The 276,552-nt window shown below is 54.0% G+C and overlaps 10 protein-coding genes across 47 annotated transcripts; 5 read left to right on the top strand and 5 right to left on the bottom strand.

The window, feature by feature from the left end:
• Nucleotides 1-18,610: 18,610 nt before the first annotated feature.
• Nucleotides 18,611-52,135, bottom strand: LOC100022182 (sialate:O-sulfotransferase 1). Of its 2 annotated transcripts, XM_056807916.1 has the most exons (10): nt 51,350-52,135; nt 39,504-39,968; nt 32,909-33,023; nt 32,276-32,460; nt 31,631-31,795; nt 31,413-31,534; nt 25,240-25,393; nt 24,680-24,844; nt 24,085-24,285; nt 18,611-19,960 (listed from the first exon to the last, which is right to left on the bottom strand). In XM_056807916.1, the coding sequence occupies exons 2-10, from the start codon at nt 39,838-39,840 to the stop codon at nt 19,605-19,607; spliced, it is 1,800 nt and encodes a 599-aa protein (XP_056663894.1). In that variant the 5' UTR covers nt 39,841-39,968; nt 51,350-52,135; the 3' UTR covers nt 18,611-19,604. The 2 variants fall into 2 exon arrangements, with proteins under 2 accessions (XP_056663894.1, XP_056663895.1); XM_056807917.1 differs by lacking the exon at nt 31,631-31,795 and having other exon boundaries at nt 51,350-51,832.
• Nucleotides 52,136-108,999: 56,864 nt separating this feature from the next.
• On the bottom strand, nt 109,000-115,250 carry MIS12 (MIS12 kinetochore complex component). 4 transcript variants are annotated; one of them, XM_007502489.3, is made up of 3 exons: nt 115,118-115,250; nt 112,713-113,308; nt 109,000-112,490 (listed from the first exon to the last, which is right to left on the bottom strand). In XM_007502489.3, the coding sequence occupies exons 2-3, from the start codon at nt 113,259-113,261 to the stop codon at nt 112,377-112,379; spliced, it is 663 nt and encodes a 220-aa protein (XP_007502551.2). In that variant the 5' UTR covers nt 113,262-113,308; nt 115,118-115,250; the 3' UTR covers nt 109,000-112,376. The 4 variants fall into 4 exon arrangements, with proteins under 4 accessions (XP_007502551.2, XP_001374390.3, XP_056664068.1 ...); XM_001374353.4 differs by lacking the exon at nt 115,118-115,250 and adding an exon at nt 114,777-114,960; XM_056808090.1 differs by having other exon boundaries at nt 109,000-113,308.
• A 404-nt stretch (nt 115,251-115,654) lies between these two features.
• DERL2 (derlin 2) lies at nt 115,655-118,397 on the top strand. The gene is made up of 7 exons (XM_001362863.4): nt 115,655-115,788; nt 115,938-116,003; nt 116,418-116,491; nt 116,641-116,734; nt 116,831-117,026; nt 117,099-117,189; nt 117,895-118,397. Exons 1-7 carry the CDS (start codon nt 115,696-115,698, stop codon nt 117,998-118,000), a joined length of 720 nt encoding a protein of 239 aa, XP_001362900.1. The 5' UTR covers nt 115,655-115,695; the 3' UTR covers nt 118,001-118,397.
• Nucleotides 118,398-132,728: 14,331 nt separating this feature from the next.
• On the top strand, nt 132,729-139,684 carry DHX33 (DEAH-box helicase 33). 2 transcript variants are annotated; one of them, XR_472175.3, is made up of 12 exons: nt 132,729-133,628; nt 135,153-135,313; nt 135,675-135,902; nt 135,982-136,152; nt 136,273-136,458; nt 136,711-136,822; nt 137,096-137,255; nt 137,365-137,453; nt 137,535-137,665; nt 137,785-137,968; nt 138,058-138,144; nt 139,239-139,300. XR_472175.3 is itself a non-coding variant. In XM_001374460.5 (12 exons), the coding sequence occupies exons 1-12, from the start codon at nt 133,421-133,423 to the stop codon at nt 139,545-139,547; spliced, it is 2,046 nt and encodes a 681-aa protein (XP_001374497.2). In that variant the 5' UTR covers nt 132,729-133,420; the 3' UTR covers nt 139,548-139,684. The 2 variants fall into 2 exon arrangements, 1 of the variants encoding a protein (XP_001374497.2); XM_001374460.5 differs by having other exon boundaries at nt 137,765-137,968; nt 139,239-139,684.
• Nucleotides 139,685-143,125: 3,441 nt separating this feature from the next.
• On the top strand, nt 143,126-146,693 carry C1QBP (complement C1q binding protein). 2 transcript variants are annotated; one of them, XM_056808086.1, is made up of 6 exons: nt 143,126-143,907; nt 145,321-145,471; nt 145,583-145,673; nt 145,755-145,850; nt 145,951-146,073; nt 146,385-146,693. In XM_056808086.1, exons 1-6 carry the CDS (start codon nt 143,679-143,681, stop codon nt 146,532-146,534), a joined length of 840 nt encoding a protein of 279 aa, XP_056664064.1. In that variant the 5' UTR covers nt 143,126-143,678; the 3' UTR covers nt 146,535-146,693. The 2 variants fall into 2 exon arrangements, with proteins under 2 accessions (XP_056664064.1, XP_056664065.1); XM_056808087.1 differs by lacking the exon at nt 145,755-145,850.
• Nucleotides 144,584-149,840, bottom strand: RPAIN (RPA interacting protein). Of its 2 annotated transcripts, none has more exons than XM_056808088.1 (7): nt 149,705-149,840; nt 148,238-148,411; nt 147,902-147,962; nt 147,241-147,352; nt 147,108-147,171; nt 146,888-147,028; nt 144,584-146,757 (listed from the first exon to the last, which is right to left on the bottom strand). In XM_056808088.1, the coding sequence occupies exons 1-7, from the start codon at nt 149,786-149,788 to the stop codon at nt 146,728-146,730; spliced, it is 666 nt and encodes a 221-aa protein (XP_056664066.1). In that variant the 5' UTR covers nt 149,789-149,840; the 3' UTR covers nt 144,584-146,727. The 2 variants fall into 2 exon arrangements, with proteins under 2 accessions (XP_056664066.1, XP_056664067.1); XM_056808089.1 differs by lacking the exon at nt 149,705-149,840 and adding an exon at nt 149,352-149,568.
• Nucleotides 149,841-150,381: 541 nt separating this feature from the next.
• Nucleotides 150,382-160,886, top strand: NUP88 (nucleoporin 88). The gene is made up of 17 exons (XM_056808085.1): nt 150,382-150,696; nt 152,653-152,822; nt 153,089-153,214; nt 157,268-157,354; nt 157,654-157,830; nt 158,059-158,248; nt 158,337-158,493; nt 158,838-158,936; nt 159,024-159,114; nt 159,196-159,297; nt 159,367-159,525; nt 159,603-159,728; nt 159,993-160,058; nt 160,150-160,230; nt 160,317-160,443; nt 160,533-160,651; nt 160,729-160,886. Exons 1-17 carry the CDS (start codon nt 150,382-150,384, stop codon nt 160,790-160,792), a joined length of 2,256 nt encoding a protein of 751 aa, XP_056664063.1. The 3' UTR covers nt 160,793-160,886.
• A 49-nt stretch (nt 160,887-160,935) lies between these two features.
• On the bottom strand, nt 160,936-196,228 carry RABEP1 (rabaptin, RAB GTPase binding effector protein 1). 2 transcript variants are annotated; one of them, XM_056808083.1, is made up of 18 exons: nt 195,993-196,228; nt 186,626-186,754; nt 178,774-178,977; nt 176,372-176,532; nt 174,817-174,936; nt 171,841-171,976; nt 169,550-169,728; nt 169,274-169,399; nt 167,666-168,136; nt 166,804-166,908; nt 165,304-165,420; nt 164,941-165,039; nt 163,479-163,619; nt 163,195-163,384; nt 163,021-163,076; nt 162,738-162,836; nt 161,738-161,854; nt 160,936-161,514 (listed from the first exon to the last, which is right to left on the bottom strand). In XM_056808083.1, exons 1-18 carry the CDS (start codon nt 196,033-196,035, stop codon nt 161,413-161,415), a joined length of 2,595 nt encoding a protein of 864 aa, XP_056664061.1. In that variant the 5' UTR covers nt 196,036-196,228; the 3' UTR covers nt 160,936-161,412. The 2 variants fall into 2 exon arrangements, with proteins under 2 accessions (XP_056664061.1, XP_056664062.1); XM_056808084.1 differs by lacking the exon at nt 169,274-169,399 and having other exon boundaries at nt 195,993-196,187.
• Nucleotides 196,229-203,083: 6,855 nt separating this feature from the next.
• On the bottom strand, nt 203,084-211,840 carry LOC100619002 (zinc finger protein ZFP2-like). Of its 2 annotated transcripts, XM_007502493.3 has the most exons (3): nt 210,817-211,840; nt 209,792-209,961; nt 203,084-205,273 (listed from the first exon to the last, which is right to left on the bottom strand). In XM_007502493.3, the coding sequence occupies exon 3, from the start codon at nt 204,732-204,734 to the stop codon at nt 203,559-203,561; it is 1,176 nt and encodes a 391-aa protein (XP_007502555.2). In that variant the 5' UTR covers nt 204,735-205,273; nt 209,792-209,961; nt 210,817-211,840; the 3' UTR covers nt 203,084-203,558. The 2 variants fall into 2 exon arrangements, with proteins under 2 accessions (XP_007502555.2, XP_056663622.1); XM_056807644.1 differs by lacking the exons at nt 209,792-209,961; nt 210,817-211,840 and adding an exon at nt 206,449-206,543.
• Nucleotides 211,825-232,786, top strand: LOC100023060 (zinc finger protein 345). Of its 29 annotated transcripts, XM_056807633.1 has the most exons (6): nt 217,952-219,321; nt 219,822-219,877; nt 220,612-220,738; nt 220,852-220,947; nt 221,148-222,422; nt 222,661-223,086. In XM_056807633.1, exons 2-5 carry the CDS (start codon nt 219,851-219,853, stop codon nt 221,405-221,407), a joined length of 510 nt encoding a protein of 169 aa, XP_056663611.1. In that variant the 5' UTR covers nt 217,952-219,321; nt 219,822-219,850; the 3' UTR covers nt 221,408-222,422; nt 222,661-223,086. The 29 variants fall into 29 exon arrangements, with proteins under 29 accessions (XP_056663613.1, XP_016280837.2, XP_056663616.1 ...); XM_056807635.1 differs by lacking the exons at nt 217,952-219,321; nt 219,822-219,877 and adding an exon at nt 211,825-211,996 and having other exon boundaries at nt 220,612-220,701; nt 222,326-222,422; XM_056807628.1 differs by lacking the exons at nt 220,612-220,738; nt 222,661-223,086 and adding an exon at nt 225,882-225,999 and having other exon boundaries at nt 217,934-219,321; nt 222,326-222,422.
• Nucleotides 232,787-276,552: the final 43,766 nt, after the last annotated feature.

The raw sequence follows: 276,552 nt of genomic DNA, 5'->3' as shown, positions 1-276,552 counted from the left end.
GGGAATATTTCCCTGGTGACTGTTATGGGTGTGGAAGGATACCCTTGGGGTTCAGGAAGGATGCCTTTTGCAAGCATGCAATGACTCCAAAACTTAGCTTAAAACAAAAAGAGATTTATTAATTTAGAAAGTAATGTTGAGAGTGGCCAGGAGGATAGCAAGGTAGAACAGCAAGATGGGGAGCAGTTCCCTGGGAGGACAGCATGAAAGGAAAGGCTGGTCCCCCTAGAGGACAGCATGGATGGAGAGGCCGTCCCCCAGACGACATCGGTTCTGGGGGTTCTCACAACAGTTAGTCACTCAGGCATGGGGTGGGGTGATGGTACTGGGGTCTGCCTGGGGACATAAAGATTCCTTAGTTTAGGGGACAAGCAGATCGAGGTGTGGTCTGAGGGTGCATCTTTCTGACCATCTAGAGGACGATCAGAGGGAGAGAGTCATCTCAGGACCCTAGGTGGGGTCATTGGGTGTTTTTAGGCTCGGAGTTAGAAAAACAACAAGGGAGTTTCCTTGACAATAGTTCGCCTGGGTTTCTGGGGTACAGTGCCCATGTCAGCGACCACCTTATATATTTGATTTAAACAAAACACTGTAGTGAAAACATATTTTCTGTGGTCACAATTTACTCATCCACTCTTTTATATGCCACAATTTAAGTCTTCCACAATTTTAATCACTACAGTTTATGGCCTCAACTATTTTAACTATTACCGTGCCAGGAGGAGGCCTGGGATGGGCACCCTGCCAGAGTTGGGCCTCAGAAGTCACCTGTGCCAGCCTCCTCATGGCTCAGAGGGACTGACTCATCTCAAGCCACCCAGCTGGGGAGGAGCAGAGCCAGGATTCGAACTGAGGGCCTGGCTGCGCTCCCTCCCTTTGAGTGTGGCCGGGGAGTGGAAAGACAGTCCCGGACAAAGACAAAAAGGTGGAAAGCAGCACGACTCCCAGGGAGACCATAGGGTGTCAGGAGCACCCCAAGATCACCCAAAGCGGCCGGTGTCACTGTGGGAGCACCCAGTCCATGGCGGGGGGGACTCTGCTCTCAGCCCTGTGGCCCTGGGCATGGGCCGCTGCCCACTCGCACTGTCTACCCTGCCTCAGTGGGCAGTGGAGTCAGTTAATGAAAAGGAAAACTTCTTTAGAGTCAGCCAGGGCCAGGGTGCCCCCCGCTAAGGCCCAGAGGGAGGAGGCCACCCTGGAAAGGCTGGGCCCAGCTCCCAGTGCAGGTGCAAGCAGGGGCCGCCCCAGAGCGGGCCACACGCCAGGTGCCAAGGAGGCTCCGGGTCTGAGTCAGGCTCCCGAGCCTAGAACAGCTGAGCCTGGTGGTTGCGTCTCCAGGAAGGCCACGTTGAACCCTCCCACTGGCTGGCGCTACCCTCTGGGGCCTGACACCTGCTGGGCAGCGTGACTCAGGGTCAGACGGCTCCAGGGTCTCCCCAACCTCGCAGCTCCTTAGAGATGAGCAAACCCCATTGGGAATGGGGGGATGGGGAGAGGGAGCCGAGGCAGGAGGGAAGGGTTTAAGCAATGGAAAAACAAAGGAATCCCCCCACCCTCAGAGCACGAGGGCTGCCCCCTCTCCTTCGGGCCCAGGACCAGGCGTCCCGGGCACCAGTGGAGCAGCAGCTCCTTCCCACTCAGCCCATCAAGATGGGGGCGTCGCTCCCCCCGTGGCCCAGACCAGAGGCTGCGCTGGGGACTTGGCCTGTCTGTGTCCCTGGACCACTGGCAGCCTGGCAAGATGGGTAGGAAAGCCTTGACCCATCCGGACAATGCAATGGGACAGAGGTCCTCCTCCTAACCCTCCCCGAGCCTCAGCTTTTCAGTCTGTAAAGTGGAACCCTTCTCCTTTCCTCTGGCTCACATCTTTCTTGCAGTTAGCTCTTTAAGGCCAAGTCCTTCAGGTTTGGCTCCCCTCAGAACAGAGCCCTGATGACTTCAGCTGAGTAGAGATGCATCATCCAAGTGCTTTTCATTCATTCATTCACCCACTCATCCATTCATTCATTCATTCACTCACTCATTCATTCATTCATTCACTCACTCATTCACTCATTCATTCATTCACTCATTCACTCATTCACTCATTCATTCATTCACTCATTCACTCACTCATCCATTCATTCATTCACTCACTCATTCATTCATTCATTCACTCATTCACTCACTCATTCATTCACTCACTCATTCATTCACTCACTCACTCATTCACTCGCTCACTCATTCACTCGCTCACTCGTTCACTCATTCACTCACTCATTCATCCACTCATTTATTCATTCACTCACTCATTCATTCACTCATTCATTCATTCACTCACTCATTCGTTCATTCACTCATTCATTCACTCATTCATTCATTCACTCATTCATTCTCTCATTCATTCACTCATTCACTCATCTAGTCATCCAGTCATTTATTCATTCAACCAATATCTCTTTAGTTCCTAAGGGTATGAATTTCAAAACTACTCAACCCTGTTCAAACCATTCTTTAGAAGATGGGATTTGGCTATTTCCTGATCAATTACAATAGAGATACTTGGAATGACAGAATCAGGTCTTGGAAACTACAATCTCCACCCTACTCAAGGTAACAAGATCAGGAAGGGCTGCAACAAAACTCAAGATTTAATTATTTGAGAATATGGCCTTCAACAGACATGTGCAAAGGGGACAGACCTCTGGGTGGTCCTGGGTTAAGCTAGAGCCACCATTGGCACAGGGGAGACACAGGAAGTGAGGTAGAGGAGAGCTCAGGAGTGCTTGAACTTCCTGGGTGGAGGAGAGTGTGGTTGTTGGAGCCTGGTGCTTGGAGTGGAGGCCCTCAGACTGTTTCTCCATTTTGGTCACGTGAGTGATAGGGACTGATCTCTTTTCTTTGCCTCAGCTATCTAAGGGTTTGGGCCTTTGGCTCAGCCTAAGCAGAGGGGGTATTTAAGCCCTATTCCCTTCTCTCCCCTTTCTCTCCCTCTCTCTCTCTCTCTCTCTCTCTCTCTCTCTCTCTCTCTCTCTCTCTAATACTTTTCTTCCTCCTGTTTGTAATTAAAAACTCCATAAAAGGTTGACAGCTGACTTGAGTTTTCATTTGGGAATTACATAGCTGAATTCCTTGGCGACCTTAAATTAATATATATCAGTCTTTTAAAGTAATTTACATATCACAAGGGAGAAGGGGGAGGGAGAAGACATTTGAGAGCCTCAAGGGCCTCCAGGCTGGTTAGGGAAGGCAGACCTAGTCTGTACACTGCCAGGGATTGAGGGATGGAGCCCACAGAGTCAGAGCTAAGCTGAGCACATCCTTCTCCCTCTGGTAACTGCCAAGCTCAGGAGTTTCCCCTCCCCAGGGCTGGTAGACCCTGGGACTCCTTTGTATCTCCCAAGGAAGGTCCTTCATCAATGAATGAATGAATGAATGAATGAATGAAGGATCTGCTCCTCTGGCCTGCAGGCCACTGCACACACACAGTCTCTGTCACAAGGTTACCTGAGGATAAAACAGTGGTCATCAAAACAATTTGGTACTGGCTAAGAGACAGAAAGGAAGATCAGTGGAACAGACTGGGGGAAAGCAACCTCAGCAAGACAGTATACAAAGATCCCAGCTTTTGGGACAAAAATCCACTATTTGATAAAAACTGCTGGGAAAATTGGAAGACAGTGTGGGAGAGCTTAGGATTAGATCAACACCTCACACCCTACACCAAGATACACTCAGAATGGGTGAGTGACTTGAACATAAAGAAGGAAACTATAAGTAAATTAGGTGAACACAGAATAGTATACATGTCAGACCTTTGGAAAGGGAAAGACTTTAAAACCAAGCAAGACTTAGAAAGAATAACAAAATGTAAAATAAACAATTTTGATTACATCAAATTAAAAAGTTTTCATACATACAAAACTAATGCATCCAAAATTAGAAGGGAAGCAACAAACTGAGAAACAATCTTCATAACAAAAACCTCTGACGAATGTCTAATTACTCAAATTTATAAAGAGCTAAGCCAATTGTACAAAAAACAAGCCATTCTCCATTTGATAAATGGGCAAGGGACATGAACAGGCAGTTCTCAGCCAAAGAAATCAAAACTATTAATAAGCACATGAAAAAGTGCTCTACATCTCTTATAATCAGAGAGATGCAAATCAAAACAACCCTGACATATCACCTCACACCTAGCAGATTGGCTAACATGACAGCAAAGGAAAGTAATGAATGCTGGAGGGGATGTGGTAAAGTTGGACATTCATACATTGCTGGTGGATTTGTGAATGGATCCAACCATTCTGGAGGGCAATTTGGAACTATGCCCAAAGGGCGCTAAAAGACTGTCTGCCCTTTGACCCAGCCATAGCACTGCTGGGTTTGTACCCCCAAAGAGATAAGAAGGAAAAAGACTTGTGCAAGAATATTCATAGCTGCACTCTTTGTGGTGGCAAAAAATGGAAAATCAGGGGCTGCCCTTCAATTGGGGAATGGCTGAACACATTGTGGTATCTGTTGGTGATGGAATACTATTGTGCTCAAAGGAATAATGAACTGGAAGGACTCCATGTGAACTGGGACGAACTCCAGGAAGTGATGCAGAGTGAGAGGAGCAGAACCAGGAAAACATTGTATAGAGAGACTGATACATTGTGGTACAATCTAACGTAATGAACTTCTCCATTAGTGTCAATGCAATGTCCCAGAACAATTTGCAGGGATCTAAAAAACACTATCCACAAGCAGAGGATAAACTGTGGGAGTAAAAACACCGATGAAAAGCAACTGCCTGACTACAGGGGTTGAGGGGACATGACAGAGGAGAGTCGAAATGAACACTCTAATGCAAATACCAAAAACATGGAAATGGGTTCGAATCAAGGACACATGTGATACCCAGTGGAATTGTACATCAGCTATGGGAGAGATGGGGGGGGGGGGAAGAAAATGATCTTTTTTTCCAAGGAATAATGTTTAAAAATGACCAAATAAAATAATGTTTAAAAAGAAAAAAATAATAAAGTAAAATAACAAGAAAACAAAACAAGGTTCCCTGAGGACCTCCATTCCACACCGTTCCCTGCCGAGAATCCTTCCTCCGGCCTTTCGGATGAGGGATCAGTCAGCCTCTCCTGAGCCCTTCCAGGGATGGGGAGCTCACTCTCCACAGTGGGCAGGCCTTGCTCACATCCAGCTGAAATCCACCTTTTGCCCTCTGGCCGGGCTATGTGATATTAAAATCACTTTTAAAGGTTGTTATAATATTAATTTAAGGTCGCCGAGGAATTCACTTATGAAATTCCTAAATGAAACTCTCCAGTCAGAACGGAATTTATGGTGGTTTAATCACAACGGGAGTAAGAAGGGAGGGAGAGAAGGAGAGAGGAGGCAAGGGAAAGGTTAACTCAACCTCCTGGCAGAGCCAGAGGGAGTTTAGGCCTTGGAGGGCCAAGGCAGGGAAGGGAATCAGTCCTTGACTCACATGACTGATCTGAAGGAAGCTGCCTGCGGCCTCCTCTCAGCTCGAACTGGTGCCTCGCCCTGTCCACAGGAAGTGAGCGATCTCCAGAGGCTGTTCTCTACCTCACTTCCTGCGCCTCACATGTGCCAATGGTGGCTCAAGCTTGGCTTAGGACAGCCCAGGGGGACAGTCACTTATTTCTGATTTGTCCTTGCCTAGCACATGCCTGGGTAGTGGGTGTGCACATTCTTGGGTGCCAGACCAAGCAAGATGGAGGAAATTTAAAAATCACAGCTAGTCCCTCTCCTTCTGCCTGGCACACCCTCGCACACACACATTCGTGCTCTCTGGGCCCTCAGCCAGAGGACGGGGCAACCGCCTCTGCCCTGTTCTGGAAGGAGATGCAGCCCCCGTGCCCCCTGGGGCGGGAGGGCTCTAGAGAAGAGCCCAGGGCACAGCTATTGTGCTCCCTTCCTGGCCCAGGGAGACAGTGAGCCCAAGCTTGGGAGCTGCCGGCCTCCAGCCTCTTTGCGGGGACAAAGGAGAGGGGCATCAGGGGCCTCCTGGCCTCCTTCCTGGCCTGAGGAAGATCTGAGCTCCGCTTTGCCCCGTGGGCACTGCCCGGGCCAGGAGCTCTGCCCCCCCACCCCGAGCACATCATGGCCAGCAGCCTTTGGCTCCCCTCGTCTTCAAGGCCCTGCCGGGGCTCCTTGGGGACCCCTCCTTGCTTAGCTGGCACCACCTCGTGGCTTCCGAGGTCCTGTAGCCCTGGGGTGAGCCAGGAGGGCCGATGCCAGCCTCCAGCTGGCTGCTGGGAGCTCGGGAGCACCTGAGCCACAGAGAGGAGGGGGAGGCGGCCGCTGCTTCTCCTGGGAAGCCTGGGGGTGTTTGGCAGCTGCAGCTTTGGCTGAGCCATAGCAGGGGCTCCTGGGACTGAGCAGCTGGCCCCCGATGCTGCCCAGCCTGATGCTGCCCGGCCCGATGCTGCCCGGCCCGATGCTGCCCGGCCCGATGCTGCCCGGCCCCTGATGCTGCCCGGCCCGATGCTGCCCGGCCCCCGATGCTGCCCGGCCCGATGCTGCCCGGCCCGATGCTGCCCGGCCCCCGATGCTGCCCGGCCCGATGCTGCCCGGCCCGATGCTGCCCGGCCCGATGCTGCCCGGCCCGATGCTTCCCGGCCCCCGATGCTGCCCGGCCCGATGCTGCCCGGCTCGATGCTGCCCGGCCCGATGCTGCCCGGCCTGATGCTGCCCGGCCCGATGCTGCCCGGCCCGATGCTGCCCAGTTTTCTGAGGTCCCCTTTGGTCAGGCTCTGCCAGCAGGAGTCAGGTGCCCGGTCCTACTTTGGGTGGGCACAGAGGGCTTTCTGCTCAGACTCCCACCCCTCTGGAGGGCCTGGCAAGGGGCAGAGAAGGCAGCAGAGGCAGGAGGGAAGCGGCATCAAGGAGGAGACTCTGGCCAGGCAGCTGCTGGGTGCCAGACTTGGTGCCAAGCACGGACCCACCACGGCTCCTCGGCCAGCTCCCAGTTTAAAGGGGGGAGACGTGGGCATCGGCCAGATGGTGTAGACGGAAGGAAATCTCCTTGGGAAGGGCCGGGGGGAGTCAGAGCTGAGAGAACACAGAAGGGACGGGCTGAGGAAGAGGATGGGAGGGGAGCCCCACTGGGCAGTGGGGGCATCACATGGCCTTCTCCTCCTCCGCGCTGGGGCACTGCTGGGGCTCCGGCGGCAGCGCATCACAGCCGGCTCTGGGCAGAGGAGCATCATCGGGCCTTGGGGGAGCAGGCAGCCTCTCCTCCCACAATCCCTGGCTCACTCCTGACTCTGCCCCCCCCTTCCCACTCTCTGTGGCTGTCCTCGCCCTCCCTCGCTTGGCCCCGTGGCTGTGGCTTCCTGGGGGCTCCCCTGTCTGGAAGCCCCACCCCAGCCTCCAGGACTTCCCAGCTACCCCCCCATCTGGGCCTCACAGGGCCCAAGGGTGGCCCCTCCAGAGATCCAAAGGAAAGGGGCCACTTGCTGGACTGGAGAGAGGCAGGGATGGCCAGTGGTCAGCAGAGGGGCGACCCCGAGAGGTTCCCTACTTCCTGCCCATGCGTGCCAGGCCGGGGGGACTTTGGGAAGGGCCCGGCGCCATCAGAGCACGCTCGGCAGAGCCCCCGTCCAGCGTCCCTGGCCCTGGGCATCTCTGCAGACGTCCACACAATGGAGCTCGAGGCCCTTCCCCACATAGGGACAGGCCAAGTGGCTGGGAGAACCACACCCGGGTCCCCTGGGGGCCTGGTCCAGGGCCTGCCTGCACCCCGAGTCCCCACACCCCAAGGAGCTCCATTGGGCTAAAACCACCGGAGGGGGAAAAGCGTCTCGCTGAGCACTGAGCGCCACTGGACCAACTTTCAATGTAAAGGGTTGAAATGATCCATCGAAATGAAAAAGTGCCAGACGGTCCCCACAGCAGCTCCGGGTCTGGTGCTCACGAGAGGCGCGGGGGGGGGGGGGGGGGGGGGGCCGAACAAAGGCAGGAGTCGCACTCACATTCACTTCGGAAGGTAGCGAGACGCCATCCGAGCGTTCGTGGGAGCGAGCTGAGCGCTTCAGACTGCAGTCGTCTATGAGCGCGTGAGGAAGGGAGGCTGCTCCGGGCAGACCTCCAACAGTTCTCTTTTCACTTATTTGTTTTTTAAACTTACCTTCAACGGGGAAGTGACTTGGCCAGGGTCACACAGCTAGGAAGGCCCTCCTGTGGCCAGGCCTAGGTGCCCCAGTTGTACCATTTTTTAAAAAGGCCCCTTAAGAAAGTGGGCAGAAGGAAGAAGAGACGAAGCACTGCCTTCCCCCAAAGAAGCCCACAGAAATGAACCGAAGCCAAACGGGCCCAGGCTTTGGTGCCGGGCAAAGAGCTACGAGAGGCATCGTGTGACTGTCACAGAGCCGGAGAGCCCTTTGGCTGCAGCGACAGAAGACTGGCCTAAAGAGCGCGCCTTCCCGAGCCGGGCAGCCATTGGGGAAAGGCTTCGAGGCGATGGGGGGGGGGGACAGCCCGGCTGCATCGACCCCTCCCCAACCCAGTTTGGGTCAGAACGTTAAAGTGACCAGAGAAGCTGAAAGTGCAGACGAGGACGGGCCGAATGGGCCCATCGACGCAGAGGGCCTGCCTGGAGAAGGTGCCTTCCAGGAAGAACATGGCTTCCCAGCCCACCTTCTCCTGAGAGTGCCGCCGAGGAGGCTTCCGGCTCGGAGCCCTCACGCGTGCTCGCTCCCCGCAAGCTCCAGGATCGAGCACCTCCGACTGCCGCTCCTTTCACAGCCGCCTTCCACGTTGTTTCCACCCAACTGCCGAGAAACCCTGCAAGGCCACCAGAGGCCCTTTCAGACCAGGCTGCAGCTCCTCCCGCTGCACTGGGCTCGCCGGGGAAAGCGGGAACATGCAGACGTGCCGAAAGAGGGGCGAGCAGGAGGGCGCAGAACGAAGAGACGTCAGGCCGCCATCTTTGAAACGACGGCATTCGTCCAGCCTCCTCTGTAGCCGCTGACTAGATTTTGCTGGCCGCCGCCGCTGCCTCGCTGGGTAAGAACGGAAGTCAGAAAGCCGGGTTTCCTGTTAGGTTAGGCTAAGAAACAGGAAAACGCCTTCCGGGGGTTCTCATCGCCTTCCCATCGAGCCCTGGGCTCTGGGGGACTCTCTCTCAGGGGGCTCAGGCTGCCAAGGCCCGAGTTCCCCCCAAACTAAGGAGGGAGGAAAAGGGTTTTAGATAGAGACAGAGACTCCCTTTCCCCCACATTCCTCTCCCGTTCTATCCCTGCTAGTTATTCCTTTGTATTACCCTGATTGAGTTGCCATTAAAATAGTGATCTTTTCCCCAAGCTGTGTGTGAGTGAACACAGATCAAGGGGAGACCCTTTGGTCTCGAGTAGTGGAGGGGGGACAAGAGAGACGAGAGCAAACCTGGGGGAGCAGCCTTAGCTAAGGAGGGAACATCTTCAAGCTCCGCCCCTCTGAGCCAACCCTAAACATCCGCTGTCTCCCCTGAACCCTGCTTTGAGAAGGGGGGTCTCCGCTCTTCCCCCTCTATGCCACGTCTTAACCCCTCTAATACAAATAAACAACCCCTGGAAGAGGGTGGAGCCAAGCTATGTAAGACTAAAAATGAAACTGGGAAGTTCACTTGTATGTCACCTCCGCAGTGACAGGGTCCGGAGGAAAGTGACTCGCGCAGCACTGGGAGTCGGGAGGCCTCCTGAGGCTGGTAAGCGTCAGAGGTGAGGTTTATCGGGAACAGCCACTATCTTACAGAGGGAGCAAAACAAGCTGCGGGCTTTGCATGCGGCCCGTACACAGAAGTCACCTCGTCTACACCGAGGATTCTGCAGGACCATAAACTGGCACAGAACAGCCTAACGAGGAAAAGCTACATCAGGGACTTCAGCAGAAGGGGGCCTTGGGGGAGCTACACGGGCCACATCAGCCGCCCATCTATGGCCTGTGCTTTCCATGTCCCAGAGCTTCGCTCGGTGAGCCTCAGGCTTCCTACAGTGAGGCTGTGGAGCCCGGAAAGAGAGGAGTCGGCCCAGCCGGGCCTGGTCACCTCTTTGAGTGAGGAGGAGGCTGAAGGGGCGGAGACATTTCCGGGGTTCTGAAGGCTTCTAGAACAGAGGTGCAAACGTCTACAGAGCCAGGAGGAGAACTAACTGGGTTACACACGTGATGCACTGGGAAGAGGCCAGCGATTGGCTTTGTCTGTCCACCAGCGAAAATCAGGAGCACTGAGGGAGGCCCCACAGCCCCGCCCCCTGGGCAGGGCCAGGCCAGCGGAGAGACCCGATTGGTTCCTGTAAAGCAACAGGCCAGCTCAACGTGGGCTGGACTCTGCCTCGGGGCAGATTGGAAGGCGCCTGGGGAGATGGATGAGCCTTTGTGGCGGGCACTATCACACTATCAGCCACAAGAAGGAAGGGAGCCCCGGACAAGGCGCAGAAGCCTTACCCGAAGATCTCCTGGGAAAGGCCACCATCAGGAGCAAAGCGAGCGTCAGGCTGTTGGGAAGGAGCCGACACAGCCGGGCCGGGGGCGCTACCAGCCCTGCCGCGGGGAGGGAGGAAGTGGGACCCTCCAGCCTCCCAGAGCAGCTTCCACAGCGTTTCTACATGGGACTGAAGAAAGAAGAGGCTGCAGACAGCCGCGGCAGGCTTCGAAGGGCCGCCGGACTCCCGCAGACCCTTCTTGGGCTTCGCTGTCCCCTCAGGGGCCCCGGGGCGGCCTCGGAACCTGGCTTTGCAGAGGTTGGCTCCCTCGCTGCCTGCACCGCGCACAGGCCATTCTCCGGCTCTGCTCGCTTCATCGTCTTGGCGGGTTTGTCTGAGCTCGGCCGCTTCTCATGGTGCAGCTTGTCCAGCCATTGCGGACTGCAGGGCACCCTCAGGGCCCCGTTCTGGGCCCTCGCCGGGTCCGAGGGCTGGCGGGCTCTGAGCCCTGAGAGGGGTAGAGACGCCCCCGGAAGGCTGGGGCAACATCAGCTTTCCCAACGTCCATCACTTCCTCTCTCCCGCATTAGCCGCTCTTCTCGCTGTGGGCGGCACCTCGGAGCGGTTCGCACTGGCCTTCCTCTCTCGGCAATGGGACTTCAGGTTCTTGGACTCTAGACAACTCGGAGCAGCTGACACGGGGATCCATCGGACCCTTCCCCATGGAGTCTCTTCAGGTTCCGCTCCGCCCCCCCACACCCCACATCTCTCCCTGATTTCCCTGGGGGGGCCCAACCACTTGTTCACCTCTTCCCTGTCTGCCACGTTTTTGGGACCACATCATGGGCCCCCAATGAGAGCTACAAGTCGACCCTCCTATTCCGGCTTCACTTCTTCATCGGCCACTAACCAAAGGACGCTGCCCGACCCTCCGGGCTGCCCCCTCCTCCTCCCCACTTGGGCCCCGTGATGGGGAGGTAGAGCAGAACCTGGCTTGGGGGAGGGGAGAGCGGAGAGGCCTTGTGGGAAGAGAGGGATCGAGCTGGAGGAGAAGCAGGAGAAGAAAGAGAAGAAGCCGAGGAAGAACGAGAGGAGTGGAAGGAGGGAAGCAAAGGGGAGACGACTGGCAGGCAGAGTTCAGAGAAGCAGAGAGGCAGGAAGCGGAGGGGCCAAGAACAGAGCAAAGCTGGAGGCCAGCAAGGGCCAGTCGTGGGAGGCTCGACATGAGCTCCGGTCCCGCTGCACGAACCCACAGGCCACTCCCAGGCCAGCCCCAGCACAAGCGGGTCTCCCGAAGCCCCTAGGAACGAGTCGCTCCCGGCCCCACTCGGCCACTTCTCTCCTCTGACTGGAGGGTGGCTGGACCCACCCCAAGTTCCTCCCAAAGCAGCTTCTCAATCTTCCTGGCGATTCCTTTTCCATCAAGATGTTCTCAGCCTCAGCCTTACCCCCCCTCAAGCTTTCCTCTCTCTGCCATCTCCCCCTTAGCTGCAGGCTTTCTGCTGGCAGGCGTGGCAGGCCACGTGGACCACGGAGGAGCCGGTGGCCACGGAAGGCTGACGGGAATCCTCTCGTCTCCGGGGGCCTCTGGGCCTCCTGCTTAGCCTCGGTGAAGCTGGGCACGCAGCGTCTGCCGTGGTTCCTGTGGTGTGGTCTCCTCCTGAGCCCCCCCCCCCCAAGGAGTGAGCTGGGCCTTCCCAGACCTCTGTAACAGTTAAAATTTGGGGGAGATGGGGAGACGGAGCCAGGTAGAAATTAGTTTCTCTCTGCAAGGAGTATTATATTTTTTAGAGGTTTATTAAAGTTAAGGATTAAAAGAAAATACAGGATAAGAAAAAACACGTGTCTAGGCCAGATTATGGAAAGAGCCGTGTCTGCTCCAAAAGGGAAGTCCAAAGGAGCCAAGAGCCCCTCAAAAGCCTTTGAATCAGCTTAAATGCCTTCTCGATCTCGGCCCAGGTGAGATGACAAGGCATTCTGGGAGAGGAGCAAAGGCTCGTGGGGATTGTAGTCCTGTATTCGAGTCTATTTTTCACACCTCTGGAGCTGCTCCTCAAGGCAAGCGTGGCGTCTCCCCCCATCTCGAAGCTGCCCCGCTCCCCTCCTTCAGCTCCGGGAGCTGGTTCGGCCCCTCAACTGGACACACTGTTGGGGCTCAATCGGGGTTGCACCCCCCACTTAGGCTCAGAGACCCCAAGACTCAAACACGTGCCCCAATTGGCCAATCAAGCTCCGGTCTGGCACGAGCAGCCGAACCCAGAAGGGTGAGTTCCGGGAATCCAAGGGAATGTGGGCTCCTGCGTGGCCCAGGGGGAGGGGAGGCTCCGGGCACTTCCAGAACCAGGAACTCTGGGCCCTCCCTGGCCCCGGGAGAGGCTCGCGGCTGGCGCCCCTTCTGCTCTGGCCTTGCCCGGCCGGCCGTGCCTCGGAGGCCCCCGAGCGCCTCGGTCCGGAGCCCAGACGCTTGCGGCCTCCCTCAGCCTGCCAACAAGCAGATCCCTTTGGAGGCTGGCCGGACGGCCACTTCCCACTCTGCGGGAGGCTTCGCACCCATCGCCCAGGGAGAAGGAAGGAGTCGGCTCCTCCGGGCTCGGCCAGGCGTGCGTGAGCTCCCCAGAGCCGGGCTCTCCGCCTGCCCCCCACTGCCTGGCGCGGCTCCCCGGAGGCTCAGTCGGGGCCCCGACGGGTCCACTCCAAAGGCTACGCGGGAGGCCGGCCGTCTCGGGTGGGTTTTCCCAACTTGCCCGTCCCCAGACGCGGGCAGAAACCGAAGTGGGCGAAGAAGAGCTTTCTGGGTCTGTGGTCTCGGGGCGGCTCTCCCAGAACCTCCAGATCGGAGGAGGAGCCGCGGTGAGATGACTTATCCAAGGTCACTGCGCCACCAGGGAGGCCTCCAGGGCGGGTCAGACGCCGCCCGCTGACTCTGTGCCATTGGGGCAAGCCCGGAGGGCTGGGCTCCCGGAAGAGGAGGCGCCCCGGTCCCGAACCAGACAACAGAGGATTCGGGGAGAAGCTCCTCCCGCCGACCCCATAACGGGTGCCTCCACTGGGCTGCAGAGCCGCAAGGGTGGAGGAGGTCGCTGTGGCCACTCCTAGCGGCGAGGCTGCCTCCATTCGTCACACTGGATGCTGGGAAGAAGCTTTCTCAGGCAGGGGCTGGCGTTCAGGCCTCTCGAGGCCCCTCTGGGTGGCTCGCGGTCAGGAGGCTCCTCTGCCCGACATCCAATCTGGCCTCAGACCCGGGTTGTGTGACCCTGGACAAGTCCCCTACCTGAAAGGAGCCGGAGAGGAAAACGGCCTGGCCAACGCCTCCATGCCTGCCAAGGACTTCCGGGGTGGAGGAAGCCCCCATTTTACAGCCCAGAGTGGCTTGGCGTGAGGCCACACTGGCGCCCCCCAGCGGCTCCTCAGCCAGGCCACACCGTCCCCACTCCGGCCGCCTCCTCCCTTCCTGGGGCCCCGGGACGCCGAGGGGGCTTCGTGTGCCTCAGTTTTCCTTTCAGTAATCGGGAGGTGCAGCAGGGACTCCAGCAGGAACGTTTATTGAAAGAGCACTTTGGGTACGAGCCGCCCCCAAGGCACCGGCCCGGGAGGGGCCTCTCGGGCATCCCTTGTCAGCGGGGCCGCCTGACCGGGCATGCTGGGGGGCTGCCCCAGGCTCGTTGGTGCCCCCCGCCCAGGATCCAGGGATGCGCGTCTACACCTCCCCGGCCCCACCCTGGCCCTCTTCAGGCTGCCACACCAGACATCGGGGAGCTGCCTCTGAGCTGCTCCTCCACCAGGCTGGCCTCGGAGCTCCCCTAAACTCTCCTGTCGGGGAGCGGCCGCCGCTGGCCCATTACAGAGCTGGGTAAGCCGAGGACGACTTGGGGAAAGAGTTCCTCAAAGCTGAGTCAGGAGTCTCGTCCCTCTCCCAGAGCCTTGGCTGAGGCCAGACGCCTCCCTCATTCCCGGGAAGCTCAGAAAGCCTTGCAGGCCACAAAAGCCACTTCTTGGGGTTCGGACCATGGAAGGGGCTGGACCGGGAGAGCCACAGAGCCACCCCCAACAGGCCACGTACATTGGAGTGGCTGACCCAGGAAGGGAACCCCTCAGAGGAGCCGCCGCAGCCCAAGGTCTGAAGCCAGCGGAAAGGTGACCCCCTGCCTCAAGCCCTGGTCCGCCCCTCTAAGAGGCTAGACAGGGGCAGCCGGCTGGGGGGATGGAGCATGGGGGCTGCTGTGGGGAGGCCCTGGGTTCAAAGGTGGCCTTGGACATTTCTTAGCCACGTGGCCCTGGGCAAGTCACTTATTCCAACAGCTCCTTTGTCTTAGAGAAAAAAGGGAGGAAAGGAAAGGAGAGAGAGGGAGAGAGAGACAAAGACAGACAGAGACAGAGACAGAGAGAGACAGAGAGAGAGACAGAGAGGGAGAGAGAGAGACAGAGAGAGACAGAGAGAGACAGAGAGAGAGAGAGACAGAGAGAGAGAGACAGAGAGAGAAGGAGAGAGACAGAGAGAGAGACAGAGAGAGAGACAGAGAGACAGAGAGAGAAAGACAGAGAGAGACAGAGAGAGAGACAGAGAGGGAGAGAGAGAGACAGAGAGAGAGAGACAGAGAGAGAGACAGAGAGAGACAGAAAGAGAAAGAGAGAGAGGGAGACAGAGAGAGACAGAGAGAGACAGAGACAGAGAGAGAGACAGAGAGAGAAAGGGAGACAGAGAGAGAAGGAGAGAGAGGGAAGGAGAGAGACAGAGAGAGAGAGAGACAGAGAGAGAGACAGAGACAGAGAGGGAGAGAGAGAGACAGAGAGAGAGAGAGAGACAGAGACAGAGAGAGACAGAGAGAGACAGAGAGAGAGAGACAGAGAGAGACAGAGACAGAGAGAGAGAGAGACAGAGACAGAGACAGAGACAGAGACAGAGAGACAGAGAGAGAGAGAGAGACAGAGAGAGAAAGGAAGACAGAGAGAGAGAGAGACAGAGAGAGAAGGAGAGAGACAGAGAGACAGAGAGAGACAGAGAGAGAGACAGAGAGAGACAGAGAGACAGAGAGAGAGACAGAGAGACAGAGAGAGAGAGACAGAGAGAGAGAGAGACAGAGAGAGGGAGAGAGACAGAGAGAGAGAGAGATGGAGAGAGGGAGACAGAGAGAGACAGAGAGAGAGACAGAGAGAGAGAGACAGAGAGAGAGAGACAGAGAGAGACAGAGACAGAGAGAGAGAGAGAGAGAGAGAGACAGAGACAGGCAGGCAGGCAGGCAGGGAGGAGGAGGAGGAGGAGTCCAAGGCCGGTTCCTCAGAAGGTCCCCGGGGGGCTCGGGAGGAGGGGCCCCTGTAGGCTAAGCGCTGTGCCGAGGGCTCAGCAGACAAGGCATTGCTCGGCAGGGCCCGTCCAGGCGGTGTCCCCCCTCCCATTCTGGCAGCCAGCAGGAGCCCCGGAGGGAGGGAAGGTGCTGGCCGAACCCTCCCCCCCTCGTGCCAGGCAGGGACCAGCCAGATGGGGTGGCACGACTGGCTGCCTCCGAGCGGCTCAGGGGCCGGCGGGGCGATGCTGCAGAGGGATGGAGGGAGGTTGAGGTTGGGCAGCCGAAGAACCGAACCAAACGGGCCGAGGCTTGCGTCCACGGGCCCCTCCCCCTGCCGTCCATCCGTCTGTCCGTCCGTTGCGTGGCTGCTCCTCTCGGGGCTGTTTCTCGCAGACACGTTTGTCGTCCTTTTCCAGAACAGCCACGACCCGAGACGGAGCCCTTGAGGGCAGCCGACAGGTTCTACCTTTGGAGAAGTGAACAAACTGCCAGTCGCCCCCCCCCCCCCCAGCGCTGTCAGTAACGGGCTTCCGGCACCGTCCTTGCCCCGCGCCCAGACGAGGGCCACAAGCAGCTCCCGGGTCGCCGCTGGGGCCACCGAGATCTGCAAGAACCAAGTTGGAGAAGACACGAAGGGCCGCCTCTGACAATGAGCTCATCCTGCAGAGGGGGAAACTGAGGCTGAAAGTGGGAGCTCCTCGAGGCTCGTCCAGGCCCCACCGACTTGGGGACGTGGCCCGGCGGCGCCGCAGAGCCATTTCTAAGGCCTCGAGCTCTGCAGCCGGGAGAACCCGGCCTGTGCTGACGGCTCTGCAGCCCCCCAACATCCTCCTGATCTGGAATGACCGTCCGCCCAGGGGAGACTCCTGGCAGGTTCCTCACCCAGGACAGTTTCCACGTCTGCCTTTGCCTCTACACACTCACACACACTCAGACACACGACACACTCACACCCATCGACCACTGCAGATAGCCAGGTGACCCCAGAGTCCATATCTGTGGCCCCGGCCCCCCCCCCGCCTGGAAGTGGACTGTGCTGGGGAGGGAGGCGCGTCCGGTCCTGACCATCTGCCAGGCCTTCTGGGACGCTTGCGAGGATGGCGGCCCTCTGGGCCGGTGCACGAGTGAGGGGGAGCCCCCTCTGCTGGGCACGTCTTGCAGGGACTCTGGGCCGGGAGGGACACCCTTGCGGGGCCGTCCGACGCTCTGGCTAGAGTCGCCCCCCTCGGCGCCGGGCACCCGCGGCGCTGGCCCACTGGCGGGCTCCCCTCCCCCCGGACTGCCCCACTGGCGCTCCGGATCAGGCCCAGAAGCCCAGGCCCAGCAGGAGCCCAGCGCAAGGCGCGGTACGGAAGAGGAGCCCAAGGTGCCTCTGGCTGCTTCCCCGGAGCCTTGATCTCTGAAGTGCACCCTCGGGAGGCCTCCATCATGAGGATGGGAGATGGGCCCGGTCAAGGCCCTGCATCGCCCCCTCCCCCACTGCTCCCCCTGCAGCTACTTCAAGGTCCACTCTTAATCCTGGGCAGGTGCTGCCCGAGGCAGGGAGACCTGGGTTCGAATCCTGTCCAACGGGGCAGATCCCTTTGGGCCTTCCAACTAGGCAATTCTTCAAGACCACTGGGAGCATTTTCCAGTCTGGAGTGGTGCCGGTCCTTCCTCACCCTGAGCTGGTTCCGGGCCGGGCGGCCCTCTGACCACCCTCGAAAGGAGACCCTTCCACAGCCTTTCACGGGGTGCAGAGCCAGACCAGCGAGGGGGGTCGTCACCGGAGGAGACAAGAGGGGGCGCCAAAGGCCAGCCAAGCCAAAGCTGCTTTCTGCAGCTCTCAGAGCGCCGCCGCCGCCGGAATTGGCAGACACAAACGTGCTTCCTGTTAGCAAGAGCCGGAGCCCAGTCGAGGTCGGAGGCGCCCGGCCAGATTCCTGGACAGTCCCCCCCCCCCCTCATCTGCAAAGTGGGAACCCTGGAGGGGGGGAGGGGAGGGGGAGGGGGAGGGGGAGGGGCTCTCCCTCAGGCTGAAGGAACTAGCAAACGGGACTCTGGGGATATTTGAGAGGTGGGGGCGGGGCCAAGTGCCCAGACGTGCGGGGCTCCCCCCACAGGAAGAGCAGAGGCGGCTGCGCAGGAGCCATTGTGGGCCCATTCTTGAGGGCCCTCTCGAAGGAAGTGACGAGGCCAGACTGGCTGGAGCCCCCCAGTGGGCGGAGCCAGCTAGAGTGGGACAAGCAGGGGGGAACGTGGGGGCGGAGCCCGGCCCAACGCTCACGTGACGGAACCCCGGCTTCCCCAGCCTGTCCCGGACAAGCCGCTTAAGGGAGTGGAAGACGGGGCGCCTCGAGCCGCCGCACCGGGGGGGCCGACAAGGGCTCCACCAACGCTGGAGGGCGGCCACGGCTGACCGGAAGTCCATCCAGAGAAGGGCCCCTCGGGACGTGGCCACACTGTGTGTAGCCCGAAGAGGAGGCGGCTGGGGGGAGGGGGGGCGGCCAGGCTCGGAGCGCAGAGGATTATGGGAGGAGGGACAAGAGGCCGCTTGTACACGGCCTCGACTTGCTTCGAGAACATTTTCACTCTACTAGAAACACTCACCGAGCCCCACCCAAGTCTACCCATACAGAAGCTTTCCACAACAAGGAGGCCAGAAGAGCCCTGAAGTTCCCCAACCACGAGGAGCGGGGGAAGGGCGCCTTTGAGCGGGTGTGACCAGGCCACAGAGGCTCACGGGCCAGCCTGGGTGAGGCGCTCAGGCCCCCAGGGCAGGGACTGTCTGCGGCCTCTCTTCGTACCCTGGGGCAGAGCGCAGGCCTGGCACCCCGGAGGACCTTCCTAGATGTCCCCCAGCTTCTCCGCGTAGAGGCTCCATTCTTGGGGTCGCCCCGGAGGGCCACGCGGACGGGCAGACAGACAGACACCAAGTACAGACGCAGACCCAGAAAGGCCGAGTTATTAGAGTTCACAGAACAGACCTGACCAGCCCACTGGAACAGGGAGGGCCCCTCTGGGCTCCGTCCGACCAGCCTCCACCCCACACCCACTCCCGGGCCTTCCCAGGACACTCCTGGGCCTCCCCCAGCTTCCCTCAGCCCAAAGCGGGGCCCTGGAGCATCCCTTCGGGCTTCTGATGCCAGCCTGGAGCAGGAACGAATAAGGAGTCTCTAAGTCCCAGCCAAGGCGTTTATGTGGGAGTGACAAGGCAATCCGTTCGCCTGGCAGCTAGCGGCACCCGGGGGCCCGAACCTTCCAAGGCAGGCCAAAGCAGCAGCATCAGGGAATGCCCCACCCGAGAGCTTCCCAGAGTCAAGGAAAACTGCCTTCCTCAGCTGACCCCAGCAAGGCACTGGGGCTGTAAACCTAGGGGCTTCTGAGAGCCTGTGGGAGTGTGTCTGAGCGTGAGTGGGTGTGAGCACGTGTCTGAGCGTGAGTGGGTGTGCATGTGTGTCTGAGCGCGAGTGGGTGTGAGCACGTGTCTGAGTGTGAGTGGGTGTGAGCATGTGTCTGAGTGTGAGCGTGGGTGGGTGTGCAAGTCTGAGTGTGAGTGGGTGTGAGCACGTGTCTGAGTGTGAGTGGGTGTGAGCACGTGTCTGAGCGTGAGTGCGTGTCTGAGCGTGAGTGGGTGTGAGCACGTGTCTGAGTGTGAGCGTGGGTGGGTGTGCGTGCATGTCAGTGTAAGCGTGGGTGGGTGTGCAAGTCTGAGTGTGAGTGGGTGTGAGCACGTGTCTGAGCGTGAGTGCATGTCTGAGCGTGAGTGGGTGTGAGCGCATGTCTGAGCGTGAGTGGGTGTGCATGTGTGTCTGAGCGTGAGTGGGTGTGAGCATGTGTCTGAGCGTGAGTGGGTGTGAGCGCATGTCTGAGTGTGAGTGGGTGTGCACGTATGGGGGAGCACAGGTGGGAGGGATGGTGCCAGGCCCCATCATCTGGGCACGTACTCTGTGGGCAGGCCATTCCAGTTCCTGTCCCTCAGGGCCCGGTCCACAGTGCGGATGTAGCCATCGATGAGCTCCCTCATCTCGGCCGTGAAGGCCTGCTCGGGCTCTTGGGCCCGGCCCCCCAGGCGCCTGAAGCTCCCCTCCTGATTGCTCTCCACGCACAGAAGCCTCTCCTCGGTCACGGACACGTTCAGGAAGGCCACCATCTCCCTCAGCTTGGGGAGGAGGCTCCGGCGAAGGTCCTCGTAGTGGACCACCAAGAGCCGTTTGCCATACTTGAGCCAGTCCAGGACGTGCGATGACCACCAGGATGCATAGCTGGTGACAAAGTCGGGCCACTCTGGAGCAGGAGAGAGGAGCAGTGGTCAGCGCCCCCCCCTTCAGAGCCACCTGAGGACGAGCCTCCCCCCCCCCCGGACAGAGACCCTCCCTGCAGCTTTCCTGGACCACGTCCCTGGACAGAAGCCCCCAGCATGGGACCATGGTCCCAACCGCACCCCCCCCCAACACACACAAGTGCTGGCCACGTGAGCGTGGCAAGTCGTGGCCTCTGAGCTCCGGGGGCTCCATCAAGGGCTTCCACAACTCCTGCCCACTTGTTTGGTGGTTGTCAGGCCCGGCTGCTGGTGGTGCTCCTGCTTTGGATTATCATTGCCGTCCTCGCCTCCCTCTGGCCCTCTAGAGCTTGCAGGGAAGTGGCCAGCATGTGCCTGGTAGGATCCTGGCAGGACCCCCAGACACAACAGAGGAGCGGCGGCCACGTGACATGTCCGGAAGCGCGGCGCTGCTTGACCAAGAGGGAAGCCCTTCGCAGCCGAGAACAAACTGCCACCCCTTCCTGAGAGCAGCTGAGCCTCCTGCAGCTCCGTTCTGGGCCTGGCCACGGCCTCTGTGCCACGCTGTCCACGGCACGGCACCACGTCGCCGGGCCGCCCACCCACCAGGACTCCCAGCCAGGACACCACAAAGGAAGGCCCAGTTTTGAAGGGTTCTTGGGGGGGGGCAGAGATCAGGCTTGTTCTGCTGGGCTCCAGGCAGTAGAACTGACGAAGAACCCCCGACATGGTGGTCCCAGAAGGTCCACGAGCTCAGCATAGACGCTGTTGGCAGGGAGCGAGCAGGCTTCAGAGGCGTCTCCTGAGTTGGGGCTCCCCTGAAGAGCCGGCATCCGTGAAGTTGCCGCTGCAGCCCTCATCATCCAACCACAGAGGATTCCCCACGCGTGGCACCGACACACACGTGGTGCCTCTCCGTGGAGCGGAGCTCCATCTTCCTGGACCTACTTCCCTTGGCCTCGACTAGGTGCTTGCCTGTAGCCTGGTGGAGTGGAAGCAGAGCTCTGGCTCCGCTGCCAGCCATAGGAAGACCAGGGAGACTCCTAGAAAATGACTTGTTTCTCCAGACTTTACTTTCCTCATCCGAAAAATGGGCCAACGGTTTCTCCAGACAAGTGCTTCTGAGGGCGTTGGAGGGAAGCAAGACGCCACCATCGCCACGCAGTTAGTCAGTGCCGACTCGGGCCCGAGTGCTGCCGGCAACACCAGAGCCTCAAAGAGTCCCCACAGAGGGGCCGATTCTCGACCGAGCTCCAACAAGGAGGTCCTGGCAGGTTCTGTAGACACGGATCAGAGCTGGTCAGTGGCAAAGCTGAGGCTCACAAAGGGAAATCATCACCTCCGGATTCCAGGACCTGAACCCAGATCCAGAAGAGACCACTGACGGCCACCATCAGAACTGGCGAGCCAGCCCAGCCGAAGCGGGGCCTTCCTGTGGGAAAGATGGCAGGTGGCAGGGGACGAGCACGTCACCCACCTAGAGACGGCCCATGAGCCAAGGGAAGAGCAGACAGAACGCCGGCAGCCCCCAGTCCCTCTGCTAGGAGTCATTCGGTCAGAACATCCCGAGGATGTGGCAGCAGCTCGAAGGTGCTGTTCGGGCACGCAGTCTCAAGAAGGTTCGCCAGCACTGGCCCAGGGACAAGGGCTGAGGATGTGCTGATGTCAGGGCACTCACGGTCCGGTGGGGAAGGTGGCAGGCGAGCAAATGGGACGGGAGGGAAGGGCAGAGGTTTCTGCCCGGAGCTCGAGGGGAGCAGCCCAGGAAGCTGGAAGGACCAGAGGATGAGGAGGGCCAGCAGAGGGCCGCCAGGAGGGTCTAGGGGGGACTCGACGTCCAGAGGATGGAGGGGCTGGGATGAGGCTCCGGCTGGCCCCGGGGAGCAGCTCCAGGATTTCCCTCATTTGGATCTGATCCGGGACTGATCGAGGCGAGATCAGCAGAAGGCTGAGGGCCGAGGGGGTCCCCCGGGAGACCTCAGAGGGCCAATGTCCGTGCAGTGATGCCCAGGGGGGGAATCAGGGGGAGGGAAAGGCAGGATGGTGGAGGAAGAGACTGAAGATGAGAGCAAGTTCTCGGAGGCCGCTGAGTTTGGGGCGGGGGGTGGGGGGGCAAGGCAACAAGCAGTGGGCAGAGGCTGGGGGGAGCCGGGCTGGGGGACTGAGAGACGAGGGCATCCAGTCCTTCCCTGGGGGCCGGCAGGTGAGGCCGGGAGACGGGCGGCTGGAGAAGAGCAGCTCCCCCCGCACGGGCCGCACTTCTCCAGCCCTCTGGAAGCCTCTCCGCCCTCCGCTGCCTCCCTGCCTCCACCTCTGGGCCTCCCCCAGCGCTTCTCTCCGGCCTTCAGAAAGCCGTGGCCAGACGCGCTCCTGGGACGCCGAGTGGGCCCAGACCCCGGCCGGGTCCCGGAGAGCAGGAGCTCCCCAGCGGGGCCGATTCAGCGCATGGCCTGGCCCGGGGCCCTCCTCCATCTCCCTGACTCTGCCTCGGGCACCAGCAGGGAGTGGAGCCGGGCTGGGCCCCGAGCCGCCCAGCAGGCCCCCGGACCCTCAGGGGAGGCCCAGCCCACCGCCCGGCGGGTCAAACCTCTGTTCAAATCCAGCTTCAGATGCTGCCCAGCCATCTTCACCGCCAGCAGCCTCAGTTTCCCCAGATGTAATAAAAGGGGGCAGGGTTGGTATGAGGCTCAAGTGCGATCAACATCATGACGTGCCGGCACGATGCCAGGCACACGGGGAGCGCCACCTAAGTGGCTCTTAGGGCTCCTTTCTCCGGGCAGGAGACCACACAGGCCAGAGGGTGCCCAAAGAGCCGGCCCGGGCACGATGCCAGGCAGGCACAAGAGTCTGGGGCCCAAACTGGGCCTCGGCTGGCACGAGCACCTCAGAAATCTGGGCGCCTCTGCTGTGGCCTCGCACGGCGAGCCGGGACGGAGGCGAAAGCAGGGGCAGCCCAGGGGGAGGCTGGCAGCGGAAGGCCGACGGGCATCCTGGAAAACCGGGGAGTGCCCAGAGCGGGCAGAGAGCAGGCGGGGGGCGGCCACCGCGGCGCACCTGCTGGGCCTCCGTTCTGAGCTTTATTCTCTCTTATGAGGGTCGATCCTGTCACCGGGAGGTGATGCGGCCGGTCCAGAAGTGAAGGGGGGTAAAGAGAGGCGAGCAGCAATGTGGCTACGGATGGGAGGGAGGGAGGAAGGGGGGGAGGGAGGGAGGAAGGAAGGAAGGAGGGAAGGGAGGGAGGAAGGAAGGAAGGAGGGAAGGGAGGGAGGAAGGAAGGAGGGAAGGGAGGGAGGAGGGAAGGAAGGAGGGAAGGAAGGAAGGAGGGAAGGAAGGAAGGAAGGAAGGAAGGAAGGGAGGGAGGAAGGAAGGAAGGAAGGAGGGAAGGAAGGAAGGAAGGAAGGAAGGAAGGAAGGAAGGAAGGAAGGAAGGAAGGAAGGAGGGAAGGAGGGAAGGAGGGAAGGAAGGAAGGAAGGAAGGAAGGAAGGAAGGAAGGAAGGAAGGAAGGAGGGAAGGAAGGAAGGAAGGAAGGAAGGAAGGAAGGAAGGAAGGAAGGAAGGGAGGGAGGGAGGGAGGGAGGGAGGAAGGAAGGAAGGGAGGGAGGGAGGAAGGAAGGAAGGAAGGAAGGAAGGAAGGAAGGAAGGAAGGAAGGAGGGAAGGAAGGAAGGAAGGAGGGAAGGAAGGAAGGAAGGAAGGAAGGAAGGAAGGAGGGAAGGAAGGGAGGGAGGGAGGGAGGAAGGAAGGAAGGAAGGGAGGGAGGGAGGAAGGAAGGAAGGAAGGAAGGAAGGAAGGAAGGAGGGAAGGAAGGAAGGAAGGAGGGAAGGAAGGAAGGAAGGAAGGAAGGAAGGAGGGAAGGAAGGAAGGAAGGAGGGAAGGAAGGAAGGAAGGAAGGAAGGAAGGAAGGAAGGAAGGAAGGAGGGAAGGAAGGAAGGAGGGAAGGAAGGAGGGAAGGAAGGAAGGGAGGGAGGAAGGAAGGAAGGGAGGGAGGAAGGAAGGAAGGAAGGAGGGAGGGAGGGAGGGAGGGGGAAGGGAGGGGGAGGCTCCAAATGTAAGATGGGGGGTGCCGCAGAATGGCCCCTAAAGTGGTGCAGCTGGAAGGCCTCTGCTGGGGGTGGCCTCGGCCTCCACTTACCTCGGCTCTTCCAGTTCTTGTCCGTGGCGTAGCCCAGGTGGCCGGCGCACTTGCGGTTGAACTCGGCCACGAGCGACCTGTACGGGTTCCGAATGAGCAGGATGGCGGCGTCGAACATCTCGATCTCTCTCCTGCCGCTCTCGTGAGTCTTCACACAGATGGTCCTCCGGCTCCGCCAGTGGTCTTTCTCCCCTTTAAAACCTTAATGCCAGAAAAAGGACGTCAGGTTGGAGGCCACGAGTGGACACACTGGCGACGGGGTCCCAGGAAGCCCGAGAAGGAGGGGGCTTGGGGAAGGCTTCCTGGAGGAGGAGGCGTTTTAGCTGGGACTTCGAGGAAGGCAGGGAGGTTGGACGGCCACGTGGTGGAGGGAGAGCTCGAGAAGGGGGCGCTGGGCCAGGAAGGGCTTTGAACGCTCAGTGGAGCGTTTCTGTCATGGCTCCTGGAGGCAATAGGGAGCCACCGTGCTTCTATGCAGCGGGGAGGGCCCAGCAGCGGGAGGGGACAGAGGTAGAAAAGCAGGGGCAAGCGTGCCAGACGGGGGCGGGTCGAGGCGGTGCCCCAGGAAGGCCCCCCCTCGCCCCCCCGGGCGCACCCTTGTTGTAGAGCGTGCCGTCGAAGTAGTAGCTGCCGGTGTAGAAGCCTGTGGCGAGCTCGATCAGGTGGCGCGCCCACGTGTTGCCGGCGCCGGGGAAGCTCGACAGGGCCACGAAGACCTGGGCTTTGGCGGGCAGGAAGCTGCGGTCGGTGCAGCGCGTGTCTGCGAGGGACGAGAGAGGCGGTCGGTGGCCCCCAGAGCCCCGCAGAACTCTGTTCGCGCCCCGGGGCTCGGAGAGCAGCCGTGCTGGCCCCCTCCCCCACACATCCGGAGGCAGAGCGAGCCGACGCCCACTTGCCGGGGACATCTGCGACGGGCTCTGCTTTGGCCGCCCTCAGAGGGCGCCAGAACCCGCACGAGCCTGGCCGCGCCTCCGGCCCTTGGGGGGGGCAGCACGTCCGGCCTCTGGGCCTCCCCCACGTCCAGCTGTCGGAAGGGGCGTCGGGCAGGCGAAGGGCAAACACAGGCGGACGCAGATCCAGGGAGAGGGAGGAGGGGGCGCGCGGGGGGCTCCCAGGAGAAGCGCAGCCAAGGCCCCTCGGGCCCCCCCGGCTCACCTTGGACGGGCGTCTGGTAGACGGCGCAGTAGTTGGCCGCAGCCTCGGGGCTCCCGGCACAGAGAGCCGCGTCCACGGCGTCCTGCAGGCTGAAGCTCGGGGTGGGGAAGCCGCAGAAGCACTCGGGGCCTCGGACCACAGCCAGCGGGAACTCCTGCCGGGGCAGACCAGGAGGAGAGGCGTCGGCAGGCCGGGGAAGGCCGGAGACTTCCGGGGTCAGGACAGGAAGCCCGAGAGGCGGAGCAGCGTGGGCGAGGGCCCCGGCAGTGCCGTGCGTGTGCGTGTGCGTGTGCATGCATGTGCGTGTGCGTGCGTGCCCCGGGATCTGAGGCCCCTCGAACGCCGTCCCCGGGGACACGTGCAGAAACGGTCTCAGGGTGAAGGGGGAGGGTGTGCGTGTGTCCGGGATCCCCCAGCCCTGCCTTTTCTCCCCCCATCGGCCACATGTGTGGGCACTCGGCTCGGAGGCCCCCAGGCCGGGGCTCACTCCCAGGAGGCCTTGTCCCGGGGTCCCCGGGGGGCTCCCCGTGCGCCCCAGAGCGGAGTAAATGGAAGGAGGAGAGTTCATAAGCGCAAGCGAGCGACCACTTCCGCGGGAGGCCGTCCCCGCGAGTGGATCCTCCCGGAGCCTCACAGGCCTGGGCCCGCCCTCCCTTTTGGGCACTCAGACGGGCCTCCGGGACCAAAGCTCCCAGAGCTCAGCCCTTGTCCCTGGCTCAGAGGCCTCACAGGGCTGAGCGGACCCCGAGACCCCAGAGGAACCCCACACGCAACACCCCAAGGAAGCAGCTGCACAAGCAGCCCAGACCTTCTCCCAGGCCCCCCAACAGAAAGGGCCGAGCTGGGGATCAGGCTGGAAGAACAAAGGGAATCCCCCCGCCAAAAGCTCATCTATTGGGGCAGGGATGCCCAAGGCGGGAACACTGAGGGAGCAAATGACGCCAAGACTCGTCCGAGCAAAGCACAAAGTCAGCTAGAAGCCCTGGAAGAGACGACACAAGAGTCCTTTTAAGAGTTACAATGTTTGTTGCACACACAGACTCACGCACATTTACACACATTCACACTCAGACACATTCACTCAGACACACACATTTACACATTGACATTCACACACACACATTGACATTCACACACCCATTTACACACACACTGACATTCACACACACACACACACACTGACATTCACACACACATTTACACACACTCACGCCCTCACACACACCCCAGTTTGGTAGAGGAGGTATAAAACATTGCCTGGGGCAACAGACTGAAAACAAGAATGGACCCCGTAGAAGCCCACTCCACAAAACAATGAGAAACCGCAAAACAGTTCACAGGCAAAAACAACTGACCTGGAAAAAAGATCCCAGAGAGAAAAACAAACGAATGGCAGCACCACAGAGGGAGCGGAGCAGAGCAGGAAGGTGCCGCTACTCTCCGCAGCCACCGGAGGGCCTCGGGACCAAGGATGCAGCGCTCCACCTCCAGAGTGGGCGAGCACATCAAAGGCAGGGCGCTGCGGCTTTTTCGGGTCTTCTCTTACAAGAGTGAACCGCATGGAGGTAGGCTTCGTGTGGCCGGGCAGCTCCGGGAGGGGGAAGGGAGGGGGGTTAGAGAGGGAAGGTGCTGGGAAGGACCAGGCCCAAACAAAGCAAGCTCTAAGGAGGCACGGCACCGAGTGCGAGGCGGGAACAGGTGGGAATGCCAAGGCGGCGGCACAGAGGAAGGGGACACGAATGCCTGTCAGGCCTGAGCTAATGCCGGCTTTCGGCTGGCCTACGGGTGGCCGATGGGTCTCTACTCCCCCAGGGCTCTCGGCGGTGGGCTTGGTGGATTCAAACAAATAAGAGTGTAAGAAGAACAACTTGGACAGGAAGCCAGGAGCTCAAACAACCCCAAACGGGAAACCAAGCCAAGATGGCACCCACAACTTGCGAGAGAGAAGAGCCTTGAGAGGACCTCCCGGGGCCCAGCAGCCCCTGGTCGCTGGATCACGGGGAGGGCGTCCAACAGGGAGAGAGCCATCGAGCGGTCCCTTGTGGGGTCTGGGATTTCCTGGCGGCAAAGGCCCAGAGCTCTGCCACTGGGAGCCTAAGAGAGCTTCGCCAGGGAAGCCAGGCAGTGTTACAAGCAGGGCGCAAAGGAAGCCACCTGATGGCTCTGTGAGACAAGCCTCTGCCTGAGGCCCAAACCAGGGAGAGGAAGAGAGGCGAAGAGACCAATTCTATGCATCACCCTGGAGGCAAATAAGAAACCCAATCGACAGTCCCAGGACTAGAGCCCCGGGAAGAAGGATCCCCCCCCCCCCATTGAAAGGAAGTGCCAAGATAGCTGGAACATTTGATTCTATAGCCACCAAAGCAAAGTCCACGGCATTATTCTGGACATGCAGAATAGGGTGTGGACAACATTCAGCGTGAAAGCACATGCAGGCCCAACTCTGCCTCTATATTTCAATCCAGGAGCCAACAGGGTGGCTAATGGAAACACCCAAGGCTGCCTCCTTTACCCACTGTTATCGGCTCTCCTTCAAACAAGGGAAAGGAGTGCAAGGTGTAAGCATGATCCAAGGAAAGCCCTCGTCTCCCCATTTGTGGGGAGCGTCATGGTGTGCTTAGGAAACCCCAGAGAATCAGAAAATACACTGAAGGTGAGATCCAGACCAAGCCAGTCCCCAAACCATTCACATTTATCATCCTGACAAAGACGAGACGAGGAGAAATTCCACAGAGAAAACTAAAAGGGGGATGAAATGCTGCCCTGAGACATGCTCTGAATCTCTGTAGACGCCGCTGCAAGGAACAGAAAGGGGCTTGTCTGGTCTGGCCCAGCTGATATGGTCAGTGAGTCCCTGACCGCCACTCTACCTCCGCGGGGCTTCTACTGACACTCCTCCTACCTGTAACCCACAGACTGGCCGATCAGTCATCCTAGGAAACAATGAACAGGTGTACGGCCCTTTGCTCATCGCTCTCCTGACTCTTGGCATTCCCAACCTTCCTGGCTGAGATCGGGTCACCCAGACCCTGAATGATGGCCAGGGCTGGAATGTGTGTGAGCCCAGAATCCAGAACAGAGGAGACTGGGGGAGTTGATGAGGAGATGGCAGAGGCCCCTCCTCAGCCCTGCTGGCCCCAAATTGTGGTGGCGATCTGCGGTTCATTGGAAGGTGCCGGGCCACATTGGGGCTCAGATAACACTATGCAGTGAAATGATGGGAGAGCCTGGCTGCTGTCAAAGGATATCCTCTCAAATGCTAATCAAAACACCTCTGAGGTATCACCTCACATCTAGCAGATTGGCCAACATGACAGCAAAGGAAAGTAATGAATGCTGGAGGGGGTGTGGCAAAGTCGGACATTCATGCATTGCTGGTGGAGTTGTGAATTGATCCAACCATTCTGGAGGGCAATTTGGAACTTTGCCCAAAGGGCGATAAAAGCCTGTCTGCCCTTTGATCCAGCCATAGCACTGCTGGGTTTGTACCCCAAAGAGATAATAAGGAAAAAGACTTGTTCAAGAACATTCATAGCTGCGCTCTGTGAAGATTGGATTTGGCTCCCCCCTGACTGTAACAACAATGGTACTTGGCGCTTCCTTGATTGTAAAGATTAAATTGTAATCCCCAAAGTGTAAATCCAGTACTTAAAGTAGGTCTACCCATTTTAACCACAAAAAGGTGTGAACACCCATTTCATACATTGAGTGGGAGGTCTGTGACCTACGTGTGAAAAAGTGAGCAATCCTGGAGTGGAGCGTCAGCTGTGATTGGTAGACATAAAGTTTAGGGGAGGTGACACAAGAGAAAAAGGTCTTTAAATAGTGGAAACACAGGCACACAAGGATCAATCAGTCACTCGGGCTTGGAGTGAACATCATTCAGTCACTCGGGCTTGGAGTGAACACTTGGCTGTGGAACTGGACCCCTGGAGGAGCTCATGCAGGAGACCTCAGACTGCTTTCCTTTTAGATGGTCACCGTGGTGAGTATAAAGGCTGACTTCCTTCCTTGCCCTTTCTGGAGGTGTGAACCTCCAAGAAAGGCCCATTGTCTTGAGACTCCTTCCCCCGACTGGTGCCTTAGAATTTCTACCTGGCTCAGAGGAAGCCAGAGCTTTCTCTCTCTCTTTCCTCCTTTTCTTTCCTCTTTAGTATCTTCCCTCTATTGTAAAAATAAATTACCATGATTCCATTTACTTGAGTAATTCATTTTGGGATTTAGAAACTAAATCCCTGGCAACCACCAATTAAATATATTTCTGTCCAACCAAATAAAATTTAACAGCTCTTTGGGATGGCAAAAAATTGAAAAACGAGGGGATGCCCTTTGATTGTGGAATGGCTGAACACATTGTGGTATCTGTTGGTGATGGAATACTATTGTGTTCAAATGATGAACTGGAGGGATTCCATGTGAACTGGATCGACCTCCAGGAAGTGATGCAGAGTGAGAGGAGCAGAACCAGGAGAACATTGTACACAGAGACGGATACACTGTAGCACAATCCAATGTAACTGACTTCTCTACTAGCAACCACGCAATGACCCAGGACAATCCAGAGGAATTTACGAGAAAGAAGCTCTCCACACCTAGAGGAAGAACTGTGGGAGCAGAAATGCAGAAGCAAAACAACTGCTTGATCATATGGGTCAAGGGGGACATGATTGGGGGCAAAGACTGTAAACGATCACCCCAGTGCAAATATCAATAATATGGAAATAGATTTTGATCAATGACACATGTAAAACCCAGGGGAGTTGCTCATTGACTATGGGAGGTGGTAGGGGAGGGGAAGGAAAGCACATGAATCATGGAACCATGGGAAACCATTCTTAATTAATTAATTAAATAAACATAACACCCTCTCTCGTGGGGAAGACAGTTGTGAGGAAGCCACCCTCCAGAAGTGGCTGCCATGCCCCCTTGGGTGATGGGCTCATGCTCTCCCGGTGCATCCCTCCCTTGGGCCCAGATCTCTCTGCAGAGGCAGGGACCAGACACAAGGCCAGAGAGAGGTTGTCGGTATTGGGGTTTTGGGGGTTGAGGAAGGTCTGGAGGAGGTGTTGTAGGGTCTCATCAGGCCACTGAGGACAGTCCTGGTGCTGGATGGTATGTCCGTTGTCTGATGGTCAGCCTGGCCACCTCTGGGGAGGTCCAACCACGAACTGACCAGGAGACAGGCTGGAGCTGCTCTGGAATGCCCCCCCACACTGATTTGGGGTGGGGCTGGGACATGGGGAGGGGTCAAGGGCACCGAGAGCATGTGAGGGGACAGATACCGCTCTGACAAGCCTGGCCGGGTCCAAGAAGCCCACGCTGGGAGGGACACTCCCAGCACCGACATCACCAGCCAGTTGGGGCAACGGCACTGAAAACTCTGACCGCCCAGTCCTTGTTCCGAGACATGACCAGGCCCTGGACTGCCCCAAGGCCAAGGCCCGTACACCCTCCTCTCGGGCCGCCTGCTGCTCCGGGGATGCTGTGCCCATTCTGCGAAGGACCAAGGATAGCCAGGCCAGAGCAGTGACGGGCACTTCTCATCCTGCCACACCAGCCCAGGCTGTGGCCCTCGAAAGGGGAATGAAAGACTAGAGTCTGTGGCCAGTCCTGACCCCCCACAGCCAGCCCTCAGCCACTCACTCAGATTACTGCCACCACTTCCAGGGAGCCCACCTGCCTCAGGGCTCCGCCACTCCAGTTCATCCTCCAGTCAGCCGCCAAAGTGACTTCCTAAAGTGCCCCCCAACCCCACACTAAGCTCTAGTGGCTCCCCGTGGCCTCCCACAGCAAATACAAAATGCTCTGGGAACCTTTTCTGGCCCCCAAAAACCCAACATTTGCCCCTCCCCCCAGGCTCCTTCCATCTGACTCCTACCAGGGATACAGGTGGCAGGAACAAGACAGGCTGAATGCTTTCTCATGTCTGCATTCCACCCCACCTCCTCCAGGAAGCCTTCTCTGCTTTCCCTTAATGCTGGCCCGCTCTGCTGCTTCCTACCATTTCTTCCCCAGGGAGGCTGCCAGTCCACATCTCTTTGCCCCATTACACAGACTCTGGGAATCCCCCCCCCCCCGGGGTGGGGGGACGCATGGTGTTTTCCAACTGACTACTGGATGGCAATGCCCAACCCCAAACGCTGGGAAGGGCTCAGGAAAAGGGCTGCTCTTACCTGGCTGGAGCAGAGCTGGCAGCAGCTGTCCACGGTCAGGTTGGGACGGCTCAGGGGGGTGGCCAGGGTGGCCGTGAGGTTGCTGGGCACAGGGAAACAGCCCCGGTAGGTGGAGGTCCTACCTGCAAGGACAGCACCAGGACGTCTTGGGGAGGCAATGGGTGGGGGCAGCCTCAGAGACCCCAGCAGCAGGGCCCAAATGGGGAGAGGGGTCTCACTAAAGCAGGCGAGGCTCAGGCTCCTCCCCAGGACCAGCAGGCAGGGTCCACTCTGACACCCAGATCTTTCTCTTCCACACAGGGAAGACTTCGTTCCAGGCCCTGAGTCCAAAAAGTTAGATGCTGCAGGGGCCACTGGGTAGCTCAGCGGATGCAGAACTGGGCCTAGAAACAGGAGGTCCTGGGTTCGAATGCCTCAGAATCTTGGGGGGGAGTGGGGAGGGGCCTGGGCACGCCTCTTCACCACCCCCCTCACTGCTCTTGTGTCTTGGAACCCACAGCCAGGTGGGAGTAGGAAGCTGGTGTGTGGAGGGGATGGGCCATCCCCCCCCCTTGCCCTGTCCAGCCTTTCTGCTGAGGCAGAATAATGGGGGGCTGAGAGCTGGCTGGCAGATGGGCACAAGAGGAGGCCAGACAGCACCAAGAAGGCTCCGCCTAGACGTGCACCCCAGGGTGCTGCTCTGAGCTTTGGAGGCCTGGGCAGGAATCCCCTACTCAGTGAGCCTGCTGTCTCTGCTTGAATACTTCCAGCAACGGGGAGCTCACTCATGCGCTCCTGAGGCTGGGGAGTAGGAAGGGAGCTGACTTTCAGGAGGGTCCCGCACCCCTCCCCTCTCCCTCGAGGGGGCCGCCGGGCGCACTCACGTCTGGAGGAGCCGAGCAACAGGCCCCCGACGTGGTAGACGGAGAGCCGGCCGGGGGCCCCGCAGACGGAGCCCTTCTCCCCCCGGCACTCGCGGTTGCACTCCTGCGCCCCGGAGCTCCTCTTGGGCAGCCGGTTGCCGCAGTAACACTCGGTGCCGTCTTGGAGGCCCGCGAACACGTAGGACCTGAGGGGCAAAAGGGCGGGGCCGGCTGTGCCCCCCAAGGCTCCCGGCGGGGGCGGGGCGGGGCGGCCCCCCCACCCCAGCTCCGGCCTTGGCTGTCCAGCGCTGAGGGCAGATCGGGAGCCGTGGGGGGGGGGGGGGCCCCCCGGCAGCCTCGACCTCGCCTCTTCTGGGCGGGGCCAGCATTGGGGATGGGCGGGCCTGAGAAGGACCTGCCTATCCTCGTGGTCACGCCAGGGCCGACCCCCCAGGCCCCCCGCGCTGCCTAAAACGGGGCCCGGCACTGGCCGTCCAATCCGGCCAATGTACAGGCCATACTGGGGTCCACTGGGACCCCCAGCCCTCAGAGCTGTCCGGGGTCGCGGTCACGTGAGATGGAGGCGGCTCCCAGCAGTTCCAAGCTTTCTGTTTAGCCCTCCTCCGCGCCGAGCCCGCCGCCGCCCCCACTCACCACTCAGCACAGGCTTCCTGGCAGCCGGCCACGGTCATCTTCCGCAGATCGTAAAACACCACCCCCTTCAGGGTCCGGGCAGGGCCGCTGTCCTGGAAGCAGCCCACGTAGGAGCCTGGGGGGAGGGTGGAAGAGGGTGAGGGCGGAGCCCGGGGGGCTCTGAGCAAGCCTCACACACCCAGGGCTCGGCTCTCCCAGGAATCCGCCGTGCCAGGCCAGAACCCTCCCTGGCCCAGGTGGGGGCACCTTGGTCTGGAGGGCGCTGGGTGCTGTGCAGGCATTTCTGGAAAGGCTTCCGTGCCTCCCCTTGCCACAAATGACCCTCAGAGCCTTCTCACCAGTGCCCAGGGAGCCCCTTCCTCAGCAAGGCTGGCTCTCGGCCTCTGGCCACCAAATGTCCTTTTTCACAGAACACGACCTTTTCTGGCAGGCCGCACGTGGCACGTGGCGGGTCTGGGAGTTAAGCCGAGAACTCGGCACAGCACCTGGCTGTTGCCAACTTCCGGCCAGCAGGGATTGACCAGGGATCGTGGTTCCCAATGGAGTGGCTTCTGCTCGTGGAAAGGGCAGGTGGGAGATATCAGAAAACATTTGGCTGTCCAACGGCACAAAAGGAAACAGGACGAGCAGCTGACTGAGGCTGGGAACGTTTGCTCTAAAACAAATGACTCCTCCACAAAGCAAGCATTCTGCCTGTTAAGAAGGTCCCCAAAAGGCTGGGTCGTGGAAGCCTCTGCCGAGGCCAGAGGATGCTCGTGGAAGCCTCTGCCGTGTCCAGAGGATGCTCGTGGAAGCCTCTGCCGTGTCCAGAGGATGCTCGTGGAAGCCTCTGCCGTGTCCAGAGGATGCTCGTGGAAGCCTCTGCCGTGTCCAGAGGATGCTCGTGGAAGCCTCTGCCGTGTCCAGAGGATGCTCGTGGAAGCCTCTGCCGAGGCCAGAGGATGCTCGTGGAAGCCTCTGCCGTGTCCAGAGGATGCTCGTGGAAGCCTCTGCCATGTCCTTAAGGCGTTTGCAGTGAGTGACTGGGCCAGGGGATGGCAGGAAGTGCCCACAGGAGAGCCCAGGACGCATCATCCACCGGGCCGTGTCTAGCCGGGCACACAGGCTGGGGTGTGAAGACCAATGAGAAGAACCCCCCATGTGGAGCCAGAGAAGAGGAAACATGGTGCTGGGGTGGGAGATGGCAGCTGTCTTCACCTGCTGGCGCATTGAACCAGGAGATTCCAATGGAGTCTCAGTGTAAGGGCCAAGCCGGGATGGAAAGGGCAGGGGCTCCAGTTCCCACCCTGAGGGTCCTGTGGTGAGAGCCAGAGCAGCCATGCTGGCCAGCCGAGCAGACTGTGTGAGCAGAGGGAAGGGACAGCCCTGGCCACGGCCGGCCACAGATGTCAACAGGATACACACGGCAATGGGCATGCCAAGTGGACCAGCCGCTGGCTGGCCTCTGAAGCCCCCATGAGCTTCGGCTCCTGCGATGCTGAACAGGAAATGGCTTCCAGAGGGGTCACTCCCAGACTGGCCCCAAGGGGGTCTGTGCCCCAGCCCATGGGCCATTCAGGACAGTAACGAAGGGCTCGTGGGCCTTGTGGCTCAGTCAGGCGAGCTTCAATGGAGTCCTGGCTGCCACTGAGATGCCTCCACACAGCTCATCGGGGACGGCACTGCCTCTGCTCCCAGAATGTCCTGACGGAAGGCCACGTGGCAGCGAGGCCGTTCCCCCACTCAGAAATGCCGCCATGTCAGTAGCAAAGGAAGCCCCCATTTTTCCTTCGTCACCTCACCGACCGTTCCACTTTGGCCATCTTCCAGGCTGTAATGAGACGGGCTCTGATGGAGATCTCCTCCTGCAGCCCCTGCCGCTCACTCAGAGACTCCCTTTCAGGAAGGTGGCCGGCTGCCCAGGCCTGCCAGAAAGGCCCGCTTTGTCTGCAGCCTCCTGCTTGGCTCCCGCCGATGCTTTGCGGGTCATTGCCCTTCCTGGGAGGCTGGCTGGCCGGTGGCTTCTTCCCACCAACTTCCCACAGATCGCTCAACAGCCATTCCCCACCTTTCTGCCTCCATCTGCCTGCAACCAAGACTCTTCCAGGCCCCTCCTTGGGCCAGTTCTTCAGGGCTCAGACTCCAACCTTTCCTGCATGGAGTAGCCCCCTTGTCTCCCCACCCGTGGCTTGCAGAGTTCTTCCTCAATAGAAACCCCGTCCCCAGCTCCTGCGAGGCGGGAGCTCCCGAGGGCTTCCCCAGCAATCTTGGCCAAGCTGGGGTCCACAGAACCATCTCTCCAAAGAAGAGACAATGGGCAGAGCCCTGCACCTGGGGCCCTGACCACTCACCAGGGCCAGGGGAAGGAGTGAGCCTCCAAGCTGTGGCTGTCCCAGGGCCAGGCAGGAATAGCCGGAGAAGGCCAGTCGGCCCTGACTAGCAGAAAAGCCTCTGCTTTTAAGAGCTCCCGGGTGTCCAGAGTTCTGGGAGAGATGGCTTCCCCGGGGAGGAGGGGGTTGGCCGAGCAGACTATCTGCTCCTGAGAGCAGGTGTTAGGGCCGTGCACCGGAGGCCCAGCCCATGTGGCCTACCAACCCCCAACCCGACTGGATTTTAGGGCAGTGCTAGGCGTAAGGTCATCGGCCGGCCAGCCGGCCCTCACCAGTCACCCAGGAAGCACTTCTCTTAGTTGAAGATGCCGGCCATGCAAACCCCTCCACCCTTCCCTTTGAGGAATTGAGCACCAGTCCAGCTCGCTCTCAACAAGGGCATTGCCTGCTGCTTGTCTTTGGCCAAGGATGGGGTTTCCTAAATGAACTAACCAATCAGCTTTGGCATGGGTGGCTGGAAGGGCGAAGGATGATCTGCCTTGTCTTTTGTGACAGTATGTAAATGGGCCTCCGCCATCTTGTGGGACCCGGCAGGCAAGTCCCATCTTCTTGCAAGATTTGGCCTCTCCCAATAAAATCCAACTTTCTACCTCAACTCAGAAATTTTGACTTTTGACTTTTTTCTTCCATGTGGTGGATTTACTTTTTCCTGATACCATCCAGCAAGCGGAAGCTTGAGGCAGGATTAGAACCCGAGTCCAGTGTTCCAAACATGGATGGCACAGAATGCTAGGCCTGGAGTCAGGAGACAGGTTCAAATCTAGTCTCAGACCCTAGCTCTGTAATCCTGGGCAAGTCGCTTCACCTGTCTGCCTCGGTGTCCTCCTCTGTAAAATGAGGACAATAGCACCTCTGCCTAGAGTTGTTGTGGGACCAAGTGAGCAGTTGGCACACTACCCAGCACATAGTAGGCATGACTGGAATGCTGGCTAATATCAGTGATCAGTTCAGCATCGGGTGGGTCCAGGAAGAAAAGGGTCCTGAATTTCCCCAGCAAAAATCGGAGCCGGGCTTGCCTGCTGGGTGGATGGAGCTTCTCCAGAGGCCCCGTGGGCCTGGCCACGTGGCCTTTAGTCTGTCCGGCTTCAGCCTCCCTTGTCCCCTATAGGCCTTGGTGCTGTGGCCCATCCTGGCTTAGGATCTGGGCCTCCTAGGAAAGTCCATCCCTGGGTCTGAGGGGCTGAGGCTGGGCCAGCAGGACAGCCCTGGCCGCCGCTGCCCAGAGAAGCCCCCGGCCTTGTCCGGGATCTCTTCCGTGGGTGGGCTCCAAGCCCGAGGAGTTCCCGGGGCTCCCCCTCAGCTCGGCCTCGGGCCTCTCCCTCTGCTCCCTGGTCGGGGCCCGCTTCTCCCTCCCCGGATCGCCCCAGGAGCATCTGCGAGTCGGCTGTTGCTCCAGCTAGGGTCGAAAGGGCCCTCCTCAGTTTGTGGGCTGCCTGCCCGCCTGATGGCACACGGGCCCAAACACGCATGTGTACGTGTCACGTGTGTACATGCACATGTGATGCAGTGAAACGAACGTGCCACGTGTGCCGTGAGCCAGAGGGACGGGCTTGGCCGGCGCCGTTGAGCCATTCGGACAGAAATCCAGAAGGGGGGCCACATGCTCAGGGCTGAGGCCCCGGGGGTGGCCCGAGGAAATGACCGATGCAGGGAGGCAGCCGTGAGGATGGCAGAGCAGAGCTGCCTCCAGCCATGGTCCCAGAGGACTGCCCGGGTGGGACGGGGCCGAGGCCCTGCCTTCACCGGCCTAACCTCCAAAGTGCCTCTCGTCCAGCCCCATCCATCACTCGGGCACTTCCTTGGCGGGGATCCATCAGGCCCGGCTCGTCTTCTCTCCATCCCCCCACCAAGAGGCCATTCAGCTTTCTCCTCCTCCAGCCCCCACCCTGCCCGGCCACCCACCCACGGACAGCCTCCACAGCCGACTTTGGCGAGCCATCTTCCACCACCTCCTCCTCTCGTCCCCCTCCCTCTCCCCCGGCCCACTGCCAGCCTCAGATGCTCCCACCATCCGCCGCCTTCAGTCCTGCTCGAACTGCTCCTGGAGCCGAGGACAGCCACAACCGAGGAAGGTGCCCGGGAGCCGGGCAGTGTGGCCGCCGCCTCCTCGCCATCCACTGTCCGACTCCCGGCGGGGCCCATCGCAGAGCTCCCTTGGGCCCCATTCCTCGGCTTCCATCATGCCGACACCTTCCGCCCCGTCTCTGAGGAGAGGAGGCCCTTCTCCTTCCCAAGCCCAGCCATCCCGTCCATCCTCTCTCCCCCAGGGCAGACTCTGTGCCCCTCTGCCACCCCTGGGGCAGACTCTGTGCCCCTCTGCCACCCCCTGGGGCAGACTCTGTGCCCCTCTGCCACCCCCTGGGACAGACTCTGTGCCCCTCTGCCACCCCCTGGGACAGACTCTGTGCCCCTCTGCCACCCCCTGGGGCAGACTCCTGCCCCTCTGCCACCCCTGGGGCAGACTCTGTGCCCCTCTGCCACCCCTGGGGCAGACTCTGTGCCCCTCTGCCACCCCCTGGGGCAGACTCTGTGCCCCTCTGCCACCCCCTGGGACAGAGTCCTGCCCCTCTGCCACCCCTGGGGCAGACTCTGTGCCCCTCTGCCACCCCCTGGGGCAGAGTCCTGCCCCTCTGCCACCCCCTGGGGCAGAGTCCTGCCCCTCTGCCATCCCTGGGGCAGACTCTGTGCCCCTCTGCCACCCCTGGGGCAGACTCTGTGCCCCTCTGCCACCCCCTGGGGCAGACTCTGCCCCTCTGCCATCCCTGGGGCAGACTCTGTGCCCCTCTGCCACCCCTGGGGCAGACTCTGCCCCTCTGCCACCCCCTGGGGCAGACTCTGTGCCCCTCTGCCACCCCCTGGGGCAGACTCCTGCCCCTCTGCCGCGCCCTCCGGCGACGTCCCCCCTCCCCCCCAAAGCCCGGCGCAGTGTGATGGGCCCAGAAGCCAACACCTGTCCAACGTGCCTGGCCAGGCCCTCCCGGCCTCCTCTGGGTGGCTCCTGGAGACCCCGCAGAGGCCCCTGTGCTCTCCGGCCCGGTCAGGCTGGGAGAACGACGAAGGCCCCGGGAGATGCCCGCAATAGGAGGGTGCGGGTCGGGCCTCAGCGGGGCCCCCTCTCATCCGCTCGGCCAGCCTCCCTGCTGCCCTTCGGCCGGCCATCTCGGGCCCTTCCGTCCCTCAGTGCTCTGCGGCCTGGGAGGCCCGGCGGAGCTTCGGGGGCCGCAGCGTGAGGGACGTCCGGCCGAGCCCCCGAGGGCGGGGGGGGGGCCGAGTGTCCTGGGCCACTCCGGCTGCTGCCCCAAAGGCCCGGCTCAGAGGGTGGCAGCAGGCACCGCCCACGGCCTGGCCCGTCGCAGGGTGCCTCCTGCCTCCACAGCTCTGAGCCGGGGCACCCCCGGGGCCTCCCCTTCAGAGGTGGCACCCCCGAAGCCCCCGGGTGGGCCACCCTCCCTGCCAGCCCTCGATTCGTGCCTGCCCAGAGCGGCCTCGGGGCAGCCAGACCAGAAGCCTGGGGGGGTCCCCGGGTCCACCCCCGAGCGCTGGCACAGGCCCCCCCACCCCAAAAAGCCTTCTCTGCCACCCGACAGCCAGACACCGGCACGGGCTGGGCTCCAGAACACAGGGTGGCCCCCGCGGAGGCGGAGGGGCCGCCCGGTCGCTGTCCCAGAGCCGGAGGGGAAACGGCCCTACGAAGAGCCTACTGCGCGCCCCCAGCGGTCTCTGAGCCTCACAGCAAGCCTGTGCACGAGGCGCTCCCATCATTGTGCCCGTTTCTACAGAGGAGGGCACTGAGGCACGCAGCGGGGGTGACTCTGGGGGAGCCCTAGTCCCTCGGGCCACGGGGACAGCCCGGGGCCCCATCAGGGAGGGACCCTAAATGGCAAAGGGGGGCTGGGACCACGCCCGGGGCACCCCTTCTGCTCCGTCCCTCAGGCCAAGGTACACGAGGCCGGTTCAGGCCTAGCTAGGGTTGGAGAAGTGAGCCCTCAGCGCCGTGCCCGGCACACCTGTGGCAAGGGGGGCCCTGGGCCTGGGCAGCCCCCTCAGCGCGATGGCCCACCGGCCCGCCTGCCTCCCCCCACCCTTCCTTCTTTCCTTCCTCCCCCCCTCCCCTCCCCCTCCCCTCCCCCCTCCCTCACAGATGGGCCCAGCAGGTGGCAAGGCGGGAGGCCAGCAGCACCGGGGAGGCGCCGCCCTCCCCTCCCCCCTCCCGCCCTCGGGCTTACCTCTGGTGGCCGCAGGGGCTTCTCTGGGGGCCGGGAGGGCCCCGCCCGGAGCTCCCTCGGGGCCTCGCTCCAACCTCCGCCTCCTCAGCTGGCGCAGCTCCGAGTGGCGGGCCATGAGCCAGCGCGGCCCGGCCCTGGGCTCGGTCCGGAGGGCCCCGGCGGCCAGCAGGGCCGGGGGCGGCGGGCCGGCCGGCCGCGGCCCCTGCGGCATCTGGGCGAGGCGGGCGCGCTGCAGCAGCAGGAGGCTGCCGGCCATCAGGTAGGCGGCCGTGAGGGCGAAGAGCAGGAACTGGGTCCTCCGCAGAAGCTTCTGGAGCCTGAAGAAAGGCTTGGCCATGCCCTCGGCCGGCCCGGCTGCCTGGCCGCAGGCTCATCCCATCATCCGGCCGCCGCCGCGCCGGGGCTTCCCTGCACAGGGCCCGGGGCGGCCCGGCTGCCCATCGTCAGAGCCTTGAGGCGCCGCTCCTGGAGGGGCAGAGACAGGGGCACTGCGAGGGAGAAAGGAGGGGAGGAAGCCCCAGCCCCCTCCCCCAGAGCGGCGGGGGGCGGGGCCAGTGCACCTGTATGCAAATGAGGAGCAGGGGGGCGCAGGGGCACCTCGGGGGAGGCTGGCCAAGCCCCTCAGCTGCCTTCCGCCGTGGCTGCACAGGCCTCGGATTGTCCCGGGAAGAAAGGCTCCCCTGGCCGGGAACTAATGGGAGCTGGGGCCGGGCCAGGGAGCTGCCGCTCAATCGGCCCTCTGTGCCCCTCACGTGGGCTCCCCTGCAGCAGCACTAAGGGAGGGCAGCCCAGGAGCAAAGCCGAGCCAGGGTGGCCAGAGGGCCGGACGGTACCCCGTGCCTCAGTTTCCTCCCTTGTCAAAGCGCCCTGGCCTCTGGGCCTCGCTTTCTTCATCTGCAAAATGACGGGCATTCGCTGGCTTTGGATACCTTCTTGGACCCACTGGGCCAGCTCAGGGCAAAGGCTCCGTGACCCGATAGCCCATCTGCTCCTGGGCCCTCCCCCAGCAGGCCCCATCCCTGGGACAAAGGCAGGCATGGCCCTGGGCCCAGGGCATGTGGCTAATGCAATCATGCAGCTACTGGACAAGAGGCCTTTGGAAGTGGCATTCGTGGCAGGGACTCAGGGGAGACGGGAGGCTAGAGAGTTCCTTCAGGAATGCAGGCTTTCCCTCTCCTCCTGGGCACCCTGAGCTCAAGCCAGGCCCAGCATTCGAGGAGTTTCCTGTCCATGCTCCCCCCAGCCTCCTTGGCCTCTTGACAGGCCGTGCCTGCTTTCGCTGCCGCTGAGGTTCCTCAAGGCTGTGGAAGAAGAAGTGCCTCCCTCCCCGCTGCATCCTGCTTTCATCTTGGCCCCTGGCTTCCCCACTGTGGTCACTTAGAGTAGGGCAGTCAGAGAGTTCCTGGTGTGGCCACATCAGTGACTCTGGAGAAACCCATTTTTCTTCACTGTTCAGCGCCTCCTGCCTTGCTCTAGAGAGCAGGGTTAGCCCTCCGAGAGCTTCCCATCCCATCCCACGTGACGTCCGTCCATTTCTAGTGAATCTGATCTCCCCAAACAAGAGGCGCGTCCCACACCACCCCTGAGCGATTCCCCAACCAGGCATAGAACTTCTCTGGTTGGTTCCTCTCTCTGGTGAGGAATGTGACTACCAAGGAAGCATTAGCCACCCTGTTGGCAGAGACACAAAGGCAGAGAGAGCGGAGGGGAGGGAAGGAAAGAGAGAGGAAGAGACAGGGAGACAGAGACAGAGAGACAGAGACAGACAGCAGATCTCCTCTGTGAGTACCAAGAGGTTCCCCCAAAGCAGAGTCTCTTCTTTTCCTGCTTCCCCTCCCTGTGTCTACTCCGCTCCAATCCAATACTCTGTTCACTTCTCTACTGCAAACACTTCCTGTTTCTTGGGTTTTTGCCTCACATATAAAGATTAGCCAGGTCTAAAACCGAAATGAAATTAAGACAGAAGACCAGAATGGTAGCCACTTTCCCAACTGGGGGCTCTGAGCTATCACGGTTTTGTGTCTAAAGTAAACCCTGGAAAGTCACACCGACCACTTCTTTTCTTTTTTCCATCCTTACCATCTGTCTTGGGACCAGTGCTAAGTGTTAGGCCTCGAGCAGAAAAGCAGTGAAGGCTAGGCGATGGAGGTGAAGTGGCTTGCCCAATCCCACATCTAGGAAGTATGGTTTGAAGCCAGGTCTCCCCCTACTCCAGGCCTGACTCTATCCACTGAGCCACCCAGCCGCCTCTCTATCACTTGTTTTCAATTTCTCCTTGTCCTACTGTACTGTATCCCCACTTCCGCTCTACAAGGGCCTTGAGACATCTCCCACATTGACAAATGATGCCAGGTGGGGCCATGGGAAAACATGGGACGTGGGCACTACAGGCTCTGGCAGGCCACAAGGATCTCCCAAGCCTGCACCTGCTCCCTCTTCTCTTTCTGGAGTCTCCAAGTTCACCCCAAAGTGTGCCTCCACCTGACCTTGGTCATGCCCATTTTCCAGGGTTTCTCAGGAAAGGTGGCGATTTCCCTGGCGTGGGAGATGACAAGCCCCAGGCCTACGGTCCATCAGCCCCAAGACTATCTGACCAGGTCGTAGGCTATTTCACCACCTCAAACCTCTTCTTCAAATGAAGTTCTTTTCCTACTTCTGGACTGAATAGTCAGAGCCTCCCATGCTTGGGCCAAGAAGACCCGGCCACAAACTGGGGGGGGGGGGTTGACCACAAAGCCTCTATCTCCATTGTTTTGTTCTATTTTCCATCTTCCCTGCCTGGCTGAAGGCCTACAGCTGGTGCCTCCACATCCTCTCCTCTCAGTCTCTCTCAGTACTCCTTGAACCACGGATTGTCCTCTCCTCCCTCCGGGACACTCTTCTCTCGGCGTTTCGAGCGGGTTCTTCTCCCACCCAAGAACTCCTCCTCCAAATCACACCCAGTAACCACAGGTGTCCCTCACAGCTCGGTTGGCTCCCTCTGGACTCCGGTGCCGGAGATCTCACTGGTGGCCACGGGTTTGATGCCCGTCTCTGTGCTAAGTATTCTCTTGGCTCTGCCCCTCCTCCCAGGCTCCCGGTGGGGGACTGACTGGGGACTCCTGGCTCGGTCCTCTCCATCCCCACATCCACCATGTGACCCTTTACAACATCTCCACCAGGCGTCCTTCTTCTCCTGGCCCAAGCCTCCCCTGGAGGCCCCCTTCGGTCAGTCGGCCGCTCACCAGAATTCTTTTCCTCTTTGAGCAAAGCCGATCCTGTCCCAAGCCCTAGAGTCACCAGGGTGGGTGATGGCAGAGGCCCAGACCCGGGGGCACAGCTGGCTTGGCGCACTTATTCACAGAGAGACGAGGCCATGGCTTTGTTTTGGGCTCGTTTTAGATGAGGGCTAGGCTGGCGCGCAATCGCAGGGCGCCCCTGAAAGAGTCACTTTGCCCCAGGGCTGATCTTGTGGCCAGGAACATGACCAGCTTGGATCCAGAGGGCTGATTCCAGCCTCGGAAAGCCAGAACCCCTGGCTACATCCACTTCTCAGGCCTTTCATGTCCCGGCACACCCCTCTTGGTCTTAGAACTTCCTCAGGAAGACATCTGAATGACAATGATCCTGGCAGGTCCACAGAGGAGGGCTACCCAGCTAACCCTAACCTGACACTGCCAGGCCCCCCACCCTGGCTGGCAGAGCTGGGCTGTGGTGACCGGATCTCACCACCTTCTTTTTGGGCCCCAGATTTAGTCGTGGCCTAAGCGTGGGGCTGCGGTGAGGAGAGTGAGCACCAAGGTGATCTAGGCTCAATTCGCCATGGAGGGGAGGCTGGCTGAGCTACCCTGGCCTGGAGCCAAGTGCGGAATGCTCAGGCTGAAGGCCTCAGGAAACAGATCATGCCTCCTCCCCAGGGCCCAAACCACGGTCCTGTCCAGAGGAGAAGTTGGGCAGCCATCAGGCCCAAGGAATCAAGTGCCCAGAGAACAGGATGGACACGAGGCAGCACCACGGCCTTTTTTGACTTTGCTCCAAATCAAGGAAATCAAACAGACTGGCCCAGCCCTCTGTTAGAGCATTTGTCCACCACAGGACTGGACTGTGGTGAGGGAGGAGAAAGGGCCCTGGTTGGGAATCAGGACCCGGGGCTGTGGGACCTTGGACGATTCTCTTACCTTCTCTAAGAGCCCCTCCTCAACTGGAAAAGAAAAGAGGGGGCGTCTCAGAACTCTTACAACACTAATATTCAATCTTTCTCTCGTCTCTGCCTCTCTGTCTCTCTCCCTCCCACCCTCCCCTCCCGGGGAAATGAAGAGGCTGAGCCAGAGAAGGGCTCTCTGAGCCTGTGACTCTTAGGGCCAGATTCTTGTTCCCCTCTAGATGGTATCTATGGTAAGACCAGAAACATTTAGGATCCACATTGGGCATCATGCCAGGTGCCCTCCCTTCCCAACTCACAGTCACAAGGGGCTGAGTTGTGGGCATTGCCCAGGCTCAGACTGGATGGAGGGGACATTCATCAAATGTTGAATGGGGAGCACTCTTAGAAAGAAATGCCCCACAAAAACTGGAAAATGAGGGGACTGGGGAATGGCTGAACACATTGTGGTATCTCTTGGTGATGGAATACTCTTGTGCTCAAAGGAATGATGAACTGGAGGGACTCCACGCGAACTGGGACGACCTCCAGGAAGTGATGCAGAGTGAGAGGAGCAGAACCAGGAGGACATTGTACATAGAGATGGATACATTGTAGCACGATCCAATGTAACTGACTTTGCTACTAGCAGCAATGCAAGGATACAAGACAATCCAGAGGAACTTATGAGAAAGAAGCTCTCCACATCCAGAAGAAGAACTGTGGGAGCAGAAATGCAGAAGGAAAACACAGAATTGATCACATGGGTCGATGGGGATACAATTAGGGATGGAGACTCTAAATGATCATCCTAGTGCAAATATCAATATGGAAATAGATTTTGATCAATGACACACGTGTAACCCAGGGGAATTGCTCATTGGCTCCAGGATAGGGGAGGGAGGAGGGGAGGGAAAGAACACGAATCCTGGAACCATGAAAAAACATTCTAAATTAATCTGTCCCAGTCAGATTCTCCCCCTCATCTCAGGGGAAAGAAAGTCAGAGGCCAGGAGCTGGAGGCATCACAGCATGGTGGGTCAGCCAGTTGGTCTGTGGCTAATGAGCACCAGGGAACTGCATTCGTGACATGAGCGAGGGAAGGTAGAGCAAGGGAGAGGAGGGGGCACCAGTCTAGAGATTTCTGGGTGTTTTCTGCCTGAATTCGCAACTTCCATCCACCTTCCCAAACCAGCTGGACTAAAGCGGGGTGCCCAAGTCACAGGCCTCCAGACAGCATTTCTTAAGCCTCTAGCTCATGCCACACCCTGGCTGAAACCAAACAAAAGGCAATCCCTGCCCTCCAGGAGCTGCTGTTCTCTTGGGGGAAACGACACCGGGCAGAAACCTATGAGCCACAGAAGGACAAGGGGGGATCCGGAGAGGCTGCCTGGAGGGCACAGCCCTGAGTTTAGCCTGCAAAGAATCTATAGACTGGCACCAAGGCAAAGAGAAAGGATGGATGTTCTCAACAGAAGGACCAGCACGTGCCAGGGCAGAGGCAGGAAAGGGAACGGCCCACTGGCCCCGGGGCTGGCATGGAGACTACAGGGATAGACTGTCCAGTAAGCCCAGAGACGGGCTGGCGTCACATTGGAAAAGTGTGTCTGTGCCAGGGGTGGAAGCTCTGTCCTCGAGGCAGTAGGGAACCACGGAGGTTTCTTGAGCAGGGGCCTGCTGTGTCCAGATCTGGGCTTTAGCTGTCTCTAGGGACAAAGGCCAGAAAGGAGAGAAGCCAGTTATACCCCCGGTCTGAGGTGAAGAGAGGCTAAGCTGGGGACATCACCAAGAAGGGAACAGGTGGCATGGATTTGGGGGAGGGGGCAGCTAAGTGGCTCAGTGGATTGAGAGCCAGGTCTGGAGATGGGTGTTCTGGGTTCGAATCTGGAATCAGATACTTCCTAGCTGATAACCCCGAGCAAGTCGCTTATTCGCCATTGCCTAGCCCTTACCTCTCTCCTCTCGTATGGATTCAAGATGGAAGAGAAGGATTTTTGAAAACTCCTATTTGGGTGAGGAAGAGTGGAGGATGGCTGTGGCTGTGGCTAAGCCTTCCCTGGGGCCTGGCGGTGATGAGGCCTGAGCCAGGAGCTCTGATGAAAGCTCTGGCCAGGACAGAAGAGAGGGAGAGAGAAGATGCAGGGAAGGCACAGAGGCCCATTCGAGGGGCCGCGCTGTGGAGACTCAGCTGACACGGGAGCCCGGAGGGAGGGGCTGGTCACTCGGGTGAGGCTTGGAGAGAGGAGAGAGCCAAGACGGGAAGGTGAGCGCTGGCGAACGCTGCAGACATCCCTAAGGGTCCCACGAGGGCTTTGGATTGGCCTCCACAGCTAGCAGGAACAGGAGGAAGCAGCGGGGCTGGGAGAGCCCAGAAATGAGTGCGAGACGAGCCGGGCCGTGTGGTGACTGCTGAAGGCTTGGGGGTGCCCGACCTGACAAACAGAATGCAGCCGTCAGGGAGACCTGAAGGGCCGCTTGGGTGCAGGAGGATCCGACAGGCTGTGCGTGGCGCCCCTGGGCAGGAGGCTGGCTGAGAGAGGCCCGATGTGGAAGAGCCTGAGGGGCCCCTGCTCCGTCCTCAGATTGGGCTGCTGGCAAATGGGTGGCACGGAAGAGCTGCTTGGGTGCCTCCTAAGCCTAAATTCAGCAGGATGAGAAGCGCGTTTGGAGAGGAAGCGGGAGGGGGAGGGGGCCTCCCACCCTCGTGGGCCCTCAGCCAACATGCTTACTGGGCCGCCGAACAAGTCGAGCCAGAAAGAAGGGCTTCGACGCCATCGGGAAAGACGGCCGCGAGCCCCACAGAGACGAGGCGTCAACACGACCCGGAGAGGAGTGGCCTCCTCCCTCAGTGGGCAGTTCTGGGGGGAAGCCGAGGAGTCGGCGGGCTCCCAGGCAAAGGGCACGTCCTTCCTGGAGTGGAATGAGCTTCCCTGACCTGGCAGAAAGGAGTCCCCTCATCCTGCACAGGGATGAGGAAGGCTCGGGTCGCGTGAGGGACATTTTGGGCAAGCCTCATAGAAGAGGAGAGACAGGCCTGGGCTGAACGTCTTCCGCCCAGGGGAAGTCAGGCCCTGGGGCAGAAGGCCTGGTGTCCATGGCTCTGCGCCCAGAGCAGGAAGGGAGGGGAGAGAAGGAAGATGTAGGAGGGGGCCTTTGGACTCGGCCAGTCCCCCAGTAGAGCCAGGGCCAAGGCCTCCTCTCCAGCAAGGGCATCAAGGGAGCCAGTGGCTGCAGGACACACTCTTTCTGTCCTGGCAGAGAGGAAAGGGGGTCCCTACCATCTTGTCCCAGGGACGTGCCCTCCACGTCTCTGGTTATCATCCCACATTGAGGCCAGCAAGATGCCAGCGGGGAGGGCCCATGAGATATCCTCTCTGAACTAAGTGCAGAAAAAAGGATTCCCGAATGCTTGCCTCCTGGATCCATGTCTCTGATAAAAGGTCAGCTAATTCCCCAACTGATAAATGGGCAAAGGACACGAACAGGCAGTCTTCAGTCAAAGAAATCAAAACTATCCATAAGCACATGAAAAAGTGCACTAAATCATAATCAGAGAGATGCAAATCAAACAGCTCTGAGGTATCACCTCACACCTAGCAGATTGGCTAACATGACAGCAAAAGAAAGTAATGAATGCTGGAGGGGGTGTGGCAAAGTCGGACATTCATGCATTGCTGGTGGAGTGGTGAATGGATCCAACCACTCTGGAGGGCAATTTGGAACTAAGCCCAAAGGATGCTAAAAGCCTGTCTGCCCTTTGATCCAGCCATAGCACTGCTGGGTCTGTACCCCAAAGAGATAATAAGGAAAAAGACTTGTACAAGAACATTCATAGCTGCACTCTTTGTGGTGGCCAAAAACTGGAAAATGAGGGGATGCCCTTAGATGGGGAATGGCTGAACACATTGTGGTATCTGTTGGGGATGGAATACTATTGTGCTCAAAGGAGTAATAAAGTGGAGGAATTCCATGGAGACTGGAACGACCTCCAGGAACTGATGCAGAATGAGAGGAGCAGAACCAGGAGAACATTGAACAGAGATGGATACATTGTAGCACAATCAAATGTAACTGACTCTGCAACTAACAGCCATGCAATGACCCAGCACAATCCAGAGGGATTTATGAGAAAGAAGCTCTCCACATCCAGAGGAAGAACTGTGGGAGTAGAAACGAAGAAGGAAAACAACTGCCTGATCACATGGTTTGAGGGGGACATGACTGGGGATGGAGACTCTAAGCAATCACCCCAGTTCACACATCAACAATATGAAAATAGACCCAGTGGAATTGCATTTCGGCTATGGGAAGGGTGGGGGAAGGGGAGGGAGGGAAATAATATGATTCTTGTAACCAAGGAATAATGTTCTAAATTGACTAAATAAATTTTTCAAAAATAAATCAATAAAACAATATGGAGGTAGGTTTTGATCAATGACATATGTAAAAGCCAGTAGAATTGAACGCTGGCCATGTGAGGGGGAGAGGGAAAGAACATGGATCATGGGAAAATATTCTAAATTGAATAATTAAATAACCTTTTCCAAAAAAAGATAGAAGGTTGGCTAGCAGGAGGCCAAAACCAGATCCCCAGGGACTTTGCCTGAGAGCCCCTTCCAAGCCCCCTAACCATCCATGGGTGCAGCCATTCCCTCACTTCCAGAGGCATCCCATCCCCTCATCATCGTCTTTTCCAGTTCAAGCCATCTTCCTAGACAAATGGCGCCAATGTGCTGGGCAGATACTTTGCTACAATTTACACCACGAGTCACAGAGTGAGGGGGCAGCAAGCTGGTGCAGTGGAGAGCGCACTAGGCTTCAAGATTCGTCTTCACAAGTTCAAATCTGGTCTCAGACACTTCCCAGCTGTGGCCCTGGGCAAGTTCCTTAACCCTATTTGCCTCAGTTCCTCCCCTGTAAAAGGAGCCAAGAAAGCCCCAAAGATTAGGCCAGGCTGCCCGCTGTGCACCTGGTGTGGGTCCCTGCCCCCACCCCCATCCCCCAGCTGCTAGGGCAGCATCGGTCAAAGGAGATTGAGCAGAACATGGGCGAAGTCAAGGAAGTCCCGGGCACTCCCGGCTTCTCACGCAGGAAGTGCTAAGCACAAGAGTCCCTCCTGCCTTCCTGCTAATATTCCAAAGTGCTCTGCAGCCTCCACCTGTCCGGTGTGGAGCTGAGAACGCGTTTCAATGGCCCAAGGAGCTCTATTCGTGAAGGCGCCTCCCCAAGCTGGCCGGCCGGCCGCCACTGCGCTTATTCCCTTCCTTTCCCTCATGGGGGTCTTCCAAGCACTTTTACCCCCACCTGGTTTAGGAAACTGAAGTCCCTGGAAGCCGAGGGGTTGACTCACAGCCGGGGCGGTGCCCGGACGTCCAGCTCCAAAGCCCACTTCTGAACAGTGGGAGCAGGGCTGGCCCGAGCTCATAAGGGGCCAGGACCACTGGTGGCCCGTCTCATGGCCACGGCTGCAGCAAGAATCGGATGGCCGAGCTGCCAGTCCTGCTCTGGTTTCACCAGTGTGACCCTGGACAGGTCACTCTACTCTGGAAAGTGAGACGGGCTAAATGGCGCCAAATGACCCTGCTGGCCCCAAGTCTGTCATCCTATCAAAAACCACCACAGTTCTCGGGCTGCCCCAACGCTGCTCTTCCAGAACTTTCAAACTGTGAGCAGCAAAACCAACAACAAAGCGGAAGATTTGGAGCCGGGGGGCTCACTGACTGAGGTTCAGGAACCGTGTGACCTTGGGAAGGTCCGTTTACCCCCTCTGGGCCTGATTCCTCCACAGAGACATGAAGATGAGGCAGAGGGAAGCTGAGGAGGCCATGACATGAGAGCTCACTGAATGAATGAGCTACAATGTGTCTGTGCCCGTGGACGTGTGTGCAAACGAAGGTGCACTCAGATGGGGCCATCTTGGAGCCCCGGCTTTCGGGGAACATCCATGGAAGCGACTGTCCAAGGGCCAACATTGCCAGAAACAATACAAAGACGGGGCAGAGCCGGAGAGCTCCTCCTCGGCTGTCTCTCAGGCAGGCAGTTCTTGGAGTCCTCCCTGGAAGCCACAGTCAGAAAGCGGATCCGATGGCACTCCCGGCAGCCCGCTCCCTCGGCCAGACCCCTCCGGCTGACAGGAAGGAGGATTGGCGAGCCAGCCTCTCTGCCCCAGCCTGGCCCAGCCCGTATTCCTGCAAAGTAGGGCCTCTGCCATGGGAAGACCCACAAGCACCTTCCCCAGTGGGGAGTCCCCCCTGCACTAGGCCCTGCAGATTGCCTCCTGGTCCCCAGCAAGAAACAGTGGCCCCCTTTTCCGAAGCCTTCCCTTCTGGCTTGGAACCCACTGGTGTTGTGTCAGAAGAGCGGTAAGGGCTGGGGTTAAGGGACTCGCCCAGGGTCCCACAGCCTGCAAGTGTCTGAGGCTGGATTAGAACCCGGGACCTCCTGTCTCTAGGCCTGGAGGCCTAAAACATCAAATGTTTTAACCATGAGGGAACTGAGCCCTAGAAAGGCAAAGAGGCTGGCCAGAGCCCCACCTGGCATCCGGATTCTCTCCCAGCACTGGGGGCAAGGTTGACCCCGGCAAAGGCTTCTCCCTTCACCTCTGCCCCGAGGCGACTCCAACTGGATGGGGCCATGGGGGGGGGGGGGCTCCCTCGGTGCCGCCCTGGCCTTCTCCACCCCTCCCCCTCTCAGCTCCTCGGCCTGGGAGGCTGGGCTCCCCCGGCCCCCCCTTCCTGGGCCTCTGTGGAGAGAGCAGGAGCACAGAGATGGGCTACAGCCTGTCCCGTGTGCCAGCCTGCCTCCACTTCTGTGGCCTCCAGGATGCCACTGAGCCCGGCACAGCAGGACCTTTTGGGTAAACTAGACTCCAAGAACGCCAAGTTCCCCCTGCCCGCCCCCTCCCTCAGGGCAGCCCCAGGAGGAAAGGAGAGAAACGGGGTGACTCCCCCTCCCCCATGCAGGCCAGCCCACAAGCCCCCCCCCTTCTGCCTGGACTCCCCCGAGGGCTCCTAGGCCTGGGCAGTCCCTGCCCACCAGGTGCCCTCCTTGTTGCTCCTGACCCCGTCGGGCATCCTGTGGCTTGTTTTACAGCTGAGGAAACTGAGGCCACAGGGCTATGGGACTCAGCCAGGGTCCCACAGCTAGGCAAGAACTCAGGAAGAGGAGTGGTCCTGGGTGCCCCCAGGCTCCCCCAGAAGCCCTGGGGAAGGCGGAGGAGCACTCCAGGCAGAGGGCCATTGGGGAGCTGGCCCTCCCTCCCTGCACCCCCTCCCCCGCAGCCCTGGGTTCAAGGGAGAGCCCAGACGGAGGCTGGCTGGAGCCGGGGCTCCTGCCAGTGCGATGGCCTGTTGGGGAAGAGCAGGCCGGCGGAGGGGGGCCTCCAGCGGGGCATCGGGGAGGGCTGGGCTAGCCCGGCAGCCCTGGCCTCTCCCAGGCCGAGCGGGTTCCCTCCTCCAGGCCTCTCCAGCCGGGGTGAAGGGCCGCTTCCACCGGGATGGCCTCCAGGCTCGCCAGAGATGCCTCGAGGAGCACCTGCGGCGGGCGAGGAGACCCTGCAGGACACACACACACACACCCCTCCCGCCCGCCGCTGCCCAGACCCCGGGGCGGACGGCCACCTGGGCAGCCCTCCCGGGGCGTCTGCGCGGAGGCTGGAGAGGAGCGGCGGCCGGACCCAAAGTTCCCCGGGAGGGCGGGCGGAGGCCCGGCGGCTCGCTCTACTCACCTCGGAGCGCAGGGCTGGGAGCAGCCGGTCCCGGCGATGGAGCGCGCTGCGTCAGGGCTCCGGGGGGCATCCTGGGGGCGCCGGCGCCGCCCCTGCCTCCCCCTCGCGCTCTTCGCCTCCTCCAGGCCGCCCGCGTGGCCCCCCGATTCAGCCCCAGCTCCGGGGCTCCGATCCCCAAGAGCGCCGAGCAGCCCGGCTGGGGCTCCGCCTCCTCTGCACATGCCCAGCAGCCCGGCCGGCGCGCGCTCGCTCGGTCCTAGAGGCAGCGGCCGGCCGAGGCTCCTCCCTTCCCGCAAGGACTCTACCTGGGAGTCCGAGAAGCCGCGCGTGACGACCAGCGCCGGAGACCCAACAATCGCGCCACAGTGACACCCAGCGACACCCAGCTGAGCTCCAGGACGCTAATCGGGGCCCAGCGGGAACTGAGGCAGGCGCAGGGGTCGTCCGGGGAAACTGAGGCAGGCGCAGGGGTCGTCCGGGGAAACTGAGGCAGGCGCAGGGGTCGTCCGGGGAAACCGAGGCAGGCGCAGGGATCGTCTGGGGAAACCGAGGCAGGTGCAGGCGCAGGGGTCGTCCGGGGAAACCGAGGCAGGCGCAGGGGTCGTCCGGGGAAACCGAGGCAGGCACAAAGATGGCACACGCACACTTCTGAAACCCAGGGGCAGCGTCCACAGAGCCTTTGCAGAAGGGATGCCCCAGAGCCGAGGAAGAAGCCCAAGTTGGGCCCATTACCCAGACTTCCTTGCCAAAGTCTTCTGCCCTCCCCCTGGAAGAGCCTCCCAGGCCTGGCTTTGGGCAGCTTCCTCTCAAGCCCGACATCCGCCACCTCTTCCCGTGTGACCTGCCTGCCCGGCACCCGCGGGCTCCCGTGATCCCTGCCCCGTCCCCTTCCCCCCACCCAGAGGCGCCACTGGCCTGTGAGCTCCACGGGGAGGGCTCTCCTGGCACACAGTAGGTCTACAGGCAGACAGAGGGCGCTGGTCTGCAGAGACCCCGCCCGGGGGCCCAGCGTCCAGCCCAAAGCCTGGCTCGTTCCCTGAGGGAGCCCGGCCAGGCGAGGGCGCCTTCTAGACTGGGGCCTGCCCCATGCCCAGCCTGCCCACCCGGCCAGTCCGTGGCAAACGGCCCAGATCTGTTGGGTGCCTACTACGCGCCGGGCACTGTGCAAGGGAGGCAGAAGACGGCCGAGTCGGGGAGCCGAGCAGACAAACACGGCCGAGAAGCTCCGGGCCGGAGAGCTGGCCAGCGTGCCGGACTTAGATGTGGAGACTGAGCCCACCCGGGGCAGTGACTCGGCCAGGCTCACACAACCGCCAAGAGCCCGGGGCTGGACTCGAACTCTAAGCAGCAAGGGAGGAAGGCACTCCAAGTAAGAGGGAGAGGTGGGGAGGGCCGGGGAAGCCAGCAAGCCCCCAGAGGCGGTGGAGAGGAGGCTGGGAGGGGGCCGCCAGGCTCTGCTCAGGGGAAAAGCACTTCGGCAACCCGGCAGCACCTGGGGAGAGACTCGAACTCCGAGGCTGTGAGCAGAGGCTGGATTTGAACTCGGGAAGTCTGCGCCCCCCCACTGCACCCCCTAAGTGGCCGCTTGCCTTCCTCGGGTACCTCTCAGGAGAGCCACTTTGCTGCTGAGCTCTGAATCCACGGATGGAGCCCCTGCCGCCGTCCCAGGGAAACCCCAAGGCCCGAGTCTTCCCCTCCGCTCCGGCGGCTCCTTCCAGCTGGCGAGGCCGGCCCGGCCCGGCCCTGTTCTCCTGTGGCTTTGCGGGGCGCAGGGCCGCCTCGAATTGCCTCCCAGAGCCGATGGAGTCCCTCAGTTCAGGCTCTGCTGCTCTGCCCACGTGCCAGGGGAGCCCCCTCTGGTCTCCGGCCCGGCAAGGTGCCCGCCACAGAGGAGCCAGTCGGTAAGAGCCCGCCGGGTCGGGCGGGATCCTGTCATCGGCCTCAGGAAAGACCAAACCATCGCTAAGTCCTGGCTGAAAGGTCAGGAGGGCGAACCAGGGAGGGACTGGGGGGCACGTTGAGGGCCGCCCCCTCCCCCGGCTCTCCCCAGAAGCAGCTCGCCCCCCCGAGGGCTCCAAGGCCCGGCCAGACCCAGAGCCAAGAGAGGACGTCCGGCTGAAGGCGCAGTGAAAAAGGGACCCTGCGCGGAGGCTGTGAAAACTGGGGGGACCTTTGAACCCCCAGAACAGCAAATCCAAAGGGCTCCTTGAAGAGGGCAGTGACACAATCAAGTCTGGCTCTGAAGAGAAGCAGGCCGAGGGCGGGTTAGACAAAGAGCGCAGCAGCCTGGAGTGCGCCGAGACACCGGGGCTCCGAGCAAGAGAACTGAGTAAGGCGGAGAAAGATCCGGGGAAGAGAAGCCAAAGACAATCTGAAAGAGGCGCGTTCCAGGGGAGCCGCAACAAAACACCTTCGCCACAGGGCCTACAGACGTGCCTTAAGGACTGTCCCCCCATCTGCTGGAGAAACAGAAGAGGTGGCCTCTTGTGCTCCCCTCCCGCAGCCTGAAAAGACCCGAGGCCGGCCAGTGGGAACTCCACGTGCTCCCCTCTTCATCTTCTCCTGTCGCCCATCTGCCTTCCTCTGCGGGCACCTACGATGCCGTCTCAGATCTCCCAGCAAACTGCTTCCCCGTTGCCCAGGTCTCCCCAATTCTCAAAAAAAAAAATACTTAATCCATCCGTCCCCACCAACTATGATCCAGTGCTGGCCTAATGGATGGAGTTATGGGCCCGGAAAGGACGAACTGAGTTCCAATCCAGACTCAGACACTTCCCAGCGGTGTGACCCTGGGCAAGTCACTTAATCTTTTTGCTTCCATGTTTCCAACTAGAAAATGGGGATCATCATAGCATATATCTCACAGGACCGATGTATTTTCCCAAAGGAGATAAAACTTGTAAAGGTATTTAGCACAGGAGGCAGCTGGGTGGCTCAGTGGATGGAGAGCCAGGCCCAGAGACAGGTATCCTGGGTTCCAATCTGGCCTCGGACACTTTCCAGCGGTGTGACCCTGGACAAGTCCCTTGACCCCCATGGCCTAGCCCTGACCACTCTTCTGCCTTGGAGCCAATCCCCAGTATTGAGTCTAAGATGGAAAATAAAGGCTGAAAAGAGAGGGCTTCACGCTGTTCCTGGCACCCAGCAGACACCAGAGGCTGGCTCCTTCCCTTCAATCGCTCTGCAGTCTGGCTGCCAACTTCGTGGTATCATTGAAATGTGATCCCTTGTTTGGCCACATGGTGGCCTCTCACCATCCTTCTTGACTCCACTGAGGCCACGTATGTTCCCCTCCTGGAGAAGCTGGAGTCGGGCTCTCCGTGGCCCTGTTCTCTCCTGGGTCTCCCTTCCCACCTGGGCCTGACCATTGTCTCCGGCTCCATCTCCATCCCTCAGCGGTGGGCTCGTCCTTCTGTGGGAGGGCCCTTCAGAGAGCAGCCGCTTCTGTGGCTCACTCTCTAGCGCCCCCACCGGCAGAATGGTGGCCGTACATTGGTGGGCGGCGCAGAGCCCCGTTAGCTAAACCGGGGAAATGCCAGAGCAGAGAGCGGTGCTGCCCAACGGCGCAGGAAACGTTGTCGAATTCCAACAGAGAAGTAAGCAAGGAGAGAATAGAGACCCGAAAGACTTGGGCGTCTGCCCAGTGGAAAGATGCCTTTCTCAGCCTCGGTGTTACCTTCACCAAAATGGGCCAGACACTCTAGCGCGGAGAAATTGCAAATGGGGGCAAAAAGAAAGAAGGCAGCTCCTCCAGAGCCGCCCCCCCTTGGCTTCATTGCAAGGTCACGGCCTTTTCTTGCTCCTCGTCCTTCCAGGGCTCTGGGGAATCTGTGTCCCTGCTCTCCGTCCTCCTCCTACCAGCGTGTTGTGGAATCATGGTCCACGATCCGCCCTGTGACTAGTGATGCGTCTCCAGCCTGCGTCCTCTTCTCTTCCCCTCGGTAGGTAGCCCCATGAGCTGCCATGAGCTCAAGTATCATCTCTTCAGGCTCCATCTCTCTCCTGGATTCCTGTCCCACCTCACCAACCCCAACCCGAAAATCGACCTATGGCATATTTTGAAGGACCTCAACAAGTCCAGAAAATCCATTGGCTTTCCGCCAAGGCCATCCCCTCTTCGAACCTCACCAGTTGGGAAAATCACCCCACTTCTTCACGTTGTCTCAGTTCACCGCTCCGAGCCACCCTGATGCCTCCTACTCCCTGCCCCCCCAAGTCCAATCAATCAGCAAGTCTGGGCATTTCTGCCTCCACAACGTGTCCCCCATCATTCTCTCCTCATTTGACCCGTCAGCATCTCTTGCCAGGAGCTTCTAAATGCCCTCCCTGCTCTTCAATGAGCACCTTCCCCAGGCAGAGCCCTGGCAGGTCCATGGATCTCCCCTTCCCCAAGCCCCCAGGCCCTTTCTCTTACCGCTAGGACCATTTCTTTGTGGGACTGAAAGCTCTTCACCATGCAGATGTGTCTGCCTTCCTGCCGCCTCGTGCTTGGCCCCAGCTGGCTCGCCAGTTCTCCCTTCTGTTCCTCTCTCTCAGCCTGACAGGTCAGAGGAACTTGTTGGTGAATCAGGGTGGGGGGATCCCCCACATTTTCTAGTCCTCGCTGTCTTCATGTGCAAAACCAGGGAGGCGGCCTCGTGAGCTCTGAGGCTCCTTTCGGATTCTCCAAGTGACAAAGCGGGTTCTTGGGGAAAAGGCCCTGAACCAGTAACACTCGAGCTAGCCTTCTTGGAACAAGGGAGGGGGGCAAATGACCCAAATCCGAAATGCACAAGGTCTGTTCCTGGTGCACAGAGGCAAAAGGAAAAGGAGGGGGCAGAGCCTGCCACACACACAACTAGCTGACAAAAGTGGCCGTTTGAAGGGAAGAGATGACGTCCCCCAATGAGGGAAACACTCTGAGTGACAAAGCAAGAGCTACCAAAGCAGCCGATTTTCCAAAGAGGATCAAGAATTCCATGAAGAAATTCCCAAAGCATCACTGCATGCCAGGCAAGTGCAGGTCCTGGGGACATCCACAGAGAAGTGAATATGGAGGCAGGCCCTGGAGGGCAAAGGGAGGGAAGCAGGGTGAGACGAGACAGCACGCCCAGCTACCTTTGGCCTCCCCGGTACGTGCCCAAGAGCAGTGCCACCGGTGTGAGGATATGCTTGACTCAGTGACTTGCCTCCTTTCTGTGAATTCCAAGCTGCCTTCCAGGATATGGGGTAGTGGGGAATCTCTTCAGGTTACGCTGGGCTAGAGCCATGATGACGAACCTATGGTGCACATGCCCAAAGGTCACACAGAGAGCTCTCTATGGGCCTGCCTGCCAGAGTTCCTTAGTAGAAAGTCAGAGGGACTTGGGGCAGAACTGTTCCCCTCCCTCTGTCTATGTACCTGAGGATATGCCTCACCTCACCTACCCCTCTGCCCAGCAGCCCTATAGGGTGCTTCCTCCCTCCCTGGGGTGGGGGGACCGGTGCTGCATTCAGTCTGGGGGATTGGGGGTATACCACTCCATCTCTAAAAGGTTTGCCATCACTGGGCTAGAAAATCTCCAAGCTTCCTTCTGGGCTTGGAGAGGTAAGGGGAGGTCACCAGCCTAGACGAGAGAGGAGCTTTATGGGGCCTGGAGTGGGGGAGGAACTGATCATTGCTCATTAGCAACTTCAGAGGAGCCTCCTCAGACAAAACACCATAACTTGTATGTTGTGAGTGTGCAAAGAGGCCATGGTGCCATGATGAATAGAGTCATAGAGTCAGGGAGGCATGAGTTCAAGTCCTGCCTCTCACAATGAGGAGGCAATGAAAAAGCACAGGTTTTTGAGCAGAGGTGCCACACTCGGATCTATTTGGGGACAGCGTTGCCTGGAGGGGCAGATATTGGACACCAAGAGTTCACCCTGCCACAGATGGTCAGGAGGGAGGGCTTGTTTCTCACGGAGTGTTATAGCTTGGGATGGGTTGCCTTTCTCCCATTGAGGCTGGTGTGAGCCGGGCGTGGCTGTTGATCCTCCTTGAGGTCGGGGACTGCCTTCTGAGCTCCTAACCCTAGCCCAGTGCCACCTAATCAGTGTGTGGTGCTGATTGATCAGAGCAGAGCATGCTGGGTACAAGGCTGGCTTTTGTGAGCAGGGCATGCTGGGAACTCTGCCGGGGAGCTTGGGTAAGGCTATGACTTGTGAGAGTGAGCCTCTGACTAGTGTGAAGAGGGCCCCGATAGTGGGAGTGAGGCTAGTGATGGTGTGACTGAGATGGGAGCAGGGCCTAGCTGGTGAGAGGGAGCCTGTGGTTGATGAGCTCAGGGCCGAGCTAGTGTGGGCAGCCCCGGATGGAGCTCATTCTGGTGCTTCCCATCCCCATGGGGCCTGCCCAGGCTCGCCATTTCAGCGATGACCTCCATCCCTGACCTTTGGCCACAGCACATTTGAGTCGGTCCCTTTAATCACTTCTGGAGAGCACAGAAAACCCCTTCCGTGGCTACTGCCACGGCGCTGGGCACTCCACAAGCACTAAGACTGGCCCCGAATTGGGGCTTGAGGAGCAGCAGCAGGTACAGGGAAGGGGCCCTGCGGCCTCTGAAAGAGGCTGCGGCGGCTGCTGGGTCTGAACCTGGGAGAGAGGCCGAGCCCAGCGGGGGTCATCGGTCAGGTCCCAGAGGGAGGCGGGGCAGGGCTGACGGCTTCTCCAGGCGGCCCCACCAAGCCGTCCGGCCAAGGTAACTGCCTATCAAAGAGCGTCCTCAGGGGTAAAGGCAGCACCCGCGGGAACACAAGCTCCCCAAGGGAGCTGGGAGAGAGAAGAGAAGACCGGAGGCAACGCGGACTGGAGCTGTTCTGTTTGGCCCCAGAGGCCCAAAGTAGGAGCCATGGGGTGGAGGGAGGCCCGAGAGCTCTGAGTCAGGAAAAAGACACGCCAGCCATCCGTGCCCTTCAGAGAGGGAAGAGAAGCCATCACGGGAGGCCTCCCGACAGGGGTTCCATGAGCTCCTGGTCATTAGAGAGGCTGGGCAGCAGCAAGGGACATGACTGCAGTGGGCGCCTGTGAGCTTTGTCTCTCCCTCTGTCTCTCCCTCCCTCCCTCTCTCTCTGTCTCTGTCTCTCCCTCACTCTCTGTGTCTCTCTGTCTCTCTCTCCCTCCCTCTCTCTCTGTCTCTGTCTCTCTCTGTCTCTCTCTCTCTTTCTGTCTCTGTCTCTCCCTCTGTCTCTCCCTCCCTCCCTCTCTCTCTGTCTCTGTCTCTCCCCCCTCTCTGTCTCTGTCACACACGCACACGCACACACGTGGTTCCAGGGCTCCACCCTCTGGGTCTCCTGGACTCCCTGCCTTCCTCTCCCCTCAGAAAAGCTGCCTCTCCCAGCTATGGCCAGCTTGCCTCCACTTTGGGGGGGGGGGGCAGAGGAGAAGCGGCAGTCCAGAGCAGCCCCCCCCATCCTGAACCCGGGCTTGGCTCTCCCCACCCCCACCCCTGCGGCTTTGGGCGAGAACCCTTAGCGGAGCCCCAGGCATCTGGGGGGGGGGGGCTCTGAAGGGTGGGCTCGGGGCAGGGAGCATCAGCAGAGAGGCTTGAAGGGCGCCTTGGGGGTGTCCTTGAGGAATGGTGATGGGCCCTGGGAGCAAGAAAGACCCAGCCTGAGCACAAAAGCCTCCAGCAGCTGGAGGGAGGGAGGGAGCCGACAACTCGGTCACCATGACAACGGGGTCCTGCCTGAAAGGCGAGCATCTCCCGCCGCCACAGAGCCGGAGAAGCTCATCTGAGCGAAGGGGAGAGGCTTCAAGGGGCCTCCCGGGCAGTGGGTGAAGCAGCTCTCCCGGGCGCTGCCTCTGAGGGTGTTTCCATCCTCTGTGCGGTCAGTGTCACGTGCATACGCGGTCAGTGTCACGTGCATACGGGCTCTTTCCCCGCCCCCTTGTCGATGAAATGAAGGATGAACAACTCGGTCCTTATTTCTCTCCCGTCATGGAGCCTTTAGGCAGCAAGTGAGCTCAGGGTGAGCCATGCGAAAGCATCCCTGGCCCTGGGATGCGGGCCTATCTCCAGCCTGAGCTCCCTGGACTGCCCGAGAGGAGGAGGACTCCAGGGATGAGAACTTCTCCTCTCTGCGAAGGGCTCCAGGCGCTTCCCGAGTTCCATCCCGCTTCTGTGCTCCGAGGCTGGCTGGACGATTTGGGGTGATGCTGAGGGCAACATTTCCCCGGGAGCCTGGCCTGAGTGCACTGGAGAGGGAAGAGGGTGCCCAGGCGGCCCTGACCCTCCATGGAGCCCAGGAGTCTCCAGCCTGATCACCAGCCCCTAGAGACAGAAAGCTTCTAAGGCTGGAGGGGCTCCACCCACAGCCCTTCATTTACCTTCGCGGCATTGGGACGGACCAGGCCAGCAATCCAGGAGGTCCCTCCAGGAAAGCGGGGGATCCCTTTACCCTCAGGAGCCCCTTCTTGGGACACTCAGGGCTGGACCGCATGACTGGAATGGGGACGGCGGCGCCCTCCACTGTGGCCCCTCCCTTCCATCTCCAGCTCAGCTGCAGGTCCTTAGGAGGCTCTCAAAGCCCATCATCCCCCTTCCCCAGACTTCTTCACCCCCTCCCCCTCCTCCTCCTCAAGTCCTTGGTTCTGTCTGTCCTCTCCCTCCTTTTGTCCAAGACTCCCCTTGGGGCGCATTTGCTCAGCAGTGGATTCTCCAGGCGCCATTTTATCTGTGTCACTCCAAGTTGCTCCAGTGCTTCTATTCATTCACAGGCCCATTAAGAAGGCATTGGTGAGGGGGCAGCTGGGTAGCTCAGTGGGTGGAGAGCCAGGCCTGGGTTCCAATTTGGCCTCAGACACTTCCCAGCTGTGTGACCCTGGACAAGCCACTTGACCCTATTGCCTAGCCCTCAGCACTCTTCTGCCTTGGAGCCAATGTCAGGGGCTAAAAAAAGGACACACTGGTGTGCTCAGCTTTCCACAGCCCTTAGACGCCAGCTGTGCCATGTTCGGTCTCCTTTGCCAATGCAAAAGGCTCTGAAGTCACCGTTTTCTTCTCAGGGGTTTGGAGCCTTTTTGTCGAAACGGGTCACCTTCCTTGGCCACATCCGTGTTGGAGGCGCATCTGCAGCGAGTGCCCAACCCCTTCCTGCCCCCTCACAAACCAGCCAAGGCCCCCACCTCACCCTTGACTCCCTGGCCGAGACCTGAAATCGGGGACCTTCTCCCCCCTCACACCGGGGCTGCCACCCAGATGAACTCAGTGACTACCTGTATCTTTGCGACCTCAGGGCCTGGCATACAGCTGGTGCTTAATAAATGCCTGATGACTGATTGCCACTGACTGCGCTTGTGTGTGTGTGTGAGGTGACCCTGTGTGCCCCTGCATGCCTTTGGGCATGTGAGTGTGTGCAGGGCCATTTGTGTTTCCCAGCTGTGGGGAGCTTGTGTGTTCCAATGTGTGCATCCTAGGTGTGTGTGCGAGGGAGCTCATGCATTCTAGACATGCATGTCTGTGTAAGCAGTGTGCTGTGGGTGGGCAAACACACTGCCCTGCCCACTCTCACATACGGAGTCCGGGATTACATGTTTGGGGCGTGGACGTTCACTCATACCTTCAAGATTCTTGACCACATCCTTCCAGAAATTCTGAAATTTCCCATTAAAAGGTTTTCCCACAGAGGCCCCCCTCCTATCCTCCCTCCCTCCCTCCTTCCTCCCTTCCTCCCTCCCTCCCTCCCTCCCTCCCTCCCTCCCTCCCTTCCTTCCTCCCTCCCTCCCTCCCTCCCTTCCCTCTTTCTTCCTCCCTCCCTCCCTCCCTTCCTTCCTCCCTCCCTCCCTCCCTTCCTTCCTTCCTTCCTCCTCCCTCCCTTCCTCCCTCCCTCCCTCCCTCCCTTCCCTCCTTCTTCCTCCCTCCCTCCCTCCCTCCCTCCCTTCCTTCCTCCCTTCCTTCCTCCCTCCCTCCCTCCCTCCCTTCCTCCCTCCCTCCCTCCTTCCTCCCTTCCTCCCTTCCTTCCTTCCTTCCTCCCTTCCTTCCTTCCTCCTCCCTCCCTCCCTCCCACCTCCCTCCCACCTCCCTCCCTCCCTCCCTCCCTCCCTCCCTTCCCTCCTTCTTCCTCCCTCCCTCCCTCCCTCCCTCCCTCCCTTCCTTCCTTCCTTCCTCCTCCCTCCCTCCCTCCCTCCCTCCCTCCCTTCCTTCCTTCCTTCCTTCCTTGGCAGATCAGAGATGTCTGGAGCTACAGTGGGAATCCCCAAAGCCCAGCTGCAGCCAGACCTACAGCTCTAAGGACTGGAGAAAGGCTGAAGGAAAGAAACGTGCCCTGGGGGGCTTCTTCATTGCTCCCAGGTGCCCTGCTCAGACTGGCCAGGGATGCAGGAGAAGGGAGGAAAGGCAGCGACTGGGATGCCGGCTTACAGTATCACTGTGTCGGCTCTCCACCGCCATAATTGGGAAGCCAAAGGAGCCCCGGCTGGCCCTCGATCCCTTTAGCAGGGGTTCACAATGGAGGGGCCAGCCGGTCCCTGGACAAGAAATCTGCTCCATGTCCTGGGCTCCCCCTCGGGGCATCTTGGAGCCCTTCAGCAGTCCCTGGGGATGACTACCGGCCCCAAACGTTTGACCCGCAGCCGAGATGCTCTTGGTTTGCAGAGCAAAGAGCTCCTTCGAGTGCTTGGCCAACTAGTGGAGAATTCCAGGACTCGTGGCTGAGCTGAGGGCCGGCCGGCCGGCCGGAGAGGCACTGAAATACGGGGCTCGCTTGTCACGCACATGGTGGCCTCTCACTGCGGACGGTGAGCCCCGTGATAGCCAAGACGCCCGAGAGTCTTCAGAGCATCCCAGGTGGGCCTGGCCGGAGGAGGCGGCTACAAAAGGGAACAGATTTCCCGGGATTCTCGGCCAAGCGCTTGTCACCCCAGTAGGGGAAGCCCACCGTGGGGCCGCTGATGCCTCGTCCCTGAGCAAGCAGGCGCGGAAGAAATGCGGAGAGCGCTGGGAACGCCTCCCGGGGCCATTTTAGAGGGTCTCAGCCAGCAGAGGAGGCCCAAATGGTGGCCTTTGTGGATGTCCAGTGAAGAGCGTGAAGGGAGCCAAAGTCTTCCTCTAAAATCTGGCCGGGGCGAGCGCGGCAGCGGGGGGCGATGAGGACCATGAACGGAGGCGCCTGGCCGGATTCCCCAACGATTCTCGGCAGCCTCTCCATGCCGAGGCACACAGCTGACCAGAAGGGCCAAAGGGGAAAGGGAGGCTCCCAGAGAGGATACTGTCCGGATGGGAGCAAAAGCCAGAGCGCATCCCCTTCCTCTTCCGAAGGGAGCACAGTCCGAGCCCCCAGCCTCAGGGCTGCCTTTGACTCCTCACCTCTCATCCCCCCAAATCTTGTTGACTTGGCTTCAGGGTAGCAACATTTATGTTAGGTGGCATTTGATCAGAGATACTCTGGTGCAGAGGTTAAGTGACACAGCCAGGGTCACACAGCTGCTGTCTGAAGCCACATCGGACCAGCACTTTGCCACTTCTTTCCTCCCCCCACACGGAGCTCCTCCTCACCCCAGCCTGGACTGTGGAAATAGACTGCGCAAGGACCCAGCTGCCCGTGTGACTCCCCTCCTCGTGACTTCGTTCTTCCCTCCAGGCCCTCCACCAGCCCACTGTCAGCGGCCCAGCACTTCTGGAGCCCGAGCCCTGGGCCAAGCACTAGGAATACAGCCAGAAGCAGAAAGACGTTTCCTGCCCTCAAAGAGCTTCTGTTCTAAGGGAGGAAATCAAGCAGGAAATGGGGGAGGAGAGGAAAGTGAGCAGGCGAGCCTGGAGAGAAGAGAGGGGCTGGCCTCAAAGGCATCACGGCAGCCCCGCAGCCGCGGAGGGAATCCCAGCTCTCCAGGAAGGCTTCAGGAAGAAGAGCTGGGGGCTAGCAGGAGACCTGCAGCCTGGGCAGGAGTGACTCTCCGGGGGGTGCCTCCGAATCTCCTATCTCCATTCCCTGGTGCGAGCTGTCCATCATGCGTGAGCGTCAGCTCCGCCCTACAGCATCCTTTTCTGCTGAGGTACCGCCTCACACCTAGCAGATTGGCCAATATGGCAGCAAAGGAAAGCGGTAAATGCTGGAGGGGATGCCACTGATGCATTGTTGGTGGAGCTGTGAATGGATCCAACCATTGTGGAGGGCAGCCCAAAAGGCTATGACCCCGTGCAGACCGTTTGATCCGGTAATGCCACGACTGGGTTACTGTGCCAAAGAGAAAACAAAGACGGGGGAAGGACCTGCTTGGACAGAAGTATTTTAGCTGCTCCCTTTGTGGTGGCAAAGAATTCGAACTGAGGGGCTGCCCATCCATTGGGGAATGGCCGAGCAAGTTGCCGGGCGGGTTAGTGACGGGGTGCTGTGATGCTCTGAGAAATGATGGCGGGAGGCTGTCCGAAAACCCCGAAGATCTGCAGGAACTGACGTAGAGAGATGAGCAGAACCCGGAGAACGTCAGTCACGGGGGTCTTGGACGATGACGCGGCTCCTCTCAGCAATGCGCTACACGGGGCAATCCTGAAGGCTCTCCGCCTCTGGAGAAAGCGCGGCTGGAGTCCTTCGAATCTGCCTCCTCGTGCGGGCGCTGTGGGAGGCTCGGCTGTGCGGGCTGCGCTCCTCCGGCCCTGACCAGATGGCAGTGGAGTTTGCCCGGCAATAAAAACTGAGAAAAGCAACCAACCAAACAAGGGCGTTCTTGGCTTTCTCCCAGACCTCCTCGGGAAGCCCTGCCCAGCCACCAGGCTCGTCTTCCCGCCAGTGACTCTAACTGCCCGGAATGTTTTCCATCTGTACCAATTTGGTTTTGTTCAGTGCCTGGCACATAGTAGGTGCTTTATAAATGTCTGACGGATTGAAGGAAGGAAGGAATATCACAGGGCTTCCTCATTGAGGTTCATGAGTCCCCCAAGGGAGAAGCCCCAACATTCCCACAGGAAGAACTAAGCAGACAAAATGGCCTCCCTTCCAAGTGCTAGCACCCTGCTAAGCAGTTCATGGAGCTAGAACCTCAGGATGCAGCCAACCATGAGTTGGGGTTGAACAAGAAGACGGGGACCCGGTGGACTGATTGAAATAGTCTCCCGCCAGCGCCCTGCACAGAGACCCACCTTTGGAGCACAGTGTTCAGTCCCAGGGCAGGGGAGAGGTGCATTGTGGGTACTTAATTTAGGAGGCATCAAGTATCCAGCTCGATTAGCATCTTGCAAGTATTCTTGGTGTGCTCTTGTGCCAGCCTTGGGTCATGTTCCTTATTGATCGATGGATTTCCAAATCTTCCTTCCGGAGAAAAAAGAATTCCCGGAGCGGGACCTGGTCAGACGCCTCCTCCTCTGTGATGACGTGATTGTCGATTGAGCCAGTGGTAGAGCCCCAGCCATGCCACGTGCTCATTAGCCAGCTCCCACGCGGTCCTAAACTCTCCAATAAAAGTCTGGGGACCCGCTCAGTCCCATGGGAGGGGCAAGCAGAACGGATCCATTTTTATCTCTGAGTCCATCCCTGTCTCTGTCTCTGTCTCTGTCTGTCTCTGTCTCTGCCTGTCTCTCTCTCTCTCTCTCTCTCTCTGTCTCTGTCTCTCCATCTCTCTGTCTCTGCCTGTCTCTCTCTCTGTCTCTCTCTGTCTCTCTCTCTCTGTCTCTGTCTCTGTCTCAGGTTCCAGCCTCCTCTTCAGCTCTCCACCCACAAGAATATTCATATGTAACTGCAGGTAAGATGAGTCCGAGGCCACTGTGGAGAAAATGTGAGCTGGGAAGAAGCAACTCAGCCAGCCAACAAGGAAGAGAATGGCTGCCCAGTCACCCACCTCACTGGCACCCGAGAAACAGTAGGGACCCGACAGGAAGGTCTCCAGCACAGTGGACGCTCCTCTAGAGGCTCCTAGATTTCCGCAGACACAAAGAGGATGGAGCTCACAGCGCTGAGTCAGCAGCTTGTCTTCAATTCCTGGCTAAAAGTCTAGACTCTGAGTAAAAGGGTGGTCGGTGACTGTCTCAAAAAGGAAGCAGCGCTGCAAAGGCCAGCGTTTATCCATGAAGCACAGGCCTCACGGGCGAACCCCAGCCTAGTTTGTCCAGCCTTGAACAAAGCATTTGGCAAGAGGCAGCCTGCCATTCTTACAGGCGATAGGGAGAAATGCAGACTAGATGGAAATACAAATAGCGAGACCCAAAGCATAGGCATTAATGGTTCTATGTCTCATTCAAAGATGTCTCTAGTGGAATGCCTGGAATGTGTACGTGGCAAGAAGGAAGGAGGGAAGGAAGGAAGGAAGGAAGGAAGGAAGGAAGGAAGGAAGGAAGGAAGGAAGGAAGGAAGGAAGGAAGGAAGGAAGGAAGGAAGGGAGGAAGGGAGGAAGGAAGAAAAGAGGAAGGGAGGGAGAAAAGGAGAGAGAAAGGGAAGAAGGGACCAAGGAAAACAGAAACAACTTAGATAATGGAAAAGTGGCATGCTTATCAGACCTGCTGCAGGCTATGCAAAGCTGAGATGGACAGCTAATATATAGTAAAGTTGGTGGAATTCAAAGAGATCTTTACATGCTAACACATTGGTCTGAATCTCTTTGCTGGAATTTAACAAGGACAACTTCAATGCATGACATACAGCTTAAAAAATAACTTCAGAAGGCAAGGTGGGTTGGGGAGGTTTGATAAGATTGTTTTGAAAAATAAGGGTCTGGGTGGGGTTCAAGATCAGTGTGAGCCAACAATGTAAAACTACAGTTAAGAAACTAGAGACCCAAGGCTGAATTTAAAGAAACATGGTGGCCAGAAATAAGGCATGATCATCCCAGCATGCTAATCCGTGGCCAGTCCATATCTAGAACAGGTTACCCAGTTCTGGGAGTCACATTTGATGAAGGATGTTAGGAAATTTGAAGGTGTCGGGGAGGAGGATCCGGAGTTCTGGTAGAACTAGGAATGTTTATCCCAGAGAAGAGAAGACACGGGGCAGTGGGGAACCATAATCACTGGCAACCATGTGATCAAGCAGTTGCTTTTTCTTTTGTGTTTCTATTCCCACAGTTCTTTCTCTGAATGTGGAGAGCATCTTTCTCTCTCAGATCCCTCAGAATTCTCCTGGAATTTTGCATTGCTCCTAGTAGAAAAATCCATTACGTTCGATTGTACCACAGTGTAGCAGTCTCTGTGTACCATGTTCTCCTGGTTCTGCTCCTTTCACTCTGCATCAGTTCCAGTTCACATGGAGTCCCTCCAGTTCATCATTCCTTTGAGCACAATACTATTCCATCACCAACATATACCACAATGTGTTCAGCCATTCCCCAATTGAAGGGCATCCCTTCACTTTCCACCACAAAAAGCGCAGCTTTGAATGTTCTTGTGCCAGGGACATCTACGGAGTCGCAATAGGGACAGTTTAGAACTGTCGGAGAAGTTGCAAGAAAGAAAGCCTGGAACATTATCAAAGAGGGATAATGAACGTTTATTGTAAGCAGAACACCAGACTAAAAGCTCTTCTCGAGAGACACAATCTATCCTCCCCAGAGTGTGAACAGGGGAGTTAACCCATTCCCAGGAGATCTTGGAACTGTTCATGCAGCCTTGAACTGAGATTACCATGTTTTGGTGTACTCAGCAGGAATGGTATGTCACAAACACCTGGGAAGAGGGACTCTATTCCATGAAGTCATGAATGGTTCACTGCATTCTTGTACAAGTCTTTGTCCTTATTATGTCTTTGGGGTACAAACCCAGTAGTGCTATGGCTGGATCAAAGGGCAGACAGGCTTTTATCGCCCTTTGGGCATAGTTCAAAATTGCCCTCCAGAATGGTTGGATCCATTCACAACTCCACCAGCAATGCATTAATGTCCCTACTTTGCCACATCCCCTCCAGCATTCATTACTTTCCTTTGCTGGCCTGTTAGCCAATCTGCCAGGTGTGAGGTGATACCTCAGAGTTGTTTTGATGTACATTTCTCTAATTATAACAGATTTAGAACACTTTTGCATGTTCTTATTGATAGTTTTGATTTTGTTATCTGAAAAGTGCCTATTCATGTCCCTTGACCATTTATCAGTTGAGGAATGTAATGGCTTTATTTTTTGTACAATTGATTTAGCTCCTTATATATTTGAGTCATTAGACCTTTGTCAGAGGTTTTTGTTATAAAGATTTTTTCCCAATTTGTTGCTTCCCTTCTAGTTTTGGTTGCATTGGTATTGTTTGTACAACACCTTTTTAATTTAATGTAATCAAAATTATTCATTTTACATTTTTTAATATTCTCTATCTCTTGCTTGGTGTTAAAGTCTTTCCTTTCCCATAGATCAGACAGGTATACTATTCTATATGCCCACCTAATTTACTTATAGTTTCCTTTTTTATAATTAAGTCATTCATCCATTCTGAATTTATTTTGGTCTAGGGTGTGAGATGTTGATCTAAACATAATCTCTCCAATACTGTTTCCAATTTTTCCAACAGTTTTTGTCAAATAGTGAGTTTTTGTTCCAAAAGCTGGGATCTTTGGGTTTATAGAACACAAGATTACTGAGGTAATTTATCCCAAGTCTATTACATTGATTCTCCCCCTCTGTCTCTTAGCCAGGACCATATTATTTTGATGACCACTGCTGTATAGTACAGTTTAAGATTTGGTACCGCTAAGCTGCCATCCTTCACATTTTTTTCATGATTTCCCTTGATATTTTTGATCTTTTGTTCTTCCAAATGAACTTTGTTATAATTTTTTTCTAGTTCAGTAAAAATGTTTCTTGGTAGCTTGATAGATATGGCACAGAATAAGTACATTGTTAGCTCATCCTACCCATGAGCCATTAATGATTTTCCAATTGTTTAGATCTAGTTTTAATTGTGTGGAAAGTGTTGTGTAGTTGTGTTCATAGAGTTCCTGTGTTTGTCTCGGCAGATAGATTCCTAAGTATTTTATATTGTCTCGGGTAATTTTAAATGGAATTTCCCTTTCTAATTCTTGCTGCTGAGATGTGTTGGAGAGAGAAATGCTGATGACTTATGTGGGTTTATTTTGTATCCTGCAACTTTGCTAAAGTGGTTGATTATTTCCACAGGTTTTTTTGTTGAATCTCTAGGATTCTTTAAGTAGACCATCATATCATCCGCAAAGAGTGATAACTCGGTCTCCTCCTTGCCTATTTTAATGCCTTCAATTTCTTTTTCTTCTCTAATTGCTACTGCTAGTGTTTCTAGTACAATGTTAAATAGTAGAGGTGATAATGGGCATCCTTGTTTCACTCCTGATTTTATTGGGAATGCATCTAGTTTATCCCCATTGCAGATGATATTAGCTGATGGTTTTAGATATATACTGTTTATTATTTTTAGGAAAGACCCTTCTATTCCTATACTTTATAGTGTTTTCAATGGGAATGGGTGTTGTATTTTATCAAAGGCTTTTTTCTGCATCTTTTGATACAATTATGTGATTTCTGTTGGTTTGGTTGTTGATATGGTCAATTATGTGGATGATTTTCCTAATATCAAACCATCCTTGCATTCCTGGTATAAATCCCACTAAATCATAGTGAATAATCCTTATGATCATTTGCTGGAGACTTTTTGCTAGTATCCTATTTAAGAGTTTTTCATCTATGTTCATTAAGGAGTTTTCCTTCTCTGTTTTTGACCTGTCTGGCTTTGGAATCAGTACCATGTTTGTGTCATAAAAGGAATTTGGTAGAACTCCCTCTCTGCTTATTATGTCAAATAGTTTGTATAGTATTGGGATTAACTGTTCTTTGAATGTTTGATTGAATTCGCTTGTGAATCTATCTGACCCTGGGGATTTTTTCTTAGGGAGTTCTTTGATGGCTTCTTCAAATTCTCTTTCTGATATGGGATTATTTAAGAATTCTATTTCTTCTTCTGTTAATCTAGTCAATTTATTTTTTGTAAATGTTCATCCATATCACTTGGATTGCTGTATTTGTTGTCACATAATTGGGCAAAATAATTTTTAATGATTGCCTTAATTTCCTCTTCATTAGAGGTCAGGTCTCCCTTTTCATCTTTGATACTGTTAATTTGATTTTCTTCTTTCCTTTTTTTATTAGATTAACCAGTACTTTATCTATTTTATTTGTTTTTCCAAAGTACCAGCTCCTAGTCTTATTTATTAATTCAATAGTTCCCTTACTTTTAATTTTATTAATTTCTCCTTTAATTTTTAGGATTTCAATTTAGTTTTTATATGAGAACTTTTAATTTGTTTTCTTTCTAATTTTTTAAATTTACATGCCCAATTCATTGACCTCTTCCATCTCTAATTTGTTGATATATGCACTCAGGGATATAAATTTTCCCTTGTGTCCTGCTTTGACTGCATCTGATAGGTTTTTCTATAATGTCTCCTTCATTGTCATTCTCTTGAATAAAATTATTAATTGTTTCTATGATTTGTTCTTTAACAACCAATTCTGGAGAATCATATTATTTAATTTCCAATTAATTTTTATTTACTTCTCCGTGTACCCTTACTAATTATGATTTTTATTGAGTTATAATCTGGAAGGGTTGCATTTTTATTTCTGCTCTTTTTCATTTGTTTGCAATGTTTTTATGCCCTAGTACAATCTTTGTGACTGTATCATGGCTGCTGAAAAGATGTATTCCTTTTTGTCCCTATTTCCTTTTCTCCATATACCTATTAACTCTAATTTTTCTAAGGTTTTCTTCACAACTTTTACCTCTTTCTTATTTTTTTTTGTTTGATTTTTCTAGATCTGACAGAGGAAGGTTCAGGTTTCCCACTAGTATAGTTTTACTATCTATTTCCTCCTTAAGCTCCAATAGTTTCTCCTTTAAAAATTTGGGTGCTATACCATTTGGTGCATACATGTTGAGTACTGATATTTCCTTGTTGTCTATGATGTCTTTTATCAGGATGTAATTGCCTTTCCTATCTCTTTTAATCAGATGTATTTTTACTTTGACTTTGTCAGATATCATGATTGTGATTCCTGCCTTCTTTTCTCAGTTAATGTCCAACAGATTTTGCTCCAGCCTCTTACCTTTACCCTGCGTGTGTCTTCTTGCCTCATGTGTGTTTCTTGTAGATAAAATATGGTAGGATTTTGGTTTCTTATCTACTCTGCTATTTGCTTCCATTTTATGAGTAAGTTCATTCCATTCACATTCAGAGTTATGATTACCACCTGTGTATTCCCCATCATTTTTATTTCCTCTCCTAGTCCTGCCCTTTCTTCTTTCATTATTTCCTATACCAGTGTTTTGCTTTTAATCAGTGCCCCTATTTCCCACCCTTATTTTACTTCCCTTTCCATCCCCTCCCCTCTTGTTCCGCTCTTATTTTTCTTTAGCATCTATTAAATTCTCTCCCTTCCCTCCTTTTTTGTACTCCCCTCACCAGTCCCCCCTAGGTTTTTCCCTCTCAACTTCCCTGTAGGGTAAGATAGAATTCAATACCCCAATGGATCTATGGAAGATGCTCTTCCCTCTCAGAACTGATTCCACTGAGAGTAAGTTTTAAGTATTACCTATTATTACTCTCTTCCTCTCCTTCTTATAATAGTATTCTTCCTCTCCCCCTCCCATGTGCCTCTTTATGTGGTATAAATTATCCTATTTTTCTTATTTCTTCAAGTTTCTCTTGGTGCCATCTTCTATCCTCCCTTTCTTTTTTTTTCATATCATCTTAAACCACTTAGTACCCCAACCACTACCTATGAATAATTCTTATAACTACCATGATAGTTAATACAGTTTTTGAGAGTTACAAACATCATTTTTCCATATAGGAATATAAACAATTTGACCTTACTGAAGCCCTTTAAAAGGGTTTTTTCCCTCTTTCTTGTTTACCCTTTCATATTTCTCTTGAATTTTGTATTTGGACATCAAATTTTCTGGTCTTTTCTTTAGGAATGCTTGGACTTCTAGTTTGTTGAATGCCCATACTTTCCCCTGGAAGTATATAGTCAGGTTTTTTTAAACATTATTTTATTTGGTCATTTCTGAGCATTATTCATTGGAGACAAAGATCATTTTCTCCCCACCCCCCCATACCATAGCCAACGCGCGATTCCACTGGGTATCACATGTGTTCTTGATTCAAACCCATTTCCATGTTGTTGGTATTTGCATTAGAGTGTTTGTTTAGAGTCTCTCCTCAGACATGTCCCCTCAACCCCTGTAGTCAAGCAGTTGCTTTTCCTCGGTGTTTTTACTCCCACAGTTTGTCCTCTGCTTGTGGATAGGGTTTTTTTCTCCTAGATCCCTGCAGATTGTTCAGGGACATTGCATTGACACTAATGGAGAAGTCCATTACATTTGATTGTACCACAGAGTATCAGGCTCTGTGTACAATGTTCTCCTGGTTCTGCTCCTTTCGCTCTGCATCACTTCCTGGAGGTTGTTCCAGTCCCCATGGAATTCCTCCACTTTATTATTCCTTTTAGCACAATAGTATTCCATCACCAACATATACCACAATTTGTTCATCCATTCCCCAATTGAAGGGCATCCCCTCATTTTCCAATTTTTGGCCACCACAAAGAGCGCAGCTATGAATATTCTTGTGCAAGTCTTTTTCCTTATGATCTCTTTGGGGTATAAACCCAGCAGTGCTGTGGCTGGCTCAAAGGGCAGACAGTCTTTTAGCTCCCTTTGGGCAGAGTTCCAAATTGCTCTCCAGAATGGTTGGATCAATTCACAACTCCACCAGCAATGTATTAGTGTCCTGACTTTGCCACATCCCCTCCAGCATTCATTACTTTCCTTTAATGTCAGGTTAGCCAATTTGCTAGGTGTGAGGTGATACCTCAGAGTTGTTTTGATTTGCATCTCTCTGATTATAAGACATTTAGAACACTTTTTCATGTGTCTATTAATAGTTTTGATTTCTTTATCTGAAAACTGCCTATTCACGTCCCTTGCCCATTTATCAATCGGAGAATGGCTTGATTTTTTGTACAATTGATTTAGCTCTTTGTAAATTTGAGTAATTAGACCTTTGTCAGAGGTTTTTGTAATGAAGATTGTTTCCCAATTTGTTGCTTCCCTTCTCATATTGTTTGCATTGGTTTTGTTTGTACAAAAACTTCTTAATTTGATGTAATTAAAATTATTGATTTCACATTTTATGATTTTTTCTAGCTCTTGTTTGGTTTTAAAGTCTTTCCCTTCCCAAAGGTCTGACAAGTATACTATTCTGTGTTCACCTAATTTATTTATAGTTTCCTTCTTTATGTTCAAGTCATTCACCCATTCTGAGTTTATCTTGGTGTAGGGTGTGAGGTGTTGATCCAAGCCTAATCTCTCCCACACTGTCTTCCAATTTCCCCAGCAGTTTTTCATGGCACACGTGCAGCTCACAGGGTCCTCCAGCCCAGTGTTGAGGTGGCCTTTCAGTCGGGCTCCAGTCAAAGCCCTGCTCCTGTTCCCTCCTCGATGGCCTCAGCTGCTTTAGAAGGCCAGAGCTGTCTGCAATGGGCTTTCCTCCTCCGGTGGGGCTCCAGAAGACACTTGGCTTGGAAGAAGGCCATTGCTCATACCTGGACTGCTTCCCTGGAGGTGTCTGCCGAGGCCGCGGAGCAGGCCCTGCCCAGGGTGGGGAGGCTCAAGGACTAGACCCAGCCTGTTGGGCTGAAGGCTGCTCCCACTGCACTTGGGGCGAAGCCAGACCTCTCCACCGGCGCCTTCCTTCTGGGCCTTCTGAAAGGGGAGTCATCAATGGGGGAGCCCAAGATCTTCGACAGAACCCGACCTCCGACGCCGAGGCTCCAGCCTGGCTTCCTTCCGGCCCGGCCACACTCTCTGTCTTCTCTGGCCCCCTTCCTGTTCTGCGTGTTCTCCTGGAATGAGCCCCGCCCTCACTCCTCAGCCAACAGGGATGTTGTGCCCTGATGGGGCTCGCTTGGGTGGAGAATCCAGTCATAGCTGAGCCACAGTTGAGGGTAGGCTGAGAGCGGAAAAGAGGGCGCTGGCTGACGTGGACTTGGTCCGGCCCAAAGGAAGCTCCCGGATCTTGGATCTGCTTGGAGAGGCGGCGAGATGGCTGCGGGGGATGGAAGCTCCTCGGGGCGCGTGCCTCGTGGGCAGAGGGTGCTGATGGGCTCTTGGGCACCCACGACACCTGCTGCCTGTGCCCGGTCTGGGGAGGGCAGAGCCCCACCGGCCCCCCAAGCTGGCTTGAAGGTCGGCCTTGGAGGGAAAATCCTGAAGGCGTCGAAGGCGCCAAAGCTAAGACTGGCTGCCGTGCTGGAGCGGAGGGCTCGAAGACTGAGCCGAAGGAGTCCTGGGGGCAGCCGTGTGTCACGGGGCTCCGGGGGGTGATCTGGCGCTTGGGAGGAAGGCTGGCATCCCGGCGGGCCTCCTGGGCGGCAGCTTTTCTCATTCCTTTCTGGGCGCTGAGCCCGCCCCGAGCCGGCTCCCTGTCCGTGGTCCTGAAGGAGTGAAGCCCGGAGCACCAGCCCAGGGGAGGGCAGCCAGCCAGAACCAAGAAGAGGCTGACCCCAGGAGGACCTTTCCGGGCAGACACAGGGCGGCTTTACTAGATCCTGGCGCATCGCATTCGCTGGAGGAGGCTTGTGAAGGAGCCGCCCCGGCGGAGAAGCTCTGAAGAGTTCCTGTGGCCTCAGGGAAGCCCACGGATTCTTCCACCTCAGGGACTTCCATGAGAAGCCTGAGCAACGGCGTCCCGTCGGAGCAGAGGGGGGGGGGGGGCAGCAGCCTTTGGGGGACCGTGGCCCAACCCACTGAACCCCGACCTTCTGCAGGGCAATAAGGGACGACCCTGGGGGAGACGGAGGAGGAGGAGGAGGAGGAGGGGAGCCAACGGGCAAAAAGAGCAGGTCAGGCAGCTGCTCTCCATCAAGGTGCCCCGTGGCCCAGTCCCTCGGCGGGCCTCCAAGAACACCCAGGAGCCCGCCCGGAAGAACACGGCCCTACGCCAAAGAGCCCCGAGCGGAGGCGGCTCAGTTCCGAGGGCAGAGAAGAAGCCACACGAAAAGCACTGAGTGACGGCTGACTCCTGGGCCTGTTTGCTCAACCGGAAACACAGGAAGAGGAGTTTGCGCGCTCAGGGAGGAGGCCCGGCAAAGGCCTCCCAGAGAGCTTCCCTGTGGCCGTGCGCCTGCGCCTGCGTGCTCCAGACACTCCTGGGGATCGCCTCCAGCCCCGCACGCCCGAAGGGGAGCCCTTGATCACGGAAGGGTCTGGGCCCAATTCCTCGAGACAGGCCTTCCTCTGTCCCGGGGTCAGCGCGCTTTGTACCTTCTTCCCCCTCCCCAGCGGCACAGAAACCATTTCTGACCCTCATCTTCTGCCATTTCAGGGTTCAGGTTTCCCTTCCCCACACACACCTGCGCACACGCACACACACATGCACACATACACGTACACACAGCACACACATATGCAATGCACATGCACACACGTACACACATGCACGTGTGCACATGCACGCATATACATACACACAACGCACACACCTATACAATGCACATGCACACAGCACACGCACACGCATGCACACATACACAGACACATATACAATGCACATGCACACATACACGCACATGCAGCACACACATACAATGCACATGCACACAATGAGCACACACATGCACGCATACTCACGTGCACACCCACACATGCACACACACGTGCACACCTGTACACATACACTCACATGCACACACATATACAATGCACATGCACACAGCACACACACATACATGCACAATACACTCACATGCACATAACACACATGCACAATGCACTCACATGCACACACACATGCACACACATGCACTTGCGCACATGCACATGCACACATACACTCAAATGCACACACAGACACATATACAATGCACATAATGCACACATGCACACACATACAATGCACATGCACACACATGCACGCGTACACTCAATGCACACCCACACATGCACACACATGCACATGTGCACACATACACACACAATGCACACACATATACAATGCGCATGCACACAGCACACGCACACACATACACTCACATGCACACCCACACATGCACACACGCATGCATGTGCACCCATACACATGCACACATACACACAATGCACACACATATACAATGCGCATGCACACAGCACACGCACACACATGCACACATACACTCACATGCACACATGCACAGACACATATACAATGCACATGCACACAGCACACACACACACTCACATGCACACCCACACATGCACACACACATGCATGTGCACCCATGCACATGCACACATACACACAATGCACACACATATACAATGCACATGCACACAGCACATGCACACACATGCACACATACACTCACATGCACACACGCACAGACACACATACAATGCACACACAGAGCACACGCACACACACACACCTCCACACTCTCCTCGGACACCAGGCTTTCAGACAACACGCGTTTCTCTGGCAGAGGCAGGCAGCAGCCCTCGGCTCCTGCTTGACAACAGTCTGGGGTCCGAGACAACGAAAGGGGATTCGGGAGGGCCGATGGCGACCACAAAGCGCTTTCTGGGCAGTGTCATGGTCTCTCCAGACCAGGCCGGAGTTTCTCGCCAAACCCTTGGGCCACGAGGCGACAGGCCGGGGCTCGGAGCCCGGGGCTTCTAGGGGAGTGAACGCAAAGATCACTTGGATGCAGGAGAGAAAGGAGGGACCGTCCCGGGGCCTAACTGAGCCTTGCTGGGGGGCCTGAGGCTCTCGGGCCGCCACCCTTCATGGTAGAAGGTACGTGTTGCACGTGCCATGAGAATCTCGCCAAGGAGGTCTGCCCAGCCTCCAGCAGCCCCTTCTATGGCTGTGGAGAGCGTCGTTCACCCGGAGGCCTCGGCACCATCTTGGGGACTTGCTTTGCCCAGATTGGCTTGGCCCTCCGTGGGCCAGTTTTCCTGGTTCTGCTCCCTTCGCCTGCTCCTCTCCCATCCGTTCCTGGGAGTCCTTCCAGGCTGCTCTGTTCCTCGTTCCTCATGGCGCCACGCTACTCCATTTTGGCCAAGTTCGCTGCTCGTTCAGCCATCCCCCAGCAATGTCAGCCCCTCCGTTTCCCATTTTTGCCACTTCAGAAAGAGCTGCTCATCCACCTTCTGGCTCCACTTCTCACCTAGGAGTTGGAGCTGGCGCAGCTTTTCCACCCAGTAAACCGAGTCAGCAGGCAGGCTGGATCAAGGTGGGGGGAAGTGGGAGGCCTTGACGCTGTCGGTGAGTCGGGGGATGTCTACAGCAGGCACAGCGAGACTTCCCCTGGTGCCATCAGAGGACGAGAACAAGGTGCTGCCACAGCCATGACGGGGGCGGAAGCAGGCGCTGAGGGGCGCATCAAGCTTGGGGAGACCTCCAAGATGCCAAGGTCAGCCACTGCCTCCCCAGCCATCCGGCCGTGGCTGCCGGGAAGGGAGAATGAGGCGAAGACTTTGGGCAGCTCTGCTCCCAGGCCAGACGAGTCCCTACCCACCATCGCCCATCATCCCACCACACATGGGGCCAGTGTGGCCATGTGGGCAGAGATAAGGCCCCATCCTCCTGCTGGGCTTGTCTCCTAGCCCTGGGAGCCTGTCAGGAGATGCAGGGTGCTCGGGACCAGTGAGCATCACGCATCTGTCAGTCGCACAACTGTTTGACTGGCATGAGCTCCAAGGACCATGAAACGACACCCCAGGAAAGGGGCCCACGGCCGGCCCCTAAGGCCCACTTCCTGAAGAGGGGACTCAGGCTCAGAGAGGGAAAGGGCTTTGCCCAGAGTCACACAGCTAACGAGAATCGGAGGGAAGGTCTTCCTGACTACCCACTTCACTGAGGGTCACAATCTTTAGGAACTCCAACATCCTCACCATGGGGCGCTTGGGGCAAGAAATGGTTCAGAGCCTCTCCACTGCAGTGGGACTTGGCTTCTCTGCCTGGTCCATCTGTCAGAGCCACAGGTAGGACGTCAGGGAGCAGCCCCTGGACTTGGGCTCTGGAAGGCACCCTTGGACGGACACTCACTGTGGCGTCACGGAGAAGCCTCGACCCATCTTGGTTCCCTCCTGTGCAAAATGAGAATAATGGCAGTGGTGGCACCCGCCTCCATGAGGCAACCTGGAGGGGGAATGAGCTCTCCGCTGGCACCCTGCTCAGGCCAGACACCTGAGGTCCTCTAGGAGCCCTGGGCCAGCAGCAGGCAGGCTTCTTCCTGAGTTACAGCCACACTTGACGGGCATTGGCCAGGCCCGAGGGCGGTTCACATTCCTGCCAGCCTACTTGGCAATGATCTGCTTTCTTCCCTTTTCAGCCAGTGCAGAGCTCCCTCTTGCCCTTGGCTTCTCTCCATGGCTGGATCGAGGGGGTGCAAGGATGGCCTTAGACCATCAGTCTGGTTTTATTAGTTTGGGGGCAAGAAGCAAAGTGGCTGCTTGAGACAAGAACTGGAGTTTGAAGCAGAGCTGAGAGAGCGTGTCAATTTCAGGTGTGACAGTTACAACCGTTTTTCTGTGTCAATTACTCTCTCTGGTGGTTGGCTGAGACACTCTCAGGGACTCTCTCAGGGCTGGAGGAGGGAACATCTTTGCTTCTCTGTCTGAGGGGAAGAGCTAAAGGAACTCAGGGTTTTCCTTTCCCAACGTGGGAAACACTATTGACTATCTAGCATGGGTTTATAGATTGTTTAACTCTGAGAAGACCAAAGGAAAACCTGGTCTTTGGTTGGGACTCTTGAGTCTGTTAAGATTTTGCTATCTAATAATTTGAAGGCGAAGGTAAGAATTATAAGGATAATAGTGATAGTTTTTATTTAGATGGTATAAATTTGGGTTAGTGAGATCAGGGAGGATTAGCGTAACTGGAGAAACACAGGAGAAGCAGTTCCTTGTGGAACCTGGGAGTTATATGGGTGGATTTAGAATCCCTTAGGATTAGAAATCCTTCTTTATCCTTATATATTTCAATAAGCATTTTATGTTTATAATAAGAGGCTCTTTAGTGGCCTTGTGCTTGGCCCTGAAGGGAAGTTCACATTTGAGCTTCACTTCATCACTGAGGATACTTTTGATTACCTTTATCAAAAGTATCCAAACAGTTTGAACCTGATTGGTGAGTTAAACAAGTTTTGAACCGATATTGGAACAGTTTTTCCATCTAAATATTATTTTATTTTTACAGGGTGCCCCGCATCCCTAGGTCACCCCCAAGTGCAAGGGGCCTGAGGGAAGCAGTGCGGAATCCCCTCCTCTGGCCAAAGGGCTCTGCTTTGGGGCCGGGGGCTCCTCTGTGAAAACACACCAGCTCAGAAGTGATCTGGCTGGCCCAGGGGACATCCCAGATGGGACTCATCTCTTCTGGAAGGGGAGGTGGCAGACTCCTCCCACGGCCCACATCCATCGAGCTTCTGGCCCTTGTTGGATGGCTCGGCTCGACGGCCCGCACTCTGGGCCGGATTCTGACGGCCAGGTTCCTCCCCAGTGCGGGCCTGCGGGCCCAGCTTCCCTGATCATGACTCCTCCTCTCTCAGTGGCATCGCCTTCCTTGAGGTGCCTCCCAGTCCTGCGCCTGTGGAGCACGTCTGTGCAGGCTTGCGGCTCTCCCTGACGGGCACCCAAGCATCGGGGAAGCACCGGCTCCTCTTGGGACGAGGACGAGGAGTGACCATCGACTGCGGGGCTGGCAGGGGTGGAGAGCAGGGACGCTGGGAGCACAGGCCAGGGAAGCTGCCGGGAGGTCTCGAGAGAGGACGAACGGCCGTGGCTACCATGGGCAGCCGGAAGCTGGGCTTGCAGGAGAAGATCAGGCCGTGGCTCTGACAGCAAAGGTGAAGGAGGGTCAGAGCACAGCTGAGAATGTCCGTCCGTGGCTCGGCTGGAGAACAGCCCCGGGAAGACACGGAGAGGATGGCGGGCCCAGGAGCATCCACTGAAGGCCTGGAGTTTGGCCCAGTGAGGAAAAGACTCGAGATGCAGCTTAGCCTTCTGTTGCCATTACAGGGCATGGCAGGAGGCGCCGCCTTCGCTCGGCGTGGCCCTGGCGGGCAGAACCGGGAGCACGTGGGGGACTCACAGGATAACCTGGGCCAGCGCCACGAGCGCTCCCCCAATGACTCTTGGGCCAGGCTTGGTCTGGACGGCCTCTGAGGCCTTCCGGGGTTCTGGGAAGACACGCTTGGCCAGGAGGGTCTTGCCAATGGGCCGGGCTCCCGGGGCTCGAGAGGGCAGCTGGGAGAGGTGGCCTCCGAGCCTGCCACTGACCTCCCAGCCAGGAGGCCGGCAGCTCTGGAGGGTGCCATGTCCCTCCCCACCCGCCCCCTTGCCGTGGGCACGGCCTCGGAGCTCTTCTCCTGGAGCTGGTGGCCGAGGGGGAAGCCGGTCCTCCCTGGCCTGGTGAAGCGGCCCGAAGCCCCTTGTGGGCAGAGAGAGCTCCAGCCCTCCCGACGGGCCCACACCGTCCCTAAGGGGGGGATGGCGCGGCTAGGTGAGGGGGGCGGGGAGGCGATCTCATCGCTAGGTGGCCCGAGCCTTCTCCCCGTGGTCAGCACGCTCTCCTGGCACGAGCCTCCGAGGTCCCGCCAGCACCCATCCCATTGTCCAGGGACTCCCCATGGGGCCCCAGGGCGCACGGCGGGAGCGCCGAGTCCTGCCAGCCAGAGACCCTCCAGGCTCCCGTTCTGCCCACCCCCAGGGAGCGACCACAGGCTGGCTGGAGTGAGGAGGCAAAGGCGAGGGCCCGAGAGCTCCAATGACTTCCCCCTTTGTCAAGGGGCCGAGGGCAGCCTTGCGGCTCCCCAGGGCCCGAGGGGGCTGCTTCCTCCGTGCTGGCCAGCTGTGCCTTCCAGAGCACCCCCGAACATGCGTCTGAGAACCCCTAACCTTCCAGCATGCAGCCTGGACTGAACCGCTACTCCGTGTTCCCGAAGGCCTCGGCGGCTTGCCCTGGCGGGGGCAAACAGTCCCATGGGCCCCTCCCTTGGCACATGGCCGCCATCGCCAGCCTCCGTCTGCCAAAGGAGGGGGGAGGCAGCGGCGCAGAGAAGGATCTCTTAAGAGGGAATTCCGTGGAGTCGGAGCGTGCGCCCACGCGCCGGGGATGCCAGAGCCAGGGCAGGCGGGCGAGCATTCCGGAAGAACTGGGGCTTCTTGCTGTTCGGGCGTCCCGGCCCCGTTTGGGGATTTCCTGACAAAGATGCCACAGCGGCGGGTCTTTTCCTTCCCCAGCTGACCCTCTAGCAGAGGAAATGGAGGCAAAGCCGAGTTCAGCACTCGCCCAGGGCCGCGGTGACATGTGACCTCAGGAAGGCCCACCCATCGGCCCTGGGCAGACCCCAGCCTCTGCCCATTTGACCAGCTGGAGGGCATCCAGGACAGTGGAAGACCTTGAGGCTGGGCCCGTGGGGACACCTGCTTCTCCTCAGCTGTCCAACACTGCCACGGCTTTGTCCAGTGAGATAACGTCTGTAAAGCGCTTAGGCGGTGCCCAGCACGCAGTGGGTGCTTGAGAAGTACTCGTCCCCCTCCCCCGCGACGTGTCCCACTCGCGCCCAAAGGGCAGAATTGGGAATGACGGGTGTCAGAGGAGTGGCTGAGGCCGAAGCAGGAAGTGGCCGTGGGCTCCCTGTGGATGAAGTTCTCCAGGCAGGTGAAGGGGCCTCTGGGGGTTGGGACTGAGCTTTGTTTACTTTTCGAGTTCCCAAGGCCCCACTTGGCTGCTGATGGCATGGAATGAAGCTGTGGCCCCTCTGGGGGTCGCCTTCTGGGCTGGCATCTAAGCCAAGCCCCGAGGAATGGGCGAGGACAGCTGAGAGAACCATCTCTCCATCCACCCCTGCCCACTGTGGAGCCTTTCTGGACAAATGTGGCCGCTGGCTCGCTGGGGGCTGCTGGGGGCCTGTTCGAGAAATCCTCCCATCCCGAGGCCTGAGAGCAGCGAGGGGGTGACTCTGGGGAGATGAGCTTCCTTGGAGGAAGTCTCTGGGCCCTCAACCTCGCCTCTGCCAGCTGCGGGGAAGGAGGAGTTGAAGATACCATCCATCTTTCCATCTATCTGTCCATTCTGTCTATCCATTCTTCCTTCCATCCGTCCATCCATCTGTCCATCTGCCCATCCGTCCATTCCGTTCATCCATCCCTCTGTCCGTCCATCCATCCGTCCGTCCATCCATCCATCTGTCTGTCCTTCCATCCATCCGTCCATCCATCCATTCGTCTGCCCATCCATCCATCCATCCATCCATCCATCCATCCATCCGTCCATCCTGTCCATCCATCTGTCCATCCATCCTTCCATCCATCTGTCTGTTCTGTCCATCCATCCGTCCATCTGTCCATTCTGTTCATCCATCTATCCGTTCTGTCCATCTGTCTGTTCTGTCCATCCATCCTTCTATCATCCATCCATCCATCCATCCGTCCATCTGTCCATCCATCTGTCCATCCACCCATCCATCTATCTGTCCATCCATCCATCCATCCGTCTGTCCATCCATCCATTCTGTCCATCCATCCATCTGTCTGTCCATCCATCCATCCGTCCATCCATCCATCCGTCTGTCCATCTGTCCATCCATCTGTCCATCCACCCATCCGTCCATCCATCTATCTGTCCGTCCATCCTCTGGCTCTCTGCTGCTCACCAGGGGCCACACTTAGCAGGTTCCCATGAACTCATCAGCCCTAACGAGCTCCATTTGCCAGCCGTGGCAGTGGGCCAGGGATGACAAAGGCAAGTCCACAGCTGCTGGCCTTGAGGGCCAAAAGCAGGGTGAGGAGGAGGAAGCTCCCAAGCCGGCCAGGAGGGGAGGGGAGGGAAGGGGAGGAGATCGAAGTGGCTGCGCTCCGGCTAGGAGAGAGCAGCCTTGACCCCGAACGCGACTCCCTTGGGCTGGGGCTGGGGCCAGACTCCCAGGGTGCCCTCACTGCTCCTGCTGGGGCTTGGAGGTCCCACCGAAGGCCCGAGGAGCACACAGTCCTTCCTGGTGGCCACAGGAACAAAGAAGAAGAAAGGCAGGCAGGCGGGCGGCTGCACCAGCTCCGGGGAAAGGGCCGCTACTGAGGAGCCGAGGCCGAGAGGGAGCCACCGACTAAATACATGCGCGGACTGAGTAGAGACGCAAGGGAAGAGCTGAGCCCATTCCCGCCTTGTCCCTCCGGCCCTCTGGCCTGTCCTCTCCGCCCTCCAAGGGGCCTCAGTTCTAGGGGAGACGAGAGCCGACAAGGGCTCTGTGCCTGCGTTCTGGGCTGAGCCTGGCAAAGCCAGGAGACTCGGCCTGCTGGTGGCCAACCTTCCTTCCCTGTCTCGTGGCTGCCCCAAGGGAACTAGCCCGCTTCCACGCTGGCCTCTTCTCTCGAACCCGTGCCTCGTTAGCCTGTCCCTGGCCTGGCCCTGCCAAGCCTCCACCCTGGACCGCTGCCTTCCCTCGTGCCCACTGCAGCTGAACCACGAGGGAGGGAGGGAGAGTCCTGAAACCATCGGCGGAGCCAGCAGGAACTTCCGTGAGCGGCCTCCCAGCGGCCAGACCCCCCCTTTTCCCACGCTCGTTGACCCCCTCCCCCGGCCAACTTCCCAAGCCCTCCTCAGAGCGCTCTGGACTCCCCTCCCGCCCTCTCATCTGCGCTCCTCCTCGACCCGCCGCCATCTTCCCAGGCAGAACTAGAAGGAAGCGTGGCAGGACACGGCGCTAGGAAGGAGTGATGGCGAAAGGATCCCTCCGCTTTGGCGTTCTGACCCAGAAGGGAAGGTTCCAAGACAAAAGAGACCATTTCAGAGGGACAGCAATGAGCATGCTCACAAGGACTGGTTTGCTCCCTTCTGCGGTGGGAGGACTCCTGGGACAGGCTTCGGAAGGCCACTGATGAAGAGCAGAAAGGGCTCTGGGCAGCTGGGCCGCCCCGCCCCGCCCCGCCCCGCCCCACCCCGGAACTGGGCTGAAAGCAGCTATTTTGGATTGTTGGGCAAGGGGGGGGGGCGGAGCCTTGTCCTGGGAACTTGTGTATACTTGTATATAGTGCCTGTTTGCTGCCTCGTCCAGCAGCACTTCTTAGCCGTCAGGGACGCTTTTCATGAAGGGAGTGACCAGCCGCCTCATCTTGTGCTCAGTTTGACCTCACCCTCTTGAGTGGGGCACGTAAGGGCAGCTCACGTGTAAGCAGCGCCGCTAAGCACTTTTCAGTTACAACCTACCTGAGAGGTACACGCTCCTGTAATCCCCATTTTACAGATGAGGACACGGAGGCAGACGCAGTCCCAGGGCCCCCAGCCAGGAAGTGTTGGAGGCTGGATTTGACCTCAGCCTTCCTGACTCCAGCCCAGAGCTCTCTCCTGTGCCTCCTACTCTGGGCGGGGAGGAAGAGAGGACTTGTCCAAGGAGACCGTGACTGAAGGACGCGCCAACACGGGCAGAGAAACAGATCTCCACCGTTGACGGCGGCGTCCCGCTGGAGCGGAGGTCAGGCCGTTAGCGGCGGGCTTGCGGTCTGCCCACTCAGCCGGGTCTGGGTCATTTCCCCGGGGCGAGAACAGCAGGGAGGCTCGCTCCCACGCTTCCCTCCGGTGAGGGAAAGCCTGTTCCGCCGCAAAGGAAGGCGGAGCGGCGGACCTCTTGGTGATCCCGGCTTCCTTGTCTGCAGACGCTCCAGGCAGCCCCTTCCGGTTCTAGACTCTGCCAAGGTTTCCACGTCACCCTCCTCAGCGGCCAGTTTGCAGAGTCTGCCGACTCTGGCTGTTCTCTTCCACGTTTCGGGAATTGGGACCAAAGTGACCGAACCCCAGCAGGAGACCGAGGAGGGAGGGCCGATGGGCTTGGGGCAGCGGGGCTTCGCCCCAGCACGGCGGAAGACGATGGATCTTGCTTCCTGCGGGCCTGGGGGCCAAGGGGGGTCCCCAAGGGCTGGGACAAGGATGCGCTCTGTTGGCGTTTCTGCCAGTGCCGAGCAGCAGCCCTCGGGTTCACGGAGGGCCTCCTCTCGCTTGTCAGGAAGAGCAGTGAAAGCCGGAAGGGAAGAGGGGGATACGGGAGGCAGAGGGGAACAGCCTGGCGGCAGGATTGGGGAGAGGAGAAATGTGAGGCAGGGAAGGAAGGGAGGAAGGCTCTTTCCTTGGGCCTTCTCTCTTTTATTCCACAAGGGGCAGGTAAGGGCTGGCAGGTTTATGTCGCCCCCTCCAGGGAGCCCCCGTGGCCTCGCACACCACCTCCTTGGCTTGCATTCCTCTGATGGGGGCTTGCTCTGATCTCGGCTCTGAGGTCCGCCCATTGGAGGCGACTCCTGTGACATCTCTGTCCGGGCCCTCCTGGATGTCTCCAGCGTCCCCCAACCAATGCTTGCCTCCAGTCCTACGACGTGAGGTCACCTGAGCCACGAAACTGTGGTCTTGGTGGTCTTTGGGCATTCACGAGAAGCCCACCCGGCCAATCCCCCAAGGCAGAGCGCCAGAGGGCCCTTCCCGCCATCGGGAGCCTCCCATTTCTTCCTTCTGACTTTGAGCCCCACTGCAGGGACTCCGGGCAAGGCGGCAGCAATTCCTTCCTCCAGGCCTTTGTCCACTCTGGCCACGCGACAAGCTCTCACAGCGACAGCACCGAAAGGCAGGTTGGGGTTTGTGGCTGGTCCAACCACTGAGAGTTTCTTCTAGTCCTCCTGGGCCTTGCTGGCCCTGTTGTGCTGTGGCCAGGCGGACACCCGTCTGAGGCTGGGGGTGGGGGTAGGGAATGCCACGTTGTTTGCTACGTGGCCTCTCTTAGAAAACCAAGCGTGACGATCCACATCCCAGAAACCGGGCAGCAAAGGGACCAGGGAAGGGGGGACAAGAGGAACAAAGCCTGGAGGGCACAAGAAGGGAAGAGGCAGAGAAATGGACCCAGGAAGGGGCAAGGAGAAGGGCATGGGGGGGCACGGCCAGAGGGGACCTCAGGCAAAGCGTCACTCACCAAAATGAGAGGGAGATGAGAAAGAGACCAACTTACCAACCCAACAGAAGGTGGCACCAATGGACTGAATACTAGGCCTGAGTCACAAAGACCCGAGTTTGAATTTGGCCTCTGGCACTCACCAGCTGCCTCTGTTTCCTCATCTGTAAACATGGGGTCAATAATGGGCCCTCCCTCACCAGGGTGTTGTGGGCGCCAGATGACATTTGGAAAGCTCTCAGCACAGCCGAGCAGCAGCAAGGCCTCCCCTGTGCCCTCTGCGGCTGCCCAGAGTCCAGTGAAACCGTCATCTCTGAGCAAAGCCCTGAAAGCCCAGGCCAAACAGCCTCTGTAAACGCTAAGCGGCCCTCCCTGCGAAGGGAAAGCAGGGAGGACTTCCCGGCGTCTCTGGGCCTTGGGCTCCCCGCAATCCGGCGGCAGGTTGTTTGGAGGCGGAAGCCTCCCAGGCAGAGCCAAGGTCAGGGCCAGGAGGGAGCCGGTCTGCTCCCGGAGCTCCGAGGCCACCGAGGAATGTGCAGCGACTCCCCCATTACCGGAAGGAGCTCGTGCTCTGCCTGCCCCATTTCCCCCAAACCCTGCCCTCGTCTGGAGCCGGGAAGCGGCGGGGGGGGGGGGGGTGGTGGTGGTGAGGACCCTCCGCGAGAGGCCATTTGTCCAGGCTGAGGGCAGCCGAGAAAGCGAGACGGGAAAGTGGGAGCGACCGGCCGCGGCAGAGACGTTCAGTGTCTTCTGTTTGGCCCCCATGAACGAGGGCCACGGGGCGGGGGGAGCGGCAAGGGCTCCTGGGCTCAGCGCCGTCCCAGCCATGAGCCTCATTGTGTTCTCAGGCCCACGATCGTGCCACCCTCCTGCTGAGAGGGGATGGAGCTTCCAGGAAAGCCTGCCACGAGGAGAGAGCCCACAGGGCGAACCTGGACGCACCTGCCTCCCTCTGTGGCCCCAAGCAAGGTCCTGTCCTGGAGGGCCTTTCATTCACCGAGGAAGGTGCCAAAGACACCCACAGGGCTAATCCCAAGGCCTTGGAGAGTACAAGCATCCATGGGGATCAGGAGATGCCACTTACAGAGGGCACCTAGTACTGCTAGTTCTTGGCACAGCTGGGACATTTGAAGGGAAGCCAAAGACAGAGCCATTCACCCTCTGGTCCCCCCACTTTGGGACTGGGGTGCCCCTCTCTTCTCAAATGAAGCCGTCCCACAGGGAAGAGCTGGGCCCCAGCCATTGCCCTCTCTCTCCTGGGCATGTTCAAGAGCACAGTGGGGAAGGACCAAATGAGCTGTACATGCCCATCTCCCCGCCAAACCACCCTGGCATCTTAGCTTTCAGTTTAGCCTGAAGGGGAGCAGCAGAACTCCAGTTCCAATGTTCCAATATGCATTTGGGAAATGCAAAAGTGAAAAGTATTGGGTGGACAATAATTTTATGGAATTATGTGGTCGCCAAGAGTTACTCTATCTCCAGTCAGAAGAAATATATTTACGACATAGAGAGAAAACAAAGTAGAGAAATGTGAGGGGGGTCGAGAGGTTATCTATCCTATCTTAATCCAGGCAGACATTAATTAGCTCTCAATCAGGAAGGCGGGTAGTGAGTAACCATGTGGCCTCCTCCAAGATGGAAGCTAGTCTCTCCAGAAACCAGGAAAGGAGTCAGCCTTTCACTCACCCCACGAAGTAGTCCAGGCATCAGAGTTCAAGCTGAAGCCAAGCCCCAAGCCCCGATCCAGCGAAGCTCCCTTAGACTCTCTCCTGTCAGGAGACTATCTCCACAAGACTGACTCAAGCCACAGGATTCATGGCTTCTTATAGTGGTTTCTTGTCCCTGCTCCTCTTCACAGGGATAACTACCTCCCAGGTCTGTTGAGAAGCAATGGCTTTGTCACCTGCAGTGTGAATGTGGCCTCTGTTCAGAGATTGCAGGGTTAGAGGACACAGAGACTTCCCCAGCCTCCTCTTGCTAAAGGGGGCTCCAGATCTCTACTGGTAGCTTGGAGGCAGGACAAGACACGCCAAGAGCATGGAAGAGGGAGAACCTCAAGGCCTCCCCTCCTGCATCATCCCCCAGGCAGTCAGGATCAGCCAGATGAAGGGACCACAGCCTCCAAGGCACTTTGCTCTGGCCACCTTCTCCCCCTTTGAAGTTCAGGCCCTGTGTGTCCTTCAATCCAGATCAAGCCTCCCTGGGGTCTTCTTTCCTTTCTCAAGGACTCTAGACCCAGAATACCCAGGCCTTCCCTCCCCTCATGCCCTGCCCTCATACTCAAGGACTCCCAAACCCATGTTCCTCAGCCCCCAGGCCATGTACCACCTCAGCTCAGACTTCGCCTCTGCCCGCAGGAGAGTCATAGCACGCTCACGAGTTGTGGTTCTTCTTCCGTGATGTGGAGTTTGAAGTTCTGCTGAGCACAACCTTTGCTCCTTCTCCCCCCGTGCCCTGGTCCACATAGCCTTGTTCTTTGTGCCTACCAGATCCCCTCAGGCCCTCTCCTCCAGGTGGATCACTCACGCCTTCTCCGGCCTTCCTGAACTGGGCCGCTTGGAAATCTTCACTCAGGTCTACCCATTCTCCTCACTCCCACTCCCTGCTCCTAGTCCTTTCACCTCTCATGCCTGGCCGAACTATCTCTGAGTGCCCCAAAGCAGTTGCCTCCTCTATGTCCACAGAGGCCAACGAGTCCTCCTGGAGGAATTGATGCGACTCCACCTAACCGAATTCACTCTAATGCTGTGTTCTCAGTAGGTCCCTCATCATTGATGGGCGAGCCTCTCACTCCTTCTTCACTGACCCCATCTTCTCGCAGGGCCTATCGATCCAGACCTTCTCTTCTCCCCTCTCAGCAGAGGACATCCCGTCCTTCTTCACCAGGAATGTGCAACTTGCCCCTTGCTCCTCTCGACTTCTTGGCATCTCCCCTCTTCTCAAGGATGAAGGTTGCCCCTCTCGCAGGCACTAGTTCTTCTCCTGGCACTCTAGAGTCCATCCCCTGCCAGCCAGCCTGGGCAGTAACCCTGCTGTCCTAAACCTCGATCGCCTCTTGTCGGGAGGAGTCTCTGGTGGTCTCTACCAACATGCCACGTTGGCCCCATCCTAAAATCAACAGCCAGCCTTGTCCTGGGCCCAGCGTATCCCCAAGCCACCATCCTCCGAGAAAAGTTCATCTTTCATCGTCCCGACATGGCCTCAGCCCGCTGTGATCCTTCACCCGACTTCATCGCTCCCCGGAAACAGGGACCCCTCTGATGCCCGGAATCTCCAGTGACGTTTGCTCGGCCCTTATTCGCCTTCGACACCGAGGAACACTCGTCCTGGACACTCTTTTCTCTCTGGGGTCTTGGGGCTCCCCTTCTTCCTCCCTGTCTGAGCCTTCCTCCTCCCGGATCTCTACTGTGTCCCTTTCCTGGACCCTCTTTTCTGCTTAGTCTTAACAATAACCAATAGTAATAATGACAGGGCAGCTAGATAGCACAGCAGGAAGAGTGCCGGGCCTGTGCTCAGGAAGCCCTGAGTGCAGATCTCTCCGCAGACACTTACTTGCTGGGAACCCTGGGCAAGTCAAGCATCCCTATTTGCCTCTGTCTCTTCATCTGTATAATGAGCTGGAGAAGGAAGTGGCCAACCATTCGCTCAAGCATCTGCTACAAAAACACCGAACGGGGCCAGAGTTGGACATGACTGAAAGTGAGAGAACATCAGCAACGACAACATTTATGGAGCTCTTCAGTGTTGGCCAAATGCTCCTTGGCGAGCCTGCAGACCTCATCCACTCCCACCAGGACACTTACCAGTTCTAGGCAAATCTGGCTTCCCTCCCTTTCCAGTTCTTTTCAGAACCTAATCCTGAAGGAACCCCACCTAGGAGGGCTCACAGCCGGGCTCCAGCCTCTCTTTCCAGACACGCCATTCATCGCTCCTTGCTTTGGTTCTCTCCCTTGTTTGTGGTTCTGCCGATCTGGTCCTCCCCCATCCTCTAAAACATGCTGCCCCCTTGTCTCCATTGTCTCCAGCAACCAGGTGGTAGAGTGGGCATGGGGGAGGCCAGGAGGCCAGGAGGCCAAGTCCTGTTCTCAGAGATGTCCATGTTTAAAAAGTTCTAGTGGGCTGTGCCTTTCACATGAAACCTTTCCTGATGCTCTCTGTCTCTCTCCGCCTATCTCTCTCTCTCTCTCTCTCTCTCTCTCTCTCTCTCTCTCTCTCTCTCCCTCCCTCCCTTCCTCTCTCTCTGTCTCTCTGTCTCTGTCTCTGTCTCTCTCTCTCCCTCTCTGTATTCCTCTCTCTCTCTCTGTCTCTCCCTCTGTCTCCCTCTGTCTCTCTCCCTTCCTCTGTCTCTCTCTCTCTCTCTGTCTCTCTCTGTCTCTGTCTCTCTGTCTCTCTCTCTGTCTGTCTCTGTCTGTCTCTCTGTCTGTCTCTCTGTCTGTCTCTGTCTCTGTCTCTTTCTGTCTCTCTCCCTCTCTCTCTGTCTCTCTCTCTCTGTCTCCCTCTCTCTGTCTCAGTCTCTGTCTCTGTCTCTGTCTCTGTCTCTGTCTCTGTCTCTCTCTCTGTCTCTTTCTCTCTCTCTCCCCCTCTCTCCCTTCCTTTTCTCTGGCACTGAGCCCCCCCACTTCAATCAGTTATGCCCGGCTGCCTGGCACATAGTAGGGGCTTAATAGGTGGTATGAGATTTTAGCTGAATCCCACCGAATAGAACTGTTGAACTGCAGGGCTGGCATAGCCTGAATGCCACTGTCCCTCTCAGCCCTGATTGTGCCCATGGTTCTGGGCATTGGCTTGTATGAGAGCAGGAACAGCTTCACTGGCTCAGCCCCTGGGGCAGACGCAAGGCTTAGGAAATGCTCCTGGATTCCAGTTCGGGTCTCTTCCAGGCCAGAGTGAGGAAGCCCCAGACTCCCTCTGAGCTATCTCCCGGGTGCCGGGAGCCTGGGCGTCGGATGCCCCGATAGGAAGCTTTCCCCAGCCCAATTCCCCTGCTGTGTCTGAGAGAGGAAGGCGGAGCTGCCTCAAGGGGCTGGGGAGGTTGGCAGGCGCAGTTACCCAGAGGCCCGGGGAGGGACTGTCGTCTCAAGCAGGGAAGTGTTAATAGTCACCACCTGTCCCTCTGGCTGCAGCACTTCCTGGCCTCCTGAGGCCAGAAATCAGCTGGTGGGCACCTCAGGCGGACCTCGGGACCCTCAGTGACTCCTGGCGTGGGAGTGGGCGGTTGGTTCTGGCAGACGCAGAGCCTCAGAGCAAGCCGGAGCCGCTGCCGGGAGGATCTTGCTTCCTGCGAGGATGGAGAACGAGCGAGGGAGCAAGCGAGCGGCGTCTTGAAGGGCCGGGCTGAGGCCACAACGTGTTGGCGCTTCTGCTGGGAGGATGAGCCGCCTTGGGCGGACAGAGAGCCTCCCTCACAGAAGAAAGGAAGGGCCGGGCTGTGAGTTCTCCAGCACCGGAGAGAGGGGCTTCCAGGAGACGGGAACCAGCCCGGGAACCATGTGAGACCGAGAGAAGGGAGGAGGGACCAGCCTTGAGTCCCAAAGCCCCCCTGCTGGCCCCAAGCCAAAGGCCATCAAGGCCCAGGAGAGAGACGGGGGGGGGGGGGGGGGGGGGCGGGGGAGGCGGAAGGCCTTTTCCCAGTCGACAATGCAGGAGGGGCATGTGGCAGGCCATCAGCACAGGGAAGTGGCTGGCAGTACCGTGGACAGTCCACACGTGACCAAGAAGCCAGAGACAAAGCGGGGCCCCTGGCCGAAAGCGGGCGATGGAAGAGCATCGTGGCAGTCTTGTGGCCAGGGACAAAAGGTGGCCGGAGGTCTCAGCTCGGCTGAGGGGTGAGAACTTCCTGCCTGGCTCATGGGCTGGGCCGGCTGCCCCGGAGGGTGGCAGGGACAGCGAAGGGACACGTCCAAGGAAGCCTCTGCCTCTCTCCTGACACACAGAGTGCCCACGGTGGACACGATCCTCGAGGCTGGCCTCCATGATTGCCTGTCCGGAGGGGAGCTGCACAAAAGGAATGGGCAGTGAAGGCTGCTGGCCCTGCAAAGTGAAGAGATGCCCGGGGGCCAGGGGAGGGGGGAGCGTGCTCCATCGGCAGATCCGGCTCAGGACGAAGATCTCCGCCTTCCGGGGCCAGGAGGTCAGAGGCCAAAATTCTGCCCTGGGCCCCACCCCGAGCACTTGCCCGTACATAGCCTGCACTCACTGGTGTGACCTCCCTCCCCGAAAGTTCTGATAACACAAAAGACCACCAGATCATCGCAGAGAGCCAGAACCCAGATCCCAGTACGGAGCTGCCGGGGTTCAGAACAGCTGGGCTTGGAAGCCTGCCTCAGACCCTCTGCAAGTCCCTTGCCTTCCCCCAGCCTCCCTGTAAAGCAGGGAGAACACTTCACAGGGTTGTCCTGAGGACCAGATGAGCATATCTAAAGGTGGCTCAGTGGCCAGAGCCCTGGACCTAGAGTCAAGAAGACTCATCTTCCTGGGTTCAGCTCTGGCCTCAGACACTGATTAGTTGTGGGACGCCAGTTCCAAAGGGCAGCCTGTAGTCGAGGCAGAGCCATAAGGGTTAAAGCCTCCTCTTCTCCCCGCTTGGGCTGCATAGTCAAGGTCGTGGGTTGAACTGTGTATGACCTGCCCAGCTGCATGTGCAAGGTTGGAATAGTCAGTCGAGGGAGGTTTGATAAACACTGTGGGAAACTGTGGGAAACTGTGAGAAACTTGTTTCTCTGCCCTTTTTTGGAATCCTCTCGGTTCCTCCTTGTGCCTAGCAGGTAACGTCATGAATTCCTATGAAGTTGCCCAATTGGTTCCTGCTGTTGCTGGGCTGTAACGTCATATCTTCCTGTGGTCTTAATCTATATATGCTTTGTTTGAACTCAATAAAGGGTCGTTATGCATTTTCATATAGCGTCCATTCGTTACTCTTCATTTTGTTACCCCAAGTAAGGTCACACAGGGCTGGCCGACCCTGGAGATGAGCCTTACAGCAGCCTAATGAATCTTCATGTTATTTTTACTTTGTTTTATTTTGGGGAAAATTTTATTTAATGAGTTAATTTAGAATATTTCCCATGGTTCCATGATTCATGTTCTTCCCTCCCCTTCCCCACCCCTTTTACTTGTGTCATTGATCAGGATCTATTTCCCTATTATTGATATTCACACTAGTGATTGTTTGGAGTCTCCATCCCCAATGGTATCCCCATTGACCCATGTGATCGAGCAGGTGTTTTTCTTCTCTGCTTCTGCTCCCACAGTTCTTCCTCTGAATGTTGTTGCAAGGGATTTCTAGGGGGGCATAACAAGGCAGGCTGACAGCATGGGATGCTGCAAACCAAGATTCCACTCAGAACTCCCAGGACCGGAACTGGATACTATGAATTTTAAAATCTCCATATTGCTTGGTCTGGCACCCAAAATTGTGCACACCCACTACACGGGCATATGCTAGTCAAGGACAAATCAGAAATAACTAACTGAGCACCTGGGCTGTCCTAAGCCAAATTTGAGTCACCATTGGCACGTGTGAGGCGCAGGAAGTGAGGTAGGGAACAGCCTCTGGAATTCACTCACTTCCTGTGGAGAGAGTAGGCAGTAGTTCGTGCTAGGAGCTTGAGGAGAGAGGAGGCCCGCAGACAGCTTCCTTCAGATCAGTCATGTGAGTCAAGGACTGATTCCCTTCCCTGCCTTGGCCCTCCAAGGCCTAAACTCCCTCTGGCTCTGCCAGGAGGTTGAGTTAACCTTTCCCTTTCCTCCTCTCTCTTTCTCTCTCTCCCTACTTACTCCCGTTGTGATTAAACCACCATAAACTCGGTTCTGACTGGAGTGTTTCGTTTTAGGAATTTCATAAGTAAATTCCTTGGTGACCATAACTTAATATTATAACAATCTTTAAAGGTGATTTTTACCATAACAACACAGAGGCAGTTGCTGGAAAGAGAATTGGTGAACTCTGGTAGAGTGAGGCTGCTTTCCTTTGGCAGTCAAGAGAGCCCAGGGGCATGTAAGGATTGAAATAATATTTCTACCCAGATATATATTTTATGCAGCTTATTGGAGAGGGTAGACAATCATTCCTTTAAGTAACCTGACCACGTGGCCCCTAGCCTGCATGTCTCTTCCTCCTTCCCTTCACCTGCCTGCTGTTCCCAACTTCTTCCTTCTCTTCTCAGTTCTCCCTGATTCTCCCTCAAGTCCCCCACTCAGAAGCCCAAAACCTTGACCTTTATTGATGCACAGCAAATGACCAATGCAAAACCTGGTGCAACTGTGATTTGTCAGGAATATTTGATGGACATCTAATCAGGAGGGGGAGGGGATAAACTTCCTTGACACAGGTGCTTTCTGGTAATTTCTGGGATGGACCCAGAGAGCCAGTGGTCCCTTTTCCTTTGGGCTTCCTTGTTTCCTGCCTGTCCCTGTTACTGGAGCTAGCGCTACTGGCTGTGGAGATTTCATCTCAGCTGTTATTGGGAATGCTGATTGACCCAGTGGAGGACTCTGGTGTTGTGAGAATCTTGGCCTATTTGTCCCTGGCCCAGTTCCTAACAAAACCCCTTTAAACTTAAGTATTACTTTAGAAATTAGAAATTTAGGGTTTAGAATAGTTATAGAAGTATAACCCTAAAGCTTTAAGTGGGTGATAAATTAGCTAATCCCTGATCCCCTTTCCCTTTAGTTAAATAAACTTTTATTATATATATATACATATATATACATACATATACATATATACATACATACATACATACATATATATGTAGCTTCTTTAACCCTTCCTTTTTAAAAAAAATTTTAAACATTATTTTATTTGGTCATTTTCATACATTATTCATTGGAAACAGAGATCATTTTCTTTTCCTCCCCCCCCCCCCCCCACCTTTCCCTCTCCCATAGCCGATGCATTATTCCATTGGTTATCACATGTGTTCTTGACTTGAACCCATTTCTCTGTTGTTGGTATTTGCATTAGGGTGCTCATTTAGAGTCTCTCCTCAGTTGTGTCCCCTCCACCTCTGTAGTCAAGCAGTTGCTTTTCATCGGTGTTTTTACTCCCACAGTTTGTCCTCTGCTTGTGGATAGTGTTTTTTAGATCCCTGCAGATTGTTCAGAGACATTGCATTGTCTCTAGTGGAGGAGTCCATTACCTTCGATTGTGCCACAATGTATTAGTCTCTGTGTATAATGATTTCCTGGTTCTGCTCTTCTCGCTCTGCATCACTTCCTGGAGGTTGTTCCAGTCTCCATGGAATTCCTCCACTTTATTATTCCTTTGAGCACAATAGTATTCCATCACCAACATATACCACAATGTGTTCAGCCATTCCCCAATCAAAGGGCATCACCTCATTTTCCAATTTTTGCCACCACAAAGAGTGCAGCTATGAATATTCTTGTTCAAGTCTTTTTCCTTATTATCTCTGGGGTACAAACCCATCAGTGCTATGGCTGGATCAAAGGGCAGACAGTCTTTTAGCATCCTTTGGGCATAGTTCCAAATTGCCCTCCAGAATGGTTGGATCAGTTCACAACTCCACCAGCAATGAATTAATGTCTCACTTTGCCACATCCCCTCCAGCGTTCATTACTTTCCATAGCTGTCATGTTAGACAATCTGCTAGGTGTCTCAGAGTTGTTTTGATTTGCATCTCTCTGATTATAAGGGATGTAGAGCAGTTTTTCATGTGCTTATTAATAGTTTTAATTTCTTTAGCTGAGAACTGCCTGTTCATGTCCCTTGCCCATTTGTCAATTGGAGAATGGCTTGATTTTTTTGTACAATTGATTTAGTTCTTTGTAAATTTGAGTAATTAGACCTTTGTCAGAGGTTTTTATGAAGACTGTTTCCCAATTTATTGCTACCCTTCTGATTTTGGTTACATTGGTTTTGTTTGTACAAAAACTTTTTAATTTGATGTATTCCAGATTATTTATTTTGCATTTTGTAACTCTAATTCTTGCTTGGTTTTGAAGTCTTTCCCTTCCCAAAGGTCTGACATGTATGCTATTCTGTGTTTGCCTAATTTTCTTATAGTTTCCTTCTTTATGTTCAAGTCATTCACCCATTCTGAGTTTATCTTGGTGTAGGGTGTGAGGTGTTGATCTAAACCTAATCTCTCCCACACTGTCCTCCAATTTTCCCAGCAGTTTTTATGAAATAGTGGATTTTTGTCCCAAAAGTTGGGATATTTGAGTTTGTCATAAACTGTCTTGCTGAGGTCGCTTGCCCCCAGTCTATTCTACTGATCTTCCTTTCTGTCTCTTAGCCAGTACCAAATTGTTTTGATGACCGCTGCTTTATAATATAGCCTGAGATCTGGGACTGCAAGACCCCCTTCCTTTGTATTTTTTTTTCATTATTTCCCTGGATATCCTTGATCTTTTGTTCTTCCAAATTTGTTATGGTTTTTTCTAATTCAGTAAAAAAATTTTTGGAAGTTCCATGGGTATGGCACTAAATAGATGAGTTTGGGTAGGATGGTCATTTTTATTATATTGGCTCGTCCTACCCATGAGCAGTTAATGTTCTTCCAATTCAAGTCTAGTTTTAGTTGTGTGGAAAGTGTTTTGTACTTGTGTTCATATAGTTCCTGTGTTTGTCTCGGGAGATAGATTCCTAGGTATTTTATTTTGTCTAAGGTAATTTTGAATGGGATTTCTCTTTCTAGTTCTTGCTGCTGAGCTGTGTTGGGATTATATAGAAAAGCTGATGACTTATGTGGGTTTATTTTGTATCCTGCAACTTTGCTAAAGTTGTTGATTATTTCGATTAGCTTTTTGGTTGAATCTCTAGGATTCTTTAAGTAGACCATCATGTCATCTGCAAAGAGCGATAATTTGGTCTCCTCCTTGTCTATTTTAATGCCTTTAATTTCTTTTTCTTCTCTAATTGCTACTGCTAGTGTTTCTAATACAATGTCAAATAATAGAGGTGATAATGGGCATCCTTATTTCACTCCTGATCTTAATGGGAATGGATTTAGTTTATCCCCATTGCAGATGATATTAGTTGATGGTTTTAGATATATACTGTTTATTATTTTTAGGAACGACCCTTGTATTCCTATGTTTTCTTAGTGTTTTTAGTAGGAATGGGTGTTGTATTTTATCAAAGGCTTTTTCTGCATCTATTGAGATAATCATGTGGTTCTTGTTGGTTTGCTTGTTGATGTGGTCAATTATGTGGATGGTTTTCCTAATATTGAACCAGCCCTGCATCCCTGGTATAAATCCTACTTGATCATGGTGGATGACCCTTCTGATCACTTGCTGGAGTCTTTTTGCTAGTATCCTATTTAAGATTTTTGCATCTATATTCATTAGGGAGATTGGTCTATAATTTTCTTTCTCTGTTTTTGGCCTGCCTGGTTTTGGAATCAGTACCATGTTTGTGTCATAAAAGGAGTTTGGTAGAACTCCCTCTTTGCTTATTATGTCAAATAGTTTGTATAGTGTTGGGATTAACTGTTTTTTTCACTGGTGAATTCACTGGTGAATCCATCAGGCCCTGGGGATTTTTTCTTAGGGAGTTCTTTGATGACCTGCTGGATTTCTTTTTCTGATATGGGATTATTTAAGAAATCTATTTCTTCTTCTGTTAGTCTAGGCAATTTATATTTTGGTAAATATTCATCCATATCACCTAGGTTGGTATATTTATTGACATATAGTTGGGCAAAGTAGTTTTTAATGATTGCCTTAATTTCCTCTTCATTGGAGGTGAGATCCCCCTTTTCATCCTTGATGCTGTTATTTTGCCTTTCTTCTTTCCTTTTTTAAATTAGATTAACAAGTACTATGTTTATTTTGTCTGTTTTTTCAAAGTACCAGCTTCTAGTCTTGTTTATTAGCTCAATAGTTCTGTCACTTTCGATTTTATTAATTTCTCCCTTAATTTTTAGGAATTCTAGTTTGGTTTTCTTCTGGGGGTTTTTAATTTGTTCGTTCTAAAGTTTTTTGATTTGTATTTCCAACTCCTTGATCTCTGTCCTCCCTAATATGTTAATATATGCACTCAGGGATATGAATTTTCCTCTAAGTACTGCCTTGGCTGCATCCCATAAGGTTTGAAAGGATGTCTCGCCATTGTCATTTTCTTCAACGAAATTATTGTTTCTATGATTTCTTCTCTAACTATCCGATTTTGGAGTATCATATTATTTAATTTCCAATTAATTTTTGATTTGGCTCTCCATGTACCCTTACCGATCAATATTTTTATTGCCTTGTGATCTGAGAAGGCTGCATTTATTATTTCTGCTTTTCTGCATTTGAGTGCCATGTTTCTGTGACCTAGTATATGATCTATTTTTGTAAATGTGACATGTGGTGCTGAGAAGGTGTATTCCTTTTTGTCCCTATTTATTTTTCTCCATATGTCTACTAACTCTAATTTTTCTAAGATTTCATTCACAGCTTTTACCTCTTTCTTGTTTATTTTTTGGTTTGATTTATCTAAATTTGATAGTAATTGCTTCAAGTCTCCCACTAATATGGTTTTACTGTCTATTTCCTCCTTCAACTCTCCTAGTTTCTCTATTAAAAATTTGGATGCTATACCATTTGGTGCATACATGTTGATTAGTGATATTTCCTCATTGTCTATATTCCCTTTTAACAGAATATATTTACCTTCCCTATCCCTTTTGATGAGGTCTATTTTTGCTTTGGCTTTGTCAGATATCTTGATTGCAACTCCTGCCTTCTTTCTATCAGTTGAGGCCCAAAAGGTCTTACTCCAACCTTTAATTCTAACCTTGTGAGTGTCAACCCGCCTCATATGTGTTTCTTGAAGACAACAAATGGTAGGGTTTTGGGTTCTAATCCAATCTGCTATTTGTCCACGTTTTATGGGTGAGTTCATCCCATTCACATTCAAAGTTATGATTTTTACTTGTGGATTTGCTGGCATTTTGATATCTTCCCCTAGTTCTGACCTTTCTTCTTTAGCCATCTCCTTTTGAACCAGTGATTTACTTTAGGTCAGTCCCCCTAGTCCCCTCCCTTGAGATGCTTCCCTTTCTAGTCCCTCCCTTTTTATGCTCCCTTCCCCTCCCCCCACTCATTCCCTCCCTTTTTATACTCCCTCCCCCTTCCCCCTTGTAAACCTTAAAATTTCTTAGACTTATAAATGTTGGAAATTTCACCATTGGGAAATTTCATACTTGAAAATTTTCCTATTGATAGTGGGAACTCTATTGGAATGTGAACCCCATTGGCATGGGAGGTTCCTTCTCCTCCCTTCTTAAGATTACTTTAGGACAGAAACCTTTTGCTGAACAATGGAAAGGGCTTTGACCTATGCTTAAGCATAGAACAGGAAGTTCTTTGAGTCATGATTGATTTTAGAGTTGATACAATAGAGATACTTGGAATGACAGAATACAATTTCCACCCCACTCAGTCCTAACAGGATTTAGGAAGGGCTGCAGCAAAGGATCAAGATTTAATTATTTGAGAATATAACCTTCAACAGACATGTGCAAAGCCACAGACCTCTGGGCGGTCCTGGGTTAAGCTAGAGCCACCATTGGCACAGGGAAGACATGAACAGTGATTGGTAGATGTGAGAACTGAGGGGAGGGAACTTGGAGGGTTTCCTTAAAGATAGGGGGGTCTGAGGACTGAAAGGTGGTGGGTTGGAGAGGTACTCTGAGAAGCTTGCTCTGAAGGAAGCTGGAGGTGGAGGCCCCTGAGACTGTTTCTCCATTTTGGTCACGTGAGTGATAGGGACTGATCTCTTTCCTTTGCCTCAGCTATCTAAGGCTTGGGCCCTTTGGCCCAGCCTAAACAGAGGGGGTATTTAAGCCCTATTCCCTTCTCTCCCCTTTCTCTCTCCCCCCCCCTCTCTATCTCTAGTACCTTTCTTCCTCCTGTTTGTAATTAAACTCCATAAAAGGTTGACTGCTGACTTGAGTTTTCATTTAGGATTTACATAGCTGAATTCCTTGGCGACCTTAAATTAATATATATCAGTCTTTTAAAGTGATTTCCTTGTCACACCCTCCTTAATTTTCCTTTCTTTCTTGCCCTAATGGATAAGATAGAATTTAGGATCCCACTGGATCTAGATGTTCTTCCCTCTCAGATTTGATTTCACTGAGAGTAAGGTTTAAGTAATTCCACTTCACGCTCTCTTCCTCTCCTCATATGAGAGTTCTTCCCCTCCCCTTCCAATGTGTATCTTTATATGGGAAAGATTATTCTATTAAGTCCCCCCCTATTTCTTGAAGTAAATCTTAGTGTTATCGACGGTTCCCCCCCTCCCTTTTCCTTTTCTAGCAGTCCACCCCTAGCTATGGGCAAGGGGAACAGTTGGTATGTACAGATTGCCTTAGAAGAGAGCATGCTTAGTCTTGAGCATTCCTCCAGGTTAGGCGGGAACACAGGTTTCTTTGTGCTCACCTGGTTAAGAGAAACCACACCTATATCTTGTCATTAACCAATGAGAATCATCCCTAAGTACTGTGTATATTTGCATATCAAAGATTATATATAGCCCAGCAAGCTCCGCCTCTCTCTCTCTCTTTCAGGCTAGCTGATGGCTGTCCTGGCAGGAGCTTCTCTGGCCAAGCTCCATCTTTAAACCTTCTCTATCTCTCTTTCATCTCTCAGACCTGTGTGGTATTAAATGTGGATCTCTGGACTGGTAAAAGCCTTCGGAAGGGTCCTTTGATCAGAGCTTAGCTGTGGCTCATGGAAAATTAATAAAGACTCATTCCTGTCACCTCATATCTCTAATTTGACTCTGTCATCCTCCTCGTGGTATCTAAAACTTCTATCCTGTCTCTATCTTCCTACCTTAAAGCTTTCTCTCCCCTCTGAGGAAGCTTTACCTTTCTTTGCCCCCACTTTCCCCAAATCTTCTTAATGCCCCAATCATTCCCTATGCATGTTTCTTCTAACTACTCTTATGATGCTACAATTTTTGAGAGTTACACAATACATTTCCCCCACATATTAATATATATAATTTGATGTAAATGTAGTCCTTATAGAAGAGAGTTTGACTTGAAGAAAAAGATAAGATTTATCTCCTTTCTCCTTTCTTTCATATTTACCTTTTCATGTTTCTCTTGCTTTCTGTGCTTGGATATCAAATTTTCCACTAAGTTCTGGTCTTTTCTTAGCAAATACTTGGAAATCTTCTATTCTGTTGAATGCCCATACTTTCCCCTGGAAGTATATAGTCAGTTTTGCTGGGTAGTTGATTCTTGATTGGAGACCCAGCTCTCCTGCCTTTCTAAATATCGTGTTCCATGCTTTGCGTGTTCCATGTTACGTGTTTGCATGTTCCATGCTCTTAGTGTGTTAGCCGCTAAGTCATGTGTGATCCTTATGGGAGCCCCCTTATATCTGAAGCTCCTCTTCTTGGCTTCTTGTAGGATTTTATCCTTTTCTTGGAAGCTCTTGAATTTGGCAATTACATTCCTAGGGGTTGTCTTTTGGGGATTTAGTATAGAGGGTGTTCTATGAACCCTTTCTATTTCTATTGTGCCCCCTTGCTCCAGAACGTGTGGGCAATTTTCTTTTATAATCTCCTGTAGAATAATATTGAGTTTATTGTTTATCTCTGGTTTTTCTGGGAGACCGATAATTTGTAGGTTGTCTCTTCTCCCTCTGTTTTCCAAGTCTGTGACCTTCTCAGTGAGATATTTTATGTTTTCTTCTAATTCATTAATTTTTGGGGTTTGCTTTATTGATTCTTGCTGTTTTATGATCTCACTTTCTTCAAGTTGCTTAATTCTGGTCGTTAGGGACTGGTTTTGCTTTTCAGCTTTGTCTGCCCTTCTATTGGATGCTTCGAGCTCTTTTTTCCAATTGAGCAGTCTTATCTGTCAGACTGCTGATCTCTTTCTCCCATTTTTCTTTCCAGGTTTCCATCTTTTGGATAAGTTCCAGTTTGAGATCTTCCAGAGCTTGTTGATAGTTTCCATTTTGGGGGGCATGTTCTGATTTTTTTTGGATTTCCTCCTCATTCTCTTCTTTTCCTTGGGTACTTCCACCATAAAAGTTTTCAATAGTCACCTTTTTACCTTTCTTCTTGGAGGCTTGATTTTGGGCCATGTAAGCCATCCCTTTGGTGGTTTTATTCCCCTTTCCTTTTTGGTCTGGGGTCTGGGTGATATGGGCGGGTTTTCTGTGAATTTAGGTTGCCTCAGACTAGTTCTTCCCAGCCTCCGAGGTTTCTTAGAGAGCTGGGCCCCTGATCACATCCAAACTGCCCAGGTGTTCAGCTCCGCCCAGATAATCAGAGCAACCACCCCGAGTACAGCGGATCCCCTGTGCTCAGCGCCAGATTCTCCCATGAAACCGCCCTGAGACGTTTTTTCCTGGCAGTCCCCAGATCCCAAGGACCCTGAAGTGCGCACTCCCCCCCCCCAGACAGAGATGTTCCCCACTCACTCACTGTCCCAGTGAGTGCTGAGGTAGCTCACTCTGGTTTGGTGGGGGACGTAGGGGGGGGAAGGGCGGTTCAGTTCACATTTCTGTGCAAGCTTTCCTCCTTATTATAGTGTTAAAATGTTCAAACCCCATGTACCTTCACCTCTGTGGTGTACTGGAGAGTACTGGGGTGTCCTTCTGTTCCTCCAAAGGTGATTTTTATGCTCCTTTGATGTAGTCTATTTCGTTTGGTGCCAGGGAGAGGAAGCGTGTGGTGTCTAGATTGCAGCCATGATTACCCGGAAGTCTAACCCTTCCTTTTAACCCTCCATAACACATCTTTCTCATAAGTCCCTCAGGATTGTCCTGGGTCATTGCGTTGCTGCTAGTAGCAAAGTCAGTTACATTTAATTGTGCTACAATGTGTCCGTCTCTGTGTACATTGTTCTCCTGGTTCTGCTCCTTTCACTCTGCATCAGTTCCTGGAGGTCATCCCAGTTCACATGGAATCCCTCCAGTTCATTTGAATCTTCACTTTACGAAAATCACTTTGTTGGCTGAATGGAGGAGGGGCCGGAGTGGGGAGAGACCCAGACCCTAGGCAGGCAGATCCCCAGCAGCTATTGCCACAGCTCAGGCATCCTATACCAGGATGGGGCAGGGTCAGAGGACAGAAGGGCAAGAAATCAAGAGACCACAAGCCCAAGGGGAGTCATGAATCACAAGAGCTCCAACAACCTCAACTTCTGTTGAGACTAGCGAGCCAGGACAAGACTGGACTCCCCTGCCCTGCTCCTGGGGAGGCTGTTTTCAAGGGCCACCACCTGGAGGGCTTTCACTCATCTCTGCCACCCCACCTAAATGGGCAAATGAGAGCCCAATGAGGCAGGAGGCCTCAAGGTAAGGGTGGCCCAGCATGCCTTGGGCTTCCCCTCCTGGGAGGCCCCAGTTAGAGGCTGGGGACCCTTGGGAGGAGGGGCTGAAGGACCCGAGACCCCTGGAATCCCCTTCAGGCCAAAGAGCCTGTGCTTCTGGTGGCAGCTCCAGCACGGGACCCTTCCACCAGTGGGGAGAGGGCACCCCCTCCTGGACACCAGGAGCAATGGCAGCTGCTTCTTGCCAGGACATCTCAGAGGCGAAAGACAGGACCTTGGTAAAGGGCAAAGACAAAGTCTCAGCATAAGGTGGGAGGGGGAGAAGCCCAGAACTCTCTCGGAGGTGGGCCATCTTGGGAGCGGGCTGTGTGTTCCTCCTGCGGGAGGCTTGACTGAAAGGAAGGAGCCTGGGCCGCATGCCCCAAGCCAGGCAATGCAGAAGCAGGGCTGCCCTTCCCAGCATCCTGGAATTGGAGTCTGGCTAAGCACCTCCAAGACCCTGAGGAGGCAAGCTTTGGGCAAAGCAGACCTACGGGGCAGGAGCCAAGGCCCCTGGAGTGCGTCGTGAAGGCCCTGGCCAGCATCAGAAAGTGGGGAAGAGGAGGAGGAGGAAGAGGAGAAAGGAGGGGAAGGAGGAGGAGGAAGACGGGGGAGGGAGGAGGAGAGGAGGGGGGAAGGAGGAGCAGAAGGGGAGAAGAGGAGGAGGAAGAGGGGGAGGGAGGAGAGAGGAGGGGAAGGAGGAGTAGGAAGGGAGAAGAGGAGGAGGAGGGAAGAGGAGAGAGAAGAAGAGGTGAGAATCCAGGAGGAGGTTCACATGGACGTGGAAGTCCAAGGTTTGCACCTGCCAGTCACTCCCCGAGCCTAGAGGGAGGCAGTGCAGGGGGGGATCCAAGGCTCTCCGAGAGGCCACCTTCTCTCCTGATTCCCCTGCCTGAAGATGGCCAGAGCGTACCCCAGCAGGGGGCTGCCAGAGCCGTTCCTTGGCCCAGGGAGGGTGGCCTCCAGCTGGCCCCAGCAGGGGCTTCCCTGTGGACCACAGCTCTTGGACATGGGGGTAGAGTGTGGGCCTTGGATGAGGCCACAGCGGCCATAACCTCTAAGCTGAAGAGAAATGGGAGCCCAGAGGAGCTGCAGTGGGTCCACATGGAGCTGGAGCTGTTCTAGGTTAAATTGTTCGTCCAGGTACACAGCTAAACCCAGCTAGAGGAGGTCTCCAAACCCAGCACTCTACCATCTTGGCCTCTGCCTCTAGTCCACCTTATGGCTCCACTGCAATCTCCTTGATGGCCAATGGCCTTCCAGCCTCCCTAGAAGTCATCCAGCCCTTCTGGCAGCCATCCAAACCTCCAGCAGCTGTGGGAAATGGTTCCTGTGGGGAGGATCTGGATTCAGATTAAACCAGACCTCAGCTGGGGTCTTCAGTGGTCTCTGTGATAGTAGAAGTCAGTCGATAAACACTTATTAAGTGTCTACTGTGTGCTCAGCACTGTGACAGGCGGAGGAAGATGTTCACCCGCCATCATCAGTGTCAGGTTCCAGTCTCAAGAGGCAGCTACAGACTAAGCAATTTGGTGATTTGGGGGCAACCAACAGGGCGCCGTAGAGGACCCGCCTGAGAAAAGATGGCATGGTCCAAGTGCTGGGGGGTGGAGGAGGGGGGAGTAAGCGGGACCCTGTCAGGCCAAGGCACTAGGATCTGCGCCAAGCAAGGTGGAGGTAAAGAGAGAGCCCTCCAGCCTGAGCATTGTGGGAAGGACGGGAACGCACAGGCAAAGCAAAGCAGCCCTCTGCCCCTGAGCTGGGGCAGGGAGACCCTCACTCTTAGAAGGGAAGGCAGAAGTGAGGAGGGGTTTCCAGCCGAGCGGCCAGCCTGAGCAGTCATGGGAGTCGGGAAAACCTCACACCCGACATCAGAAAGGAGGACCTTTTGGCTGGCAAGTGGATGGTGTGAAAGGGAGCAACGTGCAGCAGGCAGAAAAGGTAGCTGAAGGAAGGAGGCCTTCGAAGGCTGGAGCCCCTGAGCCCACCTTCCTGTGCTCTCCTTGTCGTCCACTAGCTTTTGCTGTCATTCAGTCATCTTCAATTGTGTCTGACTCCACCTGAGGTTCCTTGACAAAGATACTGGGGTGGTTTGCCATTTCCTTCTTTAACTCATTTTACAGAGGAGGAAACTGAGGCAAACAAGGTGAAATAACTTGCCCAGCATCACACAGCTAGTCTGAGGCCCGATTTGAACTCAGGACCATGGGTTTTCCAGACTCTAGGCCTGGGGCTCTATGCAGTAGTGGTGCCCTCTAGCTGCCCTATTAGCTTTGAATCAGGAATGTTTACCAAAGTGGCACAGGAAATCCAGTGCCCCCAGAAGTCAGTCTTTCTCCATCACCCACTCTGTGGCACACTCTCCCAGTCTTAGGGAAAGTGGGCACATGTTTCGAGAATGCAGGTAGCAAGGAGGTGGCTGGAAGTCCTTTGCTGTCCTTTCTGAGGCACTCGGGCCTTCCCCAGGAGGCGGCACAGCTGCGTTCTTTTGAGGTCTCGGCTGGTTCTGGAAGCTTCCTCACTACAAGGTATCACTTTGGCTCTCGTTGTGATGATGGGCCACTGCTGGAACGAGGGCGTCACTGGGAAGCCCCCCATTCTCTAGCCGCCCGCAGTTGCCTAGGTCCTTCTCTGGTCATATGACAGAGGCTAAGATCGTGCCTGGGTCTCTTCCCCTCCCTCTCCCCCAACAAGGGGAAATTTCATGTGTTTTGGCTCAGGTACTTCAGGCGGCACTCAGAGCTCCTCACTCTCTTTTAGGGACCCTCCAACCAAGGGCTTCTCTCGATACAATGACCAAGGCCAGAAGCGTTCACCCTCAGGGTCCCCAGTCAGTGCCCTGTGTCTAGAAAAGGAAATGGGGCTGGGGGAGGGGGGGGAGGACCAAGAGGTCCAGGCTCCTCCTTCCTTGCAGTTTCCCTGAGCAAGTGGATGTTCTGGTCATGTGCTGTCTGGTAGTTACCTAATGGGAATGGGCTAGCTCTCAGGGCCAGAGGAGACCTTTGCCCTCATCAGATCTTACCTGGAGCACCTACCTGGGTCAGTTTGAGGACAGGGATTAGCTGCAGTTTCCAAAAGAGGAAAAAGTCATGAGTGTGAGGGCTTCCCTTTTACCTTGCACTTAACTAGGGTCCAGAGAAGCCCAAGCCTGGGCATTGTGTCAAGGCTTAACAGAAACCCCTCTATAAGAGGCCATCCAACCTTGACTTGGAGACCTACATAGATGGGGAGCTCACTTCTTCAGTCTCCCTCATATCAATCCAGGCTAGGGTTGGCAAGTTGCAGTCTCTGTGGATCTTGCTCAGTTCTGTACAGAAAGTCCCAAACAGTACACAGGAGAAGAGAGTTTGGGATTACCTTAGGAATGTGAGAGTCCATTGGCACTATCTATATGGGTTCCTCAGCCTTTGGGCAATAACACTGGTCCTGAAATAAGAGTATCCCTCTTCCCCTCTTCCCCATTGCAGCCAACCTTGTTAAGTTAATAAGGAACATTAATTGTAAAGAAATGCCTCATTTGCACATAGGCCTGTGAGCAGGAGATTGGAGTTCTTCAACTTGTCCAGAGCCAGAAGACTTCAACAGTGACCACAGTGACTAGGGCCATGCAGACCAAGGCTGGTCCCTCCACCAGAATGACCTTTCTCCTCTGAACACTCTCCATTTGATCAATGGCTTCTAATAGACCAAAAGAGGTAGGACCATGGCAGAAGATAGGGGAATAGACATCTCCCTTCTTCAGCATTCAGGGGCTCTCTCTCAACTAATTTTTAGTCTTTTTTTCCCTCCTGCTCTTTGTTCAGTGTAGTTTTCATAGCATTATGATATGAAAAGGCTGCATTTAATATTTCTGCATTTGATTGTGAGGCTTTTATGTACTATTACATGATCCAAGTTTTGTGAAGGTGCATATTACTTTCTATTCCCATTCAGTTTTCTCCAGAGGTCTACCAAGTTTAACTTTTCTAAAATTCTATTCACCTCCTTAATTTCATTTATTTTTTGGTTTATGAGAGAGGAATGATTTTGTCTATTCTCTCAGCACTCATGTAGTTTCTCCTTTAGGAATTTGAATGGTATGCCAGCCTTCCAGGAGGTTTTGGTCTCAGAGCACACTCAGCCCAACCCAGCTGAATTTAATCCATCAAAAGTCTTCAGAACTCAAGGAAGCCCAGGCTCCACACCTCTCCCTCTTTGACTGCTGGAATTTAATCCAATCAAAAGCCTCCAGAGGACAGGGAAGCTCAAACCCCAACAACCCTCCCCCACAGACTGCACCGAGAGATCTTCTGTCAAAGCTCTAAGAGGGAAGACTGGCCCCCAAAACCAAAGAAATGAGAGGAGCAAGAGCACAGACAAATACGGGGAGCAAAGAAGGAGTGAATATGAGCAAACAACAGAAAAAGAAGAAATTACAATAGACAGCTTCTATACAGCGAACAGAACAGAGGGGGAGGGATCAGCAAACGATAAATCAAAAATCCCAGCGAATTGGATACAGGCTTTGGAAGAACTCAAAATGCAATTCAAAACACAATTAAGAGAGGCTGAAGACAATTGGGAAAAGAACTTAAAAACTAAGATAAGTCATCTGGAAACAGAGGCACTTGAACTAAAACGAGAAAATGGTGTCTTGAAAGCCAAAATCAACCAGCTGGAAAATGAGGCAAAGGAGATGAAAGATGAGGCAAAGAAGATGAAAGATAAGGTAAAGAGGATGAAAGATGACCTCCATAGAAAACCAGACCAGAAAGAGAAGATGACCAAAAAGCCAGGGATGAAATCCAGTCTTTAAGAACCAGAATACAACAACTAGAATTAAGTGACCTCACGAGGCAGCAGGACACCATAAAACAAAACCAAAATAATGAAAAAATTGAGGACAATATGAAGCATCTCATTCATAAAAGAGGATTTAGAAAATCATTTGAGGAGAGACAATTTAAGAATCATTGGTCTGCCAGAAGACCATGACAAAAGGGAAAATAAGATGGAAACACAGTAATCATGACTCTGAATGGGATGAACTCATCTATAAAACTGATAGGTGGAGTTGGATTAAAAGCCAATATCCTATAATATCCTGTTTATAAGAATCTCATTTTAAAGTAGGAACATGGTAAAGATAAAGGGCTGGAGCAAAACCTATTTTTCAACTAAAGCTAAGAAGGCAGTGTAAGCAATTAGGATCTCAGACAAAGCAAAAGTGAAAATTGATCTAATTAGGATAAGGAAGGAGGTCACATCTTGATAAAAGGCACTATACACAATGAACCAATTTCAGTAATAAACATTTCTCCTCACAACTCACAACAACAAGAGGTAGATATTATTATCCTCATTTTAGAGGTGAGGGACCTGAGACAAGCAAGTTAAATGTCTTGCCCAGGGTCTAAAAGCTAAGTGTTTAGCCTGAGTTCTTCCTGATTTTAGGCCCAGCACTTTGTCCACCTCTGACAACTAGCATGTACATAGATAGTGCTTTAAGGTCTGAAAAGCACTTTACATGTTAATTCATTCAATCCTCACAACCAGCCTGTGAGGCAGAGCTATTATCAACTCCATTTTATAGATGAGGAAATTGAAACTGAAAATACAAATTCATTCCTGTGTGCCAGGGGCAGAAGTGAAGGAATGAGAAAAGGAAACCAAGGCCTGAGTGGCAAATGATTCTACAAATGCATTTATTAAACATTTGCTATGTTCAAGGAACTAGACCTGATATTGGAACTAGAGCACCAGTCCTCCCTCCCACCCCACCCCACCCCCAGGTCAGGTCCCCCTAACTTGCACTCAAACTTAATGGTTCGGGGTCTCCAGTGGGTAGCAGGGAAACTGTACTACTCTTCTAGACCTGCAGCTCCTGAGTCCCAGTGGTGACTTTCCCATTGACAAATAGTCAGCCAGACTCAATGAAGTTTTAGAAAAAGGATTTGCCTGAAGAGAATGAGCACTAAAGCATATCCAGTGAGACAAACAGGAAGTCACCACATGTGATAAGAGGGGACTTTCCCCATTTTAGCCCCAGTATTGTCCATCATGGTGCCCCTCTCCTTTGAGTAAACTTCTAGAAAAAAACTCATAAAAAAAAGCTAAAGGCAGCATTAAGAAAGGACTAAAGTTAGAAGAGGGTACCCTAACCTCCCAGAAAACAAAGCTTACCTATAAAAAGATAGGAAAAATGAGCAAACAACAACAACAAAAAAAGCACCTAACTATAAAGAATTTTTATGGAGACAAAGAGCAAGGTACAGACACAGAAAGGGACAGTGAAAACAAAGTACACACATGCAAAGTCCAAAAGAAAAATGTGGGTTGGACACAGATTCTAGAAGAGCTCCAAAAAGACTTCAAATCCAATTAAGAAAGGCAGAGGAAAAGTGGGGAAGAGAAATCAAAGAAATGAAAAACGAGACCCAAAAGTTGTTGGAGAAAAATCAGGCCGTACAAATTAGAATTGAACAACTAGAAATGAATTATTTCATGAGAAATCAAGACTCAAAACAACAACAACAAAACAGAAGAAAACGTGGAATTGATTATTGGGGGGAAAAAACAGCTGGCCTGGAAAATAGATCCAGGAAAGCCAATTTAAGAATTCTTGGACTGCCTGAAAGCCATGATCAAAAAAAAAAAAAAGTTTGGACATCATTTAGTAAAAAGAAATTATAAAAGAAAACTGCCCAGATATCACCTAAGAAAATAAGTGAAATTAAAAGAATTCACAGGTCACTTCCAGAAAGAAATCCTCAAATGAGAACTTCCAGGAATATAATAGCTAAATTCAAGAGCCTCCAAGCCAAGGAGAAAATACTGAAAGCAACTAGAAACAATTCAAACATCCAAGATCACACAGGACCTAGGGGCTTCTACAAGAAAGGATTGGGAGGCATGGAATATGATATTCAGAAAGGCAAGAGATCTAGGTTTACTACCCAGGGTCACCATCACCTATCCAGCAAAAATGAGTATATTCTTTCGGGGGGGGGGGGGCGGGGATTGGGCATTAACATAGATTTCCAAGCATTCCTCGGGAATAAGCTAGATCTGAATAAAAAATTTGAAGTCCAAACATGAGACCCAAGAGAAGCCTAAAAAGGTAAATAAGAGAAAATTTAAGAGACTCATTAAGGTCAAATTGTATGTATCTCTATAAGGAAAGAAGATATCTGTAAAAATTACTCTTAGTGGGGGTAGATGGGTAGCTCAGTGGATTGAGAGCCAAGAGGTCCTGGGTTCAAGTCTGGCTTCAGACACTTCACAGCTGTGTGACCCTAGGCAAGTCACTTAACCCCCATTGCCTAGCCCTTACCACTCTTCTGCCTTGGAAACAATACACAGTATTGATTCCAAGATGGAAGGTCAGGGTTAAAAAAAAAAATTATTCTTAGTAGTAGAGCAGATAGAAGGAATATACTTAGAAAGATGGTGGGGAAGTGGATTATGAAGTTATGATGCATATGATGTATAATGATGTGTATGTAAATGCAACAATATGAAATATGTGTGATATTATATGTATGTATATGATATGTAAAAAAAAATCAAGGGGCAAAAAAGATTGCAATGAGAGAAAAGGGAAGGGAGAGACATAATGGGATAAACTATAACATAAAGAGGTGTAAAAACCATTATGGAGAGGGGAGGATAAGAGTGGTGACATGCAATGCTTAAACTTTGCTCTCATCATAACTGGTTCAGAGGGAAAAACAAATATTCTCATTGGGGCACAGTATTCTATCTATCTAGGGGAATAAGACAAGGGAAGGGGAAAGTCATTGGAGGGAGGGGAAAGTGAGTGGGGTGATAAAAAGCAAAACACTGATGAGGAGGGAGTGAAAGGAAACAAACAGGGAAAATAAGATGGAGGTCAATAACTTTGAATGTGAATGGAATCAACTCACCCATAAAATAGAAGCGGATAGCAGAGTGGATTAAAAACCAGAATCCTACTATATGTTGTTTACAAAAAACACATTTAAGGAAAAGATTTGATTTTTATGGCTACTGGATGTGGGGTTTTGGTTTTTAAATGATCATAACAAAAATGAATAATATGGAAATAGCTATTGAGTGATAATACATGTATAACCCAGTGGAATTGCTTGTCAACTCTAGAAGGGGGGAGGGGGAAAAGGGAGGGAAAGAACACAAATCATGTAACCATGGAAAAGTACAATAAAAAGAAAAAATAGGGAATGATGGACTCCCACTCTCCTCCTCTTCCTCTACTGTTTACAAGTGAACTCTGATTGTACTCTAGCAGATGCTTGGGATAACCAGTGGCTTTCTGCCAGCTCTGATCCTCTTCCTTCTCCTCTTCTTGGTTGCTCCCTTCCATTCTCCAACATCCAGGCAAGGGCGAAATCTCTTCTTCTCAGAACTCTGATTTCCCTCTCCCTCCCCACCAGTTGGAGTCTTTGTCTCTTTCTCCCTAACAAGCTAGAGTATGGACAGGCACCCTCTGAGGCCCTTAGTTCTCCAGGAGGAAGATCAGCCCATGCCTGGAACACAGGTGATTCTGTTTTGGCTGTGGCAGAAATGCCAACATCAAACTCTACTGCTTGGCCTTGCTTCTTGAACCATTTGTGGGTGTTCCACCCTAAGTGCTTCCCTAAACCTTTTTGGGAAACAAACCCAGTCACAATTCCTATGCTTTCTCTCAGCTCCATTCTATGGTTCCAGCTGCTTCTTACTTTGTCCAAGAACCTTTCTCGGTTCTCCTCAAACTCAGCCTCTGGCTGCCTCACTAGTCATTCACGAACATTAGCTGTTCCTCCTGTTCAGCTGCATCGGCCCTCCTACGTGGCCCTTCATTCCCGACTGCACTGGCTGTGCCCTCCCCTCACAGGCCTTGGCTCCAACGCTAGTTCCTAGGAGACCTTTCCTGATCGGAGGCCCCCCAAGCGCCCACCCCCATCTCCTCCTATCTGTTTCAGACCTCCACGTGCAGCCTCCCTGACAGAGAAGTCTCTGCAAGGCGTCAGAGAGGGTTTGCTGGTAGTCCCGATTCACGTTTTCCCCAGGAATGGAGCAAGTTCAGAGGAAGCTTTCGGGATTCCTTGGCAGATGAGAGATGTGCACCTCAGATGATGTTCAGGCCCAAACTCCCCCAGCTTCCCTCAGGGCCCCCCCCCCCCCTTCTTTCATCAGTCTGCATTTGCAGCTCGGGGCTTTTTAAAGAATTTATTTCCCAAACCCTCCGAAGCACGCCTAGTTCAATAAGAAGACCGCTACCTGGATGCTGTGAAGGCCGGCCAGCATCTTGCCAGTGCGGTTGAGAACGGCAGAATGTTTACAAGCAGACAAGCCTGTTGGCCGAGGTGGCAGCAGACCTCCTAGCCTCCTTCCCGCTGCTCGCCCCGATTTCCTTCCTACACGTGGAGTCTTACTTCTTTCCCTGCCGCTGATGTTGCCGGCTGGCCAATCTGAAGGCAGCTTTTTTGCCCTGCTTCGTGTTAGAGCACGCAGGCAGGAAGTAGTTCTTTGAAAGCATAATGCTAAGTGGGAAGAGAAGAACCGGGCCGGGCAGAGAGGCTCTTGTTCTTCCCAAAGCCTGTGCATCACAGACGAGCTCAACGACCCAGTGACAGAGAGCCCAAGAAGTCCTCCTTTGGAGTAGAGCTCACTTTGGTTCAAGTGTTGCTTTGGAACCCAAGCTGACCTGCCAATCCGGGTGGCCGGCCCTGGCCTCAGGGCAGCTGTTCCACGAGGAGTCACCACTGGCCAGCTGGAGCCCCTCCGGTCTGGGCATCGGACCCCAAAGGGGCCTTTCCGAAGCTCCTCCATCCCAAGAAATCGGCACGTGTGGCCCTAAACACGTGCTCAGCAGCTGCCTGGCGGACGGACACTCTCCGATCCCTCGCACCAGTCTGGCCTCCCTCTGCTGAGCTACTTAGGCTGGCCGCCTTTCCCTCGGCTCAGCTCGGAACCAAATTTCCGAGCTGCAGATGCGGCCCACGTCTCAGAGGCAGAAGGCGGCCTCGTCCAAGGTGCTCGGCAGTCCTGAGGAGAAGGGAAGAGGCGCTGCAGGCAGCTGGGGAGCCCCGCGCCCAGGCTTCTGGATGAACCACTGCAGTGCTGGAGGCAGAGCCCGACCCCTGGCATTGCCCCCACCCCCACACCACGATTCCACCCCTCGTCTCAGAAACTGGGGCTCCCCGATGACTGCATTTTCACCCTTTTGCTTTTATCAGCAATGTCCTCCGTGAGGCTGCGCAGCCTTACCGAGTGCTGGATGAGGAAGGCCGTCATCTCCCCAAGGCCGACGAGACCGTGGGCATCTCCGAGCCCATCAAACCAGCGCAGAGTCTTTTTCAGCCGGGCCTGAACCACCTTCTGCACCTCGAGTTCTGCCAGAAGGGCCTGCTTGGCCCCAACTTCCGCCTTGTACTGGGCCTGCAGCTGCCCTATTTCCTGTTGGAGAAGGGGCAACTCTTCCTTGCTCTGGGGGTACTTCTCGTGGCACCTGTCTTCAGGCAGAAGGACGTTTGGGGGGATACTCAGGACCAGCTGCAACAACACCTGCTCCATCTTGACAAAGAGGCGGTCAAAGCGTTCCCTCATGAAGCGCAAGAACGCCTCGGTGCTGCCACGTAGCTGGACAGCGCTCATGCCGCCGTCCGGGAGGCTGGCGGCCTTCTTCAGGATGACTTTCTCCACAGCCACCATCACCTCAAACAGGTAGTCCTGGAAGGCGATGTAGATCCTGAGCATGCACGTCTGGGGCGTGAACCCCAAAAACTGGGTCTCGTACAGCATCGGGTTGATGGACATCTTGGCTGAAGGAGGGCCGCGCGGTGCTGAACGCCTGCTCTCTGGATCTAGGTGAAAAGCAAAGCGTCGTGGGCGAAAGACAAGAGGAGCCCGGCCTCACTGTGACGCTGGCACAGGTGACATCCAGGTAGGACGGGGAAGCTGCCACGAACCCTCGTGGGGCTGTGAGGCTGGCTTGGCCCTTAACTCCTCTGGGCCTCCCTCCCTCACACAGTCCAGGATCCACTCCAGAGCTCTCTGGAACGTCCCAGATGGGGGCTCCTCGGCCACCAGGATCTTCCCTGGCCCACAACTCCTTCCAGGGTTAAAGCTCTGTTCCGTGTTCTCGGCTAGCCCAGCCTCAGCCTTCCTCTGACCTCCTGTCATCCACGCCCGCCCATCTCCAAACCCTACGGAGCTAGTTCTCCTTGGGCCGCTGGTGCCAAGGTTGGCACTGGAATGGCACCCACTAACTGCATCACATGAAGTTATCTGAGGGCAGAGCTTTCACCCAAAGCATCCAGGAGGTGTGAGGGGAAAGGTCACAACCCACCTCCAGTGGCGTTCTAGACTTCCACCCAGTCGATCCCCTGGACAGAACTGCAAGGCACCTGGGGGGGGGGGGGGGCATCGCTGCCTGAGGGACGGAGGTCCTGAGAGTTCAGTGCCAGCTGCGCCCGTGGTGACCCCAGGTCCGGCATGAAGCCCGCTGTACCAGGCTGTAGGACATTGCCCTCCCTGTGTCGGGCACTGCAAGGGCCCTCAACGGCAGAGGCAGCACCATGGCTCCAAGGGCAGATTCTCAAATCTGCTGACTCCATGTGAGCCTACTGGCTGCCTTTTGGGGGCTCAGCTGAAGCTTACTTTCTCCTGGGGGCACCCCTTGGGTCTCCCCCAATCCACAGCTTTCCCACACTCCCCCCGGCATCTGCTTTCGCTCACTTCCCTCTCCAGCTTTAGTTTGGAGGCCTTTGGGCTTGGGTCGCACTCCACTCCCTCCCCAACTCTTGGGTGATGCGGCCAGGCTCTGCTTGGTCTGGGGGCAGTGGCTAAGCCTGGGCACTTCGCCCTAACTCCTGGGGGCTACACTTAAGTTTTGGTCTCAGCTGCAAACCTGGAACCAGCATTACCCCTTCCTGTTTTCAGGAGGTTTCCTAGGAGAGCCTGAGGGCTTTCTTCCCCAATTGATTCCTTGGGCAAGGAGTTTATCATCTCTGAGCCTCAGTTTCCTCGCCCATGCAATGGGGATAAAATGGGACCAGAACGTGGCAAAAACCAAATGAGAGAACTCCCTGGATTCCTCCACCCCTCCAGTCCTTCCACATTCCCCCGGGGCACGGTACCCCATTCCAGCAATGGTCCACAATTCCATTCCAGATCCCCACTAGGGGACTCAGCCTCCCAACTTCCACCGTTAGAAATGACTTGCTTTAGCCCAGCCCCTTTCTTCCTGCAAGTAAGAGAGCTCTACCATAAAGTCCAGGACCCTCAGTGCAACCGCCCCCCCTCCCCCAGCCCCTCAACTTCACGGCCCACCTGCCAGGGGGAGTTCGGGGGCTCCAACAGACATTCAGGGGACACGGGGACTTCCGGAAAACCTAGCCCTATGGGTTTCTTCGGAGGAGGAGGAAGGAAGGGGAGAAAGCGAGGGCGGACTCCAAGTCCCAGGGGGCTGCGCGGCCCACCTGGTGCACCCTGGGAGCACCGCCTCGGGAATTGGGGCCTTCCGCCCTCCCACCCCCACCCCCACCCCCACCCCACCCCAATGCATCTTGGGAGAGCAGTCCAAGCGCTCCCTGCCCGCACGTCCGCCCAGACCCTGCCGTCCAGGTCCCTCTGCCGCCTCGCAGACAGCACCCTTGCCCACCCGAACGTACCGTGACGTCTCGATGGCGGTAATGCCGACTCGGCTGCTCTCCGGATCCGGATCCACCCCAAACAGAAAGCCCGCGTGTTCGCGCCGGGCGTCGCTTTCAAACTTGGGCAGCGATTCCTGACGCCGCGTCCTGTCCCGCCTTCATGCTCCGCCCAGTCTCCATCGGAGTCCGGCTACGACCAATGAATGAGAGCCATTCCTGACGGACGTTTGACTCCGCTAGTGGGACCCAGGCGGGAGGAAAACGATCTCCTGGTTGGCTGAGGCTGTGTTCCAGTTGGGCAGTGCTGATTGGTGCCCCACAGGGTCGAGGTGGAGCGGCAAGTATGGGAGAGCATTGATTGGCTCGTCCGAGCGGCTCTCGACGTGGTCTGGTAGCTCTCGGGGGCGGCCTCCTGGAAGTGGGAGGGTCGTGATGCCCACCGGAGGCCTCCCATTGGCCGCGCGGCCCGGAAAGAGGCTCCGCGGGTCTCGTCCCCGGCGGCGGCGGCGGCGGAAACGGAAGCAGCGGCGGCGGCAGTGGCTGTGGCAGTAGTAGCAGCAGCGCCGCGGGCGCGCGGGGCGGGGCGGGCGGGGAAGATGGCGTACCAGAGCCTGCGGCTGGAATACCTGCAGATCCCGCCCGTGAGCCGCGCGTACACCACGGCCTGCGTGCTCACCACGGCCGCCGTGGTGAGGGGGAGGCCCGGCGGAGGGCGGGGCGGGGGCCTGGAGGGGGGCGGAGGGCTGGGCCTGGCGCTGGCAGGCATGGGGGGGGGACCGGAGGCTGGGCCGGGCCGAGAAGGGATCCCGCCTGACCGTCTGGCTCTTCTTCCTTCTAGCAATTGGAGCTGATCACGCCTTTCCAGCTCTACTTCAACCCTGAGCTCATCTTCCGGCACTTCCAGGTGAGCAGGCGGGGGAAGAGTGCGGTTGCCATGGTTCCGGCCCAGCCCACTTGCACTTAGTAAGCTCCTGCTGTGTGCGGGGGCCCCAGGGTCACCCCTCCCACAGGGGCCGCGCGCGCGGCCTGGCGGGCTCCTCCGAGGGTGTTTTGCTCCGGCCGGTGCCACCTCCAGCAGCGTCCCCCCCCTCCCCCCGGAAAACCAGGCTGGAAGGACGTGGCAGGTCGGGCCAAGCCCCTGAGCTCGGAGTGGAAGGCTGCGGCCCGGCGGGCGTGTTTGTTTGGGAGAAGCAGCCCGGGCCTGGAGGGAGATCCCCAGAGAGCTTCCCGGGCTGCCGCGCTGGGGGCGGGGCAAGCTCCCCGCCGGGCTGGCCCCCACCCCCGCCGCCCAGCTCCTTGGCCTTCTCTCCGCTTGCAGATATGGAGGCTAATCACCAATTTCTTGTTCTTTGGACCGGTCGGATTCAATTTTTTATTTAATATGATTTTCTTGTATCCTTTATGGGCGTGTGTGGCCCAGGGGAGGGCTTCCTGGAGGAGGTGCCCCCAGATGCCCACATCTCCTGGGGGGGCAGAGGGCTGGCCGGGGCCCTGGGGGCAGGGAGGAGACTTTGGCGGCTTTTCCCTGACTCGCACTCCAGATACCGCTACTGCCGAATGCTTGAAGAAGGCTCTTTCCGAGGCCGGACAGCAGACTTTGTATTTATGTTCCTTTTTGGGGGACTCTTAATGACCGTATCCTTGGCGGCTGGCAGGAGCCCCACCGTGCGGGCTCTGGGGATCCCCTGGGGTGGGCCGAGGCCGGCGGCCGCTTTCCTTGACGGGCGCCAGCTGTTCGGGCTGTTCGTGAGCTTGGTGTTCCTGGGCCAGGCGTTTACCATCATGCTGGTGTACGTGTGGAGCCGGAGGAACCCCTACGTGCGCATGAACTTCTTCGGCCTCCTCAACTTCCAGGCCCCCTTCCTGCCCTGGGTGCTCATGGGCTTCTCCCTGCTGCTGGGCAACTCCATCATCGTGGACCTCCTGGGTAAGAGGCGCCCGCCCCGCCCCCGCCCGCCCCGCCCGCCGGCCGCCGCTCACCCGCTTGTGCTCCTTCCAGGAATAGCCGTCGGACACATCTATTTTTTCTTGGAAGACGTATTTCCCAACCAGCCGGGGGGAGCGCGAATCCTGAAAACACCCGCCTTCTTGTGAGTGCCGGCTCGGGCTGCGGGGGGCAGGCCGGGGGCCGCTTGAGCTCTTGCACACCGAAGCTGCATGGGGGGGGGGGGGGGCGGTGGCACTCCCGGGGGGGGGGGGCACCTGTGGGCAGCAACGCCCTTGCTCGGGGGAGGAGACTTGGGGAGGGCAGGAGCGCAGGATCAGCCGGGAAAGGGCCCGCCATCATCCCTGGAGGCGCCCCCTGGGCTCAGAAACAGCCCTCCCCGCGTGCTCCAAGGACCAAAGGCACGAGCCGCGGGCAGCATTGGTGCGAAGGCCTTCGGGGAGCTGCTGGAGCTTTGAGAGCCGCTTGTAAAAGCCCTCACGCAGGGCCCCATCGAAATGCTCCCTGCCTTCTCCTTCCTGGAGTGGGGAAACTGAGGCAGGACACGGGTGGTGAGCAGGGGCTGCCCCGCCGGAGCAGGTCCCGGAGGAAGACGCAGGAGGAGAATCGAGAAGGGAGGTGGAGGGGGCGGGGCTTGGCTTCTTGGGCGGCTGGGGGGGGCGCTCGGCCTGTCGGGCAGCCGCCTCGGCCCTCCTGCGAGCCTGGAGCAGGCCTGAGCTGCTGTCGGCCACGCGACACGTGCCAGGCTCCACCGCGGCTCGGCCGATTTCAGCCACGGGTGCCCCCTCACTCTCAAGCCCCCCCCAGGGTTCAAGGGCCGGGCACAGATCACTCTGTCCTCTGTTTCCAGGAAGGCCATTTTTGACACGCCCGACGACGATCCCAATTACAACCCCTTACCGGAAGAGCGGCCAGGAGGCTTCGCGTGGGGCGAAGGGCAGCGCCTGGGAGGCTAGAGCGGGGCCAAGTGGGGAATCCGGCTGGGCAGGAAGGACTCCGAGGAGCTCTCCTCCAGGATGCTTTGACTCTGCTTCAGAAGGGTGGACACGTTCGACGGCTTTCCCGTTTTTAATCCAGAAGCACTTTACGCCACGGCCCTGCCCCGTCCGGGAGACCTCGGCGGCGGCGTGCCCGCGGGGCTTCGCTCGACCATTCTTGACGCCGGTACTCCAAGCTGACCTCTCAGAGCCAAAACAAAGCAGAAACGGAAGAGACGTTTGTTGCCCGCTCGGGAACGAGTGCTCGCTCGCTCGCTCGCTGAAGACGGTCAAGGCACCACTCGGGGAGAAGAGCCTCGTGGACCCGCAAGTTCCCGAGAGGACAAAATAAAACTGCATTCATTCTCTCACTGGACTCCAGCCTTTGTGTGTGGTCTGTTAGCGCATCGTGCGTCCTGGTGCTGCCCAGAGCCGCGATCGGAGCCGCCCGCCTCCTGTCGTCTCCCCTCCCCGATGTCTGTGGTGGACGCTGCAATTCAGGGCCTCCGGGCCGCTGCCCGTCTGTCACAGAGACCCGCGTCCGATGGGTGTCGAGCTCTTGGGGGGAGGAGTGCCAGCGCGAGGCTTCAAGACGGGTCACCACGGAAACGAGACGACGCGTCTCGGCCTCTGACCGTCCCCTCTTAGGCCTCCGGGGGCCTTTTCTGACCCCTCAGCCTCTCTCCTCCCTCATCCTTCCTTGGTAAGTCCCTCAGACCAGGCTTCTGCCCCGGCATCTTCGCCTCTGCTGGGAGGCGGATCCCAGAGCAAACTTCCTGCCTTCTCGGTTCCAGCCCAGCCGATGGGCCTTTGTCCCATGCTGGGGAAGCTTTCTCACCTCCACCGTTGGGGATCCCAGCTGGGGGGGGCGGAGCTTCTCCCTGTGGCCCTCACCCTGCTTCAGCTCCCTGCGATGTCCCCCTCGCTCACCCGCCATCGGCTTCCCCTCCCTTATCTTGGCAAAGGTGCACCCGGAAGCTCCTCGCGGGCAGGGATGGGTTCCTTCGGACCTTTGTCGCCCCAAGCCCTGGCCCAGAGCCGAGCACGTTGGCAGCCGCGTCGCGTGTCCCCTCGCGAGGACCCGGAGCCCCCACGCTGACCTGGCAGGCGTCATTCCTCCCTTCTCGGGTCAGTGGCTGGGGAGCGGTCGCCCGAATCGTTCTGGGGCGCCCAGCCGGCCCAGCTGTAGTGACAGCGGGCGGAACACTGGATCTGGACCAGGACCGCGAGGCTCATGTGCGGAATAGCACGGTTGGGTGAAGACGGCCCGGCCCGCCTCCCCCAGGAGGCCCTTTTGACCAGCGGGTTGGGGCAACTTTTCCCCTCGCGATGGGTCCTCAAGATGACTTCGGGGTCCCCGTTTTGTTGGGCAGAGGCTCGTCCACTCGCTGCCTTCTGGGCCCAGAGCTGGCCACGCCATTGCTCGTGGAGGCCCCGCAGGAGCCAGACCTCGGAGCCCCCCTTCCCATTCCGTGGCCTTTGGCGAGACCTGCGCCATCGTCGCCACTCGAGGCTTTCTTGGACCCCGACTTTGTAGCGATCCTTGTTAGCAGCCCCGAGTCAGCCGTGCGTGCCGAGCTGCCTCGGCCCGTCCCTGGAGGCTGGCAGCGGACCGTCGAGAGTCCGCCCGTCTGTCCGCACGTGAGCAGCACGAGCTCTAGGCGGCCTCCGAAGCCAGCCCGTGCCCACTCTGTGCCAGGCCCTGTTGCCATCGCCTGGACTGCCCATCTCCTGCCCTTAGCAAAGCTCCTGGTGTGAAGGGCCCTTGCGTGCTCTCCTCCGCCGAGGGGCTGATCCTCCGCGGGCAGCCGAGTTTCCGTGGAGTCCCGTCCCTGTCGGGCACAGAGCCTGGCTTGGCTCCTTGGCTGTGGGATCCGCGCTCTCTGTCCCCCTTGGCCGGCCCCGCTGGAGCCACGGGCTTCGCTTCCCCTTCCTTTCCCTGAGCGGTCAGAATCCGGGGAGCCCGCGGGCGCCCCACCGAGCCTTGGGGCTGCGTCTTCTCCAGAGCTTATTCTCAAGCGGGCGCCTTTCTGCTGCTGCTCCCCGCCTGCTCGCTCTGCTTTCTCTTTCCATCTCCCCGATTCTCCCATGGCTGCCCTTTGGCCTCCAGGAGTCCCTCCAGGGCACGCGGCGTCACTTGCGGGGGACTTGGGGAGATTTTCATTTCGGCCCGGCACAGCGCCTGGCGCTTAACAAACGTCCGAGCTGAGCCGACACCCCCCGCCTCCTCCCCGGGAGCTCGCCGTCCCCCAAGGCTCCTGGGCCCGCCTTCCGGAGGCCTCGCCCTCTCCGGGACCCACTTCGTGCGGAGCACGTGTTTCCTGGCAGGCGGCAAGGTCTGGAGGGACCTCGCGCCCTCCCACCGGCAGCGTCCAAAGCCCAAGACGGCAGCGAGTGCCGGGATACCGGGGCATCGCCGGCCCGCCCTCCCCTGGCACACTGCCGCCTCGGCGCCCGTTTCCGAGCCTCGTCCAGGGTCTCGGAAGGCTGCTGTCATGGCGGATACGTGCCGGGGCGCGGCCCTCAGCAGCTGGCACGCTCCTCGTCTCTGCTCTTCAGGCCCTCTCTGGAGTGCTCGTCCCTTCTGGAAAGTGGGCTCTGAGGCAAGCCGGGGCTGGCTCGCCTTTGGCTCCCCCTTGGTGAGCGGAACCTAGCCCAGCGCCATCCTGAGTGCGCACACCAGGATGCCTGGCTCAGAGCGAGGCTGCGGCCCCACCACGTTTCCTGGCTCCGGATGGACAGACGGTGGACATTCAGCAGCCGACTCACAGGAAGGAGCGCGACAAAGCTAAATGAGTCAATAATATCAATATTCGCAGGAAGGAAGGAATCCCGTACAGATCGTCGGCTGTGATCATTCTGAGGAAGCCGAAACAAAGTTGCCGATGGACCAGGCCTAAACCAGATCAAGAGCTCGGCCAAGCCAATGGGCCGCTCCGGCCTCTTCAGAGACGTCCACGGTTCCTCTCTCCTCGCTCATCCGGTCCCGAGCAGGCTGCTGGCGTCGCTGGCGGCCTTCCTGCTCCTGCTCGGCCCAAGCGGAGCGAATTCAGCCGAGTCTCCCCAGGTTTCGGGAGCTGCGCCGCTGCCTCTACGTATCGCTGCTTGGTTAGGGGCTGCTCCATCTTCCGCTCCTCGCTCCCACAAAAGGTAGGGTAATAAAGGCTTTGGTGTGGAGGAGACTGATCCTGTCTGTGGAAGGATGTTTTAGTCACCCTTCCCTGGCAGACCAATTCACTGTGCCACCGGTGCCAGCCTGTCTGCCCGTATCCCTCCCCCCGATGATGCCCTCCTCGTTTGAGGGGAAAACAGATTATTCTTCATGTTGCCATTTCTTTCAAAGCATTCCTTCGTGCGGCCATTTTTCATTTGGAAGTCACGCGTTCCTAACTTGGAGGAGTAACTCCTGATCTCGTATCGGGGGCGGTTCTCTGTGCCGGTGAAAAGGCCTCTGGCTGAGGTCTTCGGTGCCGAGACTTCTCGGGCAATTCAACTTTGTCGCTTGCATTGTCGACGTGGGCCTTGAAAAGCTTTCCAGGTTTGTAGAGCACAAACCGGCTGGCCGCCTTCTCTTCTCGCCTCCTCCAGCCCAGGCTCTGCTAAAGGCTCTCCCCTTGGTGATGACTGTGCCAACCAGCTCCCTGCACTGGGCTTCCATCTTACAATCACACCATTCTTCTCGGTATGGGTCACTCAGCAAGTCGAGATTTATTCAATGGTGTTCTGTAAGAGGCTGCTCCAGCCCCACTTTTGGTTTTACCAAATGTTGTCCCATTTCACCAGTTCATTTCCCAAGTCTTGCTGATTCTTCCTCAAACACGTCTGGCTCCTCTGTTCACCCAGTCGCCACCCTAATAGCTCCTTTGTTGGCCAACGTATTTGAAATCCTTCACAGTCTGACAACGGCCCGTCTTTCCATCCCATTACCAGGACCTCCCCTCCCCCTGGTTCTTCCATCCCTCTCCCTAAGCTGCTCCCTGGGAACACAATTCCCTCCCTTCCTACCTCTTCCACATTAACCTTGGCCTCTGTTCCAGATTCCATTGCACTCAAGGGACCACTCCCATGTCATCTGGTTGTTGGTCCTCCTGGGGCTCCGGAAATGATTTTCCACTTATTTTGAACAGTTTGGGTTTGCTTCTTTGGGAACATGTGGCTCCCATCACCTGCTTCTCCCCCTGTAGAATGCAAGCTTGTTGAGAACAAGGAAGAGTTTGTTTCGTTTTGGTACTTGTTTCCCCAGGGCCCACCACAGTGCCTGGCACAGCGTAGGTGCCCAATAAATGCTCCTCTGAATTGCTGAACTAAACAACAAGTTGCAGCCAACGCCTTTCCTCTGGGTGTCAGAGACTTTGTGGTTCCATGGCTCGCCCCCTGAATGCCACAGGAAGTGATGCCCATGACCAATATCCTCTGGGTATTCTAAAGTGCTACTCAGACTTTGAGGGCCCCAGAACATGGTCATCCAGGACTCCCCCCATGTCCCTATGATGCTCCATGGTCCCTATTATCCCTATTCCACTGACCAGCCCTCCATGACATCCACCTTTATGTGCTCCAGTCTGTTATGTTTCATGACCCCCAGACTGCCTTGTGTCACAGATGGTGATGCTCTGTGTTTACATCCTCTATGTCCCAGACTCTGGTCCTCCATGACTCCCATCTTCTGGGTGCCACAGACTGCTATTGCACTACTCCTTTTATCCAGGTGCTCTAACTTGGGTTCTTCCATGACAGCTATCTACTACATGCCACAAAATGTGGTGCCCAACTCCCATCATCAGTGTCAGACTGCAGCTCCATGACTAGCAGAAGGTGCCCCCAGACAATGATGCTCCATGACTCTCATTCTCTGTGTCCCAGAACTGTGGTATCTTGTGACGCCCATCATTAATTGCTCCAGACTCACAGCAATAAAGGGGACACAAAGATGGTGCTCGTTTCAAGATGTCTGGCATCATCCAAGGAACTTCTGTTTCCCATGGGCTTTCTTTACTTGCTCTTTTCCATTTTAATTTTTATCCCAGATTATGGTTCAAGATCTGCATATTTAACTTGTTCTTTTTAATATTTGATGACTGCATTTCAGTATCATTGATCCTATGTATTTTAGGCATTGAAAAGTGGTTCTGAAAAGAGGTCCACGAGCATCTCCAGCCTGCCTGAGGAGTCCATGACATCCAAAGGCTGAAGAGCCCCAGGTTCATAGGTTGTCTCCTTTACTGTGCGTGCACCCCTGGACCCCAGACCTTCTTCACCCCCTTGGTTTTCCCATATGAGCAGGGAGTTGGCCGGTGGGGCTCAGCTTAGAGTTCTTAGCCCATGCTCTTCATGCGGTCTTCTCCCTGACTGTGGAGAATGCCTTGACTGACCTTGTCTGCTTTTAATGAAGCTCAGTGAAAAGTTTTTCTTCTCTTTCAAGAAGACCTTTGTCAGGACAGGAAAGAGAAGACACACCTGCAGAGTCTGTGAGGGCACTGTTTTGCTCCTCCCATCCAGGGTGTTTTTGTAGTTTCAGGGTCCCCCGACTCTTACAGTCATGTGGCACGACACATGGGAGGCTGTGGAACATGGTTTGTGAAAGCCCTTCCCATGTCATGTGTGTGCGTAGATGATTCTTCCAAATGTTTTATATCACTGGGAAACTGAGGAATTTGGGATTAGTTGATTTTTTCTATCCCCTCACTTGTTCTCAATTTGGGAGGGGGATTGCAGAGTAGTAAGGTTTAATGATGGGCTTGGCACAAAAGCTGCAATTAACTTCCTGGTGGTATTTTTATTTATTTTATTTTTCCATGGTGACATGATTCATGTTCTTTCCCTCCCCTCTTCCGGTGCCAACGAGCAATTCCACTGGGTTATATACATGTATTATCACTCAATACCTATTTCCATAGTATTCATTTTTGCAACAGTGGTCTTTTAAAACCAAAACCCCAATCATATACCCATGTGAACAAGTGATCAATCATGTTCTCCTTCTGTGTTTCCGCTCCCACAGTTCTTTCTTTGGATGCAGATACATTCTTTCTCCTAAGTCCCTCCCGATTGTCTGGGTCATTGCATTTCTGTTAGTAGCAAAGTCAGTTACATTTGATGATGCTACAGTGTATCAGTTTCTATACACGATGTTCTCCAGGTTCTGCTCATTTTGCTCTACATCAGTTCATGGAGGTCTTTTCCTGGTGGCATTTTTGAAAATACTTAGCATGGTATAAGAAAACCAGATGTCTCCTGCAGTGAAGGCTCTTGTGGACTTTGAGTCCACCACTCCACCATATTCCAAAGCCCACAGAACATGGCCAGGAGTGCTTCTGCCCAGACCCTCATGGCCTCTTCTGACCAGGATTCTCTTGCCAGGACACATCCAGCCTTGACATAAAAGTGTCCAGTAGGAGGGCTGTTGGCTTTGAGAGGTGGTGTCCTAAAAGGCCAAGAGCCAGGGCTAAAGGGCATCCAGCATTATTGTCTTATTGGAGTACCCACAGAGTAGTCTTCATGGCTGTCAGGGTGTGGGTGACAGTCAATGGGACACCAGGTCAGTATGTCTAAGCTGCCAGACCCAGCCTGTTGAGCATACCCCTCTTTGGTGGACCACTCTGGAGGGGGTGGGGTTCCTTAGACCATGACTGTGCCAAGATCACCACAGGGGGAGCCCACATTGGCCACCTTCCTCTCTTGAAGGACATGGAAGCCCAACTCTATGGGCAAAAATATGCCTGTGCATCGTGCCTGGAATCTCCTCCCTCCTCACTACTCTGGCTTCCCTGGCTTCCTTCATGCCCCAACTAAAATCCATCCCACCTTCTGCCAAAAGCATTACCTGCTCCCTCTTCATGTCAGTGCTTTCTCCCCGAGACTAATCCCATTACCCTGTGGATAGCTGGTGTAGTTTTGTCTCTTTGGGAGCAAGGATCTGTCGGAGGAGTTTGGCTTTTTCCTATCTTTGTATATCCCCAGTGCTTGACCAACTGTTGGCCGATTGACTGATGTGTCAGGGCCATCTCCTGTGCCAGATTGGACAGAAAGCTTGCTGAGAGATGTGGTTCTGGAGATGCTAAATGTCTGGGCTCCACCCTGACATGGTCCAATCCCCCTCTGATGGGGCAGCCCAATCTTTCTGTCCACAGGACCCAGCACTTGGATTTTTTTCCTCATTTGGTTCAGTTCGTTCTCTGCGTCATGGAGTTAGTCAGAAGGAATCTTAATGGCCACCGGGCCAGTTCTATCATTTGGAGCCCACAGGCTAGCAGAGCTGGGATTCGAGTTTAGGCCCTCTGACTGCAAATCCAGCCCCCTTATCACGGTAGCACATTTTCCTTGAGTAGGCTTCCAGGAGGACATGGAGCCTAACCTTCCCACGGGGCTCTTTGCCCTACAGCACAGAGTGGGGCTGCAGCCTTTCTGCCCCCTGCTATTGCCAGTGAGTGAGCCTCAGAGCAGGGAGGACACAAAGGACACGTCCTTCCAGAAGTGTCCAATGGGTCTGGCTGGCCTTGGGGCCACCATTCCAGAACTTCAGGCCAGGACAAAGGAGTTCCTGAAAGGAGTCCTCGCCGTAGCATAATGGTTGGCCATCTTCCCAGCCTGAAGCAATGATTTCACTTGGGGTCAGCTTACATGGATGGGAAGTGCTTCTTTACACTTCGTACAAATGGCAACCCAGACCTGTTCTCTCTTCTGGAGCCAAACAGCATGAAGAAGCTAACACCTCTTCCAGATGATGGTCCTTCAAGTGCTCCCCAAGACAGCTGGCCCTCAGGGGACACAGACTCCCAGCCATTTGCCATGCCAGTGCTTCTCCTCCGGACACTCCTGTTCATTAGGGTCCTTCTTAAAGCCATGGGCTGACCCAAGACTGACTGTTCCAGGCGAGGGCTGAAGATGGGAGGGCGGGGTGGACCCCTCCCTTCCCTATTTCTGGAAGCCCCACCTAAGGCAGACCAAGATCCTACTGGTTTTCCAGGCCTGGTTTTCAGTCCTTCCTATCTAACTCTGTTTTCTTTGTTTTATACCATTTAAGTGGATTGTTTTTGGGTCATCCATTATAGTCCTAGGCCCTCCCACCATTCTCCCTTTGGGCTTATTTAGGACTGGAATGAAGTCAAGATGGATACCATTCAGCTCCCCTCATTGGTCCTTGGACCAGGAAGTCACAGGTTCCCGTCCTGCCCTCCTGCCTCTAAAGATGGAAGCAGCAGGAGCTGCCCAGGACGAAGGCCCGGTTCTGTGCTTTGCTTTGCTTTATGGGTTGCCTGGGCCAAAGGATTCCTTGCCAGGAGGCATTCAGGGACTTGGGGCCATGCCCACACCACAAGGAGGCATTAGAGGGAGGTGAAACCACAGCAGACATTTAACAGTTCCTCCGGATCACTCTGTGTGCCCTCTAGAAAACTGTGTCGTTGAAGGGCAGATGAGAAACCAGATGGGATTTGGTTCTTTGTCCTTCAGTGTCTCCTTTGGCTTCTGCCTGTTTGGGAGCAAATTCCCTGGCTTGGGACACAAGGATCTTGATGATGTTGCCAGAGGCCGCAGGACCGATACAAGGCACTGGACGTCTGAACAGCTGCTGGCCTCCCTCCCCCGGGCTAGCACACTTGTTGTTTCTGAAGTCTTGGTTTAAGACCCAGACTTTTAGCTGCTCAGTGACCTCTTCTGGGTACGTGCATCGCCCTTCAGTGCCGCCCAGAATGCTTGCTTCTTCCTCTCGCGCGGCCATCCCTTTCTGCTGTTCCTTGTGCACAGATCATTCCACGTCCATCTTTCTCAGGGCAATTCTTCAGAAGTGGGAAGTTCCATGAGGGGGGCTCCAAAGGTGCTTGTTGGCAAGAAGTAGTTTGGGGTTCTTTCCAGCTGCGTCCTGGCTCCCGCCTACAGTGGGTATGGAGGTTCCTGGAAAGAGGTCCTTAACTCTGCGGATTATGGACGTCTCCATTTCTCCATCCTCGGCCATGACCTTCCTGGCCTTCTCCAGCCCAGCCCCTGCCCTCATCTTTGTGGGCGTGTGCCCTCCTCACTCCCTTGGCCACACACCAAGCCTAGAGTTTGCCGTCACTCTAAATGTTCTGTCCCAAACTCAGACCTTCCCCTCTCTGGGACGACCCACCCGCTCGTCCTTGTGTTCTTCACACTTGCCGTATGCTTCCGTGATCTCGCAGGTCCTCTTTCCTGCTGTGGCCTCCCCTTCCTCTCTTCACATCAGACAGGGTTGATGGGCTCAGCCCACTGCTGCTTGTGGCGCTCCGAGTCACCGACTAGAGAACGGCACGCCGTTGTGCTGGCTGAATCTGTCACCGAGCCATACTGCCTGGGTCCAGGTGTTGCCTTACTGGCAAAGCAGAGGTCAGCTGCCGGCAGCTTCCAAACCTCCCTGCACAGTGACTGGCTTGTCCTCTCTTATTCCTGTCTCTGCAGTACAGGCGACCTTTCTCCACCAAGGCCTCCCCCAGAACTCAGTCATGCCTTCCCGGTACGCTTTTTCGCCTGCCTTTCCCCTCCTTAGTCCAAGTAGGCCCCAATCTTGCTCATCCTTTAAAGAACCATGGCCTGAAGTCCCACCATTTCCTCATGTTGGGACCGTCCAGCTTTCCCTCTTGCTGCGCAGCTCCTGAAATCGCCATCGACGTTCTCTGGCTCCTCTTTCTCAGCACTCCTTCCCTCGCCGAGCCCGCACCATCTGGCCCAAAGCCCCTTCGTGGTCGCCATGGCCTTCCTCAGGCCTCCTTCTCTGTGACCTCTCTGCAGCTTCTCCTGTTGCTATGGGAGCGGACAAGGGGCAAGTCAAGAAGACGACGTCCGAGAATGGGTCTGGCTTTCTGAACGGTGGCTCAGACTAAGCAATGACCGGCGCCAGCCAGGGATGGAGTGCGGCAGCTAACAAAACGGGTAAGCATGTTCCTCTTACGTCTTTCAGATCTCCTCAGGACTGGGAGCTGGAAGGACGGGAGGGGAAGCTGGCTGAGGACACCCCCGAGACTAGTCACCATATAAGGAGAGTAGCGGGTGAAGCCCTCCGAATTCACGGGACCCCAAAAGCCACCAGCCCCAAACATGTAGGCACAGCAACAAGCAAGAGGAGCTCCAAGTCCTAAGCCAAGGTTGGCGGCTGAGACCCATGCCTGGAATCGGGGTCTCTGTGGGTCATTGAACATGGTGGACAGAGCCCGTGGCCATACTAGAGAAGAGCTGCTTGTGGCCTAAAGAGGGAGGTACGATGGGCGCCACTTGAGTGAAGGTCAACCGAGATAGAAGGGAGCCCAAGCCGCGTGGATAGAAAGAGCTGGACACATCCCCATCCAAGCGCCGGGACAAGACCTGGGGGTGACAGGGGCACCTCAGTTATCCAGCCAGCCAGAATATACACATATTAAGTGCCTACTGTGTGCCGAGCACTAGAAATACAAAAATGGGCCCTGCCTTCAGGCGGCGCCAGTCTAATGGGGGAGAAAACAAGCAAACAGATATGGACCAATGAGCTACCTGCAGGATAAAGGGTCAATGATGAAGGGAAGACGCAGAACTGAGAGGGTTGGAGAAGGCTTCCTGCTGAAGGCGGGACTTTAGCTGAGGAGTAAAGGCAACCCGGGAGGTCAGTCGTTGGAGTGGAGGAGGGGGAGGATTCCAGGCATGGGGGATGGCCACAGCGGATGTCCAGGGTTGGGAGGGACAGCCGGGAGGCCGGTGTGACCAGACGGAACTGTTGGGAGGCAGGTGTAAGGAGCCTGGAAAGAGGAGGGGGCCCGTCACAGAGGGCTTTAGAAGCCAAACCGCGCTCTGTATTTGCAGAGCCGCCTGGTCCGCTGGAGCTCTTCGTTGCTGCCCCGAACAGCGTCCAATAACCGTCTGATGTGCCGGGACGATCACTTCATCCCCCAAAAGGCGGAGAAGAAACCCAATGCTGTGCTCTCCCTGGTAGGCCCACTCCTGGCAGGCTTCCAGGCCGCGAGAGCATTTGAGTGAGGTGGGTTGTTCTCTCCGGAGAGCTCCTGTGCCCGAGGACAGCAGAGCGGCTTCTCCCCGCGGCATCTTCTGGCAGAATTACTCGCCCAGTAGGACACACGCCGCCTGCAGTGAGAAGAGCCGAGTGACCCTGCCGTAGCCTTGGCTGCTACACCAAGGGGGGAGAGCTGGGGAGGAAAAGGATCTCTGGGGCCTCGTAGCACCCTGGAAGGGAGTTGCAAAGGGCCATGTGTTCCCATCTCGGGCGCCCCAGTCAGCGCCTGACTTCTGTCCCCGGCCTTCCCGCCGCCACTGCAGGTCTTACTATGTTCTCTTAGTAAAGGCCTTTGCTTTGAGCTAGTTGTGTCCATGGGCAAGCTCATGGGTGAGAAGTCTACGTGCTTGCTGTGCCCCTGAAGCTGGGCACCGTCGCCCCACAAGGACCTGAGCTGCAGCTCTGAGTGCCGCTTTGGGGTGCCCCAGAAGCGGGTCTGGGGGGGCTAGAACACGGGGCCCCAGGGGCCGCCCTTTGGGTGCTGTTGGTCTCCAGGTGGCCCCAGAGCTCTAAGAAAAAGGCCAAAAGCAGGGTGGAAGCCGCAGCTAGCCTAAAGCTGGCGGCGGCAGCCTCGTGTCTCTCATACCCGGAAAACTTCTTCCTTAGATGCTTTTGCTTTTCCATCTGGACCTTCCCAAGTTTCACAGCGATTGTCGGTTAACCACGTGAGGCCCTTTCTGTGTGCCCATATCGTGCCAAGCCAGGGAGACGACAGGAAACGGAGAAGCTACCGCCCTCCGCGAGTTCCGCCTCCCCCCCCCCGCCCCGGGCGAAGCCAGGCAGGGAAGCCCCAGAGTGAGAGGACGCGCCTCTCCTTAAAGGTGGCTCGGGGAGCCTCAGGGGAGCCTCGCGACGAGCAAGCAGACGGGGGTCGGGGCTGCCAGGAGCGCGCCCGGCCACGCCAAGGGGAGAGGGAGGAAGGAAGAAGCAGAGGCGCCTGCTCTCTGCACAGCTGCAGTCAGCAAGAACCTGCCATCCTTGGGGTGAGGGCAGCAAACGGAATGGCCTCAAGGGGGCTCAGGGGCCGCCTGTGCCCATTGCAATCGGCCCGGATGGAATTTGGGAGGCCTGCCCTGATCCAGGACGCTGTGGGCCGGACGGGGTCTCCTCTCTGTGTCTCGTGTCCGCCTGAGATGAGGGGCTGGGGGGAGGGTCTGCTGTGTGCTGGGCCCTGGGCTAAGCGCCTGCCAGGTAGGGCTTCCCTCGATCCTCACGGCACCCTTGGGAGGTGGGTGCTATTAGGATGCCCATTTTACAGGGGAGAAAACCGAGACAAAGGGAGGTTCCGTTTCTTGCCCAGTCACACAACTCCTAAACGTCTGAGTCGGCATCTGAACTCGGGTCTCACGCCTCTAGGCCCGGCGCACCACCTCCTATGACGCTGACCCCGCTAGCCGTGTGAAAAGCCCGGAACGGAGCACCTCTTGACTGACTCGGTCCCAGGCAAGAACCAGGACGCGACAGTCATTGTGCTGTCCGAGGCTCCGATCTGGAGGCGAGGGGCCTCCCGTCTGCGCTGGCACCACAGAATCCCGGCCGGGGGCTGCCCATGGTGCCCGCCGTGTTCCCCGGGCCACACACGGGACAGCCGGAGGGAAGCTTGTTCTGCCCTCGGGGGACGCTTCCTGGGGGGGGGCTCCCCAACAGTCCGGAAGCTCCTTGAGGGCTCTTTGGCTGCTTGTTCGTTCCTGGCACCTCCCGGGCCTGGATACATGCTTGGGGCTAACCACTGGGCGAGGCGCATGGAAGGGAGGTGGGATGGGGGCAGCTGCACCGACTCCTCTCCCTGCCCTACTGACTCCCGGCTGGCAAAGCTGCGACTAACCACCCTTCCACCCTCCCTCCCTCCAGACAGACGGACAGACACCCCCCCACACACTTCCTGACTCCCCAGCATAACTGCCCCCAGAACAATTACCACCTACCTGGACTCTGTGGGCTGGGCTGCCCTTGCTCAAACCACTCCCTGCTTCTTGTGGCCACCAGTCCCTCCTCCCCCCCCTCCTCCTCCTCTTCCCCCTTCTCCCCTCCCGTTCTCCTCCTTCTCCTCCTCCTCCTCTTCCCCCTCCTCTTCCTCCTCTTCCCCCTCCTCCTCCTCCTCTTCCCCCTCCTCCTCCCCTCCTCCCTTCTCCCCTCCTCCCCTCCTCTTCCCCCTCCTCCTCCTTCTCCTCCTTCTCCTCCTCCTCCTCTTCCCCCTCCTCTTCCTCCTCTTCCCTCTCCTCCCCCTCCTCCTCCTTGTCCTCCTTCTCCTCCCCTCCTCTTCCCTCTCCTCCCCCTCCTCCTCCTTCTCCTCCTCCTCCTCTTCCCCCTCCTCTTCCTCCTCCTCCTCTTCCCTCTCCTCCCCCTCCTCCTCCTTCTCCTCCTCCTCCTCTTCCCCCTCCTCTTCCTCCTCCTCCTCTTCCCCCTCCTCCTCCTTCTCCTCCTCCTCCCCCTCCTCCTCCTTCTCCTCCTCCTCCCCTCCTCTTCCCCCTCCTCCTCCCCCTCCTCCTCCTTCTCCTCCTCCTCCCCTCCTCTTCCCCCTCCTCCTCCTTCTCCTCCTCCTCCCCTCCTCCTCCCCTCCTCCTCCCCCTCCTCCTCCTTCTCCTCCTCCTCCCCTCCTCTTCCCCCTCCTCCTCCTTCTCCTCCTCCTCCCCTCCTCCTCCCCCTCCTCCTCCTTCTCCTCCTCCTCCCCTCCTCTTCCCCCTCCTCCTCCTTCTCCTCCTCCTCCCCCTCCTCCTCCTTCTCCTCTTCCCCCTCCTCTTCCTCCTCTTCCCTCTCCTCCCCCTCCTCCTCCTTGTCCTCCTTCTCCTCCCCTCCTCTTCCCTCTCCTCCCCCTCCTCCTCCTTCTCCTCCTCCTCCTCTTCCCCCTCCTCCCCTCCTCTTCCCCCTCCTCCTCCCCCTCCTCCGCCTTCTCCTCCTTCTCCTCCTCCCCTCCTCTTCCCCCTCCTCCTCCCCCTCCTCCTCCTTCTTCTCCTCCTCCTCCTCTTCCCCCTCCTCCTCCTCCTCTTCCCCCTCCTCCTCCCCTCCTCCCTCTCCTCCCTTCTCCCCTCCTCTTCCTCCTCTTCCCCCTTCTCCCCTCCCCTTCTCCTCCTCCTCCCCCTCCTCCTCCTCCTCCCCCTCCCCCTCCCCCTCAGAGGTTCACCCAGCAGTCACCGGGACACTTTCCTGCCCGGCAGCCAGGGCTTCAGCATGCAGGGCAGAGCTGTCTCCCCCAAAGGTGCTGGTGCAGGGCGGCCGTGAGGCCTGCTCTCCATTCTCCCTGTGACTTCCAGTCCGTCACCAGCATTTTTACGGGGCGCCAGCCGTGCCGGCCTCGGGTCTGCACAGCCCCCCAGGAGTCAGGAGGAAACGTGCCTGCTTCAGGGGGAGAAGCGGAGGGCTCGCCAGGACCGACGGCTCTTACCCAGCTGAAAATAAACGGGCTTTGGCTCTTGAAGCCCTCCATGGCCTTCGCCCCGCCTACCTTTCTGTGGTCTTCCGCGTCCCCGCCATGATCCACAGCGGGCTCCATCTCCCAGCCCTGGCAGCTGCCCTCCCTCCTCCGCAGCGCTGGCTCCCGCTCCCCTGGCTTCTTCCGCCCCCTGGACCGGAAGCCCCTCCTTAAGGGGGCTCAGTGGTCAGCCTCTATTCCCCCAGGCAGCCAGTCTTCCCCCTGCCTACGGACCTTCTCCCACAGCAGGCGCCTCCAACTGGGCATGTCCGAGACCCCCCATCTTCTCAGCTTCCCCAGGGCCGGCACCCCGTCGGGAGGCCTGGACCTCTGCAGTCCCCTCCATGGAGCCCTTCGCCTCGCCTACTCCCCCCACCGGCCCCCAGGCCCAATCTCCCTTGGGCTCCCCAGGCAGAATTTATCTCCTGTTCGTGGCTCCAGGGTTGTTTTGGTATTGGGAAGCTCCGGGGGGCAGCCAGTGGGTGCTAGGCCTGGAGAAGGGAGGGCGCAGCCTCTATCCTGCCTCAGGGGCTGCCTCATTGAGAGATCCTGGCCCCCGTTCGCCTCAGCCTCCCCATCTGCAAAATGGGACTCATCAGGCTGCTTGGGAGGCTCAAACGAGGTTGCCATCGCAAAAGGAATGAGGCAGGGCGGGGTTCAAAATCTCCTCGGGCAGATCTCAGGGTCTCGGTGCCCGGCAGAAGCCAAGGCCACGCCTAGGAGTGGAAAAGACCCGAGGCCAGCGAGGGCATGCAGGCCAGTGCACCTTCGGGGTCCTGCGAGCCCTGCCCACCTCCGAAGCGAGGGGCCGCCAGCCCCCAACGCCGCCAGGACTACAAGTCCCAGCAGTCCTTTGCGCCCCGCCTCCGGCACGCCGCAGGGCTCTTCAAGCATGTCTTCCCGTTCCCCACCCTACGCTGGCCTTCGTGCGCAAGCGCCCTTCGAGTTCCGACCCCGTGCGCAGGCGCTCTAGGGCCCCGCGCGCTGCTGCCTCGCGATGCCCGAAGTGCGCGGCCCTCCGCCGGCCAAGCGTTTCCGGGCCGGGCCCGGGGTCCCCGGGAACCGCGGCGCTATGCTGCCCGGGGGCCGCCGGCCGCTGCTGGGAGCCGAGGCCTTGGAGCGTCAGCGCCGGAGCCTGCCCATTTTCGCGGCGCGCGGGCCGCTTCTGGCCCGCCTGCGGAGCGCCGAGTGCGCAATTCTCATTGGTGAGGCCCGGGGTCCGCCGCGGGGCGGGCGGGAGAGCGAGCGGAGCGCCCCCAGCTGGCGGGAGGGCGGAGAGGGAAGCGGGTGGGGGAAGGAAGCGGAGCAGAGTGGTGGGGGCGGGCGGGAGTGCCTGTGAGTGAGATCGGAGCGAAGGGTGGCCAGGTGCGCATGCCCAGTGAGGTCTCGTGGGCCGGTGGAGGAGCGACGATGCCAGGTCGCCCCCTGCTGACCGGAGAACGGAGCTGCTGGAACAGGTGCGTGGGTGAGGCTGACTGGGTTCTAGAAGTTCAGATGGGAGATAAGGAACACAGGAAGGAAATGAGCATTTATTAAGCTCCTTCTGTGTGCTATGCTAGGTCAACGCTTTGAAAAAAACGAGAAATGCTGTTAATTAAGATCTTTATTTTTAGTTGTGTAAACTGAGGCAACGACTGACACAGCTAGGTAGTCATTGGGAAGAATCTGAACTCAGGCCTTTCTGACTAGAACGGGGCCTGGCGATGCCCAGCAGAGCTTTTTGTATTAAGTCTTGGAGGCTGGGGAGCTGCTGGAGTGTTTTTGAGGAGGGGGAGTGTATGACATGGCCGCCCTCCTCCTGAGGAAAATCACTTTGGTGGCTTGGATGGAGGAGAGACAGGCTCTCACCATGGTGGGAGGAGCGTCAGGACAGAAGGGAGTGTGATGAAGAGATGCTGCAGAGGTCAAATCCGGAAGTTTGCTAGGTGAAACAGACAAGAAGGGCTGCAGAAGTGAAATTGGCCAGAGAAATTGACAGGGCCTGGGAGGAAAGAGAAGCTGTGGGAAGCAGGGCTGCCACAAAGCCAGCTTCCTGGTTCACGTGGAGTTTGGGCTGGGAAAGGGCTGGAAGAGGACCCGATGGAGGGGTCTAACAGCTCTAGGCTGGGTGGGAAGCCGTGGCAAAGCGACCGAAAAGCCCGGATTCCTTTGGGAGCTGAAGAACGAGCACCCGTGGCCAGGGAAGCAAAGCCGGGGCTCCAGGGTTTGGGGACTGGCTTCTCCTCGGGCCGGGGGGGCGCCTTCTTTAGGATCCTTGTCTTTCCTGGCGTGGAGCGTCCCAGGAGGGACCCTTTGCTGGACCCTCCCCTTGCCTCTGGCTGCCCCACGAGGTGAAGGTGCTTTGGAGAGAGATGAAGGTTTGGCCTCCATCTGGCTGTCCCTGGGGCGAGCCGACGCGCTCAAAGTCGAAGATTCCGCGAAGGGGAGGGAGAGAAGCCAGGAGGAGTTTCTGTTGGATCCGGCGGTCCCTGGGGAGCTGCTGGAGTTTGCCCCAGGCTTTGGCCTCCGATCCCGAGATGCTTCTTTCCCCAAAGACCCGGAAAAACAACCTTTGGACTTTTCTTCCTTTTGAGGGTCCCCAATTCTCCCCCCTTCCCGTCTCTGACGTCGCAGGCCGTCTCCAGGGGGCTTTCGATGACTTTCAGAAATGGGCGCCGCACTGGTGGCCGCGACGCCCCGAGCCCGGGCCCCAGAAGGGCTCTCTTAACGAAAGGCGCTCTTTTGCTCAGGGGAGACCGGATCAGGGAAAACCACGCAGATCCCGCAGTACCTGTACGAGGCGGGCCTGGGCCGCCAAGGCGCCATTGCTGTGACCCAGCCTCGCCGCGTCGCCGCCATCTCCCTGGCCGCCAGAGTCTCGGATGAAAAGAGGACAGAGCTGGGCAAGCTGGTGGGTAGCATCTGGAAGAGCTTCCCGAGGTGCAGTTCTCTCCTCTCGACGGGCGGCCCTTTGCACTCCATTCCGGGCTCGCTCGGCGCACGCCTGAGCCCTTTGTGGCTCGCTGGTTCGAGAAGCACGCGTGCAGGTCTGGAAGCTGTGAAGGAGGCCAGCCTGGCTGTTAGAGGGCTCATGCACACGCACACGCACACGCACACGCACACGCAGCATATGCACACAAACACGTGCACATGCACACGCACGTGCACGAGCACACAGCAGAGCGGGAGGTCCCCATCCCCGGTTCCCCGAGGGACAGTCCAGCCTGGTCTCCCCCCGGAGGCCTGTGGCTCAGCTTCCCTCTTGGGCACAGGTGGGCTACACCGTGCGCTTTGACGACGTCACTTCCGAGGACACCAGAATCAAGTTCCTCACGGACGGGATGCTGCTCCGGGAGGCCATTTCCGACGCTCTGCTGCGGAAGTACAGTTTCGTCATCCTGGACGAGGCGCACGAGCGGACGGTCCACACAGACGTGCTCCTGGGCGTGGTGAAGGCCGCGCAGCGCCGGCGGAAGGAGCTGGGGAAGCCGGTGCTCCGAGTGAGTCTGGGCGGGGCCGGGAGGGCTGGGCGGGCCGGGAGGGGGCGCCGGGCTGTGCCCTGAGCCGGGCCTCCCTCAGGTCCTGGTCATGTCGGCCACCATGGACGTGGACCTCTTCTCGCGGTACTTTGACGGCGCCCCCGTCCTCTATGTGGAGGGCCGGCAGCACCCCATCCAGGTTTACTACACCAAACAGCCGCAGAGCGACTACCTCCACGCCGCGCTGGTCTCCATCTTCCAGATTCACCAGGTGAGGTCGGCGCGCAGGGATGGGGTGGAGCAGGCTGGATGTCCGCTGAGAGGCCGGCGCTCGAGCTGGGGTTCCCGGGGTGCCCTCGGGCCTCACCCGTGCCTGGCTCCGCCCCCACAGGAAGCGCCCCCTTCTCAGGACATCCTGGCGTTCCTCACGGGCCAGGAGGAGATTGAGGCCCTCTGCAAGGCCTGCCGGGACATAGCGCGGCACCTCCCCGACGGCTGCCCGCCGCTGCTGGTCTTGCCGTTGTACGCCTCCCTGCCCGCCTCCCAGCAACTCAGAGTCTTCCAGGGGGCCCCCAAGGTCAGTCGGTCGATCCGTGGGGTGGGCGGAATGCCGACGCAGCCGCTTCCACCGGGAGGCGCTTTGGGGAGGCCGAGTCCGGTTGGACGTCCCGGGGTGGGCGGAGGAGCTGCGGGACGAGGGCCTCCCGGCTGGCCGCCAAGCCCATCTGCGCTCGCTCTCTTCCCCCTGGACTTCCCGTGGCCGTCGTCGGAGCCTACCCGGACACCTGAGCAGGTGTGGCCGGCCCTCACGGCGCCCTCCTCCCCGCAGGGCTCTCGCAAAATCGTCGTTTCCACCAACATCGCCGAAACCTCCATCACCATCGCTGGGATCAAGCACGTAATCGACACCGGCATGGTCAAGGCCAAGAAGTACAACCCAGGTGAGTGGGGGCGGGGGGGGGCTTCTCCCGGCATCTGCGCGGCGGCCCTTCCCTCTCCTTGTCGAGGCGACTTCTGCTCCCGCCCTCCCTTTGGAGCCCCCGAGCCCTCTGCGAACAGGCTCCAGACGTGCGTTCGAGTCCGTGCCTCGGCTCATGGTGGCCCCCCGCCCTGCGGCCTTCCCCCCGGGGAGCCCAGGACCGAGCAGGCTCCTTCAGGGGCGACGGTCTTCGGGGGGAGCCATCGGGGGTTGACCGCCCGCCCCGCCCTTGCAGAGAGCGGCCTGGAGGTGCTGGCTGTCCAGCGGGTGTCCAAGACCCAAGCGTGGCAGCGGACAGGCCGGGCCGGCCGCGAGGAGAGCGGGGCCTGCTACCGCCTCTACACGGAGGACGAGTTTGAGCAGTTCGACAAGATGACGGTCCCGGAGATTCAGAGGTTGGAAGGGGCCCCTCCCCCACAGGCCGGGATCTCCGGCCTCCCGCCTCGGCCGGCCGCTCAGGCAGGGGTCAGTGACAGACCCCCGCCCGGCTTGGGCTCTTCCTAGGTGTAACCTGGCCGGCGTCCTCCTGCAGCTCTTGGCCCTGCGGGTGCCCGACGTGCTCGGCTTCGACTTCGTGTCCAAGCCGTCCGCGGGTGAGTGGGGGGGCCTTTCCCCGGGCGGGGCCCCTCCGCGATGGGCTCCTCCCCATCCTCCATCCTCCGTCCTCCCCCCAGATCGTCTGCAGGCGGCCGTGGAGCAGCTGGAGCTGCTGGGGGCGCTCCAGCGGAAGAAGGACGAGCCCCCGGCGCTGACCCCGACCGGAAGGAAGATGGCGGCCTTCCCTCTGGAGCCCAAGTTTGCCAAAGTAAATCCCTCCTCGGGCTGCCCCCAGTGGAGCCCCCGGGGGAGGGCCGGCCGCGGGCGGCCGGAGCCGGGCCTCAGCGCTCCCCTTTGTCCTTTGCAGACCATCCTTCTGTCCCCCAGATTCCACTGCACAGAGGAGATACTGACCATCGTCTCCCTGCTGTCTGTGGACAGCGTCCTCCACAACCCCCCCTCCCGGCGGGACGAGGTGCAGGCGGTCAGGAAGAAGTTTGTCTCCAGCGAGGGGGACCACCTGACCCTGCTCAACGTGTACCGCGCCTTCAGAAACGTGGGGGGCAGCAAGGTAGGCCGAGCCGCGTCCCCCCCGAGCGTGGGGCTCCCCGAATTCCTCCCCCGCGGCGAGCGCTCAGCGGCCGCCCTTCTCGTCCCCAGGAGTGGTGTAAAGAGAACTTCGTCAACAGCAAGAACATGCTGCTTGCGGCCGAAGTCCGAGCCCAGCTCCGGGACATTTGTGTCAAGGTAACGTCGGGCCGAGACGGGCCCTGCCGGACCCACCCCAGATCCTCGTGTGCGTGGGGGAGGGGAAGCTCCCCCACCAGGCAGCCCCGGCCCCATGCGTGACTGCTGGCTCGCCACCTGGCAGGGACTCGTGGGCCCTCCCCGGCGCTCTCTGCAGCTTGTGCCTCCGGCCTTTCCTTGCCAGGAGCCCCAAGCCGCCGGACACGGTGGTCATCTGTGGGTGGAGCCTCTCATCTCGGAGGCCGGCCCTCATCACTCGGGGGCCCCAGAGCTCACCCCCTCCCGTCCGGGGCCTCCGTTGTTGGGCCGGGGCCGACCGCTTTGCCGGGTCGGCGAGGTCTGTGTCGGAGCTCCGCACGTGCCTCGGGCAGACTGAGTGCCCTTCCTGGTCTGGGGCCGGGGCTGTCCCCTTCCGGGCCTCCCGTACTCATTCCGGTTTCCCTGGAGACGGCCGTGAGGGAGAGCCCACGCTCCGAGGGTTCCCGGCTGGCCACGGGGCCCTCTGTGCCACGGAAGAGCACAGACACGTGGCTGGCGTGGCTGGCGTGGGAGCAAACGCTCCTCGTGGGTGGCACCATGTGGGCTTCCGTTTCTCATCAGGAGCACCTCGAGAGAGAGTGCTATGGCCCGGCTGAAGGGTCCAGCAGGGTCCAGTGAGAGCGCCGCTGGCTTGGTGGGTGCGAGGCCTGCCTGGCTTCCTGCCGCCGGCGGGGTCTGGGCTGTTGGGTGGCCTTTATGAGGTCACTGGGAGAATGAGGACCCTCAGAGGCATACGATTTTCATCTCAAGTCGTATTGTAGGAGATTTATTAACGTTCAAAGGGCCCAAGAGCACTGCCCACTCGCTCATCTCCTCTGTGACAGGAAGTACGGAACGACAGGAAGTTAGGGGGCTCATGGGAAATGTAGTTCCCTTTTAGGGTAACAGATCTGCAATGACACCGAGGGCAGCCGGGTCCCTTCCTCTGCACTTTGGGCAGGCCTGACCTGGCTGAAGGCCGAGCCCTCCCCCTCCCCACCCCCTTATGTCGGGGGCCTCACAAGGGGGGAGCTTCCCCTCCAGCACCCCACGCTCCCCCCTCCTCCTCTCGACAGATGTCGATGCCGATCGAGTCCTCGCGGGCAGACACAGGCAACGTTCGCCGATGCCTCGCTCACGGCCTCTTCATGAACACGGCCGAGCTCCAGCCGGACGGGACCTACGTGACCGTGGACACCCGCCAGCCGGTGGCCATCCACCCGTCCTCCGTGCTGTTCCACTGCAAACCGGCCTGCGTGGCCTACAACGAGCTCCTGTCCACCAACAAGTGCTACATGCGGGACCTGTGCGTGGTCGATGAGGACTGGCTCTACGACGCGGCCCCCGACTACTTCCGCAGGAAGATGAGGGCCGCCCCGAGCTGAGCCCGGCGCCCTCGGGGAGGCCCCTTCATCGCTGGCTGATGGACCGCGCGGGGGCGGGGGGGCGGCCTCGCTGCGCTCAGGTTTTTATCTGTAAACGGTTTTTCCATTGAAAATGCAATAAATTCGCTTTTGTACGAGTTTCAGGAAAGGAGCTGCGGCTGTGCGCAGAGGAGAAGCGCGTGCGAGGCGGAGGGGGGAGGAGCTCCGCGTGACTGCTGGCCATTCTCTGAGCTCTGGCGTGCCCAAGGCGCCTGGGTGACCCACTCCCTGACTCACTCGGTCTTCGTCTAGGGTTGTTACTTTGTGCCGTGAAAACGGAGGCGAGGGGCGTCGATGGGACTTTGCCAGGAGGACCTTTGCCTGGCACGGTCGGTCGGACGCTGCCTCCCACACAGGAGAGAAGGCAGCCGGGCACGCCGCGCTCAGAATTGCGCTTTAGAGCAGGAGGCCGAGACGGGCCCGGAGGGTGGGAGGAGCTTCGCCCAGGAATCCCGGGCCGGGGGATGAGCCGGTGGCCGCGCCGGTGCCCTTTCTCAGATGGGGCCGCGGAGCACAGAAGAGGCCAGCGGGGAAGGAGCCCGCGGAGACGTGCCAAGTGCCGGGCTGCTGGGGGAGGCAGGAAGGAGCGAGGCCTCTTCATCATGGGATGGGGGGCAGAGGCACCCGAGTGCTGGGAGAAGGGGGAGCTCCTGGCAAATAGCCTGAGGGTGGGGAGAGAGGGAGCCATGGGAGGTTTTAGAGGGCCTTGGAGGAGAGCGGGGTGATGAGCCGATGAGGTGGGGGCAACAGGGCATGTAAAGAGTGGGAAGAGGGCAGAAGCTGGCCGAGGGTTGGAGGTGGGTGTCAGAGCCTCGCTGTACGCCTGCAGCACAGGCACCTTCTCTGTCCCTTCCCCTTTGCGCCCATACTAGGGGGCTTCTCCCAATGAGACGGAAGCCCTTGAAGGTGGGGGCCCCCTTTCCTGGTATGTGCCCAGCACAGAGGCTCTCGCCCAGCAGAGGCTTAAGCAGCGCATGTGTCCATCTCAAATGCCCAAAGCAAGCCATGCCCGGCAGAGACCTGCAGAGGGATTCAGAGCAAACGGATTTGCCTCACCTAGAGAGAAGCTACAAGGCTTCTCCACGCTGGGAATGGAAGAGGCCCACCGAGTTGTGGAGTACAGAGAAGCCTGTCAAGACTTCATAGCCACATTCCCTGCCCAGCCACAGTCCCCAGCACCGTCGGCCACAGGAAATGGAGACGAGGAAATCGCCCTCCACCTGCCTTGCGGCCTCCCTCGACTCCCCCAGCCAGATGCTGCCAGGAGCCTCCATCAGGCGAATTAAGCCAAGCCCAGGCCTTGCTGAGGGCTCTTCTCCGTTCCGTGGCTCTGGATGTGTTCAGACACAAAGAAAGGGAGAACAACAGATCACGGACCACTCACGAGGGCTGCGGCCAGTTACCCGCTGAGAGCCGGACCTCACCTGCCCCCTCCCATCGGCCAGTCTTCTGCTTGACTCTAGAATCCTGCAACTCTGACCTCTGGACCTTCTTTCTAATGGCCCCCAGACCTGCCTACTGGTCCTCCTCAGGCTTTGGGCCTTTCCCCTGCTGCTCTGGGCCCAAAGTCAGGAAGGCTGGACTTCAGATGCGGCCTTGGACATCTCTGTGACCCCTCTGGGGATTTTCTTGGCAAAGATCCTGCCTGGAGTGTTTGCCATTTCCTTCTCCAGCTCATTTTACTGACGAGGAACCTGAGGCAGACAAGGAGAAGTGACTTGTCCAGAGTTACACAGATAGTATCGGGCTGGATTTGAACTCTGTAAACCTTAAAATTCCTTAGACTTATAAATGTTGGAAATTTCACCATTGGGATATTTCATACTTGGAAAATTTCTTACTGATAGTCTATTGGAATGTGAACCCCATTGGCATGGGAGGTTCCTCCTCCTCCCTTCTTAAGATTACTTTAGGACAGAAACCTTTTGCTAAATAATGGAAAGGGCTTTGACCTATGCTTAAGCATAGAACAGGAAGTTCTTTGAGTCATGATTGATTTTAGAATTGATATAATAGAGATACTTGGAATGACAGAACCAGGTCTTGGAAATTGCAATCTCCACCCTACTCAGTCCTAATAGGATTGAGGAAGGGCTGCAGCATAGATCAAAATTTAATTATTCCAATCTCTACCCTACTCAGGTTAACAGGATTTAGAAAGGGCTGTAGCAAAGGATCAAAGATTTAATTATTTGAGAATATGACCTTCAGCAGACATGTGCAAAGCCAGAGACCTCTGGGCGGTCCTGGGTTAAGCTGGAGCCTCCATTGGCACAGGGAAATTTATGGACGGTGGTTGGTAGATGTGAGAGCTGAGGGGAGGGAACTTGGATGGTTTCCTGGAAGATAGAGGGGTCTGGAGACTCAGGTGGGGGTGGTTGAGAAGTTGTCTGAGTGGTTGGAGTGTGCTCTGAGAAGCTTGCTCTGAAGGAAGCTGAAGGTGGGGGCCTCTGAGACTGTTTCTCCATTTTGGTCACGTGAGTAATAGGGACTGATCTCTTTTCTTTGCCCCAGCTATCTAAGGGCTTGGGCCTTTTGGCCCAGCCTAAACAGAAGGGGTAATTAAGCCCTATTCCCTTCTCTCCCTTTTCTCTCTCTCTCTCTCTCTCCTTTCTTCCTCCTGTTGTAATTAAACTCCATAAAAGATTGACTGCTGACTTGAGTTTTCATTTAGGAATTACATAGCTGAATTCCTTGGCGACCTTAATATATATCAGTCTTTTAAAGTGATTTCCTTGTCACAACTCGGATCCTCCTGGCTCGAGGCCCAGAGCTGTAAATCCACTGCATCATCTGGCTGCCAGCATATTTCTGTAATAGCAGCGAATATAGGAAAAAATTAAAAGCCCACTCTCCAAAAAAGCCCTTCCCTTTTTAGAATCCATACTGAGCATCAGTTCCAAAGCAGAAGAGCAGTAAGGGCTGGGCAATTAGGCTCAAGTGACTTGCCTAGGCTCACACAGCTCAACGGGTCACATTTGAACCCAAGACCTCCCTCATCTCTCCAGGCCTGACACTCTCCACTAGGCCATCTAGCTGCCCCAAAGTCCATTTTTGACATTTGTCTTCATCAGAGTCCCTTCGTCTTTCAGTTCCCACTGTAGCCCTACTGTGAATTGGTGGGCTGCTGCCACTGCCAACGCCTTCCCAGGTTTCCCCAATCATTTCTCAGCTCTTCCCAGTAGCACTGTGGCCATCTGGCCAGCATTTACCATTGGGAAGAGACAGCACCTCCTGGCAGCCAGGGGCGGGGCAGCATGCAGCTGAAATAACCCAAGGGATCCAGAGCAAAGGAGAGACCTAGGGAGCAGTGGGTGAAGAGGAAAACCAGGCCAGAATGAGCCCGGGTGGCAGGAAGGGGCTCGTCCGTGAATGCCAGGGCACCAACAAGGCTCAGCCTGACAGAGAGATTACGGAGGAAATTGGGGCTGGTCTCCAGAGGAAAGCACTGCTGCTGCCATGGAAGGCCCAGTGCCCCAGAGACATGAAGACTGGGGGTCTGCAGATGGAGATGGACTGGGAAAAAATCTTGGAGTTGGGAGGCTGAGGACTCGGGATTGTAGGGAACTTGCTGTTTGGATTCTTCCCTCAGTGCCTGAGGTGGGGGCAGGGCCTTGTACTCCATTTCTAAAAGGTTCGCCATCACTGGCTTAGAGCCAGGACACTTGGTGGATATAAAGAATGGCGGGGGAGCTCCCTCCCTTTGTCCTCGGACTAAAGAGAGCCACTGGGATACTGGATACAAAGTAATCTTAGCCCAAGCTCCGGGCAGAGACTGGATACAATGTAACCTCAGGGCAGAGCCCTGGCTGGGGCGGGCTGGAAAGAGCACAAAGTAACGTAAGTGGTGGCATTCGTCCGCCAAGTGGCCAATCGCAGCGCAGTCCTCGAACCCCTTCCTAAGGGCAAAACAGAGCCACTCGCCTCCTGCCGGCGGGGGCACTGTGCACTTTCGTAGTCTCGACGGAACTTCCGGGGAGGGCGGGACGATCTTGCGCTCTTCCGGCCTAGGGACTTACCGGCGTGCTCCGCGCCCTCCGCTGCCCTTCCAACCTCCGTCGTCTTTCCCTCCCTCCCTCGTGTGTCTCGGTCATGGCTCCGCTGCTACTCCCCCTGCTGCTCTTGCGCCCTGTGACCCGGGCCTTGCGCCCCGCCGCCCTCCCGGTCCTGCGTCCCGCCGTAGCCGCCACCCGCGCCTTCGGGGCTCTCCTGGGAGGAGGAAGCGCCGGTGCGCCGGGGCCTGCGCTCCCTCATCTCCTGCAGCCGCGCCGGCGCGCGCCCGGTCTGTGTTCGTGCACCTGTGGAGGGCTCCACACCGAGGGTGAGCGCGCGCGCCACGGGAGCGGGGGTGTAACTGCGCAGCCTCGGGAGCTAGGCTTGGAATTGGGGCCCACGGGAGGGAGGTGCAGACCCCCGGGGGCTCGAGGGCGCTCGTGCCCCTGCCTCCTTGGATGGTCGGCCTCACCTAGCCCGGACGCCGCCTCATATATCCCAAAGCACCTCCGGGGCCTCTTCAGACCACGTGGCGGGGCGGCAGCTTTGCCTTTTAGAGGCCGAGCTGCGGCTGGGGGGAAGCCCGGTCTTTGACCCTCTGAGTGGGCTGGGGAAGTCTTTATTCCCTAGTCAATCGTCAGGATTGAGAACTCCAGCACCAGGGGCTTCTGGCGGACCCCAGCCTAACTTGGGCCAGAGGGCAAGTGACTGGTCCACAGCGATCCCTAGGTCGTGCATTGCAGGGTGGCTGAGGAGGCAGCCCTCTGGGGGGAAACTCTGAGTTTGCTGTCTGGTAGCCACCTCCCGCTTGGTGCCATCCCCTATCAAGATAGCTTCTCCAGGGCTCACAGGGGGAATGGGGCAAGATTTCCAGGTGTGCCTCAGGAGCTCTGTGGTAAGTCATAAAACCCCATGTGCCTCAGTTTCCTCCTCTCATCAAACGAGTTGGAGAAGGAAATGGCCAACCACCCCAGAATGTGGTCAGAGTCAGACACAACCAAAACTTGATAGGTACCACAGGGGCTGATAATCTTGTTCACAAAAGGCTGATGGGGGAGAGCCAGGCCCAGAGATCTGGGTTCAAATCTGGCCTAAGGTACTTCTTAGCTGTGTGACCCTGGGCAAGTCATTTTACACCCCACCCCCACCCCTTCTGCCTTGGGACCAATGCACAGAATTGATTCTAAGGTGGAAGGGAAGGGTTTAAAAACAAAGACTGGGGAAACTGGGGCAAGTCCTAGCCAATAATAGGGTTCTGTAAATGACAAATGGACAGATGTTCTAGATGCCCCCCCACCCCATTAGTCAAATGAGAGGCTTATTTCACACTGCTGGGAGAGGGGTGACGTCTTGCCTGTAAAATCTGAATGGTTTTCAGCGAGGTGCCTCAGGTCCGAAGGGGCAGATCTAGAACTAGACCACTGCATTTAACGTCTGGTAAAAAAGACTTCCATTTTTAACTAGCTCTGGCATTCGATGCCCACTGTCCAGAGAAGCCGTTGTTGACACCAGCACACATCAGCGCTCCCATTCCAGTCCACAAGTCCCCTTTGCCCTGCTGGGGGGCCTCTTTCCAGATCTCTCGGGGGTTGCCTCCCTCCCAGGCCCAGTTCCTGAGTGTCCCTGCCTCCCTGCTTGGCAGAAGCCCCTCTGGCACAGGGGTGGGGCACCGAAACCCAGTGGGCCTCGGTGGGCACCCCGTCTCCCTAGAAACAAGTGGGCGGCTCTGCTTGGCTTTCAGGGGACAAGGCCTTTGCAGAGTTCCTGATGGATGAAATCAAAGAGGAGAGGAAAATCCAGAAGCACAAATCCCTCCCCAAGATGTCCGGAGACTGGGAACTGGGGGTGCAGGGCACAGAAGCCAAGCTCGTCCGGAGGCTGGCCGGAGAGAGGTGGGTTGGCCTCCGCAGGCTGACAGGGCCCCTGGGTGAGAGACTCCTGGCCTGCGGGGGGCGGGGGGGGGGGGGGGTGCGCAAACCGCTCAGGCTCTTTCTCCTTTCCAGGATCACCGTCACCTTCAACATCAACAACAGCATCCCGCCGACCTTCGACGATGAGCCGGCCGAGGGACAGAAGGCCCAAGAGGAGCAGGAGGTGAGCGTGGCTGGGGGTGGAGGGAGGGCCGGGGCCCTGCGGCAGCAGGACGCAGCCTGACCGACTTCTCTTTGGGGCCAGCCTGAACTCACGTCGACGCCGAACTTTGTGGTGGAAGTTGTGAAGGACGACACCAAGAAGGCCCTCGTGCTGGACTGCCACTACCCAGAAGATGAGGTGGGGGGGGGAGGGGAGGGGGTCACCACACTGGAATGGGGCCCGACCTGGGCAGCTTCTCCCCAGGCCCCACCCCAATTCCTCTCTGGAACCTTTTTAGGTTGGGCAAGAAGAGGAGGATGAGAGCGACATTTTCTCCATCAGGGAAGTTAGCTTTCAGCCCGCCAGCGACTCTGAATGGAAGGACACAAATTACACCCTCAACACAGATTCCCTGGACTGGGTAGGTGCAGGGGGTTCCCCGCCCTGCCCCCTCCCCTCCCTCGCCTCTAGCCCAGTGCCTAGACTCTCCTTTGCTTTAGCTCAGAGCCCCCAGGCTGAGAATAGTCAGTCCTCTGGCGAGCTTTTCTGTGCTCCCTAACATTCTGCTCTGGGCATGTTGCTCTTCCTTGTCTTCTTCTGTTGCTGTGTTCATGTTTTCCACGTGGCGGTGTCAAGTCCCCCCAGAGGCAGAGGTCTGCTGGTACTGAGTGGGGGAGGGGGCCTGGAAACTCCTACTCCAGAGACAGTGGGGTCTCTCCCTCCCCGCCGCAGGCCCTGTACGACCACTTGATGGACTTCTTGGCTGACCGAGGGGTGGACAACAAGTTTGCGGATGAGCTCGTTGAACTCAGCACGGCCTTGGAGCACCAGGAATACATCAACTTCCTGGAGGATCTGAAGGGCTTCGTCAAGTGTCAGTAGGGGGGGGACCCCGAGTCCTCACCAGAGTGATTTAGCCGCAATCATGGAGCCGGTTTGTGAAATCACTTCAGGCGCAGACGAGGCGTTCCCCGACCCACTTTATTGTGTCGCTCCCCACGAATAAAGGCCTGTCCGGCCACCGAATGACGAGAAATAAAATCGCTTGGACTCTGCGCCGGCGTCCACCGCACGCTCACAGGAGCACAGCCCACGTGTCGCACGCCTGGCCCGGGAAGAGCGGTTGGGTTAGCGGGCGGAGGTACATGGGGGGGGGGCGTCACCGGGCTCAGGAAGGAGGGCGGGTGGAGGAGGATGCCTCCCGGCCTGGAACCCCCCAGCCGGGCCAAGCTCACCGCACAGCTCAGGAGGAGGCTGCTGCCTTCTTCCGCTCCGCTGGTGACAGAGAACTCGGGCCTGCGGCCACACACCTCGCTGTGCCTGTTCACAGCCTCCTCCAGGAGGGCTCGGAAGGCCTCTTCGGTCAGCCCCGGAGCCTGCAGAGGGAGCGCGAGCCGTGACGCCGCCGCCCTTCCTGAAGGCCCCCCCAGGGCCGCTCCCCGAGCCCCCCCTCACCTGAGAGGAGAGCCGGAGGCCGCAGGCACACAGGACTTCGCCTCGCGCCACGCTCAGGCCGGACCTGCAAGCAGAAGCGTTCTCAAGCCTCGGCTCCGGCCGCGCTCCGGCCGCAGGCCAGGCTCCCACCTACCTGGCACACACGGGGCAGATGAGCCTGTCGGCCTGCAGCCCCTCCAGCAGGGCCCGGAGACAGGCGTCGTCAAAGCGCAGGCTCCGCTCGTACTCCTCGATGAAGGCCTGTTCTGTGGGGGGGGGGGGGGGGGGGGGTCAGGGAGGGCCGCCACCGGCCAGCCCTTGGGGCAAACCGAAGCCCAAAGGGGCACTTTCACTTGTACCCCACATTTAATAGGGTCTAGTACACAGTCGGTGCTGAATGTTTGCTAACCGACTCAACGGCACCGAAGCAAACCCGAATCCTCCAGGCAGGTCCCAGGGAGCCTCGGGACCCGCGGGGGGGCTTCCTGGGTGCCGTCCGGTTTGTAGAGGGGGCTCCGGCCTCCGTAGATGGCCCCGCCCAGGCCCCTATAGACTCCCCCTTTGCTGGATGCCGGGCGGGGGTGGCGACCCGAACCCCAGCCTTGATCCTTGGCTGCTGGGGGTGCAAAGGGTTAGCGACGAGCTACCTCGCTGGCTCCAGGCAGGAGCGTCTGGGACGTGCCCGAGGTGACCCAGCTCACAAGCACCTGAGGCTCCCCGAGGCTAGGCCGGTGCTGCCCTCTCTGGACCCCGGAGAGGCAGCGCTCGGCTGCCCCCCCAGAGCAGGCGCACCAAAGCGCACGTGCCAGCGTCACCTTGGCTCAGCAGCTCCTGCTGTATCTGCTCCAAGAGCGACAGTTCCTCGGCGTCCTCCACCTGCAGACAGCAGAAGGGAAAGGAGCCCGTTTCTCGGTGGGGCTTCTCCAAAGGGTGCCGACCTGCGGGGCGTTCTGGCCAGAGAAGGGAAGTGGCGCCTCTTGGCATGGCCCTCCCGGGCCCGGCACACGGCCCCTTCCCTGCCGACGCAGAACTAAGACTGGCGTCGGGCTTCCTGCTCCCAACCCCTGGCCTTCCTCCCTGCAAAGCTGCCCAAGCCGTGTGCAGAACGAGGGGGCGCCGGCCCTCCCTCGCCAGCCCCTGGGCAAGCAGACCTGAACAAAAGCTTCGCTGAGCCTCTGGGCCGCCAGGCTCCCATGGGGGGGCTGCAAGGCCAGCCATTCTTCCTCCATCACCTCCTGGGCCAGGAGGCCGCTGGGAGCCTCTCCCACCCGCCGATACTCGTCCAGGAGCCGGGCCCGGCTGCGCTTCATTCTCTGGATGCATCGCTGAGGGCAGAGAGCAGCGAGAACATCAGCAGCACAAAGCGGAGGGCCGGCCAGGCTCCGGATCCCAAACCACCAAGGGCTTAAGCTTCCCAGCTGCAGGATGAAGGAGGAGGAGGAGGAGAGGCCGAATGACCAGGCCCTTAAGAAGGAGGGAAAGGAAGACGCTTAGCCGCCAATGTGGCCCCTGTACGGTTCACCGTGCACAAAAGGAGATTTCCAAGAGGCACAGAAAGTGGAGAGGAGGAGGAGGAGGGCCAGGGACGTTCAGGTCTGACCTCACGGAGAGAATGCCGAGGGCCAAGGAACGGAGAAGCTGAAACTCAGACTTAAAGTGGGGGGGAGGAACCACCAAAGAAAAACTTCCTAGAAAAGAGGTCTTTGGGGCTATTTCCTTAGGAGAGCAGAGAAAGGCCAAAGAAGTGGCGAAGCAGAAAACCAAATACAAAAAACCCTAAGTAAATGCCCCAAACGGACCAGACTAGCAGAAAGGAAGGGAAAATGAGCTTCTGGGAACAGACAAATAGTGCGACCAAAACAAACTGGAAGCAAAAATCCTAAAAAAGAAAAGGCATAACAGAGGGAGGAGGGAGGGCGGGAAGGAATGAAGGGGAGGAGGGAAGGAAGGAGGGAAAGAAGGAATTAAGGAGGGAGGGAGGGAAGGAAGACCTGCAGCTCGGGCTCGGGATTATACCGCCAAGGCAATACAAAATTGGAAAAGTCACCCCAAATTTCTGCATGGTTATTAAAGAGAATATCGGCAAGCGAGGCTCCGAGAGGACTGGGTGGGGAACAAGCCTGTCTTCACCGGGAAAACTGGGGCCTGAAGAGGTTCCCCTGCTTAGCATTTAGGCTTCTGGCTGCTTTGGGGTTCAAGACGGGCCTCTGCCACTGGAAGAAGCTCCAGACGTTTGGGTCCGGGGTGGTCAATCCCCCTCCCTACCTGGAGTATCTGCCTACGCGCGGCCCACACTCTCCCCTCCAGATACGGGGAGGCTGCAGGAGGAAACGCTGCCGCACTTAGGCCGGTCCAGGGCTTCGAGTTGGAGCTCGAGGGACGCTGGGACGGTGTGGTCGGAGCGTTCCCAAAGGTAGTCCCGGAGGAGGAACCCTCCCCCAGCTCTACCGCCTAAGCACAAATGCAGCGGCAGGCTGCAAGGGGCGGAGTCCAGAAACTGGGCCGGAAGGGGCGGTGCCTAGAACCCCAGCGCATGGGAGGGGAGCGACGGCTAAGGCGGAGAGGTTGCTGCCGGGCACGAGGGGAGGGGCTCTGAGCCCACCCTAGGCCACGCTCACCTGACGGTACGTCTCCTTCCAGAATGGGCCTCCCCGCCGTTTGTGAAGCTCGCGTCGTCCCTGCCCCGCCGCTGTCTCCTCCATGTTGCCCAGAGAGAAAGGTGCTTCCCGAGCGAGCGAGCCCGTGGGGCCGTCGAGGGCCCTAATTCCGCTTCCCCCAGAGCATGCTGGGAACGGTAGTCCCGCTGCGGTCTACGCAGGCGCGAGCGTGTCCGGTGCATGCTGGAAATGGTAGTCCACAACATTCTCGCTTTTCCAGGCCCCGCCCCCCATCCTTAGCGGGAGATAAACGGATGGAGTAATGGCTCCTTTCTTCAGCTGGGCTCTGCCAATCCTGATGCCCCAAAAGAACAGCACCACGAAGACCCTACGAAAAAGCTCCGAGAGGCTTCGGTTGAGCTTATGGGCACGAAAGGGAGGAGTCGTTTCCCGGAGAGGGCTGACCCAGTCCCCTCACCCAGACTCCCGACCTAGATCCCAGCGATTTAGTGTTCCCAACCCTTCCGCAGCCTCGCGCTCGGATTGGGCAAGAGAACAGAGGTCATACCTGATTGGCCGGAGAGGAGCCTCACTGATTGGATAGGCACAAAGGCGTGCGTTCATTGGCTGGAGCAGAGGTTGATGGGTATTGATTGGAGAGCAGAGGGGGAGGCGCCCAGCGAGCAGCGCGTGGGAAGATGGCGGCGGCCGAAGAGGCCGGAGGTGACGGCGAGCAGTGGCGGCTGTGGCTGCCCCAACATGTTGTGTTCGTGCGGTTACGCGAGGGGCTACGGGGGCAGAGCCCTCCCGCTCCCGGCGCCGAGCAACCAGGGCCGCCCAGCCTCACCCGGAACCTTCTTTTCGGGCTCGGCGCTGAACTCTTCCTGTGGGACGGCGCGGCCGGCGCTTTCTTGGCTGTACGCTTGCGCGGCCCGGGCTCCGCCTCCGGCGACGGGAGCGGGGGTGGCAGCGGGAGCGGAGGCGGCGAGGGCCCCGCCCTCGGCCGTTACCAGGTAACGGAGGCACTAGACCTGGTCTGCGGGGCTTGGGGAGGTTGGAGTTTGAAAGGGGCTGGGAGGACTTTGCCTGGATTATGCTGGCGCAGGGTGTTCCAAGAGCTTGGGGCTGCGGGAGACGAGGGAAAGACTCCCTGTGGGTGGACGGGTGGCACAGTCTTTACGTGTTATTAACCCTGCCCGGGGTTTTCTGGGCAGAGATCCTGGAGCGCTTTGCCATGCCCTTCCCAGCCCATTTAGCAAAGGAAGAAACGGGCACGTTGGGCTGAGTGACTTGGCCGAGGGTACTGTCTGAGGCCAAATTTGAAACCAGTTCCTCCTGATTTCCGGCCCAACACTCTCTATTCCTGAGCCACAGGTGAATAACTAGCGACCACCAGGGAACCCCCGGGCTCTGTCGGCGCTAATCTGGGGCCAAGTAGTGAGTGGCAGGGGCTGACCCCTGCTGCCGCCCCCCCTTCTCAAGAGGCCTGATCCAGTAGGTTGGCAAGCCCCATCCAGGAACAATGGTAGTGTGGATTTTTGATAGTTCAGGCTCCCGAAGCAGGGCCAAAGTGAAGCTGGATTGGAGCCCCAGGGAGGAAGCTCCTCTGATGAGTGGTAGAGGGTCTCCCAACCTCAGAAGTTAAGTAAAGGGTCCACCACCAGTTAGCCAGAGGCAAAATGTGGACCCCCGCCTGCTGGACCCCAGCACTTTTTCACTGGCCTTTAAACACTTCTGTAGCTTCCCTCCATCAATCAGATTTGCTGGTGTGACAGAAATGGTGGAGGGGGTGCAGGCTTATTGCAACACTAGAACACTGTTGGTGGAGAACCATTTGGAACTGTGCCCAAAGGGCTCTAAAAATGTGCGAACAGCAATATGGTACTACCAGGTCTGTGTCCCAAAGAGACTTACTAAAAAGAGAAAAAGGGCCTGTGGGAACAAAAATGATTGACAGCAGTGCAGAAGGAAGGGGATGGCCAAGTTGGGGCATGTGAGTGTGATGGAATACCATTGCCCTACGAGACACATCGAACAGGACTATTTAGCATGAACTGAGGCAAAACGAAGCGAGCAGCAGCCGGAGAACGTGGTAGGAACAGCAGTGTTGGGCGATGATGGGCTGTGAGGGACTTGGCTTCACCAGCAATACGAAGATCCAAGGTGTGAAAAATGCCCTCCGCCTCCAGGGAAAGACCTAATGGAGGCTGAATGCAGATCAAACCTTAGTTTCTAAACTATTTTCTAACAACGTGGCTAATGTGGAAATATGTCGTGCATGACTACATGTATGACTGAGAGCACGTTGGGGGAGAGGTGGGAGGTAGAGAATTGAGAACTGAAAATGAGTGTTTAAAAATAAACGAAAAGGGGGAATAAGCATTCCCACTGGGTCTTGGGCCTTTGGAGGCCACCTTCCATTCCCCCATTCCCCACACTCTATTGAGGAGGGGCTTGAAGCACAGAGGAGGCCACATGGGTCCCCCAAGCAGAATTTGAATTCAAGCTTTCCTGAAGTCCAAATGGCCCTGGTATGTGTTTGTTGCGTTGCTTTTCCTCTTACATCATCATTCTTCTTCCCCTCACACCTAGATGAATTAAAATCCATCGTAAACACCCAACTAATTATAGACTAACCCTAATTTCTGTGTGTTCAAGAAGAAGGCTACCTGCCTGAGGGAGCTCACTCTCCTTGCTGGCCATGGCCAGGAGTCAAAGAAAGAGAAAAGGATATAAAGTAGGCTGAGAGGATGCAGGGAAAAGAACACTGACTGGTCTGCCTGGCCTGCCGGGAGGGAGAGGATTTTGCCCTTTTCGCTGACTAATAATGTGAAGCAGACATTTCCTTTCAAAATAGTTCAAATAAAAAACTGTATCGTGTTAGCTTCACGGCATTCCACTTAAGTAGGATTATTTTCCTGTCACATAACTTCCCATCAGTAGTAATTCCAGCTGACTTTCCTTTCCAGAGATTGCTTTGTATAAATCCGCCCCTTTTTGAAATCTACCAAGTCCTGTTAAGCCCAACCCAACATCACGTGGCACTTATTGGAACCAAAGGCCTCACTGTATTGGAGCTACCGAAACGATGGGGGAAAAACTCGGAATTTGAAGGCGGGAAATCAACAGTGAACTGCAGGTAAGTTGTAGATCTTCCGGAGCCTTTAGGGCATGTGAAATACTTTAGGCTGTGTGTAGGGGGCAGCAGTGGTCTCGCTTCTCTTGGGAAAGTTCTTGTTTGTGCTTCTGGCAGAATTTGTGGCTTAGTCGTAGCAAGTGTGTTTTTTTCTTTAAACGTTGTATAACCGGTAAACAAAAAAGTTGACTGGCAGAAGTAGAGATGCTTTTGAGTCCAGATTGACTAAAGACTCCATCAGAGGAGTCACCGAGGCTTCTGTCTTGTAGCACGACTCCCATCGCTGAAAGGTTCTTCAACAGTTCCCCGTCTCTGAGCCTGAAGCATGCTGCTTGGTACCCAAGTGAAGTGCTTGACCCCCACGTGGTGCTGCTGACATCAGACAACGTGATACGGTAGGGACCAGCCCTGCTGAGAGGCACTACCAATTTGGCTGTCCTCGGGCCCTGCCTGGCAGAGGGAAGGGGAAGGAAGGGACCAGTCAGGACCCCTGTAGATAGGAGGTATGCTTGCATGGCAGAGTCCAGCATTGCTGAGCCCTCCCTGGAGCCTGGGAGGCAGGAGAGAAGTGGGGTGGTTATGTCAGTTTACTGGTCTCACGGCTCTGGAAAGAGGTGGTGGAAGCTGTTGAACATGCTCAATCAGTGCCTAGGGATGTGGGTCAACCCTTCAGAGATTGATGGGGCCAGGAGAGAGATGGCCCCATGACCACCCGCATGAAGCAGAAAGAACTAGGCTACTAAACGGCCTAAAAAGTTTACAGCTTTACAGAAGTAAAAGAGCACTGGCCGTTTTTGAACTGGGGGCCTGGTGGACTCTTCTGGAGCTCATGCTTCTTCAGCAGGGTGAGTCATCTCCAGGATAGAGGGAGGCTTGGAGAAGGGTGGAGGATTTTATTAATAATGACAAGAGAGAGAAAGGAAAAAAGGTCCTTTCAGTCAAGTGAGCAGAGCAAAGAGAGCCAGAGACTCACACCCACAGCACTTTGCCAAAAGCCTGAGCCCCGCAGTGTGGGTCTCAGCCAAATTCATTTCCCGAGCCTCCTTACGTAAACTGAGGACCTAACTTAAAAGGATGCTGGGAATGTAGCTCAAGTGAGGCAAATTTTCCATCTATACAAGAGCTCTGTGAGCTTGAAGTCCTCTGGCATCTCTAGATCTTTGTTAGCAAAATTAATGGCTAGTCAGGCTTTCTTTCTATCTGCTTTCCTTATATTTCAGCTGCCCCAGAGTTTTGTTTATTTTTTTTAAACCCTTACCTTCCATCTTGGAGTCAATACTATGTATTGGCTCCAAGGCAGAAGCGTGGTAAGGGCTAGGCCATGGGGGTCAAGTGACTTGCCCAGGGTCACCCAGCTGGGAAGTGTCTGAGGTCAGATTTGAACCCAGGACCTCCTGTCTGTAGGCCTGGCTCTCAATACACTGAGCCACCCAGCTTCCCCCACCCCAGAGTTTTAACTTGTTCTCCAGCCCAGGAGAACTCTCCTCCCAGCTATGAACCCTCTACAAATCATAAGAACATGCTCTACAGTCATTTAACCAAGTCATTGGTAAAAATGTTAAACCAACATATCACAGCACAGCATAGAGCCCTGAAGCACTCCACTGGAGTCATCCTTTTTTAAAATTTTATTTAATTGATTAAGAAAATTTTCCCATGGTTACATGATTCACGTTCTTTCCCTGCCCTCCACCTCCTCCACCTCCTCCACACCCTCCACCCTCCACCTTCCACCCTCCACTCCGCAGCTGATGCACAATTCCCCTGGATTTTACGGGTATCGTTGATCAAGACCTATTTCCATATTATTGATCATTGCACTAGGGTGATCATTTAGAGCCAGCATCCCCAATCCTATCCCCCTCGACCCATGTGATCAAGCAGTTGTTTTTCTTCTGTGTTTCTGCTCCCATGGTTCTTCCTCTGGATGTGGAGAGCATCTTTCTCTTAAGTCACTAAGAATCGTCCCATTGCTACTAGTAGAGAAGTCAGTTACATTGGATTGTGCTACAATGTATCAGTCTCTGTGTACAATGTTCTCCTGGTTCTGCTCCTCTCACTCTGCATCAGTTACTGGAGCTCATTCCACTTCACATGGAATCCCTCCACTTTATTATTCCTTTGAGCACAATAGTATTCCATCACCAACATATACCGCAGTGTGTTCAGCCATTCCCCATTTGAAGGACATCCCTTCATTTTCCAATTTTTGGCCACCACAAAGAGTGCAGCTATGAATGTTCTTGTAAGTCTTTTTCCTTATTACCTCTTTGGGGTATAAACCCAGCAGTGCTATGGCTGGGTCAAAGGGCAGACAGTCTTTCAGTGCCCTTTGGTCATAGTTCCAAATTGCCCTCCAGAATGGTTGGATCCATTCACAATTCCACCAGCAGTGCGTGAATGTCCGACTTTGCCACATCCCCTCCAGCATTCATTGCTTTCCTTTACTGTCATATTGACCAATCTGTTAGGTGTGAGGTGGTACTTCAGAGTTGTTTTGACTTGCGTTTCTCTAATGGAGTCTTCCTTCCAGATCAGCGGTTCTCAACCTCTTATTTCATAGCAATGAGAATACATAATGCATATCAGGTATTTACATTCTGAATCATAACTAGCAAAATTACAGTTTTGAAGTAGCCACCAAAATAATTTTTGGCTTGGGGTCACTGCAACATGAGGAATTCCACTGCTCCAGATGAACATCATCCCATTAGTTCTTTGGGCCCAGCTCTCTCCCAAGTCGCCCATGATCTCATACTCGCCAAATCCACTGGCCTTGACTCAGTCAGTCCTCATTCTCCCTGACCTCTGTGGTCTTGGACACTTGGTCGTTCTCTCCTCTTTAATACTCTCTTGGTTTTCAGGATTCCCCCCATTTCCCTTCCTTGTTCTTCTCCCTCTCTGACCACTTCTCTATCTCCTTTGCTGCATCTTCATCCAGGTTATGCCCACTGACTGTAGGTGTCCTCTTCTTTTCTCCCTCTGTCTTACTGCACTGGGTGACCATCCTTATGTGGAGGATTTTCAGATCTCCCTCTCCTGTCCCAAACTCTCCAGTGACCTCCAACCTGGCATCTCCAGTTGACATCTGAAACTCAACATGTCCGCACCAGAACTCGTTCTCTTTTCCCTTGATCCCTCCACTTTCCCTATTACTGCCCCCAGACACCCGACATAGGAGTCATTCTGAACTACTCACCAGCTCTCACCCCCCAGATCCAGGCTGTGGACACCTGGCGGTTTTCCTGGGCGGTTTCTCTTGTCCATTTCACACAGGTGCAAGTCCTCATCTCACACCTGGTCAATTGCCATAGTTGCTGGGGGTCCTTCCCCTCCCCCCCCAATCAATAACCTCCATTGCCTGCTAATCTCTTTCAGGATCAAATACAAAATCCTTGGTTTGGCCTTCAAGGCCCTCTTTAACCTGCCTCCCTTCCTCCCTTTCCAGTCTTCTTACTCTGACACAAACACACCTACATAACACTCCATGTCTCCCTGGTTGTGCCCTGTAATCTCTGCCTCCTGGATACCCTCCAATCTTGAATAAAATCCCCCTTTCTCCAAAGAGACATAGATAGGAAGGTGACCATCAGCTTCTGTTTGGCATGCCCCAAAGTGTACTTATTTTCTTTCCCCAACTGCTGCCTAACCCTGACCTTCCTGCCCTGGCTGTAGTCCAGAGCTCTTCTTTCTCTGTTTGGGGTTCCACCATTTTCTCTCCTCGGCCTGTTCCTGTCTCAGAACCATCCTTCATCACCCTTACCAGGGCCATTGGAGAAGCCCTCTCGTTCTCCCCTCTTCCTTCCATTCTCTGATCAGCTGATGTGTCACATCATGTGGCCTCAGGGAGGGCTTACGAGAGGTTTGAAACGTGGCGGCTCGGGGACGAGAGCCACGCAAAGGGACCGTCCATCCTTGCCTTCTCGGCAGAGGTGGGCAGTGACGGGTGAGGAACGTTGTAGGTCCTGAACGACTCCTTTTCTTTCTTTATTACAAGGGAAGCTGGGAACTGAAGGTGGTGGGAAAATGGAAGCTAGCCACAGAATTCTGATAAAATTCCGTTTCACTGGGAAGGGAGGGAGGCTACTCTTAAAGAGTGAACAGCATTTGGGCATCAAGCAAGCAAGCTAGGTGGCACAGCGGACTGAGCACGAGGCCCGCAGTCACAAGGTCCTGGGTTCAGACATGGCCTCGGCCACTTCCTCGCTGGGTGACCCCATTTGGCGAGCCCTTGGTGGTTGCTAGATAGCCCGTTTGTGAAGGGTGATGAAGGAGACCCCAGTGGAGGAGGTAACTTGGATGCAGAGAACAGACTCTCCCGAAGCCTATCCCTGACGTGTGGGCAGGTGACTCTGGCCAGCCCGGCAAGGGGAGGGGCAGAGCAGGGAGGCTCTCCCGTGTGGTTCAGTAAGTGTGTGTTTCTCCCCTGGGGGGGGGCGCGCCTCTAGGATCTACTGTCTGCGGGAGCCCCAGATTCCAGTGAAGGTGATCCCCCTCTCTGACACCGAGGAGGAGAGCTTGGTCCTCAATAAAGGGTGAGTGAGGGGTGGGGCAGTTGGCAAGGACGTCTGGGGCCCCGCCGCTCGCATCCTCCTCCACCCAGGCCCCGGGGACAACTGGTGATCCCCAGGAGGCGCCCTTCCTTTTGGGTTTGGGGGACCAAGTGACCAGGATTTGAGGGTGGCCCTTGGGACTCTCGGGGCCCTCCCGCTCGAAGCTTCCCCCGTCAGGCTCTGGCCCTGGAGGGCCGGGACTGCCCCATCCGCGTCCCGGCCTGCTGCGTGGGGGCGGGGGGAGTCCTCTGAGACGCTCTCCTGCTGCTGTTGGCTTGCAGGAGGGCGTACACGGCGTCCCTCGGAGAGACGGCGGTCGCCTTTGACTTTGGCCCCCTGGCGACGGTGCCCAAAAACGTGTTTGGGCAGCGCAGCAAAGAGGAGGTGCTGGCCTACCCGCTGTACATCCTGTACGAGAACGGGGAGACCTTCCTCACGTACGTGAGCCTGATGCAAAGGTGAGCCGCGCCGGACGCCTCATCTCGGGGCCCCTTTGAGGGTGGGCCGAGTCATTTGGCAGGTGCCTGCCTCGGTTTCTTTCCCTGTAAAATGGGGACAGGGACACCCCGGAGGGGCCTCGCACTCAGCGTTCTGGCGGCTCTGGTCCTGCCTCAGTTTCCTCACGGTGCCCCTGGTGCCCCCGCATCCTGCCCGGCCTGGCTCTGATTGCCTTTTTGCCTGCCCAGCGCCGGGACCCTGGGGAAGCTGCTGGGCCCCCTGCCCATGCACCCGGCCGCCGAGGACAACTATGGCTACGACGCCTGCGCCGTGCTCTGCCTGCCCTGCGTGCCCAACATCCTCGTCATTGCCACCGAGTCGGGGATGCTCTACCACTGCGTGGTGCTGGAGGGCGAGGACTCCGAGGACGAGCAGCACGTGAGGACGCGGGCCCGAGGCGGGGGGCGAGCTGGCCGGCCGGGGGGCTCCCTCGGGCTCACCCGCCCCCTCCCCGGGCCTCTTGCAGTCCGAGAAGTCCTGGGACTCCCGGGCCGACCTCATCCCGTCTCTCTACGTGTTCGAGTGCGTCGAGTTGGAGCTGGCTCTGAGGCTGGCCTCCGCCGAGGAGGACGACGACGACCCCCTCGAGTCCGACTTCTCCTGCCCCATCAAGCTGCACCGAGGTGAGGCCCGGCCTCCCTGCCTCCCCGCCTCCCCTGGGGGGTCCTGGGCTTGGGGAAAAGAGAGCGAGACGCCCGCTGGAGGCTGGACAGGCCGGTCTGAGGCGCAGCAGAGACGCTCCCCGGATCCCCGAGGGGTCTCGATGGCAGGAGGAGAACCTGCAGCCCCACATACCGGACACGCGGGCCCCGCCCATGGGGCTAAGGAGGCCCGAGAAGAAGCCTCTGACGGGGCGGCCACGCGGGCGGGGGGGGTCTTTGGGGGCTGCCGGGGGCGCCCGGGCGGGGCCAGGCCATCGGGGAGGAGAGGAGGCCGCCTCGGGAGACCCTCGGCTCTTCCCCCGCAGACCCCAAGTGTCCGTCCCGCTACCACTGCACTCACGAGGCCGGCGTCCACAGCGTGGGGCTCACCTGGATCCACAAACTCCACCGATTTCTCGGCTCTGGTGAGTTCCGCCTCGTGGGTGCCCTTCCGGGAAGGGGGGGCCTCGGGGACGCGCCCGGCACGGCTCCGCTCACTTGTCTCTCGGCAGACGAGGAAGACAAGGACAGTTTGCAAGAGCTCTCGGCGGAACAGAAGTGCTTCGTGGAGCACATCCTCTGCACGAAGCCTCTGCCCTGCAGGTAGGCACGGACGGACGGACGGACGCCCCCCCCCCCCCCTGCCCGCCCCCTCCTCAGTGACGCTCCGGGATGTTTCCCCAGGCAGCCGGCGCCCATCCGAGGCTTCTGGATCGTGTCCGACGTCCTGGGGCCCACCATGGTGTGCGTCACCAACACCTACGAGTGCCTGACCAGGCCTCTGCTGTGAGTGCGGGGCCGGGGGGGCCGGGGGGCCGAGGCCGGCAGCTCTGCTGACCGCAGCCGCCCCCGCAGGAGCACGGTCCACCCCACGTCCCCTCCCCTGCTGTGTGCCCGCGAGGACGTCGGCGCGGCCGAGTCTCCCCTGCGCATTCTGGCCGAGACCCAGGACTCCTTCGAGAAGCACATCCGGAGCACCCTGCAGCGCAGCGCGGCCAATCCCGTGTTTCTGAAGTACGGGGGGGGGGGGCGGGCCGGGGGGGGCATAGGGGTGGGGGGAGGGAGGGGTCTGACCCCCACCCCACCCCAAGGTCCTCCGACAAGGACGTGACGCCGCCTCCCGAGGAGTGCCTCCAGCTGCTGAGCCGGGCCACGCAGGTGTTCCGAGACGAGTATATCCTGAAGCAGGACCTGGCCAAGGAGGAGATCCAGCGGAGGTGAGGGTGCCCGCGTGTGCCTGCGTGTGCGCCTGTGTGTGCGTGTGCCTGTGTGTCTGCATGTGCCCATGTGTGTGTCTGCGTGTGCCCGTGTGCACCTGTGTGTCTGCATGTGCCCACGTGTGCCCGCATGCCTGTGTGCCCGTGTGTGCCCACGTGCACCTGTGTGTCTGCGTGTGCCCATGTGTGTGCCCGCGTGTGCCCGCATGCCTGCGTGCCCATGTGTGCCTCCCGGGGCCTGAGCGGTGCTTCTCCTCCTCCCAGGGTCAAGCTGTTGTGCAGCCAGAAGAAGAAGCAGCTGGAAGACTTGAACTATTGCCGAGAGGAGAGGTGAGGGGGGTCAGCCGGGGGGACCCCAGGGGCGGGCCCTGCGGGGGCGGGGGGGGGCCACGCAGCCACGTGCCGTGCTCCCCGCCCTCAGGAAGAGCCTCCGCGAGATGGCCGAACGGCTGGCAGACAAGTATGAAGAGGCCAAAGAGCGCCAGGAGGACATCATGAACAGGTGAGGGCGGGCGGGCGGGCGGGCGGGCTGGGGGGGGGGGGTCCGCTCCAGGCCGCCCCCGGCCAATCTGTGGCGTCTCCCGGAAGGATGAAGCAGCTGCTGAGGGGCTTCCACTCGCAGCTTCCTGTCCTCTCCGACAGCGAGAGGGAGATGAAGAAGGAGCTGCAGCTGATCCCAGAGCAGCTGCGGCACCTGGGCAACGCCATCAGGCAGGTGAGTGGGGCGGGGCCGGGCGCGGGGGCGGGGCCGGGCCGCCGTAGCCATCCCCGTGTGCCATCCCCGTGTGCCGTGCCGCCTGCCAGGTCACCATGAAGAAGGACTACCAGCAGCGCAAGATGGAAAGGGGGGCCAGCCCCCAGAAAGCCACCATCACGCTGAGCGCCTACCAGCGCAAGTGCATCCGCGCCGTGCTGAAGGAGGAGTGAGTGCAGCCCCCCCCCGGCCCCCCCACCAGGCCCTGCCCCCCCCCCCCCCTGACCCCTGGCTGCTTTCTTGCAGGGGTGAACACATCCGGGAAATGGTGAAGCAGATCAACGACATCCGCAACCACGTGAACTTCTGACCAGCCCCGGCTCCCCCCCCATCTGTGTGTCTGTCCGTCCATCTGCCTTTTTATAGAGGACGCGCCGGTCCTGAATAAATACTTTTCTAAGGAAGCTCGGCCTGGCCCCGCCGCCGTCACCACACACGCACTGACACGCGCAGTCCCGCTGGGCAGCAGCTTGTTTTTAATAAGGACACCTTCAGTACAGTTAACACTGGTTACACGTGGCCGCTGGAGGCCACCATCGCACACACGCACGCAGGAGTACACGGGGGGGGGGGGGGGGGGGGGGCAGTTCCTGCTTTGGGCTCTTCTCCAGCAGCTCCCCGAGACAAAAGGGCTCACAAACAGACTCGCCGGCCGCTCACCTGCTCCCAAATTCATATTTTAATATAAAATATTCATACAGCGGACCTACCCTGTCTCCTAGCCGAATACTGCTCCGGGCTGCCCCGGGGGCGCCGGCCCCGTCCCACAAGCCTCCCTGGCCCGGGGGTCTCCGGAAGGGAAGCGGAGGCCGGCCCGCCCGCCCGGCAGAGTCTCCTTCCCTGTCCGTTAAGAGTTAAATAAGAATTAACGTTGCTATAAAGATGAGTTAAAAACCCCAACCGCAGGCCGGGAGTCCCAGGCTCGGCCTGTCATGTCTCGGGCAGCTGGTTGATATCTGTCAGTTTTGTGTCGTTGAGGATGGCCCGGACTCTCTCCAAGGAGTCGGCCTGCCGGATCCGCTCTAGCTGGACCTGGGGGGAGAACGAAGGGAGGCACGCGGTGGTCGGGAGGAGGCACCGACGGGGGCGCTTGGCTTCCGCTTCCCAGCTCTGCCCTGGGTCCCTCTGTGCCACATGAGCGAGGTGGGGCAGGGGGTTATGGAGCAGGAAGAGCTGGGGGGGGGGGGAAGCTCCCCCAGGCAGCCCCAGACTCCTCCCTGGCCCTGCCACATCCTGGCCCATAGCACTGCCTCACCTGTAGCGTCTGGGACAGTTTGACAAAGTCTCTCTGCACCTGCTCGCTGACATCCAGCTCCGTCTGCAGACGCTGCGCCTTATTCTTCTCCTCGAACATCAGCTGCTCCACAGTGGTCTGGAAGAGAGGTGGGCTCAGACAGGGCCCAAAGGCCTCGGTGAGGCCTGTGAAGATCATCACCCCAAGCATGTGCAGCCCTCTCCAAGGGTGGGGAGGTCTGACCCACGTGTGAAAGTGGGTGACAAATCAGAAGCCACTGAGTGCCTCCTGGACCACCCTAAGCAAAACTTTAGCTGTAAAAGCAGAAGGAAGGCACAGGAAGTGACGGAAGGAAGGTCTTTAAACATGCCAAGAACTTCCTGTGGGCAGTCTTCTGCTTCAACTTGACCTTGGAGGAGCTCTAGCTGAGGACTGCTTCCACTACAATTACGCTGATGCCTTTCCTGGCGGTATTAGCCTCCGAAGAGGAGGTTCCCTCTGGGCCCCCTTTGCTGAGCAGGCCTGAGTAAACATCTACTTTCACTTTCTCCTTTTGTAAAGAAATGACCCTAAAAAGTCATCTGGGATTCCTGGCGGCCACACTCCCAAACTACTTGGTCCAGCCCCCTCATTTTTAGCCCTCACGGGCCCAGGACAGCTCAGAACCCCCCAGTTTGAGTCTCACCTCGGGGGTCCCTGGGCCACTGCCCAGCATGCCCTAAGCTCACTTCTAAAATTACCCACCCAAGCAAGTGCTACATTGGGGGGCAGTTCATGCCCCAGCCAATACTTAGCTTAGAATTGGCGAAGCTGAACAGAAATTGTCCCCGATTTGGAGGAAGGAGAAATGGGGGCCCCTCAGACCCAAGGTAGGCAGGCACAAAGCGGGTGCCTCGGCCCATACGGCAGGTGGGCATCCATGGGTCTGCATGCTCTGCCTCCCCAACGCTCTCCTGGCTGCAGTCCCAACTAATTTAAAAGGAAACTAATTAAGGGTCCCCCAAAGGGCACCCCCAGTTACCTTGGCCAGAGTCTCTCTCTTCAGCTGCTCTCCCAAAGCTATCTCTATCTCCCGTAGGCTTTCCAGCTGCTCTGTTCTCTCTCGTAAGGTCGATTCCAACTGTGGAAGGAATGGGGTGAGGAAAGAAAAACCATCAGGATTGGCATGTGCCAGGCCTTTGGCAAGGAGCAAAGGACCCCAGAACCCTGACAGAGGGGAGCCTGCTCCTTCTACCTGGGCAAACACCCAAGGTGGCCCCCTGGGCCCTGAGCACCTTCAGGGGCACCCTGGGAGAAGCACCCACCTGCTCCCTGTCGGCTCTAGTCCTCTCCAGCTCTGCCTTCAGACTGGAGATAGAAGCTAGAAGAGGAAGAAGCTCAGCAGGTTAAATGGTCTGGGCGAGAGCTGAGGGAGGGGCCCCTCCCTTACCCCTGTGCTCCTGTCCGTTCTTTACAGGCCTCAGGCTCCCCCCCCTCACCAATTTCCTCTTTGCAGGTCTCAATCTCAAGCTGCAGCGTTTCCTCGAGGTTCTCCTTCAAACACTGCTCCGCCTGGATCTGATCCCTCAAGAAGAGAATTTCAGCCTTCAGCTTTTCTTCTCCGTGGTCGGCAGCCGTCCTCACGCTGACCATGCTCTCCCGGTACTTCAGCACCAGCTCCCGCAGCTCCTGAGGTAGGACAAGAAGCAAGTGCTCTGGGGCTTCTGAGCGCTGGGCCAGAGGTGCTGCCTGCCTGCCCCAGGGGCACGCCCTCGTCACTCACCTCCACTGACTCTGGGAGGACAAAGTCCTCAGCCTGCTGCAAGGCCAGGTGGAGGCCACGCTTCCCCTGCAGGCTCTCGTTCTCCTTCTGCAGCCTGGTCAGCTCTTCTGACACCTGCTCCCTAGACTGCGTGAGCACACCCTTTAAGAGAAGGGTGCGTACATCAGACCACGGGCCAAGGAGGTGCTCTCATCCCCTCTGGCCCCAGCAGGCAAAGGCCAGACAGCCTGGCACCCTGGCCCTCACGGCGCCACTCCATACCACGGCCTGACCAGGCACCCTGCCCCACACGGCACCACTCCACACCATGGTCTCAAACGTGCTGGCCCTCACGGCGCCACTCCACACCCTTGCCTGGACCCTGGCCCTCATGGTGCCACTCCTCACCACGGCCTGACCAGGCACCCTGCCCCACACTGCACCACTCCACACCACAGCCTGGACCCTGCCCCACACGGCACCACTCCACACCATGGTCTCAGACATGCTGGCCCTCATGGCGCCACTCCACACCCTCGCCTGGACCCTGGTCCTCATGGTGTCATTCCACACCACAGCCTGACCAGACACCCTGCCCCACACTGCACCACTCCACACCACAGCCTGGACCCTGGCCCTCATGGTGCCACTCCACACCAAGGCCCAGCCACATCACCCTCCACGACAAGCATACATCCCACTCCGAGGGGCATTGATGCCATAGGAACCTTCACCAAGAAAGGGGCAGACTCGGACATTAGCTATGTACAGGAAGGGAAGGTGCCATTGGCACTAAGCATGTGGTCCTCTCAGTACCAGGGATGAGGGGCCCCAAAGAAAACTCCCCAACTGGGGGACTCCCTGCCTTCCACAGTAGCCCCTTCGGACAGTGTGCAGGTAGTGCTTCCCTGCAAATGTCCTTGAAAGGGGGCAGACATTTCTAGAGTACCTCATGCATGCCAGGCATAGCTACAGTGCCAACGGGGTGCCATGGTGCCAGGTATGGCTAAGGTGCCAGGCAGGGTTAGGATGCCATTCACTTCTTTCTGACTCTCACAACAGCCCAAGGAAACAGAGGTGAAGTGAGTTAACCAGCCTCCCAGCCCCTAAGGGTCTGAGGCCAAACTGAGCACTGGTCTTCCTGAGCCCAGGCCTGGTGCCATGCTATGCCGTGGTGCTCCCTACAAGACGAGTCTTCATTCCCTGCCTTGACTTCCTGGCCAAGAGGAGAGCATGGGCGGCCAGCCTGAAGCATCACCTCAAAGCCCAGGAGGATGCGGCCCACCCGCCCTCTCAGGCCAGCCCCACACTTTCCTCTTTGTCCAAGGACAGGGTGATCCCTGGGCTGGAGCCTTGGGGAGCTCAGATGCCCCTGAGAGCAGGGGTCTCTGGGCAATGGGAGTGTCAGCTTGACCAGTTCTGGATAAGCACAAGGGGGCGGAGACCCTGGCCAGCGCCAAAGGAGAGTGGGACCATTGCCTACCATCTGCTCCTGAGTGTTCCTCTGGGCCTGGGAGAAGGCTTGCTGAAGCTCGACAAGCAGAAGCTCGGACTCGTGGGTTCTGAGAGCGAGGGCTGAGATCTGAGACAAAGACAAGGCCAGGCCTGGGTCAGTCCTTCTCCTGCCATGCCACGGCCCACCTAGACTTGAGGCGAAGCTGTCGACCGCATCTCTACCCACCCCTCCCTCCTAGAAAGCCACCCTTGGGAGAACAGAGCAGAGCCAGGAGAAACATTGGGTGGCCCAACCAACGGTGTGGCCAACCCAGAGCAGGGCCAGTTCCCCCTCTCCTCGAGGCCCCAGATGGGGTGAGGGCTGAGGGGCAGCCTCTCCCTGTACACACACCTGACGCCCTGACTCCTCTGAGCTTTGCCTCATTAGTTCCTCCAGACCCTGCTTGTCCTTTGCCATCTTCTCCAGCTGGTCATTCGCCTGTCTGAGCATTGCCTGAAGCTTCTTCACCTGCAGCATCAGGAAGAGGTCAGACCTGGCCAAGGCCTCCCAAAGCCCCCCCTCCCCCCCGGTACCCTGAGACCTAAGTCAACACCACCCAAAGCAGGGTCTAAACTCACTGAGTCAGGCTCCACTAATCCCGAATTAAGACCAAGAGCCTGGGAAAGTTGGTGCTGCCCTACTGGACCCTTCCAAGCACTCTGGGAGCAAGGGTGCTTATTATCCCGGTTATACAGAGAAGGAAACTGAGGCACATAGCTAGGTCCAGGGCTGAATTTGAACCCAGGTCCTTCCTTGGAGGCAGGCAGAGCGACCAGAGCACTGGCTCTAGACAGTTCTTCCTAGCTATTGGCCTAAAGCCTCAGCTGTGGCCTCTGAAAAACAAGAGGGTGGTAGAAGACCTGATGGCCAAGTGATCAAGAAAGCTCCCGCTTGACAAAGGTCACGGGGCCAGAGAGCTGACCTGCTCCATTTTTTGGCATTTGCCCCTTTAACCTGGGTGGACATACTGATCCCCTCCTGCTTCCGACAGACACGGTCTCTAGAGCCAGTAAAATGGAGGGGCGCTTTTCAGAAGCCCCCAGTCGCTGCAGTGGCTTCCCACATCCCAGGGGACCCTTCCCTGACCCAACTTCTGGAAAAGGCCATCTACACTTGCCAGTCTCGGCCCCCTCTCCTCTAGGGCCTCCTCCCTCCCAGCCTCTCTGCAGGGTCTAACGTCCTTGACCATTCCTTCTCCTCCCACTAATCCCCGGCTCCAAGAAGACTTGGCCCCACCACTGCCCTCTGACCCTCGGCTGGGAGGGGGAGGCCGTGAACTCCGACCTTAGGAGCCTGTCACCTCGCTGCTCGCCCAACTCTTCCCTCAGCCCTCAGCTTTTCTCCAGACACCTAGACATTGTGAGCTCCACGGGGGCAGGAAAGAATCCCCAGCACTGCGCCTAACAGTAGTGCCCTTGCCTGAGCCCCCAGAGGCTCTATCTGGGGCGCTTGTCCTCAGAGTTCCATGATCCCTATTCTGCACTGGGAGGTCGAGGCCAGCAGGAATCCAAGCCTGGGCAGGTCCCTAAGCCCTGGGTCAAGTCCCAGCTCCACCTGGCCTGGGTCTAGGAGCTTGGACCCCCTACCCTCTTCCCTGAGGCTCAATGAGGAGCCCTTCGCATGCCGCCTGGCACAGCACGAGGGTTTCTAAGCCAGCACTGCTGAGCAGGGCAGTTCTGTAACCCCTCCTCCAGTGCTCCCCAGTTCCTATGCTCACTTGCCCAAGCTAGTCAAGGTTGCCAGCAGCAGATGGGGATGACCTAAGTGCTTGTGGTCACAGGAATGGGACAGAAGCCCAGGAAAAGGAGCCACAGAGGGCCCCGCCTTGGCTGGGGCAGCACTTGGGCCCACCTGGTCTCGGGTCTCTGCCTCCTGAGTCTGGATGCCCTGCAGTTGCTTCTCATAGTTGGAGCACATGTCGCAGCGCCGGCCAAGCTTGTTCCCTGCATTCTGTACCTAGGACCAAAGAGGAAGGCCTTCCATGGGAAGGGGTCCCTCACAAGGGCTGCCACCAGGAGTTCTGATGGCCTTGAGGAGAACATCCTCCCAATGCCCGGAGGAGAGTAAAAGGACAAAAGCATCACAGACACAGGAGCAGAAGGAGCCATGATGTGCTCCCTGTGCGTGAGCCCCCAGAAGGAGGGGAAGGCACCCATTCTGTCCTATGAGAGGCCTAGACCTCAGGTCCCCATAGCCAAGTTCTCCTCACTCCTTGATGATTCCTTGAAAAACTCCCTAGAGGGCAGGTAGGTGCCTCAGTGGACTGAGAGGCAGGCCTAGAGACGGGGTGCAAATCTGGCCTCAAACACCTCCTAGCTGTATGACCTTCCGCAAGTCACTTGACTCCCACTGCCTAGCCCTTACCTCTCTTCTTCCTTGGAACAAACAGAGTGCTGATTCTACTAGGGAAGGCAAAAGTATAAAACTTTCCACTTAAAAGTTAAAACTCCCCGACAACGTCACTTTCCCCAGAGCTGAGGAGCTGAATTTCCCATCAGTTCGCAAGAAGGCCCAAGGGTGGGCGGCCTCTGCTCCCTCCTCTCTGCAGAAGCCTCCATCCATGCACACTCGCACTTGCACTTGCACACACCACCCCGTCCAGCCCCCGAAGGAGGCCGGCACGTGATCTAGAACCCAATTCATCTCTCCCCATTTAACAGCCTTTTCGTGGCCCTCGATTTCTCCTCTAGAGGGCCAGGAGAAGCTCCCTCACCTCTTTCTGCAGGAGGTTCCACTCGGTCTCACTGACAAGGCGGTAGCCGCTCGGAGACACGTAGGCACTCTCGACGCCCTGCGTGACGCTGGAGAGCAGGGAAGCGGTCTCTTCCTGCTCGGGGGTCATGGCCTTGATGGCCTTTTCCTGGTCTTTGGTCAACATGAACCCGCTCGGCATCTGCAGGGACCCCAGAGAGGCCGTATCAAAGTTCTCGGACGCCGAATCTGCTCCCACCAGCGGCCCAAAGTCCGACTCGTCGAGGTTCCCAGCAGACTTGGCTTTGTTGTTATAGCCCAGAGCCTTGGCCTGCAGCGACCCCGAGGTGCCCAGGCTGTCCGTGGACTGGGCTCTCCGAAGACCGTCTTTGAACACGTCGCTGCCCTCCGGCTTGCTGAACGGATCACCCGACGGCAGCAGCAGGTCGGCGTCTAACGAATGGACCGAGCCGTGTGCGCTGTCTACACGTTCCTGAGGAATGAAAAGAGCGGTGAGGAGGCACCGCCAGGCCTTCCTTTCGCCCTTCCCTTTGCCCAGGCCCCATCTGGCAGGCTGTGGGGGCGGCTCTCAGCCTGTGCCGGGACGTCCCCACCAAGAGCCCAGCCGGCTGGATCCCGTGGGGGCAGGGGAGAGAGCAGGAACCAGCCGGACCAGGGGAGTGTCTGTGCCAAGATCAGGGATGGGGGGGGGGGCGAGCCCGGAATGGAGACTGTCGTGTCTGGGCCTTCCCCATCTCTCGTCTCTCCTCTCCCCCTCATCTTCCCTTCCACCTTCTCCACCCAAAGGGTGGAGGGGGGCCCTTCTGCTCCCCGAGAATGAGAGGGCGGTGTGCCAGCCCAGCGCGGCACTCAGTCCGGGAGAGACGGGAGTCTGTTATTCTGCAAGCAGAAGGAAGTGATCTGGACGGGGCTGACTTCCTGGAAGGGGCTGCTCTGATCTCCTTTTTACACAGGGTCACCCGCTGGATTTGAACTCGAGCCTAGTCCTCCCTGTGCATCCCAGGGCCCAGACGGCAAAGCCCAGAGGAGTCGGGCCTGCAAAGGACTCCAGGCTGTACTTGGACAGGCACCCAAGAGCTCGGGGCCCGGCCGGCCAGGGGGCCCACCCTGGCCACCTTTTCTATACTGCCCCTTCCCCCCCCCCCCAACACTGAGCACCCACACGGGCAGGTGGGGCAGAGAGCCAGGGCGTCCCTCCGAAGAAGAGTAAAGGGTGCACACGCGTGTGTGCACATGCACGTGTGTGCATGCATGTGTGCGTGTGTCTCCGCCCATCTGTCCAGTGTGGGCTGCTCCCATGCAGGCTCCAGAGGGCTTCTGGGAAGGTGCGGCCCAAGACGAAGGCTGGAGCAGCCTGAGGGGCCCGTGCAGGGTCTGAGCACCGCCCGGCCCAGAAGCAGCCGGCGAGCGCGCGCTCACTGGGGCTCTCTCGGCCCAGACGGGCCCAGGCCGGGGCTCGGACAGAACCTGGTGCTCCTGGGGCGAGGCCTGCTCGGTGGCCCTCTCCAAGTCGAGCTTCCCGGGCACGAGAGCCCCATCCGGAGAAGCCTCGGCCTCCAAGCGGGTCGGCCAGTCCCCCAGGCCGCCTCCTCAGTGCCGCCCACCGTACCTCCTCGGAGTGAGGCAGCGGCTCGTCCTGCGCCAGAGCGAAGGCCGCCGACTTGGCCTCGTCTTCGGGGCCCGCCTTCTCGGGCTCTTGGCTGGGCTGGCCGAGCCTCCGCTGCTCGTCTTCCTCCTGAAGGCAACCAGAGGCCAGAAGGCGCGAGTGACCCTCCCCGCCCGCCACCGGCCTCCCTCGGGCTACACAAGGGGCCTGCAGGACGCGCCGGGGGGTCTCCCTCCCCAGCCGGGAGCCGCTGCCAAGCCTGGGCCGCCGGAGCCCTACCTGATCCCTCTTCTTGCGCTCCTCCACCTGCCTCAGCTGCTCCGAGGTGAGCACCACCTCCAGGCGCTGCATGTCCCTCATGAGCAGCCGCTGAGACTCCAGGAACTGGTCGTTGGCCCTCTGCCACGTGTGCTTGAGCTGGTTGTGCTGCTGGCGCTCCAGCTCCAGCAGGCGGCAAACTGGGGAAGACGGGCACCAGGCGTGAGCTCCGAGGGCCCCCCACGCTCGTGCTCTCCCGCTCCCCGTCTGTCTCCATCTTTCTCCCCTCACTCACACTCATGTACACTCACACACACATACACTCACTCATATACACTCACACATACACACGCTCACATATACACTCACGTACACACCCACATTCACACACTCGCACTCACTCATACACTCGCACTCACTCATGTATACTCACACACATACACTCATACACTTGCATACTCACTCACGTACACACACTCATGTATACTCACACATACACTCACTCATATACACATACACATACACTCACACACACTCATGTACACTCGCACTCACTCATGTACATTCATACACTTGCACACACTCACAGATACTCATGTATACTCACACATACACTCACTCATATTCACACACACACAGATACACACACACATATACTCACTCATACACTTGCACACTCTCACATATACACATACACATACAAGTACACTCACTCATATACACTCACATACACACGCTCACATATACACTCACACTCACATACATTCACACTCATGTACACTCACACTCACTCATGTACACACACATACACTCATATACGCTTACACACATGCACACTCACTCATGTATACTCACACACATACACTCACATGCTCATGTATACTCACACTCATACACGTACAGATCCACTCACTCATATTCACACTCACAGATCCACTCACACACATACTCACACACACACACTCATACACATACAAGTACACACACATATACACACTCACACATACTTACACATGTACTCACTCATATACACACACTCACATATACACTCACACATACACTCATACATACACACTCACATATACACTCACACACATTCACACTCACACTTGCACACACATATACACTCACACACATACAAGTACACACACATATACACACTCACATACACCCACACACATACTTACACATGTACACTCACTCACACATACACTCACATACACACTCACATATACACTCACACATTCACACTCACACTTGCACACTCACATATACACTCATACACATACAAGTAAACACACACATACATTCACACTCGTACACTCACGTACACACATACACTCATATATGCTTGCACACACAGATACACACTCACTCATGTATACTCACACACATACACTCACTCATATTCACACACACTCACAGATACACTCACACACATACACTCACATATACACTCATACACATACAAGTAAACACACACATACATTCACACTCATGTACACTCACATACACACATACACTCATATACGCTTGCACACACAGATACACACTCACTCATGTATACTCACACACATACACTCACACTCATATATACACACACTCACATACATTCACACTCATGTACACTCACACTCTCACAGATACACACATACTAACTCATACACACATACACTCATATGCACTCATACACACTCACACATACACACACAGGCAGAGCACAACTCAAGGCAGAATGCTGGGGACCAACAGGAGAAAATCCCCCCCCCAAGGCAGCGGCCCCTGATCTAGGCCTTGAAGGAAGCACAAGCTGCCCCCAGGCAGAGAAGGCAAAGGGGTAGAAGACAGCCCAAGACTAGAGCCTCCTGGGCAGCCAGTACAGACCCCCGATCACTGACCACTACTGGCTTTTGGTGTCCACAGGGAAGACTCTTGGGTGGGAACTGACCCGGGAGCCCCACAGCGCCTTTGACCCCAGGGCTGCTCTCAGGAAGGCCAAACGGAAAAGGCGAGGGGCCCAGTCCGACAGGACAAGCCGGAGAGGCTGCAGAAGGAGCAGGAGGGGGGATCCAAACTGCACCCCTCCACTGGCCATCAGGGAGGGCCACCACCTCCAAATCAGAACGCGCCTCAGGCAGGAGCACAGGAGGGGCGGCGACGGCGCATCCCAAACTCGGCCCAGGCCCCAGCGGCAGAGCGACCTCCTTCGGACTCCAGAGAACCCCCCGATTCCCAATGAATGCCCGTCGAGGACTGCCGGGGCCCCTGGCATGTGAGCAGAGCCAGAAGCTGCCCGCCGGCCTCCCTCTCACCTTCGTGCAGCTCCTTGCGCAGCTTCTCGGCGTCTTCCTGCAAGACAGACTTCTGGGTGTTCAGGACAGCCACGTACATCTCCAGGTCGGTCCGGCAGGACTTCTCAGCCTCCAAGTAGTGATTCAGCTCCCTCACCTGCAAGGAATGGCCAGCCCGGCTCCAGACCCAGCACTGGCAGCCCTCGGGCTCCGCGCCCGCCCGGGCCTCGGCTCGGCTCGTTCGCAAAAGCCTCCGTTCAAAGACCCTGTTTGGTAAACGGCTCCAGACGTCAGACGCCCGGCTGGCATCTTCGCTGGCACGGCGCCCGGGCACCCTCGGGGGGGGGGGGGCGGCCTCACTTCATGGATCAACCTCCCAACTGCAAACCCGCCGGCACGGGCCACTCGAGGCCCTCGTCCCCCCTGCTGGGCTTTCCCAGGGGCCCCCAAGACAGGCAGCTCCGGGGCAGGCCAGAATGTGGGGCCGAGTGCAGAGGAGGCTGGGAAGCCCCCAAGACCATCCTCACGATGGCTGGCCAGGCTGCGCAGAGCGGGCGCAGGAGGCCAGGGACAGGCCTTGAGGCTCCCAGGGGGACCTCGAGGCCTTTATTCACTCTCTAAGACAGAAGGGCAAGCAGGTTAAGTGGCTGGTCCAGAGAAAGCCAAAGAAGGCCTTCGGGCCTGGGCTCCCCCCCTTATCTCCCATCTTTACTCCTCAGCTGCTTTATCTGAACAAAAGGGTTAGGCACAAAGCCTTCCCAACTCCCCTCAGGCCTGGGTGTGAATGCTGCCTCCCCTGGAAGGCCCCCTTCCAATGGGCTCTCTCTTGGGATCTCCCCTGCAGTCAGCTCCCCTCAGCCGGACCCCCACTTTGCCTCACCCATCTCAGGGCTCTCCCCCAAGGCCGCCCCTCTCCTCGGATCTCTCCGAAGGCCTGTCGGGGTCCCGAGCTCCCCTCTTTACAACCAGTTCGGCCTGTCACCTACCTTCTTGCGCCTCTTCTCCATGGCGGCCAAAGTCTGCTCCTCCTTCTCCTCCTCCCCCACTTCCTGCTCCTGCTCCTCCTCTTCCCCCTCTTCCTCCTCTTCCTCTTCCTCCTCCTCCTCCTCCTCCCTCTCTTCCTCCTCCTCCTCCTCCCTCTCTTCCCCCTCTTCCTCCTCCCTCTCTTCCTCCTCCTCCTCCTCCTCCTCTTCCTCCTCCTCCTCCTCTTCCCCCTCTTCCTCCTCCTCCTCTTCCTCCTCCCTCTCTTCCTCCTCCTCCTCTTCCTCCTCCCTCTCTTCCTCCTCCTCCTCCTCCTCCTCCTCTTCCCCCTCTTCCTCCTCCTCCTCTTCCTCCTCCCTCTCTTCCTCCTCCTCCTCTTCCTCCTCCTCCTCCTCCCTCTCTTCCCCCTCTTCCTCCTCCTCCTCTTCCTCCTCCCTCTCTTCCTCCTCCTCCTCTTCCTCCTCCCTCTCTTCCTCCTCCTCCTCCTCCCTCTCTTCCCCCTCTTCCTCCTCTTCCTCTTCCTCCTCCTCCTCCTCCTCCTCCCTCTCTTCCTCCTCCTCCTCCTCCCTCTCTTCCCCCTCTTCCTCCTCCTCCTCTTCCTCCTCCCTCTCTTCCTCCTCCTCCTCCTCTTCCTCCTCTTCCTCCTCTTCCTCCTCCTCCTCTTCCCCCTCTTCCTCCTCCCTCTCTTCCTCCTCCTCCTCCTCCTCCTCTTCCTCCTCCTCCTCCTCTTCCCCCTCTTCCTCCTCCTCCTCTTCCTCCTCCCTCTCTTCCTCCTCCTCCTCCTCCTCCTCTTCCTCCTCCTCCTCCTCTTCCCCCTCTTCCTCCTCCTCCTCTTCCTCCTCCCTCTCTTCCTCCTCCTCCTCTTCCTCCTCCCTCTCTTCCTCCTCCTCCTCCTCCCTCTCTTCCCCCTCTTCCTCCTCTTCCTCTTCCTCCTCCTCCTCCTCCTCCTCCCTCTCTTCCTCCTCCTCCTCCTCCCTCTCTTCCCCCTCTTCCTCCTCTTCCTCCTCCCTCTCTTCCCCCTCTTCCTCCTCCTCCTCTTCCTCCTCCCTCTCTTCCTCCTCCTCCTCCTCCTCCTCCTCCTCCTCCTCTTCCTCCCAGCACCTCCAAGGCAGGGCTCTCACTCCCCCCTCCCAGAGTCCTGGGCAGCTCCTCACTGTCCCTTCAGGCCTCCCCAGGGTGGGGGGGGGGGTCCCCCAGCACAGGGAAGGCCCTGCTCAGACCGAGGCTTCTGGCAACAAGCCTGCTGCCCCCTCCCCCCCCCGCCTTTGCCTGCAGGACTCCGGGATGGGCCTGCTTTCTGCCCGAGCAGGCACCCTGCTCCGGGGCCGTCTCTGCCCCTGGGGAGGTGGCTGAGCACCAGCCCCCCGACTTCCGGACCCCCAGCCAGCCCCCTCCCCCAGGGTCACGGCGCTCCGGCCCTTGGGCGACCCCCGCCTCTCCCCACGGCCTCCATCCAGTGAGTCCACGGGCTGGCCTTGAAGCGCTTTGCAACACACAAGGGCCACGATGGGAGCCAGCCGAGCGCCATGCCAGAGGGGAGGGCACCGGCCTGGCGAAATGTCCCTCCCCCGGGCACAGTCCCAGCCAAGGAGAGTTTGCACCTGACGGGCAGGCCGAGGAGGAACAAAGACGGGAGATGAGGGGGGGCCAGGCCCGAAGGCCTTCTTCGGCTTTCTCTCCCCCCTTCCCTTAACGAGCGCCGGGCAGAGTGGCCCCATGGACACAGCCAGCTGTGGGACCCCGGACCAGCCACTTAACCTGCTTGCCCTTCTGTCGTAGAGGAAGGGATTAAAGACCTCAGCGGTCCCTCCCGCCCCCGGGAGCCTCAAGGGCAGACAGTCCTGCACCCCCATAACCCGTATCCGAACTTCAGAGCTGGGAAATGAACTCTGGGACGAGGAGGGCTCTCGGATCGGGAGGAAGCTCGGGGACCCTATTTGTCCAGGAGGGCTGCACGAATTGACTTCCCAGGGCTCCTCCTGCTCTCACGGGCCGAGCTGGGGACAGGGAGCTCACCTTGGACGCCTCCAGTTCCTTAATCTTCTCCTCAGCCTCAGTCAGTTTATCCTTCAGAGCCGCAATCTCTTTCTCCATCGGCATCACCACAGAACGCAGTTTTTCTGCATCCTCTTGGGCCTGAGGTGAATAAAAGGTACCCAAAAGCTCTACTCGGTGTTTTAGCTGATATCCATCCATCCATCCATCCCTCCATCCCTCCATCCCTCCATCCATCCCTCCCTCCATCCCTCCCTCCACCCATCCATCCCTCCATCCCTCCATCCATCCCTCCATCCATCCATCCCTCCCTCCATCCCTCCATCCATCCCTCCCTCCATCCATCCCTCCCTCCCTCCCTCCCTCCCTCCATCTATCCATCCATCCCTCCATCCATCCATCCATCCATCCCTCCATCCCTCCATCCATCCCTCCCTCCATCCATCCCTCCATCCCTCCCTCCATCCATCCCTCCATCCCTCCCTCCCTCCATCCCTCCATCCCTCCCTCCCTCCATCCATCCCTCCCTCCATCCCTCCATCCATCCCTCCCTCCATCCCTCCATCCCTCCCTCCCTCCATCCATCCCTCCCTCCATCCCTCCATCCATCCATCCCTCCCTCCATCCCTCCATCCATCCCTCCCTCCATCCATCCCTCCCTCCCTCCCTCCCTCCCTCCATCTATCCATCCATCCCTCCATCCATCCATCCATCCATCCCTCCATCCCTCCATCCATCCCTCCCTCCATCCCTCCATCCATCCCTCCCTCCATCCATCCCTCCCTCCCTCCCTCCCTCCCTCCATCTATCCATCCATCCCTCCATCCATCCATCCATCCATCCCTCCATCCCTCCATCCATCCCTCCCTCCATCCATCCCTCCATCCCTCCCTCCCTCCATCCCTCCATCCCTCCCTCCCTCCATCCATCCCTCCCTCCATCCCTCCATCCATCCCTCCCTCCATCCATCCCTCCATCCGCCCACCCATCCGCCCTCCCAGCTATCCAACAAGCCCTCTGCCTGGACCTCTCCTTGGTCCTAGAGTCACTCCAATGAGTCTCTTCCCAGGCCCGGGGGACTTGAGAGGAGAGATTGGGCCACTAAAACACACTTTGGTCCCCTCCGGGCTAGCCTGGGCTCAAGTAGGACCTCCTGACTGAATGGGGGATGAGGCGAGGCGGGGAGGGCACGCACAGCAAGGACTCCACACCCGAAAGCCCGAGGATGGGCGCTGTGCCACGACTGCTTCGGGGAAGCAGGCCAGCAGAGAGGGGGGAGGAGGGTTCTGCCCTGCGTCTCCCTGCCCTCTGCGCAAGCTCCGCTTCCCCAGGGCAGCCAAAGGGGAGTGAGGCCGGAGAGCTTCCCTCGGATGGCCCCGGCACGTCCTGCCTGCAGCATGGCTGCAGCAAGGAGGCCCCGGCGAAGCCTAAGGTTTGGCCGACCTTTTGTGGGGCCCCTCAGCCGCGCGCTCGCTTGGCGCGATGTCTGGCCGCCCGAATGTCTCGGCACAGCTCAGGCCCGCAGCCCGGGCCGAGCGGGCGCCCCGTGGGACCGCGCGCCGCCAGCGCCCTTTACCTTTTTCATCTCGCTCTCCAGACTCTCCTCCTGCTGCTCTTCAGACAGCCTCCTGCGCAGCTCGGCGATCTCCCGCTCCGCGGCCTCTCGGTACTGGGCCCACTGCGCGCGCTCCTGCTCCAGCCGGTGGTGGAACTGGTGCTCGTAGTCACGGACCGTCTCTACAAAAGGCCACGGGGGGCAGAGGGGGGCCTCAGCCTGCTGCCCGACAACCCGGCACACAAGGACCAGCGATGACGGGGGCTGCCCGACGTTAGAGCTCTGGGCGTCCTCGGGGGGAGCCCACGCCGGGCTTGAGGGCCTGGGAAGAGCCTGCGCTGCCCAGGACCGCCATGTTCTCCGGACACACGAGGCTCGTCCCGGGCCCCAGCTCTCCCCTGCCCTCGCCTCCTCCCCGACCCTCTGCTCTTCTCCAGACTCTCTACCATGGATCTCCCTCCAGCTCCCTTTTATGGGGAGGCATGCCGTGCCGGCAGGTATACAGTAAGCGCTCCATAAACGCTCGCCCTTCTCGGCCCCGGGCATCCTCGCTCTCCCAGCCGTCTTCCATCTCTCCTGGCTCCTGGGGGCAAGCGCGCCCCAGTCTCCCTCCCGGTCCTCCAAGGGCCCTCGGCTGGCCCTTCCTGCCTTGCTGGCTCGCCTCACGGCTCTGAATCTCGGGGCCTGCCCTCCGTGCTCGCCCTCCCTCCCCTCGGGGCTCCCCTGCCCAGAGGCTGCCTCCTCCCTCCTCTTCCCCGTGGGGACTGCCCGTACCATGGGGGCCCGCATGGAGCCGCGTCCGGCTCTCTTCTCGGCCTTCGCTGCCCCCCAGCCCCGCTCTGCACTGTGGCCACTTCACACTGTGCTTCCCGTCCTCGGCCTCCCCTGCGGCGGCCCGTGACGGCCCTCGAGGCACCAGGAAGAGGCAGGCGTCGCTGCTCCCCTGCACGGCGCCTCGGGACCTTCGGGACGCCGACAGGCCACAGCCGGAGTTTGGGCCTCCTCCGCGCACGACCCGGATCCTGCGCGGCGAGGGGGCTTCCTGGGAGCTGGGCTCGGGCTCGGCGGCCGAGGGGAGCTCCTGCCTGGGAGGACTCCGGCCAAGGGGAGGAAGTGAGCAGAGCCGGACGACGCAGGCCTCCTCCTCCGGGCAGGGCCCCGCACAGGACCGCAGGACGGGTCGCTGGCTCCGAACGTGACGCCCCCGGCCAAGGCAGCGGGCTTGGGGAGGGCCAGAACGGGCCGGCCGCAGCTCAACGACGTCGGGGGACGAGGGCCAGAGAGGCCGGACCCTCTGCGGAGGAGACGCTGGCGCCAGGGCCCGCCCTCCGGAGTCCAGGGAAGACGTGGCCGGCCTTTCTAAAGGGGGGAGACTGGCCAGGCCGACAGACGTGGGGAGCAGAGGAAAGCGGGGCTCGAAGGCCTCTCGGAGAGGCTCCCCCGCAGCCCGCCTGCCCTGGCAGAGGGATGGCCGACACGCCGGTGAGAAAGTCGGGCTCCAAAGCGATCGGAGGAGGCAACGGGGCCGCAGGGAGAAGAGGCTCAGCTCAGACCGGCCAGGCAGAGCAGGCAGCGGCGAGTCTCGTGCCTCCCACTACCTCCAGACCAGTCTTGACCAGCAGCAGTTCTAGTTACCCAAATGGATTGGGGCAGAGCCAGGCCTAGAAAGGGGAGGTCCTGGATTCAAATCTGCCCTCAAACACTTCCTGGGCAAGACCCTTAACCCCCGTCGCCTAGCCGACTTTTGGATCCATTGGCCCAGGGGGCTTCCGAGTAAGGACGTGCACCCCAGGGTGCTCCGCACGCTTCACAGTCCTCCCGCTCCTCGCACCGACCCTCCTCCGGGGCCGGCTTGCATTTCTTCCTTTGAGAAGTGCCTGAGCCCATCTCTGGGGTCTCCTGCCCCGGGGCGGCCCCAACCCCCTTCTGAGGGCGCCGGGATCCTCTCCAGCCCGCCTGCTCAGGAGAGCCGCCCGCGCCTTCCCTGCCGTCACGTGGCGGCTCGTCCCTGCCAGGCGGCTTCCCGGCCTTCCCCGGCGGCTTCATCCACGCCAGGCTCCGGCCTTCGTTTGCTTCTTCCTCTTCTGCCCGGGGGCCAGACGCCTACTCGGAGCCGGCGCCGGGAGGCTTCGGCTGCGCCGAGGGCTCCCGCTTTCCTTCGCTCTCTTCTCCGGGACCCCCGGCCTTCGGCCCTTCCTCGCGCAGGCCTCGCATTGGCTGGCGGCCGCTTGGCCCACCTGCCCGACTCCCCCTCGGGAAAGTCACCGGCACGCGGGTTGCCTGTTCTTAGAGCGCCACCCCAAGGCGGCCCCGTCTCCCTTCCGCGGAGGCCACCCTTGGTGCCGGCGGCCTCCTTCCCTGTCAGCCTCGCCCGCGAGCGCCCCTCCCCTCCTCCGCCACGGAGGCGCGGAGCCAACCTCTACCTTTCATGACGGCCTGAAGAGAGGCGACCTCTTCTCGCCACTGTCTCTTCACCTCATCTATCGCCTCCTGTTTGGTGTTCTCCGACACCGTGGCGATGGCCTTGATGTTCTCCATCTCAGCCTGGGCTTCCCACAGCTGCGTCCGGAGGTGCCCGAGGTCGTCCTGGGCTGCCTGCAGGACGGCATTCTGCCTTTTCAGGTCCTCTGAAGACAGGAAAGATTTCTGTTAGAGAGGATCGGGGGAACGGGTGTGTGCGTGCGTGTGCATGTGTGTGCGCACGTGTGTGCTGTGTACACACACTCATGTGTGCATATACACACTCATGTGCGCGTGCATGTGTATCTGTGCAATGCATGTGTGTGTATGCGTGCACGTGTGTGCGTGCGCTGTGCATGCGTGCTCATGTGCGCGCGTGTGTATATGTGCATGCGTGTGTGCACGCATGTGTATACACACTCGTGTGCGCGCGTGCACATGTGTATACACGCTCGTGTATGTGTGTGCACGCGTCTTGGGGAGAGGGGGAGACACCCCAGACAAAACTTCATCTGGACCTTGAGAGGCTGTAAGGGCTTGCCCGGCAGAACAGCAATCTGGGCCAGAATAAACCCAATTTAGCAGGATGCTGGCCATGAGGACATTCCTACAGGGGACACGGGCCCATCCCAGGAAAACCCTAACTCTACGGCTCCAGAGCCAAGTGATTAGCCAGGGCTACCAGGAGCAGCGATCATGCTGGGGAGATAGAGAAAGAAAAGTCAGAGTTGGGAAACGCCAACAAGGAGCACTTCCAGGAGGACCCCAGGGAGCCGAGCCCCCTTAGTTTACAGAAGGACGATGGGGAGGAGCCATCATCTCCCTTTGACAGACAAGATCGGGGACTGAGAGCTGAAGCCATTTGCCCTCTATCCCCAGCCCCAGCCCCAGCCTGAGGCCAGATTCAAAGCAGGCTCTTTTAACTCCAGGCCTTACACTCTCTGTCCACCAGGCCTTTGATCTGCCTAGATGCAGGAAGAAGGAGTTCTCAAAAGAGCTCTCAAAGCAAGAAATGTACCAAATGACAGCACTTTGTGCTGTGAGGAGAGGTGAGGAAAAAACCCTGCAGCCCAAGGGACAAAAAGGGATAAGCTTTTGGAAAAATCAAGAGCCCTGGGAGAAAGGGCTCCATGATAGGAGTTGACTGTAGTGGCTTCCACCTCCCTCTGTGAAGGGAGAGTAATGAACACCCTAAGAATCATACTGAATTCTTCCCCCTTACCAGGCGCCCCACCGCCATATATCATATGGTAGCACGACGGCCTATCCGTTTCACCTCTGGAGTAGCTTTTATCTATTTCACCTTTGCCACATCTCTCCTCAACTTCATCTCTGATTAGTTTCACCTTTGGTTCAACTCTCATCAATTTCACATCTGCAAAATCTCTCATCAGTTTCATTTCTCAACAGTTTCACTTTTGTATCAACTCTCATCACTTTCACCTCTGCAGCATTTCCCCTATGTCCTCTTCCCTCCTCTGACACTGCTTCCACCTCCGTGCAGATACCTCCCCCATGGACTTTTGCAATAGGTGTTTGAGGGGGTAGGGGGAAGGCCCTGGTACCTCCAGGCTCTCCCCACTTCAGCCTTCCTCACTCAACTACTAAAGTGATTTTCTTGAAGTAGAGATCCAATCAAATCACTTCCAGTGACTCTTTGATCAAATCCAAAATCCCGTTTGGCACTCAAATCCCTTCCATAACCTGCCCCATTCTTCTTACACCTCCCCCTCCTTGGTTGTTCCTCGCAGCCTGGACCACTCTCTGGCCTTCATTCTGACTTCCTTGAAGCACCAACTAAACAAAACTTCTTTTAAAGGAAGCCACCTCCAGCTCCTCTTTCTTCTAGGGCTTCCCTACTTTTCCTGTCGACAGTTTGGTGATGTAATATATGTCCTGCAAGTCCTCTCTCTCTTCATTTCTCTTCCACAGTTGTATGGAGTTGGGTGCCTGCTGTCTCCCCTTTCAGATAGGAACTGCCTCTTCTTGCTGTGGTTCACAGCCTTCTCCCTGACTGGAATGCTCGTATCTGGTTCATCTCCCTGTCTAGACTCCTCTGCCCACTGCACTGTCTACCTGGTAAAGTCACATCTGACCCAGAAAAAGAAATTAATCCACATGGGCCCCCACAGGAGCAGTGGGGAAAAGGCTGTCACCTGAGAGATACTGAACTAGAAAAGGAATTAGGCCTGTCAGGCAGCTAGCCTTTGAAGTAGTCTCTGGGAAGCCCCCAGGCTCCAGTGGGCTCCACTGGCAGGGGTCCAGGCTCAGCAATAGAAGGCAATGGAACACCTATGGCAATAACAATATTTCTTTATCAGAAAAGAAGACAAAAAGGGCATTCCAGGAAAAGGAGGTGCCGTTCCCCCAGGGCACCAGCACTGGAAGACAGTCTAGGAACACTAACTTCCCATGGGTTGGTCCTTTGAACCAACCAAACCCTGAAAGTGGCCTCCTAGAAGGAAAACTGTCCCAGACTACCAAAAAAAAAAATCAATGCTCCTTCCCTAATGTAGCTGATGGATCTGTGAACTGATGCAACCATTGTGAAGGCAATTGGGAATTATGCCCAAAGGGCTTTAAAAGAATGCGTGTCCTTTGATCCCACCCTGCCACAGCTGGGTCTGTATCCCTAAAAGATAAAAAAATGGGAAAGGACCTGCGTGTACAAAAATATTTAGAGCTGCTCTTTTTGTGGTGGCGAAGAATTGGAAACTAAAGGGATGGCCCTCGATTGGGGTATTGGCTGAACAAACTGTGGTACATGATGGTGATGGGATATAATTGTGCTATAAGAATGATGAACTGGAGGATTTCAGAAAGAGCTGGAAAGCTCTTCACGGACTGATGCAGAGTGAAAGGAGCAGAACCAGGAGAACATCATACACAGTAACTGCAATACTGTCGGACAATCAAATGCGATAGACTTGGCTATAGGACAGTTCTCTGGGACCGATGACAACTGGGGGAGTAGGAACATAGATAAAAACACAATTTCTCTCTAGTTTATTTGGGTCTAGGATTTGGAGGGTTTGGTTCTAGGAGATTATTTGTTTACAAAAATGAATAATATGAAAATAGCTTTTGCGTGATAGAACATGTATAATTAAGAAAAAAAAAATCCGTGCTCCTTGCAAAGGGCTTTCTTTCTGTGGCAGATTTACTGAAGGGCTTATAACAGTCACAGTGTGAGGTGGAGACAGGGAAGGTACAATATACACCAACAAAGAGAATACTCTCCCGGATGAGAGCACAGAGCCATCAAAGTGGGTATCTAGGTAGATGAATATCTGATAGAATAAAAGACTAAATCACATGGGTTCAAAAAATGACTTGTAACATGAGCTCTTCACGTAGCCAGCATTATCAGGAATCTTCTTGACCCATAGTGAAGTGGACCTCTTCTTTTTTTTTAAATTAATTTAGAATTTTTTCCCTATGGTTACATGATTCATGTTCTTTCCTTCCCCCTCCCAGAGCTGATGAGCAATTCCACCGGGTTACACATGTATCACTGTTCAAAACCTATTTCCATATTATTACTATTTGCAATAGAGTGATCATTTAATGACAAATCCCCAATCATGTACCCATCAAACCATGTGATCAGTCATATGTTTCTCTTCTGCATTTCTGCTCCCACAGTTCTTCCTCTGGATGTGGTTAGCATCTTTCTCATAAGGCCCTGAGGATTGTCCTGGGTCAGTGCATTGCTGCTAGTAGAGAAGTCAGTTACATTTGATCATGCTACAGTGTATCCGTCTCTGTGTACAACGTCCTCCTGGTTCTGCTCCTCTCACTCTGCATCAGTTCCTGGAGGTTGTTCCAGTTCACATGGAGTCCCTCCAGTTCATCATTCCTTTGAGCACAATAGCATTCCATCACCAACATATACCACACTTTGTTCAGCCATTTTTAAAAATGACAAAGAACGATTTGTCATTTTTTCAAATGCAAAGAAATAAGAAAATCCAAAAATCCTTCTCTGATATTCTCCCCCACTGAGCTCAAGACCCTGACTTTAATTAGCTCTTTTGGAAGAGCTGAAGATAAAGAAGAAAAAACTGACTACAATGAAAGATTTTTTCATATATTTTCTTTGTTGCAAAACCTCAGTCCTCTTTTGGTGGTCAATCTGTTGCCTATAAGAGCCAACATGCTTCAAATGATCAATTCTTCTTCCCCTGACAGAGAGTGATTCACAGAATCATAGAATTTGAGAACTGGAAAAGACCTCAGAGGCCATCTAGTCCAAGCCATGATACTTGAGGGAATGGAGCCAAAATAAAGACAATTTAAAAAATCTGTTTTCTTAAATCACACTAGCAAAACATGACTTAGAAACATTTAAGCAGAGCAGAACATCAGGCCACTAAAGGACACTCGAGATCCATATACACATATGACTCTAAAACACTCTTTAAATAAATCATTGAGACGTGAGCTCTGGATTTCTTGCCTTCTCAATGGGTCAGGGAAGGAGGGGCGGGAGATAGAGAGAGACAGAGAGACAGAGGGAGGCCAAAATAAGGGAAGCTCATGAGGCTCCACACTCACTCACAGTCTGCCTGACTCCAGGCCCAGCACTCTATCTCTTGTGCCAGCTAACTAGGAGGAGATATGGGAAACTTGAGGAGGGAAGAGCTCTGGAACAGCTCTGTAGGAGTATAGGGGTCAATTGTGAAGGGAAAAAAGGCCTGCTGCACTGAGAGCCCAGCTGAGGTGGGATAACATGCACATATGTATATAAATACGTAGCATCTTTCCCTCTCACCTACTGGACAATAAATGAAAAAGGAAAGCTATAGAATGAATGCCTTAGTCCAGTAAAACCAACTCCCACACTGGCTATGTCCTGCCGCCTCCTAGCTGGAGTCCTCCAGGTCTTGGCTCCCGGGCATTCGGATCCGAGGCCCAGAGGCTTTCGAAAAAGTTTCTCTGGATGGTGCGATCCCCACCTATCTATTTGTCTAGCTTTGTTTCTACCATCAAGGCCTTCCTCGCTGTCCTCTGACAATGTCCATTCCATATTTTCTTGGGGAGCAGAGACAGGGCGCTTCGCACAGAATGAGTGTTTAATAAATATTTCATACCCCAATTTTTCAGTCATTGTCCTACAGGTGGTTATGACAGAGCTGCTGCCAGAAGTGTTTCGGAACGGGTGGGGGTGGGGGTGGGGATTCCTCTTTTCTTTGTACTCCATCAAAGCCTATAAAATCTAAACTGCACTCCACTCAGAGCGCAGACACAGAAATCGGGGGGGGAGAGGCACATTTCCAAATCACTCAATACCTACCGTGCAGCAGTGCAGTGCGCCTAGCGTTTTCCAACATCTGCCACTTTCTTCTGGTCATTTTGATAATGCAGATGAATGTAAGGTGGAATCTCCACGTTGCTTTCATTTTCATTCCTCTATTAGTGATCAGGAGCATCAATAGCTTGGATTTCTTTGAAAACTTACCTATTTGGATCTTTTGTTTATGTTCCCATTGGGGAATGCCTTTCACTTATAAATTTTAATGCATTCCCTATAAATCTTGGAAATGAGAGCTTTTCCAGGAAAACTTTTTCCTATAATTTACTCATTTTCCTTCTTAAGTTTTCTAGTTTGGTTTTGTTTCTGCAAAAACTTTAACATTTTCTATAATCCAAATGTTCTGTTTTCTCTTCTGTGATCTTGACTGTGCCTTGTTGGGTCATTTGCCAGCAAAGATCTGGAAGGAGTTGTCTCCTTGGCTCCCCTAATGCGCTCTGATGTCAAGTTTTATACCCAGCCATGAGTCCAGGGACCTCATCTTGGTATACATGTGAGATGCTGGTCTGGCCCTAATTTCCGCCAGATTGCTTTGTAACTTCCCCAGCAATTCACATAGGAAAGCCTAACGCCAGAAGCTGGTGCCTTTGGGTCTGGGGAACACTAGGCAAATGAGCCTAGTGGCTAGTATTGGGGGATTCTTTCAAAGAGTGTCAAAAGTGGTCAATCGCTTAGATTGTAAGCTCCTTGAGAGCAGAAAGGGGCAGAGTGGAGAAAGGGCTGGATAAGCATTCATGTTCATTAGTGATTCTGCTCTATCACTTCACTTTCTCAGCTTTCTGTCTATGATTCAGATCTCAAGATCATGCTTGTAACAGATACAGAGATTTGAAACGTACCTCGTTTTCCCATTTTTCCAACAGTTTATATAATATTGCAATTGTTCTTTGAATGCATGACAGCTTTCATCTGTAAATAAATATGACTGGTCATGGAATTTTTATGATCTATTAAATTACGTTATGATACTGGGTTATTCAAACAATCTACTTCTTTCTTATTAATATGAGCACTTTATATTTTTAAAGTATTCATCTAATTCCTCTAAGTCAGCAGTTTTGTTAGCACATAATTGGACAAAATAGTTTCTGCTCATTTTCTTTATTTCCCCTTCAACTGCTGTGAAATTTTTCATGTTGATGGAAAAAAACTGATTTTCTTCTCTTTTTAAAATCAGATGAACTATATTGCTTTTCAAGACAATTGGAACTTTGGCTTCCTTGCTTTCAATTTTACTATTTTAAAATTTTCATAATTTCTACTCTGTTAAAAAACCTCAGTTGGAGGTTTTTAATTGTTGTCTGGGTTTTTTTTTCACTGTGTGCCCAATTCACTGATGTGTTCTTTTTCTCTTGGCGATGAAAATATTTAAAAATATAAATTTTCTGATGAGAACTACTTCAGCTGTATCTCAAGTTTGGGTATTTTATCTGATTGCCATTTTCTTTGAAAGCATTTTCCATTTTTTCTGAAACTTATTTTTTGATCTACCATTTCTACAGAATTCTGTCATTCAGCCTGCAATTTTTAAAATTCTTCCAATTCCCTTTATTGAATACATTTTTATTGCTCTGTGAGCAATAAATGATGCGCTGAGCATTTCTGTTTCCCTACATTTTGGTTGAGATCTTTATGCCTCATTACATGGTTGATTTTTGCAAAGTCCTGTTTCAGCCACAGTATATCTGAAAAATATGTACAGTCCTTTCTATTCCCATTCAAAAATTACCAGAGATCTACATCTATAATCTCCCTGAAGGTCTTATTTATCGTTTGCTTAGACCTGTCTGTGTCTGCAGGGATCGAGTAAGGTTGTCCGTATTCTGTCAGTTCTACCGTCCAATTTCTCTCACCAACTGAATGAGCTCCCCTTTCAGTAGGTAGATGCTTGCTAGTGTGTGCCTACTACATTTTGATCGTGGCTGGCTATCTCGGGAGCCTCTTTTTATCTTGCCTACAGTTACAGGCGCCTCCTCGGTTCGTACTCTCTGCTCTAGTTTCTCATTTGAACTCTAGCTACGCACTCGGCAGTGGGGAGGGGCTTCAAAGGAAGGAATGGCCTCGGGCGGAGAGCAAAGACCGCTGGGGGCTGCAGGGGTCCGCGTCTACCTCCAGGAGCCGTGGGACAGGGGCTGGCCACCGTGGCCTGGACAGTGGGCCACAGTGGGAAGCGTGGGCAGCAGCAGGCTGGAGGCAGTTTTCTCGTGAAGGGCGGGGAGAGAGCCCTTCACAGGGTCCTGGGGCTACTTCGACGGGGAGTGAGGATCGGTGGCAGTCTACGGCCTCCCCCTGGGCAGAGCACACCGGTCTGGGCTTGGCCTAGGGCCTGCGGGTGGCTGTCCAAGGAGGGAAGAACCTGAACTCGGGCCACGTGAAAAGGAATCGGAAGGAAGCCTCTTCCCACGAGCCTCTGAGGCCGAGGCTGCCCTCTCCCCAGCGTGCCATTTTCCCGTCCCTTGCTGGGTGCCGGCTGCGGCTGGCCCGCCCGACCCAGGACTCACCTTCTTTGGCCAAATACAGCTCTTTAAACTTGGCTCTCTTCTGGTTAAACTCCTGCTCCAGCTGCTGCTTTGTGCGCGCAAATTCGGCGTTGACCTTTTCCAGCTCGGCCACCCGCCGCTGCAGAGACACTGAGAAAAGGGAAGAGGGAGCCTCGCTGCTGGAGCGGAAGCCCGCGGGGGCCACGTGCCGTGGCCCGGCGCCCCTTCCCAAAGGGTCAGAGCCGCTCGACGGCGCCCCTGTTGTGGGGAGCAGGACGGGGAGAAAAGGGAACCAAGACGCCCCACGGCCCGCCACGCGCCCGCCGGCTCTCCTCTCCTGCGGCCAAGGAGAAGAGGCAGCCCGCCAGCCGCCTCATCGGGGCCCCACCCCAGGAGGCGGAGCAGCCGTCTGCTCTGCCGGAAGCATGAGCAAGGCCCGGCTCTGGCGCCTGCAGGGAAAGGCCCCGTGTGGACAAAGGCTTGGAGACGGGAAAGACTGCGCGGCGCAGCTCCACGGGCCCTTCTTTGCGGCCTTCAGACCACGTCTCCCCGTCCCTGAAACAAAAGGCCCGGCGCCCCCCTTCTGTCTCTCCCCCGCAGCCTGGCCCACCCGAAACTGCTCTCTCCAAAGTGGCCGACCGACTAGGGGTAAGGGCGAGGTGAAGTGACTTGCCCAGGGTCACCTCGCCAGGATGTGAGCCCAGGCCCCCCCATGAGTGCTCCGAGCGGCATCCGTGGCACCAGGCTCGGCCGCCCAGCCTCTCCTCTCTGGCCGCGGCGTGACTCTTGCCTCTTGGTCTCCGCTGTGCCCTCCCAGTCCAGGACACCCTCTAGCTGGGGGGCTCCCGGGGGGTCTCTCTCAGGAACCTCAGCAGCGAGACGGTTCCGTGACAGAACGACGGGCCGGAGTCAAGAGGGCCCAAGTTCAAATCCAGCCGCAGCGCGCTCCCGAGGTGGCAGTGCCTGAGGCAAGGGCCGGCCCGAACGCTCGACGTGCCCCTCCTGACCATTCCGGAAGCCGTGCTGGCTCCTCCCGCCAGGGCTGCCCGTCTCTCGTCGGGCTCTGCCGAGCCTCGGGCACCCTCTGCTCCTCCATGCCCCCCAGGCCCTCGTATCTGCCCCCCTCTGGGTGCGCCTCCCCATGCCAAGGCCAGAGACCTGCGCCGGCGGTCCGAGATCCGGCCGCCCGTCAGGAGGTGCCTGGCCGCCGCGAGGGCAAGGCCCGGAGCTCGGGGCCAGAGAAGGGCAGCGAGAAGAGCCCGCCCGCCTTTGTCCACTCGGGGCCTCCTCTGAGGAGCAGGCGCAGAAAGGGAGCAGGGGGCTCCGCCCAGAGGAGCCCCCTCCCTCCGCGCCGGACTCAGACCTCCAGAGGCGGAACCTTGGATCAAGCTGCTTCCCTGGACTCCTTCTGACCCCCTCAGGTGGGGGCAGGGGCCGGCGGTGCTCCATGGGGGGGGGGGGGGGGGGCGTCTGCATCCCTCCACGGTCCAACAAGCTCCCGGCTTGTCCTTCGGCCTTGGGCATCCCTGACTGGCCTCCCGCCAGGCTGCTGGCACCTTCAGCACCATCGAGTTCAGCCCCCGTTGGGGCGAGGCTGTCTCCAGGCCCTCCCGCTCCCCACACCAGTCCCAGGCCGCCGCTGTCATGTCCCAGACACGGAAATGGAAGCCAAGCGGGCTTCAGGGACTGCCCAGGGCCACCTGCTCGCCCAAAGGCACTGCCCAAGTGCCAGGGACACGTGGAGCCGGACAAAGCCCGAGATGGCCCCAGCCTCGGCAAGGCGACGCTCTGCTAGGCAACGAGCTTCCCATCTGCCTGCAGACATCATCTGGGGACGCCGGGGTTCACCTCACACCCCATTAGCTTGTCAGCTCCTTTGTCGCCCGGGGCCTAGCACGTGCAAGGCAGCACGGGCAGAAGCTCAGTGCTTTTTGGCCCAGCCACAGCTCTCTTCAGGCACGGCATGGGCCCTGGGGTAAACCCCTTCCCCCTGGAAAGGCCGGATCTGCTTTCACCCCTCCTTTCAGGGCTGGTAGAGAGCCCGCCGTCCAGTGGGGACCCGCCAGCTCTCTGGAGCTCTCCTTGGCCTCTCCAGCTCTTAGCCAGCAAAGCTCAGCTCTACTTTCTCTGGACTTTGGACAACCTCTTTCTTTCCTTCCTTCTCTGAACCCTCCATCTTGGAATCCATCCTAAGTCTCAGTTCTAAGGCAGAAGAGGGGCAAGTCCCTCGGTGAGGAAGTGTCTGAGGTCACATTTGAACTCAGGACTCCCATCACCGGGCCTAGCTCTCCACACAGCGAGCCACCTGGTTGCCCCATATCTGTTCTCTGCCTTCCTCTGAATTTTTACAAACTTGACGTTTCATCGGGGTACTTATTGTGCCAGCCGGGTGATGCAGTGGAAAGCTGGGCCTGGAGTCCGGAGGACACGTGCTCCCGAGTTCAAATCCAGCCTCCGACACCCCAGGCAAGTGCCTTCACCCTGTTTACCTCAGTTTCCTCATCTGTCCGATGAACTGGAGGAGGACCTGGCACAGCGCCGCGGGCCCTCTGCCAAGAAAACCCCAAATGGGGTCCCGACAGGAACAACTAAACAGAAAGCGGCTTCATCCTTGCAGAGGCGGGCAGAGGAAGCCTCACCAACCAGCAGAAGGTGGCTCTGGAAGAGGAAGGCCAGGAGCCCAGAGGAACTGTGCAAACAGCGCCGGCAGGGCCAAGGCTCCGAGGGAGGCAGGGGAAGCTGGCTCAGGAGGCGAAGGAGCAGCGACAGAGCTCCTGCCTTCCCCCAACTCTCCAACCCAACTGGGAAGAAATGCTGAGCCCAGGTCAAAGGGCAGAAACTCCCCAAATACCCACGAAATGAGGCCCTCCTCAGTAAAGTCAAAGGCATTGCACCAAAAAATTCCCAGAATGCAATTCAATTCCATGATCCCGGATTGCAGGCGACCAAGAGAAAGGATTCCCAGGACCCACCCCAAAGGCCTCAGACAGGGCCTGGATAAGTGGGGTGGGAGGAGGGAGCACCCAGGAGAATCCCTGGGTGGGGACCCTAAGGAGGATGGGGAGACAGAACCAAGGAGGAAACGCCAAAGCTCAAGGACTAAGAACTCCTCCACAGGAGGGCAGAACGCCCAGCTCCAAGTGCAACGGGATGACCCGCGTTCCTGGATCCCTGCGAGGGAGGGCGTAGACTTCCTGACCTCTCCAGAACAGCCCAGGCCCACCACCCACTCAACCAGGAGCCAAAGGACCCAGGCTCAAAGCCGACTGAGAATGCCAAGCCCCTGTCGGAGACCAAGATCATCCCCTGTGGCCGGAAGAGGTGCCGGTGCCCACGGCTGGCTCTCCAGGCCTCAGAGGCAGAGTCTGGCCCCAGGAGAAGATGTGACCAGAGCATGAAGCAGATCCCGGCATGACCTGCTCGGACACGTGTCGCTCCTTCTAGGAGCAGCGAGAATCTAGACCAGCCACGCTTTCCCCTTTCTCGGGGCTTCATTTGGGCTCGAGCTTGGGTTAGTCACAGCTGAAAGGAAGCTTTTTGCCCCGCAGAGACCGAAACCTGCAGGGTAGCATTTTCCCTAACGGATGCCCATCAAATGGGGAAAGGATAAATGAAAGCAAATGTGGTCCCCTCGCAGCTCCCATTCCGACTTCCTGACTTCAAACGTCTGCTTCCACCGTGTTTCATTGTGAACTTCCCTCCTCTCCAGGGAACATGCAGTCAGCTCATGGTTGTCCCTTCTTCCACGGCTGGGTCCCTTCAGAGCCTCTGTTTTACTGAAGGGCCCAGGCTGGCCCTCCTGGCTCCCTCACCCCACCCTCCAACCCCCTCTGGTCCCCTAGATGGCACCCTAGTGGTTAGAGCACTTACAAAGGTCTGAGTTCAAATCCAGTCCCCAAAACTGATGTCTAAGAAAAGGGTTCAAAGTTCTGGGTCACATTCTAAAGCACGGGATTGCCACAAAACCTAAATAACAGAAGAGGGAATCATCCGACTCTGAGACTCCACTGAGCTCCTGGAGTGTTTGCCGTTTCCTTCTCCAGGCCATTTGGCAGACGGGAACTAAAGCAGACAAGGGTAAGGCGCCTGCCCAGGGTCAGGTGGCTTGGAAGTGACTGAAGGCAGTTTGGACCTGAGGAAGAGGAGTCTTCCTGATTCCAAGCCCAGCGTGCTCTGCTTCACCAGCTGTCTGCTCAAAAAAGGAAATCAGATGCTTAAACGGTGCCATCTTAGAAAAGGAATGGAGCGAGCCTCCAGGAGCTCCCTGAGGGAAACCAGGTCCAGAGGGATTTCCCAGGGAACTCGAGCCAACCTCTAAAGAATGCTTCATTCTCCATGAATTCGGTACTGTGAAGACTGCAGACCCCCAAGCCCAGAGGGAAAGGAGCCCTACCAAGTTCCTCCTACGACACCAACAGTTTGACTCCTCAAACCAGGCAGCCCCAACAGGCCCCCTTCCCTAACAAACACTGTTGCCAAAGAGCTGTTCAATGCTAGCAACAGGATTTCATGCGCTCGCAGCAGACAAGAGCCTCCGAAAGCCGCCGCAGCCGAGGAAAGCCTAGGAATAGAGCTTTTCCAAAATGAAAGTGCGTCCGTATTGGGGACGGGCTAGAAGCCTTTCCAGTGGAGCAGCCACCCATCGCTGCTATTACTCCCTGCTCTGTTCCAAGGAGGAAGGCAGCCCCCAGCCTCGCTCCGGGACACGGGCTGCATGATGGGGCGCTTAGAGGGCTCTCGTCTAGACACCAGTCTAAAGCAGTAGTGAAGTTGCAGGACAGAGAAGGCAACTCTCGACTCCCAACGAAACCCAGCGGGAAGCCAGAGAAGGAACTTCAAAACGAATCAAATCCACTCGCAAAACTATCCAAAGAATCCATAATTTCTAAACCGTGAAGGGAGGCAGCCTGGCAGGAGCAGGTCTCCAACTATACTGCAAGCCGTAGTCATCGAGACAGTTTGGGACTGGCCAAGAAACAGGGCGAGGGAACCTCTCAAACATGCAGAAGCAGAGGATCAGTCACCGCACGTGTTTAATCAAGCCAAGATCCTGCCCGACACTGGGGCAGGAAACCAAAAGCTGCTGGGAGAAAAGGAAAAGAAACTAGCGGAGACCAAGAAAAGCCAAGATGGGGACATGATGGGGACGTAAAGGTGATACCATTTGTCGCGTGGGAGATCTGTGGAGAAGAGCAGCGCTCAGGACCAAGGCAAGACATAGAGCAGTTCATGTAACCTCATTATGACAACATAAACTTTAAGAGTTTTTGCAAAAACAAAGCGAATGCAGCCAAAAGTAGGAAACTAGGGGAAATGGGCAAGGCTATGAACATGCAGTTTTCAGAGGAAATCAAAGCTATCAAAAGCAATATGGGAAAATGTCCTGAATCACTAACAATTTGCAAAGTGCAGATACAACTCTGAAGTGCCATCTTACACTCAGAATGATTAACTGAAAAAGTCACAAATGCTGGATGGAAGGAGGGAGGGAGGGAGGGAGGGAGGGAGGAAGGGAGGGAGGGAGGGAGGGAGGGAGGAAGAGAGGGAGGGTGGGAGGGAGGGAGGGAGGGAGGGAGGGAGGGAGGGAGGAAAGGAGGGAGGGAGGGAGGGAGGGAGGAAAGAAGAGAGGGAGGGAGGGAGGAAAGGAGGGAGGGAGGGAGGGAGGAAAGAAGGAAGGAAGGAAGGAAGGAAGGAAGGAAGGAAGGAAGGAAGGAAGGAAGGAAGGAAGGAAGGAAGGAAGGAAGGAAGGAAGGAAGGAAGGAAGGAAGGAAGGAAGGAAGGAAGGAAGGAAGGAAGGAAGGAAGGAAGGAAGGAGGGGAAATAGTCCACTGTGAACTCACCCAAATATTCTGGAAAATATTATGCCCTCTATCTAAATCAAACTATGCATTCTCTTTGATCCAGCAACACTGCTATTAAGTCTATACCCCAAAGAGAACAAAGGAAAAGTATCCTCATATTCAAAAATAATGACAATGACTCTTTTTGCACCCCTTCTATTTTTAATTTCGAAGAAAACCCATCATTTGAGAAATGGCTGAACAATGGGGTTCAGTGACCAGGGACACACAGCTAGGAAATGCCTGAGGTCAGATTTGAACCCAGGACCTCCTGCCTCAAGCTACTGTGAACCACCCAGCTGCCCTCCTGTGGGGGCCAGACTAGAAATAGGGCCAATAGTCTAAGGGAGCCTGCTATTCCCAGGGTCCTCGGGCCGTCTTCGAGAGGAAGCTTCATACCCCACGCATCACAGCGGCCTTTGTAAGCAGTTCTTCACACGCACAGTCACGCTCCGCACAAGTGGACGCGCTCTGTCTTCACCTCACCGCACATGGGAAGCAGAACTCCAGGCAGAGAAATGGCTCTCAGACATGGGCCGGAGCTTCTTTGCGCTCCTTTTAGGCTACAGATTCATCGCCACCATCAGAGGACTGAATAAAGTTCTCCCTCCCTGTCTGGTGGAAGGAAACTGCTCCGCCTCCCGGCTTTCCTGGCTTCCTCTAAGTCCCGGCTAAAACTCTTTTGGGAGAAGCTGTTCCCAATTCATCATTTTTTTAAACCCTCACCTTTGGCCTTAGAATCGATACCGTATATCGGTAGCCAGGCAGAAGAGCGGTCAGGGCTAGGCCATGGCGGTGAAGTGACCCGCCCAGGGTCACCCAGCTGGGAAGTGTCTGAGGCCGGATTGGAACCCAGGACCTCCCGTCTCCAGGCCTGGCTCTCCATCCACTGGGCCGCCCAGCTGCCCCTCCTCCCCCAATTCTAGGACATTTTCTCTCTTCATTATTTCCTATTTCTCCTAGACGGAAGTGTTCGTCCATGGTTCGCCCCTCCGCAGCTTTTCGTGGGAGCTGAGACGTGTTCCATGACCGTGGTGCAAAAGGAGGCAAAAGGAGCAGCCGCCCAACCTGGGCAAGGCGCAGGGTGCAGGGTGGGTCAGGAAGTCGGGAGACGAGGCCCCGGGGACGGTCGCGGCTGGAGTGGGGACTGAGGGGAGGGAGGGAGTTCCGGGCGGGGAGCAGCAGGGAAGGCTGGGGAGCTCAGCTTCCACAGCTGAGCCTGGAAGTGCTGAGCCAGAGTGGACAGCACTTCGGGGGTCTCTCCCAGTGGGGTCGGCCTCCAGGAGAACAGGGAGGCCGGGGAGAGGCGGGCACGTGCCGGACAGGGCAGGAAAGAAAGAGGAGTCGGGCCAAGGGATCGGAGGGGATGGCCGCGGGGCGGCAGGGAGGGGAAGGACAAGGGCCTGAGCCCCGCGGAGCCCCTCGGCCTGGGCGCCGGCCAGAGGAAGCAGAGCCTGAAAGCCTAGAGGAAGAGCAGCAGGGCCGGGGCAGAGGCCGGGGAGAAGGAAGCCCGAGCAAAGGCCAGCGAGGCTCCGGGGAAGGTGGAACAGAAGGGCTTCAAGAGAAGAAATGGGACACATCCCGCCCCGGATGAGCTGGGGAAGGGGGCGGCCCAGAGAGCCCCAGAGAGCCGTGGGGAGGCGGACAGGGGCAGCCGGCCGCGGGGGCGCCTGGCGAGGCCTTCTCCTTCTCCACAGCTTTGCTCTCCCTCCCAATGGGAATCTGGGGCGGCGGGGGAGCAGAGCCACGGGCACGGCCCCGGGCAGGACCCGCCTCCCCGAGGCACCCCCGTGTGCCAGTGCTCGTCCCCCTCTAGCTTTTCTAGCTGCCCTTCCAGGCTGGGCCTTCAGGGGCTGGCCACGGCCTCTCCCCTGCTTGGGGGCCCTTCTTCTCCCCATCTGGCCTCCGAGGCGCTTTCCCAGGGAGCTTCCCTTTAAGGGGGCAAAGAAAGGAGCCCACAGCCCGGACAGGCCTCTCCAAGCCGAGCCGGTTCCCGCACGGGGGCTTGCAGGAGAGGGTGCAGGCCTTCTGAATGGCTGGAAATGGCCCAAGAGGCCGGAGGCCTTGGGTTTCAACGTGCCTCGGACGCTTCCTGGGGATGTCTGCCAGAAGGGAAGGAGCCAGAGATAAGAAGCAGCCAAGGACTTCTAGAGGACCCCCAAAGTCTCACAGTGGGCGCAGCCCAAAGAACTGAAATGGTCCCCCGGCTAAGAGGACAAGGAGGAAACCGACCTATTAGGCTGCCGTTGCCAGACGCCGGCATGGACAGAAGGCAGGACATCCCCACCAACAACAACTTCATCCACAAGTTCTCTCCCGAGAACTCTTAAAAAGCCGCTTCGGCCACCAACCCCTCGGATCTGGCCCGCTGAGACGCCTGCGGCCCGGGGGAGGGCCAAGCCAGCTCTTGGGCCTGCTGACAGCCGGGAGGCCCACTGAGAAGCACGCCAAGGGGCTCCTAGACTGAGAAACGCCCGGAAAGGGCCACTGAGCTGGCCCAAGTGTGGCTTCCCCGCAAAGAGCTGGAAAGGGGGGGTGACTGACTGCACACTAAACATAAAGGCGGAATTTTCCCAAAGAAGCAGGCCTTCGGGGCACTTTTGCCCCTCCTCCGGGCTCCCCTGAGCTCTCTCCAGCCCCCTCCAGGCGGGGGGAGGACAGCTGCTCCCAGCAGCAGCCCTGGGGAGGGGGGAGGGAGGGAGGGAGAAGCCCAAACAAGACCAGGCCTCCCCGGGGAGCCCAGCCCCGAGATCTGATAACATTGTTTCCAGTCCCTAAGGCTGGAACAAAGTGACATTTACACCACCGGGGGCCCAGCCCGCCAAGCGCGCTAAGGGAGGAAAGAGAACGGGGCCACCAGGCGAACAGGCAGCAGCGGGACCTGAACCCACGGCTCCGCAGCCACCACCACCCCCAGCCCAGGCATCGGGTGACCCGGATCCCCTCCTTCATTCCAGGATCCAATGACTCGGAGGATGCACCTTACAGCCCCTGGTCAGGCTTCCCAGAATCCAACAGCCGCCCAGGTGCTAATCAGTCAAGCTATTCCCGGGTCAGCCTCCGGTACTGGGGCCTCCCCCACCCCCACTGCTCGTGGAGAGGTTTCTTGAGCAAAGGAAGGGGAATCCGGGAAAGCTTCCCAGAGGAGGTGGGATCAACTGGTTGGGGGAGGGGTCGGGGAGCAGCCTCGCGGGGGTGGGGCGGTAGAGGGGGGTGTCGGGGAGCAGCTAGAAAAGAGGACGGGAACCACAGCACGTTCCGGGACGGCCACAGGGAAAGAAGGGGCAACCCCAGGGAACGCGCGGGCAGGTCTGGCCTCCGCAAGGTCACGGGCAGGGGGGTGGGGGCGCGCACAGCGGCTAGGCCTCCCCTCCCTCGCCCCCGCCCCGCAAGGACCCAGGGAAGTCCAGGGCCCCGCCCCGCTCCACCTCCCGGCTCGAGCCCGGCCCGGCCCAGGGCCTCTCTCCGCCCCTCCTGGACGGATTGACGGCTACCACCACCACCACCACCACCGGCGCCACCACCGTCGCCACCGCCTTCGGCCTCACCATCGGAAGGGGCCTCTCCTCTTCCAGGGTCCGGCTGCGCCATGGGAGGCCCAAGCGGACAGCGGGGCCGGGGCCGGGGCAGGCGCGGCCTCAGCGGGCGCCTGGGCCGCCGCGGGAACCGTGGGGCCAAGCCGCCGGCCGCCGCCGCCTCCTCATCCTGACAGCCGCCCGGGCGCGCTTTGCGCAGGCGCCGCCGCCGCCGGGGCACGTGACTCAGCCCACCGGGAGGTGCGGAGGGGGCGGAGACAGAGAAGAGTGACAGCTGGGAGAGGCAAAGCGGGAGGGGAAGAGGCGGGACTACAAGGGAGGCGGAGACAAAGGGAGGAGAGACGAAGCAGAAGAGACCGTACTGAACGGGAGGGGGCGGGAATGGAAAAGAGGAACCTCTGGGCGAGGTTGAGTGGGTGGGGATGGGGCGGGACTAGAATGATGGAGCGCGGAGATAAAGGACAGCTAGAAGGGGCGGGACTATGGAGCGCAGAAGAGACTGCTGGAAGGGGCGGAGATAGAGGAGAGGACAGCTAGAAAGGGCGGGTCTACGGGGGCCGACTAGAAGAAAGACTGCTAGAAGGGGCGGGGCTATGTGGAGGGGGCGGGAATAGAGGAAAACGAGAGGTCCATAGTCCATAGGCTTTCTGTGTGCTAGAAGATCCTGTGCTATGCTCTGGGGATACAAAAAGAGCAGAGACAGACAGTCCCTGGCCCCGAGGTGCTTCCGATTTAATGGAGAGACAGCATGCAGGCGAATCGATACCAAGCGAGTCCCGTCCAGTACAAATGGGAATAATGAACAAAGGAAAGGCTCTGCAACGATGACGGACGGGGAGATTTTATCGGGACTTGAGGAGGCGGGGCAGAGGAGAGGGGAAGTTCTAGGTCCAGGGGGAGAGAACGCTTGCGGCTGAGAGAAGGGAACGGGGTCTCCCGATCGAAGGGTGGGAGAGAATCAGGTGTCTGGGCCTGGCCAGATAAGACTGTTGGGAGAGGGAGGGGCGGGGTCAGATGAGACCGACCATTTGGAAACAGCCAGGGGCGGGGCTAGAGGGAAGCGACCGCTAGGAGATGAAGAGATGGAGGGGGGGAGGGGTGGGGCTATGGCCATGAACGGAAAACGAGGAGGCGGGAAACGATCTAACCAATGGGGAAAGAGAGAGCTGCGAAGGCTAGCTGGGGCTAGAAGGGAAGGGAGGGGCTACGAAGAGGTTGGGGGCGGAGCGGGGTGTGGGGGCTGCTCACCTGAACTTGGTCACTCTCCTGAAAAAAGTCATCTCCTCAGGCCCCTCCCTCACCCTCTGCAATTCTTCCACGGAAGAGGAAGGCGGCTCTGACCCTCATTTCCAGTCCCCCCCCTTTTGCTGTGAGGTCTTCTTCGCTAGCCCAAAAGCCGCTGAGGGCGGGGACTCCCTTTGGCTTTTCCCTGGATTCCTAGCGCTCAGCACGATGCCTGGCACACAGCAGGCGCTTCACAACTTCTCCAGCCCTTAAAAATTCATCTGCTCCAGCCACCCCTGATCCTGAAGCCCAGCGAAGTTGGCCAAAGAAAGGATGAATGAAGCCTTTGGCCCTTTAAGAGTCAGTAGGTAGGGACAGCTAAGTGCTCACTCTATAGAGTGCCAGGCGGGGAAGTCGGAGGACCTGGGTTCAAATCCGACCCCAGACACTTCCCAGCATGTGACACTGATTGCCTCTCCTGTGGTGATGAACCTTTTAGACACTGAGTGCCCAAATTGCAACCCTCACGCTGCATGTGAGCCTCCCCTTTATCCCAGGGGAGGGAGGAAGAGCTCCCATTGGGCTGCTGGGCAAAGGGGTGAGTGATGAGAGAAATGTCCTCAAGTGGTGGTGGCGGGGGAGACACACGTGCCATAGATTCACCAACACAAGCCTGGACCTTGCTGCTCTTCTGTCTTAGAACTAATACTAATGAATAAATGAATGAATGGACATGGGTCTGTCTAGAAATGGCTCACAGGGAGGCAAGGAATGATGCCTCCAGCACCTCCTTCTCCCACTCTTTGCCAAGAGATTTGGATTCCTACCAGAAGGGGGAGCAGGAAGTTGGGGCTGGGCACAAATTCTATCTAACTGTTCCCTCAAGTGGAATTTGTCTACGTCTGTGTTGGTGAACCTATGGCACATGTGCTAGAGCATTCCAGAGGGGGTGGCTCACATGCAGCGTGAGGGTTGCAGTTTGGGCACTCTGTGTCTAAAAGGTTCACCATCACTGGTCTAGGTGATGGCATTTTGAGCTCCAGGCTGGACTATTCTTTAATGGGGAAGAAATGCTTTAAGCTCTGTAGCTGAGATTTGACACCTTCCCACCAGATGCCAGTTCCACAGTGAATAGGCAGAACAAATGGCAAAGAAAGCCTTTCTCCAAGTTTCATCACAGCAGACAACCAAGAGAGTGTGTGTCTGTCCATGGAGTCGAGGAGCTTCTTTGGGAACAAGATCTGAGCTGAGCCAGGAGAAAGAATTTCTGATTTCCTCCCAGGAACCCTCCCCAAAGTCTCCCCTGCAGCAAAGCCCTGGCAGGGACCTGACTGTCTCCCTTCACAGGCCTGTAGTTGTGCATCTTCTCTCTCCGTGCTGGAAGCAGCCACAAGAGCCTGGGATCTGTCTCCTCTCCTGCTCTAAGCTTCATCTACCCCTCTCCCTCACACAGACCCAAAGCATTGATCTCCACGGGGAAGGAGAGAATCTCTCCACTACAATCCACCCTTTGAGCCCAGGGTTACAAGCAAAAAAGGTGAAAAGAGGAGCCTCGGGACAGACGACAGAACAGGCTGTGTGACTTTGGGTCAGTCACAGCCACCTTCCATTCGAGCCTACTTTCCAGCCTGCCTCATCTGTGTGTGAGGAAAGAGGCCAGGCCATCAATTCCTTTTCAAGAGTAGCATTTCCAGAAACACTCATCTGAGATAGAAGAGAGAGAGAGCAAGGGAAGGGAGAGGATCGTGAGACCCCCACCCAATCCCCCGATCTAAGGATTTCCCCTTCCTCAATTGGGCTTCAATAGTTGGGTCAGAAGCATTCCTGCTCCCCTGAGGAGGTCAAGGACAGAAACAGATCCTGAAGATCCCCACCCCATGTTCAGAGCAATTCTTTTGTAGCAGCAAAGGAATGGTGAAAGAGTGAGTGCCGGTCCATCGGGGAACAGCTGAATAAAAGGAAAGGAGCAGGTGGAACTAGCCCCCCACCCACCCCTAGGCTCTGGGCTGTGGGGAGGGAATCTGACAGAACTGCAGCTACAACTATTATCTCGGTGGGTCCTCCCAACAGCTCTGCAGGCTGGGAGCCATTCTTGTCCTTTTTACAGATGAGATGAATAAAGCATGTGAGGCGAGACTTGAACCCAGGTCTTCCTAATTTTAACTCCTGAGAGGGGCTCCACCAGACCTCCCCCCTCTGCATACTGCACACCCCCTGGATGCAGCACAGGCCCTACCACTACGTCCTCTCCTCCTCAGATCCCAAAGGCCAGAATCCTGAACCCAAGAGCCTAGGAAGCAAGCCAGGGCCTCGTCTGGGCCCTACCACCACACCATCTCCTCCTCAGATCTCAAATTCATTTCACTTCATGAACTTTTTCATTTCTCCCAACATTTCCGAGTCCCCAGTTCTCTCCTGTCCTCCATCTCGAGTAGACACAGAATTGGACATGGGCTCCACAGGCCAAGAAGTCATGGCAGGCCGACCTTGGGATTAGCCAGCAACAGCGTGTGTGTATGTGTGTGTGCATGCGTATGTGCATGTGTGTGTTGTGTGAACACCTTGTGTGCAAGTGTGTGCTTGTGCATATGTGTATGCCTGTATTGTGTGCACGTCTGTGTGCACATGCATGCACTCATGTGTGTGCACATCTGTGTGCACTCGTGTTTGCGTTGTGTGTGTATGTGTACATGTGTGTGTCCATTTACATTGCTGTGGGCATGGACTGTGGCCCCTGCCTTCTGGCCCTGCAACAGTTCATGCAGATCTTTGGAGACTTCTCTGGATTCAGCACCCAAAAGCATGTGGCACAGCCAGGAGGATCCTAGTCCTTCCCAGGGAGCTGTTCTTCTGCCATTCCGCAGTGGATGGGCGTCTGCATGGTGTCCAGCATTTGGCTATCCCAGGAATGATGCTGCTGCCTTCCGAAACGGCCTTTCGTGGTTCCACCAAGAATCTGCTTGGGAGCCCCTCAGACTGCCGGCTGGGGTCCCTGGGCCCGGTTTCAGGAAGCCTGGGGGGGGTCTGGATCTGGGGTTCTCTGCAGCCAATCATGGGTGCGACAGGCTGATAATACTTGGCACGCCTTCTTTTGACAGCTGCTCCTATTGGGGAGTGGCTCATTGGTGGACCCACTCGGTGTCAGCTTGGCAGACTTCTTGCCTGCCTGGAGACTCCGCACTCATTCAGTTCTTGGCAGGGGTGAACTTGGGCCTCGGAGACAAAGGAAGGCGGAGCCTGGCTAAGCTGAGGGTGCCGCTCCCCGCCCTGGCCGAGAGAGGTCAGCGAAGGCTGTTCCTTCCAGAGCTGCCCCACCAGACAAGTTCCCAGACCCAGAGAGCTGCCGCCTCCTTTCCTCCCTAGCTTATAGCCCGGTGGCATCCCTCCTGGGGCTCCCCGGAGGGCCAGATGGGAGCTCATCCCAGGTCAGAGGCCCGGCGTCACGCATGGACCCCAGGCAGAGGGCAGGGCTGAGGCCAGGACCAACATGGACTTTGCCGCGTTCCTTTCTCGGATTCTCACATTGTCCATCCCGTGGCTGACGGACGTCCTCGTGGCTCCTCACTCTCGGGCCCGGTGAAAAGAGCGCCTAGAAATGTGTCTGCCCCCGTGGCTCTCCGTAGTTCGTTCACCTCTGAGGCATCTGCCTGTGTGGCGCGCTGCTCCCAAGGGCTTTGCCCAGGTCCGTGGTCTGTTTGGCCACAGCCCCTTCAGCCGGCCTCATTTCCCCCTCGAAATCGCCTATCGCGAGCCACGAGTTATTTAGAGCACTTTTGCACGTGGGTCTCCTCCTCCTCCTCGGAAAACCGCCTCCTGCTGCCCTTTGACGGTCTGTCAACTGGGGGCGGCTCTCCGGCTTCTCGGTGGGCAACAGCTCCTCCGGCGCGTTAGGAATGAGCTCTCCGTCCGAGAACCGAGCCGCAAAGCCCCCGTTTCTTCTTGTCCGTGTTGGCGCTGCTGGTTTTGCTTCTGCAAAGCCTCTTCCAGCTGGCCGACATCTCTCCACCTCTGGTCTGGCCACGGCCGGAGATCTGGCCCGTGGCCTTCCCCCGGCGCCCTCGTTTCCTTGGGATGATGGGCAGAAGCTCATGTTTGGGAACCTTGGATTTCCCTCCCACCAGGCAGGATGGCAGATTCCGCAGCGCGTTAAACCTGGTCTCCGCTGGGTCTCTACTGACTCCGGGCTGCTAGACGTTATCAGTCCCCTCGAGGCGGAGTCATGGACTGGGTCGCCCCCTCCCTGGGTTCCAGGGGATAGCAAGCGGGGCCGGGCACTAAGGGCGTGCTCTGGCACCTACGTGGGATGTCCTCAGGGCTACCCAGGCCATGTCAGACCCCCAAAGACGCCTCTCCCTGGACCTGAACCCCATTTCCACAGTTTCCTGTCTGGGCTGCCCCAGGGGAGGGCAGGGGTCGGGGAGCACTTGGAGCCCCTCGGCATCCCGGCCCCGGACTGACTCCATCTTGGCCTCCCCCCACCCAAATTCCTGCTGGTGACAAAAGCTGACCTAGTTGTGGGGACAGAGAAGAGCTTTTCATGTTGTTTGAAGGCCGCCTGTGAGAGAATGAGAACCAAAGAACCCCATTCTGGGGCCCCAAAAGCCAGGCAGACCTGCGGACGGAGCAAGGCCACGTTTTCTCACCATGGTGCGCCTGAGCGGCCCACCCGACCCTTCTCTGACACGGCCTCCTGCGCAGTCCACCATGGTGCCCGTCTTCCTTCCGCCGGCCGCAGCTATGAGGGGCCTGGACGGCTCCCCGTCCTTTCCTCTCTCTCCCAATTGGAAATCAGTGCTCGGTCCACCGAGGGGAGCACCGGCTCAGGAAATGGGGGGGAGGACTCTCCCCTGTCCCCTGTCGGACCAAGACCGAAAGGGCCTTTAGCCCTTTCCCCCTCCCAGCTCGTCACCCCTCCTGCCCTGGGGAAGGGCTTCCTGATGTTCCCCCCATACGGCTTCCTTGAAGGAGGGCAGACCTGTGAATGGTCCGGTGAGACCGGTAGGGCTGGGGATGTGGCCTGCCAAAGCACCCGAGGGTGCTCTGAGGTGGAGGGTGTCTGTCTCCCTCCCTTGGCCCATCTCCTTCCCCACAGCTGCCCCCACAGCCTGGGTCGCCCAAGCTCAATCCACTCTCCCTGAGCCTGCAATTTGGCTGGAAATGGGCACACATGGGGGGCAGTCATGGCCTGGAAAGCTCTAAAGGGATGGGGAGAGCCAGAAGAGCTGCTGTTTGATCTCCACAGTCACAGGGAGCCAGTGGGGGGGCCAGAGCCCGGGCAGGGGAAGATCCCTGGCCTAGCTGTGTTTGGGGGCTGAGGTTAGAGGCAGGGAGGCCAGTGGGAGGCTCCGTTGGGGCGAAGAGATGGGGGTAGGGAGGCTCCATGGAAGCAGGAAGGAGAAGGGATGTGCTAGGCTTGGGCTATCTCTGGGACATCCAGTTGGAAATGCACTAGGAAGGCGGCAATGTGGTCCTGGAGCTCAGGGCAGGGTCTGGGGATCCTCAGCACAGATGGAGAAGGCGGGAGCTCGAGGACACCCACCCAACGTTCCCCGGGACTGCTGGGGAGCCCTTTGGGCCACACTGGTAGTTGGCACTGACTCCTCACCCCAAACATCCGATGGCTCCTGGAGGACCCTGAGAGGATTCTCCCCGTGGAGCATCCTTTGGGTGACAGACAGATACACGTCGGGCTGTGTCTCAGGCATCCGTCTGTCCCCTAAACAGGCGGACCCCGGGCAGATGACCGTCTAACCCCCCCCCCCACCAAATGTGCCAGTGTTTGCCCCTCTAGAGTCATGGCTGCATGTGGAAAAGCCCCAGAATCCTCTGGAAGCCCCTTTCCATCTGGCTGTTCCGCCTACGCTGTCCTCCTGGCCAGATTCAACACTGTCTCTTTTTATTTTTAAGCTGAGCTTCAGGACCCTGCCGGCCCCCCGAGCATCGAGGCCGCTTTGGCCTTCCTCCGGTACAAAGCACAAGAAGCAACCACCCAGCCCTGGCTCTGGCCGGGCTGGCCCTCCTGACACCTTGCTCCATTTCCCCAAGTCCCCAGGCTCATGCAGACCCCTCAGGCCCTCCTCCTCCAGGCTCCCCTCGGCCCTGCTCTAGGACCTTGGCTGGCATATCTCACCAAGACCTGATCAGCCGGCCAGGCCGGGCGCCCACACAGATGCTGGAATTGTTCTTCCCTGCCAAAGTGAAGTCTCAGTGAGCCGCTGGCATGCTGGGAGGGAAGGACACACTCCGGCCAGTCGCAGACCCAGGCCTGCCTTTCCTCACGTCCCTGCTCGCCCACCTTCCCCTCAGACCCCGGGCAAGCAGGCTCTGTCTGATGGAGGTCATCGAACGTCTCCTTCAACCTCCTCTATGGCTGACGGGAAGCAGGCAGCCACCACTGGCCACATTCCTGAGGGGCACCAGGCTGAGCTTCCACTCAAACGCCCTCCTAATTCGCTGATGTTGAGTAAGTTGTGTACTCAGGCGGAATGCCTTCCCACACTGATTACATTTATAAAGTTTCTCTCCAGTATGAATTCTCTGATGGAGGGTTAGCTCTGTCTTCACACAGGCCTTCCCACACTGATTACATTTGTAAAGTTTCTCTCCAGTATGAATCCTCTGATGTCGGCTACACTCTTTGCTCAGGCGGAATGACTTCCCACATTGATTACATTCATATGGTTTTTCTCCAGTATGAAGCCTCTGATGTCTAGTAAGCTCTGTTCTCACATGGAAGACTTCCTGACATTCATTACATTCATAAGGTCTTTCCCCAGTTTGAATTCTCTGATGCCTGGTAAGATCTGTCCTTACAAAGAAAGCCTTCCCACATTGACCACATTTATGAGGTTTCTCTCCAGTATGAATTCTCTGGTGTTGTATGAGAGGTTCTCTCCGGCAGAAGGCCTTCCCACAGACCTTACACTCATAAGGTTTCTCCCCAGTATGAATTCTCTGATGGCAAGTACGATCTTTGCTCAGCCGGAAGGCCTTCCCACATTGATTACATTCATAAGGTTTCTCTCCAGTGTGAACTCTCTGGTGTCGTGTAAGCTCTGCCCTCACACGGAAGGCCTTTCCACATTCACCACATTCATAAGGTTTTTCTCCAGTATGAATTCTCTGATGTCTGGTAAGGTCTGTCCTTACAGAGAAAGCCTTTCCACATTTATGACATTTATGAGGCTTCTCTCCAGTATGAATTCTTTGATGCTGAATAAGTGGATCTCTCAAGCGGAAGGCCTTTCCACATTCTTTACATTCATAGGGCTTTTCTCCCGTATGAATTCTCTGATGTAGAGTAAGATGTCCTCTTTGGCTGAAGGCCTTCCCACAGTCATTACACTTATGAGGCTTCTCTCCAGTGTGAATTCTCTGATGCTGAAGAAGGAATTCCCATAGGCAGAAGGCCTTCCCACAGTCATTACATTCATAAGGTTTTTCTCCAGAATGAAATCTCTGTTCAATAAGTTTTCTAGTTTTGGAAGAAGCCTCTCTAAATTTATTACTGTTAGGGATTCTCTCCATCATATCAGTTGACTCATGGGAATGAATGAATGGATTGAGACAGATGGCTTTCCCATGTTCATTATAGTCATTAGGTTTCTCTCCAGGATATAGTCTATGATATTCGATAAAATCGAATTTAGAATCAAAAGATCGGCCACATTCATTATACTGAGAAAATGTCTCCTCTGAGCAGATTTAATTACATTTCCTCGTGTCTGAAAACAGAATGAAGCTCTTCCTGTAGACATTGTACTTGTAAAGGCTCTTTTCTACAGATACCTCTTCTGGAAAAAGGTTGGGCTCTAGACTGAAGCTTTGGCTGTATTTATCACTTTCTCTTACTATCATTTCTTTGAAAGTTTTCTTTGGAAGAATTTTTACGTGCTGGAAATTTTCCTCTTCAACACTCTTCTGCTCCTCTAATCTGACATCAAATTTCCAGGGTTCCTTTAAGCCAGACACACAAAGACCAGACCTTATGAGTCTGTTTTTGGATGAATCCTCCACAGAAATATTCAGCTTTAGAACTGACTCCTTGCATTCAGGCTCATTGTCCTCATCTGTAAGAAAGAAAATGGAAAAAACCCTTTATGTACTTGTTAAACAATGAGTCCCATTTTGTATTTTGTTTTCAGTTTTTTAGTTCACAAAAAAAGTTTTTGCAATGAGATTCCTAACTACTGTAAACCTTAAAATTTCCCAGACCCTACTTTATAAGATTGGATTAAGACCATTCCCCATTTGGGCAGTGAACTCTACTTAAAGCAGGAATGTGAGAATTCTACTTTACCTACTTGGGTCTGCTCTAGGGGAAGATAAAGTTGTAAACTCTTTTCTGAACAATGAAAAGTACTTAAACCCATACTTTTCTTCAGCTAAGTACCTATAAAGGTCAAGCAACTTGTGAATTTACAAGGAACAAAGAACTGGAAAACTTACTCAGAGCTTTGCTGGTGTGAATTACTCAAAAATCCACACCTTCTTAGGTGTGGACTAAGAATGGGCGGTCCTTTAGAAACATCTACAGTGATTGGTAGATGTAAGGACTTAGGGGAGGTGACAGAGGAGATTTTGCCCTTAAAAAGAAGAGCTCAGGGAAGAGCTGGAAAGTCATTCTGAAACATTCAGATTGGAGAGACTCATTCTGAGGAGACTGATTCTGAAACATTCAGATGGAGGAGGGAGCTGGTGAAAGCAGCTGAGATGCTGCTGGCCTGGTGTCATTAGAAATCCTTACTTAGACAGACCTTGTGGTGAGTGTTAAAAAACTGATTCTTTTCTTATTCTCTCTCTTTTTCTTTGATTACTCATTGTATTGTTAATTAAAATCTCTATAAAACCCAATTGACTTGGGTATTTGAATAATTGGGAATATTTCCCTGGCGACCACCTTATATTTGATTTTAAAACCCAAGTCACTGTGGTGAAACATATTTCTGCGGTCAAATTTACTCACCCTCTCTTATATCTATCACAATTTATATCTTCCACCATTTTAATCACTACAGTTTAAGACCTCAATCATTTTAAATCTCACACTACCTTGTGAGGGAAGTAGGACAGTTATTACATTTTAAAAGAGAAGGTTACACAGTTAAATAGTAACGGAGAACCAGAGTGTCAATCTCCTCCTTTCCTTCCTCATTGTATTCTTGCTATGGTACTGTCCTTTGGGTGAGTCACCCCATGGTATCTGAAAATAAGCAGAAGCTGGAAGCTATCTGTTAGGAAGTACCTAAGAAGCATTCCCGAATTAACTGGAAACCTAATTGGCTTGCTCTACAGTTTCAGGACAAATCAGTTTTTGATTCTAAATCTTTTTATGCCTAGAACAAGAAAAAGGAACAATGGGTTAATTAACACATTTTGTTTTGTTTTTTTCTCCCACATAGAATATGTGCAGTAAAATGGAAACTCGGTAAAGGGCATAGCAAATCACAACTAGAGGGTATTTTTTTTTAAAGTCCTACTTTCTGTCTTAGAATTGCTATTAAATATCAGTTCGAAGGCAGAAGGGGTAAAGGGCTAGGCCACTGGGATCAACTAACTTGCCCAGGGTCACACAGTTAGGAAATTTCTGAGGCTAGATTTAAACCCAGGACCTCCCATCTCTAGGCCTGGATCTGCATCTACTGTATCTACTAGCTGCCTCTGGCCACCCTTTCCAGTCCTGGCTACACCTTCATTCACTTTGCCCAGCTTAATGGTCAAGGGCGGGGAGTTGGGATCCTCCTTGCTCCCCATTGCCACTTCCAGATTTTTCCTCTCCTTTCCTCACACAGCAATCTCTTCTGCTCTGAGGTTCATAAAATTCAACTCTTATCACCCAATCAGAACTGTGGCACCTATCATTTACAGACCCCCAGGTCATGCTGCTTCCCTCCTAGATGAATTCAGCAGATGGCTCACAATTTTTCTCTTCTCAATTCATGCCCTCCTCCCAGGGGACTTTAATATGCCCATTGGCTTTCTCTCGGACACATGAACTGCTAAGTTCCTCCACCTACTCTTCCATTCGCCATCAGCCACATAAAAAGATGGTGAAAGATGGATCGTGCCATTAATTACAAATGTTCTCTCTCCACATTCAAGGACTCCCAGATCCCCTAATCTGACCATAATTGAATGGCTTTCCACCTCTCCCTCAGCCTTCCCTCATAGAACTCTTTGTTCTCACAATGATAATCCCTCTTCCCTTCCACTCTCCCAGGTCATCCCCCAAACTCTGGTGAAACCACTCAGCTTTACAAGGGATTCATTCCTCCATCCCTCACTTTCCCTCCTATTCATGGGCTGTTGAATGAAAGTGGAGAAAATCACACTACCATTCTGATTTGGTCCACTACAATTGATGTTACACGATCCTCCCATATCCACTCTCTCTAAAGCTTCCTCAGAGGGGAGAGAAGCTTTAAGGTAGGAAGATAGAGACAGGATAGAAGTTTTAGATACCACGAGGGGGATGACGGAGTCAAATTAGAGATATGAGGTGGCAGGAATGAGTCTTTATTAATTTTCCATGAGCCACAGCTAAGCTCTGATCAAAGGACCCTTCCGAAGGCTTTTACCAGTCCAGAGATCCACATTTAATACCACACAGGTCTGAGAGATGAAAGAGAGATAGAGAAGGTTTAAAGATGGAGCTTGGCCAGAGGCCAAGCTCCTGCCAGGACAGCCATCAGCTAGCCTGAAAGAGAGAGAGAGGCGGAGCTTGCTGGGCTATATATAATCTTTGATATGCAAATATACACAGTACATAGGGATGATTCTCATTGGTTAATGACAAGGTATAGGTGTGGTTTCTCTTAACCAGGTGAGCACAAAGAAACCTGTGTTCCCGCCTAACCTGTGGGAAGCTGGGGTCAAGGGTCAGAGGCTTTCCCAGCCATGAGCAATACTGAGCATGCTCAAGACTGAGCATGCTCTCTTCTAAGGCAATCTGTGCATACCAACTGTTCCCCTTGCCCATAGCTAGGGGTGGACTGCTACACCCTCCAACTCTCCATGGATGCTTTTCCAAACCTTCTCATTTCCTTCTAACCTCCCATGGCTTCCCTCCTGCACCTTCTTAGCCGAGAATTCCGCCTCAAAATTTGCAGGAAAAATTATGGCCATCTGCCACAAGCTCTGCTTTCTGCCCTCTTCCTCACCTCCTATTGCTCAGGGGCCTTCTGCTGCTGTCTCCTTCACCTTGTCTCATGTGATGAGGTGGCCTGATTGGTGACCAAGGCTCACCCCTCTCCCTGCACAAAGGATCCCATTCCATCTAGTCTCCTCCAACAGGCTGCTCCACATTGTGTCATCCCCTCTTCATCACTTATTTTCAACCTCTCTCTACAGGCTCCTTCCGATGACTTGTAAACATGTCTGTGCCTTCCTCATCCTCAAAAAACTTTCATTTGATCCGCCCATCCCCACTACTACTAGCCTATGTCTCTCCGCTCTCTCATCCTCTGTCTAAAAGGTGTCCGCAACAGATGCCCCCACTTCCTCTCCCCTCACTCTCTTTTCTACCCTTTAAAATCTGGCTTCTCACCCTATTATTCCACCCAAGCTGTTCTCTCTAAAGTTACCAGTGATCTCATTGATGCCAAATCCAACGCCCTTTTGTCTGTTCTCATCCTCCTCAGCCTCTCTGCAGCCTTGGATGTTGTGGTTCAAACTCTTTCTTCTAGGTTCCCAAGACCCTACTTTCTCCTAGTTCTCCTCTCTCTCTGACCACTCCTCAGCTTCTTTTGTTGGATCTTCTCCTAGGTCATAGGTTTCCCCTATGGTTCTGGCCTGGGTCCTCTTGTCTTTCAATACTAGTTTACCTGGTGATCACCTCAGCTCCCATGGACTCAATTACCACTTCTAGGTAGATGATTCTTGCATCTATGTTTCCTGCCATTTCTTGGATTTCCAATTGCCTTTTAGATATTTCAAATTGGATATCCAACATGGCTGAAACAACTCATTATTTCCTTCCCTAAATCCTCCCCCACTTTCCCCCATTCACGTGGAGGTCAACACCATCTTTCCAGAACTTTGGCTCCACCTTAGGAGTCATCTTGGACTCCTCCCTCTCTTACCCAGCTGATCCAATATGGCACCAAGGCCCATCCAGTTCATCTTCATGGCATCTTTCCAATACGCCCCCTTCTCCCCTCAGACTCCACCCTCCCCATGTCAAGCAGGCCCTCATCACTTTGTGCTGGGACTGTTGCAATAGCTGTTGGGGAAAGGGGGGGGGGCTGCCCAAGTCTCTCCCCACTCCACTCCATCCTCCATTCAGACACCCAAGTGATTTTACTAAAGCGATTCCCCTCCACGTGAACCCCAGACACACTCCAGGGGCTCCCCATTTTCTCCAGGAGCAAATACAAAATGCTGTTTGGCATTCGAAGCCCTTCCTAACCAGCCCCTTGAACCCTCTCCAGACTTCTCATGCCTCACTTCCCACACTGGTTTCCTGACCATTCCCTGACAAGACCCTCCAGCTCTGGGCTCTGGACATTTCTCTGGCTGTCACTCATACCTGGAATGGCCTCTCTCCTCCCCTCCTTCCAGCTCTAAATGTAGAAAGCTAAGAGAAGCACCTCTTCCTGAGAGTGGAAGCATCCGAGAGTAAAGAAATGGCAGGACACACTTCTGTGGAGGTGGCGGTAAAAGGACCTCCTGGCAGACCCAGGCCCGGGCAGCTCTGAAGAGAGGCTCCCCCCACCTCGTTCAACCTGGCACGTCGCAGCTGGCTTGGACCCGACGAGCCCTGCTCCAAGGAAATGGAAGAGAAAGACATGGGAGGTTCCAACCAAGCCACTGAGCCTAAAAGTCGCCCCAGCCAAAGGGATCGTGGGCACCAAGGCGGCAGAGACAGGAAATTGTCCCTAAACGAGGAAAAATTGTGCCCGGCCTTGAGGGTGCTTCGGATTAAAAAAGGGGCACCCAATGCCAGTCAAAGCAAAGGTGAACGGTAGGAGGGGAGAGCAGAGAGCCCCCGTGAGGGGGACAGCACTACCCTAAGAGGCTGGAATCAACTCTAGTCAGCCTCCGGTGAACCCCTCATTAGGGAAGGTTGTAATCATGACAAATGCTTCAAAGAGAGAAATGGGGATCTACGCTGACCGTCGTGAAACAACACTGATATCCGAGACAGCCATACTCAATGGCACACAAGTTCCTGAGGACTTGGCCGGCTTGGAGCTGGGAGCTCCCAGCGAAGAACAACTTGGCAGCCTGGGGATGCCACAAGCTTGTGGTCAGGAAGAACCATGTTCAAATCTAGCCTCGGACAAGTCCTGGCTTTGTGACCCTGGGCAAGTCGCTTCATCCGCCTGCCTCAGTTTCCTCACCTGTAAAATAGGGATAATAGCTCCTCTCTCCAAGGCTTCTATGGGCATCAAATGAGATGGTGCTTGTAGAGCCACTTAGCACAGTGCCCAGTACACAGTAGGTACTTAATATATGTTTGCTCCAGTCCCTTAGAGCCTTGAGAGCACTGCGTGGAGGTACTGAGAGGGCAGGTAAAGGGATCAGCAAACAAGCACTTATGAGAGAGCTGGGCAGCGCAGGCCAGCGGGCCCACTCGGAACACTGGCCGGGAGGCTCTTTGCCGCGTCCTCACCCAGGCAGAGGAGGTTCCGCTAGTTCTCCTTCTGCGAAGGGTCCAGGTCGCGCCACTCGTCCCTCGTGAAGAGCACCGCCACGTCCTGGAAGTCACCGGCTGCCCAGACACCAGGCGCGCCGCGAGACGGGCGGGCGAGTCGCAGCGGGCGGCCTGGACGCCAGGACTCGACCCCGACCAGAGCCGGGGAGGAGCTGCTTGGCCTCAGGCTGCTGCCGGCTGCTCTGCCTGCCCCCGCCGGGAGGCTTCCTTCAGTCAGGGCGGCCTGTGGCCTCCTCGCCTTCACCAGCAAATCGCTCTGAGTTGATTCGCTTCGCCAAGGAATGCCGTCACTGCACTGTGCTCGGCCTTCTCTGGAGGACTCCCGAATCAGGCCGTAACCCGCATGCCTTGTGGGGGACGCAGCCCGACCGGAACAGAGCCCGGCTGCCCTGCTGACTGCCTCGCTGACCCTGAGCGAGTCCCTTACCTTACCGCCGCTGGGACGCTCGCATCAGGGAGGAGACTCGGGCCGGCCCTCAAGTCGCCCCGCGCTGGGGCTCCTGAACGCGGCGCTCCCGCTCTCCCCTCCTACTACTGGGAGGAATGGCGAGGGGGCAGCAAGGGCGGCAATGGCCTCTCTTGTCCTAGCTCCCGAGTGTGCCGGGGGTGCCTGTCCTGGCCTTGCTCTTTATTCCTGCTGCCTTTGGCAGATCATTTCCTGGCTCACAGCCTCAGTTTTCTGGGGTGTAAAATGGGCACGCTGCATTCTCCAGGCTATGGACCCAGTGCGTTTGGAGATGGGGGTGGAGGGATGCGGGGGAGGGGGAGGTCCTAGAAAGATGTGGTTTTGACTTCAGGCATCAGGCACCTCCCACTCACCACTGAAGTCATTCCTAGGGACTGGGAAGAGCAGAGGGCGGGTTAGGCAGACCCGGAAGGAAAAGCAAGCTTGCAAGCTTGCAGTTCTCTCTGCACCCAGACCCTCCCCACTCCTCGCAAGGTCCTGTGCCTTGCTGAGCACCCACAATGGACAAGGCCCTGGACGAGACGTGGGGACACAAAGACAGAAGGACGTCTCCCCTCCCTCGGGCGATAGTGGCGCAGGAAGCTGCAGAGAGCCTGGAGCCCGGACCGAAGAGGCTCACCAAACAGCTCGATCAGCGCGTCAGGACGCCTCGTGCGAGGGGCCTCTTCCTAAGTAAGTGGACAGGATTACTGGGAGGAAGGACGAGACACACTCGGGGCTCGAGTGGCCAGAAACAGCGCCCAACACAATAAAGACAAGGGAAGCGAGAAGGGCGCGGATAAGGACTCAGAGAGGCAGATGGGAGGAAAGGCACTGCAGGAGCAGCCTGGGACAGCGCCCGGAGGCCGGAGATGGTGCTGCTTGACAGGGAAACGTGCCAAAGTGGCCGGGATGGCTGAGGGATGAGGGGGAGTGCAAGGAAAGGGTCTTGGTAAGAGGCCGTGGGAGGAGCAGGGGGAGAGGAGAGGAGAGAGAATGGACAGGATTGGCCAAGTCAGATAGTGCTTTTCCAAGCGCTTTACAACGACGACCTCATTTGATCCTCCCGGCAGCTGTGGGAGGAGGTGCTACTGCTGTCCCCAATCTACCCATGGGTAAGCCAGGGGAACCCGCTAGCCACCCACTTGGTGCGCATCTGAGGCCAGATCTGAACTCAGTTCTTCTGACTCCAGGGCTGGCCACCTGGCTCAAGGTGGATCTCCAAAGGGAAGTCAAAGAATCATCGGCAGAGGAGGAGGGAACAGAGGAGCAAGAAGAGGAAATGAGGGAGGGCAAGCGAGACCCAGAAAGCATAACGGAGGGTCAGAGCCAAGCCGATACCTGCATTGGAGGAGAAGAAAAGGAAGCGTTAGGTTTGGGGAGGTGAAGGAGGAGGGAGGGGGGCGGGGGGAGAGAGATGGAGGGCAGGTCAGATGGGGAGGGATGGTGGAAGAGCGATACAGGGGGAGGGACGTAAGAGTGGACCCACGCCGAGAAAAGAATTAGGGGCTTGGGGGAGGGGTGGAAGAAGAGAGCCAAGGAAGAGGTCAACTGAGGAAACTCAGTGAGTGGGTCTGCGGACAAAGACTGGGAAGCAGGGTTGGGGCAGGGGAAGATCATGAGACCCGGGGCAGAAGAGAGATCAAGTAGGAAGAGCCAGGTGGGGAACGTTCAGTGGACCCCTCCGCACTGACCCGGGCTGGCAGCCCGCTCGCTTCCGAAGACGACGGAAGGCGCAGGTGTTGCTCGCCTGCACACGAGGAGGCGGAGGCGGAAGCGGACGTGACGTGAGAGCGCACCCTCCCGTTTGCCCCGCCCCCTCGGGCGGAGCGTGCAGGTCTCCCACACAACCGACGGGTAATGGAAGGGAGTGGCTGCCTCAGAGTGCAAGGCCTGCTGGGAAGCGTAGTCCAGAATGACTGCGCTCCTTCTCCTGGCTGAGCTAGTGGAGGGCGTCGTCTAGCTGGGCGCCCGGTTCCCTCACCTCTGTCCTTCGGCTGCAGAGGTGCTCTAAGTGCCCAATTTTGCTCTGCCTTCAACACAGCTGGTCCCCAGCTGAGTCCGCTTCCCCCCACCAGGAGTCCATTTCGGGGCTGGACTTCTAAGATGAAGGAGGCCCGCCCACAGCTTCTTCCTCCCGCTCAGAGCTCCATCCAGCCTAATGTGCTGCTAACATTTTTTTTCTCAATGAATGAAAAAGCATTTATTAAGTACTTATGTCAGTTTTAAAAATGAGCTAGTTCTTGCCCTCAGGCAGCTTACATTCTTTCCTGGAAATTTTATTTAGTCAATTTAGAACATTATTCCTTGGTACAAGAATCATATTCTTTCCCTCCTCTCCCCCACCCCTCCCATAGCCAACGCACAATTCCACTGGGTATTACCTGTGTGCTTCATCAAATCCCATTTCCTTGTTATTTGCACTTGGATGTTCATTTAGAGTCTACATCCCTGATCATATCCCCCTCAACCCATGTAATTAGGCAGTTGTTTTTCCTGCATTTCTGCTCCCACAGTTCTTCCTAGATGTGGAGAGCTTCTTTCTCATAAGTTCCTCTGGATTGTCCTGGATCATTGCATTGCTGCTAGTAGAGGAGTCAGATCGTGCTACAATGTATCCATCTTAGTGTAGATGCTCTCCTGGTTCTGATCCTTTCACTCTGCATCACTTCCTGGAGGTCTTTCCAGTTCACATGGAGTCCCTCCAGTTCATCATTCCTTTGGTGCTGCTAACATTTTGAGGATGTTAGTGGTCCAGCCATTTGTCGTCCTGGCAAGCATTTCCCTCCTTTTCCCTTCATGTTTTGTGATCGCTCTTTTTTCTTGCTTCTTATGATCATTCCTGAGAACAGGTAGCAATTTGGATCTTTCCTTGTTTTTGTTTTCAGAGCTCTGTATTACCTACCCAAGAATACTGATGTTAAAAAGGCCCTTCTGTTCAGGGAATGGCTTGGGAAGATTGCCAGCTTTCTCCCTTGGTCCTTCATTGGTTTGGGGCCTAGATTTTTGGCTATCTAAAGTGTCTATTCAGAATGGGGCACCCAATGGTTCAATCTGATGAACCACCAATCCAGTGCATAGTAGAGTCTAGATAATACCTTTCTTCATGCTCTGATAACCTGCTATTTTTCAAGAGATTGAGGACATCCTTAAAAAAGGTTCTAGGAGATTGTAGGAGGTGATGCAATTGATGTAGCAGTACCTGCTTCCACTATGTGCAAAGAGGACAGCAAGGGGCTGAAGAGGGTTGAGTGTTGGGTCTGGTGGTAGGAAGACTCAGTTTCCTGAGTTCAAATCTGGCTTCAGACACTGTATGACCCTGGGAGAGTCACTTAACCCTGTTTGCCTCCGTTTCTTCATCCATTTTTTGGAGGACTAATGACACAACCAGTAGTAACTTTGGACTGATTTGGAGTGAGGCAGAGGTTCACAAAGTTCTCAGCCTCACTCTCTTTTCCATAGTCATCCAAGTTCAGTGGCAAGACAAAAGTCTAGATGACTGTCTATTGTGTGAAATGCAGTGGATGACCTTGGTTTCTTCAGTGCCCAACATTGCTCTAAGTACTCCACAGTGCCTGATTGATCTAATTCATACTTTCAGCCTAGTGACCATTAGAAAGTATAAGGGGGAAAAGGGGTAAATTTTATAAAAAGGTTGGACTGTATTATTTAAGAATAGGATCACCAGGAATTTATATTAATTCCAAAGAGATTTATTTATTTACAAAACCTAGAAAGGATGAAGTAGGAAATCAGAGAGAGGAAAGGGTAAGATATCTAGCCTGAGCACTAAGTAATTTACTCCCGAGCCCTGGATCAACGCAGGTAGGGAGAGTTAGTCCTTAGCCGGAGAGGCCTTGGCAAAACTGAGGACCTGGGGATGTCTCTCTCAAAAGGTAGGTCTCTCCTTAGGCTAGTCTCTTCAGAAAATCCAGGAAAGGAGTCAGCTTTTTCACTCACCACATGTCAGTCCAAATGGAGAGATTTAAGGACAGTTTTACCAAGGACAGGGTCTCAGATCGAGTCAGTAGATTCTTCTTCAGTCTCCAACTTGAACTCAGAACTCCAGAAGAAGCCAAAGTCCAAGTTGAACTCCCTGAAGATCATTCTCCCATGAATTTCAGATGATTCTCCTCCACAGGAAGTTGTAGCTCCCTTTTAAAGACACTTTCTTTTGTGTCACTTCCTATGCCTTCCTCCATTTTTAAGTCTATCAATCACAATTGAAGCTTTGCTTTAGGATTGACCAGGGGCAGCCAGTTTGATTCTGATTCATCACCCACTATTGCACACGTGGGTCACAGACCTCCCCACTAAATGATTTAGTGGGATGTTTATACTTTTGGTGATTAGATCTAAAAATGGGCAGGGGAGTTCATTTAATCTTCACAATCCCCCATGATGATCATTGGGATCATAGTCTCCCCATTAATCATTTGATCATTTGACATAATCATCTTGTATCCCAAAAAATTTCTAACTACAGGTGTATATAATATTGCACCTTCTAAGAGGAAACTACAATAGTTAGAGATAAGAGGGAAACAGGAGAGAAAAAGCAAAACCAATGTTTTTGCTAGACATGTTGGCAAAAGCCAATTAGGGGGTGTCCTCTTTGGCATAAGAGTATACAATCAAAGTAAATTTTCAATCCTCTTTACACCCAAAGTTCATGCTGGATCTTCTTGATGCAGTGTAGGTTTCTGCAGGCATCTTTCTCCAAATAGTTCATTTTCTGGATTCAAGGAGTTAGCAAGCTTCTTTTCTGAAATTTTCTCAAACAAAATTTTAAATCTTGAATTTTTATGAAAATACTATACCCTGAGTATTTTGTGGATGAGCTCCACTTAAGTTATACTATTGTGGGGTTACTTGGTTTGAGTTCTCATTTTTCCAATTTGTATTCCTAGGATTATCATTCCTATAATTGTGACTCCTATAATCATTATTATAGTTATTATTTCTGTAGTTGTTCTTCAACTACATATTATTTTTGATTGCCTTGAATAAATTTCTACTGTTTATCATTTTGTAGTCTTTCTCACAGAAGTGGCAGGTACTGGATTGATAGTTAGAGTCTTGGAGAGGGGCAAGTGCCATTGGTTGAGTATCATGCCCTTTTTCCTATTTATCAATCTTATCTCTTAAATATTTCAATTCTTTCTTATCTATGAAATCATTTGTCTCTTCCTCTTTTTCTTTGTTGCCTTTTGAAACAAACAGCAGTTTTTCTGTTTGTCAAGATTCATCTCAGGCGACCATGCGCAATGCATTTTAAAATAATTTCTGATCACTTTGCAAGAGTTATTAACAAGGTGGCTTCTAATTTGTCTAATATCCTTTTCTTTAGAAAGGTCAATTGTTCTCATCTGTCTCTTCCACCAAGGGTAATCTTCACATGCTTGGTTGGGATTGATACGTCCCCCAACTCACTGAAAGGGTTGAGGCTCTTGGCTACCCTTAACGTGTTTAGCCCATCTGCTGCTAGTTTTACTGGCATGTGACCACTGTGCATGCTACAACTTCTTGGAGCTACAGATGAGAGTTAGGGAAAGGTGAATACCAAACAAGGATAAGCAGGCCTGAATAGGGCTCTGTAAGTTCTCACATCAGAGGTGCTAGTCTTCTGGGAACAGCCATACATCTCTCATCATCTGTAAAATGAGCTGGAGAAGGGAATGGCAAACCACTCCAGAATCTTTGGCAAGAAAACCCCAAATGAGATCATGAAGGTTCAGACATGACTGAAATGACTGAGTAATAATTATTTGGGCAGTGAGGTGCCAAGTGGTTAGAGTGCCAAGCCCAGTCGTGAAGTGCCAGTAGAGTGCCAGTTGTGAAGATTTCTCTTCCTGGGTTTAAATCTGTCCTCAGACACTTTCTACCTGCTTGACAGTTCTTCATCTGTCAGATGAGGTGGAGAAGGAAATAGCATATCACTCTCCTATCAGACACAATTGAAACAACTCAACAATGTGCAAATAATGATGTTAAGTGATGGGGATACAAAAGGAAAAGTAAGACAGTCCCTGTTCACAAGGAGCTCATAGTCTATGTTATGATTAAAATTATTTGGAGACCATATTGCAAAAACTTGGGGGAAGGGGGCAGAGGGGGAGAGAGAGAGGAAAATGTGTGTGGGGGAGAGACAGAGAGACGCAGAAAGAGAGAGAGAGAGAGGGAGGGAGAGAGAAGGAGAGAGACAGAGAGACAGACAGAGACAGGGAGAGAGAGACAGAGAGGGACAGAGAGAGAGACAGAGACAGAGAGACAGAGACAGGGAGAGGGAGGGGGAGAGAGAGACAGAAAGACAGAGAGAGAGAGAGGGACAGACAGAGAGACAGAGAGAGAGAGGGAGGAAGAGAGAGAGGGACAGAGACAGAGAGAGAGACAGGGAGAGAGAGAGAGGGAGGAAGAGAGAGAGGGACAGAGACAGAGAGACAGAGAGAGGGAGAGAGACAGACAGAGAGACAGAGAGGGACAGACAGAGAGACAGAGACAGGGAGAGAGAGAGACAGACAGACAGAGAGAGAGAGGGAGAGAGAAAGAGAGGGAGAGGGCGGGAGGGAGAGACACAGAGAGAGACAGACAGAGAGAGAGAGAGGGAGGGAGGGAGAGAGAGAAGGAGAGAGGGAGGGAGGGAGGGAGGGAGAGAGAGAGGGAGAGAGAGGGAGAGAGAGAAGCACAAGCCATGAATAGCCAGTCAGCTCTTTCAGCTGCCTCCTTCAGGAAAATGGGTCAACTTCCTGACCCTTCTGCCCTTCTTGATTCCCTTAATCCAGACAAGAGGACCTCAGGAGTAAACATAGCCATTTAGAATAGCCAAACAGTGCATGGAAACTTTTCTCCCATGGCTCTGCCTAGTTCTTGAAATTACTTCCCTACCCAAGAGATTTCTTGTTTACAGATAAGCAAATAACTTGTCTGTACCTTGCCTCAGCCTGGGGGAGAAGCCAGTCCTAGTTTCAGTGGAAGATCCAACCTTTTCGGCTTTGAAATCGGAAGGTTGTGGGGGAGGGGGGCCAAAGGGGGAACCAATATCAACTTCCCCAGGAAGAGAATATAAATGGTAAGTTTCAGCTGTAAGACAAAAGGGAAGGTGCCCAAATCCTTAGGGACAAGTGGCACAACACATAATGCCTCTTTAATTTCATTTCCACTGATAAAATGACACTGAGCCATTTGTCAAAGCCAAGAACTCTGGTGACAAGGACTTTCTTTCCATGGTTGTCAGCAACTGCTGGGCTCTATCTCCACCAAGGCTGGCTCTCAATGCTATTCCTGAGTTTCCTGGATTTGTGCGTGGGGTCAGAGTGGACCTCACTAACTCTACAACTTGCTTGAGCCTCTACTCTGCACTGGATATCCCAATGACGCTGACATACGTTACTATTTTCTATTCAAAGAGATCTGGGGCCTAATTGACTCAGTTTCCCTCTAGTGGTTCACATCACAAGCCTTTCCATCTAGTGGGCCTTCACTGGAGGCTTCCTCCAATTCCCCTCGGGCTATCTGCTGGCCTTCCCAATCCTTCCGCCTTAAGCAGCATATTTAAGTCCCTTTAGGAATTCCTTAAGGGTCACATGGTGCGGCCTCTTCGTCTCCATTTTCAATTCTTCCGCAGCCGCTTCCATTTCTCCAGAGACCAGGCCGGGGATCCTCCTCGACTTCGGGGCCCGAAGTTGTCCATCCTCGCCGGCCTCACTGGCTGGCCTGGGGTCTCTTCGTCCTTGTGCAGACCATCGAGCCCAGGTTGGGCCCCACTTCGGCTCCATTTTCCCCCAGGCATCTCCTCCGGTGGCAGAGTTAGGGCTAAATCCGCTTGGGTCCGGCCTCCCCAAGGGACTCCCTGCTCTTCTCCTCGGAGGTATTCCGCTTCCTGGGGACCTTCGAACTACGATTCCCAGGGGGCTTTGCTCTCCCGGAAGCGCGTTGTCATGGGAACGCGGAAGCGTACTCTGACGTCCACTCTTCGGCTCTCGGGGCGGGGACATCCTCCTGCTCTCCCAGAGGCCTCGGTGTGTTCGGGGATCAGCGCGGGGTCGGCGCGTGAGGGCATCCTTCGGGCTTTAGCTCCTAACGGCCGCAGGGATTCCTGACTCCCGGCGTGCCCCGTCCTCTTTCCCTAGGTGCCCCGAGAGGGTTGGGGTGGGGACCTAGGGGCCCTCCCTCCGGAACCCCTGAACTCCCTCCGAGGTTGCCATCTCCCCCTCCCTCCTCCTCATTTCCTCCTTTCTCCTCCTCCCCACCCTCTTCTACTCCGTCCTCTCGTCCCCATAATCCTCTCCTCTCCCTCTTCCCGCCTCCTCTCCTTCCCTCCGCTCCAGGCTGTTTCTTTTTCCTCTTTGAGGCCTTCCCGGCCCACCCCAGCCAGGCCGGGGGAGTCCCCTCCTGGGCACGGAATGGGCCAAAGCCCAGGCCTGCCCCCGTCGGGCCGCTTTGAGTGAACGGGCAGGAGCCGGGGCGGGCCAGAGGCCGGTGAGGCAGGCCATCCTTTGCCCCCCTCTTTCCTCCCCAGGTCTGCCCGCCCTGCCCTAAGGGCCAGGAATGGCCCCGAGAGCCAGGACCCCCCAGGTGAGTGGCAGCGGCCTCCCTCCTCTTGGCGGGCGGGCCGAGGGCTGTGCACTGCGAGCGTGCGGCTTGTCCTGGCCCTGCCTGCCTCCTTCGTGCCTTTGCCGCGGGCCGGCCCCGGTCTCGCCGCCAGGCGCGCCCCAGGAAGGCGCAGGTTTTAGGCTTGGCACGCCCCCCTGCTCAGGAAACCTGCGAGGCCTGGGTTGGGGCGCAGCCAGCGGGGAGGGGATGGCCCAGGCCTGCGGCTCGGCCTGCTGTCGCCCACCCCGGGAGACCCAAGGGGCCCCCCTGACCGGGCCACGTGGGGACCTCTATGAGGAGGGATCGGGGCCAGGTGAGGCGTGCTGAGTTCTTGACCCACGCATGAGGGAGCCGTGGGCGAGCCAAGGAGGACTCCTAAGTCACCAGGCCGGAGCCCCGCCCCCGCATCTGGGAGCATTAGGCCCGCGGGAGCTGAGAACCGGGCAAGAGAGGCCCTGGAAGGGGCTCAGGGGGCCCTCAGGGGGCTGTGGCCGTGCCACCCAGGTCACGAGGCAAAGGGCTCTTGGAGCGGCTGGCACTAGGCACCCGCCTCTGAAGGCCTGCCGAGCCCCAAGGATGGCGCGTTACAGTCGGGAAACCGAGGCCCACAGAAGTTGTAAGGAAGGAGCAGAGGCGGGGGTGCCCTGGGGCTTCCAGGAGCTCTCCTGGGGGCGGGTCCAAAGGCCCTGGCTGAGCACGCGCACTCGGTGTTCCAGGGCTCGCTGACGTTCAGGGATGTGGCCGTGGACTTCACCTGGGAGCAGTGGGGGCAGCTGCAGCCTTCTCAGAAGGAGCTCTACAGGGAGGTGATGCTGGAGAACTACGGCAACGTGGTGGGCCTGGGTGAGGACCGCTCCCCGGGAGGCCCCGCCCCGCTGCGTGCCCCGCCCAGCCCACGTGCCCCACAGTTCCCAGGCCCCGCCCGTCTCCAGCCCTCTCCCATTTCCAATGAGCAGGACTTGCCGTTTCCGAGCCGGAGGTGGTCCGTCAGCTGGAACGAGGGGAAGCGCTTTGGGTGTCGGCGGCGGAAGCCCCAGCCGGCTGCTGTGCAGGTGAGCGAGTGACCCTGGGGCAGGCCTTTGGGGCGCTGCTTGGACTTGGGCCGGTCCCCACGCCCATGTCCGGCACTCGGGGCAGGAGAAACTGGCAGCGCTGGCCAGGGAGCCGTCCTCGAGGCCGAGCCCGCGTGGGCTGCCTTTTCCCAGGACCCGCCTGGAGCCTCGTCCACTCCTTTGGCCTCTTGTCCCTTCAGCCCCCGCTCTACGGGCCTTGGCCAGAGCCCCCAGTGCACAGCGGCCTCCCGTCCTGTCCGGGCTGCCGCGCTCTTCATTCGGCGTCTCGCCTGGCCGTGGGGGGCTCGCAGTTCTCTGTCGGAGGAGGGTCTGTTGTTTTCGGCACGTTTTCGTTCACGTCTTGTCGCTTCCTCCTTGCCGTGCAAGACAAAGGACCGTGCTGGCCCTCCAGGCCACCTTTGAGAGGGGCTCTAAGCCTGGGGGGCCGAGCTGGCTTTAGGGGGAAGTGGGGGGGCTGCTAGAAGAGCCCCGAGTCTGCTCTGGGAGGGCTGGGAAGGCGGGGGACATGCTGGGGAGCTAGAGGAGTCCAGGGGGAGAAGATGGGGGCGGGAAGGGAGGGCTTGAGGGCTGGGAGCGGGGACCGCCTTCTGGTGTCCCGGCAGATCCCCCGTCAGCATACAGACACGTTTAAAGAGGGAGACGCCGTGGGCAAGGCCTCCCTCGAGGAGGAAGGTGGCTGTGCGCTTGGAGAACAAGCTCCAGGAGCTGCTCGTCCTGGGGGCACTTTATCCCCGTTACCCCCTCCCTCTTGGGCCCCCTCCTCTCAGAAGAGCAATGTTCCTGAAGGCGGGAACAAGCAAAAGAGGGGCCTTCTCGCAGCACTCGCTTACATCCAAAGGAAAGTGTTTGTTTCTTCCCCCTCTTCCCAGCCCCTCTTCCAAAGCCCCCCCAGAGGCAGAAATCCACACAGCCCGTCCAAGCCCTGGAGAAGTCAGCCTGTGTCTGATGTGAGGCACGTGTGGACCTTCCCCTGCTGCCAGCACAGGGTGCAGACAGGCTCTCGAAGTGCCTCTTGGGCTGCCTTAGGCTGCCACCGGCTGGTGTTTGTCTGTGTGGTCTAGGGCTTTCTTGGCTCTTCTGACAAGCAGGAACTCTTCTACGCTTCTCCGTGTTGAGCTTACCACTCCTTACAGGCCACAATAGTCCCTTCTTCACCTCCAGCTCTTGCAGCTGCCCTCCAATCCGTGAATCTTCTTTCCTTCCACTTCTTTGCTTTCTCAACAAGTTGCGACTTTAATATTCTGTTGGACTTGGTTCTTCTCAGCGACCTCCCGAGTCTAAGCTCAGGTGAGGAATCTTCGGAGCCAAGGCGGGCTTTAGGCACCTTGCTCTCTACAAAGGCTGTTCTATTTCGCAGCTCCACCAACAATGCACTGGTGCACCTGTCTTCCTGCACACCCTCCCCCGTGGACAATTCCCTTCTGCTATCATTTTTGCTGGCTTGTAGGTCTGAGGTAAGGCTGGGGGCTGTTTTAAGTTATTCGTGATTTGGAACATTTGTTCCTGTGGTTACTGTTTCTTTAGATCCTTTGGTCGTGCCGCTAGTCCTGCACATGTAAATCTGACTCTGCCTGTAGAGGAATAACTCATTCCGATTGTCTGTATGTCCTCCAGACCAAAGCCTCACCAGCAGAGCTTGATAAAAGGTGGCTTCTTACTTCTTATCCTACTGCACGAATTGCATTTCTGCAGGTTTTTGGTTTCCTTTAATCAAAATGATGCCGTTTAGTGCCCCGTGTAGCCAAACCCTTCCCTCCCACGAGAAGGTGGGGCCTCCGAGATCCCAGACTGCCTCGACTTCCCCTGTGTGGTGCCTGGCACGGGCAGGCACTACAGATGCCTCGTGTGTTCATTCCTTCGTTCACTCGCTCATCCAGCTATGAGAGACGTGTGGAAATTACTTGATTACTACGAACATATGCATTTCCATTTATGTTATGGGGAGCAACTAGGAGACTCAGTGGATGGAGAAACAAGCCAGAGACAGGAGGTCTGGGGTCCAGTCGGGCCTCGGCCACTTCCCAGCTGGGTGACCCTGGGCAAGTCCCTTGACCCCCATGGCCTAGCCCTGACCGCTCTTCTGCCTTGGAGCCAGTACCCAGTATTGACTCTAAGAAGGTAAGGATTTAACATAAATGAAGTACATTGGGGGAAAGAGTGCATTGTGCCAGACTGCTTTTTAGTTTTCCCAGCAGTTCTTTTCTTTTCTGCCTTGGTATTTGGAGATTTATCAGATGCTGCTTCGTTGAATTCCTTTGTTTCTGCTTCTCCCTTGTCTGGTCCGTTCCATTGATTGACCTCTTTGATGGGAGCTGAATAGTCTTGTGGTTTGTGAATTTTCTCGTCTTCATAGTTAAACGTTGCTCCTAGTCACTTGAAGAATTTTGTTTGTCCCCAGACTTGTTGAATTTGATCACTTTGGGTCTTAGAGTTGATAGCATAGAGGCTTTCCTAGAGTTTTGTTTTGTTTCTTTGTTGTTTTTTTAAATAAACTTTTTTTTTCTGTTTTCAGAAATTCTGGGCAATTTTCTGCTAATATTCACACATACACACATGTTGCATTATGGTATTTAGATGCTTTACTTTTATTCTTCTGGAAACCCCCCCAACATAATCTTTAACTTGCCTCACCCAGTCTTTGAAATCAGGTTGCTTGGTTTATATGGCATTATTGATGTTTACTTTTCTGCCTCCAGATTGTCCGTTACTTCTAAACATTTCCATTTTCAGTCACTTGTCCCTTTTGCTTCTTTAGAGACTTTCGCCTCTGTGCTTTGAGGTTTTTCTATTTTGCCAGTTATTTTTGTTGTACGGGCCACGATTTCTTCCTTTACAACGTACCCCCCTTTTTGACTATTTGAGAACAACTTGGTGTGGTTTATGGGCACGATGGAGATGGTAGAGATTATTAGAGGCCAACAGGCCGATTCTGAGGCTGTTTCACTCGTCTAACAGAGAATTGAGAAAGACTTAGAGTGGTTCTGTGAGTGGAGAGAAACAAATGAGTGTCAGAGATGTTATGGAGGAGAAGTGATGGAACCTGCCAGGCTTGCGATGCCCACCCATGTTCTGCCAAAGTCCTTGAAGAGCTTGGGCCATGTGCATAGTGGTAGGGCAGAGTGAACAGGCAGGCATCGGTGTAAAGGGAGAGGGGCAGTAGAAAGGGAAGGAAAACCTAGAGTCCGTAAGCCAAGAATTATAGGAGGAAGACATGTCATGTCTACACTGGCTCCTCCCTTCTGTCTGCTAGAACTCTTAACTCTCTTCAGGTCTCATCTTGAGTGGCATTTGTTACATAAGGCTTTTCCTGATTTCCCCAGTTACTAGGGTTCTCATTCCAAAAGTGATGTTGTATTAATTTTATATAAATTTGTTTTTGTGTATATGTGCATACATGCTATTCTTCCCCTCTTCATGGCATAAAATAACCCATGAAATAAATATAATGCCTTTGAAGGCAAGAACCTTTTTTTTGTCTTTGTGATCCTTGCACTAAGCATTGTCTGGCCATTCCAGCAATCTGCATCCCAAGAACAGAATCAGATAGTCAGTCTTTGGTTTGAATTTTGGTCTGGCTCCCTTGACCAAAGTGCCCTCGACTAGTCTGTCTTAAGGAAGTGTTTATTGAAACTTGAAAAACCCAATAAAATATTCTTCTAACAAGAAAGCTGGAAAAAAGAGAGAAAAACCTATGAAATAAATGAAAATAAGGACGGTCAGCAGCCTTAGATGTTCAGTAGACAGTGATCACAGGAGAGACTGTTGGTTGCCATGGGATACATCGGTTTTAGCTGAGAGATTTGGAGGAGTGAGGGAGAGATGTGTAAGTGGAGATGACTGATGTCTTTATGGGCAAGATCTTAAGGAGAATGTAAAGTGGTAATGTTTTGTTTTGTTTTTTTTACACAGCAGTAATATGGGGTCAGAAGAAGGGAGAGAATTTGAACCACAAAATTTTAAAAAATGAACACTAAGTTGTTTTTACATTTAATAGGGTAGAAAATAAAATATTATTTTTCAAAAGATAGCAATCTGGCCATATTTATAGACAGGGGGGCAGAGGCCAATGGATGAATAGATGAAGATAGTTTGAATATTAAAGACTAAAGAGTGGAAATTTGGCAACACTCGTTGGATAAGACTAAATTTTTGTTGTATTGTATTGGTTGTTTTCATGTAAATTGTTGTAGTCTTATTTATTGTTTTCTTGGTTTTATTTATTTCACTTTGTATCAGTTCAATGAAGTGTTTCCATGATCTCTGTAGTCATCATATCTGTCATTTCTTACAGCACAGTAATTTGCCATTTATTTATTTAGCTATTTCCTGGTTAATTGACATCTACTTTATATTCTTTGTTGTCATGAAAAGTGCTATACATATTTTATTGTTTCTGCAGGATCTTCCTCCTCCTCTCCTCTTCTTCCTCCTCCTTCTCATCCTTCCTCTTATTCCTCCTGCCAGTGTATGCTTAGCAAATAAATCAAAGTGTATAGTGTATGGGTCAAAGTGTATAGATATTCTAGTTGCTTTATTTGTACACTTTCAAATGGATTTCCAGTACTACCCCCTCCCTTTGGTAGGTGAGGAAACTTGGACATGAAGGAGTTAAGTGAGTTTTCTGGGTTCATACAGCTAGGGAGCACTCAACCCAGGGTATTTTTATCTCCTTCCTGAGTCTTCTTTCTATGTCACTGTCTCTTTTGTCATTTAGAACTTTCCTACCTCACAAGATTGTGATGAAGATCAATTTGAAAGGTTTTCATAAACTAGAAATTACTATAGCCATGCATAGTATTATTTCTTTTGCCCTTTTAACATTTGATAATATTTCTTTTTGGTGGAGACTAAAGACAGGCCTAAGTAAATAAAAGATAGGGTATAGGGATATTCACCTTCTTTATTTCTTTCAGATTGGGAGGCTAGGCCTGAAGTCAAGATGTCAGCTCCAAATCAGGGAATTTCTATGGAATCATCAACCCAGAAAAGCTCAGTAAGGAATGATTTCTGTATCTCCCACTTGAGAAAAGCCTGGGAGCATGACGCTATGTTAGAGATGCATAAGAATAATGAAGAGACATATTCTGGAAATGGCCAAATTACCAAAAGAAAAACCCAGAATAAGCTGAGAGGCCGTGAATGTAGTAAGTATGTTAGACATCTCCGTGTGGGGCCAGTCCTTTTTTCACCACAGAAAGGGTCTGTGGGAGAGAGTCCATGTACGTATAATGGACAGAAAAAGAACTTCACTCCATGTCCAGACTTGAATAAATGTAATAGAATTTATTCAAAGAAAATACTTCTGAAATGTAATGAGAATGAGAAATCTTTGAACTCCAAATTAGAATTTATTGGATATGATGGGCTGTGTCCTGGAGAGAAGCTGTGTACATGCAGAGAGAATGGGAAAGAGTTCATCTTCAAACCTGGACCACCCATTGGTTCCTGTCCAATAATAGATACCAGAAAGAAACCTTGTAAATTCAGTGAGCATGAGAATGCTTTTTCCCAGAATCCACAGCTTATCGCGTATCAAGTTGAACACAGTGAACGTGCAGAGTCTCCCAACGATAGTTCATCTGTTCCTGCCTATGAGAGCATTCCCACTGAGGGGAAAGCATGCCAGTGTAATGAGTGTGGGAAGATCTTCCATCAAAATCTACAGCTTATTCGACACAAAACAGTTCATACTAGAGAGAAACCTTATAAATGTCACAACTGTGGAAGGGCCTTCTGCCGGATCACAGAACTAAATTACCACCAGAGAGTCCATACCAGAGAGAAACCTTATGAGTATAATGAATTTGAAAAGGCCATTGACCTCCAATCACAATTTTCACAACATCAAAGATTGAATACAGGAGAGAAACCGTATGAATGTGGCATATGTGGCAAGACCTTTCTTGTGTTTGGAAAGCTTACCCGACATCAGAAAATTCATTCTGGAGAGAAACCTTTTAAATGTAGTGAATGTGGGAAGGCCTTCCGCCTGAGGGCAGAAGTTACTCGGCATCAGATAATTCATACTGGTGAGAAACCTTATGAATGTAATGTATGTGGGAAGGCCTTTCGCCAGAGTGTGCACCTCATTGGGCATCAGATGATCCACACTGGAGAGAAACCGTATGAATGTAATGTATGTGGGAAGGCCTTTCGCCAGAGCGTGCACCTTATTGGACACCAGATGATCCATACTGGAGAGAAACCTTATGAATGCCATGAATGTGGGAAGGGCTTCCGCCTGAGTGTACACCTTATTGGACACCAGATGATACATACTGGAGAGAAACCTTATGAATGTAACGTGTGTGGGAAGGCTTTTCGCCAGAGCGTACACCTCATTGGGCATCAGATGATCCATACTGGAGAAAAACCTTATGAATGCCATGAATGTGGAAAAACCTTCCGCCTGAGGGCAGAAGTCACTCGCCATCAGACAATTCATACTGGAGTGAAACCTTATGAATGTAATGAATGTGGAAAGGCCTTTCGACTCAGAGCAGAGCTTACTCGCCATCAGGCAATTCACACTGGAGAAAAACCTTATGAATGTAATGAATGTGGGAAAACCTTCCTCCTGAGCTCCCAATTTATTCAGCATCAGAGAATTCACACTGGGGAGAAACCTTATGAATGTAATGATTGTGGGAAGGCCTTCCGTCTGAGTGCCCAGCTTGCCCGGCATCAGAGAATTCATACAGGAGAAAAACCATATAAATGTAATGAATGTGGGAAAGCCTTCCATGTGAGTGGAAAGCTGACCCAACATCAGAGAATTCATACAGGAGAGAAACCTTATGAATGTCAAGAATGTGGAAAAGTCTTCCGCCTCAGTGCACATCTTATTCGACATCAGACGATTCATACTGGAGAGAAACCTTATGAATGTAAAGACTGTGGGAAGGCCTTCTACCATGGCACAGAGCTTACTCTGCATCAAAGAATCCATACTGGGGAAAAACCATTTAAATGTGATGAATGTGGGAAGGCCTTTCGACAAAGTGTACACCTTGCTGGACACCAGATGATTCATACTGGTGAGAAGCCTTATGAGTGTAATGAATGTGGGAAGGCCTTCCGCCTGAGGGCAGAAGTTACCAGACATCAGACAGTTCATACAGGAGAGAAGCCTTATAGATGCAGTGAGTGTGGGAAGTACTTCCGTTTGAGGGCAGGACTTACTCGACACCAGATGATTCATACTGGAGAGAGACCTTATAAATGTAGTGAATGTGGGAAGTCCTTCCGCCTGAGCTCCCAGTTGACTCAACATCAAAAGATTCATAGTGGAGGTGAACCTTATTAAGGCAATAAATGTAAACAGTCCTTCAAGGCAGAGATTATACCTTAGATAACTCCAGAGGATGCATTACAGAGTTATTAGATATGCTGTCAGAAAAATCACACAGGAAAGATAAACATTATTAATATAATAAATGTACAGAGTTCTTCAGGGAACCCAACTTCTATCATAATGGATAGAAATGTTATATTTGTGAGAAGATGTTCTGCTCTAGCCTAGAACCAAATTAGCCAGAGAGAAATTGTACTGGAGAATATGCCATAAGGAATACAGGAAGGTACTCAACTATAGAGCATTCTGTTTCCTATCAGAATTCTGGAGAGAAACCTCAGAAATGTAATGATACTGGAAAGGATCTTGGTGAGAAAAGAAACCTTAAATTTGAGAGAATCCCTCCTAAAAAGAAATGGCAAAGTAAGATACTCAACCCCTCAGTAAAATGTCATACTTTACTTTATTGTATTTGTGTGTTTAAAATAAGCTAGTGTTTTAGAAACTGTTTTGTTTTGTTTTGTCTTTGCAGCCTTGTGAGCAATACCATATATATTTTTTTACTGGCTTGTTAAAATAGCCATAAACTTTCCTAAAATTCCCGGATTGCATTTGCATCAGCTCACAGTTCACATAGTCTTACCATTTGTAATGCTTTGTTTGCTAATTTTTGTCCTCTTCCCAACTGATGTGATTTTTCATTCATCTCTGAGGGAACCCTCCTCTGTAACGGAGTATAGTTTGTTGAGAATAAAATTCTGAGAGACAGATCTGGGTGTGAAAAGTCAATTTATTAATGAGACCGGTCAGATAATCAATAAATTGATGGTCAACGATCCCTTTGTAAAGAAAGATGCCAAGAGAGTGTCATGCGCTAGTATAAATCTAGATGTGTCTTCCTGAAAGGAAATTATTAGAAACTCTTCTCACAAGAGAAAAGCAACAGTAAAAGAGGAGGTGGACTGAGAGCCCTTAACTCCTCTTGATTATTTTGTTATTAGGGACAGGAGGAGTCATCTGAGGAGTGAGACCTTGTCATGAAATTCAGCAGCCCTCAGTAAACATTATTAATAGATAATTAGATAATCAGTAGTTTGGGCAAGAAAATCTTCCTGGATCAGGATCCCTGTAGCCCACTTTCTCCTTCATGAGCCAGGTCACCACACACACTTTAATGAAGGAAAGAAGGACACCTGTTTGCTATGCTAACCAGAGTTAGTTCACAGAAAAGGTCCAGACCAGGTCTTGGGACGAGGAGCAGTGTGATGATATTCCTCATGGGAAAGGTCTCTTGAGCTATGCTAAAGAGGTGGGAGAGAGATTTAAACAGAAAAGGGATTATTACAGGTTAATTAGATTAATAAATTAAAAATCATGATGCAGCGGTAAGATTAATTCTTTTCATTACCCTCTTTGATTTGCTGAGAGACAGTTAACCAAATGAATCACTAATTGGTTTGATAGTGTGACAGTTCTAAATCTGAGGATTGACTCATTGGGGTATGAGACCTGAGAGTAATAAACCCTTCATCAATGGTTTTTAACTATTTGACTTCAGTGTTTTACCTTGCTGGGAATAATGTGAGGAGACAAGGGAGAGAGGCTGACCAATGCCTCACTAGGAGCTGCGTTACAAAGAATAACTGCCCAGGGAAGGAGTGAGAGGGAAGGGTATATGTTTGCTCTTTTCTCAGTAACCCATTCCTATTGTCAGCTTCATCAGTCCATCATGTCTTAGAGCTCAGAAGTTTCAGGCAGCTGTCTGGTTTCTGAGAACATTTACTGCAGTTGTCTAGGCTTTTGGATAGACTGGTTCTTCGAACACATGCTCCCATGGTTCTGCTTCATATCGCTTTAGGGACCCTCTTTCTGTTAAAATCTATTGCAAGACTGTTCTTGCTAAGTCATTTTGATTTTGCTTTGCTAATAACTAGGTCCCCTAGCTTCTAGTTCTCACCGTATTCACAATAGAGTTCCATGAAGAACATCAAATTAGGAACTGCTCCACTCGTGAGTCTGGGTTTCCCTTACTCCTCTCCTCTGCACACCAGCTGCTTGATTTAGACAGTGCCAACAACAGGCTGAAGGGACAACTTTTTAAAAGTTTTATTTATTTTTTAATTTAATTTTTATTGTCATGCAAAACCCTTCCATATTGGTTTATTGTTGTAAGATCAAACTCATACACAACCAAACCCCCCAAATAAAACCCTACCTACACTGGTGTGAGAGGCAACTTCCACAGTTCTTTCTCTGGAGGTGGGAAGCATTCCCTGTCATAAGTCTTTCCGTATTGTCCCAGCTCATTGCATTGCTGAGAGTAGCTAAGCTTCCACAGAGAATCAGCATCCAATACCGCTGTTACTGTGGACAATGTGCTCCCGGGTCTGCTTATTTCCCTCTGCATCAGTTGTGTAGGCCTTTCCAGCTTTTTCTGAAATAATCTTGCTTATCGTTTTGTATAGCACAGTAGTATTCTATCACCTTTGTGTACCACAGTTTCTTTAGCATTCCCCAATTGATGGAAATCCCCTCGATTCCCAATTTTTTTTGCCACTAAAAAAAGAACTGCTATAAATATTTTAGCACTGCCCCCCCCCCTTATCACTTTGGGATACAGACCCAGTAATGATAGTGTCAGATCAAGGAGTAGACACAGTTTTATAACCTTTTGGGCATAGTTGTCCTCCAGCATGACTGGATCAGTTCCCAACAGTGCATGCGTCCCAGTTTTGCCACATCCCCTCCAACATTTACCCCCTTCTTGAAAGGAGAATCTAAAAGAATCTGAGTATCTGTTCTGTAGGATGGGCCCTTCTGGCCTGTAGCTATTTCCTTCTTCACCTCAACTTCAAGTCCCCAAAAGGGGACAGACTGTTATAGTAATGTAAGTGAGCTAATTGTTATGTTGATATATTCAAGAAATTCAAATAACTGAGAAATCAGAAAATTCTGAATCCACTTTTTACAACTTGTTTCTGTAACATGCTCAAAGGAACATTTACATTTAATGTACAGGATCATCTGATCCTATTTCTTCAATAAATACTTTTTTACTTTAGCTATCCATTCCGATTATTGACTCTCGTTGTTCACTCTTGGCTGCTCAGTCTTCTCTTTGGAGGATGCAGGGCTGCTAAGGAGGTAATGACATTCTTTGTAAGTAGAGCCTTCTGTGCCCCGGTTTAATGGTCACACAGACGAATTTACTCCGCAGTGATTATTTTGCTCCAATTACAACAGAAGACTTGGAATGGCACGTGTAAATAGACGAGGTAAACAAGTCCAAGTGTGTCACGTGAGTTGTCTGTAGCCGAGCGCTGCTCACACATTCTCTTCAGATCTCTTTCGCTACAGAGCATGCCCTGTATGCCACTGAATACACCATGTGAGACTGTAGACCCAAGTACAATCGGATTTCCTTTCAGGCTAACACAGTCCACAACTCTAGCAAAAGTGATTGTGCTGAAATTATTATTTTTTTCAAACTCAAAACAGAAAATGCTTCTGATTTAACCTCACCAAATAATAGGATCATATCCTGGTGCTCCAAATCCCTACATCATGGAATGATTATCGCCATCATTCTGAGATAGTGCAAGGACCTTATAGAGGACTACAGAACCCCCAGCAGGCAGGCGAGCCCAGATACTCATTCACTCAGTTGTTAGGGATATGGAAAGGAGTCTAATCTCATGTTGAGTAGCTGAGAGTTTACACACAGCTGCGACTTATTATAGTATCTTAGATGTATTCCTTAGCCTTAGTCTATGAGATAAAGATTGATCTTTATCAAATATTTATTTTATTTTATGTCCATCTGCCATGATTATAGAAATTTGGGTATAAAAGGAAAAAAGGGGTATATAGCTATAGAGAGGGAAAAATGGCCCCCAACATGACGTTGGGTCCAAGCAAGAGTCCTAAATAGGTGCATTGACAAAATGTCACCACCTCGCTTAGAAGCAGCCGTGTGGGAAAATCGTCCCTTCAAAAGGAAATGTCATACTGGGGAAATTGAATTGGGAGAGTCCTGCCTCAGCCCATGCCCCAAACCCCATCTCCCGGCAGTGCAGAGATGTCGGCTCCATTGGGCCGCTGGCATTATGGATCACTGACTTAATAGCATTCTCCACAATCGTACTTAGAAACAGACTGATTGATGTTGTTTGGTGGGGGAAATAGTATGACTGGTTAAAAGCCTGAGCCCTGAGGGGGTGGAGACGACGGATTGTTGAAAATCCTCAGTGTGGGCTGGTAACAATTTCTTTCCATCTGATAAAGTTGATAGATATTGTCCATCTGGATCTTGCAGGAATAACGAATGGCAGATAAAAAAGATAATTTCTTTCTAGGAATGGAATGCTGGCTGATAGAGAAAACAGCAGACGTTCTGGAATTGAACCAGGAGAGTTAATGATATAGAAGATCAGTTTCCTAAACGTGAAGTGATTTTTCAGGTGGTTCTGAGCTAACTTTTAAATTTAGCTCAGAATTTTTCTTCAATTAAAGGTGATCAACTTTTGTATTTACTTACTTTTATTTCCTTTTTATTAAAAGTGATTACCAGGTGTAGAGATGGGAAGTTTTGGGTTCATATCTGGCCTCAGATACTTCCTTTTTTTTTTAAATAACCCTTACCTTCTGTTTTAGAACCAATACTGTGCATTGATTCCAAGGCAGAAAAGTGGCTAGGCAGTGGAGGTCAAGTGACTTGCCCAGGGTCACATAGCTAGGAAGTGTCTGAGGCCAGATTTGAACCCAGGACTTCCTGGCTCTGGGTCTGACTCAATCCACTGAGTCAGCTAGCTACACCCAGAATCCTTTGAGACATTAAATGCTGTAAACCTCAAATTTCCTTAGACTTATAAATGTTGGAAATTTCACCATTGGGAAATTTCATACTTGGAAAATTTCTTACTGATAGTCTATTGGAATGTGAACCCCATTGGCATGGGAGGTTCCTCCTCCTCCCTTCTTAAGATTACTTTAGGACAGAAACCTTTTGCTGAACAATGGAAAGGGCTTTGACCTATGCTTCAGCATAGGTCAAAACCAGGGAAAGCCACAACAGAAAAAAGTAAATGACAAGCTAACATAACTAATGAACATTGCCTCAACATTTTAAACAAAAATCCTATCAAAACAACTATGGTGTATTATCCAAGAAATCCTTCATCATGATATCATGATCCAAAGGGATTTGTGCCAGGAATACAATTAGGAAAGCAATGAGCATAATCATATTCAAAAGCAGAATATCCAAAGCCACATGGTCATCTCAATAGATGTGGAAAAAGCCTCTAACAAAGTACAACAGTAAGTATAAGCTTTTTTTAATGTTGTAAAAACATCTTTAAAACCAAAAGCGAGTCCCATGTAGTGGAGATATATTTGAACCATTCTCAATAAATGCAAGACTAAACAAGGACGCTTCCTCTCCCACTACTATAGCATTAGAAATGCGACTAGCGCCATCCAGAAGATAGGGGAAAGGAATACAGAGAGGTGAGAGCTCGTGATGATAAGATAGTTTACTTGGAAGATCCCAGAGAATCAGCAAAGATATCAAACGAGATAATAGCTTCAACAAAGTTGCAGGTTTCAGAGTGAGTCCTCAAAAATCAATAGTATTTCTATATTATGCCAAAATACAAGAAGGAATAACGGAGCACTCCCAAATAAAGTGAAATGTGCATCTGATACCTGGGCATCAACTTCTCGAAGTCCACAAAAGAGTTTCAGTGATTCAAATACAGAGCAACCCTTAAAGAAATGAAGGACAAACTGTTAGGAATAAAAAGGGGTCTGGCTGCAGTTATAAGCGTTTATTAATAAAACGAGAGAGACAGAGACAGGCAGAAGATGTAGATGTATTTCCCTTAAAGAAAGATGAACCTGATTAGGATCAGTTCTCCATTTGGCTGGCCAAGGTCTATACTTACTGAGGCAGTAGTGCAGCTATCTTATCTCTATTCCAGAACTTTCCCCCAGTCCACTCACTTTCGGGCCAACATTGGCTCTTCCTCCTTCCCTGGATGGCCTCCCACATGACCCTTGGGGGTAACTTCCTTAAGTGCTTATGTACCTTAAATAAGTAACTTAAACTTAAGTAACTTCCTTTACACAAAACTAAAGAACTGGAAAAATATTCAGGGCTCATGCATGGTTAGATGGCGCCAACATAAAAATGCCAATGCTACCTCAAATAATTTATACTTTTGATGCTACAGAAATCAAATTATGAAGAAAATATTTTACAAGGCTGAATAAAATCAAGATTCATTTGGAAAAACAAAAAATCTACAATTTGAAGCAAAATGATGAAAAGAATTAAGTACATTAAGAAGGGGAAACAGCCCTTCTAGACCACAAAACAGGAGTCATCAAAAGCATCTGGTATTGGTAAGATAATAGATAAATCAGTGGAACTGATTAACCAAGGGAAACTCAGAAACAAGAGAACTCACAAATAGGAAATAGGAAAATGAGGAAAACAAGCTACTTTTGGAATTAGACCATTATCTTACACCACACTCTTTAAAACATCCTATGAGGACATATGATTTTAATATGAAATATTAAAGAAAACATTTGAAGAGAAACATCACATTACTCTCACAGCTAAGGGTAGGAGACAGAGATAAAGATGATTACAAAAATAAAATAGACTTGAATTACTTGAAACTAATAAAAAAACTTCTTCACAGACAATATAAACACACCCAGAATAAGAAAGGAAGCACTCAAATGGGAGGAAAAAAAAAACTTATTGGGATCAAATCAATAAGGGGTTTGGTATCTGAGAAACAAATAGTAAACGTAATACTAATAACCCTTCTCAAATAAGTAGTCAAAGGATATGAACAAAGTATTCTCAGAAGAGGAACTCCCAAATATACACAACCACATGAAAAAATGCTCTAAGTCACTAATAAGAGAAATGCAATGGGACAGAACACTGTACTCTGGAAACTGGCAAAAATGACTCCTCCCAAAATGGCAAGTTAATATTGGAGGGGGTATGGGAAGATAGGCCCAGTAACATAATGGTGAAGCTATGAAATGGTAGAAAATCATGAAGATCTGAGTTCAAATCCAGCCTCAGGTACTAGCTATACACTCCTGAAAATAGATATAAAACATATTTGCCTCAGTTTTGTTAAAATTAATTGTGGTTGGACTGATATATTTATTAGGTAGTTCAGGGATTTAATTTCTAAATCCCAAAATTAATTACTAAAGTAAATGGAATTTATGGTAGTTTATTTATAATATTTACAATAGAAGGAAGATATTAAGGAGAGAGAGAGAGAGTGAGTGAGTTACCAGTTAGAATTTCTAAGTCCCAGCCAGGGGAAGAGAAAAGCAAGGTTCACTAAGTCAGCCGAATGTCCGTCTTCCCTCTACCTCCGAGTGACTGATCCTTTACTCCAAGCCAGAGTGACTGTTTTCTTCAGTCTTCTTTGTCTTAGTTCCTCATCTGTAAAATGAGCCAGAAAAGAAAATGGCCAACGATTCCCCAAGAAAGCTCCATGTGGGATCACAAAGAATTGGATGTGATTCAACAACAATGGCTCTTGAACACTTGAAGCTCCTCTTCTGGGGAAAAAAAAAGGTAACATTTTTGTATCTCTTTTGTCTATGACATCTATGGAAGTTAAGGATATTGCAAAAACTGTTGCGTACCTGCCTGCTTGCATCCTGAGCTTCCCTATTCAGAATGTCACTAGCAAGGAGCCTGACAATTCTTTTTTTTTTAATTAAATTTAATTAATTTAGAATATTTTTCCATGGTTACATGATTCCTGTTCTTTCCCTATCATCCTCCTCCTTCCCCCCTCCTGTAGCCAACAAGCAAATCCACTGGGTTTTACATGTGTCATTGATCAAGATCTATTTCCATATTATTGATATTTGTACTAGGGTGATTGTTTATAGTCCACATCCCCAATCAAATCCCCATCAACCTATGTGATGAGGCAGTTATTTTTCTTCTGTGCTTCTGTTCCCACAGTTCTTTCTCTGGGTGTGGAGTGCATTTTTCTCATAAGTCCCTCAGAATTGTCCTGGGTCATTACATTGCTGCTAGAAACAAAGTCAGTTACATTTGATTATGCTACAATGTATCTGTCTCTGTTTACAAAGTTCTCCTGGTTCAGCTCTTTTCCCTCTGCATCAGTTCCTGGAGGTCATCCCAGTTCACATGGAATCCCTCCAGTTCATTATTCCTTTGAGCACAAGAATATTCCATCACCATCAGATACCACAATGTGTTCAGCCATTCCCCAATCGAAGGGCGTCCCCTCATTTTCCAATTTTTTGTCACCACAAACTGCACAGCTATGAATACTCTTGTTCAAGTCTTTTTCCTTGTTATCTCTTTGGGGCACAAACCCAGTAGTGCTATGGCTGGATCAAAGGGCAGACAGTCTTTTATCGCCCTTTGGGCATAGTTCCAAATTGCCCTCCAGAATGGTTGGATCCATTCACAACTCCACCAGCAATGTATTAGTGTCCTGACTTTGCCACATCCCCTCCAGCATTCATTACTTTCCATAGCTGTCATGTTAGCCAATCTGCTGGGTGTGAGGTGATACCTGAGTTGTTTTGATTTGCATCTCTCTGATTATAAGAGATTTAGAGCACTTTTTCATGGCTTATTGATAGTTTTGATTTCTTTATATCAAAATTGCCTATTCATGTCCCTTGCCCATTTATTGTTTGGGGAATGGCTTGCTATTTTTGAACAATCATTTTAGCTCTTTATAAACTTGAGTAATTGGAGCTTTGGATCCTGACATTTCTTGTTGCAGGATGGAATGAAAGTAGAGCGCATAGTAGATGCACCTAACCAGCCCCAGCCCACTTTCCCCAAAGTCTCCTTATTCTTTACTGACTTCCTCTTGGTGTCTGGCACTGAGCCCAGGACATGGTCCTCCTGATCCACCATCTCTTGACTTGCACTTTTTAATGACTGTCTCCAATGTTGGAAAGTTCTCCCTCCTCACCTTGGCCCCTAGGCTCAAAGTCTCAGATAAAATTAGACCTTCTGAAAAAGGATTTTTCTGGCCCCCCAAATTGCTAGAGCCTTCCCTCTTAGGGTACTGAATTCTGTACTGTAGAGAGCTTGTCCCTGGGGTCACGCTTTTTCCTTCTTTTGCACCCTCAAGTTTTGCACAGACTAGCTACTTCCTAAATGCTTAGTGATTTGCTCTAAGATGCAGAAATCTGGGTAAAGGAGGGCAACCTGAGGCAGCAGGAAGTTTAGGAGGCCAATTTTTGTTCCGATGATAGCGTGGTAAGGACAAGAGCCAGGGAAGCCATTAGGGTTTGACTCCAGGCCCATCTGGATCATATCAGGAATTTGGATTCAGTGCTTGAGGTACCAAAGTGCCAGTCAATCAGTTTAAGACACAGAAGAAGAGAGCAGGGCAATGTTGTTACTACTATGTTCGGCTTCATGCCCATTCTCTGATCTTAGGAGAGATTACCAGCTTCACAGACAGGAAATGACCTCATTGATATCAGAGCTTGTGGATGGACTGCACTCACCTGGGGCAGGGTCCTTGCCTCCCAGGAGCCATTCCCTCGGGCTCCGGGCTCCAGGCTCCCTGCTGAGCCAGAGCTTAGTCCACTGCAAACAGCTGGGCAGGGAGAAGGCTCCCTGAGGTGGAGGTGCCTCTAGGGACTTATAGAGGGTGAGGGCCCACAGGAATTACAAAGGCTCTGGCCCTGACCCGCATCCTACCAGAGGAGGGATGCACCAGGGAGAGTCAGACTTGGAATAAAGATGGTTCTTCCCTTGCTTACTCTTCTAATTCTGCTCCCTTCACTCTGCTGTACTCTCATGGAGACTCAGGAGGGACAAGAGACTTTGGGATCCCTGGGTAGGCAGAGTATTCAGGACCCCTGCGTCAGGGAGAGCCCCTCACCTGGTCCTCTGCCTTCCTTGCATCCCCTCTCCCCAACTCTGTCTCTGTCTCACACACACACACACAATCTGGACTACAGAGCGACTGCTTGATCTAGGAGGGAAGGAAGCCCAAGAAGGTTGGGGATGGGAAGGGTTCTGGGCTGGAGACACCAGAGAAAGGCTCTGGGAAGCCTGAGACTCGGGGAACCTGCGAGCTCTGAATGAAGTGGGGGCAGGGGAGCAGGAACTCGGTCCTAGGACGGGGGGGCCCCTCGAGGGCATGTGAAAATCGTGCCTCGTTCTGGCCCTCCTGACCTTCCCCTCCCTTCTAGACAGGAAGATGGCAAAGGGGAGCCCCCGGCAGGCCCCTCCAAACTGTCCCAGAGGCCAAAGGAGCACGATTTACTCATCGTATCACGTGTTCACCAAGAGTCACACCCTAGCAACGTGCAGAATTAGCAGAAGCCATCCAGGTGTTGCTTCTCTGGCTCCAACCCTGTGACATGCCCATGCAGAGGGGCTCAGAACTTTGGGACAATTTGGGTGTGTCCGAGGTGGCCCAGAGAGGAGTTTCCCCAACGTCCTTGCTCTAACCTGTTTGGACAGGAGTGACGCTCTCTGCCTCTCCCCTTCCCTCCCCATCCCCATTCCACCCTCCCTCCATGAGCCATGCCTGGCTTTGGTCAGGCTCCCCAGGGTCTCCGAAGTGAAGCCCAGATAGAGATCCACACGAGGTCTGCAGTTGGGGTAGGGAAGAGTCTGGCATCGCTGAGCAGAGCATACGGCCCCCGCCCTACAGGGCCCCAAAGGCCTTGAAAGTTGTGTGCATCCTTTGAAGCAGCCCCGAGAGAGACTAGGACACAGTTTTAGAAAGTTATTATGTGTAAGAACAGCATTACTGAATTCTAAATTCTCTTCCTCCGTCCCCGTCACCTCCCTCAGCCGTCTCCCGTTTCCGCTCCCTGAGACAGTGAGCAATCGGGTACAGATTGTACATGTGCGACCCTGTAAAAGGCCTTCCTGGATCCATCATTTTGTGGAAGAGATTTCAAGTGAAAAAGAGAAGAAAGTGACTCTACACAGGAGCCCATCATTTCTTTCCTGGAGGGTAGATGGCATTTTTCATCATGATTGTCTTAGATCGCTGAATTGCTGAGAGTAACTAGGATATTCACAGTTGTTCATAAAAAAGAATATTACTGTCAGGGGCACCGAGGTAGCTCAGTGGATGGAGAGCCAGGCCTAGAGAGGGGAGGTCCTGGGCAAAAATCTGGCCTCAGACACTTCCCAGCTGTGTGACCCTGGGCAAGTCACTTCACCCCCATGGCCTAGCCCTGACCACTCTTCTGGCTTAGAACCAATGCACAGGATTGATTCTAAGATGGAAAGTGAGGGCTCTTAGTTACTGTGGACAATGTTGTTCTGGTCCTGCCTGTTTCACTTTGCATCAGTTCACCTAGGTCTTTCCTGCTTGTCATTTCTTAAGACATAAAACTATTCCATCATAGTCATGTCTGGCCATTCCCCAGTTGCTGGAGTTCCTCAACTTCCAATGGAAAAGGGCACGTTTGCCTAAAAATAGAGCAGCTCTTTTTCGGAGTAGCAAAGGATTGGAAGCTGCGGCGATGTCTGGCGATGGAGGGATGGGATATGGTTGTAATGGAACACTGTTGTGCTTCAGGAAGGGCTGGAAAGACTTCCATGAACTGATGCAAAGTGAAGCGAGCAGAACCAGGAGAGCACAGTGCCCAGTTATAGAGGTACAGGATGAAAAGCACCACCTGCCTCCATGGGAAGTACTGATGGAGTCTGAATACAGACTGAAGCCGACTCTCCTCTTCCTCCTCTTCTTTTCTTCTTTTTCTTCTCCTTTTCCTTCTTCCTCTTCTTCTTTTCTTCTTCCTCTTCTTCTTTTCCAACTTCCTCTTCCTCCTCCTCCTCTTCTTCTTCTTCTTCTCCTTTTCCTTCTTCCTCTTCTTCTTTTCCAACTTCCTCTTCCTCCTCCTCTTCTTCTTCTTCTCCTTTTCCTTCTTCCTCTCTTCTTTTCTTCTTCCTCTTCTTCTTTTCCATCTTCCTCCTCCTCCTCCTCCTCCTCCCCCCCCCCCCCCCCCCCCCCCCCCCCGCCGCCGCGTTGTTCTTGTTCTTGTTCTTCCTTCTTTTCTTCTTCGGTTGAGGTCTCTTCCCCAACGGGACAAATCGCACATGTGAATTCTGTGCCGTCGGCCGTCTTGGGGGGGGGGGGGCGGCACAGGCTTCCGGAGGACACTCGAAACTGCAGAGGAGCGGGCCAAAGGGGCCAGGAGGAATTCTCCTCCCGGAGCAGCCACCCCCACAGTAGACCCAACACCGCTATGCACCTCCTGAGTCCACTGATAAAAATCGGGATGCCGCTTTCCCTGGAACGGAACATCCCCCAGACGGCCGCTGCCCGGAATGACATCACCCCTAACAGCTCGGCCCGCCGTGAGAGGGGGCTGCCAGCCAGCCAGCCACTTCGGCATGAATTCCTAAGGAAGCGGTCCCTCTTTAGCCAGCTTTGAGCCTGGGGTGCACCCCGAGAGCCCCCCAAAACGGAAAGCCTTCCAGAACAGACACGATCCTCCCAATTAAACAACCGAGGAGCAAAGTCGACCGGGGAACCGACCGCCAAATGGGTTCAAATGTGCGGAGGCTCCGCATCCATCCCGAACTGCTCGCCTCTGCAGCCCCAGAGGCTCCTGCAACCACAGCTCGGATTCCCGCCGCTCCCTCCTCTAGTGGTTCGGGATCCGGGGATGGAGAAAAGGACCCAGGATGGGGGCTGGCAAAGGAGGGGCCACGCGATGGAAACCTCGAGCTCGGGGTCAGCCCGGCAACGCTCCCCCAGCCCGCGGAAGGCCGCAGGGACCATGGAGAACGCCACAGCCCGCCGGATACAGCGAGCTCCGCTCCTGCCCCTGGCGCCCCCGCCCCCGGCTCTCCCCAGCCCCCTCGCTGCTGGCCTCCTTCTGGGAATTGCAGCCAAACTGCCCTCCGCTCCACACACGGGTGGCGGCCCCAAAGGCTCAGCAGCTCCGGGGGTCAGAAGGGCTTCTGGAGCTGAGCCAAGCGCGAGGAAGGGCGCGGGGGGGGGGGGGGGGGGGCGGGGGGGGGGGGCGTGGAGGCTTCAGCCAGTTCCGGTTCGAATGCCATCCTGGCTCTCCGGCCATCCGGGTTGGGGAGGCCCTCAGAGCCGGACCTCCGCGGGCCTCTGGCGGTCTTCGGGGGTACCGCGCTGGGGCAAGGGCAGGTCAAGGGCTTCTAGCGCCCTTTGGCCATAGCCGCCACCTCCTGACTTGCAGCAGACCTCAGTCTCGGCCCACCGTGCCTCAGCAGGGGCCCAACCCTCAGAGGTGACCGCACTGACCCCCCTTTTCCTTGGGGAGCGTTGGGGGCGGGGCAGAGGCCGAGCTACAGCGGGGGTGGGGGGCAGCACCCCTGGGAGCCCTCCAGGGCAAGGCTGAGGGTGGGGGATCTTGTCCTGTGCTCTGCGCCCTCTCCTCTCCTCTGGCCTTTAGCTCAGTAGGAAGCAGACTGCAGAGGGGTAGGCGGCAGTCGCACCCCCCCCCCCCCAAGCTCCAGGAGCTCGTTTTACAAATGGCGGCACAAAGGAACCAACAAGCAGGCCCGGTTCGACGACGTGGGCGCTGCTTGTCTAAGGCCTGCAGCCCGAGGGACAAGAGATGCCAGGCTGACCCCTTTCCATCGGCCCTCCTGCCTGCCTCCATTTCACTTCATGGATGAATGACAAGTTCACAGGGGGAGGGGGTGAAGCAGGACCGCCTTGGGGAGGCTCCAGGCCACCAGAGTCCCTGAAGGGGCAGTCAGAAGGTTGAGAAAATGACTGATGGCCAAGTTGGGGATGGTGCCCGGACATTCAGGGCGTGGTTGGGAGTCTGGAGAAGACACAGGGGTGGGGGACCCAATCAGTGGTGAGGCCCAGGAGGGAGGAATGGCACAGAAGAGTCTCAGAAGGGAAGAACGAGGCCCAAAGGAAAGGGGAGAAACTCGATGTTCCGTGGGATCTTGGTGGGGACATTCCTGGGACCTAGACCTAGACCTGAAGAGCATGCTTGAGTCATCTCATTTCCGAGGGTTCCTGCTTGGGGTCTGCCAGTCTACTCTGGGGGTGGGGTGCTGGCAGTCCAATGAGCCCCTGCCCAGGCCCTGAGGCCCCCTTTCCTTCACTGGCACCCTGGGTCAGGACCTCAGTGTCCTGCGGGCCTCTCCTCACCTAGCCCTGCCTTTCATCATAGGGAATTCCCCAACCTCCTTTCCAGGCTTCTAAGCCTACACTTCCTTCCCTTCTGTGACCCAGTGACACTTGCCTCTTGGCTGATCCTTGTCTCTTGACTCTGTGTCTCTCCAGTGGTCGTCTTCATTGCTGGGAATGTTCTTCCTTCTCACCTCAGCCTCTTGGTTACAGTTTTCTCATTGAAGATCTGAGTTTTGGAGAAAAGCTTTTCTTGATCCCTAAACTTGTAAAAGCTTTCCTTCGGAGAACCCGACGTCCATCTTCCTCCCTAGACTCTTCCCAGGCCTCCAGCCTCAGCCCCAGAGCTTGAACTCTATCTACCTATGCCCCTACCTACTGTAAGGACTTGGACAGAGCGAGGAGAGCAGTTTAACAGAAGCTTTGTTTAATCTAAGAAAGCTGTACGGATAGAAAAGAGATTATTGATCTGATACCCTGTCAACACACCTCAAATCCCTACTGACTACCTCTAAGTGTCTTCTCAGGACAGCTGCTTCTGCCTGGCAAACAGCAGGCCTATCTAACCTACACTGTCTCTAATGATTCACTAACTCCCTAAAACAAGAGCCAGCCACACTCACTCACTCACAACTTCAGTCAGTTTTCAACAGCAGCCCAACTGCCAGCAGATCCCTGCCTCAGAGACAGATCCCAGAGGCAAAAGACCCTCAATGGCCCAGGGCTGCTTCCTTATCTCCTTAGAGGGCCCGATACTTCCTCTCTGCCATCTTGCTCTCCCTGGTAATGGAATCTTCAGCTCTGGCTCTTGTCAGTTCTGATCTACTTAGAAATCCTTCTCTCTAGCCTCCTAAGGAGACAGAGGGAGAGATGAAGAACATCCCTTTTAACACTGCCAACCTGGCCATCCTTGAGAGCCTCGACTCTTCCATCCCTCCACCACCTCCCTCCTTCCCTCACCTTGTTCTGGGACTCGGATTCTCTTCCTGAGCAGAAAGACTGCCATGATAAAACTGGGCAGCAGACTAAGTGAAGGTATCGATAATTTGAGGTGCCAACAGACCCTTGGCAAAACTGAGATTTGGTCTGGCTGTGTTGAGTCCAACTCTTTGTGACCCCATTTGGGGTTTTCTTGGCAGAGATACTGAGGAGGTCACTGTTTCCTTCTCCACCTCATTTTGCAGAAGAGGAAATGGAGGCAAACAGGCTTAAGGGACTTACCCAGGGTCACACAGCGAGTACATGTGCAGTGGCTCTTGGGAAATCTGAAATTCTGTCTGTTGCCATTTAGAAGACCAGATTTGATGCCACCGAGTTTGTCCTACATTAAAAGAGCATGGGATCATTTGTGTCACGTGTTTTCCTGATCTTGTGGGGTAGGTCAAACTTTATTGCAAAATGCCTCCAAATTGGATATGAAGGTGATGTGTTCAGAAACTGTGCCGTAAGAAATACCCCCCCCCCCGACTGCACTGCCTCCTCTCCTGGCATCAGACTTCCCACCCCCTTGCCCCTCCTTTCCTCTAACAAAGCACTGCTGTATCACCTCCACTCGGGCCTCAGTTGTCTCTGTTGAATTTCCCTTCAGTCAGACTTGCAGGGATGTTGTGTTTTAAAACAAATCAGACCCATTTGGTGACAATGCATAGATTCTATAAGCTACCGCCTTCCTTAAGGAGAGTGTTCAGGCGGCCTTAAAAGCACTAGGCTGAATTAGTGCAAGGAAAATCAAGAAGACAGATGCAAAGCTTTGAGCACTATTATTGTTATTTTTTAAACCCTTTTTCTGTCTGAGAATCAATTCTGTGTATTGATTCCAAGGCAGAAGAGCAGTAGGGGCTAGGCAATGGGGGTCAAGTGACTTGCCCAGGGTCACCCAGCTGGGAAGCATCTCAGTTCAGATTTGAACCCAAGACCTCCAATTTTCAGGTCACTGAGCCATCTTGCTGCCTTGAGCACTATCAGTTTTACTAGTTAAGCATGAATTGACTAATAAAGATGGTTAATACCTTCTTTAGGGCTCAAAGACCTGGAGGGAGAAGGGGCAGCCCCCTTTAAATCTGATAGAACAAAGAACAGAAGTGGGTAGGTTGGGAAAACAACATAAGTTAAAGGCCTCATGGGGTGGGGCAATCTGATTGGTTAGAGGTCTGGAGTAGGGGCTGTTAAAACTCCTTTTTCCACCTTATTAATGTCGATTGAGTGTCCTCCCGGATCTTACCGGAATCACTGATGGTAGACAACAAATTTCTTCTGATTGTACAAAAACAAAGAAAGATGTTTCCAAGAATAGGATCATCCTGACTGGTAGAGAAGACAACAGATGTCCTGGAGTCGTACCAGGATAGTTAATAGTAGGGAAGTCTGAAGATTGGATTTAGCTATCTCCTGATTGTAACAATGAAGATACTCTCTTTAACAAAATCAGGAATGTCTGCACCCATACTTGAGGATTAAGTATCTAGGAGGATGGCCTTTGATAGACATGGAGAAAACAGCTGGCAGATCCCTGGGCTGGCCTAAGTCAAGCTGAAGATACCATTGGTACAGATGAGACGCAGGAAAGTGATGTAAAACCATCTATATAAGGCACGTCACTTCCTCTCTTCAGGCTTTTCCCTGGAGAGGCGGCTCTGGCTGGCAGCGTGCTAAGCGTTCCGACATCCTGGTGTGGTGGCAGCCATTTGTCTGGGTTTTGGCAGTGAGTTTGCCCTTCAGCTGATTCAGGTTCAGGCATCTTGGCTGAACCCTCTTGGAGTTCAGGCTGATTCCTTCCTCTTTTACTCTCCAAAACCGTACCTTCCTAAAACCTCTAATCTTCCCCCCTGGCACAGGCCAGGCAGGAGAAACCCTACACCTTTTCTCTCTCCCTTCTCCTTAATTTCTTTCCTCTATATTAATTAAATCACCATAAATTCCCAGCTATCTTGGGTATTTTATTTGGGATATCCCATGATGACCAATAATTAATATAGTTTAGGTCACAATGCTAAAATTATCCTTTACAGAAGACAAGTTTCTTTGACATGGAGTGATTTGCAGGTAGTGAACTAACAGTTCCTTCTGAGTTAGAGTAGGTGGCCAAGTGGAAGAACAGAGCCCAGACTAGAGATGGGAGGTCCTGGGTTCAAATCTGCCCTCAGCTACTTCCTAGCTGGGTGATGCTAGGTGTAATATTTATTGGGAAAGGAAATAGGATTGGAAAACAGGGGATAATAGGGAGGTTTGTATGGGGTATGGAGGAGAGAGGGGAGAGAATATTGCTTGGTGAGGCAAAGGAGGGAGATGCCCCCTGCTGAGAGGACACAGCAGAGGTCCGATAAGGACTATTTGTCCTGGAATGACTGAACTGAAGTTCAGCTCCCTCTATGACCAGAAAAGATAGTACACTTATCTGACTGTGAATTCAAATAATATAAAGTTTAATAACCAGTTGGGAGTGGAGTTTTTTCTCAGCTTCAGACCTGAGGCCAGGCCCCAGAGGCTGGCGGAGGGTTCTCCCACGCCCGTCTACTCTATATCAGTCCAGTTTTGTATAATTCAGAATCTTAGCAGTAGATGGAAAGCAAACAAGAACCGGTCTAACCTTCAGAAGAGAGTGGGCTTGAATCTTCAGGCTGAACCAAGAAAGAGGCGGCACACCACCCCAGACTGGGCTGAACAAGCTCCTCTCTCCTCCAACACCAGGAAGCAAGTCCCAAATCGGCAGGAAGGAAGTGCTAGTCACAAGACCCCACTGCCACTCCCAGTTGGCCCCTTCCCCCACAAACTGTCAGTCTAGTTTTCTTTCCACGTAGGCAAGTCACTTAACCCCAGTTGCCTAACCCTTGTCTCTTTACAAAGAGGGCTTTTTAATTTAAAAAAAAAAAGTGATTCAGTCAGTCTGGTATTTACTTGGTTGTCATGTCATTCTAAGTGACTGATGATGGGAAAACTGAATTTTTACATTTAAATGACAGAAAACTAGACTTTGGAACTCGTGCTGTTCTTCTTTACTCAGAGGCAGAGAAAGGGCCATTATACAAAAAAGAGAACCATTACTGAGTATGGAATGAAATGGTAAAGCACTATTTTATTTTTTCATCGTCTTTTGGCAAATTGTCACGTGCCTATGCGATTGAGTACATTTGGATCCATCCCTGGGAGTACTGGATGAAAAGTGCAGATTTAGCAGGAGGTCGTGAAGAAGCCTTCCAGCAGTGAGATGACCCAAGAGGGAAGTGGGTTGCGCCTCCCTGGGGAGTGGGCTCTTCTCCATTTTGAGGGAAGAGTTGTTCTTTAAAAAAAAAGAGGGGGGCCCTTTTGTCACATCAATTGCACATATGAGCTTGTCTTTAGCCCGAGTTTCTAGTTGGACCGTAATTTGTATGCTTGGTGAGCAGGCTTTGGCGTGACCATCTCATGAAAGGGGCTTCTCACCACACCGGTGTTTAGCAAGGAAACCTAGAAAAATCTGACACAATGACTTTCCTAGGTAGAATCAAAATGGCAGAATGGGTTTGGACAACTGTTCACCCTGTACACCTCCTCAACCAGAAGAAAGTGTAATCAGGACAGGAAAAAGTTATGTTACCTTGAGTTATTTTTCTCACCCATCAGGGCTCAGATAAGATGAGAAGAGCCGTCTGTGGATGGGATGGGAGCTGGGCATTGGTAGAGGCATCAGCAACAACAGGAGTGGTGGGGGGCATTCCTACATCCTGGGATGTTAAGGGAACACTGGGACAGAAAGGGGCAGGAAGCGGGCTCAGGTTGACCCCTGAACCAGCACTAGAAGCAACCTTGAAGGCCAGCTAATAGCTCCGTCACCCATTATCACTAGACACTACTTCCAGGATGGAGAGGAGCATTTGGGAGCAAGAGAGGGCCTCAAAGAGATAATAAGGAAAAAGACTTGTACAAGAACATTCATAGCTGCACTCTTTGTGGTGGCCCAAAATTGGAAAACGAGGGGATGCCCTTCGATTGGGGAATGGCTGAGCAAATTGTGGTAGATGTTGGTGATGGAATACTATTGGGCTCAAAGGAATGATGAACTGGAGGGACTCCACGCGAACTGGGACGACCTCCAGGAAGTGATGCAGAGTGAAAGGAGCAGAACCAGGAGAACATGGTACATGTGCCTAGACTTCTTTGGCTAGTGAAACAGATATCCATCATGGTATAACAATATCAGACCTCATTCCCTTGGGTTTGCTCCTATCCACCAAGGTTAGAAGAATTCCTTAACACTAAGTGCAGGGCTGAAGAACCCTGACTCAGGAAGTGGGAGAGCTGGGAAAGGAGGTATTTTTGTATCCAGGGACATTAAGGGGACTGAGACAGAACACTAGGAAAGAAAGTACCAGGGCAGAAAGATGCCAGATGACCACTGAACCAATACTAGGAGTGGGAATGGGGGCCAGCTTACAGCTCTGTCATCTTATCTAGTTCCTGGCGATAGTTCCAGAGTGGGCATCAAAGAGCCAGAGTTTTGTGTATTGTGTATTGAACAAGGAACGAGTTCTAAAAACTTAAGACTCTGGCTCCAAGTCCAAGAGTAAGGTGTAGACTTAGTTCTAACCTAAAGCCCTGCACATAGATCTGTGTTGGCCAACACACCAAGATCAAAGGGCAACTAGCCATTCAATCCCTCTGAATCTAAAGAATCTCCCCAAAGGCTAACAGTGACAGAGTCCAATAGCAATCAACTAAAACTCAACCAGGCATTATCTGAGTGGCTCAAATTTCTGTCAGGAACTTGCTTTCACCAAAAAGGCAGTGAACACTTTGATCACATCACTTTGGAAGCACTGACAAAGTGAAGGTCCCCAGACTGAGCAATGAAAATCAGAAAAATATAGAAAACTCTCTGCCATTTTGCCTGTCTTCCCCCATCCTGCCCCTTAGTAAAATAACCAATTTAGTCTTGTTGTGGGTTAAAATTATTGGTGGGAGTTTGATGAAAGCTATGGAGAGCAGTTTGGTAAACCAGGAACACTTATTTATTCATGAGAAGTAGGGATAGGAAACAGCAGGTAGGAAAGTGAGCTCTTAAATATTATACTATGTATAAATCAAAAAACCTATACTAAAATATCTAATAAACCCTAAATCTAAGAATCTTCTTGCCTGGCAAAGCAGGCCTCACTAAAACTACTCTATCTAACATTATATTCTCTATCTGTCTTACTTAAATAATCACTGAACATTAATCAATAACTCCTTACAATAATTCTTCTATTAACTGTCAGTTGAAACTGCCTGTCACACAGACACAGACACAGAAAACTGCTCCCTCAAGTTCTGAGGAGAAAAGGCTTCAGAGTCAGACCTTTCTTCCTCAAAGTGCTGAGGAGAAAAAGCCTCCGAGGAAAAAAAAACCCTCCTTCTAAAATTGGTAAATATATCCCAAACTCTCAAAAGTTACCATGAGATCATCTTGACTGAATGACACAGAAACCCTGCTCCCTAGGAGGTCAGAAAGAAGTTATTTCTTAAATGATTTTCTGTTCTTTTCTTTTATAGTCTACCTCTTAAAGAGACGGGGTGCCAATCTATCTGTTACTGCCTCTTAAAGAGACAGAACTCCCTCTAACAGAAATTCTGCTCTTAATGAGAAAGAGTGAAATTAATTAAACTCCTCATAACAGTCTTTAACTAGTTTACAAAGCCATAAATTCTTATATACTGGGAAAAAAGATGTCCTACCCTCTGTGTCTCTTCTGCCAACCCAAAACAGGCTATCTTCTACTGAAAGCTTTGAAAGTTCCACAGAAAAGTTTTCCTTCTCTTTAAACCATTTTCCCTTTGACTAGGCAAGGTGAGTTTGGATTTACCAGGATACAAAACCGTTTCCTTTGAAAGAGTCCCCAAAGGTCCTTCTGACTGTAATCCCCTTCTTGCACCTGACAATCAGCCTAAATGGCTCTTATATGGAATTTAGTTCCTTTGGATTCTGCTTCCAGACTGGTGAAATAGGAGCAACTGGGGCAAGGTTTTTAGGTAGAAATCACATGGCCTCTGTCCTGCTGAGAAGTGGCTGCTTTTCTGAGAGACAGTTCTGTTTTGTTTCAAGTACATCAGAGGAATTCCTTCTCCACTACCACGGTCACAAAAATCAGGAGGGAGAAATTATCTCAAGGTAATGAAAAACTTCCTGATTGTCCCATGCAGTAGCCTGAATGCAGACTGAACACAAACATGTAGGTGGCCTGAGGGGACCACAAAATTCTTTAGATTGCCGCAATTTTTATATCCTTGTTTCCGACTCTGAATCAGAAACTCTGATTTCTTACTTTTACCAAACATTATTCTCCACTTGACGCCATATCAAGACAAGTCCTTTTTCTTATTCCGAACACATTCCATTTTAGGGAACATCCATCTTTCACACAATCCTCTATTTAGTTCCCTGACATTACCACCATGTTAGGACGTGAAATTTTAGCCTTCACCACTGACATCCAGCTTCCACAGAAAGGCAAGTCTCCATCAAACACATTCACAAGGCTTCTTTCCAGTATGACTTCCAATGTAAATTGAGAGATGATCTTTGGTTGAAGGCCTTCCCTCACTGAATCCGTATATGACTGGTGTCCAAAGTAAATTTCCTGCCCTCTAGGAAGACCTGCACTCCATCTGAATGTCTTTCTCCATTCATTATAGTGATAAGATTTCTATCTAGTAGGAATTCTTTGATGGGAAATAAGGGCTGACCTTGGCCTGAAGGCCTTATCGCTTTGATTACATTTATAACGTTTCTCTCCAGTGCGGATTCTCTGATGTGTGGTGAGAATGGACTTCTGGGTGAAAGCCTTTCCACACTGACTGCATTCATGAGGTTTCTCTCCAGTGTGGATTCTCTGATGCATATTAAGACTAGTCTTGTACGTAAAAGCCTTTCCACACTGATCACATTCGTAACCTTTCTTTCCGCTGTGGACTCTCTGATGTGCATTAAGACCAGTTTTCTTTGCAAAAGCCTTCCCACAGTGGTAACATTCCTAACGCTTCCCGCCACCACGATTTCTCTCCTGTAAAGCAAGTTGGTCTTTTAGACTGAAAGTTTTTCTGCCTTGATTCCCCTCATAAGGTCTCTCTGCTCCAGGGATTCCCGGATGCTCAGTCTTATGTCCACCCGTCTTTCCACACGGATGGCGTTCACGACTGTCTCCCCAGGGTGGGTTCTCTGAGGTCCGGTGTCCCTCCAAGTGAAGTCGGCAGGACCATGGCTGGCGAACCTGTGCTTGTGAGCCGCTGCCGCAGAAAGGCAGAGCTCTGAAGAACTCTCTTTTCCTCCCAAGCTCGTCTCTTCTGAAAGAAGCAAACCGTGAAACACAGGCGAGGACCCACCGACACACACGTGACTGTAGCCTCCCCCCACTGGCGGAACACAAACGCATTGATATTGTTCCGTCATGAAAAGCCCAGCTTATATCCAGGGGATGATCTCATGGCAAAGCATTTCCGACACAACCGCACTGTCATCACACCCGCCTCTGGCTCAGTGACCTCGTGCGAATCCCCGGCCTGGACACGGGGAGCTTTGCTGCCTCCATCTCCGTCTGACTTCCTGGTTTGGACAGCGATTATGTCATCGGGCACACAGACATCGCAGCAGCTCTATCAGTGGTATCTGCGAGCATGCCGCATTTCCCCCGGCGATTGTTTCCCGTTTGCCTGAGCACAGCGTATGAGGGCACACGGTGAAAGCCAACGCTCTTTCTGACCTCCTCCTTTTCTGGGACGGGGTCGCATCCCAGGCGTGTTGGCATCTGGAAGGGTGACTGCTGTCCCGATATCTATTGGCTGACCTCTGTATGGAAAGGGACAGCCCGAAGCGCTAGCACAGACTTTGCAAAGCTCGGGATGGACTGATCCCCACCTCTCTGATCTCGTCATTGTCAGTTCAACCAATGCTAAGACCTATGTTGATCTCCTCCCAATCCACATTCCTAAAGCCTTCCATAAAGGCTGGGGAACAAGCATGAACTGTCTCTCTCCCCCTCCTCTCCTCTTACCCTCTTGCTTCACTGTGTCTCTTTCCTAGCGACGCGGTCGCCCCCGGTGCCTCCTACTCATGCTCAGACTCCCTTGTCTATAGGAGGCCCCAAGGAGTGGTGACTCCCCCCTTTTCTAGTGACACTGTTGCTCCCAAAGCAGACTCCCTTGTCTATAGGAGTATCAAGGAGTTGGTGCTCCCCACCTATTCTCTTATTCCTATTTCCTCAGAGTTCGCGTTATTCCCCATCTGTTTGAACCTGCTGTCTTTGAGTCCGTATTATTCTCCCATTTCCTTAGCCTCCTCTCTCCATCTCAGGTTATTACCCACAAATAAATAATAGAGGACTCCCATGGGGGGTCGCTATAGATAGTCATCACTTACTTTGTTTTTAAAACTTGCCTTTTTAAATTTATTAAAAAAAACATAAAGCACCTACCCACACCTTTTGTCTTAGAACCAGGAGAGCAGTCAAGGTTAGGCAATGGGGGTTCCAAGCCCAGGGTCACACAGATAGGAAATAGCTGAAGTCAGATTTGAATCCAGAACTTCCTGTCTCTAGGCTTGGCTCTCTATCTACTGAACCACCTAGCAGTCCCCAAAAACTTATCTTTAAATAATCCCAATCCCAAATTCTTGCTCACTTTAAAAAATAGAACCTAAATACAAATATAAACCAATGCATGGCATTTCTCATCCCTGAAAAATAAGTGACTCCCACAGGAAATTGGAACCCTCATCTCTCTGAAAGGGAGTGGACAGCATGCTTCACTGATTAGTCCTCCCATTTAGTGATTCACAAACCCCTGGAGGTTTGAGACAATGGCCAAAGGGATCTGAGCTGAAAATCTGCTCTAGCACCGTAAGTCGTGAATAATTGCCCAATTCGTTACAAAGACATTTTTCCTCACGGACACCCAATGTGCCCCTTTCAGACATAATGGATCCAAACTGTCAAGATCAGGAGTTCATGGATGATTACTTCAAACTCTGACTGCGTCTGACTAAGGGCAATCTATTCTTTCAGTCTCTCAACTTGACATCAAGTTGTTTCCAAACAACAGGAAGGCTGGAAATACTCACAGGCATGCCCGCACTCTCACTGGCTGTCGCTGCATCAGAGCAGTTCTCTCCTTTCCGGGTTAGCTTGTAAATACCTCTTCCAAGGCGTAATCACCAGATCAAGACGTTTCCTGGATGTGCATTCTTGCAGCAAGGATGGCCGGCTCGATAAAAACCGTGGTCTCCAGGCATGCACAGAAGAGGCCATAATGAAGCCACCATGGAGCACCACATCCTTTCTTCAGAAACAGGCCTGACATGGCTACCCATTGCAATGCTAAGGGTGTCGACGGACCTGAACGGATGCTCCACTGAGCTTACTAGTCTTCTATCTGGCAGCTTCTCAAAGGAATTGGTGGGAAACACGGACTTGTCCATCACCGGAGATTCACTGAGAATATAGTCAATCTGCCAATGGCAGAAAAAAGAAAGTTGTGTCCAAAGAACTATCCTTACAGAGTTTTGTTTTGCCTGTCAATACTGGTTGTTGCTGTTTTAAACAATGCAATATATGCAGTCGACTCCCACGTACGTTTATCATTTAAAACACTATTTGTCATGAGCCAAGAGAAAATGAAATCATTGAAATAGTGATGAGCAATCCTTTATGTCTCATCCCAATCAATGGAACAAGGGAGTGTTTTGAGAAAAAGAGAAACGGAGATGGCGTGCACTATCTTTCCTCCATCTCATGGCCAAACAGCTAGACAGGACCATTTACAAGTGGGCACTTCAGTTCCTTTCCTATCTTTGAAACTCTGCACTCTAGCTCCCAATTTCACTGTTAACGGAAACTCCTCCCTTGGAAACGACCAATAATCTTCTCCACAGGCTTTGGCCCTGTCCATCACCCCCTTTTTTGGCTACCGTCTAGGTTTCAGTGACATTACTCTCCCGTATCCCAAACTAAATCCATGCTCTTTCCCCCAACTGTCTCATCTTTCTTCTTTCCTAATGCTTTCTGCGGCATCCTTCCAATAGTCTGGGCTCATAAATCACACGTTGGGAACTCCTCAGGGACTCTCCCGCATTCACACTCCTCTCCGGTTGCCAAGTCCTGTGGATTCGGCCTTTGTACAATGACTCACATAGACCACTGTCTCCCCCAACACTTGTTCAGCTCCCAATCACCTCACACTTCAGGGATTGCAGGAGGCGGCTCGTTTGTCCAGCTGCTTCAATCTCTCCCTGGACCAGTCCACTCTCTGCCCAACGCTCTCAACTGACTAAGTGACCACCTACTCAACAAACTCCAATGGCTCTCTAGGCAAAGAATCCAATATCAAATCCTCTCTAGGGCTGGGAAACCTTCCCTCTCCTCCTCTTCCAGGCTCCTTTCACCTCATTTCCATCCCCTATAAATGCCATAATCCAGTGGCATAAGCCTCCTTTCTGTTGTGACCAGGTTCCTCCACTTCCTGACCCTGGGAGTTTCCCTATTACCTCCTTTGCCCAGGATCCCCACTCTGGCGTTCTTGACACTCCACCTAAAGCTCCGCCTCCACCATCAGCCTTTTCTAGGCCTCCTTACCTTTAGTGCCTGCCCTCTTCTGATGAGCTCCAACGTATTCAGCACAGTTGCTGGTATGTTATCTGCCCCAGCAGGCTGTGAGTTCCATGAAAGTAGGGGATGTGCTTCCATTTCTTTATATCCCCAGTGTTTAGCTTAGGGCCTGTCATGTGGTAGGCTTGTTGACTTAATAAAGGTCTAAGAGTTCATTTTGGATAGTTTAAACCTTTTCTGTTTTTTTTTAGGGGAGTTCTGTGCCCCAAATACCAAAATGATGATTTTTTTAATGGACCACAGATCATAGACTTATCATTGGAGGGAGTGGAAAGGTGGTGGAATCCAACTCTCTCAATTTTCCAGATGGGGAAACTGAGGCACAGTGTTTCAGTGACTTGTCCAGGAAGTCATTACTAAAAAATACCTGAAAAACAATTCCAAGTAAGGTCTTCCTCTCCCAAATTTAACCGTGGCTTCACTAGAGCACACAGAAGTCTCTGGTCACCCCCAGCTCTCTCACACCTCTTTCCCCCTCACTCACCTGGGCAGCAGCTCCTCAGGCCATCTCGCCCCAGCATCCACGGGGCTTCCCTCTGCTCCAAATAAGAGATCAGGTCTTCTGTGGGAGCTGGAAGCCCTGGGCATGGGGGATCAGTCAGGGAGGAGGATGGAGAGAAACGTGGAATTTAGTTCCCTTCAGGGCAAGAGGTGTGTCATTTAGAGACTCCTTCCATGATGAGAGTCTGTCCTCACCCATCAGAACACCTAATGCAAGTAACCAAAATCGGATGTGCCACCTAGTCATGTTCTCCAACCCATTCTGAGGGACAGCCAGTCCCCACCCTAGTCCTGTTATGCTCCCAAAACTGGGTGAAAGGGTGACTGTGCCAGACCAGCCTGGAGCCCAGCAACAAGGACCCTGAAGAATCAGCTCTGGCCCTGTCCCCCTCCCCGGATCTTCATTTCCTGAAGCCTCTATAAACCTTGTGCCTGGCGGACTGTTTGTTTGCCTCTTCAGATGTAATTCTCCTGCTGGGGAATCTGATAAACCCAATTGGTTTCTCTGCTAGTCTGTTATTCTTGGCCACCATAGGGGTTTGCAAGCAGGGAGAAGAAGGTAGTTCCCAGGATTCCTGAAGGATCTTTCCATAGTATTTATTTTGGGGGAGAGCATGGAATCCATTTGGAATCAGGAGATATGGTCTTGGTGCACTTTCTTCGTAGAAGGCACTCCTAGAAGACTTCATAGAACGCAGAAGACTCACTCCATAATTTCCATTGTCTAGAAACCAGAGGGAGCTGGTAGAACAGTGGAGAGAGCTCTGCAGTGCCTCAGTTTAAATCTGACCTCACAGTTCCTAAATGGGTGGCCCTGGTCAAGTCACTTAACCTCTGCTTGTCTTGGTTTCTCCAACTGCCAAATGGGAATGAAAAAAATCACTCAACTTGGGAGGAAGTGACACCACCTTGCAAAGAAAGCACTTGGCACAGCACCTGGCAAAGAGGAGGTGAATCAAAAAGCTTATTCCCTCCACCCCGTGCGGGAATTGTAGGGCAGGAAGGCAGATCCAGGACAAACGTGCTACCCTGGGCACAACTAGGAGTCAGGAGCTACAATTTAGGCTTGTCAAAGAGAAGAACATCCCAAAGGGGAAAAGGTTGGTAAGGAACAGCTGGCTGAGCAGTTTTGCGAGCCCTCTTTGGCAGGCCAAAGGTGGGCCCAGGTAGACGTTAGACTAAGATCCTCCTTCGCAGCCTCTCTCCACTCAAACTCTCTCCTGCCCCCTGCTGGGGCTTGTACTGTTAAGGTCCGGGAATTCACCCACCACCAAGGAAGACCCGAGGACAATGCAAGCAGGCAAAGGGCTGTTTATTGAACTAGTGCGCACTAGTGGGAACTCAGCTAAGAGTTCCCGAGCTGCGGCTGAAAGGCTGGGCCTTAAGTACCCTCCAGCATGTATGGCCCCCCTTCCAGCCCCTTATCTGCTACATACGATTCTTGGGACCTTGACAATCTCATGTCATTGGGGTCTTCTTGGCCTCCAAGTCCTTATCTGGTACCCACTGCAGCTGGGGTCTTTGGCATATTTATGGTTCTGACACTCCCAAGGTTAGGCAGCTCCCTGTTCAGGCCTTCCTGATCTTTCAAGGCTGGGCATTTCCTGCTCTGGCCTCCCTCATTTCCGACTTCTTTTTCTCTTAGGGGGCACAGGGAGGGCCTACCCACTGAGGCAGCTTGTGGCCCTCAGTCTGGGGCTCGCTAGGGATTGGTACTGTTGTCGGAGAGGCAACATCTGGGTGGCACCCAGCCGGCCTTTCATGAACCGAACAAGGAGGTTAAAAATGCAGGGACCGAATGTTATGAGTAGGGTTAAGATTATGAGGGGTCCTATGGGGGACGTGACTAGGGAGAAGAATTGAAAAGGTGGGCGTACCAGGGGCCGGCAGTTTCCCTCTCCTTCCGTCAGAGCTTCTAGACCTTCTCGTAGCTTGCTCAGGGAGTCCCTAATAATTCCTGAGTGGTTAACATAGAAGCAGCACTCCTCACCCAAGGCTGCACAGAGGCCCCCTCCTTAAGGAAGAGGAGGTCCTGCTCGGCATAGTAGGTCACTCGGGGCACTATTGTGAGGGGGTGCAGAACTCGAGGCAGGCAGTGAGGGAGTTAGGGGAGACTCAGGGCTGTAGGCCAGAAGGGAGCACAGCCAGTGAGCTGCTGTGGGTTTTCCCGGTGGAGGGATACTCTGTGACAAGGGAGGGGGAAACCGAGAGGTGGGGGAGAAAGTGAAGTAATGGAATCGAGTGGGTCATGTGTTCCTTTTGCTAGCTGTCTCCCCACTGCTTCTGGTAAGTGAGTCGTGCCATCCCGCAGGCCCAGCCATCCAGAGGGGAACCACACAGCCTCCCGGAGGGCCAGAGTCTCAGGCCCCACCTGGTTCAGTGCCCCCTGCCATCCCATCCCCTCCCCTCTCCAAATGTCTAAGGAAAAGAGGGCGAAGGTCCAGATCTTCTGTAGTTTCTTCAGTGCTGAGGATGGGTGTAGAGCTGTCCCTACCTATGTGTAGGAGAGAGAGGGAGGGGAATACGAGGGGGAGGGAAGGCTGCAGACAGTGTCTTTAGGGGCGCGTCCTCAGTGGATTCCAGGGTCCCAGGTCGGTGGAGAACTGCCTGGAGATCTGAAGGGTGTCCTGTCACTCCTTCCCTTGATTGGCAGGTGGGTCACAAGGGGAAGTCAGCCCCTAAGAGAGAAGGGTACTGGGGCAAATAGCAGATCGGAGCAGGACATTAATACAATAGCAATGAACATCACACCTTTGCATTTGGGTATCTTAACCAACAGACTTCATCCTCAGAAATCATCTTCTGACAGGAACAGATCCCTTCCTGAGTTGTTTGCAGAGCTGGTAGGTGACGTTTCTGTTAAAGAACATCCCATTGCAGAGTACACATTAACTATAACATCTATAAACCCTGGAGTAACAATATCTTACCGATGCATTTCCTCACCCAGAGGCTGCGGAAACCAAGAAGGCTGTGAGCTATCTCCCCCGGCTCAGGAACCAAACCTCAACGGTGGTGAATGAAGGCTGCAAATCCAAGCCATCTAGGAATACACTCCACCTATTTCTCAAAGCATGTTCCTAACAATGTGAGAATTCCCAAGGATTAGGGTTGTTTGAGGAAATGGAAACTTTAATATCACCATTTGCATCATGTGCTGATCGTGGGAATTGTCACGAAGGAAGAAGGCCCTGAAAGGGAAATATCTCCAAGTCACAAAAGACACCCCAAGCCAGGCTGTCACTTGCCACTGTTGTTCCACTCGAGGATGGTCAGGAAAATCCAGTCCAAAGTGAGCCTTGGGCTGCCTTCTCTATAACCATCCTAGGACTTCCTCTCCTTAGAGCCCTTGCCACTGGGTCCCAGAAGCCTTCTTTTTCCTTAAAAGGCAAGTTTCCCCCCATTTCAGCTGAGAGAAATTTGCTCATCAGCAATCCAGGAACAAATCTCCACACCCCAAACAAGCCTTTGATAGCCCTGCAAGGCTGATCACGCAATTATTTTCATGTACTGACACATCAGGTGTAGTCACATGAGTGCTGAATTAAGTGGCTCCCTATAAACCAGGGCTGTATCCTCTCCTGGACCTGGGCCACCTGACAGACCGAGACAAGGCCGTGCAGGAATCACTTCAGGGTAACTGTCCAGAGAATGAAAGAATCCTGCGTGATCTTCCCACATACATGACGTTATACATGACCCCTAAGTTAAAGAGCCAGTCGTGAGAGCGGAACGTCCATCTGTTCCCTTTCACCTTCTCTCTCCCTTTCTGTTCCTCCAAAAAAAGCAGAACACGCCGGCCAGCCTTCCTCTACAAGCCCACACACTGAAGCTTTATGGCCCTTAGATCAAAGTCCCCTCCTACCAAATTCCAGCCCAACTTACCTCCCCACGCTCTCTAACACGCTTTTCCCATCATAAGTCAACAACCAGCCCCCTGGCGGCACTTCAACTGCTAATCGGCAACCCAAAGAATTCTGAGTTAAAGGATCTGTATCTTGAGCATAGAGCTCATCAGTTATAAATGTCAGTTCATAGCACAAATTGGTAAACTGAGGCAACAAGCTATATGGTAGAGTCAGGCTTACAGTGAGGTTTTGTTTACCTCCAAACAATACTTTAACACATTTTAGCAGCCACTCACATAACAATCAGACATTTCTGAGCAAGCATTTCACATAGATGCCATTTAACACCCCACCTGTTCTTTGGCTATTGTTTGCCACAGATATCCTTATACAGGTTACAATGTAACCAAACTATCACCCAACAATCCCAGAACTCGCATGGGGTAACTTGATCAATCACAGATCACTCGACTCATTTTATCATTCTGGACCTGGAATGTTTGTGGTGAGACTCCGCAGCTGCAAACAAGCTTCTTGGTCAGACGGGGCTGGCGATAGTCGCTTGCTGGAGCACCCAAAACCCCCGTTTCTACAGTTAAGATATGCTCATCTTGGAGTGCCATCACACAGCGGTTGTTGACTCTCGGAAGCCCCCGTGTCCGATCATAATGTCACAAGCACTTCTTTCTCCTTCCTGGGTGCAAGGACGGGGTTAACAGCTTCTGAGCGATTTTGTCCCCAGGCTGCTGGCCTTGACTTAGATTTACTACTTAGCAACCCCGGCCCATCCGTCTTCGACCCGTGACGAGCGTACTGCAAGTTAAAATTGTGAACGTATCAAACCTCCTTCATAATAATTTACTCTCAGTGAATTTTAGTTTGAGCTCCACAACTTCCAAATAACTGTGACTAAGTTCTTTAGCATGTTTCAGTGTGTAACCAAGCTGAAGGTCAAGGCATTTAGACCATCCTTTTTAGTTTGCTTTTACCTCAAAATATTGCTACATACTTGATTAAATTCCAATTTATAAGTTGTTGTCTCATAATATCAACTAGTATCTCTATTCATTACTCTCATTGAAATGGAGCACTTCATAAAATGAATCCAGTGTAAAGATTAAAATTAGGGAATATGGGGAGACGGAGGCATCTGAAATTAGTTTCTCTCTGCAAGAAGTATTATATTTTTTAGAGGTTTATTAAAGGTTAAAGATGAAAGAATATACTAGTAAGAAACATGTGCCTAGGCCAGAGGCCTAGGCCAGATAACCTCACATCACGCAAGAGACGAGCCTGCTCCAAAAGGGAAGTCCAAAAAGAGCCAAGAGAGCCTCAAAAACCTTTGAATCAGCTTAAATACCTTCTCGATCTCGGCCCAGGTGAGATGACAAGGCATTCTGGGGAAGTGGAGCAAAGGCTTGTGGGGATTGTAGTCCTGTATTCGAGTGTATTTTTTACAGTATTTGAGTCTATTTTTACATTCCCCCATTTGATCGTTTGAAAAAAATTAATTTTTTTCCAAAGGATCATGAAAACATAATCAATTTAAAGATTACAATAATTTGAGGATAAGAGAAACAAAAGAACAAAACCAATAATTGCTGAACACATTGACAAAAAGCCATTAGGGGGCAGTCCCCTTTGGCATGAAAGTATACATACAAATAAATGTTCAATCAACCACACCCAAAGTTCATTTTTGTGCAGCTTGTGGTCTGGAGGCTTCTTCATGGTGGCTTCTCCAACAGTTCAGTTTCTGGATTCAGAGAGGTAGCATGTTTCTTTACCTAAAATTCTTCTCAAAAGGAATTTAAACTTTGCAATTTACAATAATATTTTTTACATTTCCCCATGTTGTGGGTGATTGGAAAATACAGGATCACTTAGGGATGCATGGCTGAGGTATGAGGTATATGAATCAATTGGCAAGAGATATTAAAAAGACATCAGAAAATCCAAAAGAAAAGAAAAATTTCTGGATGAAAATATAGACTATCAAAGTCTTATGTGTAAAAATTCCAAGTAAAAGAAAAATAAATCTATAACAGGTCCTTCAATCAGGGCCCAATTAAAATGATCTAGCAATGATGCATTTACCCAATCAATAGCCAGGACTACAGGAAGGTACCACACTATGAGAGGCAGAAAAGGGGACCAGAGTATATAAGCCAAGGTTCCGGGAGCCAAGTTTGAGATACTTGGTAGAATGTGGAACAAGGAAGACCTGCTTTTAACACATGTTAAACAGCCACAATCTCGAACCCCAAACATGTTCAAGTCCTCTTTGTCTAGGCTCAAAGTGACATCAATTTCACCAGGATTGGTGGGTCTCTTTGACCTTATGCTCTATTGGCACTCTGCAGTTTAGCTTTGTGCTTCTTTGGCACTGTGCAATGGCTCTTTTGTGTATATCTTGTCCTAGAATCAGACAGAATCATTAAGCAAAGTCCCATAATTTATTTAAATAATTAGTGGCATCATTTTTATAGTCACAAGCCTTTTAGGGCATGTATTAGCAAATGTATCTTAAACTTAAAAATCAAAAGGTTAAAGAAAATCTTAATGCTGGTGACATATGCTTCAAATATAAAAAGGAGAGAAAAATAATAAAAAAAAGCTGAAAAAGTATATTGCACATGCAAGAAAAATATAATGAAAGAGCTTTAAAAATTCAAAAATATAGCTTATAACCATTGACACTCTGTGTCAGTTAAGAAAATATAAAATGCAAGGCTTTCTCACCAAAAAATGAGATCCATTTCCTCTTTGTATCTGGCCATGATCACTGTGAGTAGAAGGCAAATGAATTGAACAAGGATAACAATTTTTTCATTTTTAAAAATACAGTAGTACAAATATGTAGTTACCAAAATCCCCCAAATTCTCAATAGCCCAATTAATTACAATAGCAAACAATCACACTTTCATATTTCACATAAGTTGTATGACATTTAAAAGCCTATGAATTGATGGACATTTGTCACAAGTTTTACAAACGTTGCAATCTTTCAACCTTGGTATTCAAACATATTTTTAAACAAAGTAAAACTCATCTTGTGTTAAGAACATAATCAAGAAATCTAGATATCATTCTGGTGCAAGTAAAGTAGTGAGCTGAAGAGTATAAATAAAGGGGTGCTCCTTTTTCGGAGGCTTATAGGGATACAAATGCCCTGAGATTAACTGCCCAACTTCATTCACATATTAGAAATGCGGGAAGGTTGGGGGTTATACATAAATTTCACTTCAGCTACTAGAATGGGCCTTACCTTGTGGTAGGGGAAGGCAAAATAATCAGAGATTGTTAAAAAAATTACAAAAATCATATTTAAAAAACCCTTAAAATCATTTGAGATATTTAGCACATTAAATTTTTCCAAGATTGTTATACAATTATAACCAGTCCTGAAGTCCATCTATGACATCTCTATGTCAATTTACAAAGGCAAAAATAGAAAGGCTGTTTTTTTTCATATATGGGCTTATTCCATAATATTTTTTCAGCATAGTTATAGGGGAAAAACAACAGAATTTTAAAAACTCAGTACATTAAAAATAAATTCAATCAACCTTCAGTGTAAGAGAATATTGAATCCAGTAATATATGAACTTAAAATCACAAAGTTAAACCTTAAACAAAACAATGCAATAGAATACAGAGGTTTTTATAAACCATTGGAGTCAGAAATGCCTTAGAATATAGCCTTTAGTCTCTTCAAAGTTCCTTGGGTTCTTATCCATTTAAATGTCTATTGTCAGAAGGCAGAGTGGTAAGGGCTAAGCAATGGGGGTTTAGGGGTCTGCTCAGGGACCCACAGCTGGGGAGTATCTGAGGCCAGATTTTAACCCAGGACCATGTTCTTAGTGCCCTGAGCCACCCATTTGGAAATTCAAAGTTGAATCTTTGGGCTGAATCTTTCTTCTGGCACACAGGTGAAATCAATGAAATTACCAGAACAGTCAAAAGGTATCCTTTTAAACAGCCCATTGCTATTAAGTTTCTGTTTGAAAAAATCTGTTTCTTCTCCTCTCCCTTTTCTCTCTCCCCTGCTCTGATACCTCCTCCTTCCCCAGTACACGTGGAGCCCAGGCCACCCACGTGGAGTCAATACCCCCGTCCACTTGGAGGCTTAGCCTAAGGGAAAATTACCTGTTCTCCTTTCCCTCTCCTCTCTTCCCTCTGCCCACATGGCCAATACTGTTACCAGCTGGTCGAAATGAGTCCTGAGCGATCTGCTCCAAGGATCTGGGTGATGAGCCGTCTGGGTCAGAGGCCAGATGGGTGAGAGACAGACCGCCGGAGTGCAGACAAACAGGGCCGGGAGCTTGGGCACCAGGTGAGAGGTTAGGAGCAGCAGCAGGAGAAGCAGGCAGGCAGAACGTAGCAGCCAGGGGCCAGGTGGGTGGGGCTGAATGCCCGAAGGCAAAAGTGGCTGAGCTATAAAAAACAAAAACTTGGCCAGAGAGATGTGGCTCAAATTAAAAGCTGAACTAAAGATCAGAAAGAAATCAGAAGACTGAGAGGTTTTTCCCCATTAGGTCGCCAAACTGTAACAGTTAAAATTTAGGAATATGGGGAGACTGAGGCAGGTAGAAATTAGTTTCTCTCTGCAAGGAGTATTATATTTTTTTAGAGGTTTATTAAAGGTTAAAGATGAAAGAAAATACAGAATAAGAAAAAACACATGCCTAGGCCAGAGGCCTAGGCCAGATAACCTCACATCACAGAAGAGATGCATCTGCTCCAAAACGGAAGTCCAAAAGAGCCCCTCAAAAGCCTTTGCCACCAGGTTAAATACCTTCTCGATCTCAGCCCACTTGAGAATTTCTGTGAGATTACAAAGCATTTTGGGGATATGGAGCAAAGGCTTGTGGGGATTGTAGTCCTGTATTCGAGTCTATTTTTACACCAGACACCCCCAAATCCAATGATTAATTTATATAGTCAGGTTATAAGATATAAAGTTATTTCCTTTCACATGCACTTAATCACCTTTCCCTAGTTAGCTACATGTTACCTGGCATTCCAGCCTGACCTCTCTGCTCTATCTGAAGCTAGACTGCACGTAATCCTCATGACAAGCCCTCTCGATGACAGGGCTGGCTGAGTTTGTCTTGTTACGGGCCCACAGGTTGTGTATCGTATACCCTGAACCTCGTTAGGTGGAAAACTGAATCCTCTTCATAATATCATGCGTACATATTTAGCCTTCCCTCAGCATTACTCATTTCCGGCAGTCGGCATCTGAATACATACGTGTTCATTTCTAGATTACAGATTCCTTCCTATGCATTTTGCCTTCTTCCCATTTACAAACAGTTCAGATAACACCACCATTTAACCATCTCCTCTTTTGTAAAACGTCAGTTCTTAGCACTTATCTCATGAATCCCATGCACAGATGAACTATTAGGAAACCTCTTTGTGTGTACTATAATTTCTTGCTGCTGTTTCTGACAGCACTCACCTTACAATAAAGGGGATTTGAAGGATTCCCACGTTCCAATTCTAGAATAAGTTCTTCTCAACAACAAGTTTCTCTGAATGACTTTTACATCTATAACGCAGTCAGTACAATTTCTGTCCATACAGAATCAGCTTTCCTGTCTGCATCAGACTTGCTATCAGTCACATTGACACAATTCCCGAATGCACCAAAACCATTACGCATTGCAAGGTTTAACAAAGCAAACTTCTATTCAGGAGTGTCTGTGCGCAATAAACATCTGGCAACAAACAGTAACCGCAATACATTACGTTTGTGCCGTATCAAAATCATTATCAATCCTCCCAGTTTGAGAATTAATTTTAAGAGAAAGTTTCTAACTGTGGAGTAAGAACCTCCCTTTTCTGCTCAGAATTTTCTCTCTTCCGCTCCTTTGGGGGCCCATCCAAAGGGAGAAGGAGGGAAAAATCATTGAACAGGTAATTGCACTCTCTCTCCCGCCATGAAGCCTGCTGCAGGAGCAGGAACAGTGTTGTTACTTCATCCTAGCCTGCCCAGTTGGGGGTGCGAAATCGATTCTCTTTTGTGACCCTGCATCCCAAACTCTCCCCCCCACCCCATTTAATCCAGCCACAACAAAGACACAAAGAACCCTATAGGACACCTTCCCCCACACATCCACATACCTGCATCCAAATACAGAAAGACACATGAGACAAACAGCAAAAGCCAGAAGACAAACAAGGGAGACGCGGACACGTCAACTGCCCTGATCCCAGGAGCTTATCTTAAGGTCTCATTTCTTGGCACGTTTGCCAGGGTGGGTATGAAACTTGTAAAGCCCTGAAACCTTAAGCAGGTTGTTCGACAAACAGGCTGATTTTCTGTTGTTGAGACCAAGAAGTTGCAAGGAAAGGGTTAATAACTGCTCAAAGCAGCTGGGTTTATGTTGGGGTTCCTAGATTCCATGTTGACATCCCCCTTTTGGTCAAGACTGGATGTCACTGACCAAATAAATGGACGAATGGGGTTGGGTTCTATCACTACTGGTGGGAAAGCCTTGGGGTACAGGTATGGGCAGTTGGCGTTTGGGGGCACTCCCCTGCCTTGTGCCGGAGAAAGGGAGGCTGTCTACCCGTGGCAAATTAGGACAACCCAACGATTACCCATCCCCCTAAAGTCTTTTAAGTCTTTCAAGCTTGCTGGGTCCTGATTGATGCTTTCGGACTTCTCCTTTTGTACCAGACCGCTTCATTGCTGCAAGAGAAATCCATAAGCACATTCTTTAAGGGGACTTGGCCAACTCCCGACATGCTTACTCACTGCAAGGAATGCCCAGCTGCTAACCTTCACATCTGTCGCCTGTTAGTCATTCGATCGATGACTTTTCTACATCAGTTATAACACTTTGCAGGCTACCTGCTCAATCAGGAAGATTGCCTACCGGGCCAAAATAAGCAGAGGAAAACAAGCAACCGCGCAAACTAGAGAGGTAGGAAGGCGGAACCGATCCACACCCCACGTTATTCAGGACGTGGCTCTGCCTCCTCCTCGTGGTCAAAATTAAAATACTGTCGCACTGGGTAAAAACCGAACTAGATATGCTATGACAAGAATCCCCAAACCTACTTTTAAAAACCGTACGACAGCTGCAGCTTCGAAACAAAATTTAAAAGTCAAATTTAAGTTTCAATATTGAAATTAACTCCCAAAGTTCTCAAGTCAAAAAATGCTTCTCATTTCCCTTAATTTTATGCGCTGCCCCCCTGGGGAGGTTGAGATGCCGGGATTGTGAAACTGCTGTCATTCGCCTTTAACTACAATGCTCTTCTCCTCCAATCACCCTTGAATGGCAATTCTCTGACCAAGCTCAGGGTGTAAATCCCCTTCTGTTAGTACCAGTTATTTGGGGCTCCGTCATTCTTTCCTAACCTTTGATACCACTTTGAGCTAACCCGGCACTCTGGAATCTGCTGCAAATTCTCCCATCAACAGGTGCTCCTTTCAAAGCTCTTAACCAGGTAACATGCTCCTGTTTCAGACTTTCCTGCTTCAACTAGATTTGGGGAATAAGCCTCTCTTCCTTCTAGGTTCTCTCCGAAAGGGACTTTGCTCCGGGGAAATGAAATGGCCACTTTTTCTGTCTGCCACAGAAATATTTCTGAAGTCAGTGAAGATGATGAGAGACCACAGTTCGCCGGGCCGGATTCAGTATCTTGGGGGCTCCTTCGGGTTTCTCGCAGAAATGGCTTCTTCGGACTCTAGGCTGCAGGGAAATCTTGTCCAGGCTTTTGGCTCTTAAGAGACTTCTTGGGAGATCAGGTAGTGCTGCCGAGGTTCTAAGTACATTCCTTTTAATAAGCAGTCTAGCAGACTGCACTTTAATAAAATCTAACTGCAGAACCGGGGTGGCAAAAATACAGGGAATTCCTAGAAATGTCTTGGGAAAGTCTGGAATGTGGGCTGGGGACCTCTTTCCATCTTGACAATATCGATATTGTCCAAGTGAAACCCCGCAGGACTAACTAGTGCTAGGTATAAATTATTCCTATATGGGTGTAGGGATGCTATAAGGTGGTTATGCTGTTCCTACATAAGTCTAGGAAGAACGAATGGGAAGAGATTTCCTCCGATTGTTCAAAAACAGCTCGACACAATACATTTCCAGGCAGGGCACCGCGCTGGGCTGCTAGAGATAACACCAGATGCCCTGGAATCGAACCGGGCCAGTTAATGGGCTGGAAGATAACCAGCTTTCTTGCTGGCAGTGCTGAGGTTCCAGTTCCCTTGGCATGGAAGGGTTTTGTGAGAGCATTAACATCTTAAACTTAGCTCAGTGTTCCCTTGTTTAATGGTGATTGATAAGAAGACTACCGAACCGAGAGAGGAAGACTACATTTTGGAACTCAGACACAAAGGCTTAGGCAGTCGCACAGAATGGAGAGTAAAACCGCTTACAAAAATGAAATCAAGTATGAAATCCATTTCTCATAATCTTATAACAAATGGCCACGTCCATCAGGCATCCAGTGGGTTTTGTCTGAGCCCGAGGAGTCAAGGAGAGGCAAGGGGAAATTTAGACAGGAGGTCAGGAAGAAGCCTCCAGTAGCGAGATGACCAAAAAGGGAAATGGATGTCTCTCTCAGGTCCTTCCCATCAAAGTCTTCAAGCAGATGAGTCGTGCTTAAAAAAAACAACAAAAAGTTTTTTCACCGTCTGTTACATATATGAAATTATTTTTTAGCATGAATTTCCTGATGGGTAGTAATCGTGTGGCCAACAAGCAGGCTTTGTCATCCCACGAAAAGGACTTCTCCTCACTTAGTGTTTAGCAAACACTCCAAACTGCCAAAATGCTTCCCCCCCAAGGTAGATTCAAAATGGCGGAGTGGGGGCTGCTTCAACAGCCTAGCAAGTGCAAATCTTAATCAGGAAAGGAGTTACCTTATATGATTTGCCTACCCATGGTGGCTTAGGGTGAAAGAGAAGTGTGTGGACAGTGGGATAAAGGCTAGTGTTCAAAATAACTACTTCACCTAGAAAGCAAAAAGACTGGGAAAGACAAGACTGAACACAACTGATTTATTATGGCTGCTTGTGATGATAGATCAATGGCCATCTGATCTCTCAGTTCGATCAGAGGCCCGTAGATGGTTTATAGAGCTTAATTTTACAGTAAAAATAGAAGCACTCACAAGACATGGAAAATGACAAAAATCTTAAGCAATGTTTTTTCCCCCGGGGGTGGGGGGGGTGGGTAAGGCAGGCCACTGAACAGCATGTTTTTGATGTAACAGAGGTTAGAGATCTGGAGGTGACTCTTACTCAGTTTTCAGAGTGTGGATTAGGGTTAGGGAAACTTGGAGCTTGATACAGTGAAGGGCTTTGTAATGTCCGGTTCTGGTTCTGATTCCAAGGAGAACACACACACACGGTAATGCAATACACAGGAGGTACTTTAATGCAAGCTATAGCCTGGGTCTCCACAAGAAGTGAGACCCCGAGCCTTTCCTAGAAGGGGTTTATATAGGAGCAGTAAGGGAAGGGGGTGGTCTTATCACTTGGGGGCCAAAAGGAAGGACACATCAATCTTAGCCTTTGGTACCCCGATGTTCAACATATGGCCAGGAGGACCTAGGTCAGGTCAGTGACCCCTGAGACAATCTTTGTGAAGCCTGAAGTCCTGAGATAACATATCCCTGTGAAACACAAATAAGGATCTGTCATTCAAAGTTCTTGGGATATGGCGACCAGTTGGGATTAATCTGGAGGGCAAGTTCTCGTGATGTTAATCTGTTTCTTCAAAAGAGAGACTATTTCTCCACCTGGTCAGTCCCAAGCCTTTTCCCCTGTTACGATAGATGCCATTTTTCTTTCCTACAAAGTTCTTTTTTTTCCAGTTAGAATATTTATTTTCCAGACTTTGCCCAGGCTATTGAGATCACTGTTTTTTCTCAAGTCTTGATCTCCATTCCACCTTTTAAGGTACTCTGGAGTCCCTAATGAGATGGCAATGTGAAGATCTCCCTTTTTCACTAAACAAGCCTTTGTTCTCAAGTGGAGTGTGTTTGGTGGTTGCATGACAGTGATGAGCTCAGCTAGTTAATGGCCTGGAGATTACACCCATATCCCAAAACTTTGCCTGTATCCCCTCATCACTGCTTAAGGGAGTCTATTTCTTCTGAGTGTAGTAGTTTCCAGTTGGGCCCCTGACAAACTCTTAGCCCAGCCTTCCTGGGCTCTTCCCAGTTTTGGTTCTTGTGTTTGAGATGGTGATAAACAAGCCCCAGGGATGCTTTTTTGTTTTCTTTCTTTTCTTCCTACAGCCTGTAGCAACACAGCAAGTGGAAAGGCAGAGAATGAAGCTTGCTCAGTTTCCTGACCCTCAGTTTTCAGTCCTTGGCATAGGGCTGAGAATCATCAGGGACATAAGGGTGTTCTGGAGCCTTGGAAAATGCCCCTTTGGTGAGTAAGGAATGTGAGATCTTGACCTCCTACCTGAGGGTCTGGAGGATAGCCTCTGTCCTCACTGTAGCCACTTGTCCAAGTCTAGACCATTCGGTTTAAAGGGGTTGGATGTTGTTGGGGGAGATCCCTGCTAAATCAGTCTGTTTCTGAATGTTCTTCTCTTGAATTCTTTCTGTCAGTAATTCTTGAAAGACTTTGTTGTTATCCTGGGTGCAGAGGCCTGGGGTGGAGTGGGGTTATAGGCTGGGGAGAGTGTGAACCTTCTCCACCCAACATGAGCACAAGCAGAATAGATCAGGGACACAGCACAACTGTGACCAGCATCTAGAATAGGTCGGGAACACACACAGGAGGAAAAATACAGGGGGAGCAAAGTGTTAGGTGTGGGCATCCTTCTGAAATGTTCTAGGAATTTGGGAGAAAGAGAAGGGGAAGTCTATAGATGCAGAATGTGCAAGGAGTTGTTGGGGCAGATTCAGAGAGGAGGAAGGAAGCAGAGTACACATCTCCAAGACTTCCTCCCTCTCCCCTTTCCGGGGCCATAATTGCAGGTAGAACTCCTGCTAGGCACTGAGGTGGCATGTTCTGTAAGGTCTGAGACCACAAGCATGTACTGGGATCTCACAATATCACCCCTTCACTTCCCCCTCCATATAATTACTGCTCCCTTCACTTCTCTGTAGGGCAAGATAGAATTCAATGCCCCAATCCCCCTCTGAGTCAGTCACGATGAGAGTAAAGTTCAAGTATTGCCTGTCACCATCCCTATCCTCCCTCCACTGTAATGATTTTTCATGCCTCTTTACGTTATAGAATTTACCCCATTCTATCTCTCCCTTGCCTTTTCTCTTAGTGTAACCCTCTCTTTCACCCCTTGATTTTTGGACATAGCATATCCTATGCGTACATATTTCATATCATCATTTACATATACATCCTTACATAATCATATTCCTTCTATCTTCTCAACTATTAAGAATAATTTTTGAGAATTATAGGCATCCTCTTTGCATGTAGACGTGAACGTTTTGGCCTTAATGAGTCCCTTAAAATTTCTCTTTCTTATTTACCTTTTTAGGCTTCTCTTGTATTATGTGTTTGGACTTCAACATTTTGGTTTAGGTATGGCTTATTGCTCAGGAATGCTTGGAAATCTTCTATCTTATCGAATGTCCATATACTCAGTTTTGCTGAGTAGGTGACTCTAGATTGTAAACCCATATCTTTTGCCTTCCTGAATATCATATCCCATGCCTTTCAATCCTTTAATGTGGAAGCCACTAGGTCCTGTGTGATCCTGATTGTAGCTCCATGGGATTTGAATTATTTGTTTCTAAATATTTGCAGTGTTTTCTCCTTGCCTTGGGAACTCTTGAATTTAGCAGTTACATTCCTGGAAGTTGTCACTGGAGGATGTCTTTCTAGAGATGATCTGTGAATTTGTTCATTTTCAATTTTATTTTTTGGTTTGGGGATATTTAGGGAGTTTTCTTTGATAATTTCTTATATTATGATGCCCAAGATTTTTTCTTGATTATGTAGTCCATAGTTCTTAAATTGTCTCTCCTGATTCTATTTTCTAAGTTAGTTATTTTTTTCAGTAAGATATTTTGTGTTTTCCTCTTTTTTTCATTCATTTGATTCTGCTTTATTGCTTCTTGATTTCTCATGAAACCATTAGTTTCTAGTTGTCAATTCTGATTTTTAAGACCTGATTTTCCTCTCAGTTTTTAGTTCTCCTTTTTCAATTGGCCCATTTCTTCTTCTTGCATTGCTTTAATTTATGTTCTCCACTTTCCTTCTGCCTCACTTAATTAATTGGTTTTTGAAGTCTTTTTTTTCAGCTCTTCTCAAATTGTGTTCAATGGGTATTATTCTTTTAGGCTTTGTGTGTGTTTGTTTTGCTTTCAGTGTCTCCTTCTGGGTTTCTGCCTGGCTCTTTGACTCCATAAAAAGTCTATAGAGTTAGGTGCTTTTATTGTTTGCTCATTTTTCCTACCTGTTTGTAGATAGGCTCTTTTCCTGTGACATGAGGTTACCCTCTTAAACTTCAGTCCTTCCTTGTTGCTGCCCTTAGTTTATATGTGGGGTTTCTCCTAAAGAGTTCTTATATAATCAAGCAGGGGAGCAGTGGAATTTTATAAGTAGAATTCTAAATCTATTGCCTAATAGACTGATACTGGAATATCTTTGAGTTACTATAATGGGATGGAAGCCTGAAAACACTTACCATTTTATTTTGTATTTGTGGTGAAATTATAATACAGGGATTACATTCTCCTAAAGGGAAATTAGAGGAGGCGATATTTAAAAATCAGATAAAAGAATTTCAAAATATTTTCAAATGTAATAGAATAGTGAAATTTGAGAAAGCAATTCCATTTGTTTCTCTAAAAACTATATCCACATGCAAATGATTGTCATTCAAACGCATCTAATATAGAAATTCACGTTTTCTGAAGGTGTTAGTGATGACTTACAAAGATTGGATCAAGGATCTTACATATAAAATTGCACTGATAATTGTGAACCCATCTCTCCATTTTAAAAGTGTTGGCCTCATAATTTTCAAAGACAAGATAAGCTCCCCAAAGGTTTTTAAATTAAAGATTGATTCAAGTTTTAGGTAAAGCTAGAAAAAGCAAGTGGTGAGTAAACCCCGAAATTGTCTGGTTTTATTTTATTGGAGAACCAAATTGAAGGGACTGCAGTACTTCCAGCCTCGTAATTTTAATGATTCTAATACACTGACAGGTTGTAAGCAGGCTGGGCTATCAGGGAGGGCTCTACTATGATGTGAAGGGCTTCAGTGATAAGGAATCAAGAAGATATTAAGGATGTATTCAAACGCTGACTCTCATGAGCACACTGCTCTTGGACAGATTTCTGAATCCTTGAACTGGATGGGACTTACATTTTGTGGGACTTAAAATCCAGCCTCTACTCTTATCTGAAGTCGGGAAGGCTAGCATGCCATTGCTCTAGCTCGTTATGCCCAAGGACTACATTTACCATCCGGATAGCTTGGTGCCAGGGATCTGGAGGAAGCAGGTTTGGTCAAAGTCCGGAAGCACCTTCCAAGGAGCTTCTCTCCTGGACACCTGCTGTCACTAGCCTTCCCTTATCTTGCAATTGGTTGTCGATATTGTTAGTGCTTCTGTTGTTTCACTTGCTTGATTGACATCCCACAACCCTCCCATCCTTGAAACCTGTAATAATCTGTGCAGCTTGCTTAGCCCGCTCTCTTGGACTCCCTCTGCCTCTGGAATGCCAACCTGCCTACACCACACTAAAATTTGGGCCCTGTGTTCCTGGTAGCTCTACTCCTTCTATGGCTCCCTCTCTCTAGTTCTTAGTCTTTTGTCAGCCATTATTTTCTTCCCTTCATAGGCGATTCCAACCCACATGAGAAATCTATGTAAGAGCTGGACTCTACACAGTGTCTACAAAAAGGATGATTCTTGCGAACTTCTAAGACAAAAAGGGTACTTAATATTTGATTATGTCTACTAGTCCCACCTACACTGGGATCATCAAGTACTTTAAGGTCTGCTGTTCAGTCTGAAACAAGATCAGTCTGGGACTCCCCTTAAGGTAAGTTCTCAAGGGACAGGGGCAAACTTGCGGTTTCCAGATTTCTAGTTGACACTAAGTATTAGTTCCAAGGCAGAAGAGCCATAAGGGCCTGGCAATTTGGGTTAGATGACCTGCCCAAGATCACACAGCTAGAAAGTGCCTGAGGTGAGATCTGAACCCTGGACCTCTCATCTGTAGGCTTGGATCTCAAATTCAGTGAGCTACCTAGCTGTCCCCTTAGACCCCTGAAGAGAAAGGATTGCAGGGTGGCCAGCTCAGTCTTCTCTGTAAGGGAAATACCCCTTGGAAAGGTGCTGGCCAAGAAGCTGGAAGATCAGAGAAGGCAAGTGGAGGCCCTCAGGGCAGTGGAGTGTAGTCCTCCAGGTTCTTTTTCCCTCCACCCCCCACCTTATTTTCCTCTTGGCTACTCTAGGCTGTGGTGGTTGATAGACTTGGGGCACTGCTTTGTCCTTGTAGCTTGGAGGCTCGAGGCTAAGGGAGACCCCACGGTGGGTGAATGGAGTCCTTCTTCCCTGTCCAAGAAAGGGGCAAATCTAGGCCTTCAGGGGGTGTGTGTGGGAAGAGTCTGCTAGCATCAGCACTTTCATCAGAATCAGAAGCTGGACAGCTCCCTAGCTATTCCATGGCTATCTCCCTCTGGTGGACTACATTGGGTATTGCAGGTCGTGGGTTTTTTTGTTGGTTGGTTGTATTTGGCAGCTTCTTTAGAGATAGCTCGGTCTCGGACCCTAACCTTCTCCAACAGCACCCTTGAGTGGGAATAGGTGCGTAGCAAAAGCCAGAGCCAGGACGCTTGGAGTGCGCAGGCGCAAGTGGGGCATGCCTCAGACTGGGAAGGCTTAAGACGATGCCCCAGCATTAAATTCACAGTCAATTTAGAAGAATTTCTAATCTCAAAAGAAACCTTTCCCCACTCCCCTCCCTTCTCTCTGTCACACTTTCGGGACTGAAGTTGCTATTATATTCTATCCTCCTGTACCCATAGGTGGTTAGCTTGGAGCACATAGTATGCATGTCCAAGGGAACATCCTCTGGATAAGAAGTGACTAAGCTGTACTCTCTGTGTTCCCTTGGTATCAACTCATTCTCCCTGGACTTGTTCCCGGAGCCCTCAGCATGGAAAGTAACAAACAAAATAGCCCCCCACATTTCTTTCTCCAGGCAGGAAATAACTGCACCCCTTTACCTCCTGAGGGTATTGGGGTGCAAACCCTGAGAATGACATACCCAGTCTCATCCCACATACAGCCCAAGGGGCTTTGGGGCCCATTTTTGTCTTTCTTTTTAAAAAAAATTATTTAGAATATTTTCCCATGGTTACATGATTCATGATTTTTCCCACCCCTCTTCCCTCCCCCCTCCTGGAGCTGATAAGTAATTCCACTGGGTTATACATACATTGTTCAAAACCTATTTCTATGTTATTCATATTTGCAGTAGAGTGATCTTTTAACATCAACCCCCCAATCATAGCCCCATCAAACCATGTGACCAATCCTATGTTTTTCTTCAGCGTTTCTGCTCCCACAGTTCTTTCTCTGGATGTGGAGAGAATCTTTCTCACAAGTCCTTCTGGATTGTCCTGGGTCAGTGCATTGCTGCTAGTAGAGAAGTCAATTACATTCGATCATGCTACAATGTGTCTGTCTGTGTACAATGTTCTCCTGGTTCTGCTCCTCTCACTCTGCATCAGTTCATGGAGGTTGTCCCAGTTCACATGGAGTCCCTCCAGCTCATTATTCCTTTGAGCACAATAGCATTCCATCACCAACAGCTACCACAATGTGTTCAGCCATTCCCCAATCAAAGAGCATCCCCTCATTTTCCAATTTTTGGCCACCACAAAGAGTGCAGCTATGAATATTCTTGTACAAGTCTTTTTTCTTATTATCTCTTTGGGGTACAAACCTAGCAGTGCTATGGCTAGATCAAAGGGCAGACATTCTTTTATCACCCTTGGGCATAGTTCCAAATTGCCCTCCAAATTGGTTAGATCAATTCACAACTCCACCAGCAATGCATTAGTGTCCTGATTTTGCCACATCCCCTCCAGCATTTATCATCTTCCTTTGCTGCCATATTGGCCAGTCTGCTAGGTGTGTCAATGCCCTTTTGATTTGCATTTCTGTAATCAGGAGGGATTTACTTTGGTCTGGTTTTGATGAGATTTTCTAAAGGTGTCTCTTTCTGACTCTTAACCCTAAGCTGATCCTACATACAACAACCTCAGTCCCCAGCCTCAGATCTGGGTAATGAGCCTCTTCCCTTGTGCTGGTCTAAACTATAATTCTAATTCCTAGGGTGTCAGTGTGGTTGGCATGGTGGAAGGAAGATATACAGCCCAGAAGCCAGGAAGATGAAGGTGAAGGCATAGAGCAGAGGCAGGATCAGAAAGCTGAAAAGGGACAAGGCTGGCTTGTGAGGCTAACTTTGGCCAGTTTCCTCAGAGCTTCTCACCCAGCCTCCTTCCCCCAGCCAGCTGGGCCATGAGACCTTCCACTTCGATAAGGATGAGCAGGTGCTGGAGGAATTAATTTAACCCTAAATTCAAGTCTTATCTCTACGGGTGAGGGTAGACCTGGCATGTTTCCTCCTCCCAACTCTGCCTCCCTCAACCCCACCCTTCTTCTCCTGGCACCCCCCCTCTACTTTGCCCCCCAATAATGCCCATGGATCCTCCCCCCCCACACTCTGATCTACCCTCTTCACCGTTTTGCCTTCTAGTCCAGATCCTATGGCCTTAACTCCTTCTCCCTTCCTCTACTCCCTTCTCAGTTATACTAATGCCCTCCTTCCATTTCTTCCCCTTTCTAGTCTCCACCATCCCCCACTTTTGGTCAAGCTCTTCTGCTTCAGCTCTGGCCCTTCGTATGCCTTCTCTTAGCATGTGGGCCTTTTTTAAGATGGGCCAGGAAAGACCTGTTCCTATCCCTATGAGGAGGAAAGGACCTTCTCTCTGAGCACCTGGCTAGTCTTCTTCCCTATCCATCCCTTTCATTCTCTATGTAAATTGATTTTTATTAAAATAAGTTGATTCATTTCTTCATTTATTTCAAAGTTCAAGGAGTCAATCCATTGGATCCAAAGCAATGTTGACAAAATTCCAGTGTTCTCTGGTCTGTGAGTTTTGGGCACAATGGCAAAAGGATGTCTCTAACTGTCCAAAAGGGTACCTCACAGCAGTCGAATCCAAGAATGATGGGAAACCTTCCAACTTTACTGTAACAAAGAAGATAGAGTCCCTGCGAAGGCTGGAGACCCTGGCCAGTGAGCATTATCATTTGAGGTCCAAACACTCACCCTTGGAGGAGCCACATTCTCCTCTGCCCCCTCCCCAGAGGAGCCAACTCATTAACCTTGAGCTGACTTTCCTGCATGATCCACTCTGATCTGCCGCTTGGCCACAGGCTAGGACAGGGATGGCAAACCTTTTAGAGATGGAGTGCCGGGCCCCACGCCCTGACTGAGAACTGTGCTCATGTGCGCCACCCAGACCAAGTGCCATGCTTCTCCCTGCCCACCAAGTGCCAGGTGTGCTCTGCCGCCCCACTTATTCCCCCCCAGGGGAGGGAGAAGACACCCCCATTGGTCTGGTGGGTGGGTATGATAGATTTCTTATCCCAATTACCTGTGTATGTTCTTGCCTCTTTGGGCCAGTTTCAAGGAGAGAAAAGTTCACATGTTCCCCTCCCTCCCTTCCCCATCTTCCCCTGCACTGTAAAAGCTCTTTCATACCTCTTTTATGTGTGATATCCTGATTCATTCCTCTTTCTCACTCTTTAAATTTACTTTTATGTTTAGGTAGCATCCTTTCTTTTCCCATTGTCTATGTATACTCCTTCTAACTGCCCTAATGATGACAAAATCCTTAAGAGTTCCAAAAATCATAGGGATGTTACTAGTTTAACATTATTAAATATCTTTTGATTACTCTTTTGTTTACCTTTTTATGCTTCTTTGTGAATCAAATATTCTATTCAGCTCTGTTCTTTGCATCAGGAATGTTTGAAAGGCCCTTATTTCATTGAATACCCCTCCCCACCCCCACCCTCCAAAGGTTTTTGCACAGTTTTGTTGGACAAGTGATTCCTGGTTGTCCTAGCACCTTTGCCTTTTGATAGCCTACTCTGGGACCTCTGATCCTTTAAGATAGAAGCTGCTACATCTTGTTAT

The sequence above is a fragment of the Monodelphis domestica genome, chromosome 8 (genome assembly GCF_027887165.1).
Source record: "Monodelphis domestica isolate mMonDom1 chromosome 8, mMonDom1.pri, whole genome shotgun sequence".
NCBI lineage: Eukaryota > Metazoa > Chordata > Mammalia > Didelphimorphia > Didelphidae > Monodelphis > Monodelphis domestica.
This window is presented reverse-complemented; position numbering and strand designations above follow the sequence as displayed.

What these genes read in the sequence shown, in the direction of transcription:
- NUP88 (XM_056808085.1), top strand. Translation starts at nt 150,382, where the DNA reads ATGGCGGCGGCCGAAGAGGCCGGAGGTGACGGCGAGCAGTGGCGGCTG. An exon ending in AGCTTGGTCCTCAATAAAGG is followed by an intron (nt 157,355 to 157,653) that starts GTGAGTGAGGGG and finishes GTTGGCTTGCAG; the next exon opens with GAGGGCGTACACGGCGTCCC. An exon ending in TGCCTGACCAGGCCTCTGCT is followed by an intron (nt 159,298 to 159,366) that starts GTGAGTGCGGGG and finishes CCGCCCCCGCAG; the next exon opens with GAGCACGGTCCACCCCACGT.
- C1QBP (XM_056808086.1), top strand. Translation starts at nt 143,679, where the DNA reads ATGGCTCCGCTGCTACTCCCCCTGCTGCTCTTGCGCCCTGTGACCCGG. An exon ending in CGGAGGCTGGCCGGAGAGAG is followed by an intron (nt 145,472 to 145,582) that starts GTGGGTTGGCCT and finishes TCTCCTTTCCAG; the next exon opens with GATCACCGTCACCTTCAACA. An exon ending in AGGCCCAAGAGGAGCAGGAG is followed by an intron (nt 145,674 to 145,754) that starts GTGAGCGTGGCT and finishes CTTTGGGGCCAG; the next exon opens with CCTGAACTCACGTCGACGCC.
- RPAIN (XM_056808088.1), bottom strand. Translation starts at nt 149,788, where the DNA reads ATGGAGGAGACAGCGGCGGGGCAGGGACGACGCGAGCTTCACAAACGG. An exon ending in GCCTCCGGCTCTCCTCTCAG is followed by an intron (nt 147,029 to 147,107) that starts GTGAGGGGGGGC and finishes CTCCCTCTGCAG; the next exon opens with GCTCCGGGGCTGACCGAAGA. An exon ending in GCCTCCTCCTGAGCTGTGCG is followed by an intron (nt 146,758 to 146,887) that starts GTGAGCTTGGCC and finishes TTCCCGGGCCAG; the next exon opens with GCGTGCGACACGTGGGCTGT.
- RABEP1 (XM_056808083.1), bottom strand. Translation starts at nt 196,035, where the DNA reads ATGGCGCAGCCGGACCCTGGAAGAGGAGAGGCCCCTTCCGATG. An exon ending in GCTGTATTTGGCCAAAGAAG is followed by an intron (nt 178,978 to 186,625) that starts GTGAGTCCTGGG and finishes TCCTGTCTTCAG; the next exon opens with AGGACCTGAAAAGGCAGAAT. An exon ending in AGGCAGAGACCCGAGACCAG is followed by an intron (nt 165,421 to 166,803) that starts GTGGGCCCAAGT and finishes CTGATGCTGCAG; the next exon opens with GTGAAGAAGCTTCAGGCAAT.
- DHX33 (XM_001374460.5), top strand. Translation starts at nt 133,421, where the DNA reads ATGCCCGAAGTGCGCGGCCCTCCGCCGGCCAAGCGTTTCCGGGCCGGG. An exon ending in TGGGGAAGCCGGTGCTCCGA is followed by an intron (nt 135,903 to 135,981) that starts GTGAGTCTGGGC and finishes GGCCTCCCTCAG; the next exon opens with GTCCTGGTCATGTCGGCCAC. An exon ending in TGGAGCCCAAGTTTGCCAAA is followed by an intron (nt 137,666 to 137,764) that starts GTAAATCCCTCC and finishes TGTCCTTTGCAG; the next exon opens with ACCATCCTTCTGTCCCCCAG.
- DERL2 (XM_001362863.4), top strand. Translation starts at nt 115,696, where the DNA reads ATGGCGTACCAGAGCCTGCGGCTGGAATACCTGCAGATCCCGCCCGTG. An exon ending in TGCTCACCACGGCCGCCGTG is followed by an intron (nt 115,789 to 115,937) that starts GTGAGGGGGAGG and finishes TCTTCCTTCTAG; the next exon opens with CAATTGGAGCTGATCACGCC. An exon ending in CATCATCGTGGACCTCCTGG is followed by an intron (nt 117,027 to 117,098) that starts GTAAGAGGCGCC and finishes TGCTCCTTCCAG; the next exon opens with GAATAGCCGTCGGACACATC.
- LOC100022182 (XM_056807916.1), bottom strand. Translation starts at nt 39,840, where the DNA reads ATGGCCAAGCCTTTCTTCAGGCTCCAGAAGCTTCTGCGGAGGACCCAG. An exon ending in CCTGAGCCTCGCCTGCTTTA is followed by an intron (nt 31,535 to 31,630) that starts GTGAGACCCCTC and finishes CTGTCCTTGCAG; the next exon opens with GTAGGACCTCCACCTACCGG. An exon ending in CGGCACGCTCTACAACAAGG is followed by an intron (nt 24,286 to 24,679) that starts GTGCGCCCGGGG and finishes TCTGGCATTAAG; the next exon opens with GTTTTAAAGGGGAGAAAGAC.
- LOC100619002 (XM_007502493.3), bottom strand. Translation starts at nt 204,734, where the DNA reads ATGATGGAGAGAATCCCTAACAGTAATAAATTTAGAGAGGCTTCTTCC.
- MIS12 (XM_001374353.4), bottom strand. Translation starts at nt 114,810, where the DNA reads ATGTCTGTTGGAGCCCCCGAACTCCCCCTGGCAG. An exon ending in CCCCGAACTCCCCCTGGCAG is followed by an intron (nt 113,309 to 114,776) that starts GTGGGCCGTGAA and finishes CTTTTCACCTAG; the next exon opens with ATCCAGAGAGCAGGCGTTCA. An exon ending in CCTTCCTCATCCAGCACTCG is followed by an intron (nt 112,491 to 112,712) that starts GTAAGGCTGCGC and finishes CCTTCTCCTCAG; the next exon opens with GACTGCCGAGCACCTTGGAC.
- LOC100023060 (XM_016425351.2), top strand. Translation starts at nt 211,825, where the DNA reads ATGGACAAGGCCCTGGACGAGACGTGGGGACACAAAGACAGAAGGACG. An exon ending in TGCGAGGGGCCTCTTCCTAA is followed by an intron (nt 211,997 to 220,611) that starts GTAAGTGGACAG and finishes TCGGTGTTCCAG; the next exon opens with GGCTCGCTGACGTTCAGGGA. An exon ending in CCCAGCCGGCTGCTGTGCAG is followed by an intron (nt 220,948 to 225,881) that starts GTGAGCGAGTGA and finishes TATTTCTTTCAG; the next exon opens with ATTGGGAGGCTAGGCCTGAA.